Here is a 272,949-nt window from a genome sequence, read left to right on the forward strand (position 1 = left end):
AAGTCAAATCTGTGATTAAGACCAAATATTAAACATTATTTGATGAAATTGAAGTTCCAGATCACCCACATGAGATACTCCACTGGCTGTCTATGCAAATAATTTCTTCTGCTGCTGCTTCTTAAGTTTAAAATAAAGCGTTTCTGAATTTTAAATGCGGTCAGTGGTGTTCATGTTCATAACCCTTAAAAATTACAAAAACGAAATCTTCATCGTCACATTTCTCTTTCCGTCTCCTCAGTTCGTTAACTCGCACTCTCCCTTTTGACCTTTGCTAATGTGTCTGTTTCACATGGCTTTCGCTCCACATTTCATCTCTTACACACACACACACACACACACACACACACACACACACACACACACACCCTGCCAGCTCCCAGTTGGAGGTGACTTGCGATCTCTGGAGATCTTTTTATTTTCCAGCGCACACAGCAGATCTGTCCAGTGCCAATTAGCTTTTTATCAACGCTAACAACTTCACCAACAACCTGTACACTGGGTGACTGATTGACAAGCTGCCAAGCTTTGTTTTTACAGTGAAATCAAGTGGAGAGAATAAAAATTGTCCCAGTTGATTAAATTACGTCTTTCGAGCATGGCCTATTAATAATAATCTCTGTGCCTTCACACTTTTTATTTCAAATCTAAGGACATATGTTCCCCTGTGGTTTTCTTGAGGCTTGAAATTAAGTAGAAACTGAGGTAGAGATGTAAAGATGAAAGGTTTTCTGCCTAATCGGTCTAAAACTTTATTTATAAGACTCACGACCAATAAGTGAGCCGCATCAGTATCCTGTTGTCTGTGTTTGTGAGCAGTTCATGCTTATACTCCATGAATGAGCTACATTGGCCAAAATGCTGTCTTGGAAAAAAAAAAAACATGTAGTTTATGTATTTACAGTATTTTGCAATAGTCTTGAGCTGCTTTTCATATTTGGTTTCCAAGGAGCCAGAGTGTCTTGCATTTATTTATTTATTATTATTATTAACTGTGTTTTTAATGGGCTTGAGGTAGTTCTCCAGGCTTTCTGAAGGTCTTTCATTTTGACATTGGTTGCTTTTTCACTCATTTTCAACTTGGCAAAGAACCCATTTTAAATGGTGTCTTCAGGCTGTTTGTTACTGACAGCGTTTCGGAAAAACAGTTTGTTCCCATTTATTCAGGTAACTCTACAAAAAGTGGCAAGGATGCAAGGTACAGAATTCTATACTATATGTTTGAGTCGTGACTTTACTTTGGGTTACAAAGTTTGACTTTGTTTATGCTTTATATGTTTTCCCTGTGAATTGAATTTTAGACCCAAATATTCCCTCAATTATTTTGCACTCCATTGATTTTAAAAGTAGTAAAGTTCCAATGGCAGGAAGTTTGCTGTGTAATATGTTACTTTCACTTCCTGATCTTCTTCTCTGTAATTTGTAGAAAATGTGTGCCTAACTGTTGACATTAAGAATGCAATCATTTGTTTTTCAGTGAGTGTTTTAGAGTAGTTTGTCTGTACAGCTGCATTATAAATTATGTTTTGTAAGCCAAAGCAAAAAAATAAAAATGAAGCTCTAAAGGGGAAGGAGTGACGAGAGCGGGATGAATATATCGCAGGGTTTTTGCATTTGAGCAGTAAAATCAGTGACTTTGCAGAGTGAAATTCTGATGTCTTTGTATTTTTTGTGGACTCATACTGTAATATGTGTGGGATATATTTAGGAGCTGGTCCATGGCTGGAAATGACTGTTGAGTACGCGAAGGAGAAAGAAAAGCAACTAGACTTATTTAAGTTTCTTAAAGACCCTTTACTTCACATCTGAGGAGCTCCTTCAGTTCAGTGGAGAGTCCCAGGTATTTAAACCCTAGCAGGAGTTTTTCCTTAAGAGGGTCACTGACCTACTATTGATCATGTGCCTCATCACATGATCCAAGGTGTGAAAAAGGGTGTGGGTCATTAGCTCTGTCCCAATTCGTAGGCCGCATCCTTCAGAGGACCTGGCTTTCAGGGTCTATGTGGGCCGGGTCCTTTGAAGACCCAGAAGGCCGGAAGTGCTTGCTCCTTACTTGTCAAGGCGCCAACTAACAACTCTACTCCCAGTCTGCTTGTCCTCGTTGTTTAACAGGCTCTACTTCCGTCGGTCACACTCTCGCTGTTGTAAATAATCTGACAGAGCTGACAGTGATTCAGAAACGATTTCCATTTTCAGTTTATTAAATGATGCAGGATTTTTTTCACTATGCAGAGACTGTAACAGTGACGCTGACACTGATCCTTACATGATCGCCGCTGTCAACCCAGAGAAGGTTCACCACCCACTTAGTGAGCCGTCCTGGAGCCGTGGCTGGTGTGAATGCACCACTTCGATGATGGGATGTGACAGCAGATCCCTGAGCAAGCCTGAAGTGTCCACACACATCTTTATCCCTGTCATACGCATAAAAATGCAGCCACACTGCACCACTGGGCTCACATTGCTGCTTTTGTTCATGCTTATACTGTATCTTTGCTTGTGTGCCTTACTAAATGCTTGAGGTTTTTAGGATTAAATGAACTTGGCATGTGTGTTGCGTGCTAATACAAGAGCAATTCTCAAATACCTGACATGGTGTATCTTTCCAACTGTATGTAAATGATTTAAGATGCAGTCACACAGGCCTTGAGACTGGTTGATGAACCTTGACAAACTGGTCGCAAGAAACAAATGTGTATTCTACAACCAGTTTATGTGATTACTGGGTGTTGCCACGAAATTGGTGTGAAAGAGAGTGCTTCACCGAAAAACCTTGTGATTTGCTTGCTAGCAGATTGCTAAAATCGCTCATATTTTGGATGAAAGATGCGGACTTCTCTGCAAACGCATCTCGTTTCTTTGTTTTTGTTTGGAACCTGCTAGCAACCAAAGCAATTGCAAGGAGGTTTTCGGTGCAGCGCCATATACCTCACTGTTTCCAGTTTCACCTAGCAACTACCTGCAACCTTCATCAACTATTTGCCAGACGGTTGCGGAATACACAGTTTTCCCTAGTAACCAGTATATTAGTATTAGTATTAGTATATTATATAGTAACCAGGGTATTATTGACCAGCCTACAGGCCTGCAGCCTATTTGGCAGTGACTATCAGAAATCAGTGGGGAACATATATTTCTCAGTTACAACTAGTGGTTGCCAGATGGTCACATATTGGTTTTTGGGACTTTGCTAATTGGACTTTTGATGACTTTGATGAAAGAACTTTAATTGGCAACAAAGCTCATTTTGTTACAGTCAGAGAGGAGAATTATCTTGTTAGACAGAAGTTGCGTGCTGGTTAGAGTGTATTGTAGGTGATTTACAGCCACGTTTTTATGATCACACCCAGTTTCAAAACACCAAGATGGTCACAGTGCAAAACACTTAGTTTGAGGCCTTATAATGGATCTAACCAACAAATAACATAGACATAGTTAACAATGATATTAGACAATTTATTGGTCTATCCTTATTATATCATTGTGAACTGCAGCATATTGTCAGGGTCCTGGGACTGGGCGACCCAGGATCCCTGAGCAGTTATGTATTATATTATTATTATTATTATTATTGTTGTGTATTTTGGTGTTGCTCCCCCTTCCCTGTGCTTGTGTGTATGTGTGTGTGGGTGGCTGAGCACTTGTTTATAGGCGGCGTCAGGCCTGGAGGGTGTGGCCCTGCAAGGGGACTGGCCACACCCGAAGCCACACACCTGCTGCTGATCAGGCCTCGTCGGGGGAGCTACTTAAGAGAGTCTTGGAGCTCCCACCGACGCGGGATCATTGCATGAGACTCCACGTTAGTCACCCTGTCTAAGTTTAGTCAGAAAGTGTATGCCTGCCATTCTGAGTGTCCTGACAGCTGCCGTTATTGTTTCCCGCAGGAAGAGCGTGGAAGGCACGGAGAGCAGCGAGCACCGGGGGGTGCTGACACGGGAGCAGAGAGCACACGGACTATTCACGGGAGACACGACACGGGAGTCTGGGAGAACACGGGGATTTATTGTTACGTTGTTTTCACCTTGTAAATAAACACTGCCTATACATAGAGCACCGCGCCTGGGTCCTCCTTCCCCACTCCTTCCACGGTGTGCCATGCCGCACCGTGACAGAATGATCCCGCCACTTATGGACCCAGCGGTCTCCGAGGAGAGGCTCAGGAGGGAAATTATGGACAAAGTGTACCGCATGTGTGACTTATGGTGGGAGAAGCCAGCGGAAGGTTTGCGTCGCGCCGTGGAGAGGCGGCTGCAGGAGATGCTTTTTAAATTCCCCTGGCTGGTGGACTCCCTTAATGCGGTGGTCCTGGACTTTCTACTTTCCACCCTCCACCTCCACTCTCCTCCTCAGGCTGCCCACCAGCTCGGACAGCTGGTGGATTCACTGCCTGAGACGCCGGCCCCGACGTCTACACGGAAGCGACGTTCGCGCCGCCAGCGTTCCTCACCGCAGCCACATCCACGGTCATCTCAAGAGCCGGCTGTGGTGAGTAGTACGGACAATTTTCCATTTCCCTCACCATCTGTGTTTGTGTCTGCAGTGGACGAGCTGACAGCGCAGGTAACATCACCTCGGTCAGAGGTCTTCACACCACTCGCTGCTTCACCATCTGCGGTTGTGGCGCTGTCGTCATCTCATCCACATGCAGTCATCCCTCAGCCATCTTCTCCACCAGCGGCAGCCTCCATTCCACTACCCACTCCAGCAGCCCTGTCCGGAGGGGGCGACCTCACACGCGTCCAACGCCTGATGGACTGGGTAACTCACACCTCCAACGCAAGGGCAAGAGTGGTGGGGTTAAATGCCATCGAGGCACTCCTGGAGGGAGACCCCTACCTCGGCCAGCTCAAGGGAGTTTCCGCCTGCCTTTGCACCCTGCGTAAAGCCCGGGCGGTAGTGCAAGCTCGGGAGACCTCAGACTTCGTCCAGCTGCAGCAGGAGCTCAGCATGCCCGAGCAGGAGCTCAGTGAGCCGGAGGAGCCCGCACCGTCAGCTGAGGCGCTCAGCGAGCCGGAGGAGCTCAGCATGCCCGAGCAGGTGCTCAGCGAGCCGGAGGAGCTCAGCATGCCCGAGCAGGTGCTCAGCGAGCCGGAGGAGCTCAGCATGCCCGAGCAGGTGCTCAGCGAGCCGGAGGAGCTCAGCATGCCCGAGCAGGTGCTCAGCGAGCCGGAGGAGCTCAGCATGCCCGAGCAGGTGCTCAGCGAGCCGGAGGAGCTCAGCATGCCCGAGCAGGTGCTCAGCGAGCCGGAGGAGCTCAGCATGCCCGAGCAGGTGCTCAGCGAGCCGGAGGAGCTCAGCATGCCCGAGCAGGTGCTCAGCGAGCCGGAGGAGCCCGCACCGTCAGCTGAGGAGCTCAGCGAGCCGGAGGAGCCCGCACCGTCAGCTGAGGAGCTCAGCGAGCCGGAGGAGCCCGCACCGTCAGCTGAGGCGCTCAGCGAGCCGGAGGAGCTCAGCATGCCCGAGCAGGTGCTCAGCGAGCCGGAGGAGCTCAGCATGCCCGAGCAGGTGCTCAGCGAGCCGGAGGAGCTCAGCATGCCCGAGCAGGTGCTCAGCGAGCCGGAGGAGCTCAGCATGCCCGAGCAGGTGCTCAGTGAGCCGGAGGAGCCCGCACCGTCAGCTGAGGCGCTCAGTGAGCCGGAGGAGCCCGCACCGTCAGCTGAGGCGCTCAGTGAGCCGGAGGAGCCCGCACCGTCAGCTGAGGCGCTCAGCGAGCCGGAGGAGCCCGCACCGTCAGCTGAGGCGCTCAGCGAGCCGGAGGAGCTCAGCATGCCCGAGCAGGTGCTCAGCGAGCCGGCGGAGCTCAGCATGCCCGAGCAGGAGCTCAGCGAGCCGGAGGAGCCCGCACCGCCAGCTGAGGAGCTCGGCGAGCCGGAGGAGCCCGCACCGCCAGCTGAGGAGCTCGGCGAGCCGGAGGAGCCCGCACCGCCAGCTGAGGAGCTCGGCGAGCCGGAGGAGCCCGCACCGCCAGCTGTGGAGCTCGGCGAGCCGGAGGAGGAGCTCTCGCTGCCAGCAGCCGAGGAGGAGCTCTCGCTGCCAGCAGCCGAGGAGGAGCTCTCGCTGCCAGCAGCCGAGGAGGAGCTCTCGCTGCCAGCAGCCGAGGAGGGACCCGCTCAGCCGGAGCCGGAGATCAGCGGACCGGAGGGACCTCCACGTCTAGCGCGGCCTCCTCGCCATCTACGTCCGGTGCGTCCACGTCAGCGATCGGCGCGTCATGGACCTGTTGCCACGCCTCGCTGTTGCTCACCGGAGCAGCGACGTTGCCATCGGACCCGTGGCAGGCCGCTAGAGGGGCAGCGCCGCCGCCACCGGACCCGTGGCAGGCCACCGGACCCGTGGCAGGCCGCCGGAGGAGCAGCGCCGCCGCCACCGGACCCGTGGCAGGCCACCAGAACCGTTCTGCCGCCACCGGACCCGTGGCTGGCCGCCGGAGGAGCAGCGCCGCCGCCACCGGACCCGTGGCAGGCCCCCTGAACTGTTTTGCTGCTGCTGCCAGACCCGGGGCCGTCCGCCGGAGCTGCTACGTCACCGCCGTTGGGCTCGAGGTAGGCCCCCTGAACTCTCTTGTTGTGTTGATGGGCCGCCTGTGACTGTTTGTGGCGTCTTTTCGTTTTCTTTTTGCACCGCTGCGGGATGCGCGGTCTGACTCTGAGACTGTGGACTGGGTCGGTTTGTTGTTTTGTTGTTTTTGCTTGTTTTGGTTCTGGCCCTCCGTCCTGGTTCCCCCAGCCGCCCGCCCTGGGTTGGTTGTGCTGTTTTTTTTGTTTTGGTTTTGGGGTCGTCGGGAGCCGACCCTTAGAGGGGGGGTACTGTCAGGGTCCTGGGACTGGGCGACCCAGGATCCCTGAGCAGTTATGTATTATATTGTTATTATTATTATTATTATTATTATTATTGTTGTTGTGTATTTTGGTGTTGCTCCCCCTTCCCTGTGCTTGTGTGTATGTGTGTGTGGGTGGCTGAGCACTTGTTTATAGGCGGCGTCAGGCCTGGAGGGTGTGGCCCTGCAAGGGGACTGGCCACACCCGAAGCCACACACCTGCTGCTGATCAGGCCTCGTCGGGGGAGCTACTTAAGAGAGTCTTGGAGCTCCCACCGACGCGGGATCATTGCTTGGGACTCCACGTTAGTTACCCTGTCTAAGTTTAGTCAGAAAGTGTATGCCTGCCATTCTGAGTGTCCTGACAGCTGCCGTTATTGTTTCCCGCAGGAAGAGCGTGGAAGGCACGGAGAGCAGCGAGCACCGGGGGGTGCTGACACGGGAGCAGAGAGCACACGGACTATTCACGGGAGACACGACACGGGAGTCTGGGAGAACACGGGGATTTATTGTTACGTTGTTTTCACCTTGTAAATAAACACTGCCTATACATAGAGCACCGCGCCTGGGTCCTCCTTCCCCACTCCTTCCACGGTGTGCCATGCCGCACCGTGACACATATACATTTTCATTTATAAAATTTAAGATCAGGCTTAAACTGGGTTGGCTCATATTCACGGACATGTTCAACACTTCACAAGATCAGATGTTCGTCTTGAAGCAAAGCTTCTAGTAACCACCAGTGACAAAGCAACTTTAATATTTAGTAAGAATAGTTTGTTTTTTTTGTTTTGTTTTTTAGGCAGCACAGAGCTGCTGGAACATATATGGATAAAACTTGCCAACAGGCACCACTGACTTCACGTAAATATGGTGTTTAGGCTGTATGTCTGCTTTACCAGAACAAAAGGAAAAGAAAATTGCATATTGTTCTGTATTCTATTCACTGCTTTATTGCAGCTTTTGTTTTTAGTGCACAGACATAGACAGCCGACACTGTCAGACTCCATCTGTCATCAAAGGATGTCAAATGGAAAACGGCTGAATTCCAGTGTATCCTGGAACCATTTCCACCTCTTCCATTTGAGTGAACCTGGGCAGTGATTGTACCACGCCCACTCTTTACACTTAATTATTTAATTGTGGAATTTGGTTCAAAGTGTGTTAGGTGTGCTAACTAGTAATGTTGGGCACTGTATTAAAATACTCTAACAAGACAAGGTCACCTACAAAACTGGAGACTGTAGATGCATTTGCTTTAAAAAAAACAAAACACAAAAAACTAACATGCAGTTAGCTTAGCTAGCATGATTTCCAGGATAGCTTGTTAGCTCAGAAGGTTGTTGATTTCTGTGTGCAATCAGATAAAGCCATGTCTTCACTGCACGTCACTCCAAAATCATACACAATAACCCTTTTCAGTGTTAACAAATCAAAAAGGAGCCCCTACCTCGTGCTAGTATTTAAAAATTGCCATTTAGAAGATTTGTAATTTTTTATTTTATTTTTTTTAACCAAACTGAAATCTCAAGGAGGTAAACCAGAAATTAGTAGAACAAAAGTAACAGAAAACCATTGCTCTCAAAATATCAACCACTACTGGACATGGACATTTGACATCATCCCTGCAAAAAGTGGAGTGTGACTGCACCCTCAGTCACCGTCTTTCTTTGTCTTTCTCTTTAAAATGTTTCGTTTCAAATGAAAGCAACTATGTTTACTATGTGCTAAATGGATCTGAAATTATTGCCAGTGAGAATGTGAAGCTTTGGAACAATTGTAAGATTTAAAAGATAAGTATCTACAAAACAATGGCTCATTGGGGTTTGTTTTCTTTCTTTAATAAACCTGACTTCAAATGCCATTTATCCCACAAGTCTTCACTTAGCCGAGGACTCCCTCCTCCTCACGCCACCACCAAACAGCAGTCCATCTAGATTCCACCCCGTCTCCTTCCAGCAAACACTATTTAAACAACCCGGTAAACATGTCTGTCTTCATTCATTACCCTGCTTCTCATCATGATCAAGCCTCCCGATTTAATGAGGCAAATAGATATTTCTGCGGTGATTGTCTCGCTCTCCCACAAAGTATTAAGACTATTAAATGGACACATCTGTTTTTAATTAGGAGCTAAAGTCACCTCGACGCTGCCTTCCATGTTAATGGACTCTGATTCCATCAAACCTGCCTGACAAACAATGCAGTGCAGTGCGGTTAGCAGTAAACAAAGGGCTCTGGGTGTGAAGTAAAAAAAAAGGACAGAGATACTAACACACAATTCTGTGCAGACAAAGATGCAAAAGACGTTACATCTTTTCAGATATCTATAGGCTATTTTTAGAATTGAATTTCAGTAGCTTACTTAAGTGTGGTTGTAAGAGGCCACAGATTTAGTGACGGCACATGTTCCTGATTGTGTCAAATTTGTAAGAAAACTGTCTTACAGATATCAGTCCAGCGTCATTGCTATTCTAGCTGTTCAGTTAGAGCCACTCACTGTTAACTGTCTCACCCAGATGAATATAATTCAGCTATCTTGTGAATAAAGATGCAAAAAAGTCCCGTATTTTCTGTTTTATTCATATGAAACTTGATTACGCTGAGCTTTGATGAATTGCAGGTTGTAGCAACAGTCAGTCTCTCAGGATCGATGGTAAGAGTTTCACACGGTTACCATCAAAAGTTACAAGTCTCACTTCATATATCTTGCCTTTGAGGAGACGGGGGAAGCTTGTATTCATATGCAAAATTTATATTTAAAAAAAAAAAAAGGCTTCAGCATCCTTCACACCCTGTGAGCTTCCAAGCCTGTCAGCTTTTATATACAGCATGCCATAGTAAAGGTTAAGTTCTGACTTATTTTGTTATTTTTCTTTTTTAAAGAAAGTGCCATATGCTCACAGTGCCACAGCAGTGTTTCCTCACGGAGGGCATCTGCGCTGCATTGTGGGAGCGGGTTACTGCATTCCCCCGGCATGTAGGCAGAAAGGAAGTGGGCAGGTGTGATACTCTGGGAGGCAGTTCCCAGCAGAATAAAACATGATTAGATGGAAAACTCAGGAGCATCTTCAGGGGACGGAGAAACAGGCGGCGATTCTGAGCTCCACCTGCCATCTAGTGGAAATGAGATTTATGTGCAAACAGAAATAAACCACACATTATTTTTTCTTCTTCTTCCATATAAATTTATAAAAACTACAATCATGAGAGCAAGCCAGCATTCTTTTTTTTATTACCAGGAGTAAGCTGTACGTAAAGACAACTCTGCTTTGATTTCTAATACAAAAGGTCTTGTGCCTTGCCGTGCTGCAGAGCGTTGGCTGGAATGTGCTGACGCTGGCCTGTTCTCACCTGGAAACGGCAAACATGAAAAATTAAAACAGGTCATGTCTTTATTTAGAGTAGGAAGTGCTGTGTGGACAGGGTGCAGTTGATGTGCGCAGCTGTGCGTTAAGTGTCTGACTCCCCTGTGACTGCACATGATTTACACTACAATGCTCTCCTCTTACCACCAGGTGGCAGCAGATAACCACGTCAGACTCTTCTTCCCCAGACATCAGTTTCCTGTCTCAGTCTGCATCACAGGAGACGTTCCAGACAGTTAAGGATTGCAATTCTGTTTTTTCTTTTTCTTTTCAGTGAGAAAATACCAGCTTTAGTTTGACTGCAATCTTTATTATGATCATAACTGCGTTATTTGACACATTTTATGCTCCAGTTCTGAATTATTAGTGACCAAAGATTCATGGCCAACTGTAACTATAAGGGCAAATGTCAGAAGTATGCAGCTGTTACGGGTTAGCCACAGTGTCTATATTCACATCTCATTGTCACGAGTAGTTTTTTTCGCACAATACACAGAAAATTGTGGATTTTGGACACAGAGGATCATTTATCTTATGTTAGAACAGTTTTATAGTTGTTTTTATTAAATATTTTCAGTGGTTTGGTTCTTTGGCTCTTTACTGTAGTCATGTTATGTCCTAACTGACACCGTTGATTTTGTTAGAAAAAGATATGAGCAGATTAAATCACTTAGAACGTTTTATGTCATATTTATTTGTCCAAAAGTGGTCTCCAAAGCTCCTCAGGATTGTCTGGTGCTGCTGTTACCCTTTTCTTGGACAGTTGCTCAGCATATTCTATGACCTACTTGTCTTTAAGGTTTGCTGTCATGTTTTCTTACAGAGCAGCTACTTCTTATTGCAGTACAGCTCGGCTGTGTTCTATATTTTTGCTTACTGAAGCTAATGTGTGTGTCTACGTGACCGATGCAGCTCCATCTTGTTTAACACTAAGCTGGTTTTTGCTGTCTTCATCGTCCCTCGTGACTGAGTTACACTGGTTAAGAATTCTAGCTGCAAGCAAGGAGGAAGCATCCCAACCTGTGTGTGTGTGTGGTCTTTGTGAATGAATCAAAAGACTGGATATATATTAGAAGGTCATGATGCTGATTAGACCATTTACTTTGATTTATAAAAAGAAACAAAGAAGAAAAACTGAGGCTTCTGACAAAGTAAGAGATAATTAAATAGGATTCAATTACGAGTCCAGTGACTTAATAGCAATTATAGAAAGTCACTGAGGTCATAATTCACATCCATCTCCTTGCAGATGGTATATATTAAACCTGTTGCACCCTAAGCTTGGTTTTTTTTCCTTTGTTTGTTTTTTTTACTCGGCACATATTTGAAATGAATACTCCTCCTATATCCCATGACCTCTTGTGCCTGAAGAGTAAATTTAAATAACATAATGTAGGTGTTTACTCAGTGATGACAGCTGGCCAGCATCCAACATGAATGCCTCTGAGAAGCTGTGTTTTGGTCTGGATAAACACAGTCAATGATGGCTCTCTGCTTTTACTGGAGGACGACTGACAACTGACGTGTGTGAAGCAGCTTTGGTAAGAAGCACAGGACACATGTTAGGCCTTCTTTTATTATCATTGTTTATTATATTAAGAAATAGATATCGTACTAGAAGACTCATGGATTGAAACTAAAGGGAGAATTTGGCAACAGCAAAGATCTTTTAGTAGAAATATAAATTCTGGAGCTTTTTGAAACTTTATTTTGGTGCAAGGTTATTTATCCGTGTTGACTTTTATGATTCTGTATTTAGTTTTATGTCAAGGTGGCTGTTGAAATTCGCAATAATATAGATAATGCTTGAAGATATTGCGCCTCGAGGTGTAGCAATGTGGCTGCTTGTGGTAAAAACTTTCTTTAGAAATTTCTAAAAGGGATAGTTGCTTCACTAGTTCAACATTGTACTGTATGAACCTACCAAGTGACTCATTGTCAGACAATAAACTCCTGATTAAGGCTCCTCGATTACAGCAGTAATTCTAATCTCAGTTACTTAACATGATTATTCATTAAGTTAACAAACATTTATGAATCTTCCTCTTTTTTTTTCACGAAAAAAGGTGGAACCCCACACTAGGCTGTGTTTTGATCTTTAATGACCCGAGGTTTCCAGCGGGGTGCCAACCAGTCTCTAGGCCTGTGTGACCGGGGCCTAATGAGAGGTTAAAGGTCAGGTGTAGCTGTACATTGAGAGGAAAAGATTTGCTTTATAAAGTCAGATAATAATGTGGCGCTTTGCAGCAGTGGTTGGCTGACCTGTGCTGATATTCCAATATTCGCTGCTCAGCAGCTAACTAACATCGAGCACAGTTAATGATCACTCTTGGCTGCTTCAGGACCGCAATTTCAAATCCAAAAAACCTCTTTGGCCACCAGCATTCACAAATGGTGACGCACGTTTCCAACAGCAGTAAGTGTTTGTGAACATGACATTAAAATATCAAACATGAAGGAACATGAGCGGCCTTTTATGGGCAAGAACAGGAGCTCCTGCCAGGTATGAGATGCAGTGACGGTCTCCCTCATCGATGAATGGGAATATTTTAAAAAGTATAACATGGACTTCAGTTGTTGAGATAAAAGCTGATGGGACTTAGCGATCAGACACACTGTTTGTCAGTTGTGCAAACACAATTTCACGCACTTCCTCTTTTTCTTGCTCTTTAACAAGTGGTTATTGTACCATGTTTGTTTCCCCTCTTTCTCTGATTCCCCTCTCTCTGGTTTTTCCCCTCCAACAATGGATCATAACTCAGACAGGAACCAGCTGCTTCAGCAATTACATTAATATCTGTCCCAGACTTTATTGGCTTGCCAGCCACTCTAATCAAGTCAAAGGGAACTAGGCTATCCCTCTTCGTAACAGAAAGTTCACCCTCAATCTGCTTTGATTGAGAATGGATGTCATTCCTCTGCCGTTAGTGCTGTAGCGTGCAGTGTTCCTCTTAACCATTACATCCAGGCGATGTGAGCGTGAGTTATGGTATCAGCCCCGAGCAGTGCCGGAGAAGAGCGGCCGAGCTCATATCCTGCCAGTGTGCCTCTGAGCAAGTCAGGCGAGACGCACGTGCCAGTGACCGCACCATTACATCAGCTACTTTCACTCCACGTATTCTGGCTGCTGCTTTGTGTGAGAAGAAGGAGCCATTATGTGGTATAGTATAGTCGGAGTTTGTTTGGAGAGCTGGCGAGGGGAAGCAGAATTCTGACAGAGCAGTTATGGCATTAGTCCAAACAGAGCTACACTGTTCAATGGCAAGAACAAGTCGTTATTGTGTCACACTCTGAGAAATACTGTAGGCTGCACTGTGACATTGTCCCCAAGAACGGGTCATTCAACTCCGCTTCCTTCCTGAAACCTCGGCCAACTTATCATTCTCACTTTTTTTAGCAGCAGCACTGATCACATACATTACAATTTGTTGGATGTACTTTGAACCAAAGCCTCTGAAGGTTTCTGTTAAAGAAAAGCTGCACAACGTTTTAAAAAATGATATTTGTGTTGATACTTGGTGTTTTTCCACCAAGAAATTTAACTACATGTTGACCATATCTGTGATCAGTCCTTTTGGTGGTAATATGTCATGTAAACACATTATCTTGATTACGTCTTAATGCATTCTCAATCATCCAGGAAAGTAATTCTTCAAAAAGTTGATTCTGTTCATCTGGACGTAGCGTTTTGTGGGAGAAACGTTTCATCACTCATCCAAGTGACATCTTCAGTCTCTTTTTTTTTTTTTTTTTTTTTTTTTTTCTTTTTTTTTTCTTTAAATGACATCAGAAACAGCAGTATGCGACATTACGTGATGGCAGAGCTTCAGTTCATCCTTTGTCATTTTTTTTTTTTTTTTTTTTTTTTTTTTAATAAATAGGACAGGGGGAATGAATGAGAGAGAGAGGGGGAGAGAAAGAAAGAAAACCCAAGGGGAGAAGAGATGGTGAGAAGGGGGGGGAAGAGAGACAAAAAAAAAAAAAAAAACTCCTGGGTCACCTGTATGGAGAAAAAACAAACAAACAAACAAACAAACAGAGGAGACAGCAAACAACAAAGAGCAACATAATAATAGAGAAAACAAAGCACCATCACAATAAACTAGCTAGTCATAGATATCAGTATTTACTAAGTAATAAACGATATTGTGCAGCACGCAAGATAGACAGCGCACAGTGTGCTTTGAGGCAGCAGCCAAGAAAGCTTTAGTCCGCGTCTGTGAATACCCATGTGTGCATACCTGTGTGGATCAGCATGCTTGCATTCCAAAGGTTTCTCCATGTAATGATCTGCTAGGGAGTGTGGGGGGGCCACAGCCCCGTCCTCCAGGGTGTGAAGCGGGTATGGAGGAGATCAAAACTCCAGACATCCAGAGGACCCCAGAACACAAGAGACCATGGAAGACCAACAGAGGGGCAGCCGCGCCACTGTTCCAGTAAGAGCTGAGGAGAGTCCCAGATGAGGGCTCACTCAGCAGCCGCGGAGCAGAAGCCAGGGGGGGTTGCAGTGACGCGCCCGTGAGCTCCGCCGGCCCCCAGCTGCGCCTGAGTGACCGAGCCCTAGGCCGAGAGGCCGGGGGCACCCCACCTCCAAAGGGGCCCGAGCGAGCCCCAGGCCCCAGGCCCCGACAAGCGGCCGCCAAGGAGTGAGCCGGTGTGTACCCGGACGCCCACCCCCAGACACAAAGAACCACCAACACACCGACACCTGAGGGAGTCCGCCACCGGCAGGGGAAGTGGTGGTGGGTGGAGATAGGCCTCCAAACCTTGGAGGGCCTGAGGTGTCCCCAGAGAGGTGGCGTCTGATACCCAACCTGACATATAGACACAGACATACAGGCACACACAGACACAAACATCCATTCCCACCCTCATGCTCTCATATGCACTCACTCCACACTCAACCAACGTGGAGACAGACATAAAGAGACGCTGTACACACAATCACACTCCCCAAGCGTACTCTACAAACCGGGTCTAGGTACCCTTGCCCCTGGAGGGGGGAATTGCACCCAGACCCAGGTGGTGTTACCCTTTTCCCTGCGGTGGGGAGAGGCAGACCACCCCGACTCCGCAGCAGCAGGGAGGCCCCACACCCCAGACCGCAGTCGGACGGCCAACTCCTCCTACTAGCCCCCCCGCTCCAGCAGGCCGCAGAGAATGGGGGTGGGAGAAGACTCCAAACCTCCCTCCACCCGCTCATTGTAGTGTTGATGCATATGTGTTCTAAGGTGCAATTAAAACCCAGGAGGGCATGGAGCTACCTGCCAAGGAGCAGCAGGTAAGCGCATGGTCCCTCCTGCTAGCCCTCAATGACTAAGTGTATTTAAAATTGAGAGGTGGGCAACGACGTCAGGGGTGAGGTATACACCCTGATGGTGATTTGGACTCCGTGATTGTGCCCACCCCCAAGATCCTATATGTATGTGTAATGAGAGTGTGAATAATGTGAATGTCTAAGTTGTGGGATAAAATTGAGGCAGAGGCAGCCAGAAGGGGACAGGGGGGGGGGGGTAGCCTCCTCTGCACCCTGGTGACATACCCCCACTCCAAGGCCCTGCATGTGTGGGTGGTTGTGGAGGAGCGGGAAGAGGGAGGCAGCTGGAGATGGGGAGGGAAGGAAGGGAGGGGCAGGTAACCCCTCCCTGGGGCCAGCTCCCCCGCTGACCCCAGTAGGCACTCCCACCCTCCGCGACCCGCCAGGGAAGGGGGGCCCAGGCCCATCAGACCGGGGCCCAGTGCAGTAGCGCCCCCCGGCTCCACAGAGCCCTGGACAGTCCACCCAACCCCACCACAGAGAAAACTGCACCCACCCCACCAACCACACATCTTCCAGACTACATAAGACGGTAAACGCCCAGGCTGAGATCTTCCTCCACCTCTCCTGTATCTCCCCCTCCTGCAGAGAGTTCCTGAGAGAAGAAAGCTCCTGCCAGATGTGACCATCCCCCCCACCAGTTGAAGAGCCCCCCAGGCGGCTCGATGCACCGGCGGCACCCTGCTCCAGGGCCGGGCCCCCATGCACCCACCCGCCCACAACCCCGGCAACACACCAACCAGGACCCGAGCCCCCGAGGCCCGGCCCGGGCCCCCGCCCAGAGACGGAGCACCCCCAGAACCTCACGCCCATCCCGGACCCACCCAGGGGCAGCCAGGTTGCCAGGTCAGTAACCCACGTCCGTCAGCACAGACCCTCCCCTAGCCCCGCTGCACGCAGCCGCGAGGAAACAGTCACCTGAGAGCCAACAGAGCCCTCAACCGGACGTGACCGCTACCCCGGGTTGAGCCCCCCAAGGAAGATGCCTCCGGGGAACCCCCCGACGCCCTAAGCCTGTCCCTACCCCCTCACCAATCACAACAGTGAAGGCGGGACCAAACTATGACCCCCCACCCCCACTAGGTGATGGAGCTGATAAAAGGGGCCCAGAGCAATTGATCTGATGTGGTGGCAGAGGCTGTGTCAAGACTAATGTAATCTAATAGATAATTTCTATATTGGTTAGAATTAAGATTATTTTTATTTTTCCAGTTCATGAGGACTGTTTTCTTGGCTATGCATAGGGCAGTGAAGATCATATGGGCTATATTCTTTTCTGAAGTGACATTATCTAAGCTGCCCAACAAACACACTAAGGGGGAAGTTGGAATGTTACATTTCAGACATTTTGATAAGTCTTCACATATCTCGCGCCAAAACTTTTGCACTGGTGGACAGAACCAAAGAGCGTGGATGTAATTGTCTGGTGTATTGCCTTGACAGTGTGAGCAGTTGTTGGAAGATGTAAAGCCCATCTTAAACATCCGATGACCTGTATAGTGCACTCTATGAAGTATTTTGTATTGTATTAATTGCAGACTGGGATTTTTAATTAATTTAAAAGTTTTTAAGCAAATCTGAGACCAGAAGTTTTGGTCTAGGTTGACTGATAAATCTGCTTCCCACTTTGCAGTAGGAAGGGATATTGATTCATCTAATTTAGAAAGTGTTCTGTATATTTTAGATAATAATTTGGGGGATTTAAGAGTAAGAAAATGTGCCGCACTTAGTGGTGTTTGTAATTCCACTTGACTGAGGTTAAATTTCTTTTTTACTATGGATTTAATTTGTTGATATTCTAAAAACCTTGTCTTGTTGATCCCATATTGTTCAACTAGTCTGTCAAATGGAATAAATTCTGTTCCCTCTAATATATGTTCTAAGTATTTAATTCCTTTACAACTCCATTCTGGGAAATTAATCATATTATTGTTTTGTAATATGTCAGGGTTATTCCAGATAGGTGTACGTTTGCATGGGATTAATGAAGACTCCGTTATTTTTAGAAACTCCCACCATGCTGTTAGAGAAAAGCTGATGTTGATACTTTTAAAGCATTCATGTCTTTTGATGTTTGAGCTAATAAATGGTAGGTCTGAAATCTCTAGATCCTTGCATAGTGCCTGTTCAACATCTAGCCAGGGCTCAACTAAGAAGGTATGTTTTAACCATTCTGAGATGAACTGAAGCCTGTTGGCTAAGAAGTATTGGTGAAAATTAGGCAGATCTAATCCTCCTCTATCCTTGGTTCTTTGTAGCGTTTTTAAGCTAATACGCGGGGGTTTATCTTTCCAAAGGAATTTGGAAATATATGAATCCAGAGATCTGAACCAATCTTGTGATGGTTTGTTAGGGATCATCAAAAATAAGTAATTTATTTTTGGCAAGATCATCATTTTTATAGTGGCGACCCTTCCCATGAGTGATATGGGTAAAGATTTCCATCTAGTCAGATCGCCTTCTACTTTCTTTAGAAGTGGGATGTGGTTTAGTTTAGTTAAGTCTGAAAGCTTAGGAGAGACATTAATACCTAAATATTTAATATTTCCGGATTGCAGTGGGGCAGAGGAAGAATTATGGAAGGAGCAGTTAATGGGGAGAACTGTAGATTTTGGCCAGTTAATTGAATAATCTGAAACTCTTGAAAACCAGTTTATTAAAGTAATTACCTCAGAGAGGTTGGTTTGTGTGTTTTGCAGAAAAAGCAACACATCATCCGCATAGAGACTGATTTTATGTTCTATGTTCTTACATTTTATGCCCTTAATTGTTGTAGCCTGTCTAAATGCTGCTGCTAGAGGTTCGATAAAAATTGCAAAAAGTGAGGGGGAGAGTGGGCATCCCTGTCTGGTGCCCCTCAGGAGACAGAAGCTGGAGGATGTCTGGTCATTTGTTCTGATACGAGCCGTTGGGGAATTGTATAATATTCTTATCCAGTTTATGAAAGAGTTTCCAAAACCAAATTTGTGTAAAGTTGCGAATAAAAATTTCCAATTAACTCTGTCAAATGCTTTTTCTGCATCTAGAGATAATATTATGGCTTCGATGTTTTTATCGTATGAGTAGTCTATTAAATTAAGTAATCTACGAGTGTTTGTTGAGGAGTGCCGACCTTTTATGAAACCAGTTTGGTCAGGATGAATTAAGAGGGGGGTCATTTTCTCTAATCTCTTTGAGAGAGCTTTGCAGATTATTTTAAGGTCTACATTTAAAAGAGAAATTGGACGATAGCTTGAGGGAAATAAAGGGTCTTTGCCTGGTTTTAGCAGGAGACTAATGTTGGCAGAATTCATATTTGGTGGTAGTCTGCCCTTTTCCTCGATTTCCTGCAACATGCTGTGGAATACTGGTGCCAAAATTGTCCAGAATTCTTTGTAGAATTCTGCAGGGAAGCCGTCTGGACCTGGAGCCTTATTATTGGGCATACTTATCAGGGCTTCCTGGAGTTCACTTGGCGTCAGTGGCGAATCCAATTCCATTGCTTGACTGTCTAGTAATTTTGGAAGAGTTACGTTGTCAAGAAACAGATCAATTTCATTTTTAGATGGGTTTATTTGTGGTGAGTATAAAGTTTCATAGAAATCCCTAAAAATGTTGTTTATTCTTCCAGGATCATATATTGTGTTCCCCGATAAATCTTTAGCAGCACATATAGTTGTTTTTTCTTTATTTATTTTTAGCTGGTTAGCTAGAAATCGACCTGATTTGTTACTGTGTTCAAAATTCTGCAAGCGAAGTCTTTGTATAAGGAATTGTGTTTTTTTATTAATAATTTCATTTAATTCTAGTTTTGTTTTGCATATTTTGTTCAATGTTTCCTGATCTTGGTCGCACGCGTAGGCTTCTTCTAGTGATTTGATGTTTTTTTCTAATTCCTGAATATTTTTGTTTTCTTCTTTCTTTTTGTGTGATGAGAAAGAAATTATTTTACCTCTCATCACAGCTTTCCCTGCTTCCCATAGAACAGAAGCAGATATTCCGGGAGTGTCATTAAAGTCTAAATATGAAGTCCATTCCTTTTTAAAGTATTTAATAAAGTCTTCATCTTTAAGTAGTGATATATTAAATCTCCAGTTTTTACTTGGCGTAGTATTATTCTTGTGCATTAGTGTTAAAGATACAGGAGCATGATCGCTGACAGCTATAGGATGAATCTCAGTGTCTGAAATGTCACACAGCAGTGAGCTGCTGACCAAAAAATAATCCAGACGAGAGTAAGAGTGATGAACATGCGAGAAAAAAGTATATTCCTTACTGGTGGGGTGAAGAGAGCGCCATGCATCGCAAAGACCAAAGTCGTTCATATACTGTTTGATTATATTTGTGGACTGCCAATTACGCTGAGTTCCTGTTGTGTTGAGCCTATCCATTTCTTCATTTAGTCCAAGGTTGAGGTCACCGCCAAGAATGAGTGTGCAATCAAGGTGTTCAGAGAGTGCACTAAAAAAACCGTGGAAGAATGAGGGTTCATCAACATTTGGACCATATATACTAACAATACATAGTTTTTGGTTCAATATTGATAGTTTAATAATTAGAAATCTACCCTCTGGATCTATAACTGTATCGAGTACTGTAAAATTAACATTTTTATGTATTAAAATTGCTACTCCCCGTTGTCTAGAATTATAACCGGCTGCAAACACGTTAGGAAACTCAGGTGTTTTAAGTTCGTTTAAACCTGTGACAGGTTTGTGAGTTTCTTGTAATAAAACAACATCTGCCTGTAGTTTTTTAAGCTGGTTAAATATTTTTAACCTCTTTCCTCTGGTGCCAGCTCCATTTACATTCCATGTGACAAACCTCAGCATGCCCTTAATTGTGCGTGTATGTTTAATGATGTATGCTGGGTGTTTCGTTTAGACAGGTGGAGAGAATATGGAAACATCCCTTGTTTGTAAATAGAAAGAGAAAAAGAAGTGTGGTGAGAGACTCCATAAGTCTGACTATGTGTGTGAATATTCACTAATATGAACAAGCGTGGCTTGCTTATGTGTCCTGCAAGTCTGTGCGTGCTGTGAGGCTGTTGTGAATGTGCTGCCGTTGAGCTGATGTGTTTGCGTGATCGTGTTGTGAAAATATGGAGAAATAGAGGGTGTTGTTTGTAGGTGAGTGGGGAAGTAGGTGACCACAGCAGTGAAAGACAAGAGAAAGAAAGAAACCACATGAACTGTGAGCGACAACAAAAAAAAGGAAACGAAACGGAAACATTCCAATTAAAGCAATGACGGAGGGTGACGGTATTATATCTGCTATGACATCCTACTGATATTACTAGGTTAAACACATTTTAAAGGAGAAAGTGTGAATGAATAAGAAAAGAGTGTAGCGGGTTCTTATCTGGAGTGCAGTCAGTATAACCACGGTGTGGTGCCGGGGTCGCGGTACAGCTGTCCGTCCACGTAGAGCCGGTCCACAGCGATGACAGCACGGGAGCCTTTCTGGATAAAGCTACGTCGAACTGGGAACAGGACCTTGCGTCGTTCCAGGATCTCTTTGGGGAACTGGTCGTTCACGCTGAAGTCCGTTCCTTTCAGCTCTCTGCCGCGACTCTTCACCTGTTCCTTCTGTTTGAATTGGCTGAATTTGGCCACAATAGGCCGTGGTCTCCCGGTCCGCGACCGCGCGCCCCCCAAGCGATGTACTCTATCGAAGTCGATGTTCTTTACGGTGTCCTCCGGCAGCTTCAGGTGGATTTTAATGAAGCTTTTCACCGTTGCCTCTGCGTCCTCTCCGGCAGTTTCTGGAATACCAGAAAACACAAGATTATCTCTCATGCTACGGGCTTGTAAATCGATAACGGACTCTTTTATTTTTTTATTTTCAATGTTTAGCTGGGTCACGTTATCGGTGAGAGATTTAACCGACTCCCGTAGCGTGGCATTTTCAGCGGCAAGCGTTTCCACCTGCCGCTGGCTGAATTCCAGGGATTCTCTCAGAGATTTAAATTCCCGGTGTAAAATCTCCACCAGGGACAGCCTCGCATCGAAACTGGACAATCGCTTGTCGATGGACTCCAGGATTTCTGCGATGTCTTTGCCGGCAGGCGATGTTGTACCGGGGGAGTCTGCCTGGCGACTTCTCTTCGATGACGGCGTCTCGATTTTGGCCGGGGAAGATGCACTCTGGGCCTTATGCATTACTAAATCTTGAAAACAGCGGTCGATGTAATCTTGGAGAGCGTCTAAACTCTCCCCGTTGTCCTCCAGGGTGTTAGAGATGATAAAACAGATGTTGTTAGTTATATGACAATTGATTAGTATATTTGGAAAATATTTGGAAATACTGAAGCTTGGAAAACCTTTGTTAAACTCTATGCTACCATTTGCTTTTTCTCCGCCAAAATCTCCGGCGTCTGACGTCACCTACAACATCACTTCCGTCACTTACCTCTCCTTCCGTCACTTACCTCTCCGACATCTTCAGTCTCAGCTGACTGCAGGTTTCCCCAATCTTATAAACAGTACATTTGCATAATGACTGAAACCAGCCCACTGAAGGAACAAAGGGCTGGGAGGTCAGTGCCTTAATCATAATTATGCAAATTCTCATGACCATTGATCAACAACCACTGACCAAAACCCACTGATCAAAGACCACTGATCAATGGCCATGAGTACCATTCACAGAGAGTTGGGGAATGGCTGCAATCGCAGCATAGCAAGATGCCGAAAGATGTACCCTTAGGCCCCCGTCCTCGATTCAGAGATGGTCTTTCCCTTTTCACGTAAACGGCCTCCTTGACTCCGTGCTCAAACCAGCGTTCCTCCCTGTCCAGGATGTTACATCCTCATCCTTGAAAGAGCGTCCACTGGCCTGTAGGTGTAAATAGACTGCAGAGTCCTGGCCTGACGAGGTAGCTCTTCTGTGTTGTGCCATCTGCTTCGCCAGAGGTTGTTTGGTTTCCCCGATGTATAAATCCTGGCAATCCTCCTGCACTTAACAGCGTACACTGTTACTCTGTTTGTGTCGAGGGACCCACCCGATCCTTGGGGTGGACCAATTTTTGACGCAGCGTGTTTTGGGGTTTAAACGCCACAGAGACCTGGTGTTTAGAAAAAATGCGTCTCAACTGCTCCGATACTCTGTGGATATCCGTAGTTTTTTCTTTGTTTTGCTCTGACAATCACTCTATAGATGCAGTTTCTTTTATTCATATTGTTTCTAGGGCAGTAACTGTTGCTCAGTATTTATTAACTCCAAGTCCAACAGGATCCGCTCCGCTTGCAGAGTAATTCACAACAACTGCGACGGCCACTTGCGTAGGCAACAGTATAGGCGCTGTACAGATTCAGTGCAGGGTTATAAATCAAGCTTAGAAGTGAGAAGGGAAACAGATCAGTCTTACCTCTGTGAATGAAGTTAATCCTTTAAGATGATTAGTTCAGTTTTGTATAAACAGTTTGCTAGGGTTGGGCTAAATATATTTGCAATCAGCAGCTGGCCTTTCACAGAACCATGTCTCTGTTGTTGTGGCCTTTGTGGACGTTTCTTTATCTAGAGGCTTCAAGGCATCCTTCATGCGACTGTGGTAGTCATTAGCTTGTGGGCTTTGACTCTAGCATAATTTATAATAAGTATTTTTGTTCTTTGACGCAGTGTATGAGGCATTGGGGTTTGCAAACACACCTTAATGAATAATTGTACAACTGTTGGTTCTTGGACTGATGAATGCCAGTAGGAAAATTATAACAGATTACCTAACCCTGCTTGTGCATTATGTTAGTAGACGTTTGGCTCAAACCTGAGTACTGCATGCGGATGTTGCATATGTTATCTGGACACGGAACAGCTATTCCATTCTTTGTAAGCTAGTTTTCTTAGCAACACAATCCACATCACAGTAGCTGGTTGAAAAATGTTAACACTTCTCAAAAGGGCATCCACACAGGTGAGACGGGCAACACGTGGCAACCAACAGAGCAGGAAATACTGATGAAATCCAGCAACTTGCAGCGAAAATGGTCCAAATTAGTAGGGGTGCACCACGCTGACTTTTTCTTGTGCCAATCTGATATTGAGATCTTGGCTTCAGAGTTCTGTCCATCCAGAGTACTGCTCTGATACCAGTGTTAAATTAATATGCTGTATATATTTCTAAGTACAAGGAAGTGTGGTTAGAGTTATGTCACCATAAGTATTAGAGTTGGGCGATTGGATAAATAAATCCATGTAAATAAATTTTTACACGGGCGATTTATTTATTAATTTGCCCATGAGTAATTTTGCTAATAATGATGGAGGTAATAGAAGCAGTCAACAGGGAAAAAATAATAATATCGCTGTTTTAAGAGCACCGTTTTTCATCTGTGAGCAAATGCACCCTCCTCAGAGTGCGCCCAGATGTTTGTTGATGGAGCTGCAGAAGCTGGTGATAGCCTTGCATACTTAGACGGATGGTGGACACGCTCATGCTTATGCAAGTTAGTTTGAGTGCTTTGCTTGCACTATACGTCTGCACAAGTGGCACACCGCTTTGGTTACATCCGTAGGTTTACCTCTTTCATCTGGTTTAAAGCCAAAGAGATCCCAAAGTGGCGACCTTATATGTTTTTTTTATTATTGTCAGAGTTAATGCGCAATCAGCACAACTAACGCAATTTAACAATTAACCCATCTGAAGCGCAGACTGAGTCAAAATCCCTGAAATGTCTCTGTCAACCCATTTCGGGCAGTTTGTCCAAAGTTTGTTCATTCTGCGCTCCAGATGGGTTGAGTGTGCTAAAAATTTTAATCGTGTTAATCGTGATGACCAGGTCAACGCCGCATTAATGCCTTAACGTTAAATTTTTGGGGGAAATTAGTGCATCCATGTTTGGATTTCTATGTCGTAAACACGCAAAGTAGTCTGTGCATGATCACATTGCTCCACACATCAAAAAGTCTGCGCATGCGCGAATATATTGCCCACCGTCGATTATTGGACTGACGATTGTCGGTTGGAAAATTTCTACATATCACCCAACCCTAATAAGTATACTAAAAGTTTCCAGACAAGTGTTAGATTGCACACAACAACAGTGACAGTATCACTGAAAGAAGCTGTGAGAGAAAGCAAATCACCATCGTGTTCACAACATTTCATAAATTCTTTACGTGTGGATGCGGTGTAAAAGCTTCCCAGAATCCCTTAGGCCTAACATGTCGATCTTCTTTTCATGCAGAAATGTGAAACATTAGTTTCAAGTCTTTAACATAAGAATATCATCTCCGTTATAAGCAACACAATAACTTAAAGACTATTTTTTTCAGAAAAAACACTGAATATTCCCCCAAATAACACCAAATGTAGATAATTATGAAGCCCTGCTGTGCTGCTTTGATGTTAATAGCATGAAACATTGTTTAGTCAGGCTAAACCTTCAGTGTCAATAAATAAACTTAACTCCTTGCCTTTGGGCATAAAACGCTTCATGGTTATACAAGGCACCCTGTAAAACTAAGTGCCCTGATGGCTGTTGGTGATATAAATTTTCCTTCCATTAAGTGTCTCCTGAGATAAGTCTGCCAAACAGTATCTCATCGTTCCAGAGGAGAAAAACGGTGTCATTGGCTGCTGCGTTATCCATGGCATCTGCCCAGTTTCTTGTGCATTCCTCACATCTTTTGAAAGAGAAGGCTTGTGCTTCAGCCTTAAGATGAGCACTGAGAGTCTGCATTTAGTGAACCTTTCCTGAACATGGCCTGTATATGCCTCCACGGTCTCTCCTTTAACTGCACCATGGGGCTCATGACTGGGTCATGATCATGGCCATGCTTAATCTACTCTAAAATGCACTAAGTGCTACTGAAGAGCAAACACTTGCCGCCCACAAAGGGGAAAGATGGCGCTCTGGGACAGGCAGTTTAGTGTCGAGCAGAGCATGAAATATTCACTAAGAAAAGATGTGAAGGATGGAAGAAGTGACTGCCACAGTGTGTGGCGTTCGTGTGTGCCAGGTCTAGATGCCTCGAGGCGAGGAGACTCGTGAGCACAGACAGAAGTACAAATGTAGTGGGAGTCTGCAGTGATTCGCAGGTCATTTGAATGCTCTGATGTCCTCGTTTGAAAGACTGTCGCTCTCTGGACCTAAAAATAACTACACAATGTCTTTAAAGGAGTTTTAATCTTTTATAGCTACATGACAAAGCCACACTATTATTGAATATTCACCAGGAATTTGTGTTGGGTTATCCTTTGTTGTTTATCTCAATAAGCTTGGGTCTATTGATTAAGTGTTTCTGGTGGTCGATACAGGTCAATAAACAGAAGTTGATAAGTTTATTGAGCTTTTAAACCCAAAAGCATCTCATTTTAAAATGTTTAATTAAAGATGGACAAACTGTTCTGTTGAAAAAAAAAAAAAAAAACAAGTTAAGGTCTCTCTTGGAAATGAGATTTTGAATCTCAATGAGATTTGTTTTACCTGAATAAATAAAGGCCTATAAAGGCAAATAAAAATTCTGGTTTATTTTATTTAACCTGACTTATTGTCAGGATAAGGCTCTGAACCACTTTAGACAAACTATGTTTTTTCACTGTACCACAACCAAAGAACGAGTTTGAACCACTAAGGATTGAAACATCAAGGCCTCCACCTGGCCAGTCCAGGGCCAGTTTGACTTGGGAGACCCTGCAGGGGGCATATTGCCCCAGACAACAGAGCTCCTGTGATTCACTGTGCCGTGAGCCAACGTTCCCCCAAAACGTTTTGGAATGAGTTTGTGACCAGAGCTGAGGAAATCAGCTATATCACTGTCGTATTCATGAGTGAGGCAAAGAGGGAGCCAGAGAGATGGTGTCTCTCAGATGATTTACAAACACCTCGGCGTTCCCACAGAAGTGTTGGAGTGGGTGGCTAGTGAGAGGGAGGCTTGGGAATCTCCTGTTAGACTGCAGATGGATGGATGGATGAGTGCATTCATTGTAGTAAATAGGTTTAGCATAAAGTCCATGTTTATCATTCATTTGACTGTAATATAGCATGCGTCTTCCTGCAACACACTGATCACTTTCATTCGTGCCTTTCTCGTATTTTTGTATATATTTCTCTTGTTTGCTAATTATTCCTGCTGTCTACTACCTATATTTTAGTCAGCACAGTTGGTGTGGAGCACCCAGAATTTCATTGTAGATGTACAATGATAATAAAGGGCTATTATATTCTAGTCTATTTTTTAATTTTACAATTGGTCTTGTGGCACAGGTGACATCCTATCACTGTACGAGCTCCTGAGAGCAGTCTGCACGCCTAGTTGCTCGATTTTATACACCTCTGACCATGGAAGTGATTGGAACACCTGAATTCAATAATTTGGATGGATGGAGTGAATACTTTTGGCAATATAGTGTATTTCATTTAGGCTGGGAAGGCTAGCAGTTAGAGTGCAATCCACACACTAGGAGATGCGAGTTACCCCTTGGGAGCAATCAAATGACCGAAGAGAGGAAGAGATTTTAGTAGACCAGAAGTTTTTGGGTTTTTTGGTTTAATTAATGCTATGGAAAAATATCCTCATGATAGTTTGTCCTCTGTTTGCTGTGTGGAACCAAAAATGATAAACCGCTGCTGAAAACCACATGCGTGCAACTCGTAATACCCCCTTAGCTACAGAAAACAGAATAATCAACCCTGAGCTGTAAAACAATTTCTGCATTCATCAGTGATAATATCTAGCAGTTGATATGGGAATAACCATGAGTTTGATTGTTTCGATTAGGTTTTTAAATGAACTCTTTATTTTTGCCAGAGTTTGACAACAGGTCTCTTTTAAAGGCTTTTCCAGCCAATAGCTCCAAACCCAAATCTTTATTCTATTGTTTAAAGTCCTAAAGAAACAACAAAACAAAACCGTTTGCGCTTGATAAATGATGCAAAAAATCATTCGAATAATTTTGAGTCAGTCAAATAATCAATTAAACGACTGGTCGTTTCAGAGCCATGCGCAATATCGGGTCAATAAAAGGACCAGAGTGCACGCACTCTGTCAATAGCAGCATGTTTTATTTTAGCAATGCATCGTGGGATAAGGAAGGTTTCTGTGACCCATTACTTTTGATATTATTTATTATTAAAATATTAGTGGTTAGTGTCAACCAACAGAAGCTATGCAGTAAATTAATAAAGCGGTCCACAGAAAATTAATCAGGGTCATTTTTGGTAATTTTGTTTCCAGTATTTAAAGTAGGCACAAAATTATCCAGTTTCAGCTGCCAAGTGTGATAATCATCCGCTTTTGTATGTCAGATACCTTTAAATGTAAAGAAAAACCCACATTCATCTTTATCCTAAATTAACAACTAAACCCAGTAGTTCAGTTTTAGCTTTAAAACCACTTCACTTTGTTTTTGTATTGATTAATTTTTTCAGACTGAGCCATTTAAATAAACTTTATGGAAATTACCACATGGAGACTTTTTGATTGATGAAGTTGTGAAATCAAAATCAATTAAAGTCACACTGCAAATGCGTCATTGAAGGTTAATCCTGCTAGTATGCAAGAGCTGGACAATAACTCTTACACTGGCAATTATTCGCTGCCAAGTTCCAGGAAAACAAATATATCAACATAAAAAGACTTCTGGCAGCAGCTGTTTGGATCACAGGGAGTTCTGAACCCAATGGCATTTATTAAACAGTCCAGGAGTAATACATTAGAACCATTACACCACTAGAGTTGTGAACATTTTTGTATTTTTTGTGTTTTGTTTTTTTTTTAGTTTTTTTTTTGTCTGTTGGCTGAATAAAACAAGCCGTTATAAAATTTGTTTTTATTTTAAAAATGCATTTATTCATTTTTGTGACTATGAATTTCAGATTAAGTATTCTACATTACCACTCAGAAGTAGTAGTTCTTGATCTAAAAAGTAAAGCCAGTGTGGAACTGCCTCAACCATCCAGTCGTATGAAAGTCTGTGGGACAAAGTAAGTGCTTGGCTTTCTTGCTCAAAGCCTTTATTAAATACTTTGCTGTTTCAAATGTTATTGAGTACAACATTATGCTGATGTTGTAAATTATGGTAGTTTTAGATGATAAAGCAAGGACACTTTGTGGCCATTAAACATACAGTTTATTGTCCCTGTCTGCGTCTTACTTGTTACATTCAGTTTGAAAAGGTGAAGCTGGTGATGGTGACACCAAACATTTTGCATCTTCAAAACAGGACTGTGCCAATTAATCAGTAACGTCATGGTGGTTTATTTAAAATATTAGCGAGATTTTCCCTGGCTTCAGTGGTGCAGAGTCAAGCAGTGTCTTTGTCTTCACCAAGCTGCTACCGAGTGTACTAAAAGTTCCATCCATCCATCTTCTTCCACTTATCTAGGGCCGGGTCGCGGGGGCATGAGCCTAATCAGGGAAACCCAGACCTCCCTTTCCCCGGCTACTTCCTTCAGCTTGTCCAGGGGAAAACCAAGGCATTCCCAGGCCACCTGAGAGATATAATCTCTCCAGCGTGTCCTGGGTCTGCCCCGGGGCCTCCTTCCGGTGGGACATTCCCATAACACCTTACCCAGGAGGCGCCCAGGTGGCATCCTTGTCAGATGCCCCCACATCCTCAACTGGCTCCTTTTCATGTGGAAGAGCAGCGGCTCTACTCTGAGCTCCTCCCAGATGGGCAAACCCCCACCTCATCTCTGAGGGAGAGGCCAGCCACCCTTCGGTGTCCAGTCCAACACACACCGGCAACTAGTCCAACTTATTGCCGGCTATGCAGACCAAGCTCCTGCAACGGTTGAACAAGGATTGAATGGCCCATAGTAATGGGCCAGACACCCCATACTCCCAAAGCGCCTCCCACAGGACACTCCGAGGGACAAGGTCAAATGCCTTCTCTAGGTCCACAAAACACACGTAGACCGGTTGGGCAAACTCCCATGCACCCTCAAGTATCCTTGAAAAGGTAAAGAGCTGGTCCAGTTTTCCATGACCAGGACGAAAAGTGCATTATTGCTCCTGCGTCTGAGGTTCACCTAACAGACGAACTCTCCTTCCCAGCACCCTGGCATAGACTTTCCCAGGGAGGCTGAGGTGTGATCTCCTATAGTTGGAACACCCTCCGGTCCCCCATCTTGAAGATGGGAACCACCAATCCAGAGGTACCGCCCCTCATCTCCATGCAACATTGTAGAGGCAAGAGGCCAAGACAGCCCTAGAACAAACCTCGTCCACCCCAGGGGCCCTGCCACCACGGAGTTGTTTAACCCCTAGAGATAGACAAGTCGTCACCCTCATCCCCAGACTCTGCTTCTTCCATGGAAGACGTGCCAGTGGGATTAAGGAGGTCCTTGAAGTATTCCTTCCACCGCCTGAGAGCATTCTCAGTCGAAGTCAGCAGCACCCCACCCGCACTATACAGAGTGCAGGTAGAGCACAGTTTTCCCCTCCTGAGGCAGTCCGAAAGTCTTTTTCCATGGCCTCTCTGAAACTCTTCCCACACCTGAGTTTTTAGCTTCCGCCACTGACCGAGCCATGTTCCACTTGGCCTGTCCGGTACCTATCGGCTGCCTCAGAATAACTAACCAATCCCAATAGGATAGTGTATAAAAAGACGTTCCACAGTTAAATTATGTCTCCCATCATTTTCTCTTGTCATTATATTTTCACCATACTGTGTGGTTATGTTTTGTGTGTTATCTATTATCTCTGAATTTTCTTACTCCTGAAAATTCTGTATCCACCAGGCTCTGCTTATAACAACATGGGAATTTAGCTGGTCTTTTCTTTTCCCCATTTTTAGAGTTAAGCTCCACGCTCCAGGCTTAGGGGTCATTCACACCACTCTTCACATTCACACAGGCTTCCTGTGGGGTTTTAAATGTCATCTGACTGCTGACTGACGAGGTGTCAAAGATAAGAATAGTTCGATCTGTTGAGAGGATGGAGGAGGAATCAATAAGCTGAAGAAACAAGTGAGGAAAAGAAGATCATGATACAGAGTGGTATAAAAACAGAAGGATGGAGTCTGATTAACTGATGACCTGTACTCCATCTCAGACCTCATCTGCAAAAGGTATCTGGAGTCTATCACAGCACGTCAATGCTGTTTGGCTGCAGTAAACTCCTCCAATGCAAGCAGGAGGGACACACACTGTTCTGCCAGCGTCGAGCTAGCACAGGATTCAGTGACGTCTGCTTGGAAAACCCAAACAGAACGCATCTTCGCTGACAGCCTATCCTGCACTGCCTTTTGTTTTATGCCTTGTCCAAACAGCTTCCCACAGAGTTCGCTTGAGTGCCAGCGCACTGCTGTAAATATGCAGATGATGATTTAGCTTCAGACGTTGCACTCAAGACCCATCCGTCTATCCGTTCATCTTAACCGCAGTGCTGTTGCTTAACTTCTGGGAAAGTGTGAGCCAGGCTTCGTCTGCTGATTAATTCCAGACGATGTTTAGTGTCATAACCCTCCACCCTTGTATTGTTTGAGAGCCCTCTTCATTGTAAGAAAGCTCTCCTAGGAAGTTGATTTACTCGAACACAAAATTTATACATCAGGACAGCCTCGATTATCACATCGCCACGTTTCAGGTGACGTTTGCTAAATCAAGCTATTTTCTTTTCCAGAAAGGAGTACTTGAATATGTCTTTTTTTTTTTTTTTAGGGTTTCAATTATGATTTGTTATCTAGCACAAAGATAGAAATTACTAGTAAGATTGTAAAACCTGCAGCCTTGACACTATAGAACAACATTTAATGAGTCCCACTGACAGCAGAGTATGGCTCAGAAAGTGCCGATACCCTCGTTTTGAACTCTCTGATGGCTAATAAAAGACATTTTGCTGTATAAACATTCGGGTGACATGCTAACGCTCGTTAAAAAGCTCTTTACAGAAAGCATTAGAGGGCCATTCGGGTCAGTTTCAGTGCTCTTTACACCCATTTAGCTGATTGTCACTGCCTCCACGTGTGGTAGATCATTGAGGTTGACCCCCAATAAAAAAGGAAAAAAAAAACCCAGCTGATTAATAAATTAAATCTTTTTTAGTGACCATGTGTGAAATCGAGTATTGGTTACTTGCTCTTTACTCAGTTTTTGCAGTTTTCTCAGTTAGGGACTCCAAACATAATACACTCGTGACTCACTATATAAATAAAGTTTGTTTGGTAGCAACTGCACAGCTGTCTTACCCATAAAATAGGGTCTGCCTTTGCTTGCTACCTGTGCATAAGCACTTGTGAGCGTGCATGCTGGCGACAGACCCATCCAAAGCAAGCCTAAGCTTTATTTCCCCAGGCTGGCTCTGCTCAGCTCAACACACAGGGAGCTAATCGATACTGATGGATGTGCAAAAAAAAAAAACCAGCTGGGGGAGTTGGAACGAGGCATCTCTGCCCTTGAAAATAGTCACATCTTTGTGGACTCACGCACTGTGAGCATGATTGATGTGAATATTAAAAGCGAAACTAACCTTGGGAACATTTAGCATTTAACATTCCAAGGCTGTAATGTGACTTGGAATAAGAGCAGCAGGAGACTTGGGTTTGGTTCCTGGATTAGAAACCATTAGCGAGGCCTGCGTGAGTCAAAGCTGCAGGGAGGGGATGAAAAATAGGTGGAATATTCCTTTAATGCAAGAGGGATTTTCTTATTCTTTGAGAAGGAGCAAATGGGGATTCAGTATGACGCTGGGATGTAAATTACCTAACAGAGCAACCTACATTGGCAAAAATAGGCAGAAGCAGGGCTGACTGGAGTGGGAAGGTCAGTCTGACACGGTGCAGCCTGAAGAAGAGTGGAGGACGGTTGCTGCAGGGAGGCGGGCGAGCTGATCACTGTGCAGCGAGAGAGCAGATGACGGGAAGTAAGTAAACACTGCCTAAGAACGAGGAAGCCATCTCTGCCCCCAGGTTAAAAAGTATCGAGTAAAGTCAAACACAAACACATGATCTATCCAACAATGTTTATTGAGTTCATTTTTTTTTCTTTTTTATTTGACAGGTAAAGAGACTTGAAATACAGCTGAAATGCTCTCAACAACAACTGTAAATACGCCAACTGGCACAGCACTGACGTCTTGTTGTGGGTTTATGATCTGCAGGAGGTGTGGACAGCATTTAAAAGAAAAAAAAAAACCGCACATTATCATGAGCAACAAGGAAGAATTTGAAAAAGGATGCAGACATTTATGGATGTGTTTGGCTACACTGACAGCTAGCAGTTAAATCATTTTTATTCTGTGGACAAAGATATTGATGTTCAGCTTGTTTGAAAAGGGCTACCACCCTGTTTTAAAAGAAAAATCGTGCCACAACCCAAGTCATGTTTGTTGAGTGTAAAAGACGGGCAGCTGGTGAGCAGAGTCACACAGTTAAACTTTTTAAGGTTTCAGCTTTATCTCTTCCTAAATCGCAACACCAGCGTCAAAGTCGCACTGACTTAATTTGTACTCTCCTCAGATCATTAAGCTCTCCCCATAAGGCAACAAATCAGATACTTGTTTTGAAAATTTTCAAAACGAGACCTTCTGTGGTCCAATAGATTATTGTTGGACTCGTGTAGAGTAGCTTTCAGAATAATCCTCAGCACTGTCCCTCATCTGTCTGACCTCAACCAGATTCTCTTCATTGGCTGCCCCTCATGAACAAATCATTTAAATAGGTGGGTGAGGCTTCTGTGCGCCTCAGGTGACCACGTTAGGGATATCCGCTCTCACAGTTGGATAACAGGAGGCCCACAGAGGTCACTCACACAAAGGCTGATCTCCATATTTGAAACTGGCCATGTTAAATATGAACATCCACTATTTTTAATGTGTATACATAAAAGACAAGCATAACCGGCCTCCTTTTAAAGGCTCTGAAATGTCAAGTGCATTTTACATAATTTTCTAGGGTTAATTATTTTATATATACTTATTATTTCAGGCCGCCTTTGTCCAGTAATTAAAAATATCTACTTTACTATTGTGAGATTATAAATAGAGATAATATTGGAGGGACAAATGAAAGGCAAGCCGGCGTGTCAATGGAGCAACGTCACAGTAAAGTCATGTTCAAAGACAATGCCCTTTTCTCAGTCCCTGCTTGCACTTGCTTTTAGTTAGCAGTAGCGAGGCACAGTTTAATCAAAGGGTAACTGTGGATCGATTGCTGCTCTGTCACCAGGAATGGATATGAAGCTTTTATTACTTTGAAGTCGGTGTCCTTCTCTACCATCTCTTCAGCCCTGAGTTTATATTCTTACAAAGGGTTGTCAAAGTGCTGTTAATCACAGACAGAATCTGCTTGAGCTGTATGATACAGTTTTTCGTCAGGTGAGAACTTAAAAGTGGATAAGTGGAGCTGTGGTAACTGCAAAATGAGGCATTTCAGGGAAACATCTTTGTGGCGTAAACTGAATCCATAGCCTTTTGTTTCTTCCCATACAAAGTGAGTGCAGCATGTTCTCATACCCGTGGTGTCAAATACTGCCATTCTTATCAAAGCTGCTAACGTCTCAGACACACAAGGAGTCCTGTGGCACCTCTGCCATGGTGCACCGCAGTACTGCAATAGCAAGACAGGTTTCAACTAAAGGTTTGTGGAGGACATGGTGTTACAAATAAATGCACAAGTTACATTTTCAGTGTGCAGGGCTTTCTAAATATAGCCAGTCAGTATTTAGTATTGAATGAACGCAACTAAAACTTGTGACTTAACGTGTACTCACAATGGCTTCCCTGCACCTTGGCTAAACATAACTCTCTCCTACCCAGACCTCCCAGGCACTTGAGTTTATCTCAGCATCTCAAACATGGAAAGTATAAAAGATGGATTTGGCGAAGCTAATGTGCTTTAAACTTGTGTTCTTTCATGGCCAGCAGGGGAGCAATGACTCTGGGTACAAAAAACCTCTGATGGTAGGGGAATCTCTGGTAAAATACCCCAGACTTCTTCGCTTTCTTAATAACGTAAACGCTTCTAATGACGATGGGATCAATCGCTAGCTTTGGGTTGTCTTAAACAAATGGGGAAAGCGCTCGGCTTCATAACAGGATTTTACTAACCAGCGACAAAGTCACGGGGCTGCACCCAGTCTACAATGTGAGGTCCTGTCTCACAAGCTCCCAACACATGAGGTTAGTGATTTCAAGCATGTAGGTCACCTTTGTCCGTATAGATTTCATTACTTAACACAGTGATTGTCATGAAGACGGCTGTTATGGACTGTGTAATGGTTGATGATTATCACTGTTTGTTGAACACTGGTTTTGACTTGTGGTTGTTTCAGTCTGTTAAAAATGGTAGATGCAATAAGATGAAGGCTCATCCAGCACTTTTTTGGGGGGTCAATAATTTGTTCTATTTAATTCAGTTCTTTTGTTAATTATTTTTATTTGGTGTTGTTTTCAAAACCTTTTTCAAAATTACCTATTTGTAATTTTGAAGAGTACTACTGTGTCCATTTAATATCGCTGTGACCTTTGCACCAAGACACTGAGGCCAAAGGTCAACTTGTACGCGTGTCTTCAGCTGTGTCTTAGAGAGCGGCAGTGTTTGAAACCTTGAGATGAGTCCCTGTAGGATCTATTCAATGATTCTGCTCAGCAAAACCAAGTAATTACAAGAAAACAGACTGATGAGTTTTCTTTTTTTTCCACAGCCAGAACAGATTTCTCATTTGGTTTATTTTGAATATCTGTGGAATTGGTTTGGCTTTTTTTCTTTTTTTTTTCTTGGAAGAAATCTAATCTTTTTAATATTTATTACAGGTTTCAGCACTCTCGTGTGGGAGGAGCATGCTCCAAAAATAAAAGCCCCATATATTCCCCAATGAAACGCTAATGTGATTAAAACTGCGAGCTGTTGAGTGCATTAACGTCCAGTCACCGGTTTCTTCCGTGCAGTTGCTGGTTCTGAATTTTGAGACTTTGTTGTTGTTTGCACCAAAGAAACTGTATGAATACATTCTCTTATTCGTCCTTCTGTCTCGACGTGTTGGCGCACTCCACCGGGAAAACTCGGGTCACTTTTCCTCGTGATAAACCTCGTTACCAGATGTCCACAGACAAATAAAACTTTGTATTTCCACAGACATATTCATATATCTTTTATAAAATAAATCTTGTATTTCCAAGTGTACAATAATAAAATGATGCACTCTGCAGAAAAAAAGGTAACAGAAAACTCCATATATACACACAGTATACTGTTTTGGCAGACAAAAACATGGACAAGTTCAGTATTGTAAACAGCTCTTTACTCCCATTCACATGTGTTCGTCTACCATTTATTGACTTCTCCCGTCGGCTTGTTGTTCCTCCTGTCCCGTTACATTCATACAGTAAATCCAGAAAATTGTGCTTTAGGAAATCTCTTACAACAATCCGCGGCTTTTTTTCCTTCATATCTTTTCTTAACACCTGTTCTGCTGAGTAGAAGTGCACTGTCTCCAAACAGCTGAATGTCTTAAACAGTCTGGTGGCTGGTAGTTCACTCATCTCTCCTGGTTCAGTCAGGAGAAGAGTTGGGGTTAGACGAATGGCAGCAAACTTGTGCAGTGGCGTGGAGGATGTAGAGATCTGAGCTTGATGACTGGGAAGGTTTGGTGGCACATGTGCAGCAAATGCTCCATTAGTAATTTGCCAGTTATCTAGACTTGAATTAACTTGCAGTGAAGCCGTGTGGTGAACTGAGCTCGTGCCTGGAAAAGCAGCGTTTTACTGATGGCAGAAGTTAGAGAGGTTAAAGCTGCGCTTGGGATGCAGGAATGTTTGTGATGGAATGTGAAGAAACACTAGCGTGCACGGAGCAGTGATGTCTGGGTAAAGACACAGACTGGTGAAGGAGCAAAGCTTTGGGTTTTGAGCTCAGGAGGCAAGAACAGAGTGGAGGTCTGAAGGTGGGCGTCAGGTCTGCGCGTCTAGTTGTCCTCGTCCGTCAGCTCCTCCTCCGCGATGGCCTTCTCCGGGATGGCCTCAAGGCTGCATCTGCTCTTGGACTCAGAGCCGAAGGAACCGCTCACCGCGCTACCTTTAGTCAGTTTACAGGTGAGCGCGGCATAGTGGATCTGCTTGAGGTTCTCCTGGACTTCGCTTCGGGCATGCTTCAGTAGATCCGCCTGGCCCTGAGAGGTAAACACAGATCACAGAGTCAGACAGCAGCAAATTGGGTGTCAGGAAAAACTGTAGCTTGTAAAACTTCTTTCAGTTTAATTTGTGCAACGCTAATTCACTACACAAACATCTCAAGGGGTGTTACACTGTAAAATAAAGAAAACCATACAATATCAAAGAGCACCCCAAATATTTGATGGTATATTATTAGCATATATTTTCTATTCTCTATGAACAGCACTTGGGAACAGTGGGGTTAAAGACCTCTAGTTGAACCAGGCTCAGGGAGGAAGCTGCAGAGCTGATCGCTCTTACCTCTGTGTTTAGATTAATGTGTTGTAGAGTTGTGTCAGTGTCAGATTTAAGATGTTATTGGCTCCGAAAAGTTTATTACAAATGCTTTGTGAAGGTCACTGACTCACAGTCCATAAACATTCCAGTTTCACTAACGTCCCACAAAGTGTCCTCGTGCCTCTGCTGTGTAGTGACAAACGTAACGAATCATCCATCCGTCCATCTTTTTAAACGCTTGTCTAATTCAAGGTCACAGAGAGGGTGGAGCTTATCCCAGCTGTCATTGGGCGAGAGTCAGACCCTGAACAGGTCGCAGAGCTGAACACGTCTCCTGTATACTTTAATTTCACTGCAGTTGGTTTTATAAGCACAACATACAGTTGAGTTTTTAATGAAATTTGAAATGTTTTTCACACCTAGTTCTACCTGTAACTTTATTTTTCTTAAACATGTATTCACTGCTTCAACATTACCTGAACATCTGTGCAGTTCTAACACTGAAAGTCCACAGCAGGCTTAAATAGTTCATTTTAAGTTGGTTAAAACACAAGTTACATGAGGTTTCTTTTATACGTGAGAGCCTTTATCATTGTGGAACACGTCACTGTTAAAGCAGCATTTACGGCCGACTAGATCATTTTCCTGACCAACAATCAGATTTCCTCCCAGCAGCGTTTCTCTGTCGTCACTTCCCTTAAATGTCAGAGTAGCTGATGCAGTCATCAACGTGCACTTTAGTTCAACTTGTCAGGCTGACTATGATCAAAACTTGATCTGCACTGTAACACCTTATTGATTAACAGTGATCAGCTCTGCTCCTGGTGCTGTGGCAGGGAACACACTCGGTGCTTTTAGCCATAAATCATGCAGCTCACTGTAGTGTATCTATTTATTCCTTTCCTTTGTTTCGTTTGTATACAGTCTACATGCCATTGTAGCAGGATAAAGGTTAAGTAAGCTGAGCGTATACAAGCAATCCCTGTGTCCTGAAAATCTCAAGACTCCTCTAAACACTTGCTGAAAGGCACTTTTTTTTTTCCCCAACTAATGTCATGATGTCAAAAAGGATCAGAAGAAATGTAGCTTACAGCGAAGTGAGAGGATGAAGCGAGCAGGGCCCATTGTATGATAAATAAAGGTTATTATGCAAAGCTCCTCTAAGCAACGTGGTGGCATTGGCCTCCATTAATAAAACTGGCTTGACTTATAAGTGATGTGACTGAAAATCTCACCTTCAGAATGGTGATGTTCCACGTGAAGCTCTCCACAGCCTTGTGCAGCTTTCTGCCTTTCAAGCCTTCCTTCACAGCCAGGTCGTGGAGGTTCTCGTGAAATTCCATAGCTGCGAGAGAGAAACAGACGAGAATGAGTGTCGAGTCAGTGCGGTGTTTGTTTAGGAAAGAAGAACAGCTGCTGCGAGAGTGGAGTCTGGGATATGCGAGGCTTGCTAGGCTTGTTGTCACTGTGAGGAAACGCATGCAAGCAAAGACCCTGGCATGTACTGTCGACATTCACATTTCTCCAGCAGCAGAAAACTTCAGTCTGCGGAAGTACAGAGACTCTCCGGAGGTGGGAGAGCATTACTGTCTCCTCACTGCACGCATACGAGGTGATAATGGATCGCAGTGGCCACAGTTACATACATACCAGGTCTGGAAAGCAGGTGAGATTGTCCTGTAGCACAAACTCCATGAAAATATTAAGTCGTGTGGAAAGCAGACGTGATGGAAAATGTGCTCTGTTTTTCAGCTTTTCATTGACCGCGGAAGGAAAATGTATCCGACTTTTCTTGGGACTGCTTTGTTTTATTAGAATCCACACAGTGTTTATACATAGATTTTCACTGGGATGTCCCTGTCAGCGAGGGACTGTTTTATGCCTCTCTTCAGCATCATCAATGGGAAATCTATATCATGCAGTGACTAGTGTGCAAATCCTGGGTAAACCCTCCTAATACAGGGATGCTAAGGGACAGGAGTACAGATGAGGAGAAGGAAACAGTGAGGCGGGATAAAAGAGACCCAGAAACAGAGAGAGTGGGAGACGGACACGACGCTCTTTCACTGTGGATTAGCATCACGGCCTCCAACAGAGGAGGGATTTGTCTCCTGAGGAGCTTTCCCACCTCTTCCCTCCTCTCCTATTTTTCCCCCTCCTTCCTCTGCATGACTGAGTCCGACTAAGGACATGTTTAAAGTTGACTTTGCTTTGCAGGGCAGCAACAGGAAACTTCAGCCTGAGAACCATAAACCAAAGGCAGACAGAGCAGAGACTCCATGACTGCGTAACATCTCTGCACTGGAAACTCCACATACATTTCCGCTTGAATCTCTGATAACAGCTTGAGCCAGTCGTAGTTCCTGTCAGTGCTGTTGCCATGGAAACATGGTGTGCACGAGAGAGAGAGAGAGAGCGAGAGACAACAACCCCCCCCCCCCAACCCCATTTGTGTGAAATCTCCATTATAGGTGTGTGGTGCTGGGCTGTTTTGGAGCCACTCAACTGAGGATTTGCGTCTGTCACCAGACTTCTGGCATGAATACAACCTCAGGAAGCTGACGGGACTCAGTCAGTTGTGACACATTTATCATATTTGTAGCAGATGTCACGTCACCGCTCCCAAGTTGTTTTTTTGTATTTTCCCCACCATTTTTGCTATAATCGAATGTGAAATGACATCTGTTTAATTCCAGGTCACTACTGTAACTACAGAGCTGCTGCTGCTGCGCACATGAACCATGACGGTGCTGAAGAAGGTGCACACACACACTTAACTTACACTGAAGGTTGCCTAGCAACGTTTTATGGAGTCTGGCAGGCAAGAAAGGGGAAAGCTCGTTCTTAGCAAAGCATTTGAGACTCTAATCTCTGAGGTAATGCTGCAAGACTGCAACTGTACAGTAAAGCCCGCTTCGAGAAGGCTGAGGCGTAATGTGAAGGATTGCAGCATGACCTGAATTTTTCAATAGGTTAAATTCATAATTCTTTCAGCAAGACAGGATCATATCTACTTATACCACACATGCCACTAAAACCTAATTTTATCAGACATGGAGTACAAATCCAGATTAAGCAATTATCCAGGTCTGGGTCACAGGGGCAGCAGTCTAAGCAGAGACACCTGACCTCCCTCTTCCCACTATATCCAACAGCACTTTCACAGGACACTGAGACGTTCCCAAGCCTGCCAAGAGACACAGAGCCTCCAGGATGTCCTGGAGTGCTCTAGGTAGGACGTGCCAGAAACGCATTGCATAGGTGGTGTCCGGGAGGCGTGAACTACATCTTTCAGTGTGGAGGAGCAGTGGCTCTGCTCTGAGCCCCCCCTCACTGAGCTCTTCGGCCTGTGTCTGTGCCCATACCCCTTTCAGAGTACACTACTCCCAGCTCGTGGCCACGGGTGAGGATAAAGTGTATATTGATCAGTAAATCTCAACTCATTCTTTACCACAATGGGCCAGTCCCCAGAGATGCTGCAACAATACAACAGCTTCTTGGTCAATTGCACTTTTTTCTGTTTGTTTAATATTGCTGAAATTAAGCCTTTTGGCTAAGAACTCACACAACTGTACTTGTATACAGTCGTGTGTCTGTATGTATAACTGGAGTGATGATAAACTGTTGACTCTATGTATAAATGTTCAGAAATCTACATCTTAAAGTAGAAAAGCTGACAAGCAGATAATTAGCCAGAAAATGAAAAGAATCAAAGTAATGGTTATTATATCCTTAAAATATCCACTGCTCTACAAACGGATTAAAGAAAGCTTAAAGGGACAAGATTGTTTTACACAATTTGATTTTTGAGAATCTGTCATGTTATCTTGTAAAATAAACTTTGGCTCTTTGCTTTGTATTCTGCCAAATGTCACAGTGGCTCCACTTTGCACTGAATACTGTAATTTTGAACTTGGCATTTAAAAGAACATCTTCTGTGCTGATCATGTTAGTCTGCAGCAGCTTTGGCCATCCAGCTCCCCCAAATGTTAATTGGAACCTAAGTGAGTATCGGGTGAGAGAGGTGACATCCCTGTTTGAGCTGCAAACACCTGACTGAGTTCGCCGACACCACCTACGTCCATTTTTTTCTCTCTCTCTCCTCCTTCGTCTGAGCTGATGTGATGGATTATTCACAGCTTTAATAGCTGCTCCTGCTGAAACATTCTGCTTTCTGTAAAGGGGGAATTGGGTTTATACTGACCCAGTTTCTACTCAACAGACGCACAAAACCATGCTGCATGCACCGCTGGGATAGAATTATGTCAGTTTGGGATGGAAAATAAATCAATGTTCAAGTTCATCAGTTTGCCATCTGTTGTGTCCTAGTTTGCAATTGTTGGTTGTTTAATTTTCTCCAGTTGATTTTGGATAATCATATATAAATATGCTTTGAGATTTAAGTCCCCATCATGCTTCTCTGGAAGCTTTTGAAATAAAATAAAAAAAATGCTTGTCTTCTTACATTTTTACTCCCGTCTTACTCGTTTGTTGGACTATGGTTTCATTTAAAGTGTCCTAATATGTCCTTCCATACAGGAGGTTGGCCGCTGCACCCTGCCTACATTTTTGAGGCAGCTCATGGTTTTCACGTGTAATATATGCTGTTTCATGTCGTTCTGCGTTTCTATTGGTCGAAATGTATTCCACACAGGCCATGCAGTTCAACGCAGCTGAACCAGGAAACGCTCGCATTGGCTGCATTTGTCAGGTCGGACCGAGGAGCAACTTCTGAAGCCAAAACAGCGCCAATACCTCCAGTTCCCCTAGTGGCCACTTGAGGCTGGCTTTGAAAAGCAGTCAATTCTTGTCATGCTCTAAATTTGTAAAATGCAAGGAAACAAAAGCATCTTTGATCTGTACAGTCCCACGTAAAAAATCTCCAAAACATGTTTACAGTCGACCACTGTAGACAGTTTTCCACCCTCAAACAACTCTGAGGGTCCTTTTTTTTTTTTTTTTAAAGGTATTCTGGAGGTGGAGGTGTGCCAGCTTTAATTAAAGAGTTTAACTGACTGTAGCGTATAACATTTAATCGACTAGTGAACTGTTCACATGCCACACTCAGTCTGTGTCTGCCTACAACACTTTACAATTTAACTGGATCATAATAGCTAGTTATCTGCTATGAGCCAGGCTGCACTAAAGAGGTGAGAGCTCAACAAGAGTGATGCGCTGTTCTTTACCACTAAAATGTGGTTAATTCAAAACTCAGTTTGGTAACCTGCGCAGGCATACTAGCATATTCAATTATATGATAATAGCCACTTTTTAAATCTCCTCTAAATCAGTAACAAATCAAGATCAAGCATCTGCCCCGGAACACAACAGAACTGATAATGAAATGCAATTTTGTGAGGTAAAAATGATCTAATAATGCCTGGCAGGCATCTTTTTCAGGCTTTTATCTTTTTAACTACTTTACATGGAAGATAAGCAACACAACAGCTGGCACATGTAATCTCACTGTGGTAAGCCGGTAACAGTAACGTCATAGTCTAAATTTGCAAACTGCAGACAAAGAAAAGCCAAAAAAGAGGGGAAAAAAAGGACGCCTTTTGATGTGTACAATGAAGGCCGTACAGATCACAGGGTGTTATTATGGCTGAGGGACACAAACAGGTCATGCATTTAGGACAGAAGCTGTTCTGAATTGTGCATGCTACAGTCCAATTTGGAGCCAAACAGAAAATGCTCTAAATAAAAATTCAAAGGCTTTGGGGGATCTTTCTGATGTCAGTAAGTTCAAGTACATCTTTAGCCCAAAGCCACTGGCTGGTAATTGTTAAGGTCTGGAAGGTGGTTGAAACGAAAAACACCAAAATGCCTTTGATTCACATTGCTTAAAAAGGCACAGTCGTCATCCTCTCTGATGCAGCAAGACAATAGACAATGAATATTTTATAAGTCACCCATCTGAAAGCCAATAAAGCTGAGCTGTGGTAATGATGGTCCATCTCTGCGCCCTTCCATTCTCACTAAGCGTTTCCAGCAGGCTTGCTCAATGTTAAATTAGCCCTCTAGACTACTTAGACAGGATTCATTGCGAGAAAGTGCTACAATATGAATCACATTAGCTTCAAAATTAAGAGGTTTTACCCATATTTTTGGTTCACTGCTGTAGCTGCTTCATGAAACAAGAACGGCCCTAAAATAAAAGGCAGTCCTCTTCAATCATTAACACAGACTCAAGAAGAAACGGTGCCTCCAGAGCCCATCTGTGTGCTGCATCTTAAATCCAGTGAGCTATGAGGATGACCAAACTTGAATGGATTTGCTTTTCCCTTATTGACACAAAGTCGAAATGTTACAATCGGCTGGCAGGCCAAGGCTCCATAAAGGCATGGAGCTCTAACTGGTACTGAATGGCGTGTGTGTGGATAGATTGCCATCTATTAACTTCACACAGTCTTCCCCCATTTCACTCGTCACTCAGTCTCGAACCATGTAATTAGAATACAGGACAGAGGCTCTTACAGGTGTGAATTAAACACCTCTATTTGAATGGCAGCTTTTCAAAGAGAAACAGTGACTGGATCACATTAATGAACCTGAATCAAATGGTAATTCCACTTATGCAAATAAGAAAATTCTAATTAATTCATATTGACTGATCCCACGTCACCTCTGTGGCTTCAGAGGAGACATGCGGCCACAGGCAAACACTCAGATGCTGATTAGTGGTGTCAGGAAATTCTGCCTTTTAAGGGTTTTCCTCCTCTCCTGTGTGACTGTATCTTACCTGCTTTTTGGGTTTGTAGGATTCTCTCGTACACCCCCTCTGAGCTCTCTAGCAGCGTCTTGCTGGTCTGGATTACCTGAAAGCACACAAACATATTTGCTCACATTTGCCTTTAGTTTCCACATCAGCAAAACTAGCATCCCACAACAAAGCAGGAAGCAGTCTGTCTGCTAGCAGGCAGTTTCTATCCAGGGAGTGCTTAGAAAACAAGTTGTTATTACAGGGGATGTGAGTGGGCCAGGCTGCTAAATTGCATTTTTGAAAGCCAAAATTAGAGGGTAGGAGACACAAGCAATTAGGTTGTTTATTAAAAGTTACTTTTCTTCCCTGAAACACCACCAGTGTCCTGTTTTAAATGAGAAAAATATATATGTGCAAATCTGACTTTGGTTGGAAAGTATTTTTTTCAAAGGAAGTGCTGATAATTAAGGTCATTTCAATTAAAAACATGTCAGTCATTCTCAAGCAGCAACACCATTACTGTGTTCTCTGTGAAGCTGCAGCTGCGACAGATGCTAAGTTTAGCTCCTCTGGTCTTATGCGCACCTCTAATTGAGTGCACAAACTCTGCTGACCTGCAGACTGTTGAAACTCTTGTGGCAATCCATTTACATATTAAATGCCAGCGCTGCTTCTTCCTAACAGTAAACAAAAAAAATAAAGAAATAACGAAAACATTTTTTTAACACAAGGAAGACGGCAGCAGCATGTTGTTTCAGGAGGTTAATGGTGCATATGTAGGCTGTCAGAGACGGGGGTAAATAAGCATGGAGTAAACAGGGTGCCTGGAAGACCATCTGGATCTTTTGCCACAATTATTTTAGTAATAGCTTCATTTTTTTCATCTGATGGGGATGCTATTTATACCCTAATGTTACTGCACTTTTGATTTCAATTAAGTGCCTGTAGGTTACTGGTGCGGCACGGTCGTAATTGACTTGTTCACTCCCGGTGTGACTTAAGCATATAGAGGTTGTGCTGCGAAGCCAGGCGGCCCGGCTCAGCTGCCAAGATGGAAATTAAGGAATGATGAATAATGTTTTATTGCAGAGATCGGAGAGACAAAGCCAAAAACAAGCATCACTGTGGCCCCAACATCAATCTTTGGAGCCTGCCAGCCAGATCCCAGAGAAGAGGGAAATCAGGGAGGCCCGTATAGAGAGCGATAGAGGGGAAAATATATAGTACTTAATCCAACAGAGGCTGTACTTCACTGCTCTGACAGTCTTACTGTAATGACGCAGTCCCACCTCGTCCTTAACTGGTGCTTAATCTGAACAAAACTTTGCACGAATATTATCACACATACACTGATGATTAACAGTTCTTTGGATTTTCATGTATATTATCTTCATCTCATCATCATCCTGCAATGCAATATTACGTATTCTGTTTGTGTCTGCTTCGCGTGTCATGTTCAGCATACGCCGACCATACGTTACTTAGCAGGCATCAAAATTTCTATCCGCAACTGAACTTTGTTGCCGAGTTACAAAAGATACGTAGGGAGAATTTGAAAAAGTGCGACAGGTCTGGTTTGTATTTAATAAAGCTGTCTCTTTAAACAAAATCAAAACTATGGTACATTTTACTACCATATATCTTCCTTCCAGAAGCACATTAGGCTTTTCTCATTTCTCTATTTGGTGCCTCGCAATCTTCTCTGTCCTCCTGCCTGTGACTCCAAAATCCATCACTGGACACCACATTGAAGGATGCCTTCATTTCTAACATACTTCTCAAGGACAGAGGAGAGAGGAGTAATACTCGAGGATGCACAGAAGCGATTTTACCATCAGAATGTAAAAGGCGTGGCACGCAGCTGACCTATACAAACACAGGTGACACGACGACACCACAAACAACTAGATCTTTGCACTCGCATGCTGTTTCAGTTATTTGCAATTTGGTTAATCGCCTGCATGATAGCCTACCTTGTCACATTGCACCATGGTGTGAATTGCATCATGTGATCACATATCTGAATCAATAAAATACAGCAGTAGCTGGACTACAACAAAATTTATGTTGCTGCTGTGCCAGCTTTGATGGCTGAGAGGCGAGGATGTCTCATTTTGTTGAATCCCCGTTGCCTCGATTATTCTCTCCTCGCATCTCTGGTAGGAGGGACTAAGATGCACGGGAAGGATACAAGGAAAGGAATCGAGGGTGTATAATCCATGAAATTAGAGAGCTTTGTTTGTTCCTACCGTTTTGGTCTTTTCAGATGTGTTAATAAGGAAAATATGAAATAATGCCAGCCTTATCCTTTATGAGCATGTCGACAGACTTGTCACGGCCTGAGCTGCTATTCTTTCTAACGCACTCTAAGAAAATAAGTGAGAACACAGCAGACGTTTTCTGAAGATAAATATGAACGTGCAGCCTTTTTCCCCCCGAAGCATGACTATGCAGAGTCATTGCCTGATACTGTGCTCAGTATGGGGGACAGACACCGTTGCACAAACCCATATGGTGACTCACCATGTTCTTCTACAGGCAGTCATGACTAAGTGACTGTGGCTGTTTGTCTCACTCTGCAGCTGCAGTTGCGGCACTTAGAGCTGCCTCACACACTGTGATTACTTTCCTGATGGGTAAAGAAATTACTGTCTTGGTGGCAGACACAGCAAATCAAGCGTCTTTAAAGGCATATTCTAGTAAGGTAAGTGGGTGGACTGCTCCCTATTTGCACACTAAACTGCATCCTCTAAATGTTATGGCCGTTGTTGTTATTATTATTACCACCCACATTAACAAAGACACAAATGGTCTTTTATTTTCAAGGTGACGTTAGTTCAATGATACATTTCTGCAAACTAAAACTAAAAAGAGAATATATATTGTGAACAACAACTTTAATGTTATTAAAAATATTGTGTTAATGAGTCTTGTTTGATGTATGCGGTTGAACTGCAGATAACAGACATCTTAGCAGAACCATTCTAGAACAAAGTTTATTCCCCAATAAAAGCCTAACATATGGGTTTTGAAGTCCCCTCGGTTCAGTGTTTCAAAGACTTTGTATTTTCTCCATCCACACTCTGTGCCCTTAGTTAATCTGTTGTGAGTACAAACAGAAATCGGACCATATTACCTAAGAGCTCGAGCTGGCATACTACCGAGTCTCTCCAGCTTTTTCTCTTAGCACACAAATGGGCAGCATTGAGACCCACATTCTATTTTTGCCAATCAGGAGCTGAAAGCCTGGCTACTCCCTGCGGTGGATTTTGACACACTACCAGAATTTCTAATTGTACTTATCCATACATTATTTAACATTATTTTAAGGTTGCACTCCCTCTTTTTCTTACGCGTATGCACTTGTCAGCTCATCTTTTGCCGCCACACCTTTCTGCTTGCCATCACTTCTGGCACTCTGCTGATGATCAAGGCCTGCAGCTTCACACCACTTAAGCCCTTGATCTTAATTTATTTGATTTTAGTCCCCAAACACCCGTCATTTTCTTCTTTCTTCCTCTCCAACTCAATTTTCCTGGCGCTCCTTCCATCAGGGCCAATTACCTAGCTTTCCGTTCTCATGTCTGAATAGAGCAGAGGGGTCACCTTAATCGGTCTGCATCAGAGTCCTTTTCCTATGTTCGTCCTTGAGTTGCAAGGTATGAAGCTTTTGCCATTTCCATTTTTTTAGTTTAATGCATAATGTATCATTTGGATAACAAATAATGCAAATGCACAGGTGTATTCTTTGAATCCAGAGTTGAACCTAAAGACAAAAGAGCCAAGAACTGTAGTTTCTCTAATGGCCACATGGGACTAGTAGGTAAGCCAGTGTTGTATTAACACGTCCATCTTTCCAGCAGTAAAAATCATATTTACAGCCTGGTTTAAAAAAAGATTTTGGACTTTCTTTTCTTGAATGTTCATACCTAATCTATGTGTTTATTAAGTTTTCAAATCAGAGACAAAATTGTTTCTCTTGTTGCTGTGCTTTTGCCTCCTTGTTCATGTTGTGCCAAGAATCAGTGTCAGAGAACATCGTGTTTTAAGGTTAATGGTGTAGCTGGGAATAGCCTCAATGGCATGTTGCATAACTTGTAAACATTGATTTTATTACTTAACAGAACTTCAGCCCTGTTACCTAACCATCTCTGTGTGTCCCCATTAGGTCAGTAAGCCCAGGTATTGATCTGATTGGCGTTGGTTTGCCTTGTTAGATCATCCCTTCCTGTTGATGGCAAAAGCATGCATGAGTGGAATGGGTTGCTGCCAAATACAAATTAAGTTTTCTTTTCTATGCACTGCAAAAGAACCACGAGTTTGGACAACAAAGACAGAACACACTTAGATCCAGACGACAAGAGATTAAATTATATCTGCTACTTTGTTTCTAGACATTATTTCAGGTCATGGAATTGAATGCCTCTCTCCTCTTTTTATTTACTGTCATTTTTGATATTCACTAGAGTTACTACTGTGTAAATAAAGTAAATGAATCATGCAAAAAACTTCTCACCATGTCATATGTGGTAACGACTTTCTTTAGGACCTCTGGTAGCAGGCCTTGAGGCTCTAAGTTGGGGTACTGCTCATTGAGGTTGAACACCAGAAGGGGGTTATTGTCAGGCCCAGTCAGTCGAGGGGAAAGGGCCAAGATGCACTGCTTCAGGTTAGCCACCGCTGAAAGGCCGCACAGCTCTTTAAAGGACGCTATGGCATTCTGCAGAGAATGGAGAAAGCGTAATTACAGTCTGGCTTGCATGAACTTATGCTGGTTTACACTGGCATGCCAAGCAAAACATGCATCAAATGGCATAAGCATTACAAAAAGTCTAAAAGGAAAGGAACCTAATATTCCAGCTTTCGAAAATATGCCCTTCATCTGCCCCACAACCGCACAGAACAGCACTTTCTCAAAGGAAACGCCTGGAAGCTCATTCATTACCTGTGGGAACTTTCATTTTGGCTCTTATAAGCCACTCATAAACACTCAATCCTTTTGGACTGACACCAGGTTCACAAAGACACACAGACACACACAGAGACACAAACACCCTAACCTTTCTGTGAAAGGCCAAATTTAAATCCTACATAAACAAGCAGAGGGAAAAACTGGCAGGAGGGCCAAGATGTGTTATAATCACAAGGCCAGTGGCTTGTTATCACACAACGACCGCAATATAAACAACGCTACCAAAATAAAACCTAATACAACGCCTGAAGAAACACAACCTGAGACCATCCACAGTGCAGAGACACTCGAGCAGTGTATTTCCTATGCAGCCCTTTGCATTTCTTTGAAAGCTTGAACAATGACATAAATGCCTCTTTTTCTGAAAAGAGGGATCACAGTAAGTCTGTCTGGACTGGAGTCCATTAAACACTGTGGGTTAAAGCTAAGCAGTTAAAACAAACAGCTTTATATTGTTTTTCCATCACTGGTACCATTAAAAAATGTGGTCCAGTTTACACAATAGAAGTTATGAATAACTTCTATAACATGGATCGTTAAAACATGGATCTCACCATTATGTTTGCTCGTTTCTCTCCATTCCTTGACACACATAAGGACTTGGTCAAATCTAATTCAGTCCAGGGTGGTGGTTTTTGTGTTTCCTTTCCAAAGATGAAGTCTTTTAAATCAACGGTCCCCAACCCCCGGGCCTCGGACCGGTACCGGTCCGTGAGTAATTTGGTACCGGGCCGCGAGAGTTGAGGCTCAGGTGTGAAATGTATGGTTTTCAGGGTTTTTATCGGTTTTCAGCGTTATTTTGTTTTCGTTTTTATCGTTAACTCGGTTTTCCTGGGTCTTTTCACCTGTGTTATGAATAAATCTTCTTTTTTTCGGTACCGGTACTAGTTTTATTTTGTTGTATTTATCCGCGACACCTTAAAGGCCGGTCCGTGAAAATATTGTCGGGCATAAACCGGTCCGTGGCGCAATAAAGGTTGGGGACCGCTGTTTTAAATTACTTTAGATGTCTTGTATTAAATCTAGTTATAATTAATAGATTGTGTTCAGTCTACTGTTCAGATGTGTTCAGACATAAACTTTCCATGCATATCCATGCAGTACAAAATATATCTTGGATGACACTGTTAATTCAGACCCACTCTAGTTAATCACACAAAAAAAGGGTGGGGAAAAAAAAATCAATACTTCATGCCTTACCTGCATGTTTTCTCTGAGGTCTGTTGCCTCTCTCAGTGGCTGAATGGCTGTTTTGAAGACATCATCCAGAGCTTTGATCAATAGCACCCTCATGCTTGCATACTCTCTACTCCTCTTGCCTTTTCGTACAGACAGCCCCCTTTTGTGAGGTTTGCCGCCTCCTCTTCGATTGGTTATTGCCACATGAACAAACAATAAGGTATGTGGCAGCACTTCCCCTGTCAGAGACTGCAGCGGAACATGGCGGAAACCTGGCTGCAGACACTCAAACGGGATTGTGTATTGACCGATAAACTCATCGCCAATATAGTCGTCATCCAGCACCACAAAGCGCACCATTGCAAGTTCGGGGAGGTTTATCTGAAACTCGAAGCTCTCGTCAAACAGAGGGTTGTCCCCGTTTTGGTTGACCGTTTTAGTCCTTTGCTCAGCGCAGTCGGCGGGAATGCCGTGTATTTCGACATACACGTAGGGATCTACTACGTCTCCTTTGGCACCTGAGCCTTTGGGTTTTGGAAAGTTTTGTCCACTGATAATCTTGATGTGCAAGAGCTGTGGAGAAACACCAGGCACTGAATCTTTAGTGTTGGCACTGAAATATGAAACCTGCTCCCTCATGATCGCTGGACGCAGCACATAACCACAGTTCCCATTCTGACGGAACCAGCCAATGTTTAAATCCATCATCAGGCCAGGAGTCTGGTAGTTCATTGCTACAATCTGACAGCCACACTTCCAGAAATCTTGTGGATTCATGTTGCTGGAGTCAATCCGCATGGGACTAGGGTAAACCCGTGCTAGGAACTTCTTGTTATAGTTAACAAAGTCACCTGGGAATTCACTGGCACAGCGACTGGCAAAGACTTCATTGAAAGAGCACAGCTCCCAATGCTTCTGTTTTTGGAAAGATGTTGGAAAGTCTTTGAACTCCACAGACTTGCACAAAGTCACCAGATCAGAGAGCTCCTTGGACAGCTGAAATTTCTTGAGTGCAACTGTTTGTTGTTCAGCAGTCTCAATGCTCATCCTTTGAGACATCTCTGCCCCTTCATCCTCATCTGTCACCTCACCTTCTGAAGCAGTGCAATTTGTGCCCAACTTCTTACCCTTCAGTAGGATCTTCCCCTTCAGTTCATTAGGAGATGGAAGGTAACAGTCCTCAGGTTTTGGAGGATCTAGGTGGAGCTTGTCTCCAAGGATTTTCTTTAGGTGCTGGAACATGACTCTCTGTTGCTTCAAGGAACAGTGGTTTTCTAAGCACAGTATCAATGGAAACTCAGAGGCAACAAAGGCATATTTGTTAATGACGTCAATGACACTGCGAAAAACTATCTGTGAGGTCATTGTGTGACCAGTGTAAATTACAGGTTCATTATCAGGTCCGTCCCACACATCCAGCTCTACACTGCGGCAGCCCATCTTGAGAGCACGGATATAGCCTGTCACATCAGAGGGGCCTCTGAACTGATCTTCTATCAGGTAGGTGTTGTGTGATGCATTGATGTAGTAGTGGGACAAGGGTTGGTTCACGTCTTGGCAGACTGATTTATGTTCAGGGTCAAATATATGGCACTCTGAGGACATAAGATAGTTAGAGAACCCGTCCAAAGACAGCCAACCTTTGAGCTGGCCCTCTTTCGATGGCTCATATTTCTGAATTACGTCAAAGCTGGTCTCTTCGCTGACTTGTGCCATTCCCTGTTCTGCCTCCAGAAATATCATTAAGTCCTTGGTATCAAGAAATTCTTTATTACTGGAAAACTGAACAAAGAGAAAATATATTTCTGGTCTGGTACAAAGATCGTGAAAGACTTCAATGAACTCCTCTTTTGCCACATCCGAACCTGATTTGTCCTTAACTTTATGCAGCTCCTTGAATTTCAGTTCTATTTTCACATTTTTGAGTCCCGGATTCAACTTTTTGACTAACTGTACAGCAGTGCATATAGAAAGTTGCTTGCTGTTTGTAGTATCCTCCTCATCAAAAAGCTCACCTAACCACGATGAGCGCATGTTGTTCTGACTGCTCTCAATCATATTTAAGGTATGTTTCCCATAGGATATCAGGTACCTCAGCCCTGTGACCCACGTGTTGGCTACATCTGCAGTGTTCGCCACCAAGTCTAGGGACTCATAGTTCTCCCCAAAAATGACAGAGAAAGCACAGTCCTCCGAAATCTGATCATAGGTTCCATTAGTTCTAAAAGTATCTGTGTTTTTGCCTGTCCGAACCTCTTTGATAGATTTTACATCGATTTTAGCCTTGTCTACTTCCTTCTTTGAAGGCTCCCATCTCAAAGACTGCATGTCGGCGTCAAGGAGAAAGTAGCGATGGTAAATGCGCGAATTGGATCGCACTTTTTTGAGCTCAGACCCATCAACCATGGCACTGATGCAATCACTTGCGCTACTAATCTTCTTCTCAGTGGGCATGCTGCTGAATGAGACAGTCTTCTTTCTTTCCTTCCGCTGTTTTCCATCCTGCAGAGAAAAGGAAAAACACTGTGTATCAATAGAAATCTTTTCATTTAAAGTACAGGAAACAACAACAACAATGAAAATATGACAGTATGCAGTTATAATCAAGGTTTAACTTTAAAGGGGTAAGCCAGTCTAGGCTTACTTAAATCATATACTAAAAAAGTACTGTTCCGTGTGGATCACTATTTTGTTTTTTCCCCCAGGTTAATTTTAGAGTCATCAATCTCTCTAGCAGACCTGTAGCACAATCTCCACATTTTTTATTTCTTTCCAACTCAAGAAAAATCTAAATACAGCACCCAGCATGCTGCCCACTCTGACATACTGTTTGCCCAGATAGTCCTCCTTCTTGGTCCAACAGCAGCAACCTTGTTGGTTGACTTAAGGCACCTGTCGCTGTGTATTATACAGATACAACAAGGAATCTCCCTTAGGAGAGCATCACCCACACAAATCCAGTCATCTACAGCAGTCACACGTCTGACATTTTCAGTGAACCCTGCTCTTTCCATCGCAGCAGTTCCCTTCAGTACAACAGCATTTTACACTTGACATTATTGAAGTCATTTCACAATTTTAGAAAAACCCACACCCTTATTAATCATCCTGTGGCAGCATTGTTCAGCTATATGATGTAACTAGACTACGTTGCAATACATTCCAGTAGAAACATCAACCTTTATTTTCTTTTAATCTAACGACTGAATGAGTGAAATGCTATTGTTTTTAGAGGCACAAAGGGATTGGCTACTCATTATTACATCATGTATATAGAGGTCAAGATGCAGCAAAAGCAATGGACACTCCTGATAGTTCTCCCTGCTGCCGACAGCCCACTCTCAGTGAGATTGTTTATTAGTTTGTACAATTAAGATGTCTAAGTAGCTGGAATGATGAGGATGGAAGGCTGAAACAAAATCTTCTCTAACATAAAAACCATCTATACAACCAAGCGTAGTAACAAACATCTTACATAACAGAAATGATCAAGCAAATCTGTCAGTAGGCGCTTCTGAGATGAAACACAGACCGAAACAATTATATAATGTAATTTTTTTTCCAAATTGATTCATCAGCATCTGTGTGTTGGAGTATAAAAAAAACAGACACTGACTCTTATCTTGTGCCCCTGTAATGATCATGGATGGACCTTATTTTGCAGTCTGTTGCTTAAGGTCAGTTCTTGCCCCAACCTAAAATGGGAATTCCTTACATAATCCTTCTGATCTGGACAAAAAGGTGGATTTTAGGATAGTCATCAGTAGGCAGTAACCATAATACAGTCAGTATAAGGAGATAAAAATACTGCACACACCCAGTGTGTACCTATTGTAGTGCACACACCCAGTGCACTACAATAGGTATAGATTGCCAAAGCACCCTTGTCTTACCATTTAATGTTTCCTTACAAAAAAAAACTGTTATGCAACAGTCTTTTTTTCAGTCAGGTGATCCACAATACTGCAAGCTGCAAGTGCAGCTTCATTTAGCCTTACATGGTTTTCAAAAGACAACATGATCATGATCAGATGGGCTATTTATAGCTACATTTATTTGTTTTATAGGGTACATATTAATCTCCATCACTTATCTCTGTTCATCTGTTTCTTTGCCAAGTCAAAGCACAGCACCAGATCAAGCTAGCTACAATTTCCCCGTAATGTTAGCAGTTACAAGAAAGATGGTGATCTTTCTTTCCCTGCTGACTTTTAGTCAGATTTAAAGGACCTTTATTTGGGATCCGTGGTCAAAAATTAAGGGCTGTAACTTCATTAGAGTAGAAAAGTTCCACAGGACCATATGTTAGAAAAGTATGGGTGTAAATATATATCATGAGCAAGACATTATAGCACCAGTAAGTACAAGCTGTATTCAGTACTTATCAACCTTATCTAACCCCCGCTCAGTCTGTTTAACATCACTGTGTGGTAACAAGGACTGTAAGCAAACACAGAAACATTATTTTCTTGGGTAAGCATCCAAAATACATGACCGTGCCACGCTATTAGTCATCCCTTCTTTGAATCCTCTGCAACAGAACAATACACAGCAGGACAATGGAGGTTCCGGTTTTGAGAAATATTCTGCATTGATCCTCATTTCATTATGTTTATTACAGATGGTTTCGTTTTTTTACTTTTATTACTTTATTAATTTTGTTGAGAGAAGGAAACCCGTGCTGCATTGTTAGGGCACGACAGTAGAACGCAAATGAGAATATTAAACGTTTTGTTTGTGCTTCACAATGCTAAGATAATACCCTGGGTATTACCATCAGACACCCTGAAAAGAGAAGTTAATTCTAAGCCTGTATGTATGGTTTCAGTGTATGTTCGATATCTGTGTGTGTGTGTGTGTGTGTGTGTGTGTGTGTGTGTGTGTGTGTGTGTGTGTGTGTGTGTGTGTGTGTGTGTGTGTGTGTGTGTGTCGACAGCAAGATAGTGGGGGAGAGAACCAAGTAAGACTGCATATGTCCAACTGCTCAAAGATCCCATAGGAGTCTGAATTCCCTAACGGACGGAAAACTGCATTTTTTTTCTGGCTCAGCGAGCAGTTATGAACTGTCTGTGCAACTGAAGACATCACATGGGACCCATTACTCTTTGCTCTACTGTTCTACCTAAATCCTCCACAACAACCATCACCTCAGTCTCACTGCAGCATAAATCACCTTTTAGCTCGGTGCCAGGACAGGCTTAAATATACAGTAACAAAAATTAAGTGAATGAAATGAATTTCATCTGAGTACAAATGTAACAAGCAGCCACAAATGTGCCCCTTTGTGATGGTGCATGGCCCTTATTTACTGCTAATTTATAAAATCACAGTCGTCAACAAGAATTCCTACAGTGTCTCAACTGTTAGGGGTCTTAGAAAGAAAACAGTATATTATATATATACCTTTACACAAAGCCAAACTGATGTACTGGACAGCTGATATTGGCCTCGCTCAGATATGGCCATATCAGGGTATATCGCTTTAGATATGCAACAAATATAAACAATGAGGAAAAATTACCCATTTCTTGCAAATAAATAAATAAGAAATTCAAGAGGAACTGTTTTTTGAAGATCGCCCTCCTTTCACAAAGCATTCCCAAATAGTTGTGGCTGATTTGTTACGTGGCAGACTTTGTCCAAACATAAAATGAGGTCTAGTCCAGAGGTCCAAAAAACTACTAACATTTTTGTTAGTAGTCGTCTTCAGATTTCCATGTGTCCTCTGCTTGCATAGCAACATCTAATCTCGCCCCTCTATACAATCTTCTCGTGCCTGGCAGCTCGAAATGCGTTCTTCAGTTTCAGTTGTTTGCCAGCTTCCAGATAACCAGATAACAGTAAAAGCAAGAGAAAGAAATATTGAATACAAAAATATTTGCATATTTTAGCTGAGCTAAGACTTGTGCAGCGCTAAGGGACTACAAGAGCTGCAGAGCTTCCTGACAAACTACCTGATGTAACTCATTGTTACCACCTGGGAGCAATGCTAAAAACTTGTTGGACGACTGGAACAGACTTGTTCCTGCTTGTGCACGCAACGTAAACCAAAGTGCACAAACACCAAAAACAAAACAAGATATGTTTTATTTTATTTTTTATTACGTAAAAAATTATTTTAACTAAGAAAAAGAAACATGAGATATTATATTGCAGTTAAACTGATATTAGCTCACTAATACACTATACAACAACAAACAACCACAATCTTCTAGTAATGAGAATTCGGTTTTATTAAAATTAGCAAATAGGGACTTTTTGTTCTCCAGCTGCACTGCTGTCAAATCCCAGGGGAGTTCAGACCTGGTGCAGACCCAGCTGTTTTTATGTACCATATGGTAAGAGTCTGTTGGTCACATGAAGTGTGAAAGAGGTAACACAAGATAAATCTAACAGCTCTGCCATTTCCTGAGTGGATATAAATGAAACTTGTGACTAAAACTTGTTTTTCACACGAGTTTTCCATGCTGAAATAAAAAAGGAATATGTATTTAAAAAGGCCAACCTGCTGTATCTTTCCCATACAGTTTAACAGATTCAACTTTCATTTATGCAGGTGTTTGTCTTCTGTTTGTTTTTCTGTGCAGTGGTTCAAAATAAGAACTTTTTGGTTGGGTATTTCAACCATCCATTTCTTAATCTCTAAGAGGTTTTGTGTTGTGTAATCTAACTGACATGGAGCGGATTGATCAGCTGTGGCCTTTTTTGTCAGTTTGCTCAAAAGATGGCAGCCTGCAATAACTGTACTATCTACTCTTTTAGGGGCAAATAATAATCCATGCCATTGTCCAAGATTGACTCACCAGACAAGGAGATTAGTGGAAGAAGAAAATCTAAAATCCACCAACCAAGCATATCTTTTCATTTAAAATAGTGAATTACCTATTTTCTATCACATATTAATTTGCTACAGTTATAGATTGGCAAATGATATCTCTTAGACTAAGTAGAGTTTAAGTTAGATGATTAGGAAAAAGGTCAGGGTTAGAGAACAGACCTTCCTAGGATACAAGAGGGGTAATGTTTAACTCCCACAAAGTGTGAGTAAATCAGGACAGGGTGTCCACCACCTAGCATGTGAGAAGCTAACCAAAACAGTCATAATGAACTATGCTAAGAATCTCTACCCTGTTAACGGGCACTCTGGTTATGCCCTCGACTTATTTAGGTCACAATCTGACACACATTTTATTTCCATCTTTTATTCCATCTTTATGGCTTCTCCAGCCAAGACATGATTACTAGCCAGTCAAATCAAGGAATATGATGGGGCTGATCAATTATGGAAAAAATATCTACTTGCAATTATATTGGCATGTTCTGAGATCAAGATTAATTAACACCATAGCTGGGTGTTTGACACAATCGTGCATTTGTTGAACTTTTAAGGAAAACTGGCATTTTTTATTTGCTTGTCCTTGCCGGGCTTCTCGAAAACAAAGTGTGTGCGAAGGGCTGAACTGGTTTTTACTACTCTTTGTAATCAAAGCTGATCTAAACCTGCCACATCCTGTAGGGGGATGTGTTTGAGGTTTAACGAAGAGCAAAGGCACATAGCTGTCAAAGAAAGATAAAAAGAAGATGCAAAACAACACATGATTACAAAAAAAACTAAATTTGAAAATTGTTTTATCTCAATTGTCTTCTTCTTCATAGTTGTTGGATGCTGCAATTATAAATGGATTTAAATTTTGTTTAAGCTCACATCCCTACACCAGGGCTCAAAGCATCCAAAGGAGGGTGACTGCTGTAGATTCAGTGCATGAAAGATCTACTGTGAGCTGAGCAGATCAGCTCAGCCTTGGATTTAATAAATGTTGAACAGTTAACATTACCAAACTGCTGCCACACAATGAGAGAAAAGACTTCTGAGCATACTAAGTTTATATAGGGATTGGCAGAGCTGTGAAAACAAGTAAAGGACAGATGCCGCTCTAGCACATTAGCAGCTGCTGTGCATCCTGATTTTTACGATTACAGCGATGTGGACGGGTCATTGGCACATGGCAGTGGATCTTTAGAGTCAGTTATACTCATCAGCTGGTCCTGGCCAATCAGCTGAAAACCCACCAATTCTAGTCACCAGCCAATCCAGTGGGTGCATCTCAACACAGGATACTGTGTAGGTCATAACATGTAGTGCGGCTAATCAATATGCAACATCAAAAAGCAATTTATAATTTTAAAGTATTAAAAATATTTTTGGCCAATGGACTTTTTCCATCTACTAGTCTGCTTGGCTGCTGAGTCAAAAAGTGAATTTGGATACCGTTTAGGACTGTTTTGGTACATACAGCCACTTGCACAAAATAAACATACATAGGCTTTTATGACATCACATTTTGGGTTGGGTTCAGGGCACTGTGCGGGCTACTCACATTCTCCCAAATACCAAAGTCATCTAACCATTGTTTTGTGAACCTTGTTTTTGTACACATGCAGGGTCATGCTGGAATGTCCAAAAATGTCCTGGTAAACTGAAGCATTAAGATCTCTCTTCACTGGAACCAAAAGGGCCAGCACAAACCCAGAAAAACAACCTCATACCACTATCCCTCCTGCTCCAAGCTTTACACTTGGAATGCTGCAGTAAGGCAGATGATGTTTTTCTAACATTCACCAAATGCAGACTGCATGATTTGTCAATTCACACAACATGTTTCCACTTTTCAAGTGTCTAGTGGCTGCGCGACTTACATCACTCTGTCAAATGTTTGGCGGTGCCTGTTGGCCATGATAACCCATCGCCATCAAGCTCCCAGTGCACAGTTTTTATGCTGATGTTAATACCAGAGGAGGTTAGGAAACTCCGCAGTTAATGAGCAAGCAGAGCACTGCAACTCCTCATTCCTCATTGGAACTTGGCGGTGTTTGATTTTATACACCAGTGGCAATGGGACTGAAAGAAACATATGAATTCAGTGATTAACAGGTGTAGCCTCACTTTTGTCCATATAATGTAGATTCACCCACTGTAGCAGAGACCCTTCTTATCTGCTAAACACAAACTACACCAATCAGAAACAGCTGTTAGGTGAAGTGAAAAGCATATTCATCTTGTTACAATGTAATGTTCTACAGCCCACAATCCAAAGGACTTGCTCTCCTGACAATCAACCAAAATGTGCAACAAAATCCACACAGTTAAAATGTTTCCTCAAATTTGACACTTAAGTCTTTTTATGGCAACATTTTCAGCACTGAAAAAGAAGAGGATACAATTAACAAGGAAAAAATTGCCTTGGGTGGGCTGAGTTAATTGCTTACCACCATTTTCTTCCAACTGTTCTCTATGGAGCTGTTCCAGGCTTTACATCATCAGCTCTCCAGGCAGAGAGCGAGCCTATCATCTTCTCAATATTAGATTGAGACATTAGTCACAGTTACAATAAATGAATCTGTTAATTCTGTGATATTAATAAGAATCTTTACTTATTAATAGTACAGAAAGTTAATATTCCACAGGGTTGATTCTTTACTAAGTTTTAGACAAAAGCTGTCACATTTTATTAAACTGTGTGAACTGTAAAGAGCCGTTGATAGCATTATCTGCAGTGCAATAACATTAAAAACAACAGTAACAAATATGCCTAAATGGGCATACTGATCACCTTATCTCATACCCTGATCAATCTTTCGTGACATTGTGAGGGCAGCCTGCGCAATCAATTGAATTACACAACAAGCGCTAGGACATAACACAGGGGTAACTTCTGTTCAATTTCCTGTAAGGCCCTCACAAAAAGTTAATTTGTTATGGTTCTTTTCAAAACGAGATAAGGAAGAAAAAAATGCAAGACTGAGTAATTAGTCAATTTCCTAATTGCTCATCAAAGTGATGACAATAAGCTAGTAATGAATTTAAACCAGTGAAAATCATACTGTAAATGATACCTGCCCTGTAGATATGAGCTGTTTGAAACGAGAAGCAATAGATTTCTTCTTCTTCTTATCATCAAATGCCCTTTTTCTAAGCCTTTACCCATGACCATGTAACCTTCTGCAACTGGTTTCTTGTTATCTTTATAGCTGGTATGAATTTATTGGACCTTGAGAGAAATGTCAGCCATCAACCAAACATAATTGAGTTTTGATTCATTACCAGTAATAGATCTCATTCCAAGGTCACCACAATATTTTCCATCAATATGTAGGACATTTCTTTAATCCATGAACACTGCGTGCGGCCTTTCATGCTACTCCGAATAAAAAGGGTCAAAGACCCCCTTTCCACAACACAGCATTTCTTTTCCTTTCTACAGTGGTAAACTGGAATTCACTAGAATTTGGACCTCCTTTCAGAGAGTTAACAACATAATGGCTTACAGTCAAAAGGGCAATCAGTACCCTATGGAGGGAAGAGAAGGCCGGGTTAATTCTCATAAGGAAATAATGACTCAGGGTTTCATCTTTGAGGCTTCTCCAGATTTCCGCAGAGAAGTTATGTCTCTTGCCTTGAAAAGAATTTCACCTCCAAACACCCTTTACGCCACAAAGGAAACTCAATACAGAGCTTTACACCTCATGTTTATCATATTTGACAATCTAGGATCTAAAATAATTCTGGTAAAACAGTCAACAGGACCAGTGATGGAAAAATAAACTGGAGCTGAGCGTGGGAGTGACACATGCTCAGAAACATTCCTTCATAGAAGTGGACCTTTCACCCTTCCTCCAGATCTCCTCTATTTGGCAAATATAAAGACTGGGCCATTTGCTACTCCTTTACACTGTATTGTTTATTGCAAAATCATAAGTTTCTTTAATTTACATTTCAAATTCACAATGTTTATAAATGTAAAAATGTGATACTGTTACAATGCAATCACCTAAGCTTCAAGATCTCAGTTGCTTCCAGTCAATATGAAAAATGGTGGCAAGAAGAAGTAGCCATAAATGCATAGGAGGAAACAAAGGTTCCTGAAGGTACAGTCACTGCAGGTTGCATCGATGTAGTGTGCAGTTGCAGATGTCGGGCTTGTGGTTATGGCTCACTCACAGTGTAGATTTGATGCAGAAGTATGACTACCTCATTAGACCTCACGAGTAAAATCTTGGGTTATAACATATTGCTTTCTGAGATTCTACTTTGTTAAATAAATAATCTCTGATCCCATCTCAAACTGCTCCTTCCCCATCTCCTTACTTTGTCTGACTCAGCAACCACTCCAAAGAACGCACACATAAACACCACATGCGGTCTGCTGACTTAGTGAATTTTAGAAAGTTCAGTTGCTTCCTTCATTCCAACATGATTCTGAATTTATTACCATTTTATTGCAGTTGTTTCTAGTAAAAAAAAGAATTCATACGTTGCTCAAACACCTGCTTTAAATTTTCATTGTCAGGGTGCCATCTGACATTCATGTTCTGTATTCATTTAATGTATTGTGTTATTGTCTCATTTATGGTTAATATAAAATGTTCTATGCATAACATTTATGCATGTGTTTTCTGCAGTTTTCCCTGAGTCACTTTATACATCTGACTGAATTAATTCAAGTAGCTGATTAGGACTGTTGCGCTTACTTTAAGCACAACAATCTCACTGGAAGAGCAGTTAAAAGGCTCTGCTTACACCAGATCAATGCTATATTCTCCCACGTTAAGCTAATTTGCCTGCAAATTCAGTGGGTCTTATTCAGAGACCAATAAACAAACAGTCATCAGTCGGTCACCTCAGACATTAGGCAGCAATAACATCAAACCACTCCCACATACGTAACATAAAGACAGAAGAACAGCCCACATGCCCACATATTATCTTTTCTACAACCAGTCTGGTGGTTTGACAAATACTCCAAAGCAAAACCTAAACTGTTAAGAGATGCCCACACTGATTTTCTTTACTGACACACATTTTTCATTGCCACAAAAAGAAACCTGAACCTCTGACTGCAATAGGCAGATTGCAACTAAAATAATGATTCCAGAGTATATTATAAAAAAAGCTCTAGTCTAGCCCTGTTATTAATAGGGATGGGTACCGGTATCCAGTGCCATCTGACATAAATGGTAGTAACCAGACCAAAAAGCAGCGCACATTTCGGTGCTTTATTTCGGTGCTTTTTTCCCTAAGATGTCATACACTTTGGATTCTAGCCAATCATTTTACCTTTCCAAGGATAGTAGGCGGGCCCAGGTACATATGTTCTTTTAGAGCAGAGCTACAGATTAAAAACGCCCAAGGCGAAGCGGTCAAATTCTGGCTGTACTTCACAGCAAAAGATGCAAACTCAGCAGCCTGCAACAAGTGCTTTAAGGTGATACTGTGCAAAGGAGGTAACACCTCGAATCTGATGAAACACCTGGCGACGTATAGCATTTTGTTAAAAGCCGAGAAATGCACCGTATTTGATAGCTTGCTGTGAGACCTCACATCGAGAACATCTACTGCGGGTGTGGTGCCTGTTATCGGACCCGGAGTTAGCAACATCCCCCAAAAACCCGAAAAGTAGAGTCCTGGCCCCTAGCCCTGCCAGTGTAGCAGAAATGATGACAGATGATGACGGCAGCAGCAGCCGTTCTTCTCTGGGTCAGTAGCTTAATGTTGTTCGTGTATAATTTACGTTGAGTAGGCTAACCATGTTATTAAATTAATGCATGCAAGGTGAACTAGCAAACACCGTCGTAGTTACATGCGGCTGTCTTCTTGTTTGATGGCAGATACTCCCTTCACCCTGGCCAAAAAGGCTAAAATGACCAAAGAGGAAGTGGAAAACAGCTAAACATGAGAGGTTTTTGGACAAAGTTTATGTTTTTTCCATTGTTTAAGCACTGCTTCCAGCCAAGCGTGATGCCATAAATCCCCTATAGCTGCAGAAAAGGCTAACATTGTTGTCTTTTTACAAAAAAAACAGCTGAACATGAGAGGTTTTTGGACCAATTTTGTGTTCTCCATTCTTTAAGCACCGGTTCGAGCACCGTTTAAGCACCGGCACAGTTTCAAAAGTACCAGTTTGGTACTGGTATCGGATAAAACCTAAACGATACCCATCCCTAGTTATTAATGCTCTAAAAACATATACCAGTGACCATCTATAGAATAGCTGCTTTATAAATATCACATTTAGTTTTTGTTTGTTTATTCCTGGATGGGTTAAGTGTGGATTAGATGAACAGGACACACGAGGAAGACACTGGGGAAAAAAAGACACCCTAAATTAAATTAATTGATTAATTAAATATTTTCCAATCGCATTTGTTGCCTCAATAACAAGTTTGAAGTCTCACTCTATACAACATAAAATTCATTTTGTCAATTAAGGTCCCCACTATAGTCAGAAAGGAGAAGGCAATGCTCACTGGACAACAGCTTGGAAATGACAAGTTGTTAGCCAAGTAGTGTCCATGATGTTTGTTTTAAAAAGCTAAGACGGCATCCAAGAACAACTGAACTAGTAACTAACTGTACTAACTGTAAGTAACTAACTAACTGTTCAGTCGACCATGCAGCTGATTTTTCTCCGTCATTACTTGGCCTTTTTGGAAGGCACCATATATTTTTCTATGCAGGGAAAACATTGTACATGGAGACCGACAAGTCTGCTAGAATACTCAGTTAATCTGCTGCAAATTTTATTGCAGGTAAGACAAAGTTAGCGAGCAAATGAGTGCATTTGCGTTGAACCTTTAGGTGCCAAAGTTGGATGTCAGACCTTCTCGGTACCCCTTTTTGTTTTAAGTACCACAGACAACCCGTTTGTTTGTTCTCCGAAGTCTTGGCAATTGGGGAAAAAGACAAAAAGAAAAAACAAACAAACACATTTTAACCGACAAATATAAAAAACAACGTAAAGTTAGACTTTTCTTCAGGATATGTCAGGTTTGGGTAGGTAAGCCTTCAGAGGGTTCACTGCAATTTTATCTGTGATAGTATTGGCTGTAGGGGAAAAATTCACAAGAAGCTCCACACGAGGCTCCATAAATATATCATTATATACTCTGTGAGGAACTCTCCAGTCAGTTCCTCCAGCTGTAGAATAACTTCAACACAACCATTCACAACTGCAGAACTGCATGTCAGGTCCAGCATAGCAGCAAGTAAAACTAGCTCGACAAAAATGTTGGAAGTGGGTTGACAGGTCGTTTAAAAAAAATGAATAAATAAATCTTTAAAAGTATTTGATATATGAAGCTAAAAATTCACAGCAATCATTATTAATTATCCATATTATCATTATCAACATATCATTATATATCCAAACTTTTGACCATACATTTTGTGGCAAATCTGAGATGGTCAAGCAGAAGAGGAAGCAGGAAATGTGGCGAAGCAAAGCAGGGCAAAGACGTGCAGTGAAGCCTGGGATTAACTATGATTTTAGATTGAAAAACTGGCAATTTTGTTTGGCTCTTTACACCACTTATAGACAAGTCTTGCAATGTTACAGCTCCAAGTAGACTGTAAAACTGTGAAACATCGAGAAATTCTCGCATTATTGATGGCAGGTCAACACTGCATTTCACATTTTGGTAAGAACTCCACCAGGCAATATGAAGCAAAACTGTCATGTCAGAGTTCAGTATAAAAAAAAAAAAAAAAGACTGAAAAGCAGTGGCACATTCTCAGCATCTGATAAGGCGTCCATGATGAGGCAGCGCGATGCAAGCAAAATTGACACCATCCGTTAGCTGGAGACTGCATCATATTTCCACCTTCAGGAGTCGTATTACCATCACAACAGCTGAACTGATTCATCCGTGGACTCTCTTAAGGCTGAACAGAAGGCACTGAGAAAAACAGAGACCTGACTAACTTTGTTTCATTTCTAAAAGGACTACAAAAGGTTAATATGCAGAATCAATCCAACATATTAATGCACTACTTTTCTATTAATGTTATTGTCATACTAACATCAGTAACATAACTCAAAGTGAAAGTGATCAGAACTCAAGAACAATGTTATTGATAAACACTCCCAGAGAACAGCTGTTAAAGGTCCCTGCAGTCAGGATATTAGTTTGTGATTTTAATCACACAAAGCTTCCCAGTTTATAAAGTCAACATAAACACTAAATGTGATCTAATTACAATAACAGAAGACTCAGTGTAAACAGAGCTGGAGATAATATACACATTAATATCTTCTCACAGTTTATTTTTATGTGAGTATTAAATATTTACTGTGTAGAAGTTACAGTTACCCAAAGCGATCCACGTTAAAAGAACTAATGGGACAACAGAAAATAAAGCATGAAGTCTATAGCAGTGCTGCAAAAACGGTATTCATAATCAATTTATCTGAGGATTTTTTTCATTATTGAATCATTTGAAATTAAATTAATATATTACAGAGACAGTGCTTTCACTTGACAAAAGCAGCCTTGTTTTCCTGAATTAATGAAACAATTATCTCAAAAATTCCAAAACTCAAATTTTATTACTCCATTTTTTCTGAATGAACAAGACATGTTAAAATCCCAGAAAGCCTCTAATGCCCTGAAACCTTGATTTCATAAGCAATAAAGAGCAAACCCTTAATACACTTAGGGGTAATTCACTCAAAATTCATCCACAGAGTCTACGTGGTGTCCAATGATGTTGACTCAAGAGACAAAGGCACAAGTATATCCCAATATTTCAAGAGAAAACTACATTTACAAAAAAAAAAAAAATCATGTGAGCCATCATTAACAATGAAATCAAGCTTTAAAGTCAACATAAGCTCTTTTAGGATTTTAAGATGTCCTGTTAATTCAGATAGCAAGTGTTTTTTTTGTTTTGTTTTTTAATGAAAAGCGCCGTCTTACGCTTCCATAGAAATTAAGAAGCCAAGTAGCAGCCAGGTGCAGCTAATCAAATACAATCAGTCAACAGCAAGAGTGACCAGGGGTTTTGGCAGTTTGTTGGTCTGGGGCATTCTGGTGTGTTTTAACACGCTGCCAAAATCTTCCTAGAAGAAGACCTCAGAGCAAATTCACCTCAAGGTCAGAACGTTCAAACTCAAGAGCTCTTCGGGCCTCTACAGGCCACATGCATGCATGTAAAATGTTAAGGTTAATAACAGTTACAGTTAGAAAAAGACTGACAGAAAATATGGCTCCTTTGCCAGGAGAAAGTATTTCTCTCTAAAAAGAACATAGCAGCACAGCTTAGCTTGCCTTTAGGTTGCATGTGAGCCAAGTCCAGACCTCATCTCAACTGAAATGAAGAGAGCTGTGCATTAACAAATGTCCACAAAACTTCAGTTTAGTTCTGCCAAACGTGGTTATACAAGCTACTGAGCCATGGGGTGTACTTAATTTTCACAGGACTACCTATCATCCTGTGTAAATGTGTTTGTGAAAAATATGCTTGACTGCATATTAAAGTATAAAATTAATGCCATCCATTACAAGGGCATAGAAGGACTTCTGCCGTTAATGTGGTAGAAATGTATTTGATGCCAAGTTTTTTGAGCTACCCCTGAAATAACTTGGTGAAGCAAACAGCATTTGTGCAAATCAGTGACACCCGACCTGGTAAATTAATAGGCAGTGATTCCGGTTAGTGCTTCTGCAAGTTGCCTTGCATACGTAAACACAACGGCTAGATGTGTGACGCACAGCAGGACATCAAGGACAGCTGTCAAAAAACCATCAATAAATTATACAATCAGCTGCCAGCGGCACTAGTTCAGACAAATGGATAAGACTCCAGCACGCACACCACATTATTCAAGTAACTTTTTGAAGAAGAAGAATAAATTCAGATTCCATTTGAGAAAAATCTCTTCTTGGCAGATTCAGGCTAAATGATGATGGGCCCGTCTGTCGTAACATTTCAGTAGTACATAGTAGCATGCATAATTAAAGTGACAATGCAACAGCAATAACACCACCACTTGCAACATCATATTTAAAAAGGAAAGCGTTTCGCCACCCGCTTTACTCAATCATGCCCTAAACAAGACTTCAGACCTTTTGTCTTTCTTTTTTTTCTAAACTACAGAATTTAAGGATTATATCAGTTGGTATCTTGCTCGGGGACTAGTAAGTTTGTTGAGACTCTTTTTCACACTGCATTTCCCTAATTAATTTTCATACTTATTTCTCTCTGGGCGTTTAAAATAGGACAAGCAGTGACTGTACACTTACACATTCCAGTGTGAGTACTCACATGGAAGAATGTATGGCTGTGCATTCAACAGTAATTATATAGCACAGTTAATTAGAGTGTAGAAGGGAAACACCAGTGCTCAAAAGCTATTAATAAACATGGTAAACACTGATGACTGCAGTATGTTACAGCAGGTATAATAAGAGCATCCTTAATCTATATCTATCGATATTCGAATCAAGGAAATACTTTCACAACACTACAAGCCAGAGAATTTACCAGCTAAGACTGACATTGAATGATGCCTCAGTCTTCAAGTTGTATAAAACCTGATCTTGAAATCTTAAAAGGTGTGCATAATGTAGCATGTGCATTGCATACCAGGAGCTGAGAAGAAACAGCAGGAGAGTGCTAGTATTATTTGTTAAATAGCGTGTGATAACACCAGTATTATCCAACAAGTTGTGTTTCAGTTTTGTGAAGTGAAATTCTAGTATTTTAATAGTCTGGTACTTAATACTAATTACCTGATATTTATGTGTGTGCATTACATCTGTACACTTCACTTGTATTTTTATTTTATTCCTATTTATTCTATTTATCCCCTTCGTATATTTTATTTATATATGTCTCTGTATTTATATATATATATATATGTGTGTGTGTGTGTGTGTGTGTGTGTGTGTGTGTGTGTGTGTGTGTGTGTGTGTGTGTGTGTGTGTGTGTGTGTGTGTATTCTGTAACTGTAACTTCTGTCGGTGCTGTGCTTTTGGAAACCGAATTTCCCAGAGGAACCCACCCGAGGGATTAATAAAGTTTTATCTTATCTTATCTCTTATCTTTATGCTAGCGGTCCCCAACCTTTTTTGTGCTACGGACCGGTTTATGCCTTTAAGGTGTTGCGGATAAATACAACAAAATAAAACCAGTACTGGTACCCAAAAAAGAAGATTTATTCATAACACACGGGAAAAGACCCAGGGAAACAGAGTTAACGATAAAAACGATAAAAAAAAAAAAATAACGATAAAAACCCTGAAAACCATACATTTCACACCTGACCTTCAACTCTCGCCCGATACCAAGCGACTCGTGGCCTGGGGCTCGGGGACTGCTGCTTTATGGTACCTAACCTTAGCTATTATGTTGAGCTCATGGTCAAATATGTTACCTTTTGCCTCCAAAAACCAACATGGCAGAGACCAAAACTGATGGGTGACATCACAGTGGCTACATTCATCTTTTATATACAGTCTGTGCTCATCACTATAAGGAGGAAACTCTCTCCAAACAGTCTGCTTTTACACACCCAACCACTGCTAGAAAACATTCAGTGTTCTGCATCGACGTAATGTAAAGTGTTTGTGTAAATGTAGATCTTTAAAAATGGAAAAGCACCGCTGTATGAGTTGCCACTGAAACTAAGTCAGCAATCTGATACAATGATGAAGATCACCATGACGTAACTTGTTTGGACTCACAGCACGGCTGGTCCGCCATAATTAATGCCATATTGTTTTCCCTTTTAACAGAAGGACATCACAGTTTGTGTTCTTCTCATACCAGAGCTGTGAAAAAAACTGTTGTTTATAAAGCAAAGTAATGGAGTGATTCAACTTAATCGAAAGGATCTGAGGTGGGACATAGGGGTAAGAAAAGTGTAGCTACGAGATGCACTGCCACCCAAAAGCTTCACAGGTGAATGCTTAAAAAAGAAAAGAAAAAAAAAAGAAAATGGACTGGTCAAAGTAGTAGCCATATCCCAGTAGATAAACTGGGAGCAGCAGAAATAAACTTTTTGTTTTAAATTTCAAGCTGTCAAAGAAGAGTTGTTACTGAATGTGCGCATACATCTGTGAAGACACAACCTTCCAAACCAGGTATACAGAGTGTTTTCACTACAATCACAAGAACCAGTGCCTAAATGTTTTTACAGCACTCAAGCCCAATAAAAAGGGGGAAAAAATGCAGATGAAATGCCCTCAAACATTTTGTTTTGGTGTCATTGAGGGTCTCCTCACTCTTTGTTATATATAAACCACTATTGTGGATTTTATGTCGCAATCGTTTAAAGATGAAACCTACCACCACGTCACTGCGTCCACTTCAATATGTAAACCAGGACAGCTACAGATTACTGGATTTTTAACCTTTAAAAAAAAGGTTCACTGGCTTCATTTTCCAAGTTATTTAGGTTTTTTATAGCACAAAGACACATAACTACAAGTATTACATGTAGCTACAAGTAAGTACATTTTATCTGAAAGTGTTTCTTTTCTCAAATCCCTTCAAACCTTCAGAGGGTTTGAAACATCACTATAAAAAGAAACTTCATCTTTCATAAAGAGGATGTGGCCACCGGACAATGAAATCATAACAGTAAAAACTGTTTCCAATTATTAAGAAAACCTATAACCTAAAAATAACTCTAATCTCTCCTGCTGCATTATTTTCCACTGCACGAGTGACTTTTCATGTTTTTCCATTGCGTTCAGCTACGGCTAGGCTTTACAGACCAAATTCATATTGACATTTTATGTTTCAGTATTTTCAACAAAAGCAACTATGCGAAATGTCACAAACAAAACTCTGGTAAATATCTAGATAATATTTAAACAGTTGGTTTCTTTATTAAACAATTGCTGCCATTTTTAACAACTGTATTAGAACAGACTTGTGGTAGAACAATGGTAGTTTACCCTTGACTGGGTAAACTACCTCGTTTCAGTCTGTGATAGTTTTTTCTTCCTTCCACTCTGGGGCTGTGTGAAGCACAGATCCACTGATCTTACCAGGTAGAAAGCCAGCCCCAAGCAGAAAGAACCACCGACCTGCACAGAAACTGAAGGCATGATCGAGCGTTGACATGGACGGCAGCAAAACCAATTTAAGTGGTCTACAAGAAATAAATAATATAGTTTAAGTATACAATATATGTAGAATATTTTCCCTGCATCAGCATGAGGCTCCACTGGAAAAAACAGGAATTTACTTTGCTAAAAATGAGACATGTTTATCTATAGGTTCCTCAATGGGTTAGTTTGTGCTACTCTCTGACTTTGATGACAAAATGTGTTAGTTCAGATTAACCAATAAATTCATTGATGCATCAGCTTTTGTCAACATTATGTAAAATAAGGTCCTACCATCTAGCTTCATACGTCTTAACTTTTATCCATTTAAAAAAAAAAAGAAGAAGAAGAAAAAAAACAATCATTTTAAACATGACTACTGTCTTTCTAGAGCAGCACACTGCAAAACTGCACCATTAGCAGGACTGTCATCCGTCTTACTTTTTACCTGAACTGTTTGCAACTTCTCATCACAGTGTAAGGGATGCTGCAGCCCTGATTAGTAACAGGGAGCTGGATAACATCTGAGACGCAGATGTTAACTGGCATTATGAAAAACAGGCAAGATCAGTTTAACTAATGGTATCAGAGTTGAAAAATTTAGTTCAGAGCTTGTGAACTCGTAACTCTGAACCCACATACAACTCTGCCAGCCTGCAACCCCCAATTCATCTACAGGCAAAAAGTTAAATGAACAAAACTATAAAAATGACAATGCTAAGTTGAGGTACCAACAATCATAAACAGCCCACTGAACAGTAGTCAGGTTTGGTAACATTCTATTTTTATTACAAGGTTCAGACATATTTTGTGGCTCCACACGGAATTTTGTTAGTCCAATAAACTTAAAGGTTGCCGACTCCTGGTCTAGTCAACGAATCCATCACAGACCTTCCGAGGGTTCCACAAACCCTCTCCGGTTCTCTAGAGCAGCGGTCCCCAACCCCCGGGCCTCGGACCGGTACCGGTCCGTGAGTCGTTTGGTACCGGGCCGCGAGAGTTGAGGCTCAGGTGTGAAATGTATGCTTTTCAGGGTTTTTATCGGTTTTCAGCGTTATTTTGTTATCGTTTTTATCGTTAACTCGGTTTTCCTGGGTCTTTTCACGTGTGTTATGAATAAATCTTCTTTTTTTCGGTACCGGTACTAGTTTTATTTTGTTGTATTTATCCGCGACACCTTAAAGGCCGGTCCGTGAAAATAATGTCGGGCATAAACCGGTCCGTGGCGCAAAAAAGGTTGGGGACCGCTGCCATAGAGGTCCTGGCACATGAAAGTTTTCTGTCACTGGGATGATGAGCGACAGTCTGAGCGTAGATTTGGGGTGGAGTATAGCATTATTCAGCAACCACCAAATTAAAAGCTCAACAAATGGTGTAATTTTGTCACCCAAGGACTTTGGCTTGACTCAGTATGTAATTTAGGAAGAACGGCCCCAACCATGCAGCTTTAAATGTGCACTGGCTTGTAACTCTTAACCACACACATGTATACACACCCACACTAATTATGTGACACAGAAACCTTTCTAGAAGTCAAGTTGTTAAGCACAGAGGTACTACAAGCTGTTACTATGACACCATGGTGGGTGATGTTCCAACCACATCCTCCCATCGCTTCAGAGAAAGAGTTTAACAAGAAGTGATTGTGTGAAACAAGCCGTCTCGTAAACGCTGGCCTACTCCTTCGCCACCAACATCTCAGTGCATTACTTGATCAGTCATACCTATCAGGAACAAAAACAAATACCTGCAAGAAAGGATTTCCTTGTAGTCAAGGGCACAGCTTGCTGCATTCTTGATTTACTGGATGTATTCCTCAGGATATTCAGAGAGAGTTTAGTCATCACACAAGTGGAACAGTGAATGATTAGCATGTTGCAGTTTTATTTTCCATTCACAGACACATTTACGTATGCAACTTAAATTGTTTTTGTTTTTTTTAAATAATTTCAGCTTTAAAAAGGGGAAATTTGGAAGATAAATTCCACTTTAGTTAGCTTTATTGTTAGTGGGGGTTTTCTCTTAATTTTTTTTAACCCATTGCTGATTAATATTTTCACTTCCTGTATGAACACAAATCTTTTTACCCAACTGACTTCTCCTAATGGCGGCCTACCGTAACATATGTTTTGTCTCCAACTTGTCGTAAGTTGTCTCTGCTGTGATTCACTAGATATTTATCCATCTGCGTACTGTGTTGCGAAGGAAATGCCACAAAACCATTTCAAACTACCTGAGGTACATTTCACATATTTCATTATGCTTTGTCATGAAGGCTACTGTTATACAATCTGATATGGCGGTTATTGAATTTAGGTCATTGAGCATTTAAGAAGGATTTCTCATCTGCATGGATAGCCTGGCACTGCACCATCATGTGGAAATCGCTGGACCAGTTAACTAAAATTGGACAGTTGCATGAAGAGCATCGATCTCTGCCTCTCCTTGGACAAAATGTTCTCAGTTCAATCAAAAATATCTTAGAGAAAAAGTCAGAAATCTTTTCATATCTATTACATTTAAATAAACGTGTCTGAATTCAGGGCATTTCTTAACACGTGCCTTCAGATCTCTCGGGAACTAAGACGGACTCTTGCATAGTGAGAGATTACTTGGAATTTTGCACCATTGATTGATGTCGATATTATCCCCGTCAATCATCAGGTAACATCAAAGCTCAGCAGCTGCAATTTTCCAAGAATTTGCCTCCTTGCTGAACCTGTTGGCAAAAATGTGAGCACCTGAACCCTGCCCTGCATCCAGAGCAGAGGAACTTTCCTCAGGTATAACATCACAGATCGAAAACTGGGTGCTCATTTTGTGTTAATGCACAATTAGGACACAGACTTCACTCAAAAGCACGCTGCTCTCTGATAGGTGCCTCTGAATAAATTCCTCACATGGCTCATGCATTTTAAATCTGGCAGGCCCCTGAGGAAATAAAATCCCTGGTCTAACAGCTAATTTACTGACCTCTAGAAGCCAAACGTAAACACGCATTTTAATTAAAAAGGCACACATTTCTGAGATCTTTTGGGAGCCATTTTGAGTCTCTGCTAGGTTAACGTTTACCAGGCAGACAGTATAAATAATGTGAAGAACAGAGTAGTGAGCAGTTTGTTCAGTCTAGACAGCATCTCCAGTGCAGTCTTGTGACTCACATTGTGACAACGACAGTAGCAGTGGGGAAAATTACAATTCAGAGCTGCTGACATTAGCTAAAGAAAATGTCTTGGGGCTTTCGACATAATGTGCAACGTGAGGAAGTGTCATCATCTTTGATACCCTTAAGCAATATTCACAACATCTACACCCATGAGGTGACTAAACCAAAAGACAAAGCTTTAGACTGAGAACCAAAATCAAATTACGAACCAGCAGATTAGACCTCTGTATGTGTCAAATGTTTAGTATTTGCATACCTCGCAGAAACATGCACACTTGTGCATTTCAGCAGCCATATTAGTATTCAGAATCAGCACCTGGAACATGTTAAGTCTTGCTCGCAGACTCTCGCTGACCACATGGCTCTCTCCCAGCAGCATTTTCTCGTGTTACCTTCTACATTATAAATACTATGATAACAGTGTGCAGGACTAATCTTAAAATTGGTGCATAGGTGCAGGATTTTTCTGGCAAAAAACATGCCTTAAGGAAACAGTGACGTTTCTCTTTTTTTGGCGGGGGTGGGGGGTTCAAAAACATGTCGATCATACACAGAAATTCAGCATGATGAATTTGATTTATGGTGCATAAGTTGCAGATCATTTCTAATCAGACAATTCAGTGGTTGCTTTACAAATGAATTTACAGATAAAATGTGAGAAGTGGTTGAAAATGCAAACCCAGCCTTCTCAAGCCGCTCTTTGCACAGCTTGAGAAGATTGGCTTTGGTATTTTCTGCTCTACAACTCCTTCCAGTTGGAAACGGTGGCAGCGCTGGTAGTTGGAAGTGGACCAGAGGTGCGCAAGTAGACGACTATAAAGAATAGAATGAAGAAATTCAAATCGGGTATGGTTTTTGTTTTCTACGAGTGGAAGTGCAGAACTTTTTGATTACAACAAGCCACGCAAACAATGCAGGAATGTTCTTCTTGTCAGGCGTAGCTCGACATGCATCCTGACAACACTGGAGGAGCTGACTGTTTTATGATTCGTAATGTTAAAGCAGTCACACACAAAAGACCTCTCTGATTGACAGCCTCAGCAGACTGAGGCAAAACGATTTGTTTATATTTTGGAAAATGAGGTTCAGTGAATTAACTATCAACTTTTTTGTTGTTGTTGCTGTGTACCACCAGATGTACTGAAAAATAAAACAGGATTAGTAATTAGTGATTTTCAGGTAAGTTTGGAAGCGCTTTGGTGCAAGCCCAAATTCACTAGCTGCCAAGCTGAGGCATGTTTGGTTGAAGTAAGTTCAAGATAGTTCATTGTTATAAAGACATGTTTTTAACCTCAAGCAATGAAAGATGCTCCCAAAGTCAGTAAGTGACACTGAGTAACTACTATGATTACAATAATCTGTCTGATCTGCCATAATCAGACAGCACTAGGGAAACATAAAACATTTTTAGTCGTGCATAACATTTTATTAAGAGCACCAGCTACTATCATTACCCTTCCACTCTCTCATCCCCACTTTACCTCAGTCAGCTTTCATTTACGGGTATTTGTTGTTCTCCAATTTAATCTCTGTTATTGCACACATTAGTTTTCCCTCCTAAATTATCACAGACAGCATATTACTTTGAACCACATGCTTCACCTAAACGTCTGTTTCTTCCCTTCTGGTAACTGTATCGTGGCTCTTCAGGCACAAGTGCTTTAGTAGCCAGAATTTCTTGACATACAAGCTAAAGTCAACATACACTCTGCTATAGACATTATATTTAAAGTACAGGATGTGCTTCCTATTACTGGCTCATATTGTGTGAAAATTTCACAGCAATCATGGTGCACAAAACCAAAGATGTACACAGAAGAGACTGCACAGTAACTTCCAACATCCAGTGTCCTGCGTAGATGTGCAACACACTGGCTCACCAGAATGAATGGTATAACACAGAGGCTTGAACTTCAGTGTTTACCTTGATAATGCTGCTCCTGCGTGGTATTTCAGATTTGGTGTCCAGACCGGCAGAGGTGTTGGCGTTGTCCACCCCGGTTTGGCTGCCAGGTGCGACGAGGGATCCCGAGCCGACCATATTTTCAGATATCCCACAGTCTCCATTCAAGACCGACACTTCGCAATGCGTCTTACCAGCTGCGTTGTCGCTGGGCACGGCAGTATCGTCGGGATTCAATGGAGGCAGGCTGCCGTCCTCTTCAAACTCCGCCATAGGCACTTCGAGCACACACACACGCTCCCTTTCTCTCTCTCACACACACACAAGCTGACGAGCTGCTGGGTAACAAAGCCGTATGTTTCAGCCGTACTCCCAATTTCCTGCCTGGCCTATTGCCTCGATGTAACATTTACACCAAATCACGCCGTATCATCTCTCGGTGCAGATAGCTGACAGGTTCCTACAGAGAGAGGGGTTTTCTCCGTGCATTGTGCTCTGTGGAGAGAAACCACAGCGATTAGCATAATTAGGCAGCATGACAGTAGTAACAACAGCAACGTGAACAGTGGCAGCTTTTGTACAGAAGGCGTTCAGCAGTGCGCTGAAAGCGGATGTTAACTTGCAATCACTACAGGCTGTCATCACAAATGCAGCAAATACAGCCGGTTTTTCCCCATTTATGTGCATGCTTTCTTGTGCATTTCTGCACAAGTTCGCACACACAGCGACTCCATTACGGTCCATTTAACTGTAATAACAATAATAACAACCCCCCCACACCAGCGTACCGGTGGTCGTTAAGGTAAATAACGTTAACAGAAACTTATCAGGTCAATTAACGTCTCCACTAAAGTCACGATTAGCTTCATGTGACGCTCGTCGGTTTTGTGTACTTGCCTTTTAAAGCGCCTGGTCCCACACTATCCATGAATGACCCGTCTTCTTTGAGCACAGCACCCTTGGCTGTCTTTCACTACTGTGTGCCGAGCAGCGCTTAGCTTAGCTACAGCTAACTCCACTCGCCTGCTAGCTGTTTGAAGTTAGTTTTCCCAGCCAACTAAAACCCTAAAAAGGAAGGAGAGAAATGCTTCCCCTGAATTTTTTTTCAGGTCAGACTTCAGCGGTTATTACGTTTTCTTAAAAGAAAAATGAGAAAAGAAACGAAAACGTTGATTTCCCGTTAAATCACGCGCATACAGTAGTCTCCATGGAACAAAGTTGTGTATGTCTCGTGAACGCGCAGCAGGAGAAACAGGCCGAGCTGTCAATCAAACCCATAGACAAGGGCTGCCAAACATACGGCCTGCGGGCTCGTACCGGTCCGCCACAGGGTCCCGTTTGGTCCACTTGATGGTTTGGCAAAGTGTAAAAATTGCAGAATAAACCTTAATTACTCCTGTTAATCAATAACATGTACCACCGGTCCTTTTGTGGTGGTGCTGAAACTGAAAGATACAGAACGTATTTATAGATCTAGTCCAGTGATTTAATTCTTAAAGGTGTCAAATATGTTTTCAATGTTTTATTACTTTACGGTGTGATCTGTAAAATATAATGTACATGTACAGCCAACGAAATCACACTTATTTATCTCAAAAGACCTCACCTGCTCATCATTAGTGTTATAAATTACTCTCAGGAAATAAGAAAAATGATTAAGTACGAAGTAATACCCCTTGTTTTAAAGTTATAGAAATGTGGTTTTTAATGGTTTTTAAGGTTTTTAAAAATGTGAGCAAAATTTTTAAAAACCTTACCTGTGGCTGAGCTGAATAGTTCTCAAAGTTTTACTTCATGTCCAGAAGAGAATATTTGGACGTGTAATAATATTTACTTATTAAATGATTAAATATAAACAATTACAGAATGTTTTTACTGAGCTTACCCACTTAAGCTGAAATTAGGTTGCACTTTGACTAAAATAAGTTAGAAATCCGTGCTGTAGACTACCAGGAAATATTAGACCCACACACACACATCAATTACTTTCACTTTTCTACATAGCAAACAAGGCTGCGTGCCACACACTGTAAAATACCCACATGCCTTTCACATTACTCTCACATAGTTTAAGTGTTTTCTTGCTGACTTATGTCACATAAGTCAAAACAAAAGTACGTGCAAAAAGGCCACAAAACCAACAGCACCACAAAGTCACCAAGAACATACAGAGAGTAAACTAAGGGTGACTGAACAGCATTTCAATTCCAGGTTTGTATAAACTTTTCAGCCATAAATGGATATAAATGTTGGATGTTACCTATCTGTCTGAGCTAAAATAAAGGTTACAACGTATTCCAAGGAGACACAACATACCATGCATGCAGTGCAAACCAACCCAAATCCTCTTTTTATGGTAACATTTGGATGATTGGAACAGAACTTTTATCATCGTTTCAGCCACGATAATCATTATGTCGAATAATTTGTGTCTTACATGGAATGTGGATGACACAGTGCATTTGTGTTTTCATTTTCGTCACAGGGAATTAAGACAATGTAAAGTTGGTTTTCCTCACTTTCACAGAAACTCCCTTGTGAGTGAACGTAGCTGATTATTGTAATAGCACAACGGCCACCTTCATTGGGCAAGTGTTTCGTGTTATGTCATACCCGGGGAACTATGTGCTAGAGTAGGTCCAACCACCTGGGAAGGGGCTCAGTGTGAATTGTAGAGGTGTTTTGGGGTCAAATGCATTTTTCATGCTTACACCTGCTGTGTCGCTTAGGTCATGTCAGAGCAATGAGAAAATGCAATTTTGATAATGTGGTTTAACAGTTAGAGCTCATTTTCACTTATCAAGTGAGAAAATAAGCCCTGTAGTTATACTGTTCCAGTCACCATTCATTCTACCTACAACATTTAACAAGGATAATACAAAAAACCCCACCAAAAAACATAAATAAGTCTTGCTGGTGTAGTTCTGCTTTCTTTTTCTTTAATTTTATTATATATTTCTGTATCATGTTATCTTCTTTTCAAGCATCATCTGTGAATAATGCATAAAAAGAAAGTAAACAACACGAAACAAAATAAAAGTCAACAGCAGCAAGAAGCAAGTGCACACAAAAGATTCTTGGGCAAATGTCATTAATCTCACAGTTTTATTCATCAGTTTCACATACAGGAAGTCCTTGAAGATACAGGAAATAGATGGATAACCAAAATATTGTCAAGCTGCTTTTAGGAAGAGCAAAGACAACGTTCCATGGAAAGCCTTTCTACAGCAGGGAATGCTGTTTTCTAACAATGACCTGGCAGGGTTGACTCTACACTTACTTTTGAAAGTAAACAGATTAATGCTTTGAAATATAAACTGCTTTCTCTGCATGACTGTAGGACATGTTCTGAATGACTAATGTTGTTGTTGTCCATCTGAGTGGTATTTATGATGAATCAAAAACAGCTCACATTATGTCTAATTTCCTTGTATTTATACGGACGGTGCTCGGAAGATGTACTAATCTGAAAGGTGAAGTAACGGCTCTTACTACATAACAGTCTCATTGCACTATTGCGTCAGATTTCTTGTGAAAATATTCTCACAGTAACTACTCTTTGAAAGAAAGTAATCGGGTTTTAGGAGGGATGATTAAGCGATTTAAAATATTAGTCATGCATAGTCAACACAGACCTTAAATGTAATTCATAGAGCCTAAATTCATACCCTCCTTTACAAAAAGACACACAGAGTGAGTGATGAGGCTTAATGTTATTTTACATGGTTTAGTAGGCTTTGTTCATAGTCCACTGCCTCAGATGAAAGCAGCCAAAGCGAGTGTTGTGAAATACAAAAGCAGGAGGTGGGGTGAGTTGTACAACAGAGACATCTGCTGACTTATAATGGTACACTGTCTTTTTTTGTGCAGGGCAAAGTTTGTTCTGACTTGTCCTGTGACCATTCGCGTTTGCATTACAAAACACTTATAATAATAATAAAAACAAAACGTCTACCCATGCTGTTATGTTTTAAATATAAAAGAGCATTTTCCTTTTTCAACGTGGTCTTTTTGCACAAGTGTGTAAAACAGTTTAGTTGTCGGTGATTTTCCTTCGGCTGTGGTTCGGCTTAAAGCTTTTTTGGTGGTGCCTCCAAACAGTTCTCTGTGGTACCATGTAAGATGCTACCGTTGTCCCCTTGACAAGAGCTACTATTTGTAGTTAACTATTTGTTTTTAACCAATTTTCTCCTTAGTATAAGAAACAAAACAGTCGGGTACATTCAGTATTTTTTTAATTAATATTTATTCATACATTTGGAAATTGATTTTTACTGTATCCTTATTATTGAGTGTGTGTTCAGTATTTCATTTAGTTTCTTTGCTTTATTGATTGTTTGTTTAATTGTTTGTTTTAGGTCATCACTAGTTAATGAGAAAAATGTCATTTTTGCAGCTTTTTAAACTTCTTGATATTGCAGTGTCATCTTTAACCGTGGGAAATTCTCTGCTGACTTTCATTACATTTTACAATAAAAATGAATGTGAAGGCATGAGCATATTGCATATTAATGTAAACTCAATAAATATGTGTATGTAAATATAATAAAGCTCTGATGACTGTTACATATGGGATCAATTTACTGAAGACTGTTCATATTCAGTCATTTAAAGACAGTTGAACTTCAGCATATGCAGAATATGCTATTTTTAATGTACTAATACTTATTGTATCAGTATGTGCTGAGTCAATATTTAAATGCACCATCTGGTGCTGCCAGCATCATTGGATTAACAATAACACTTTATTTAATGTTTGTTCCGACAAAATACTGCGATTCATTATGACTGTCTGTCCACAATCTGCAAAGTGTCTTTGATTAAAGATGAAGTGTTAAAGAAATGTCTCCAGACAATAGAACAGATTTGTCTGTATTTATTTATTTTCCATGTTCTCTTTCATATGTCATTGGTATCTTATCTCATGTTACAGACAGAGAGCCAACAAAGAACATGTGAACAGTACTGGGCTGAAGCTCAGTTTGCAGACTCAACAGTTTAGCCTTTAGCCTATTGGAATGATCTCGGTGGTGCATGTGCATGAAGCAGGGCACCAAGCCTTCACCAGCTCATTACTGCATCCAGTGGTGTTTTTCAAGATTGGACAGTTGATGTAATGGTCTATATATGGACAGGGGTTGTCTAAAAATAAAGTAAAGAAATGATTAGCTCATTGTCTTCATTATCAGCAACACATTTTACCTGCCCAGTAATTAAACACCACATTTACTTACTGCAGAGTTTGTCCACACAGTTGTTAGGACAGGAGCCACATGGAGATCCCGGTGTGTAAGGCGCCCATCGCCTGAAGTTTCCTCTGTTAAATAAAAACAGTTTATTACAATTATTTCAGGCTTAATAATTGTAATTTCATGTAATTTAGACTCTATTTTTCGTTTTGTCTGAGCACATATGTCTGTATTTACATATATATTGATATTTGTACATGTAAATGCAAGTATGTGTACTTGCATATATCGTTTTTTCTGTATATGTCTGAAATAAAGATAAAGATACAAAGTGTGCTCCACCCTCAAACTTCAGTTTATTTCCATTGCTGTTAAGATTGCTAACAAAGTGACATGTAAAATAAAGCTACTGTAGGCTTTACGGGTGTGAAAGGTGTCACCTACGCGCGATAATAATGGCAGCCATAGTAATAGATGTTGTTAGGGCACAGCGTTGCTCCACAGCCAACTTTGTATGAGCTGTTCCATATGACCTGATGAGAAAAACATAAAGCCGTTGGTTTTAGAGATACTCCAGTGTTGAAATAGCTACTGACTGCTCAAATATGAACATAAGTCATTTATGTTTGTCCTGTTTTAACATTGCTAATTCTTGACTGCCTGGAAACATTTGGGCACTACACTCTGCAAGTTAATTTGTATTTAAAGCACTACATTTGTTTTAGTTAAAAGAGACAAATTTATCTTCCTAAAAACGCAGTGCCTGTTTAAAAGTGATTAAACAACTGCTTTTTGAAATATAAAAATTTCATTTTTCTAAATAGGTTTGGATTCTCTTTTTGAAAGCAGGAAGGGCCACTCGTCTTGAACATACAATCCACCATAAAATGAATACTTAGTAATGAGAAAGACACAAACAGAGTCCTTCGTCATGACATCAAAAGCATCCTGCAGCTCAGATAGCAACATTATACTTTTATTCAACAACGATAAAACTAGAAGGAATTTTTGTACTTAATCATTTGGACTTCTCTTATCACTGTCTGCACTTTCTACTTAATTCATGTATTTTGCATAATGTGAGCCAGAGTTCTCATGTAGCGCTTCGATCAGCCAGTCATTAGGCAGTAGTTAAGTGCGTCATTTCTGAAGGGGCTGACCTTTGGGATTTTCATCATAACTGTCTGTAGTTTACTCAAAGTGGTGCAAAAATGTTTCTTGCAGCATGATAATGCTTCATGGCAAACAGCAAACGTGTCGGACAGACTTTATTAATGTGTCGAGTCGACCTTAGTGGGTGATTCACAATATAAATGTCTATCTGACAAAGCTGCAGATATCACTATATTATTACCGCATACTATTGTCAGTGTAGATCAAAATCATTAAGCAGCTACCAAGAACTGAGGCTACTTGAGAACAAAAGGCATCCCTGGTGTTAAAATGCTCTGTGATGTACTTTCGGGAGTAACTTTTCTTAGATAAGCTTATATTAGTTCAGTTCAAGAATAATATGTTCACTCAGTTGGAGTTGTGTTGTTTGGCCACCTGATCACTGCAAGCTTAAGATTCACGCTCTTTTGGGTATGTATTCACTTTGTTATTGTGTGAATGTTTTGCTGAGCAAAGATCTGTAAGACTGAAGCAAGACAGTTATAAATGGAGAAAACAACAACCCCAAAGATGCTGAAAAGCTGTATGAAATGAACAAAGTCGTTTCATTTGTCATTTGATCCACAGTTAACCCATTAAAGTCTCAATCACTAATCCATTGCCAAAAAAGGTCTCATTAAAAATGTTGTGTTTACGGAAGCGTCTGGTGAATAAAAATACGTGATATTAATTTGCATTCTTTTTGCAATTTATTCCTTTCGATGTACCATGCAACTTATTTCAGTTTTTTGGGGAGGAAATAAATCACACTGATGATGAAGAAGTCTTAAAAACTCACAAAGAGTCATGTAATCAAATTATGATGCACTTGGCTTTAATGGGTTAATAAAAAGAAGCAGCTATCAAACAGGTAAAAGAAAGCAGAAACCTTTCTGTATAAGCTGTTGTTACCTGTGTATAGTGACCAATAGATTTTCCATTGGTGGATCCAGTGGGGTAATTGTAGTGTTCTACCTCACTATGCCACGCATTGATGACATCAGTCCACGACTTAAGAGAAGATGAATAGAACAGATTCTCGCCCAAGTGATATCCTTTTTGACAGTGGGAAACATGGCAGCACTGATTATTTATTAGGATCTACAAATGCAGGCTTTCGTTTTCATTTCACAGTAGATGTCACGGCTGGGGCGGCAGTCGTGTGGAGGTGAGAAGGAGGATCCAAATAGCAGCCAGAGGTGGAGGTGCAAGTGAGATCTATTTACAGTGAGTAATAACCAAGAAGCGGGCAGAACCGAAACATAAACCTAAACTGGGAAAACTAACACAAAAGGAGGACACGGGGCGAGGAGCAGAGAGACACGGTGAAACACGGAATAATGCTGAGTACACAGAAGATTCACAGAGAAACACAGACGACGCGACAAGAAGCACAGGCAGGCACAAACTATAAATACGCACACCAGGTAATCAGGAAAAGGCACACAGGAGGGGACACAGCTGGAACTAATGGGCATAACGAGACACAGACCTACAAAGTAAAACAGGAAACACACAGACTGTTTTACAACACAAAACTCAGGGACCCGTACAGAGCACAGAGGGAGACACAGGTAGGGAAAATAAACACGACAACCAAACCCCAAGAACTAATACAAAATCAGAATAAACTAGAAAATAATAATCATAAACTCAAAGCGCTGGGTCACCGACCCAGGACCATGACAGTAGATTTAATTTTTAGTAAAACAGGGTTCATTAAAAGCCTATAGATCATTATCTCCTCGTAGATAATATATTCTACTCTGTGTAATTTGTTATTAAAAGAAGGTATTAAGACTGAAGATAAGATAAAGTTCACTGTGATTCTGACCATCAATCACAGGTTTGCTCAGTTCAGAGGGAACCTTTAAATTGAGCCAGATTCAGATATGGAGATGTGGTGCAAGGTAACAAAGAAAAAGAAAGAAAGAAACAGAAGGAATAAAGGGAAGAGACATATACCATTGAGCAGGCGGGTGCTGGGTGCTCCATGATCCAGAATACACTGATCAACCCAAGCCTGAGCACTGGCTGCTACCTCCTCACTATAGCTCTATAAAAGAAAAAGAAAAAAAAACCATTATATTTTGAACATACACCAACAATCCCTAAGAAAAAAAAGTCATTCTCTGGTTAGATTTGTGCTGAAAAGCAGCCCATTTGTGCCTGGAAAAATTGGTGAACTAAGAATGCAAAGTTAGAAAATACATCCTATTCTAATGCTTCAAATATGAAATGGCTTTAACTGAAGTGCCCTTGCTATTTGACACAAGCCAGTTTGCTATTCTACCAAAAGTTCCAACGCAAACGTGCAATTTTTCTTTTTACTTCTCTGCTAAAGCCTCACACCTCTGCACCCAGCTCGTTTGGCAAGGACATGAAACAGCTTTATTCTCCTGCTTTCAGAACTTCTGGCTTGATTTCCTACACTGAATATGCTTTAATAAAAGAAACATCACATATGATTAATATATAAATCATATTTTAGACTGATTAAATCTATCCATGAAATAAAATTGTCTAATGTATTTGAATATGTCAAACAGCTTCAATACATTTGCATACAATCCGAGTTGCTTGAATAGAACTGGAAAGAACTGGATAAAAACTGGAAGTTAGGATTGAGTCACCTCCTTATCATTAAACTATACAGTCCGGCTTTTATGATTTACAGGACTGTGGGTGAGGTGCAGTAAACCTCTCCCACTTTATCATTTTTCTCCCTCCTACAGGGAAGGAGGGAAAACAAATGCTGAGGATTGTGAGTAAACACTTGTGGAGCCACATTTACTGTTAGAGTTGAAAGCACGACTGACCATTATCAGCATGTCAGACGCCGAAGGCTGAACCGCTCTCCTGAACGCATTGTGCACGTCTACGATCTCAGCCTGAACCATTGCATTTTGTGGGCAAACGCCTGCAGGAGCGCGTGCGCACACACACACACACACACACACACACACACACACACACACACACACACACACACACACACACACACACACACACACACACACACAGACATTAAAAATCAATGTGTAAACACCGGATTACAGACATAATAAGGAGTGGTATTTACTCCCGTGGTTTAATATCCATGATATGACTCACAAACATATCCTGGTTTAATTGCTCTAAAATGACTCGACATACAAAAAGAGTACACAGAGAGAACTGGGCCAAATGCATTAATCTTACTGGGAGACTTACTGGCACAGTTTCAGATGATGATTAAAATAAAATACTTTTGCAAACATGCCTAATGCATTTTTCACAGCGCTTACCTGGCTGTGGACACACCATGGAAGGTAGCATTTGAAAATGAAAAGAAAATTCAAGTTAATTTCTCATAAATGAAACAGACTAAAAATGCTAATTCTACTTGTTGTAGCTATTTTAATGCTGTTATTTGTTTCTTTTTTATCAGTTTCATTCACTGCTCTGTCAGGGAAGTTTATAGACAATTAACACTATAAAACCTTTGAGTCCCAGTTGTCCCCCAAAATATGACTAATAGTGGAGAACTGTATCCTTGTGCATCATTTGTCTTGCATGAAAAACTTAATTCAACAGTACCAAGTGAATGAAAATAAAGAATATTTTAGTCTAAACTCTGCTGAGGACTCACAGAACAAAAAAGAGGTTTTAAATTCTAAAATATACACTTTTCAGCCCATGCAAAATTCTTGCAGCATATGATAACATAGGTGACATTACTGTGTAGTAGAGAAGAAAGCTTTGCACTTCTACTCACCAAAACACATGCTGAGTGCACCTGATGCACTGCCACGATGTAAATGAGGAATGCTAGCATTTTCTCTGAGAACAAGAAAACAAAACAAAATTCATTTTTTTCTTTTTATCCATGATGCTTTTAAACATTGTTGCCATTTTTAATTTCTGTGTAGTTTTTGTAGCTTGCCATTCATCCATGAAATAAGTAAGATATTTCTTCCAAAACAAATCTGAGTGTTTATCTATCTATCTATCTATCTATCTATCTATCTATCTATCTATCTATCTATCTATCTATCTATCTATCTATCTATCTATCTATCTATCTATCTATCTATCTATCTATCTATCTATCTATCTATCTATCTATCTATGCTATAGCTTTGGTTATATGATATATAACAGAAACTATAAAAATGATTAGATCTTACATACCTGCTCCTAAGTCCTCAGGACGATGAGGTGAGTTGGCACTTTCCTCTGCCTCCTTATATAGATCCATGTCAAGTGCTCAGTACAGTGGATATTGTACAAAGACAAGTCTGTCACATTGCATTAAAGGGGCCCTTTCTTCATAAGAGTACACCTGACTGCGAGTAAATGGGGAATTGTTAAGCCCGAGGGTTTAGTGACTACCTGATGTATTGGCCTGTGTTTACACAGCATAGAGTGGAACGGTTTCTGAGGTCAAAGCAAATAAGGAATACTGATACTGATGGATTAGAAGATAAAGTTGTATGCTTTTATATAAAAAAGGATTAAAGCTGTACAGCTTGGGTGGGCTAAAGAGGTGCCCATAACTTGCACTTGCACAAAATGCAATACATTAAAAGATTAATTCACAACGGCATGCAGGAGTGGGAACCAGCAGATCATTAAGGCAAATTCAGTTGTACAATTCACAATGATATTATTTTAACCCAAAACTACAAGTGACAAAGACTGCTTTTTGTACTTTTAGTTTAGAGAGGGTTTGAAAAAATCCTCTCTAAACTAAAAGTAAGTAAGTTTAAAAAGCTACACTAATCAATTTAAGATGAGATCAGTTTGTCAAACAGAAAAAGCATTTGCAAATGCAGAAACATGCAAAGTTCTTTAATTATGTTTTTTTTTTTTCTCCTAATATTTTTCTGGGGATGAAATCAAGAATTTTTTTTGCAGTTTGTCTGCAAATAAACTGTGTGAAATGAGTAGCTTACACTGTTGTTTACACTGTTAGGGACTATACATAGGCAAAGTAGAAATGTTATCTTGGAGCAACATTTCTTACAGCATAGCACAATCTTTTTTGTCAGTTCTTCATTGCATGTTTGACTGTACAAAAAGCATTATGCTGCTATCACCCTTATGCTTAATGCATTACTTTTCTCTTTGTTATGCAGAACAACGAATTGCTGGACTCAGTAACACTGGTTACTTTTATCACTGAAACTGGGAGCACTTTTCAAAATGAAGTGTAATGCGTAAGAGAAAATAGGCTTTTTAAACAATTGGGTAAAACTAAGTGGCTGTTGCATGGGTAGAAGACAAACCTACCAAATTCAAGGTCCTGTATGGTAGAACAAGTGGCCTTTTGACTTTTAATATCATCATAAATGCTACACGATGTTAGCATCCTAAGGGGATTAATTAAGACAGGCAGGATGTATTTTTCTAGTTGATTTTATTTCAGTCTTTAGCAACCTATCATTATTAAAGTCAATAGCCTGTCCAAGGTACACCCTGGACGGACAATCATTCATACTTACATTCACACCTACAGCCTTTTAGAATCAGCAGTTAACCTCCTGAGTGAACCTTCCCCATTGTCAGATGGAATAAAATCCAGCCACCTGCAACCCTAAGTTGAGTAAGAGAATATGCATGTAAGACAATGAGATGTATTAAGGTTAAGGTGGCATGACAGCTTACTGCTAAACATCTGGCTTCCCCTGGTGTCTGTGCATGTTTTCCAATAATTAATCTTATGAGGTTTACTTTATGATAAATAGAAGTTAAATAAAAGGAAGGAGGATGTTTAAAATGTGCATATACATCAAATAAGCCAATCATTCACTGATTTTTGTAACTACTTATCCAATTCAGGATAAGTCCTGGTCCTGGTGTGTTTTTGTGTTCCACAAGAAAAGCTGCTCTCATTTATTAAATTTTTAGTTTAATAAATGCTGACGTGCTACAATCTGAAAATGTGGGTGTTTAGCATCATTACAGTCCTGTAAATCATCCGTTTGGTGTGGTGATGGTGCTAGAGCCCTGAGATAATCAGTTCAAATCACTGTTTATTTTGTACCAACTTTTGGATACCTTTTAAGAAACAGGTCATTTTGACAGGTTTGAAAACTGAATGTTACATAGCCTTATATAACAGATGTTTTGTTTGATGAAAAAAAAAAAAGTAGAACCTCCCACAGTATAATACTGCCTTTGAGCCCGGTTGTTTTGCAGCGACTTGCTTTTCGGCACAGTCACCAGTCTTTTATTTCTGTGGAGATGTGTGGAACTAGTTCTTGATAAAACTGGCACTGCATTAGCAGTAAAGAGGCACTGGCACTACAGCATCTTAAGGACTTGTCCACACATTTCACACAGACAAGAAGACAAAGGGTCTTAAAAAACAAAAAAAAAAAACCCACTTATAGCAACATAGCTCTCTAACTTTTCAATTACATGTAGTTCTTGTTCTTTTGAGTTTGAGTGCACTTATTGAAGTCACTTTTGACAAATGGGTCTTCCGGATGAATGTAATTTAATATAATGATGGTCCCCACTACATAGGATTCCATAATAGCTACCCAGATTTTTCACTGAAAAATACAAAATGTCAACTCCATGGTGATTCGAAAGGAAAAGCCAAAATCATTCTTCTTTACCTTCACGGTCCTGTGGGTTTTTATACATTTTGTGATAATCCACCTGATGTAAATGTATAAAGCATGAATTAATGTGAATTAATTTAACATCTAATAGTTTCTAATGTTTTTCAGTGTGAACCAAAGTGGTGGACTGACTAAAATTCAGCACTGCCCTTCTGAAAGCTGTGACACCAACGTGGCTTTACGCTTTAAGTAATGAAATCAAGTTTGCTGCAAGTTCAAACAATGATGTAAGCTATCTTTAAAGAGTGAGATATGTGACGTATGGATACCCAGTTATACAAACTGTAAAGCAATTGTTCAGTCAGAAATACAAACTTCACTCAGTTTGCTCTCTGCTGTCAGTGGTGATAAGTATTCATACAATGATGGATTGAATGGGAGTAGTTCTTCCTGTACCACTGGCATTGTGTACATCCAGAAATGCATATATCCTTGAAACATAAGGTCTTCTCATGAAGTAAGAATAAAAGCACACCATTTAAAGTAATAGTAGCCATTACAGAACAGAAGCAGCTGCAGATGGACACCCTGGGCAGAAAACTGACAGCCTAATGAGGTGTGGCTCTGTGGAAATGTGCAAGAAAGGCTCAAGTCTTTCTTGATTTTAGAAGGAGAAAAAGGGCTGCTGAATGCTTTCACTCTGCAGAAAAGTCTGCACAGCCAACATGTAAGAAAAAAAAAAGAAAAACATGTAACATGTACATTTGTACATTTTTGACATATCTTACAACAGCCCACAGTGCACTGACTGAATATCTTACTGCAGGCTTCATCCATGTACATGAATATGTTTGTTTTTGAAAAAGATCTCTGGTGAGAGTGCTAATGCCTTTTCACTAATCTTAAGCATTTCAATACTTTAGCACATAAACCATGTTATAATTTAGTCATTTAGTACATTTGTCTTATGATATGGCTTCAGGAGTCTTGCAGTCAAAGAAAATGAAATTGTTGTCTGCATATCTATATTAAACAAAAGGTCAAATTTGAGTCAAGCTTGTCTGTACGTGTGTTGCTGGTGTGCTGTCTCTTTTGACAAATTAGGTCAAGTGTATGGCAAAACAGTCTGTAAACATAGCTGTGAAAAAGCATACAAAAAGAACAATTACACTATTGACACAGAATCCTTTACTTATCGAGCTAACAGTTTTATTGAGCTAAAGGGCAGAAGATATTTAATGACTACAGACACAATCCCAGAAATACAACTGACACACTGTACAAGCAGGTGAACACAGCCCCCAGATTATGTGCAATAATATATCAAGAACAAATGCACATCAAGAGCAATCACTCTGACAGAGAGAGCATTTTTGTGCCTTTAAAACTGACTTAAACTGTCGGCACAGGAGGCAGTTCTAATGATTTCAGGTTCTTCTGTGGAATAAGTGGCAGCATAATTTACAGGCTTTTCCCAAAATACTGTTCTGACTCTGGGGGCAAACATATGTAAAATATTGTGAGAACAAAGGCCATACTACTGACTGTGTTACACGTGCATTTATACAGATATGACAAAAACAAAACAAGACAAAAACCCAGCCCATGCTCAGACTGACGGTCAGAGGAGGTAAGTAACGAAGTACAATTACTTTATTACTGTATTAAGTTTTCAGGCATCTGCACTTTACTACCTTTATTTTTTCTGATAACTTTTTACTTTTACTCCCTTTTTTACACAATTTTTTTTTTTTTAGCTGTCAAGTAATTTCAAATACAGTATTTGTATTAGCTCGTCAATGTTTGTGTGCATTTGTCGCACAGTGTGTTGCTAGCTAAAGGTCCAGCTGCTGCATTTCACAGGGAGAGAAAGGAGTTAGAGCTAAATTCAAAAAGAGATGGAGAAAGAAAAAGAAAGACAGGACAGGAGAGGAGAGGAAGAGGAAGAGGAGAGATTATATTTAAAGGTTAGTGCTCAGACACACTTGATATACTGCAGATTTAAAGAGTACATGCAATGCGTTTTTTTAATCACAGATTGGATCAGTGTGTGATGTGTTTTGATAAATTATGTATTTTCATATTGTGAAACATCCTGCAGAACAAAGTATACTAAATTTCTGTCATTTAAATGTTGCATGAAACTACTCTGTAGTTTGTTTGGGATAAAGAGGTTAGCTTGCTGTCCTGTGGTGAATTTATAGTAAAGCAGTATGTTGGACTGGTGCACAGGGGCTATGGTCAGTGTTCAGTTACATCATGTGTAGACTAATTTGCATTTAAGATGATTATGCTTAGATTAAGTCACTAAATTCCACCTTTATGCCAACTGTATACAGTCTAGTATAAAGACAATATACGATATACTGTTAGTTTAGCAAATGCAAGTCAGCCAAGATAGCTCCTGACACTGCTGACATCTTGTTCAATTAAGTTGTGTAGAGCCACAAAGAGCAGCAGGTCAGCTGATCACAGCCTGTACACTAAGAAAATCTACTGAAGGTCACATTAGAAAAAAAAGAACTATTTGTGAGTTGTGAATCTGTTCCTCATGCTGAGCCTCTAGAATACAATCTGTTCTCCCACATACCAGATCTCACTTTCACTCCTCACTGTACTCATTTTCCTGTTTCCTGGAAAAGTCCGTCTACAATTTAGATAACAGAATATGTATATATATATATATATATATATATATATATATATATATATATATATATATATATATATATATAGGGTGCAAGATGCTAGCAGGCAAGGCATACATGGAACGCCATAACCAAGTGGCCGGCATAGTGTACAGGAACATCTGTGCCGAGTATAACCTGGAAGTCCCGAGGTCAAAATGGGAGATGCCCCCAAGGGTGGTGGAGAATGACCGAGCTAAGATCCTGTGGGACTTCCAGATACAGACGGACAAAATGGTGGTGGCTAACCAACCGGACATAGTGGTGGTAGACAAACAGAAGAAGACGGCCGTAGTGATCGATGTAGCGGTTCCGAATGACAGCAATATCAGGAAGAAGGAACACGAGAAGCTGGAGAAATACCAAGGGCTCAGAGAAGAGCTCGAGAGGATGTGGAGGGTGAAGGTAATGGTGGTCCCCGTGGTAATCGGAGCACTAGGTGCGGTGACTCCCAAGCTAGGCGAGTGGCTCCAGCAGATCCCGGGAACAACATCGGAGATCTCTGTCCAGAAGAGCGCAGTCCTGGGAACAGCTAAGATACTGCGCAGGACCCTCAAGCTCCCAGGCCTCTGGTAGAGGACCCGAGCTTGAAGGATAAACCGCCCGCAGGGGCGTGCTGGGTGTTTTATATATATATATATATATATATATATATATATATATATATATATATATATATATCCCTTTCACTGTTTGTGTCCTACATAAAAGATTCAAGCTAAGCACATTCATTAGAATTTGAATTTAGATTTGATTAACATTTATAATCTACAAATTCTATCATTATATGAATATAGCACATTTACTCATTTACCTTTGCATAAAACTAGATGGTATATTACTCCTTTAAGGAGCTCATTTTTACTTTCTACTACTACTTTGCCTACTACTCTCAGTACATTTGGGAGCTTTTAGCCCATAACTTAGCATATGTAGCTTGCTATCGCCAGTGTGTGAATGTGTGTGTGAATGGGTGAATGACTGAATGTAGTGTAAAGCGCTTTGGGGTCCTATGGACTAGAAAAATGCTATACAAATGCAGGCCATTTACCATTTACCATATCATGGCAGAAAATTTACATCAAATTTTTAATCACCATGCAATACCAAAAAATTCCTAGACCTTGCCTAAGCTTTCTTGTAAGCTTTCTTGTTTCAGGTTGTGTTGAAGAAGACAGGAGTTCATACCAACTATTAACTTTAAAACTCATGTGTTCATCTTATGTACTGAATTTAAGTTTGCATGCTTTGCAGTCTATTTTATATTTAAAACTCAATCAGTGGAAGGTCAAGTTAATTTATATAGTAGATTTAACCACGACAGCAACTGACCAAAGTGATGCAAGATGAAATCTCCAAGCACAGAGACAGAAGCATACAGGGAATTCTGCAGCCAGCAATAAAACATAAAGAACAGTGGTAAACAGGATCCCACTTCTTCAGATCTGGTACATTCATTAAGGTCAGATAACTGTAATCCGAGTTTTGTTTGGATGCAGGCTTTTCAAAGTGAAATTTAAATGGCAAGTTCTGATTTATAACGTTCAGACTGCTGAACACTCAGTGACTGGACTGACACACACACACACACACACACATACCTTCTGACACCAAGTTACTTTTTGCACAATGCTCAGTCTTTTTCTTTTGCATATTTCTATTGCACTGTTGTGTCTGCACGGTCTTGTGTCTGTACTGTTCTGTTTGGTTTGGTGTTGCACTGTCTTTGTTTTGTTTCTTTGCTATTTTTGCACACTTGCACTTTATGTAGTTCTGTGTTGATTGTCTGTTATATGTTATATGTAGCACCGTGGTCTTGGAGGAACGTTGTCTCGTTTCACTGTGTTCTGTACCACTGCACATGGTTGGAATGACAATAAAGCCATTTGACTTGACTAGTGAAATTTAGATGGCAGTGTTAAAAATAAATAAATAACAAAAATTCACTTTACAGGGCAGAATTATGCCTAACTATATTTTTAATGTCTTTATACATATACGGAAATGAAGAGGGCACAATAAAAATCAAGGCCACATTAAAAGCCACGTTTATGTTCTTTACCATCCAACTAAACACAATGCCATCTTACACACTGAACACTAGGGGGCACTGTCACATCTCTATTTACAGAGGATATGGGAAGGCAGTTGATGACCAAAGACAGAACACAAATGAATGAAACCTTGAGTAATAACAATAGATCCAGTGATTGAACATTCCTATTATTTTACTGCAAAATGAGGGGACCTATTTATGTTCCTTCATTGATGTGTTTCGCTCCACTCATTTTCCCATCCAATCAGCTGTCTGTCTAAGTCCTCAGCCAGTCATGTAAGACTGATGCTTCCACAAACACAGCTTGCATAAACACTATGCTTGGCTGCTCACCTTTATAACTCGTTTCACTTTGTGTGTCCCATTTCCATCGTCCCACAGTTCTCCAGTGGAAAAAAACATTCTGCAGCATGACCTGTGTGTTCGTTTTAGTCATTAGGGTCAAGATTCCCACAAGTTACAGACATGCCTAACTGGCACCTAAACAATAAAACCACTAAAGTGTAAGGTCTGAAGATGGCATCATGTAAATGTCATCTTCTGTGTTGTTTTTTTACTTTTTGTTTTTTTAGCTGTTACACTAAGTTAAATCATGTTGACAATTACACCGTGGGTGATCATTAGTGCCATTCAAGTCTCAGTGCCAGTCGGAGCGGCTCCAGCATTTTGGCATCTGTTTGATTTCATTCAGTTAAAACAGCTGGAAAACCAGTCAAATTTATGCCAAAAATTAACAATTAAACTTTCTTTTATGCTGTGATTTCAGCTCTAAGCCTCCCAGTGTTTGAAAGATATGATTTACCAGAACAACCCCTCACACCGTTTTAGTCTGGAGGTGAAAAATGCCCTTTCAAAATCAGACTCCCATTTCCCAGATTAAGATATGGGTGTTGGCAGTATCTCTGTGTGCTTTCGAGAAGGGAGCTTAAAGGGCAAACAAAGGCAGGACATCTCCATTTTTAAGAGAGACATGTCATTAATTTGCAGCCTGGAGGCTGATTTTCTTTGAAACATCTTAGCAATATGATTAGTGCTTCCTAACAAATGAGCAAGTAAATCACCTCTCAGGCTAAACGTGACACTGACAAGAGCCCAATGTCATGACCGCACTGTATAGGACTGGGAGCATAGTTTGTTAGATCCATCCATCCATCCATCCTCATCCGCTTTGTCCGGGGCCGGGTCGCGGGGGCAGCAGCCTAAGCAAAGAGGCCCAGACCTCCCTCTCCCCAGCCACCTCCTCCAGCTTATCAGGGGGAATACCAAGGCGTTCCCAGGCCAGCCGAGAGATATAATCTCTCCAGCATGTCCTGGGTCTGCCCCGGGGCCTCCTCCCGGTGGGACATGCCTGGAACACCTCACCCAGGAGGCGGCCGGGGGGCATCCTTGTCAGATGCCCGAACCACCTCAACTGGCTCCTTTCGATGTGGAGCAGCAGCTGCTCTACTCTGAGCCCCTCCCGGATGGCCGAACTTCTCACCCTATCTCTAAGGGAGAGGCCAGCCACCCTTCGGAGGAAGCTCATTTCCGCCGCTTGTATCCGCGATCTCGTTCTTTCGGTCACTACCCACAGCTCGTGGCCATAGGTGAGGGTAGGGACGTAGATCGACCGGTAAATTGAGAGCTTCGCTTTTACACTCAGCTCCCTCTTCACCACGACGGACCGGTGCAGCGTCCGCATTACTGCAGCTGCAGCCCCAATCCGTCTGTCGATCTCCGGCTCCCTTCTCCCATCACTCGTGAACAAGACCCCGAGATACTTGAACTCCTCCACTTGTGGCAGGAACTCATCCCCGACCCGGAGTGGGCACTCCACCCTTTTCCGGCTGAGAACCATGGCCTCAGATTTGGAGGTGCTGATCCTCATTCTCGCTGCTTCACACTCGGCAGTTTGTTAGATACTTTACAGAATATCTAAAAATGACTTCTTACTGTTGTCATAAATTTTTACATTTATTTGACAGCAAACTTTGATTGGTGCTTTCTTTCTAATGAAAGCCTCACTGTATATGCAGATTAATAAAACTAAAGTGTGCAGCATGTTAGCATCTCTGTCAGGCACTATTGTCAGGTGTTGTGAGCTAAATGTTAACTGTGTGCTCACCATGACGGTGCTAACATGTTTGATGTTTAACAGGTTAGTAACAGTGCTTATGACGACTCTCTCTCGGGTTAATGTGTTTTCATTTTGCTGTCTTGGTCTATTCAAACACATTTATTACATAGCTGGTATAAAAGAGTTATTTGGATTGTAAACAGTATCAGAATCCATCCAACATCCGGTAAAAATATTCCACTTTTAACCTGAGCTGTGATTTAACAGACAGGAGACAAGCATGGCTTAAAAACAGCATAATATTTTTTTGTCTAATACCCGAGAGCTGCTGTGGAAACAGCTCTCTTTGTCCAAAGCTTTCTCCACAACCTTGAGAAACAAATGCAAAACTCAGTTAAATTAGTGGCCTGTGTAAAAAAATCTTCATTCGGCAGGTATTCTGAATAAGTGACCTCAACACCTTGTTCTCGAATTCAACCAAATGTATTTCGCTAAATTGAAAAAATCGCTCTTGCTGTCTCGTCCTCATTCGTGAGTGACAATAACTGCAGTAAAGGTGAACATGTTTTTGTCAGCATTTATATTAAGCTTCAACGTGAACTTTATTAAGTTAATTACGGTAAGAAAATAAAGCGACAATAATCATACTTATTGTAAGCCTACATATCAAATAGGAATTTTAACATGAATGCACGCCATAAAAATATAACTGACATTATATTTAATCTGATTGTTCTCTCATTAAATTTGCACACTTCTGTTAGTGCGATATGAATGTGCTGCTGTAGTGCCTGACTCAACAAGATTGTGTTATCTTAAATTAAACACAGCAAGTTTTGTGCAGACAGGAAATGATGATTGCTACATTAGATGTTTTTTCTTACCCTAGCTAACGGTTCCAACTTGACTTTTATCTAATACTCTATACTTGAAGATGACAATCTTTCACCCCACCCCAAGTTTCACACCACATCTGTCCTCAGGGCTTGATAGAACTGTTAGATAGGTAGTTATAATTTCCTCATTAGTCCCGATAATGTTTCCTCTTAATGCATAAAAACTGTTTAGTAGTTTCTCCCCTTCTGCTACAAAGCCAAGATGATGACCATTGACGGTAAGGATTTTACAGTATTTCACATTCAGCTTTTTGCCAGTTATAAACGTTTAAATAGTGCTGTGTAAACAGCACGCAGTGCTGTGTCAGCGCACTAAAAATAGCAAGTTCAAGTACAGAATTACGCAATTTGAACACCACCGTTGTTTCTAAAATTGCCCTTCCTCAGCGGCTGCTAACTTGATCGTGGAGTTATTTTAGTTGTTAAAGCAGGAATATCAGATATTAGAGTGAAGCAGAACTTTAAGACTGCGGTCCAGACAATGAAAGCAATTATCCAAAAAGGCTCGATAAAAATCTACACTTGCCTCTCTTTTAGAATAGATTTTGATCTGAATGACACTTCCTGGAAAAATACAGATATTAAATTACTGACAAACCGAAACTATCAAATCTGTCAGCAGATTGTTTCTGTCAATAAATGTTTTGCATTGCAGAGGCAATGCTCAGACAGACGGTCCCAGCATGAATCAACAGTGTTGTTGTTGTGGAAATCATGGTTTATGTATCTAAGAGCTCCTGTTTCCCAGACAGGGGTCAAACATACTAGCTAGCTTAAATAATAAATACAGAGCTCTAACAGGTTCTGACCCAGACAAGTGAAATGCTGAGAATCAAACACACACACACACACACACACACACACACACACACACACACATCCATATTCAACAAATCAACCGTTGCAGCCCTATTTCAGTCAAACTTATCACCAGCTCCCAAAACTCTTCAGTCATTCCCACAGCATGCAGGTTTGAATATATCGACTATGTGGCACAGCATTCGACTGGTTTCCTTCTACTTCCCTCTCCCAACGAAATATTGATCACTTTTTCTGTCTGCCCTCGTCTCTTAAGTCTTTTACTTTCTAAACAACACCCACCACCCTTCCTCCTCCCCCTCCCCCTACTCCTCCCCCCTCTCTCTAACTCTGGTATTTCCCAATGAAGACCCCCCTCCCCGCTTCCCCTCTGTCATTCCCCCTCCCTCTTTCCCTTTCCTCTCCCTCCCATCTCTTCTCCCCCGTCCTCTCCTCAGATGGATTCTTCAGTCAGTCGTGTGGAACTGGTGCGGCTGCCGGAGAGACAGACATTGAGGCAGAGAGGCTGCTCTGAACAGACGCTGGGTCAGAGCGCTCAGTTGCTTCAGACAATCACAGGGGAGCGAGAGAAAGACCCAGGAAAAGAGAGAGAGCACTACATAGAAAGATAGGTTGAAAAGGAAAGGAGAGACAGGAGAGGGAGGTAAATATGTGACAGGATGTGGTTTCCCTGTGCTTGCAAAACATTGGTATACAACAGTCATACTTTGAGCATGACCTAAGCACAGTGAGCGTGCAAGTGTGTTTGAGCTCTAATAGGTGGTGAAGAGGAAGACGAAGCAAACCGCTGGAGCTGCTGCTGCTGAGCCCACAGAATCAACGCTCTTGTTTCTCTGCTGCCTGCCTGCCTGCCTGCCCGGAGGATTGTGGTTCCTTTAAACCAACCAGCTCCGCGGCAGCCTTTGACAGCTTGTCGGACAGGACCTGAACCCATCCTGCGTTTGAGCTTTTCTCCCCCCCTCGAAGTAGAATGCGATTCTCTGCAGGAAGCACTGGTCCAGTTGCTGCGTTTGTGTCCAAGCAGTGAACTTTTCAAGCAAATTGTGAAAGAGGTAAGTTTGTTTTGTGTTTCCATGCTCCTGAGCATGTGAATGAATTTGAACTTTCAAGCAGATGTGTTACTGTACGCACGCCCATGTCTCTGGACAGCAGCCACTGTAAACTTGGACTGCATGGTAGCAGTTGTTTACTGCTGAGATTTCATTCATTAGATCTTGCCGCACGCCACAAGTCTGACTTTTGAGCAGTGTATTAAGCAACAAGCTATAAATTTACTGCTGCCAAACACACGTGCACTCATTTGAATGTATTCATTCACTATCAGTGCCGGGTAAAAGTATTGTACTACACATCACCTAATGCTTTTAAAAAGTAATCCATTATGGATCTACTCTGTAAAAAGTACCGTGTCTTGCAAACCATGCTTTACTTTTTCTTTATCTGGCAGTTAACAATATGATGTTAAACTGTACATGACAGATATCAGCACAACTCCCTATCACAATAAGAGTACTTGTCTTTAAATCTTTAAGTAATATCACAAAGCTGTTAACAAGGTTACTAAGTTATCAGCCAATAGAGCGCAGAAACATGTAATTTTAACAGTGATTCTACTGCAGAGGCAGCATTTCCTCTTCTTTGTACACTGGTACAAACCTCTTCACCACTGCTTTTTTTTACTTGTTGAAAATCAAGTTTTGGCTCCTTGGTTGGGTTTGGCACATGATCAGCTTGAAAATCGCTGCTGATCCAGTGTTCTAGCTTCATGTTAACACGTTACCTGTTGCAGCTGCTTGTAAACATTTGATGTTTTGTTCACAGAAGTACATAGCTCCTTCTGTCATGCATAGATGTGGTTTGCACCGACCTGACGGTTACACTCATGGTTAGTAAGAAATGTACATCTCCCCCTCAGAAGTCGTATGACTTCCCCGAAATTATTGTCTCATATCCCTGAGAGTAACTGAGGTCAAGTAACTGTTGTGCAAATGTAGATGAAAAGCATGCTTCATCTTTTTCTTTTTAGATACTTAAAAAACTTCTATAATGCAAGTGACACGACTGATTGTCACTGATTTTAGGAATTATGAGTTTGCCAACAAAAGTAATGTGAATGTGTTACATTGCATCCCCACACCTGTTTATTACTCTATTAATAAACCCTTTATTTAAACATTCACATCAATAGGTCATGCTGTTTTTAAGTTGCACTGCATGTATGATGGATGGTACAGAGTTGTGCTGGGAATGCCAACTATCTCAACCAGGATCCAATCACAGACCAAACCCTGACAGTGCCTTCTATAATAGTGAGGAGAAATTCAAGCAAGTGCGTGATTTGTGTGCTACTGTACTGCACTGTGTCAAGGGAGTGGGTTTCCCCATGTGTTGTGTTGTGCAGCATGCGTGCTGGTAAATCCATGTCTGTCAGCACATGTGGATGTTTACATGCCTAGACTATGTGATCCACTACATGCATGTGTGCATGTATGAGAGGAGGCGGTTTAAAGGGAAAAAACAAGCTGAGGGATGGCAGGAGGTAAAGGAAGGGTGGGGGTTGAGGGAAGGGTGGCAGGGTGAAGGAAGATGAGGGCATGAGAGACAGGAAAAGCTGGGGGGGTGAGGAAAAATCGCTGTGTGTGTGTGTGTGTGTGTGTGTGTGTGTGTGTGTGTGTGTGTGTGTATGAGAGAGAGAGAGAGAGAGAGAGAGAGAGACAGAAAGTGAGTGAACTGCTGTTAATTAGTTCCAGCTGGTGAGTTGCGGAACGTCGGGGTGTGTTAACGCTACAGCGATGGTGGGTCAGGAGTTCTCTCCGTCTCAGGCTGTCTGTCTCACACACACACACACACACACACACACACACACACACACACACACACACACACACACACACACACACACACACACAAACAGCATTTTTATTGTTGTGATGACCCTCATTGCTGCTAGCTTAAACCTAATTCTACCCTCAAACAGCCCTTTAAGTATTTGAGGGCCTGCCAAAATATTCCCCTCTGATGCTTTTACAGTAAAATTTTAAAGAAACGTGTGCACCTACACACAAAAGACATACACACATTACAGTTTTTTACAGACGCTAGGACACATTTCTCAATACTTAGGTCACGTTTGCAAAACTCCTCACACAGTGAGCACAACAGAAGTCTATGTGGGCTAAACTGAGGACCAGTTATCATTGTTTTGGCACAAAATGCATTCAATGACTACATCTCTCAAATTTCATGAATTATCTTCTCACTCAGACACAACAACTGCCAAAAATCTTTGTACGGACAGGACATTTTGCATGTGCTTACATACTGTTTTCAAAACTGTTAAACTTATGGCCAAAACAATAACACAATGCAAAACTTGAAAAGACAGCAAAATTCAACAGCAATATTTTATTGAAACATATTTTAAATCTAAAAATGCAGTTTAACCAGCCACAGCTTATTCTCATTGGAGATGAACATCTACACAGGTGTTACTCCTTCAATTTTTCAACTCCTTCAATTCTGGCATGCCAGAAGATTATTTCCTAGGTGTATTGCCCTAGCTGACATAAGATGTGATGTGGATGAGAACCTGTGGCCAAATGGAGGAGACCGAGTAGATTAGCATTACTATTGTATGTGTATCAGTGGATGGTGTGTATACAAATTCTTGTATTTTGGGATTACTTAGTGCAAAAAAATAAAAATACATAAACAAATATTAACGAATTCTGCATGATGTCTGATTCATTCCAGTAACATATATTGAAATTATAAACAGAGATGTGTCCTTGTTTTACACAAGAAAACACTGTGTAGTGTTTTTTTAGGTCATTGTTTTGTGGGTGACAAAGTGTGTTTGTCGGCTGTCAACCTTTGCTAGTGTTCTGGAAGAATGAGTTTATTTGAGACCTGAATGAAGTGTTTTGGTAGTTGTAGTGCATTTTGAATGTGAAATGAACTGCTTTGCCAAGCTGACGGTCAGTTAGGAGGATTGTGTGAAGTGTTTTGCAAAAGTGACCTAAGTATTGGGAAATGTGTCCTAGCGGCTGTAAAAAACTGTAACACTGACTTAAAGACATTTAAGTCTAAGCCATGATAATTTATTGAGAAAGATCACAAAGTATGTAAACAGAAGGAAACTATAACCACGCAACAGCCATGTGGTCTGTCATCACACTGTGCACATCAAAGTGTACATGTATTAACATGCATTGAACACATGCTGTGCTGCACATGTGAGCATGCATACATACATATGACTTGAGAATATGAACACACGTGCAGCGAACACTGTTAACACAAACACACACACAAAGGAAAAAAAGTTTGCCAGAGAAACCCCATGTGGCTTTCGCTCACATTGACCATTCTGCGGACTGGTTTTTGGAAATGTGGAAGCGTTTGTGGTTTGGAATTCACCCTGCTGTAATATGACATTGAAAATAGCACAATTTCTTAGGGCAAAAGGTGAAGTAACCACATGTCCAAATGGTTAATTCACTGAAATCACAAGAAACATTCTCTCTGTACCACTAGTGATAGTAACTGTATATGCAGATAATTCTGGTTTAATTTGTACAAATATCTACATCTAGTCTTTGTACATTAGATATTAATTTGTATTACTCACACCATTAGAAAACCCCCCACAAAGATTTCTGAAGTTTTGCCACAGTAGCCAGCTTTATTGATTAGTTGCCAGTAATAAAACAATGTATGGTTTGCCAGGCTATGAAAAATCCCTCTGGCTGGTGTTCACCCTCTTGCATGACATTTACGGTGCCTTTGTTTTCTTTCTTAGTACAATTCACACATGCGCACATGTAATCATTCCTCCTGCTCGTATGTCCCCACTCTGTGTTAAAAATGCTTTCTAAAGTTCATTTGAATTTAATATCAGGCTTCAGCAGGTCAAGTTTGTTAACAATGTGCAAATATATACATATAAAACCTCTTCCTTCAACATTTACACCTGCAGCTATGATTGATTATTGTTTTTAAAAAGCCTTTATAAATGATTTATTAACATTTAGAAATGCAAATAACTTGCTAACCTTTGGTGACAGCTTATTAGAGTGTGTCTAATGACTCTTTATTAATGACTTTGACAACATTTATACTACTGAAATGATTTTTTTTTAAATGGCAGATTCATTAACCTTTATTGATGACTTGCTAACATTTATAACGACAGATTTATGACTTTAGTAATGATTTATTATTATTACCTGAAGAAATTGCAAACCTTTTGTACATGAAACTCAAACTCAAACTTCACCACTCTGTGGATGATTGCTTAAGAAGGTTTTTGCTCAACATAAAACTGCAAAGAATTTGGGAATATCATCATCTGCATTACATAAAGTAACTTACACAGTTCAGAGAATTGATTGTAGTATCTATATGCTCAAAACCAATACTGAATTGCAGATATCTCTATTTTCTTTTAAATGCAGGCACTACTATAGTGGAAATGACTACACTGGATTAGGAACACATCCGAAACCAGTGTCAATAAACACTGCAGTTAAAAATCCACCATGCAAGGAAAAAATATATAAATAAGACTGCAGTCTTTTCTGGGGCACAGCTCACTTTGCTTCAGCTATTAACAATCAATTGATTGTTAAAGCTAAAAGGCTAATGATAACGTTTGCTGGAAAGGTTAATAATTTAACAGACAACTGTTCAAAAGTGTTGCTGATACACAAGCTTTACTGAGCTCACAAAATTCCTCATAAAATGTCCATTGGTTGTTTTGAATGTCAACTACTGTTTACGTGTTTAGCTGCTAGTGAGGGGAGGGGCTATAAGGCTGCCTGTACCTCCCCTCACTAGCAGCTGAACACATGAACAGTAGCTGCAAATGAGTAACTAATCCGAAAGTAGTTTTAGTATTACTGGGGATACTGGTGCTCAAGTATTTATAACCTCAGTATCAGGTTTTTTGATTAATGCTTAGTGCAGCGTTAATGCTAATCGATATATACAGGTTTTGGAGCAACAGATTATATAATCCAGTCAATGTATTCTTCTTGTGTTCCAGCAGCATTGCAACAGTAGACTACATCAAAACTAGCACAACTGGTATTGCCATTCATCAAATGCTTACGAAGTATTGTTTAAAGAAATGAGTTGCAGTTGTAAGCACGGCTCTGTAGCAGCTTCAAAAATATCTTCAGCAAACATTTGACATGTTGTTTTTGTACTATTTTTGGTAAAATCAGGTGAACAAATCAGTCTGATATTGTATTCTTGAATGTTCATCACTGAACCATTTAAACCTGTTTTCTACAGCACACAGTAGCAGTTATATATTTTTTCAGATGTTTTTTCATCCTCTCTCTCAGCCAGCAGTTTGTGTATTTCCTAAAGCTGTGTTGATTTTCTTTCACTCCAGTCTTTTAGCAAACATGTTTTAATCAACTTATGTTTGCTATCTGATCCGGGCACAGTCTATCCCCCTGTGGGGTGTGAAATTTGATTAAGGTAATTGGCAAACGTTGGTTGGTACAAACCATAATGTGCACACTCCTCTGCACTGAGTATGTATGACAGAATAAACCATCTATCTATCTATCTATCTATCTATCTATCTATCTATCTATCTATCTATCTATCTATCTATCTATCTATCTATCTATCTATCTATCTATCTATCTATCTATCTATCTATCTATCTATCTATCTATCTATCTATCTATCTATATGTACAATTGGATTTGGATTGTGAAAAACAGTAAATATTCGCTATGCTTGAGGGTGACTAACAACCCTAATATCAATATTATATGCATTCAGAAGGAGAAAATGGATACTAGGGGATATTTAATGTATAATTGCAGAAATTTCCATGACAATGCGTATTTAGGACTCAAACTGATGTCATTTGTTAAACAAGAATTCATAATTGGCATAATTTTAATTGAATGATTAAACAGTAAACATCATGTGCTGCTAGATAAGGCAGGAGGTTTTGAAGTCCTCATGATTGAATCACACTGCAGGTGTCTGCGTCCTGTTTTGGCTACGACACGACCGCCGGAACTAATTGCGTCCACTGAGCCAATCCTTGTGATTCCACTAGATGCACCGCAGCGCATTTCAGAAACATCCCACAAGCGCTTCTTTGCTCTGCATCACTTATACTAAGCACCAAGGTTATTTTTGATGGAAGCTTCGTCATGCTGCATAGAGCTTATGACGAGGGCAGGAAGTCAGACAGAGGAATGGTACAATCCGATCAGTTTTTGAAATAAAAAATAAAAAAACAATCGCTATCCAGACTAAATGCTCGACTTCTGAAACACCCCCTTTGTGCTTGGAAGGCAGGCGATTATCAGACAAAACTGTTTTGGAGGTACAATGTCACCGACTCTCTATTAGGGTATTCACAGGGTCAGGAAGTCATCCCAGTGTATTCTCATCCCCAGCTGTAATATAATACTGTTTAAACAGAAACTACCCGCATCTCTGCATTATGCAAATGGTGTTCTTAGGCCTCATTGCCCTGATGCATCAGCAGCGATAATATTGGCCACTAAGAGATGAAGAGGCATGGTGGTGGTAGGTTTGTCAGTGAGGGATTTCAGTGTTTTGTACTGCTTTTCTTTATGCTGTTTTTTGTTTTTAATTTTACGCCAGGCTAAGTTAGGATTTGGAACTAAATTGTTTGGTTAGATTTAGGAAAGCACACCTGTGCACTGAAAAATGCACTGAAATGATGAGTTGAGAGTGACAGAACTGCCTCACTCAAGCCTTAACCAGGTGCATTAAGCTCTGACACCAGCGAACTCCTTTTTTCTGTAAATGAGCAAGGCTAACTGGTGCACCAGGAATGAGACTAGGCTGGCCATCCTGACTGCTCCTGACAGCCTTTGTTGGAGCTCATATCCTTTCTGTCTGAAATGCTCGGTTACAAGATTTTGGGCAAAGATTATTTTCCCTCACTCGGCTGCAATATGACAGTGATCGTGCTTTTGAAGATACAAAGTTATTCAAGCCTCTGGCTTTTTTCTAGACCTGAGACAGCATATTAGGATAAATCCTCCAGGCAAGACGGCAAACACCAGAGAGCCAGTGTTCAGCCAGTTGTGTAGCAGCTTACCCTCAAAGCACAGAAAAAGAAAACAACACCCCTCTTGATATTTCTATAAGGCAAATTGACTTCTGTTGTAATGGGTGGTCAAGAAAATTGCAGCAGTATTGATTGGTTAATGTCCAACACGGACATGTCGATAGGGTGTCTGAAAATCTCAGAACTTAGCTCCGGCTGGCTTTAATAAAAAATGACCTGCCTGGAGCAAGTTCACAGAAAGCAATGAGTCACTCACGGGAAATCTCTTCAAACCCCTCCGTGTTTTAGGGGGCAACCAGCAAGTTTTCTCTGTTTAACAGGATATTCTTCTCTCGTTTTTCTTGAAATGACAAGCTTTCTTTCACCATGTTTCTTTGGCTACAGCGCAAAAACAACCAAGACAGGTTTTTGTGCAGGTTGACTTGAAATAATGTTTTGCTTTTCACTTGTGAGAAATGTACAAATCCCACTGTGGATAGATTATGCATGACAAATCAAACTCATGACTGTCAAAAACATGCGGGAGGAGAGGAGGGAAACAGGTGGAAAGAGGAGACCAGGAAACAGGGAATCAGTCCAGGTGATGAGGTGGGCTGAGAGCTTATAGCAGCCACAACAAGAGAAGAAAGAGAGAATCTGACAATAAAAAAAGCGAGAGGTTGGGACAGATTGGTGCCTATTCTTCTCCTGAGAAGGGAATAGTCATAGAGGGGTTGGTTCCCATGGCAATAGCTCCCTCGATGAATGTGTTTGTGGGGATATGTGTGTGTGTGTGTGGATGGGCTGTAACCGGGCCTTGAGACCATAAGGAGAGGTTGGCCAAGGCTGTAGTAAACCACATAGATGCTAACGGCTGAGATTCTTGGCTAGACCGCGTTGCTTATTTGATGATTTTCTCTGCCTAAACCCGTTACCCTCTATCTTCCATTTTTACTTTGTGCCGCGCACTTGCCATTATGTATCGTCCTTGGGCATTCACAGGAAATATAAATTCAATGAGTTGGAAGAAGTAAAATGTCTCTTTTAGTAACCATGGCCATCTTTTTGAGAGTAAGTAAAGGTTTGATTTGGAAACATTTCCAATTTGAAGCTTTTTTGTAAGATTCAGTGTTCTCTGAATGTTACTCATCACTTTAATCAGTTTAATTTTTGAAACCAGTTTGTTCTATCTTCTGCAGCTATTGTAACACACTGCAGCATCTCCTTAGTTCAGTACTGACGATTTCCATCACTGTTTTTACCAGTTACTAATTAGAAATGCAGCTGCACATAAATGTAATGCACCTTCATGATGGTAACTTGTGATTATCTACATCCGTAGTAGTCACCAGTGTTCCCTAAAACTGTTTTTAATAATGTAAAATAATATAACTCACCTTCTCTGTCAAGCTGTGCAGTTTTACCCAGAATAATTTAGAATTTATGGGAAAATAACCCAGATGTTTCTGGGGATATAACAGAACTTTCCTCTGAATGCAATATATATTGTAGATTGCAGGTCCGCCATAGGGTGCCAGTTTAATGTTATCTAAACTCATTCAAATGTAACTACAGCATTCATAGTTGAAATGTAGCTACATAATGCAGTAAAAAAAAGGAATTTCCCTCAGATGCTAGGCAAGATGTTACTACTGTTGGTGCTTTAAGAGAACTACAGTAAAAGAATTACTGACCAAAGAATGAACATAATCAGTACTAAAACATACTCATTTATCTCAAAGTCAGATACCCAGTATCATGGTGAACATAAATATCAACGATCAGCAAAAATATCAACTCGTACATTATGATCCAACTTTTCACTGTTCATTTTTATGCTTGCTATGATCCAGTTCTGCTTTTACTAACATAGGCTGAAAGACACTGAGATGCTTGCTTGCGAGCCAGATTGTGTTTTTCTCTGCTTGTTTTCATGCATGATTCCCAAAACACTTTTAAAGATGGATGATGATAAGACCTTTCATAATATACCAATAACGACATTGTGACTTTGCAAACAGTGAAAGAGCAAGTATCAACTTTTGTGGTCATACTAAAATCCCAAAAACTGCAGTTCCTTGATCAGCCACTTGAGGCTTGCTCCAAAAGCGAGTCAATCCCACCATTTTAAAATACCCAACTTTACAGCATGAAACGCGTCTTTGGATTCCATGTGAATTTTCTCCTCTGCCTCATAATTGGTTAATATTTTTATGTTTAAAAATAATAATAAATTCACCCATTTGGATTTTGTAACGGCTTTTAAGTAGGAGGGGCCATGATTGTGGTGACTGAGATGTGTGCTGAGACTGTGTGTGTTGACTGTGGCTCAGTGCTGTCTGCTAGGCCTCATCATCCACCAATTCAGATTGCTAAACCTGACCTCTCAACCGTTTTTGTATCTTCTGGTTCATATTTAAGTAAAATAATTGGTTACGTTTTATGCCTTAATGTGTGGTGCCGCCCATCCAAAGTGCTTCAGTGTCAGTGAGTGTCGAAATGTATACATGTAGTTCATCGATCTAGTTGCTAGCGTTAGCGCTACCCTTTCTGGTCAATATAATAAAAACAAGCCAGCACGGCAGAAATGAAACGAGGCTTTAGTATGTAGAGTCAACAAGGAATCTGTGCCACTATGGTGGCTATGTGCGGCTTTTATATACACACTATGGAAAAGGAAACACAGCTTAAAATAAGTGATGCATGCAAGTCCACCTTGTATAGTGCTCTATATACATCTAAGGAAGTATTTTGAAAGCTGAACATTGCAGCAGAGCCTAGTTCTAGCTTTCTGCCTGTCTGTCTGTCTCTTGCTGTGCTTTACGTGGGCTCTGGAACATGATAAAAAGACAAAAACGGGAAGCAAAATTTACTGTTACTGTACACTTTCGCTGAACACACAATCTGGTTTCTAAGGCACCGAATGAACACATATCTACCATAACCATGATACTACAGGGGATGTAAACGCTTTTAACCTGATTCTCTGAATAACCTGGTTACTTAGTGCATGTAAACGCACTTAGTGTAGGTCGTTCTCTTGAAAGGACCGTGTCATTACAAAAGGTCACAGCGTTAACATCCTGCCTGAGTGTCCGTTGTCTTTTTTCTTTCTTCTTTTCCATCCTCTCTGTTTTCCCACAGTTGAAGATTCAGGGTGGCAAGGGCAAAAGAGGAAAGAAAGGGAAGAGTAGGGGATTTCCAACAAAAGTGTGCAAACCTTCTCAGGCTTTTAGCTCATGCTGTCACCCGAAGCAGCAGAAATGAGACAGAAACTCAGAGGGTTAGTGAAGGACGTTTTTGAGGCCGAGTTATTGGAAAAATCAGTTGCTAATCTGGTGATTTCTCCATGAACAAGGCTTTTTGTAAGAGTCTGTTCCCAAAAAAACACTCGTGAAAGTCATGTTAAATTTAGGCAACTGGTGCTTTCACAACTAAGTTGTTTAGTTCAATCAATATTACCAGTGTCGACTAGTTCATTTAGACCGATGCCAGCCAGTCACTGGTGGAGACTAGAGCCAGGGTCAGAGAGGGTCAGGAAGGGTTTTGGTCTAGCTAGTAAACTCGTGAGTCACATAAGACTGTTGTATAAAAGTAATGCAGAGAAACTGCAGGATTGTGAGATTTTTCAGCAATAGCATGCTGGCAAATGTGAATCTGCTGATGGTGAACTGTTACAAAATCATTATTCAAATATGTAGTCTAGCCCGGAAGTATGGTTAATGCGGTAACCATGGTAACACGTATACGTGGCAGCATATGGTAAAGGGGTTTTCCCAAATATACCAAAGACCGGCAGTGACTTAAGTCAGTGTGCTGAGAGTGTATGTCATCAGTTTTTTAACAGATCACCAACTAAAGGTGAGTGAAATTTAACCATCCAGCAGTTATTATTCTATGGTATTCACTGTTTATACATGATGATATAATTATAAATGGGGTCCAGGTGCAGTCTCAGCTAAAAATTGGACAAAATTAATCGTCACTTCAAACGTACAACTTTGTTTTTTTATAAAGAGAGAACAAAAAGGCGACTCGTGAAAGTCAACCACTTGTGCAAAACCACGCTGAAATTATGACAACAGCAGTTGTTGGTAGTTGAGCAAAAGTCTCTTTGTTTAGCTTAAAGATGTCACACCCACTGAGCCGTACTCACCTTCTTTTTGCTTCCACCTAACAGAGTCACCGCCATTTAAGTGTTTAAGAGTATATCCATCACAATATGTTTTTAAAGCCACAAGCAACCATATTTTAATAAAAGTGTGCAGTGCAAAGTTAAGATAATGTTAGCAAGAACTACAAGTTATTAGTTTTTAGGCTCAACAACTTGGATATAGGGAGTGTCTGAGGATAAGAGACAGAGACACATCATATAGCTTATTCATTTCCAGCCTGAAGACAAAGTTGACAGTTGAGCATGTTCAGGTAAAGCGGTAAATCATTTAATTGGATCAGAGATGCTGGTGTTAGCATAGTGTATGGCAGAAAGACACAGAAACAGGCTAACAAAGTATTCATTTCTCTTGTAAAGTTGGGCATTTTGTCACAGGAGATTGGAACCAGCCTTAAGCGGCCATTCAAGGGGCTGCACTTCCACATTGGTTTGTTCCAACACTGTTTTCTGGACTTTTTGGACAACAAGCAAATGCATTTTTCTCAAAATAAGTCATTACGAGGGGTTGATTGTCAAGAAAGCATAGACATGAGTCACTCAATGCATTTCGGCCAACAACCAGTGCTGTTTTTCCTCATGTGAGGCCGGTCTTGTCCGCTCATTTTCATGGCGGTCTCTCTAACCACTCAGCCTTGTAGAGCTCTTGGCAGTACTCCTCACAATACCCATGGATGATACTGGATCAGCAGTACCCATCACCATACACAGTCAAGCGCCCCTTTACTTGTCAGATTGTAAAAGATCAAAAGTCAGAAGAAGCCAAAGAGGGTGAGGGAGACAAAGCGAGAGAGAGAGTGAGAAAAGAAGAGAGTAGGCTTAAAAGGGAGACTACACAGGGAAGAACACACGAACACAGTGTCCTAATTAATGTCTTCTTGCATTAATCCACTCTGAAGCTTCCCATGCTTCTGGGTTTGATCTCAGCAATGTTACTATCAAAGCCTTGTAACACGGTCCTGTAATGTGGGGAAGGTCTCAGTCAGACAGCATTAAGTAACTCATTTGGTATTGTGAAGCCTGTAAGCTGAAGACGGGGTTTTGTGCGATCATCGTCCACACTGATGTGCAATTTCCTAATTATGAAACTGGAATGTAAAGCTTCTCAATTCAATATTTTCATTAACAGAAGATTAATAATGTTCATATTCTGAAGGCTGTTGGATGTATTGACAAATTTACAAAGACTTATTGTCTTTGTACATTTCAGGAGGCTTTCTGGGCACCTTTTAGACTATTTCATTGTTTTGGTTTTACAGATAGAAGATTTTCAATTGTTCCATAATGTTCTCAATTACCAACCATACACAGTACCAAATCCAAGACACATACAAGGATAACAATTAGAATTTGGTAGAAAGTGAGGCTGTTTTCATAAGTAAAAGGTTTTGATCTCCACCTTTTAGCGTGTTATCCATTTTTAGTTGACTCTGCAGCGAGAGTACGCCAACAATGACTTACCCAGTCTACGGGCTACTCTTAAATGAATGCTTCGTAAATGCAGTTTATAGTTTAAAATCCTTCTGCTGAAGTTCTGAATGATCAGGTCCCATCATATCTCAAAAACCTCATATTATACTTAAATGCTCTCGGACGGCAACTTTCTTGTGCCTTCAGCTGTGAGGCGCCTCTTCTGTGGGCTCAACTATCAGTTTGGGAGACAAACATCCTCTCTACATTAGGCCACCGTAATCCATTCCTGAATTTTGCTACCACAGACTGAAGCTGCTTTTCTGCTCTCTCTTCTAATGTGTTTAACTTTTGTCTGTGTTGTTTTGTCTTGCTTTGTGTTTGGCTTGTTTGTTGGTGTTTCTGCCTTCTCTATGCTTCTTATTCCATACTCTTTCAGCCAACCAAGTGCTTTCTTCCCAGTGATTTGTCATTTACTGTAGGTTCTCCTTCTAATACTGTGGGGTCCTACCCTACGACAGTAAGCAAGTAGAATTGACTTTTGAGAGAGACCAAAACAAAGCTAAAAGAACAGTGAAGTTCATGGCTGTAGACTTTCATTTGGTGGCCAGATGTTTAGCTTTTCAGAATCCTTACTATTTCAATAAGTAAATAATACTATTACTACTACTAATAATTTAATAATAATAATAATAACAACAATGTGCAATAATCAAATGCTAAATTTACAGTCATAAAAAAATAATAATATGTGCCTGGTGATAATATATCTGTGGAGATTTCCAGCCCTTAAGTGTCTGAAAATCTATTTGTTTAGGTCTAATAATGTGCCAAATCCTAAGAGACGACAGGCGATGAACTCAAGGGATCAATGTGAGCACAGAAAGAAAGGCAGACCTTTGGACTGAATCATTGTTGTTGATTGACAGATGGGGAAAAAAAGCAGCAGGACAAGGGAAACGTCTCCCCTCATGTTGTCTATCGCATTCAGCACAATACAAAGTGCTATGGGATGTTTTTGTTGTAAGGGCCAAAACTAAGTGCATCACAGCCACAACAAAGCATCTGAATGTCAATCTTGGCTTATGAGAAGGGAATCTTATCGAATAAAACCTCTTATCAAATAAAACCTCAAAATGCCATTAGCAAGAGAAAAAAGATGGAGCAAAATGGCAAAAGGATCGTTGCTAATTCAGCAAAAGGGAAATCAATGGCCCTCTTCCTGTCTTTTTTTTCTTTCCCATAACTACCCAGTATCTGTCAGCCCTGTAAAGCATCCCTAACTCTCTGTTTCAGAGGGGGGGCAATTTCAGTGCTACAACTGGCCAGAGCTTCAACCTCAGATGAGAGTTTCCTGGCAAGAAAGTGCCTCAAAAATTATAAATAAGTCACATTTCCTCCATCGGTTCAACTCTAAAAATACTCCCATTTGGCTTCACCTCACATTGCCTCCTCTCTGGGCTCAAGGAGCTATGCAAATACGAGTTCCTTCAGTTTTTACTTTGTTTTCCTCTAACACCCCTCCCAGAACCCCCCACAACCCATCCCCTTTCCTCCACATCCCATTGTTCTGACTACTTCTTCTCCATCTCGTGTAGACTACATGACAGAGCCTCGCCTTCCCTCTTGTTGTTCCTTCTCTCTCCAGGGTAGAGGGAGAAATGATAAAAGCTATTTACAAGTAACTGTAGGCAACAGTAGGAATCCAACACTTGGGAAAAAAGATCTTTTCTCTTTTTTTAAACTTTGTTTTCTTTGATGGCAGAGTCATTTGTGATGCTGCGCGATGAACTGTAGCACTGTGTAGTGCAGTCCTGAGTGACAATTTAAGGGGAGACTGAAGCGCTTTTAGAGACTTTGACTGTGCCATCTTCTGCAGATTGTGCTTGGCTTTTGTGTTCTTGAAACGGAAGCAAGACACTAGTCCTGCTTGGCACGTGCTGAGTGGGAAACAGATAATGCCTCAGTACATAAGAAACATGCTGCAACTATTTAGAAGGCTTCTGAAGCTTTCACTGTACAAAACAAGAGGACAACCCCCCCCCCCCCCCCCCCCCCCCCAAACATGGATACTGTTTTCTGGGCTAAAGCTGATTGACCAGTTTCTAAAGATTTCACCTTTATGTCTAAATCTGGTTGAGAGTAAAATGCAATATTTTCAGGATATTAAAAGAGAGTCAATTCAGTATAATTTCAACCATTCACTAACATCACCCTCTGTGCATTCCTCTTGATTACAGGTGTAAAAACCTGTTCATGCTATTTATCTACTTTCATACACATTTTGTACTCATTATGTGTTGCATGGGGATCTTTTCTTAACCTTTTGTTCTTGCGTGTTAGGTTAGCTGGTTAGCACCATTTCTTTAGAGCTGGACAGTTTGGGGTCTAAATCTGCTGGACATCTGACATGTTTGCAAAAGTATCGAGGAAAAAAAAGTGTCCTTTCACTTTTCAAGCAAACGTAGGCGTTCAGGGATCCAGTGAAGTCATCCTTAGCGTCTTTGCATTGCTGGGTTGGTAGCTGTGTGCTTGTGTTCTGGTATTAGCTATAAATCCATCAGCTTGTGGTCCATTTCTGAGCGCTATTACAAGGCCTGGAGAAATATGACTGTTATACACGTTGAGATTTATAAAGCCCAACAAAGACGTCCGTGATGAATCTCACTCTTTCTCTCTGTTTCCATCTTGTATGCTGATCATCCTTTTTCTATTCAGCCGACTTTAATTGCACGCTCTCTTTTTTCTCCGGACTCTACTTGCCATGCATTACCCGCTGCCCCCCCACCACCCAAACCCCTTTTATGCGAACAATCTCCAACCCGGCCACCCCTGTTTCCTCTTTCTGCCTTGATTGATTCTCACCTTTTCATTCTTGCCGTTCACCTCATTAACAGAGCCCCGTCTGCAGCTGGTTCCTTTTTTTGCCTCCCACTCCTTCCTACGTCGGAACCCCCGTGCCCCTCCTCACTTCCTGTCCTGTTGTCTCTGAAGCAACGGTCAACTCCGATTCTGCCAAACCCCTTCGATGTGCTGTAATTAGTACAGAGAATAATGGAGTAATAGAGAGGGATCTTCATTAGGTAAGGTGGAATAAGAGGGCGCCACTGCCATCCATCTGTCCATCTGTCCATCCATCCATCCGTTCTTGAGTTTAATCAGTGGAACACAATGAAATGTCACCTATTCCCAGATGAAGCCACTGGAGAGAGGCAGTGGTGCTGGCACAAAGCATTTGGGACACGGTGGCATCTGTAGTACTGGCCCTTTAAGGCCTCTCACTCCCTGGTTGTTGCTAATTTGGCCTCCCTAGGAATCAGGTTGTAAGAATATTTATTTATTCATGTTAATGTACAGAGGTTTACCAAACATGCTGTCCTTTATTAGTTTTCCGTCTGAAGAATCTTTGCTTTCCTGCACGTGTGTATACATGTCCATGTGCATGTCTGGTCCTTGCTTAGGGATGCTCACTGATATCAATAAGTGTGTTATTTAAACACTTTGTACACTATCAGGTACTAGTACTACAATGGAGGTTTTCCATTATCTGTTTCTAAACAGTTGAGATCCTGTGTAAAATGTTAATATAAACTGAATGCAGTGATTTGCAAATCTCATAAAGCTGTTTGTTATTCACAAACATTTTTTTTTAATGTTGAAACTGAGACATTTGACTATTTCATGAAATAGTAAAGCTATATCATATAGAATGGCCACACACTAGGCATTCACTACAGATAAATAATTATCACCTAAAATTAGAATAAAGAATCAGTGATGCACAAGAACTACACATTCTTCACACTGACATGGTTAGAAAGTCTATTTGTTATTTAAACAGCTTTATTTTAAACCCTGGCTCGTTGAGGACCTGTGAGACTGTACCTAACCACTTACTTAGGTTTGCCAAAAATCCACAACGTAATCCACAATATTTACCAATGAGATACACAAACCTCTGCGCAGTAATCACTGCTATTGATCCGTGCATTGTAACAGATCCATTAAAGTGATTTTGCCCTACTCGGTCATAGAAATTTAAACTAATGCTCCTTTCACATGCATAGCTGGAAAATGTGATCACATATGCACTGATATGGTTAGGAGATTTGTTTGTTATTTAGACAGCTTTATTCACTTCTGTAGGTCTGCACCCAGGGTTTTGTCCTCTTTACTGTGAAGAGGTTAGTACTCAGTGAAATCTTAACTGTTTTGTAATTTCCCAGATGTAGTCTTCTTCTTTTGGGTGACCACCAGAGTGAATCGTCTGCATTTGTTTGGCATTGGCCATTCAAACGTGTGTGATCATTTAAACACATGAAACAAAAACAATCATAAAATGAGCGGTAAATCAAATTTGTACTACAAATTTATCTAATGTAGCAAAAAAGGTCAATAACTGGACTACCATACGACACTTAACCCCGACCTTCCTGTTTCATTCAGTAAAAAAAGACCAAATTACACATCTTTTATTTTTATCTGCTGACATTTTTACATCTGGAGGAATTTAAAAAAGTTGAGCAGCTTTAACAACTTTTTAATTTCATTGGATCAAAACAGTTACCTCGTCTGCAAATTAATCAATCAATGGAAACAGCTTTATTTAATAGGGTGGTCAACAAGGAATTAAAACTCTCAATTGAAACTCACAGCAGATATGAACACAACAAAATTATACCCATTTTGATTATAGTAGCAAGAGCCAACATTGTACTTTTGGCCATTTGCAAAGCTTGGAAAGCCAAGTTATGGTTTGTAGCTATATATTGTTATTGTATTTTATTGTTTTTGACCACTGGTGCACAAAATCCTGTGCACGGGTGTTGTTGTTTTTTTTTGTTGTTTTTTTTTTTGGGGGGGGGGGTTACAGTTAGTTTTACAGTTCACATAATTTGCTATTATAATTTTTCAAATAAGCAATAAGTTGCAGTTTAAAATCCATCCGTAGTTCCCGTTCAATTTGTTTCCATAGCACAAAGCAAAAGATAAACCTCTCTTGCAACTGTAGCTCGGTTAGATGGAAAACAGAACACTTATATCTCAGAAGTCTTTGAGTCTTTGAGTTATTTGACTTACTTTGAGTAAGTCTTTGAATTATTATGAACTTGTGAGTGACAGAAACATCACAATGGAATGCTAATTGTTCCCCAGTGATCACAAGAGCCTGTCAGCTGTTAAGAGCTCTACTTTAAATTTGAATAAGTCTTCGCTAGTTTTTTTTTTTTTTTTTTATAATCTATTTTAAATCATGCTTTTTATTGTTTTTGTTTTTTGCAATGCAATGTCTACTTTTTAGCTCAGCTAAAGAAGCACTTTGTCCATTTTTTTGTAGGGTCTTTGTAAAGAGTGACCTAAAAACTGTGGAGCCATGGGCTGCGGGTTACGCAAGATGAAACCAGTTTCAGAGGAGAACAGTCCAGGGAAGATTTACTCCACCCTGAAGAGGCCACAGGTGGAGACCAAGGTGGGCATGGCCTACACATACCGCTACCTGGACTTCCTCATCGGCAAAGACGGTAAGACGGACAACCTTCTTTTAAATGTGTTCAAAGAAACCTTCGATCCTTTTAATTTCAGAAACCACAGCTAGAGTGCAACCCACAATATTTACCACTGAGGTACACAAATCTCTGTGCAACAATCACTGCTATTGATCAGTGTATTGTAACTGATATGTTAATGTTTTTTTTGTGCTGCTGGGCCATAACAATCTAATCTTTCACATGCACAGCTGAAATTATATGACTAGCTCAAGGCTTTTGCTGCATCATATCTCTGCATAGTAAGGGATCAGCGTGCCTCACACGTTTTCCAAGGGATTACCTGCAACAAAATACACCATTCTGTGCTCTATGTGTGATTTTCTTTACCTCCAGTACAATTAATCTGTCTAGTCCCCTTCTAAAAATAGTACAATATCAAACAGCCAGTAATAAATAAAATATAAGGCACAGAAGAAATCTATCACTCGTGGAATAAAAGCTGTAATTTTCATCAGCATTTTCTTGTAATGACAGTGTTAATTAGTGCTTGTTCCCTGTATAGCAACATCCATTATAATTTCTTTTCTGACAATTAGTCAGTCATGCTTTCACGTCATGCTAATGATATAGAACTTTCCAGACCAATCCATGTCAAACTTCCTGCTGGCGACCATCAATTATGGGAGGTAGGGTCCAAGCTGCTAGCAGGGGATGCAAACAAAGTAAAAGGTGGCCTGCTGCGGTGATGGACGTTTTTGTTCAAGGTCACAAAGCTGTTTCTCTTCAGCTAGTTTTACTGTGATTTTACAATGATTCAGCTGCCCTGAATGTCTGTGCTCTCCGACCTGCCTGGTGGGCTGGAAAGAAAGTGGACATGCTAACGATGAAGATTACGCCTAAAGTCAAACTGAGACTGCTTGAGCCATGGAAAGAAATATGGAAATGATTCATTTGTTTTTACAGGGTAGAATCCATATACCGATGCCCACATATTCACATAGATTCAGGCAGAAATCCCCCCGCCTCTACTTCCTGTCCTAAATGAAGGTTGGTGCTGTTTCCTGAGATGCAGAGACCAAACTTCATGGTTTGGCTATTACATTGTATGTTTTGTAATGCATGTGAGGAGCACACATCTTCACTTTTGTTATGGCACGAAACGTCTACTAATAAGATGATTTGTGTGAAAACTGCTTGGATTTCAAGTAAGCGGCACAGAATTCTAGGTACAGTATTTTAAATTGAACTAGTTTTAAGCAATGAGATTACACCAGCTGCAGCTGTGGTGAGAGTACTCACACCACATCCATCTTTGACCTATCTGGTTTAACTTAACCTAAGTTAAATCAGATAAAGATAAACATTATAGGGAGTCTAAAGTGCAGGGAATGACGGCACAGGTGTCAGACTAAACCGGTCTTTAAAGTGTGTTAACAGAATCTGTCCACAGGCAGGCAGAAGGACAGAAGGACACATAGACACAATGCCACTACACTCCAAACTGCCTCTGTGGTAGTTCCCACTGCAGCAGGTGTCTCCTGAGCTGCATTTTGCTGGCATGAATCACACAGACTCACGAGATAAAGAAAATATGTGCTTAGTTACGGTGGCTGCTAAAAAACTCATTTTTACACACTTTGTTCTTCTGTTTGCGTGCTTGGTGCAAACATGTAGGCACACACACACACACACACACACACACACACACACACACACACACACACACACACACACACACAATGCATATATAAATACATATATTGATATATATGTTATGGTCATCTGAGGAGACAGCATTAGTAGTCTGCACGCACACGGACAAGATTTTGGTCCTAATTAAGTGTGCAATACTAATCAAAGCATGCTAACATAACCATTATTCTTCATGCTGTTGTTACAGGAAAGTAATTTTGCTAATGCCCCCCAAAAGCAGAGCTCCCTCCTCTTTTTCAACTGCAAGGCGTACTTTTCATTTTTCAAAGACTCAGCTTTGCTTCCAGTTCACTCCCATGACATTTTGCAGCTTGCCCGCAGAATCAAAACAAAGAAACCGCACTGAAGCATACACACACCTCGGGCCGTTTAGAAGACTAATCCCACATTATTATTAGGCTATTAGTCATAACCTGGATGATACTTTTAAAAACAGATAAAACATAGGCAAATGGGTATTGTGCTTTCAATGATTAGAATCCAACTGTCAGACTCTGTGTAAACACACTCAGCTCACTGGTTTCTGTGTTGCTGGAAAAGACATTCATTTACAAAGTGTAAACTTACCTGCCGACCTGTAGCTACTGAATAGACAGACGCTGACTCCAGCGTTCAGGTGAAGGTTAATTTAACATTATATCTAGAATTAGGATTAGAATAAGGTCACACGCATAATGGAGGTCATAAAGGTTAAGGTGAGCTAATGGGGAATGAATGTGCGCAGGGACAAGGCTGTGCGTTAGTGTGTATGTGTATGTACTAGGCCAGCGGAGAGTCAGGGTGCTATATATAGCTATCACTCTGTTATTTCTGCCCCTGACAGTTATAGCTAAAATGATTGCGGGAGGTGAGTTTTGGTGGGGTGGCGGTTGTTGCAGTGGAGGCGGGGGGATGGTACGGGAAGCAGGGAGATGTAGTGTGCAACGTGTTCGTCCTGGCAGTTGATTAGTCTCCATTAGTTTGTCAGGCGGACTGGACTGGATGGATGAAGGAGCCGGGGAATGTGGGCGTCCGGGGGGCAGGGAGGCTTTCTATCCTCCGTCATATGGGACCTGACATGAGGGTGGGGCTTGAAGGGGTAGCGGGAGGTGGATGGGTGCCTCCCTTTTGTTGAACTGCGTGCGTTTGTCATTGGTTCATGGCCACATTATTATCTTCAAGTATGCTCTTTAATGATGGGGGTTGGTACTTACTGTAATCAGTTTTGTCTTGCCTTATCGCTCTGTCACTGTCAGTGCGCCTCTGTCTATGTTTCTGCCTTTGTTCATCTCTTAAAATATATGTGTGTGTGTGTGTGTGTGTGTGTGTGTGTGTGTGTGTGTGTGTGTGTGTGTGTGTGTGTGTGTGTGTGTGTGTCTGCCGAGTTGAGCTAGGAACACATTGCATTTGAGAAATAATCCTGGGAGCACGGTCGAGTGTCTGAATCACTTCATGCATCAGCAGATTTTCAGGCTGAAGGGTTAGTGTGTTACTCATGGCTGTAATTACCTTGTAGCATGTATGTAAGTGTAGGCAATGATTCATGTGTCTGGCCTTTTCTCCAGGAAACCTGTAAAATATTTAAGGCAGAGTCAAAGATTATGAATATGAAAATAGTCTGTGGTAGAGCTGTAGGGCAGGGACATAACTATGGATACTTACATTGTCAGCGCCAACAGAACATTTGTTACACTACATCTTTAGGTAATTACACATACTTTTCTTAATTAATCACTTATGACTCTTAAAATTAACTGTCTTTACTGCTCTTAAAAGGTACCCTGTGGAGTTTTCTGATGTGGGTTTCATTCCAACCCAGTATTGTACCAAAGCATGTACCAGCCCCGCCGGTCCTGCAAGGCATGCTGTAGTCTTTTTCACATGTGAATGTCTGGTGAGTCAGGTTCAAACCACGGCTAAAGAGCAGATAGTATGAAAGGAAAACGTCTGTTTGTTTTGGGCAGTGGCTACAGCGTGCAGGGGCGGGACACATTGGGCCCACTATGAATTCTCTAGACAATTACCTCGTCTGCATTTTGCACATACTTTCACTTTTTATACAATTACTGGTGAATTACTGTTTTACCGTAACTCCTTATGCTGACCATAATTCTTGGTTTGTGTAATGTATTGATTTGTGAAGCCAGCAACAAATTAAACAGAAAAAACAATCCATCATCTCAGACTATGTGGAGATCAAACCGTCAACCCTCCAATTAGTGGACAACCCGACCTTCCACCTGAGCCACAGACACACAGACAACAATCTTGTGTTGCAAATGTATCTCTTGTGCAGTAAAAGCACTGATTATGTTTTTTTCATGAAACACTTTAAAACATTGGTTTACGATCGCCGGCTTGTCGGTTTCTCTTCCATGGTTTTGTTGTCTCGTTCCGGCGTTCGGTAGCCTGCCACTTGTTAATCAGCAGAAGAGTGAGACCATTACAATCAATGTGCACCGCATCTGCTGGATACTCACGCACAAACAAAAGAGATAAACGTTGACTTCAGTGTTACAAGTGGCCAAAATACTTGAACTCATAAGCGATTAAAGCCGCAACTGTGCTGCACTGCTCTGTCAAAATAGAACCAAAAAACCACCAACGTGTTTAACCAGGAGTCATTTATTATTTCCTGTTTGACCTCAGTTCACCTTCTTTGTCGCAGTACCTTACTGTGATCGTTTTTAAAGCAGCAGAATCAAGAATCCCGAGAAGTGCGTGCCATTTTTACCTCCCTTTCAGCTCAGTGTTACTGTAACTTTTAAGTGGCACCCTATAATGATCCCCCTGTGAGCGTTCCTCTTGTTATCTTTTGATGTCGGAAGCCGAAACTTTAAACTCAGAGTCAAATTCAGATCGTGCTGGCCTGTGCTTATCTGCTTTATCTCCAGCTGTGGTGTTCTTTTACTGTCACAGTTTACATAAAAGCTGATTTATATGTACTGTGATTTCATTAAATATGGCCTATCATTGTGTTTCACAGCTCTACAGTTTTATCCTACTAGAGTAGCTTTGCATTAACAACATGCACCTTGTTTACCCATTAGAACTAAAACAGCTGTCTGAAACAAGTTGTTTTACTTTTGCTTCCTCCTCATATGGGCCGCGTTGCTTCTGATTGGTTGCCCCTCATAAACAACATGTTTGAATAGTAGGTAGTTGGTGGTTCAGTGCCCACAGGCTGTATACACACAGAGACAACGGGAAGAAAAACTGTGCATTCACCGTTGTAACAGTGTACTTATAACTGCAGCACAGGCCTCAGGCTGCTCTTAAAAGCTGTTTCAGTCAGTTTTTTCTACTCTTGGCGCTCAGTGACATCATTGAGAGTAGATATCTTTAATATGGTCATCCTACAGTTCTGGCGTGTAAGCATCACCCACCACATGTTATAACATTTTGCTTGTGAGGGGAGAGCACTACAAAACACTGTGAAAGTCAAGTGGTGATTCAGAAACCATTATCACTGTCTGTGTGAACAAATCTGACATAAGACAAAACCTTTCTTGTGGAATAAATGTGGCAAAGACATCGGCCTCTGTGTCGCTTTTATTTTAACCTCTCTCTTCTCGAGTAAGGCCATATGCCCTCATGATGTTGAGTTTGCATTACTATGACTACTGCTCTGTGAATAATGTTTATAGTAATTGCTTGCCACGGTGTTAGATCATAGTTTTCTGCAACTCCCGCCCCAATGGCCCCTCAGGCTACTAACTGGCTACCAAATGTATGAAAATAACACCTTCTACTGCAGAAAAACGGTGATGAAAGAAAGAGTAAATCAGTGGAAAGCTCTACGTAATAAAAGCTCAGCACTAAACAGGAGCGTGATGAGTTGCTGCTGCTGCCTCATGTTTCTTTATCATTTTAAAGCATGCATTCAGCTTCACGGTCACTCTGCTGATAGCATTCAATCGCCTCTGAAAGACCTGGCAAAAAAACAAAAACAGAGAGTCTGTTTGATATTGAGATCATGACCCCACAGGGAACTGAGAGAAAGCTCGCGTTAGATGGCGCGGAAAGGAGCCATTTGACTGTGAATACAAGCGAACACACTCAGGGATGCGTGGCACGAATCTTATTTCCCAAAATGTGATTTTTGAAATGTTAAAAACATCAGGAGGAATGAAAGATTGAAAACATGCTCAATATGTTGCAGCTTTGTGGCATGTGGTCGGGAAATACTGGAGAAATAAAGATGTCGTCCTTGAAATCAAAACTGGTGAACAGGCATAAGACCATAACACGCACACACACACACACACACACAAAGGACTAGACACACCGTTTGATATCATCTCGGGAATGAGACACATCATTTATATGCAAAACCCCTGGAGCCCTGAGTCCCCTTGTTAATATGAGCTGTAGCTGTGGCGGCAGGTGAGTGACACACAGGAGTAGCTCCCTCCCGTCACTCCACTCAGATATAAGACAGAGCTGTGGGAGAGGTCAGCAGGAACGCTGCATGCCGGAGTGGCTTTCCGAGGGGAGATTAGTCCTTGGATGGCGGGGGAGTCTGGATTTATCCCCTGGCTCCCCAGCTTGAGAGGTGGAATTGAATCGCAGCTATTGGAGGGGAGAATGACATTGAAGACAGAATTCACGGTCATCTGGTTTTTACATTATATTTCCATTATATTCCCAGTGCTCAGAGTGTGGCTGTACAGCTGAAATCCAAATTGTAAATTAGATGCAGCCCAAAGTGAATTGAATCGGAAATGTATTTCTGATGGTCTGAGAAATCAAAAGGGGCAAGTGGTGATTATGTTAGGAAAATAGTGAATTTATAATCTGGACCTCCTCAAGAACAGTTCGTCTATCTCACACTGAGAGCTCCTGATGAAGGTATTCAGCGTGATTAGTGGAAAATCGTGGAATCTTCCATGAACCGCCGGCCAAACCAGCAGTGCAAATTCAGGCTTGTGTCACAGCGTCTTCTCTCTTCCTCCATCCATAGTAAGTGGCACACTTAGTGGGTGCTGCTTGTATTGTTTCGAGCCACTCAGGCAGCAAAATGCCAAGCCATCGTTTGCTGAGACAAAGATGTCAGAGCAGCATTTTAGGCGCGTGTGACAGAGCCGGAGCTCAGCAGGTTCCATTCGTTAAGCTTCAAACAGCTGCAACTGCTGACAAAGTTTTCAGCAACAGGAAACGCAGATTTCTGCCTGGTTCCTTCCTCTTTCTTCCCCCACCCCTCGCCCTCCCTCCCTGCTCAGCAGTATGTTTAAGATTAGCTTTTCTGGTAATGCTGCATACTCTGTGCAGGCTGCTACGTGTGTTTGAAGGCTTTGTTGTAGTTAACCCAGATCAGCTTCAGGTACATGATGTGTGTGTGTCTTTTATTTCTCTCCCTCTGCACACACATACACACATTATATATATATTATATATATATAACATCCCACTCCAAAATATTCTGCACCTGTTTTGAATCAGATTTTTCGAGCCTGCTTACTGAGTGTGTTACAGGTTTCTCAGCTGGCAGTTCTTATTGTGGGAGATGGGAGGGTAGCGAATAAAATGGGAGGTCAGAGGGCCAGAGAATAACAGGAAAAACTACATGGAAGCAGGTGTACCATGGCAAGTGAGATTTAGAAATGCATTTTAAAGTTTAAAAAAGCTGCAGAGGCATCTGGATTTTTTTTAATCTAAAAATCCCAGAAGATTTATGAGATTCCAGTCATAACTGCGCTTTCTAAAAGGCCTTGTTATCAAGACTTTTCCCAGTGCTATGGTAAAATAACATATCCTGGGGCTCTTTGGGTTTTATTTTTGAGATATTAATTCTGCATGTGGGTGGGGAACCTGTGTGCGTCATCAGATGAGCAAGTGACTGTGAGCGTCTTGAAAAGAGAGGAAATGAGGGGAAGAGATAGAATCTGAGATAGGGACTGTGGGTGGTGTTTGAGGCTCCTATATGTATGTTTTTGTACATATACACATGTTGTTGGGTGACATATCTGTTCAGAGCCTCTGTGTCTTGGTCCACGTCGGGTTGTCTCGCGTTTAGCTGTGTTTGCACGCGGCACAGTTTTGTCGAGGCTTCCTGTTTATTGCTTCTTCTAACGCGGCCTCTGCTGTTTTCCTGCCTGCCTGACAGACAATACGCCCGAGCGCCCCCTCAAAGCTTTATTGGCTCTTATTGCCCTCTCTCTCAGATCCAATATGCCAGTATTGATTGTGTTGAAATGCAATCAGGGTCTCCACAGCAGAGGAGCAAACAATCTAAATTTAACAAAACACCTCCACTGGTCTCTGGCCTGGCCCTGGTAGCACCTCCCGAAGAGGAACAAATGTATTTATGTGTGTGAAAAAAAATAAAAAGAGGCTCTTTCATGCAGCTACAGCTATTGTTAGACAGTGAGGAGCCTTTGAAGCCACACAAGCAGAATGTACAGGAAGTGACCTTAGCCTTGACCTCAGTTCCTGCCTACTTGCAACAACAGAGCGTTGCCCAGGCCAAACATGTTGTTATTCTCTCAGATCTCAGATGATAGCTATTGTATAGATGCTTAGACAAATTAGACAAGTTATCATTGTGAAAAAGTAAAGATATTGGCACTAATGATCTGAAATAAAAAAGGTTGATTTTATCTTAAGGAATGCTTATGCATTTCTCCAGTGGCTGCGAGATGATTTAATGAGCTCAAGAGGTCGAACAATTTTCTCAGCTCATGAAGGAGTCACATGATCTCTCAGCCAAAGTGAAAACAAACAATCATCAAAATCTGAGTGATGATTTTTCTTCCAGCAGCGAGTATTTGCTCAGTGACATTACAAAGCACGGTCTCACCATTTCCGTTCTTTTTCTTAGGAAAGTGAAAATACAGCAAACACTGTGAATCACTATGATTTTTCAGCTTTATATTGAAAATCTCAGCTTTCTTCCAGCTGACATAGAAACAGTTTCAAACTTGCTTTCAGTTCCACACTGTGTCCTTCACATCAGCTTGGAATGGCTTCAGCTTTAAATAAAGTGTTGAACATTTGTTATTTTCTGTTTAATGCCATGAATGTATTTTGGAAAACAAGCAGCTAACCGAAATTCCGATTTTGAAACAAAAATTACTTATGACATTGACGGGAGCCAGCCTGCTTTTCACTGCCATCAATCACTGTATTAGAAAAGGTGTCATTTTCTGGTAGCACTTATCTGAAAATGAAATGAAAGTCTTCAGTTTTGTGATAATAGACACTGACAGGAAAACAAAGGTTGTTTTTTTCCTTCTTAGATGAGGTGTAGGTGCTGGAGCTTTTCCATCAAAAATGGAGACAGCAACACAGCACAGCGTATGTCTGGTGTTTGCTTTGGCATCAAGATAAAATTGCAATTAAGAAGCACCTTCACTTCTTGATGTCTTCAAGAGTACAGAGACTCAAAACAGCCAAATAAAGGTAAATAAACCAATGACTCTAAAAGCATATGTCAATAAAAACAGAAAACAAGAAATAAAGAGGGAAATTATACGACTAAAAAAGAGTAATACAAAGAAAAGAAACCATAAATAAGCATTTATTTTCATATTTTGGCATTTTGGCACAGTAGTTTATGTAGTGATGAATATATTTATTTCTAAATGTATTTTTCATTTTGGTAGTTGTGGCCCTCCATAGAAACAGACATTCATTAATGTACTTAACGACTGTCTGCTGGACGTAGCACAATACTCGTCCCCTCAATCCAACTTCTGGGCTTGGTTTGTGCGAGTGCTGAATCACCCGCATGGATGAAAGACAATGATTTTGACATATCCCGACAGTTCCACTGTAAATGGTTGTGGAAGTCTGTCTCCTTCTGCCAGATGTTTTCCCACTCCCATTAACCAACTTCAGCTAAAACATCCGTATCTTCTGAAGTCGTCTTGACCCTTCCCAGCGGACGTGTTAGGATTTGGAAAGCAAACGTTTTTCAAAAGCTTGTTTGAAGTTTTTACTCGTTAGAAAGAATTGGCAGAAGCAGTGCATGTTTCTGTAGCACCGCCCCTCTGCGAGACAGTTTACTCTGAAATCAGTTCTCCAGTAAGGCCTTCACTACTCATGACATCAATAAGTGAAAAAAAGCAGCTGCTTTATTTAAGTGTATTTGACAAACGGGGCGAGAACTTCACGGAAAATGTTTGCGGAGCAAAGCTGAATTGAATCTTTGCAAAGCTGATGAGAGACGGTGCCGTGAGTTACCTATCTGCGGGTACGGTGCGCTCGCAGGCCTTTAATGTGATTTCACTCTTGCCGGCACAGAGTAACAATTTGCCCGAAGCCACCGTCAAATAGGAATTGAGATGCTTCAGACCTGCTTATGTTTTCAACCCATCACATCAATGGGTGGCATTCGAAAACAGGGTGCTGATTGGGGTCGACTTGTGTGCACGTTACAGTTTGATTGCACTCACACCCACGTGGGATGCAGGGAGCGATTTGTCGGTGTGATGAATTTGCAGTCACGGGAGAGGGACGAGGGGAAAGCAATCAGAGTTCATCATCCCCAGCTGCAACATGGATGTATAATTCTGTGTTCTTCTGTGACTGAGGGCAAAAGCACACTGATTAGGTAGAGTTTACTGTATGATGATATGTGTAAACATGCTGTGCAGACACTATCACGGGCAGGGGAATGAAGGTTGCGCTCCTCACCTTTGTGCAGTTTTACCTGCGGTAGGTTTGCAGCTGAATGTCAGTTGAACGATTTACGATAATGTTCTGTATTTTTTTAAATTAAACCTCGGTTTTAAAACCATTTTGTCCAGGTTTTATGTCCACATGCACCACAGCTGTGAAAATATGTCTCATTATGTTCCTATCAAGCCGCAAAATTTATAAAAAAAACTAGAAAAATCAAATAAAGTACTAAGTATGTTGAGTGCAGGCACTGTGTTTGCTTCTTTTGACTCCTAAAAACAGAGCACGACGACTCCATCTTTCTGGACTATTACAATGTAAGGCTGCCATTTGAACGCACTGGCTTTTTGCATCCCCTTTTCAGCCCATTGTTAGAAACACAGACAAAAGACACAGACAGGTGTCAGAGTCACAGTAGGTGGTTAATTATGAAATAGATATCACACATGTATGCTCGCTCCATCATAATTATGTACGCGTCTCATATTTCGTGGATGTCTGGCTCCTCTGGTCCACCATTGTTTGCAGGGATTCAAATGACAGTGGTGGGATGCAGGTTCATATGAGGAGAGGCCACCTGTTGTACGGCAGGGCCCCCATCTGGAGGGAGATTAAGGTGCGGTTGCGGGGGTTGTCTATAATTTGACTTAATTATTTCTGTAGAGACGGGTGATGGATTAGCACTGTGTTCCTATTAGCATACGCCTGGTCTCTGGTTCCCAATGGCCCTCCAGTGCAGCCCAGTGAAAATCTCAATTGTCTAAAACCATCCATCCATATACCTCCACCTCAAAGTCTGAATGAGGATTAAATGATATATTGTCTAGTTGTTATATAAGGCTGGAACTACCTTTCTTTGGCCTGTAGTGAAGCTTTGATTTGAACTGAAATGTCTCAAGAACTCTTGAATAAATTGGTACGGACATTCATGGCCATCACAAGATGAATTACAACAACTTCGGCCATATTAAAATCCTCAAAGCTCACAGATACATTCGGTGTTGTTGAGCTGCATTTAGCTGCAGTCTTAGCTGCTACGCATATAGTGATTTAGCTAAAATGTGTACCACATGCATCAATGAATACTACAATAATGTAATTTGTGAGACAGTTAAATCATAAGCTCTTTTGACACAGCTGCACTAACATGCATGTGCAGGATGAAGTGCCTTCCAGGCTGCCTTAACGTCCAACAGATTTGAACTGTCTTTGTTTCTCCTTGCCTCGTGTTGTTCTCCTCCAAGTTTATTTTGCCAGGCTGTGAGGTGCCAGCACTGAATGATGATAGCAGAAGCAAAGCATGATTCAGATAAGATAGATGGCTGTGGCTCAGGTGGCAGAGCAGAGGGGTGTACTAAGAAGCAAGTTTGCTCTGCAACCTCAGATACTGGCTATAAAGTTTCTTTGTAAAACGTTCTCTTTCAGTTCGGTGCACGCTCACATAAAACACGAATCTGATGCACCTCTTCTGTCACACAAAATTGATCAATCAAGTGCTGCTAAACACAGACTAATAGGTCATGGAGAGTTATGAGGAAAATGAAAAAAATATTATGTTAAACTGTAATACATGCAAGAGCGGATCACAGCAAAAAAACATTCTTAATTCTTGATGTATGTATTGTATGTCTCAGTGGAGTCTCGGTGCTGCAGTTCTTTCCTAATGTTACGTGTAAAACTGAAAGTCTAAATAAAACTGGGTTATGTGTTGAGGGACGGCATACCTCACTAACCCAATGCTTTTATTTCATAGTCTACCCCTCAGGTTGGGCATAAATGTCTGGGCTTTGAAGTTCCATCCCAGCTCCGCCACATGCCAGTGTATGTAGTGTTCAGTGAACCTCAAGTCTTCTCCACTCAGAGCATCAGATAATGCTGTTCTGTCAGATCCTGTTGGTGTTGCAGAGATGTGGACAAGGGGTCTTTGTCAGTGGTGTCTTAATAATATGGGTGCTGACAGACAATGTTGCTCTTTTAAAGAGCGGCAACGTTTGCATTTGGAATACGGAGCTCACAAGTTTGTCAGTCAGCAGACTGTGGTTCGTGCCCCATTTGGGAGCTTGGTGTTTTCTACTTTGTTTTCTACTTTCAGCTGCTGGTTAGGCTTAAACACCGATAAGGAGAAGTAGAAAAAGTTAGGAATTTGGGTTAAACGGCGCCCCTTACATTAGAGCTATGCACTTAAAATTGATGCTTTACTGTGCCTTTAAATTTGGTCCAAAAGACATCATCACAGTCATCCATTCATGACAAAAGGGGAGTGAGACATCGGTCTCACTGTGGCCGGTGCATCACAGCACATCGGCCAGTGGGCATCACTTTATCTCTCTAAGACTTTAGTGGCTTTGACAGAATTTGTATTTGGTGCTGTGAGGATTTGAACGGACTGCTGTGTGAATGCTTTATAGAATAGCAAAGGTGCTGTTTCAGTGCAGACAGTCTTATCATATATAAGTATAGAATAAGCGTTTAGCATGTTTCATTTTTACCATATGAAAATAAATTCATCTCATTAAATGCCTGCAAACTATGGTGTTCCTATCAGCCTCAACTGTGCTTGTGCTAATTCGCAAGTGCCAGCTTTTTAATATTCAAATCTACAGTAAGCATGGCAGGATAGTACCTAGTAAATAGGTAGCTTAGCACAGTCACTGTTACTATGTTAGCTGTGTGAATGTTAGCATTTAGCTCAATAGAAAATGATAGTTTTCTAAGTACAGCACCTCACTGAGCCACTGAAGATGCATCAAGTAGTATCTCATTAGTTGTTAAAGGTTGGATATTGATCAGTGATGGCATTCAAGCTTAATAAATGGATGTTATCTCTCTGCCAGGAAATTAAATTTACTGAATTTTTAGTGTCAGTATAAGCAAATCATGTAACATTTGAAGAATAAGTAACTGTTGTGACAAAGAGAAAAGAAAATTAAGCAAAGTCCACCTTGGCAGTCAAACAGCAATTTGGCTTGCTTGGTGCTGCAGGTTTATCGTGCCAACTTTACAACTCAATTTACTTTGAGAGGGTTACCTGACCTGCATCTTTCTATAATGTAAATCACTTGGCTTTTAACCAGAACCACTTCATCTTTGTATTTCGGTTGGATTATTATACATTAATGTACGGTCTGAAGGCAGATTAAGAATAACAGGAAGAAGACGGGCGTCTCAGGTCGAAAGTGGGTTGAGTGTTTCGAGACTCGGACAGAAAAAAGCTCGGATGCAACTTTAAACTGCTCTGTTCTGCAACAAGCAGGTCACCAGAGCCCTTGTACAGTTTCACAGTCAAGAGCAATATGCAAGCCTGAAACCATTTCACACTTTGTTGTTATTTTTAGACTGACTCCGCGACTTGTAAGTGTGGAACAGACTAACGGTTGGCGGAGCCTGTTTTTACGTTTCACTGATGTTACGGCACCTTTTATCTGGTTTTTAGTGGTACTTTTTGTCCATTTCAGGTGTATTTACATTGACCAGTGTTTCCACTCTTCACCCCTCCACTCCAACAGGAAATGATTTCAGTTGTAGTTACTAACCCATGAGCTGTAGCAGAAGCGTAGCTGAGATGTCAGAGGTGAGAGAAAAATGTGACAAGTGCGTTTCTACAGGTGGAAATTCCCAGATGTTTCCCCAAATCAAGATCACAGCACATCTAGCATCAAATTGTGATGTCCCTAAAGCTACCTTTGACACTCCTACTCATACCTGCGGTACTTGTCACAGCTCTACATTGACACTGAACCTCTCCCAGCCAGGTAGTTTGGACAGGCTTTCTCCTAGCAGAGTATCTGAAGTGACATGTCGGGTTCTTCTCCCGTCAGGGCCTCAGTAGTAATTGAGGAGGCAAAAACAGCTCTTGCTGCAGACATTTCAATGGTTGAGCTGGAGGAATGTCAAGGGCTTGGGGCTTGCTGTAAGAGTGTTTTTTTGTGTGTGTGTGTGTGTGTGTGTGTGTGTGTGTGTGTGTGTGTGTGTGTGTGTGTGTGTGTGTGTGTGTGTGTGCGCGCGCGCGCGCGCGTGCGCGTGCTCACCAAGTGCTTCATTTTTTCCCCAGTGCCCATCTTTACTCCTGTGTTATGGTGTTACATCAGCAACGTTACTACTATTTATCAGCTGTAGTTAGTTCATAGATAAGATTTAAGACCTGTTCTCCACATATAAATTACGGTATGTGACAGCTTAAATTGTGCAAACAAAATATAAAATAGTAAAAAGTTAACACATGGAAAGAGGCAGTTCAGAATACTTTAAATAATACGCTAACAGAAGCAGCAATAAAGTGAAAAGATTAACCAATTAAAATCTTTCAGAAGTCCAGAAAGGGCGACATAAACTTAAGAGAAGAAGAAGCCAAAATGGGTAGTAAAGGTCAAGTTTCAACCTGGAATTAAAAGATGGCCATGATGGGAATGTGGCAAATGTCCTCTGGAAGTTTGTTCCACCTCTAAATGCCACTTCTCCGTGTTTATCTTGCACTCAGGGAGTAGTTCACAGCCCCTCTACCTGGTGACCAGAGAGGCTGAGAGGATTATCTGACAGTTGCCACTGACAGACTTTTAGACAAGCAGCAGGAAAAACAAGGGGTGGTGTGTGTGCATAATGACTACTTATGCATTTTATATGGAACGGTAAATGGACTGCATTTCCATATAGGGCTTTTATTCAAAGCTCTTTACAATTTGCCTCTCATTCAAGAAATTACCGCAGGGGGACAGCATGGGTCACGTCAGCCGCCAGTATATGAAAAGAAATGGTAAATTGTCCGCTTGCACATCCCTAGAGTATATTTAAGGACCAAAGATTAAATGTCCCTAAGAGCTAAAAGACTAGAATTACTGCACTGTGGTTGCACGCATCTGCCAACCAGTCAAGTAGCACTTTACATTAATGTCAATCCTGACTCGTATAACATTATAGGTAGTAACCAAAGATTAGCGTCGCATGTCCCCTTTTGTTTATGAGTTATGAGTTTGAGCGATGTAATAGAAGTGTTTTGGTAGAACACTATTAACTGCATAGACAGAATATAAAAGACTGAACTGTAAAATTAATGGAGGAGCACTTTAAATCTGCACTGAGATGGCAACTTCTCTCATTAAAAAAATTAAAAACATATGTAAGCTTATATCTGTATATAAAAATCTATGAGACAACAATGCTACACTCTAATTATCTGTGGCCTTAATAAACATTTTTCTGATGAGTTTGTGGTCTGAGTGACCAGACTGCAATCTTATTGCATGTAGCATGATGTGCATTTTACAATCTTTGGGCCTCATTAGAGTAAAAATGGGGAATAAGGCAGGATGTGCTTCCGAACGGGGCTTTCTTTGACAAGTCGCTGCAGTGTGAGTGTACTACATCCCTCAGTTTTAAAAGTGGAACCTCACAAATCAGTGGTTGACAACACAGCGGCTATGTCCATTGCTCATATTGGGTGTGAATTTTTTTTAATGGTTTCAGAAATTTTTCTATAAAAAATATATCATTTTGGTCATAATTACTACACGGCCAAAACAACGTCTTTCTTTTCTTTTTCCTTCTTGATCTTTGAACCTTGATTCATCCTTTAGTCCAAACTTACCAGTGATTCGGATTCATTAATCATTCATGACCTCCCCTAAGTATTTTTATTTTAGGAATTTACATACAAAGAAAGAGCAGAATGTGAGGTTTTTAAAACTATTGCGCGATGGAAAAACACCGATTGCTGTAATATTTAGACACTGCTTGGTAGAGTGTTAATGATTACATTCAAAAACCTTTGACTCACAAGCACATGGTGAGATTTTCAAGCATACTGTTGCTTACTGGCCTGAGGAATCTGGGGGTAACCCTACAATTAGTCATTGAGCTGTTCTGTGTGCTGAGACATAATGCTGATGTTGCTTTTAAGATGCAGCTGCAACTTTTGTGACTGTGATTATAAGCTGTGCGACTTTGATAAATGCCAATGCAGACTGCCATGAAGCAAAACAAGTTTCACCTGAGCAACATGCACCTCTTCACGAAAATTGAAAAACATCAGAGAAGCAAATTGCAACTTTGTAGTAAACATTTTATGCTTTTTATTTCTTTTGGTAATTTTTATTTTTATGTTGAACCTGATTAAACTTTCAAATAATAAGGTCAGGGTGTGCAAAATCTTGTCCCTGTGAACCAAAATCTCAGATGTCAGTTTTTTCAATAAACTTTTTAGTTCAGGGACGGTGCCAAGCAGTAGACAGCTGGCTTAATGGGAAGGGAAAGGGAGCTAAACCGAGAAGCTGAACTGAGCATAATAGGTTAACTACCTGGCCTAAGCCAAATGGCAGTTTTTTCTGGTGCAAGCTGCAATTCAAGTGCCATAGTGCACACTGTTTTCTCTATTGTAGACCATTAGGTCAGGTGCTGAGTAGGATAGTAGTGGCTTGTGGTAGAACTTATGGCAGTTGTTAGCTAGAGGGACATCACTCCACCTTGCTGTTGCCCATTTTAAATACAAAGTGCTGTTACTGGCCAGCAGATGCAGTTCCAAGTGTAGATGAATTGCTTACTTTTACTTGAATGTTTGCTTTCCCACTGGCAGCATACACACCAACCAGACTCTTACAGGCATAACGGTGAAAAATCCTCAGGAGCATTTTATCATACAAGACAATAAGGAGCTGATTTTCTCCTTACCAGCAGTGAATTTGGTTTTTTTTGGCTGACAGGTGACAACAGCAATAACAACAATTGTTTGCCCTGGTTGCAGCCTTCAGAGCAAATTATGCACCACAATCAGCAGACCCACGGTGCCACCAAAACATCCCAAGCCTGTCAGAGAGCTTAATCATCGCAGAACCTCATGTTTTAAAATTCAAATTTGCAGTCTTTTGCATTGCTAATGGAAGAACACCCCACACCCCACCCCCACCCCCAATCAAGCCGGGACGTCTTGGGAGAAAATGCTTCAAATGCAATTTGACAGGAGGCTAATGTCAGGGTGTACTGTACGGAAAAAGCCCACAACTTGTAGTTAGCAGAGAACAGGAAGCGAGAGTGGTGTGTGGCGCCTGAGTGGCGCGCTGTTGAGAACGCAGCAGTGGAGCCGTCGTGGACTTTGATCAACAACCTGCTCATTTACCGCAGCTTGTCTCTCAAGCAACGTCTCCAGGCAACTGAGGGCTGTCAGCGGAGGAGGTGGCGTCGTGCGGACAAAATGCACTCTGGAGGCCTCCTGTCAGCCAGAGGATTGGTGATGGAGGCACACTTGAGTTCCTCAGAGAAAGGGAGCGAGAGATGGAGAATGAAAGAGAGAGAAAAGATGCAGACCTTTTTCCTTTTCTATATAGAAACCTTATTACTGGCAGAACAAATTACAGGTAGTTATCCTCCGATCAAGAGATTCCATGCTTTCTCATTAAGCCGTACAGCATTCAAGTCATTTAGCGAAGGGAACAGTAGATGAATTTCACTTGGTTTTACCCCCATCTCCAGTAAAAGCTTCTCCTGGCGCTCTGGATACAGAGAAATGCTTATGTATTTAGACATTCGCCCAAATAGCCTTAAATGCTGTGTCTAGACAAAGAAAAGCAATTGCATTAACATGTAGCTGGCCATCCAGGCTATTTGTTTTTATGTTTATTTACCCAGAAACCTCTGCTGTGTGCTCTTATCCAGCAGCGCCCTTCACACTCACTTCGTTACGGACATTAAGACCTAGGATTGGTCCAGAACAACCGTAGTCTGGTGCCAGTCAGCAAAACTACCAGGGAAGCTGGCCGTTAAGAACCTTGCTCAAGGGCATCTTAACAGAAAAAAAACATGTCTAGTTTGTTTTCTACTTTGAGATTTTCCTCGCTCCTCCGGCCAAGACTTTGAATTTTTCCCCAGGGCAGATGCTCCACCAATTTTTCATTTACCATTTTCCTCCTGTTTATTCTGTGTGGTTTGATTTTTGAGCACCACAAACTGCAGGAGTCAGGATTTGAAGGAAGAAAAGTGCAGGAGAGTTTTTGCCAGTGTTTGAAATTTCAGCTATTTTTTTTTGCATTCACTCTCATGATTAACAGTATATAATCCAAATTTGTCATAATGAACAAGTGTGTTAATTAAAAGCAAAGGTCAAAGGAAAACAACTTGATTTTCATTCCGGGAATGATTTCATTAGAACAGGAACTCATTTCTCGAATAATGCCAGACTGATATGAGTGATGTGAAAAATCAATAGCTCCCTGAAAACATGATTAACTCCTGTTTGTTTTCAGTGTAATCGTTATGCTTGAACTGGTTTAATAAAGAGCTTCATGGCTTTGGGATTCAGCACCTAGAAGCAGTTCAGCCCCACATTATTAGCGCATCTATGTCCACTCGCAGCATCTAGGAAGCGAATTATTCTGTTCTGCATGCAGGTGTGATCCCATCAGTTGTGTTACTGTGAGAGTGTGAGGCGGGAGAGCGCAGGAGGTGCAAAAGCACAGACAGAGAGTGCGTCTGGTGTCTAGAAATTCTCTGTAATATAATGTGATTTTATTAGAATAACTGCGCTCCGACGTTCAGTATGTGGTCTGCTGATTAGGTGCTTCTGATTGATTCTGCGCACGTGAGCAGAAGCAGCTCAGTGATTAAGTGAGTGGTTAAGGGGCTAATAGCAATACAAAGCAGGTAAGAAAGAATGAGCTGGTAAAAGAATTAACAAGCGAGCGTAAGTAGTGATTCAAACCAGGAACTGTGCTGCCGGGCAGTGTTGCCTCAGGTAGCAAATCCACAGAGTGCGACTGGCTTTGAAGGCTTTTCAGATGACAAAACACAACACAGTGGTTTATAATGCTGCGAGGAGGGATTCTACAAATTATTACTGCTCTTTTTTTTGGCTTCTTTACCAATTCAATGCAGGATTCACTGAATAAATAAATCTGTCTGCAACCACAGACAGACAGACGATCTAAACCTACCACACTGTTTCTCAGGTTTTGGCCTCCAGCTGCACTACAGCAACACTTTTTCACCAAAAAACAGTGTTTGCAGAGTGGAAGCTTCTGGAAATGCAGGCGTAACATTTTAGTAAGAAAATTAATCGAGCCTTAGCAATAAACCCAGCATGCTCTGTGTCTATGTGGTAAAAAAGTTAAGACAATAATGAACCTTTTATTGTAATCATCCGTTATATAGTCAATATAGTTTATCACCCGAGATAGGTGCTGTTATTTACTTGCATTTGTGGATTTCTGTATGTCAGCAGCAGTCCTGGAACTGCTGTTTACCAAGTTATGTGAGCTGCAGTTTTATGTCTTTTGGCATGAACAGAAAGATGTTCATGAAAACAGCACAATGAGTCCCCTGTATTTAAACACAAAGAGAACAGAGGTTTATTCAGAGTCAGCAGAGTAACTGGGCTGTACGAATCCATCACGCTGCCATATGTTGTCTGTGATGTGCCGTATTGTTGTTTGTCAAATTAAAGAGGATAAAGGAGATTTACCAAGAACTGTTTAGGTGTTTAAGTGAGGACAGGTGGTCTTTTTAGTAGTTTCAGATGTGGCCAGTTATGTAGAACACAGTCCAAGAGTCCAAACAAGTAACTGAAAACAGGAATGCTGTTGCTGCAGGAATGGTGACAGAACCAGCAGGTTTTAAGTTGTTCAGCACCATACAAAGGCAGTTTATGTTGGGCTTTCCTTTGTTTCTGGAACTCTACTGGAGGAATGACACTAATTTTGCAAAAGTTATTCCCTCATTTGACATATTGATGTTAGTGGAGAGTGATATCTAACAAAGATATTCATCATCCCATTTATTGAGCACCTTGTGGCCTATGGATGAGGAAATTGTGATTGTAGAAGAGACCACCCTCATCAGGATAGAAATTTTTCATCATCATTGAATGAAGGTGATCACTCACAACAACTCTGTATCGATTTGCACTGACCCTGCAAACCCATCCATCCATTTACTTAAGTGCCTGTTAGTATGGCGAGGGGACTGGAGTCTATCCCAGCTCATTTTGCGCAAGCGATGGTACACCCTGCACATGTCTTCCACAAGCAGCCAATTCAGAATCACCAATTAAGCCGTCACGCGTGTCTTTGGACTGTGGAAGAAAGGTGGAGCAGCAACTACATGGACGATGCAGACGACACACCAACCCGGTCTGCTCGCTACAGGGGTCAAAAGTTCAGATTTTTCCTTTAATTTGTCAACCATCCACATGTAAACCAGTGAGAAGGCGAGAAAGTGAGTGAGTGAGTTAAACTGCAGTCATTAGGTGGAAGGAGCAAGAGCAAGTGTGAGATTATATGTGTGCGCACCATAAGTGAGTAAGCATGTAAGTCAAAGGGGAATGGAGTGAATACAGTAGGTTTGTGTGTGTGTGTGTGTGAGAGAGAGAGAGAGAGAGAGAGAGAGAGAGAGAGAGAGAGAGAGAGAAAAAAGAACGAGGGGGAGAGAGCGAGGCACCAGCAGGCCCAGTGACTTTCCCAGTGACTCATTAGGTAGGTAATTAAGGCACAAAGCTTTGGCCCCAGGGCCTCACCGAGCTGCACTCTGAGCTGAGACTGCTAATGACGGCGTCCTGGACGAGAAAGAGAGCGAGAGAAAGAGAGAGAGACATAAGATGGGGAGAGAAGCATGGATTAGTCCACACAGCAGGAGCCCTGGCTGCTCCTTACATCCTCACAGACAGAGAGGTGAAAAGGCAGAGGGGTCGATAGTGTTCACACCCTGCAGGGATGTAATGGACAGTAAATCCAACTTAACTCTGTCTCTTTTCATTTACACAATAATGTACAGTTTACTCTCCTTTGGAGGCCACACAATGAAATGTAACACGGATCTTTAAAGCTGAAAATGTATAAGATCTACATTTTTATGGATGGCTTTGTTAATTTCTTTATCATGTTTAGTGGTAATTACCAGATGTTGGTGTAAATCAAAGATGGTTCACACAGTGAACGTATCTGCTAAACATCTGGAAAGAACAAGTCTGAGACAGTGCTGGAATTATGGGGGAGTCGGGGAAGAGCACACCCCTCAAGAGAGAGCTGAGTTTTCCCTAAAAGCAACTGAATTTCAAGTTGGAGAGCTTTCAAGACAATCAATATGTTCAATAAATAAAGTATCAACAAAATATCAGGATCAGATTTTCATGCAATTTTAAATGTGTCTATGCCACTTTGTCCGTTTCAGTGCAGCTAATTTTTTTTAATGTCATTAATGAGCGTAACACAATCAGTCTGGACATCTGTGCAGTGTTTTTATGCATCGCAGCTCAGGAGCTGCTTCATGCACCGTTCTGTGTGTCTGTGCATAATAATGGTGTCAGATTGGCTCTGCTTAAAGACTAAAGTCTACTAAAGCACATCTCCTCAAACAGCTGACAAAAGTATCCCTTCTGTCTATCAGTGCACCCTGAGCCACTGTACTTTGATCAAGTTAAACTCAGCTTTATGTCAGTCACAGAAAAAGAAATTGAAAAAATAGAGTCAATAAAATATCTTTGTGGGGATTTTTTGTTTTGTTTTTAATTAAACTACAGTCTGAATTTCTCTGTGATTCATACAGGTTATTAATGATCCATGACTGATGACCTTTTTATTTTTATCTTACAAAGCAGTAAACTCTAATAAACTCCCAACTGTCTGCCTTGCCAGAGAAGTTTATAAAATATTGACTATGCCCACCGACTTCTTTGTTTTTCTTACTACACCAGAATTTTAAACCCTGTGTGGGTGCGATGGTGGTCAGATACTAACCAACGTAAGGCAATGTTTCTGCTTTCTAGTCACAGTGTGGAACTTTGATCGAGCTTAAATATTAAAAACTACCTAAAAAGATTATAGATTTATGATTACATCCTGTGATATTTTAATTTAAGTGACTTCTCCCAACTCTTTAGTGTTGGGAAACTGAAGGTAGGTCTTGCAAAGTCTATTACAATAACTGCTTAACCTGTTAACTGTGATTTAAGCTTGAAAGCTGAAAATCCAAGAAGCTTACCAAACATCAGCACAATCTTTATGTACTGTGTCACAAAATTCAAAAAGGTTTTCAGGCTCACCTTCCACCACCCTCATCTAGTGATAAAATAGTTTCCTAGTGTTTCTTTTAACTGTGTTTTTATTTTATTTGTAGTAGTTTCATCATATTCCTCTAAAATATGCATAGCTCGTGACTTTGTGGTTACTTACAATTTTCCCAATGTGTGCAGCACAGGCGGTAGAAAAGGGTGACAGATTAACCTGCAGTCGACCCATAATGACAGCCTTCGCTGCTTTCTTCACAGAAATAGTTTGGAGCTAGACTTTAAGGCTTTAAGTGTTTCCTGCAATTCACTTCAATTTTTTTATAGTGCCAGTTCACAACAACAACAGTAATCTGAAGGAGCTTTGTATCGTAAGGTAAAGACTCTACAGTGTTTGAGAGAGAGCCTCAATGATCGGATAATCCCCCGTGAGCAAACACAGTGACAGCAGGGAGGAAGAAATCCATTTTAACAGGAAGAGACCTCCAGCAGATCCAGCATTAGCGAGGAGCAGACATGTGCCCTGACTGAAAACGCCAAAGGAATGAAAAGACAGGAGTGAAGGTGACATGCATCAGAGGTTACCTAGAAGTCTGGTTTGAAAGGCTTCAGATGTTTCAGAGTCACCTTATCCAGCCATAAATATGAGTTTTAGCAAAAATGTCTAATCCTAAAAGTGGAGTTGGAGGTTATGCTGTTAATAGGCTACAAAAATTCAAATTTCTGCACAGTCTCACATAAAATGGGGCAGCTGGTCAACCTTATGGGATGGGCGTACCAATTACTGGTTTATTAACACTCAAAAGTGGCTCAACCACAGTAACAGACACACTGCAAGCAATGAAGTAAAGGCTGGAAAGAAAAAGAGGAGGCTAAATAAAATGATTTTAGCATTCAGTAGATGATTATTGTCTGAACAAAAGAAATTGATCCAGTACAATGACAAACAGGGATTATTGTTATTGGAGCTGTTCCTCGTTTCAGGCTTATAAGGGGCCATAGAAGTTCTGCGCTAGAGATTTAAGTTTGATAATTATGCCACACAGGCCTGTCCGCAGTGGGATTTCGTATTTTATATTCTCCTTGAGAATGCTTTAATTCCATAGGCTTTTTGGACTGTGCACAACTTGTGACTTACAATGAACAGCAAATATTGGTTTTGGCCATGCTAGCCAAGTTGAGGTCTTATCGCTCGCTGTTTTTTTCATTTCACTATCACACTGCTGGTACCTTCTCCTGCCTTGAACCACTATCTGGACATTAAGGACAAGAAATGAGAGGAAAATACAGAATATAGACTCTCAATTGTAGAGGCAGAGAAAGAGGTTAAGAGCAGAAGAGACCCTTCAAAGATTTTGCTCTTCTTAACGCAGTAGGGAATGGATGGCAGGGTTTTTTGTAGGAGGGGAAGCAGCAGAGAGCAGTGGTGGTAAAAGCGAGATAGAGAGAGCGAAGGAGAGTAGATGGTAGTGGGGTAGATTCCCTGGCGAGAGCAGAGGCAGAAAAATGGGCTAAATGTACAGAGGACGCAAGCAGAGAAAACTTCCCCCTCCTGTGGGAGAGGGATGAGAGAAAGCAGAGCAGGGGGAGAGCAGGGAAAAATAAAAGAGGCGGCGGACAGAGGAGTTGCTGGCATTTCCATTTTGAGCTCGTATGAAGGCTAATGACTCAAGGCGGACTGCTGAGGCTGAGAGAGGGTGCTGCAGGTGGTCCTCACAGGACTGGAGCGCTCCTGAGGAGACTAAGGCCATTTTAATTGGACACTGAATAACGATATGACTACTTCACAGAGAGAATAGCAGGGTGGTGCCTTCAGTTCCAAAAGGCCAATTACAGTATATTCATGTTGCTTAGCTTTTATTAAGACTTTATGAGAGAGCACAGACTTGTAAGAGCTTATAATTCTGCTTGGGAAACACATGTTGCAGCACTACATGGTGGTTTCTTTGGAACAGAAAATAACTAAATAACGCTCCTAAAAACAAAGTGTCTCCCTGCTGTGTTGTCGAATGTACACAAAGCCATATATGCATAGATAAAAAGAGCCACACAGTCACCTCTTGAGTTATAGCTGGGTAGCCAAAAACAAGGATTTCTGGAGATTTTTATTTTGCAGTTTGAGTTCAGAAAACAATTCAGAAAACAATTTGTTAAATGTCAGTCATATGTGAGATTGTTTTCTTGATTGAAAAACTATTAGTTATGCTTTAAAAAGGACAAAGTTTTAAATCAGCAATATATATACGTTTTGGGGGTTTTTTGGCCGGGGGGCGGGGCTGTCTCAGCTTCCACAGGGTGAGAGGCAGGGTGTACCCTGGACAGGTCGGCAGTCTGCTGTTGCAGGGCTAACAGAGCAACAGATGATCATTCACATTCATATCCACACCTATGGGCAATTTAGACTCACCAACTAACCTAAGCCATTAAATGCATTTCAGTGGACTGTGGGAGGAAGTCAGAGTACCCAGAGAAAACCCCCCCACACACAGGAGAACATGCAAACTACACACAGAAAGGTCCTGGCCAGATGCTGGATTCAAGCCCAGGCAACATTACTGCAGTACTCCAGGTGTCCCAAAGAGGACAACATAACAAAGGACTTTACTTTGGAAAAAACAAGCAAACTAATTTTTAATATTATTCACGTTTTATTATCCATCTAATCACCCGCTGAGAGTTTACGCCTCTAATTAGGCCTTGCTTTTTCAACGAATGATATAACAAGAGTCCTTCATTAATTTGTGCTGGAAATGTTGTCCTAACTTTCATTTAGACTTGCTAATGCAGACTCCTTAACTCTCATTCAGGAAAGAGGCAGAAACATGTGTAGAGGACACACAAACTTCCAAAAGTCCCAGTTGGCAAAATATAGTACGTTGTTTGTGGTGTGATTTTTACTTGTGCAAGACTAAGTTCACAGTTATCACTCTGTAGTTATTATAAAAGACTAATCTAATGCAAATTCAACTTTAGAGTAGACAGTAGTAACTGATGCACTGAAGGACTGTGATCCATGACCGAAGAAGAATGTAGGACAGGGGTGTAAAGCTGGGTGACCAGTAACCCCCTGAGATGCCTTATTATTGATGCCATTTTGGACAAATTTTATCGGTCTTTGTCTTTAGGTCTGAGAAAGTAGATCCCAATATTTTAATTGCAGCTGCGATAAAAATGAAGCTAAAACCAATTTTAAATTTCTGGGCTGAAAAACCCAAACAGTCAACTTCATTGTTGCTATGAAAATATTCATTACAGGTACATTACATGAAACAACACTGAGAATCACCAGGTGTCACCCTGTCTGTGTTAATGGGTACTAAGCAACGCTGATGTCGTACCAGGAATATATTCCCCCCGTCCCCAGTGGCACAGCGGCATTTTCAATGACTTCTTTTCATTGGAAAGAAAATAAAGACACTCTGTCCTCTGCAATTCTATCCACCAGTATGAACACATCAGCCACTAATTGAGCTGTTAGTATTAGCAGAAACAAACAATTCTCTAATCATGATGATATGAGTCAATATCACCGAATGAGAGATGTGACAGATAGGAGCAGCAGGATCAAAAATCAGTTGCAGTGGGTGGATAATATATGCTGGGTTATTTTCTCCCCCATGCAAATGTGGTTGAACCATTTCTCCCAGAGGCGGTGCGTGACGTGTGTGAGCGCACAGCCTCGGCACTCCAATCTTTCAGCTTATTAATTTCATATTTACTCATTTATTTTTAAATGTGGTGAGTGATGGAAATGCGGCAGGCTCCAGCTCAGAGGTGCTTACATGGCAGATGGGTTTATAAGGGGAAGTGAGCCAGTGTCAGAGGCAGGGATTCAATTCAAAGTTGACAGATTTATTTTTTCATTTTTTAACTTTTATTATTCCCAGGAAGTCACATTTATGTATGGAAAGTAGAATAAGGATACATGTGTTGTGCTGTGCTCGGGACTCAATACAGAAGAAACATTTATCCAGTCTAGGATTTAGTGCCCTGCTCAAGAGCATACTGACAAAATCTTGGAGGTAGAGGAAAGTGTTTCTAATTCTGCACAAGCAAACAAAGCCTTACCTACATGCATCCTGGATAAACCATGAACAGAACACAACAGAGTTTAAATATGCAGTCAACCATCCGAAACAACAGACGGTGCACAGGAGAGGTGGAGAGCTGAGTATATGCAGGGTGGAGTTGGTGGAGATGAGTGTCGGCGGTGACTTGTTTAAGGAGGATAGCAGCAAGCGTGAAATGCAAGGTTTACAAGATGGTAAGCAAGGAGCTGAAAAGTGTTCAAACCAAAGCGTTTCAGAGGCAGTCATATTTCTCAAAGATAGTATTGAACTGAAGCGACCTGTTTAATTTGGTTTGTGCAAAACTGCCAAAAACTTCAGTGGGCAACATCGTGAGTCAATTCCCGTAATTGGTTAAAATGACTTCATCTTTTAAAATAGCATGTTTACAATGTTGGTACCAAATCTGAGTTTAGTCCCCATAGCTAATTTTTCCTTCATGAGAGCTATATGGGGATGAATCATTTTCTTCTGATTTTTTTCCCCCCTAAAATTCATCCGTTTGGATATTGTTAAAGCCTAGAATTAGGAATGCGGCTGCTTTAACTGACGGAAGTGGGGGCAGAGGTAGCTCAGAAGATAAAGTGGTTGTGATCGGAAGGTCGGGGGCTTGAATCTACCGAACGGCTACTCTGAGGTACCTCTGAGCAAGGTATCGTGCCTACACGCTGCTCCCCGAGCGCTGCACTGGTGGCTGCCCACTGCTTCACTGGGTGAATGGGTTAAATACAGAGGAGTAATTTCCCTATGGGGACTAACACATACACACACACATTGGAAATGCTGACAGGCTGCTGTAGCTGATAGCTGCTTGCTAAATCTGATCTCTGCTAAGTCTGCGTCATCAAATTGGGCCATTTGTGCTGTTGGTACCTTTTGGTGGATTTCTGACAGAGTTATTTGATAGTACAACATGACTTCATGGCTTCCTGTGACGTCTAGACTGTCCAAAAAGTATGTGCTCTAGTTTTGGTCAGTGAAAGTCCCATATTTTACTTCCATAATGTGCTAGTTAGCACTATATCTTGATACATGCTCAAAACATGCACGTTCCTGAAAATAATACATCAAAATGAATGGAATCAACTCTCTGGGACTACTTAGCACTAATTAGCAAATGTACAGATCTGTAAGTTTCACCTATGCCGTTTAAGCAACCTGCTAACTGCTCATTAGCATCAGCTGAAATGTTAGCACTCTGTTGTCTCGTCTAAAAATGGTCATTTATGGGTCCAAAAATAATTGCACATATTGAACGCGATGCTAACGATAAAGTTTCAAAACATGTAGTCCAAAAACAAATGAGGGATGTCGCACTACAAATACACTTTACACACAGTCTATGATCATATTGGGTTGTAACAATGACTGTGTTTTCTACAGTCATTGTGTTGTAATCACAATGAGTAGAAAGTAGATTTCTTTTTAGGTTACTAATCCAATTGAAAGCTGTAAATGTTTAGATATGTGTTTAAGAAGATGCATATTCACTACATAAAGTCTGCTATGTAATGGCATGACTTTGTATATCTTACACAGACGGTAACATTGCTTTCTGGGACAATCAAATATGTGTGAGGTTGCCTTTAGGTGGTTTGTAATGTGAATACTGTGTTTTGTTGTTGGAGTCAAAACTATTACTACAAAAGGTAAAAATGGATAAATAAATAAATAAATAAATCTGTCTGTGTGTCCGGAGTTGTAAAAACCTGTCTTGCTATGCCACATGCTTTCAGACGCATGCCTCTGTCTCTAATCCTGGATTGCATTTTCCAACAAGCCGTCCAACCACATCATTATATTGGCTATTTGTGCTTATCATGGGCTTTTCTAAAATTACATAAGAGTGTTTCCACCGCAATAGTAAAAGGTCTGCCTGAGGTGGTAGGTGAGGTGAGGTAGTTATGGCACAAACACTGGGGTTTGACTCATATGTTGAACTATTTTTAATGTTTATTGGATGGCAATTTTTTCACTCTCTGTTTGGTTAAGGTTGGACACTGAAAGGAGCTGATTAGGAAAATATGATGGTTTTACAATGTTAAATACATGTTGGAAAGTTCACTTTTAAGGCACCACTATATTTGATCCAATCTCAGGGTGATAACACCAGCACATAAACAACTGTGGTTGATGATGTCGAGCAGGTCATCTAGTAAATCAGAAGGTTGGTGTTTTGATTCCACCAGCTCTTCCAGTCAGCATGTCAAAGGGGTGATGATATTGAAACCCAAATTGCCACTGATGCCAGCATTTTGAAGGGCGAGCAACACTAGAAAAATGCTATAAAACACCAGTCCCAGTAGGTCATCTGGGTCATATTCAGGGAAAGGACACATTAATCTTTTCTTGTCGTAGCCTCTTGCACTGATATGAGCAAATATTTAGTCTGAATGCACAATGAATGTTGCTGAGAAAAATTGGAAGGCATTACCATCCAATCGCCCAAACTACCTTAAGTAGATGCTAAGGAGGTGTATGATGCATACTTAAAAGGTAATTGAATGCATCTCAGTAAGTGGGATGCAGAGGTTGCTACTTCCAGGTTATTGACACTGTGATAATAGCATTTAAATAATCAAATTGAAATTTGCATATGTATTAACTTTTAAAAGATGCGACAGAGAGCGGCTCCAGCATTCCTGCATCCCCGTCCGTGAGGTGTTGCATGTTGTGATGATCTTGGCAAACGCTGAACATCACGGTTCGTGTTGCTTAGATCTCCTTCGGAGCCCTTTCCCGTTCGTCATCCAGGCTGTCATTTTTTGTGTGACTGGCAAACAGCTTCAGTCACATCTCTAACACATGGGCTGAACTCTTTTATGGGTCTGTGGATTGGCAGGACAGGAAAACACAGACAGATGCGATCAGATTTGTTGGTGTAAATATAAGTCTTTTAAGCCATATCTGGATCTTTTCCAGACATGGAACATGTGAAATGGGGGCTTCTGCCAGTTCCAAGTGATGAGTCAGTTAAATATGTGTGGCCAAGTGTGGAAGGTCAGCATCACAGGAACACTGTAAGTGGAACGGGTGTTTATTATTTACTCTGTTCCTCAGCTGAACTCTCTCATTTACGCATATTCAAACTGTTTACATCTTCACTATGAACTCTGCTGAACTCACTCACACACACACACACACACACACACACACACACACACACACACGCAGTCTATCACAGTTAGTTCCAATTGTTTCTTCCTTATTACTTGTGTTAATTGCATTTTCTTTATAACTGATATTCTGTTTCATCTGTGAGTTTGTCATTCTGAGGCTTCAGTCCATTCCTACGCCTTACTCATTACATGCTATTGCTCGCTCAGGACCTCTTTCTCGATTTAATTTGAATGCCTATAGAATAATTTTTTTGATATGTATAGTGCACTATGAGAATAAATGACAAGCAATATGCAATAAGTTTTAAGAGGTCAGCGAAATGGTGGCAATATAATCACATGCCGCCCGACCAGAGGGCAGATGTTTGAGTTCTGTCTGGGAGAGCTATTTTTACATGTTCAATTAACTTTGGCTTTTGACATATCTTCTTCCCTCACTCTTTTCTTGGCTTCAGGCTACAAAACTATTTGATTAGGTTCAGCAAAATATATTGTTTGTGATTAAAATATACCCATTCATAATGTCTGTGCAGTTCAGATTTCTCCCATTGCTGCAAACTTCTCTGAAATGTTCCTTCAGCAGTGAAGTGTCCCTTGACAGCAACTACACCAGCAGCATACATTTGCCTGCAGTCTCATCCTGTCTATCACAGACATTTAGGGACCTCATGAAGTATATCAGACGACAAGGCAAAATTTAACTAAAGGGAGACCCTGTGCATTACTCTCACACTTAAGGGTCCTCATCATGATGTGGGGAACAGAGAGTGTGAACAGTTTAACGTTTAAAAGTTTAACATTTTTACATCATTTTGCACTGTAATGAGTAAATGGCCAAATCCATTGAACTTGAGACGCAGCAGCAGAAAAGAAATTCTATAAGCTTCATTAAGTAGCTTTTGTAAAGGTTTATGCTATAATCTAGCAGTTATTAAAATAATTATCCACCAACTACATATAAAATATGGATCAAGGCGACATTACCCACCGGTTTTCTGGACTTTACATATTGAAGCCTCAAATATAGCTCAAAGTGACGATATTTAGATGAGAGGATATAGTGCTACGTTAACGCTTGTAAGCAGTAATCACAATATAAATAAAATACAAAAATGTAATACAACAAAATTTCAGCACACACCTCACATTAGGTCATAATATTTGCCAGATGATTCCATCAAAATGCTCCAAAAAAGCACCAGTCCAGTGGAATAAATAACATAAATAAATACGAAATAGAAAAAAAAAATTTCAACACTTCACCTTTTTGAATTAAAATTTTGCTTCAAACATGTTTATTTCGGCTGTAAAGTGAAACATTTTAACATGGGAGTCTATGGGGATTGAGTTACTTTTGTTGCCACCCCAAGTGGCCACTGCAGGAACTGCAGTTTGTGACACTTGTGTATGGACTTCATGTACCAGCCCTGGAGGCTGCATCATGGATATGTTGGAAAACTTCCAACATCGTAAACTTTTAACTTCAGTCAGAATGTTTAATAAGTAAGAAATACACCATGACTCGATTAATTTTATGGGCCTTTTCCACAGTTTTTAATTTTAAATGGCTTCAGTTTTTCCCTCATCTGCCTGTAATGCTCAGAGGATCACTGCAAAACTCTGATATTAATAAGTAGTCATACTCATGCAGCACTAAGTTATGCTTAACCATGATCTGTCACGCACAGCAAATGGTGAGTAAATGATTTTGCATCTTCCTGTTATCCAGAGGACACAGCCATCATTCCCCATCCATACATCCATACATACATTCACGCCTTTCCTTTGTCTCCTTCTCTGTGTTTAATGGCAGTCTCTATCTGACAGCTTTGTGCTTACACAATTTTCCAGAAAACCAATTTGTTGGTTGTCAGCCAGAAGCTCTTTTTTTTCTCATTATTTGTCACAAAGCGATTTGTTCCTGTTAGTTTAGGGCTCTTCTCTGTTGATATGTGCAAGAATTTTCTTCCAGGGTAAACAAAAAGATGGAGTGAAGTAATTGGCTGCCAGTTTGCATGTAAGGTTTACCAGATTCGTTGTCTGATCGACCACAGACTCCTTCAAAAAGGCCGGAATATTTGCAGTACAAAAACAACACCGACACTTGCATAGAGGAGTTATAAGGTGGCTAATTTACTCTCATCTACGCAAACAAAGCGATTCTCCTTGGCTAACATGATTTTAGGGCAGAGTAAACATCCTTACAACAGCAAGAGATTCAGAGAAACTCAGCACTGGGCATCATATTGCTTTGGGGACAGCATGATAAATAAAATTTGGTCTGATAAATAAATGTAGAGTCTCTGTATTTAAAGGCCTCTGGTTGAGATTATTAGCAGCTCACACAGTGATTAAGGCCAACTTAAGAAGTTGCCAGTGGCAGTGTTCACACTGCCTAATTGAAACCATTCCTTATTTACTCTTCTCAAATAAGGGGATCAGCAAGCAAAGTTGGTTTCATTTTCCACATATCTAGCACCTCATGAACCATGTGCACACACAGTAGCATCCCTCCGGGGAAAGGACAGGGTGTTCGTGTTGCACCAAAATGAAAAGGGAAGGAATGAAAAAGCAAAATCACAGATCACAGAAGGATTAATTCCATTTCTGAAGGCAGTCAGCAGTGGAGGAAAGCAGCGAGAGAGGAGGAGGGGAAAATACGTTTCGCCCATTTGCAATGGCGGCCTATTTCTTTGTGTTAATTCCTCCACGCCTTTTAACTTCTAAAGCTCCTGCATTGTGGCACAGTAGGACAGAGCGTGATTGAGAAATTTGGAGGAGTATTTTTAGCCGAAGCATTCTTTTTCCCTGGAGGAACAGCATGTGATTTTTTTCTCCCTTTCCTCGTCTTTTTCTTCATCATCATCTTCTTCTTCTACTTTAGCCGTTCCACAATGAATCTCTGGATTTGTACCCAGAAGGAAGAGTTGCGGTTTGGACTGAATCAGCTCTGTATCTACATCACAGGAGCTGCTGTCTGATTGGCACGAGCACGGTTGTTCCACAAATCCCTTGTGCCTCTGTTGCAAACCTGATGATATAGCGTAGCCAGCTTAAAGCACAACACATCATTGTTGTTATAGCATGCAGTGTCACATGCGTGAGCTTTAGATGACTTTGTCTGCAAAGTGCAAAGAGAGGGCAGCAATGGATCGCATGTAATTGGGATTACATTATAAAATTATTAAGAAAATACAATCATCCCAGAATACATTTGAGCACATAATTAGATTATAGCTACACAAATAAGATTGCATAAGGATTTCATACTGTAAGCTCACAAAAAGCACATCCTGAAATATTGCATATATGTACCACAGTGCTGGTGTTATAAAAGTGTTTTGGGTTGGTGAAATAAATGCTGAATAAGCAGGCATTGCATTGTGTTGGTATTGAAAATGTTTTTTTGTTTTTTAATATCCAAAAGTACAAAAAAATACAGAAATCACATTAAACGTTTGAAGGGGTGATGTAATCCAGCAGCACCAGCTCTAATTGCTTTTGTTATTGTGATAACAAAATATATTTTTTATTCACACACATGCAGGAGGTATGTCATAATTCACTGCTTCACAAGCATTCACACAATAACAACACTGACTGTGTATGACAGTGTGAATGTCACGAGTTTAAATGCGCGGTGACTGACTGACTGACCCTAATCTGGCTCCTTGTGTCCTTGTGTTGAACTGTGAGAATAAATAAGAAAAAAAAATCCCTGCATCTTGAGCACAAGGAATTCAATACACAGAGAGAGGCTGGAGTATTGAATAGACTATTAGTGTTTGTGGATATTTTTAGCCTTTGCTCCTTTGATGTTCAGGAACATCAGAGCAGTTTCTACACATGAACTTTGGACAACAACGAGATAATCAGGTCAGGATATTTTCAATTGTTGTCGAGTCTTTCATGCAGCACGGAGCAGGAAGTCGTTCACTCAGAGGATATTCTCTGTGTAGTTTAGAGCGTGCTGGAGGCAGGACGTGACGGTCACACTGCAAGTAGGGAGCTGGCAGATTAAAGACTGGCTATGTCAGACTCAACTGTGATGGGCATGTTCTCACATGCACGTTTGTCTAGTGATGTCTTAAAAAGCTCAGAGCCGCATGATTACAAAAAAATAGAATGTGCATTGTATAGTTTGGGGTTTTCTGATGTTTTCAGTGAAAGTGACAGCCAGTCTCGCCCCCAGCGTTCCTGTAGCATGGACCAGATAACTTTAAAATGACAAAAAATAATAATAAAATTAAAAACAAAGTGTTAGCAAAAGGCTAATGAATAGGCAAGTTTAATCATTTGCTGATTTAGTAGTAATAATGCTAACTCCATATGGCTTTTGAACCCTGATTTATCACTCTTCTCTACACCTTCTTTGCCTCCTCTGATAACTCTTCTTGTTGTTAAAGTTTCCACAGTTACTCTACCATCTGCCACTTCAGCTACATGGGCAAGTTACCTATAGCTACTGGGGAAAACAAAAGCGCTATCCTTTTCCTGTTTTGGTAGTGCAGTCAAGCCTTAATTTTCCTGAGAGATTTCGCACACGGTGGCAGACAGAACCGCATAATGAAAGCAAGGCTTGCAGGGAGCCAGTTTAAATGCTGATTATGCCATTATTTCATAGCCACTACACTGTGCAATCAAACTTTACTTGATAAGTTAAGCAAAAAAGCACGCTGATTACCTCTCTAAAGATGATTCATTCTTTTCATGAACTGTACTGGGATCATTTGAAAGGCTTGTTAGCATTGCTGACTCTACCTGAGACCAAACACAAAAAAACAGCACTGCTGGCATCGTCAGTCAGGTGAACCCACACTCGCCCTCGCTCTGACCTCCCATTGAACTTTAGCAGACTGACTTTTCCCATGGATCTGAACCTTTCGTTCTGTGTAGTTTCATTGACTCTAATTAGCCAAAGTGACATTTCCCATGTCTTGTGACAGCTTGTAAAGACAACCAGACCTCCTCATCCTCCTTTTTTCGTCTCTTCCCTCCGCGGTCTCTCGTTCTGCACCCAGCTCTTTATCTTGGCTCGCTCCCACTCACCCCAGCTGTGTAGCCTGCAGTAAATGTTGCCCCATACAGCGTACTGCTGTGATCCGAGCCATCATCCATCCAGGCCCAGGCCCCATCTTTACATCTTTATGACTTTCTTGTTATGTGGTCACTGCTGCTGTGACTCTCCATCATTCCTCTTCTTCATCCAGATATTAAGCTCTATTTTCTAATGCAATTACTTTCATTCCTGAACTAAACCACTCTCTCTTCCCACACTCATTACCATACATCCAAATTGGCAATGTTGTCTGACAGAAGCTGTGTGTGGCTTGTTGTATTACAGCTGGTTGCTCCCTGAGTGAAACCATTGACAGCTGCTGTCTGCTGCAGGTTTTTGTCCCTCGAGTGTATGTCTGGGGTCCTTGCTGGAAGAAAAATAATGCTGAGAAGGAGCTTTTAGCAGCAGCACTGGCCTTAACTTTCTTTTTTTAGAAGCTCAGTGATTGCTGCTCATTAATGTCGGGGCTCCATCCTCTCTTCTTGGACAGTTAAGTTGAGCTGAGAGCAACTCCGAGTGTCAGAACATAGAGGGCTGCTGTGATACAGAGCCATAGCAATCAGCTCTGACTGGATTTTGTTTAACTCACAGATTGTGGAGCTGGAGCAAAAAGCTAACTGCCAAGAAAATGGAAATGACTCTTAAATCAGTATCTGAAGACAATATCTGTTATGCTTTCTGGTATAATTGTCAACAGATTTGTAATTGTAGGCAGGTCTATCTGGACTAGAAACTTTGTACAGTGACGAAGAGCTCAAGTGAGAGAAAAAAGGGTGAATCAAAAGGAGCTAACAGCCGTGACAAAGGATGGTAATTTCTGTCATTAGGTTGTGTGACAGAAATGGTTCAAACTCCAAGAACTGCAGTGAGAAATATTTCTCAGTACCTCCATTAGTATATTTTTTAACCCCTTAAAGCCTCAACTGTAAAATAATTGCCATAAAAATGCAAAAAATGGAAAGTTTATTGCAGCGTCTGACAAATTTCTTTAAGAAATTAATTACATTTTAATTACTATGTTTGACTTTCAATTTGTTACAGATTTTTTAATTGTTCAAAAGTGTATTGTGAAATTTATTTAGATTTTTCAAGAGAAAAAATTAGAGGAAGTAGAAGTCCCAAAACCTCAAAAAACTGTATGGATTAAATATGATAGCCCAGGCGTTAAGGGGTAAACGCCCTTGTGACCTTAGACATTTCTTTGTTCTCTACACACTGAGCTGCATGAAGGCTAGAATAAGTGTTACAAGTGTGCATGTCATAGTTGATGAAGAAAATGGACCTAAATGAATGCACAGGCAGAATGGGTGAGGTTAAAACATGCTGCTATACTTTGTATGCCGGGATCCAGAAAAATAAACAGGTGTGCAACAGTGAGTCAGCGATGGGTGAGTGTGATGAAAGAAAGAGCAAGAGCAGGTGATTCATAATGGAGGAAAGTCTGAGGACATTGAGTAGAAAGGTAGAGAAGAGCCAAATATGGAAAGGTTGAAAAAGGCTAAGAGACTAAATGGGGGGAAAGGAAAGCATCTGTCACTGTGACAGTCAGTGTCAAAAAGTTGCTATTGCAAGTCTTTCTGTTAATGGCTTAAAATTAATCATTGCCTCAAAAATGTACATATACCTTGTGTTACGATCAGTCGATGAGGGAAATCTGATTTTGTGTAATTTCAAATTGCATTCTGTGTAAATTCCTGTGTGAAAATGTGCACTAAAAGGATTTGTGAACAAATAAGTAAATTTAATTTACTTCATACTAGAGGAAATTTAGTTCATCTTTGTCGTTTTTGCCAGGAGAAAAACCCACTCTTGCAACAGCAGTGATTGCTTTGGAGAGTCTGTAATTTGTTCAGAGTAAACAGAAGAATGGCTGAATTATGAACATAGGCAGTGGTGGCTGACAGGAAAACACAGAAAACTTAAATGAACACAAATACAAATACTCCTGATTGCTTTGTTTGACAAACAAATGACACTTAACCTTCATGAGAACTTTTCTGCAGCTATCACTAAGCTGTAAGCTCTCACATTAAACCTGTTCCACATGCAAACATCTTTCTCTAACACACTTCTTCCCCACTTCTTTTCTCAGGTGGGACCTCCACTCTGCGCCTCTCATCAGTGCGAGAGCTGCCAGGTCAGCTGCAGGAGCTTTACCAGCAGGGTTTCATTCTGGCTGCTGTTCATCCATTCATCCATCCCTGTGGTCCAGAGTCTAACAGCCCACAGTACCAGCTCTACAGGGCCATACTGGTCCAATTAAATGACGGGTAAGAGAGTCATTTAAATGTGTAACTGGCTGAGCTAAGACTATTGTTACATAGGAGAGAGTTCAAATATTAATTCCTACTCAACCAACATACAGTTTTCTTCATGTCCCGAAAAGATGGCACACTGTCAGTAAAGTGTTTGTGTTAAAATTGCAAATACAGATATTTGAAAGAGGATGTAAAAAAGTAAACATATTTCAATATTTTAATGTTTACTACTTTAAAGTTTTCTGAAGTAAAACAAAATACTGAAAAAAAGGTTTTGGGGGGCGTTTTTTGGACAAGAATCGGCCTCACCATTAAACTGAGGGCTCTTATTAAAAGTATTTTACCAAACAAAGACTGGGGTCTGGCCCCGAGGCAATCATCTTTCATGGGCCTTAGACATCTTAGCCACACTTGTGGGAATAAGACCTTGGTTTGCACAAAATGATGAAGCCATTATAGTCACTTAAGAAAGCCTGTTAAGATTACTAATGTACCTTAATTGGTGTCATTATGCAGAAAAACACTTAGTGGGAATCAGGTTTTGATTCATCTTCTGCAAAAATGGTAGCTTGGCTTGTTGGTGGCAGACATCAGGGTCTACATAATGGTTATGTTTACGGCTATTGTGTTATAGTTCAGAAATTACTTCTTTTTTTGGAATGCATAATAGTAAAAAGATTTTCATCATTGTAATCTGAAAACACACTGTGGAGGCTCATATTCATTGTACAACCTTCCAGTGTTGCTATATTGACAGCACAGCATCACAACATCTGTTTGCGGCTCTGCAAGCTGTCACATGGGATTTTTCAGCACTCAAGCCAAAACTGGCTGCATGGCCCAAAGTCACCACTGCCCCCTACATCTGCCCTCCAGCCCCGTGCCTGAGCCCCGCCTTTTTTTTCCTGATAACTGTGGGTGTGGGCGCACATTTCAGTTGAGGCAGGACGCCAGGGAGCTGGTCCAATGGTGGTTGAAGGACATAAAGGAGCAGTGAATGACAGCACGGGGTGATGGTTACTTTCGGACCGGTCCGATTTCTTCTTAATATCGCTTGTCCTGTAAATAGAAGAACACTGAGTTTTGACTGGATTTGATGGCCCCAAGGGTCATGAAATGTGATCAGTTTATTCAGGACCACAAACTGTGAAGTCAGTTAAAATAAAAACATGACAATCCAAAAGACAAAATCTATGAAGAGAATGTTTTTTTCCTTTTTCTGGCAGCAGTGACATGCAGACAGGTTGAAGCCCCAGTGGCTGCTGTGTCTGGCTCTGAAGCCCAGCTAAGAATTCAGGCCTGTTTACCAAAAACTGTCCACTGGCTGCAGGGCATGAACGTGTGTGAGTGTGTACGGGTTGACAGACAGCACTTGATCCTTTCGCCTGTTTTTTGGATTGTTTGTTGAGCCCCATTGACTTGCTGTCTTTACATTTGCGTCTCTACTAAAGTGTCTTGATATAAATGTATGTGCGTGACACTCGGGATAAAGATGACTCTCTGATCTACCTGAGCTGCATCAAATTCAGAAAAATCTAATTCCTCACAGCTTAAAGGAACATTACATCCAAAATCAAATTATGCACTTTACGTCCTGCAGTACTATTTATCTTGATTATTTGGATATGAGTTATCCAGGTTGTAGAAGTCTCTGCCTTTCCCAGGAATGCAATAGAGCTGCGCACATCTTGCAAGTACTGGGTTGGACCCCCTTTTGCCTTCAGGCCTACCTTATTTCTTTGTGGCATAGATTCAATAAGGTGCTGGAAGGATTCCTCTGACATTTTGGTCCAAATTCACATGATAGCAACACACGGCTGCTGTATATCTGTTGGCTGCATCCATCAGCGTAACTTTGTGCTGAACATTGAGGGGGGGAGGGGTCAAGATCGCAGTCATAACCCCCCTGGAAATTACACCCTGGCTGCACCTCCAGGATGCAAATCTACTGGTCCATCACACCTCAAAGGTCCTACTGCATTGACATCTGGTGACTGTGGAGGTCAAGTGAGTACAGTCAACCCATCATCAAGAAACCAATTTAATATGATCTGAGCCTTGTCTCCATTTTACCTCGTGTTGAAAGTGTGGACTTTAAACTACAGTATTACCAGTTTTTATTCCTAACAGTGCAGGTTTTATTGACAATGTGTTGCGTAACACACAAAAATAGATTGCAGCCAACAAAATAACCATGTTTGCCATGTTTACACCTTACTGTGAATAACACAGAAATTGGTGGATTCCAGATGGTGGATTCAAACACAGGACCTTCTTCCTGTGAGGCAACAATGCTAACCACTGTGCAAATCAATCTGAGAAACTGAAGAAGTAGTTGCTAAAAAAGCTATCATGTTCAGATCATTTATTATTTCCTGTTTGTTTTAAAGCAGTTACACTCTAAATCCCTCATAAATACTTCAGCTCATCCCTGCATGATGGTGCCACTAAAGAGCTCCATTGTGTCTCCTGTGGCTGCTTGTGAGTCACAGTTGTCATGCAGACCTGGATCTCACACAGATGGAGCAGAAAAGACAGTTGGAGGCATTTGAGATATAATCTAGTTGTCACATTGTTTTTAATTCCTGTGTCACACGAAACAATGTAAATATATAAAAAGCACCAAAGTTCAGAGAAAAAAATTAGCTAAATTTGGAGTGAGCTGTTCCTTTAAACCACATTCCTAAAGACTGACAAACTGTTCCTGCAGATCTTTACTTGATGAGCAAAAATGCAACACCACAGTCACTAATCTACAGTGACATTTCAGTCATTTAGCAACTCTTTCACCCACAGCGACAATGCAATAACTGCAGAAAACCAATACCCAATATTACAAGCAACCAAGAATAAGGAGTGTAATAATAAGAGCTGCTGTGCCCCAACAGTTGTTCCACAACCACAGAGTGATCATATAAGAAAAACTATAAAACTAAAGGGAGGCTTACTCTGACAGGAATACTGATGTTCAAAGAAATAAATATTTGAAAACAGAAACAGGCATGCAACCAGGAAGGTGACAAAGTTTCAATAAAACAACATGAAATGAAACTTTGTTTATCCTTATGGAAAATAAAACAGAAAGAAAATAAACAAGCAAACTAAGCATTGCACAAAACAGAACAAAAGATAAATAATGCAGCTCAAAAAAAGTCACAAATGAGAAGTAAACAAATTAGTTTGTGCAATTGTATGCTGATGATTATTTAAATTCATCGGAGGAGGGAGACAGTCTTAAGATACCTCTTTCTTTTTCCTCACCCCTGCTAGTGTTTGCTGCAGATATCAGGCTTGTTTTTCTCCCTTCAGCGAAAAACAAAACAAAAAAGAAAAACCCTCCACTGATTTTTCTTGTTGTACAGTATGAGAAACAGCCTCCACAGTGTGGGATAATTCATCACAGCAAGCATGACAACTTAATTTGGGTTTGTCAGACTTTCTGTTTTATCTTTATTTACAGTAATTTTGGCAGAGTTGAGCAGTGCACGTCGTTACGATATGCCCTGCTTACTGTCACTCACCTGACAGCCGCTGGGAGACAGTGACGTCTCTGCCAGAAAAAGGGAAAAACATTTTTAAAAGACTTAGTTGCTATACGGTCATCTGAGGCATGCTTGCTCTGGAAATAATGAATGGAGAGGAGAGTTCGAGAGAGCGTTTACAGTAGGATGCTCGTCAGAGCCTGTCAAACAAACTCGTTTCTATAACGATTACCAAAACAATGACATATTTTCTGATGTGTCACATCTGTGTTAAAGGTGCAGGTGAGAGAGTGAATGAATGAAATGCTTTAATTATTTAACTCAAGTTCTAACTGAGGTGACACCTAAGAGAATGGATAATTGGAGATTTCAACATGGAAATCTACAGGAATTGATTTTATTGACTAATTTACTGATTTTATTTTTGGAATGGATCCCAAGTGGCTGCTTCAGGAACTGCAGATTTTGGCACCTCCATTTGGCGTCATTTTTCTGAATCATTGTTTAGCACTTGTTAAAACCACAGTGATAACCATATATATTAGGCTTATACTGAAGTGCATTGCATATGACATTTGTATCTCATAATAAAGATCCTTCCTATCAAAAGGATTGCAAAATAGAACTGAGTTATTCATTTTAAACCTGATGATTAGAGATGCTTTATTTTCTGTTTATGCAGAAAATAAAGCTGACTTTTACTCTGCTAACACCAAATGCATGGATTATATTACAATTACACATTAAAGAAAATTAATGAAATGCCCCTATATGATGCTGTGAAACCTTCACAAGCCAAAAAAAATCACAAGTTGAATCTTATTGAAATAAAGGTCAACACGGTAGCATCTGCAGATTTGTCAAAAATCATATTTATTCAAATTAGTTTCAGTCCTTTTCCCCCCTGGACACCCATGCCCCACCTGCAGGGGTTTGGTGTAGTTAGAATGCATGGCACCTTATCTTCCCTCCCTTCTGTGTCCATCAGTAATCACCTCCGATGCTGTTGTATAGAACACTTCAGGCTCACTTTTGGCATGCACAGATATTTGTGCACATGGTCTCTGCTCCCCTTTGCTCTGGAAAACTGGACAGCAAAAATATTGACTCATTGAGTGAAAGGGCAGCAGCTGAATAGACTGCATTTCTTGTATTTTTTTTTCTTAAAGACATGCTTGCCTTGCTCCTGTGAAAAGGGACACCATAAGGGGGAAGAGGAATGAAAGAGAATCACAGCTGGATAGAAAGAAAAAGACAGAAGGAGGCTGAATGCTGTTTAAAAAAAAAGGAGAGACAGAGATTGAGTGAAAAGGGCAGGGAAGTTTACCATCCTTTGATGGCCTCAACCGAATGCAAGGCCCAGGCTTTATCTGCAGTGTCTGTCACCGTGGAGACAGCTGCTCACATCAGCACCAGCCCAAGGGAATCCAAAACTTCACCAGGGGATCAGGGAAGAGAAATCAGCAAAACCAGAAAGGAGAACATCTCCTCTGCTGTTCGCTTTCCCTGTCAGGCCCAGGGATCAAAAGAAGAAGAAGAAGGTGGGGAGGGGTGCAGGGGTTGGGGGGATGTGGAGGGTTACAATGAAAACATGTCAGCAGGCAGCCATTCATCCATCGCTCCAAAATGAACAGCTTTTTGTGACTATACAGAAAACAAAGTGAAAGTCAAAATAGAGGAGCTGACTGGTGTACAGCAGCTATATTTATATTTGACATGCACAGTATGTCTGCAGACACAATCCCAGTTAAGTCTCTACAGTATTAACCTCAGTGTGAAAGGCTCAGTCAACAAGGCAATTCAAATGGACGGGGTGATGCTGTGGGAATTTAACAGAGAGCTTGTGTACATTCACCGTTATGTCATCTACACATGTTCAGATGCAGTCACCTGACTGACATCTTGTTGGGGGGGGTAAAACTTTAAAAACCCTATATTTTAATTTGTCACTGGTGGTGTTCAAGCCCATTACATCCTGCAATGGGAAAGAAGAAGAAATGCATACAAAATGGATTGCACCGTTTGAAAATTTAAAATGTCAACTGTCAAATTTTCCAGTGTTCAATTTGGTCACGATGGAATAGGGTTACAGTTCAGCAGGCAATGTCTGATGGGATATATTCATCATTATTGGGTAATTGCAAAGAGCTCCTGTGTGTTTGCAGGGAAAGTGAGAGATGAAAGAGAGAGGGATTGAGAGGGAGGATAAGGATGGAGAGTGTGCAAGAGGGATGGAGAAGGAGGAAAATAAAGAGGTACGGTCTGAAAACCATTACGGGGGGATTCGCTCTGGTGAAATTATTCACGAACCTGTGAAAATGTGACATTAGAAGAGTTGTGCTGTATTATTAAAGCACCACAGTGGCAGAGTGCTAAACATGGGTTCAGATGCACCCTGACTGTGTCGTCATAGCAATAGATGAGTTGGGGTGGGAGAGGACTGACACGACTTTGTTTCTGATGCAAAAAGGCCAGAAGGAAATTCATATTTTGAGTCATTCGCTGACTTTGCCGTGGAATGCTTTTATGCACCCTTGACTTCCTTTCTGCCGTGTGAGTGAAAAGCTTTTTTTGCATACAGAGAGTGCAGTTTAACTATTCTCAAGCCATTTCCTCAATTGGGTGATATTAAAGTAATGACTTAAAGCATTTTACTGAATGCACACATGCTTACTTAGTGTAAGTGAAAGTATGTTTTAGCTATATATTTCTATGAAATATAATACAGGAGGTGAGAGGTTGTGATTTCAGCAATGGTATCAGTTTTTGTGGGCAAGTAAAAGAGGGGATAAGTCATTTCCTGAGAGGTTTTCAGGTTGCTGGAGGCAAGTTTGGCCCACAAGTTGAAGAATATCCATCCAATGCTGTAATCAGGTTTTAAGCAGATAAGCAACAGGGTAACGAGAGTGACAGCTCTCGTGGTTAGTATGTCCACCACTTTGGTTAACAGTGAAGCCACAGCTCCCCCTTAACAAAAGAACTGAGTTGTTAAGTGTCCCGCTGTGGCTCATGAGGTAGAGCTGGTCATATACTAACCAGTCGTTCAGTCAGCAGCTCCCTCAGTGCCACTGAGCAAGATATTGAACCCACAAATAATGTGTGAATAGGTCAATGTGGCTTGTGTGGTTTGCAGCAAAAAGCACTCTGAGCAGTCATTACATTAGAATTAGATTTAGAAGAGTGCTCTGTAAGAACCAGTCCATCTACCTTTATTGTAAAATGTATATTTTGGGTGTCAGCATCTGTGAGAAGGGCACAAGATGTTTGTTACTGGTACCTTTCTGGTTTGTCTTTGTTGTCACTCGATCATCATTTACTAGGCTTTTGTTGGGACTAAAGAGTCCTTGTGCAGAGCAGAAAATATACAACATTTGCAAAAGTGAAACCTTGAAAACACTGATTAACACCTGGTGATGATTTATCATTTGCTTTGCTTTAAATGCATCCATATTTAGTGCAGCTTGGGGCTGCTGTGGTTAGCAGTGTCATCTCACAGCGAGAAGGTCCTGGCTTTGGATCCACCAGCTGGCTGGGGCGTTTCTGGGTGAAGTTTGCACTCTCTCCCCATGTCTGGATACTCCAGCTTCCTCCTACAATCCAAAGACATGCATGTTAGGTGAAATGGTGAGCCCAAGTTGTATCCTCTCCCTGTGATACCTCTGCAGGAGATTCGCGACCTGTCCTTGGTGTACCTTTCCTCTTGCCCTATGACATCTGAGATAGGCTCCTTCCCAAATGCATCTTTAAATTGGATAAGTGGAAGAAAATGGATGGGTGGATGGATGTGTCAGTATTTATAAACAATGACAAGTGCAAGGCCTTCTGCTACACTAGAAAATTTGCCTGTTTTCCCAAGTGGTTAAGTCATCAGATGATTTCCAGTGGGCTCTCAGACTGGATGTTGCAATACCTAACTCTTTATTGAGCAACACTCAGGGGTAAATAGTCTGTTTTTGGTTTATGGGGAGACAGCTATGATCTCAGCTATTACCAAAGAAGTAAGCGGTTATTGCCAGGAATTACCAATCGCTAACCAAATATCTTCTTCTTCTTAATCGAGCTGTGAGTCGCCAAAAGTTATCTTCAGAGCGTTGTTCTGAGAATAATATTTTGAATAATAGACAACAACTAAACTTGTTTTGGACATTTTTTCAGTTTGGTGTCCACTGGAAAACAATAATGTATCAACAGAATCACTTTTCATACTTCAGTGAACAAAGTGTAATTGGAAACCACAGATTTACAGATGATGTTGCCACTACAATGCTAAAACAAATCCCAAAGCAAGCCATTAACAGGTAATATGCAATTAGTTTCCATGTGAACGTTCAGCTCCAGTGGGAGTGATTAGTCTAACAAAAGATGTTCTATGGAGAAACAAAGCATGTGACCCGTCTGTGGCAAGAGACGAGAGAGGATGGAGTGGAGCAGGTGTACTCACACAGGAGGGAGCTCCACATAGGTGGGCAGGCATTTGACACCCGTCTAACCACACGAGGCTTTAGGGGTTGACAGCCGGTGCTGCAAGCTGCATGAAAAGTCACCGTTTCACACAGTGAAGATGGACTGCAGGTGATGCAGCTGCTATTTTTAACCCAAGGCCTCCCTCCAGGACTGAGAGCTCAGTTTGAATTGTTTCCCCTGCCCTTTCCTTCTCTCTGCTTGCAGAAGTCTCTTCCATGAACGTTTAGTATTATTTTCCAAACCTCCTCCATAGAAAACATTTAATAGCACAAAAGTAAAGGAAATGATTGCGCTTCAGAGTGATTTATTTATTTTAAAGTCTTTTAGAGGGACTGAATCACTTTTGTTTGAATGGCAAATGATCGGACGTTGTTTTAATTTTTCTTCAACATCCAGTAAAGTGAAGGACACTTTGTTTCATCCTTTGAAACTTCTGTCACATAACTGCACAATAAACCTCTGGGTGTTTTCTCAAAGCATGTTTCATAAGGTCGAAAATGTGAAATCACATTTTAAAAACTGAGACTGTAACAAAACAAATGCTTCCCTCTCTGCTGCACCGTGTAAACTCTACTAGCTGACAGCATCTCTGTCTCCATTTCTCTGTTTTGTTTCCTGAAGAAGTGCCTGAAGCCCAGCCGAGCTGGTTGGTTCAGATTTATGTCGCAACCAACAGGGGATACATGTACCTTTTCTGGCAGTGCCACCAGGCTTTTGCCGTTGTGCCTTTGATTGTTATGACGCTGCAAAAAAAAGAAGAAGAAGAAGCTCCCAGCTCGTCGTAATGAATGTTTCACAGAGTGTGTGAAATTTTTGCTTAACAAGTCAGCCGGCCCAGTTTCTGCTCTGCTGTATGCTGCGGCAGCAGTATACACTGAGCGATGGGTGTCAGTGACAGCAAAGTATGTGCGTTCCCTGCTTGTTTTTTTTTTAATCGATCAAGTGAAGTGACTCAGTAATCCCTCATACTCTGAGGTCTAATATGCAAATAGGCCTGGATTTAAAGTGAAAATGCAATACAATATTTTACTTTACATGCTCGATGTTTTTGACAAGGAAGAAAAAAATAGCTTGAAAATGAGAGTGAAATGAAAAAAAATATATATAAATGAGCTCTTGGTTTCCCTGTGACTATAAAAGTGTCTTTTATGCCAAAAAAATCTGACAGTTTGGACTTTAAAGGGGTGCTATTATGTTCATTTTCAGCTCTGTATTTTATTCTGGGGCTCTACTGGTGAAACCTTTCATGATTCACAGCTCAAAAATAAGTGCGATTTTCATTTTTTACTGGCCATTTATGCAGACTCTCAGTACATTTTCTGGCTGAAACAGCCTCAGCTTCTGTCCCTTTAAGCCTATGTGCACTTAAAGTTCGCTTCTGCTATCTCAGACGAAGTTAGCAGTTCCCTACTCAATCCTGAAATTCCCACCAACTTGTTTTGGAAATTTCAGAAAAATAAGGACATTCGCGATAATGTCAGCTTGGAAAAAAACAGTTTGACAAAGCTCTATAGATGTCATTTGTTCAGAGACTGCAGTTGCCATTTAATTTGTAATTTTCATGTAAGTATGACCCCGAGACAAACTGGCGACTGGGATAGGCTCCAGCCGGCCAAACATTAAAGAAGTATTTTGTCATTTTGTAAATGGGTTTATTTTCTTTTTTTGCTTAGGGTTAAATAAAACTATCTATGCCACTCATCTGTGAGCTGAAGGGCCAGGTGATGGCTAGTTCACCAGGGGAAAGTGCAGGGAGCATAAAATAATCCACCAACAAGCATATCTTAATACAAATTCACATTTATTAAATTACCTGAAGAAAACAACTATTTGTGGTCTGTTTGCATTGAAAATATATTCTGACGTATTTCTTAGCACATCTCACCAAAAACTACTCCTTTTGATACATCCAGTGGAGCCGTGGCAGGAAAATCACTGCGATAAAGCATAAGGATCACACAGCGACACACAAAGAGGATGAGACACGTACGCTCACTCAGAGCCTGAACTGAGAAGTTGCAAGGGCAGCCCCTAATACACACAGCAGCTTGCATGCATGCATCTTTTACCCTCCTGCACATCAGGTGTCCGTGTAAAGCCAGAGCTCATGCAGAGCACAGACGTACAGCCCTTGCACGCAAACACGTACTGTATGTGCACACTGACTCAGCTGCACCCTGAGCAAAACTGTGTGTGGGGCTTCTTCGCCTTGTCAACAGGATGAGAAGCTGGGAGATAGAAGCTGGGGCATTAGTCTCTTTGGGGCTGGCTCTGGGATTTCCTGCAGAGGACAAAGTAGGAAAATACAATATCATATAAATAGATTCTCTGCGCTCAAAATACTGATATGGCTTCAAAGGGGAGGGCTGCAGGGGGGAGGGGGGGCAGATGAGATTTGCATTGAAATTTCTGCCTACTGTGTGTGTTTTCTTTCATCCATGTAGATCTTTGCCTCACTTAAGTGTTATTGTATTTTTCTTTTACCTCCCACTGGGCAACAATAGCATTAACAAAGCTTCTTGATGCAGCATAATTTGTTGATAGAGGGTTCTTTGTATTTGATTCCTGGGTCTGTCAATAGCACCCTTTTCAAATTCAAATTCAAATTCAAATTCAAATTTTATTTGTCACGTACACAGTCATACACAGTACGATATGTAGTGAAATGCTTGGACAACTGCTCGTGACCTAAAGAAAACAAAAAAGGAAAAGGCTATAAGATGTGACTGTAATTTTATCATTTTAAGCTGGCTGTGAAGGTGGGTTTCCATCGGTGGCTTTATGTATTCTGAGCATTTGCTCAACAGGCCGGTTCACTGGAAGGCTGAAATTCATTGTCACCCCAACTGTGTTGCATGCAGGGTGGAAAGGAGCCAGCCAGTCAGCCCACCATGCAAACTACAGCTGGAAGAGTGCCTGTCTGCTGAGCAGGTGCCCACCCCAGAGCTCATCCAGGGCTACGTCAAGAAGGTAGGTCTGTTTTACAAATGCCAAGCTGAATGTCTTGTTAGGTTGTGCCCAGCTGGAAAGAGGATAGCAAGAGATAGGGAGGGATGATTGCAGAGAAATTGCGGTGGCTTTTACTCCAAGCAGATGAATGTAGTTGGTGGTTTCTCTAGACGTCATTATTTCTGCCACCAAACCTTAAATTGCTTTATTCAGCATGTCACCTTGTCTGAAGAGCCAGAGAACACAACACTTAAATGCCTACAGCTCTGCCAGCAAGCAATCATGTTGTAATCTTTTAATAACACCTTGTCACCGAATGTTTGGAGCAAAGTTGCCAATGAAGAGGAGTGACAAAGTTTGACATAATTGCAACCTTACACCTTGATAAAACGCGGACAGTAGCAAGATGGAAATATTCCACAAATTAATAGCAACATTACAACTTTCATTCTGTTTCATTCTTTCATTCAGTCATATCTGCAGTGTTGAATTGTTATTGGTAAAATACAGTAGAGCCAAATGGATATTGGATACCGATGTTTGGTGATTTAAATGTGAGATAAATGGGCTGATATTTTGTTTTTGATAAGGGGAGTTTCACACAAACAGATTTCCCTGATGTTTGCTATGTGTTGCTCTTTTTTAGCAGCCAGTAGGTGCTCTTTCTATACTCTCAACATCATGTCCACATTCTGCAATCCTGTCTGTTTTTCTTTCGCGAAAAAAATCACATTTCTGCTCTGATGTTCAACAATTTTTGCCATGAGTATGATGGCAAATTATCTACAAAGAAAACTAGTTGTTCTGCAAATGGTGACTAAATAGTACAAGATCCACAGTCTTTGCAAAATATTATAGTTTAGGATTATTAACTAAAAGCTGTGACACATAGAGAGAGCACCAGACCTACAGTAAGTAATTCCGTCTAGTATGAGCATTAGTCAGATTAAAGAATGGTAAAAAAAATCTACCTAAACCCAAGATAATTATTTTATAAAAGAGGGATCTGATCAAAGGTTACCCGAGCATCTCCAGCCTCGACCCACATAATTAGATCCAATCCAAAATGAGATTAGCTGACCCAAATACTGACAGACCACCAACAATTAGCAAATAATGAGCAGCAATAGAGTCATTTTACCTGCACCTCCATCTCACCTCAGAAGAACAGATTCTTCTCCTGCTTGCTAATTTTGTTTTACATTGTTTGGTATAAAATACAGAGTAGCTGGACCGATTCAGTGTTAAACAGCTGATGTATTAAAATAGTAACAGCGTAATCGGCAGCTGTCTTAATTAGTTGGATAATTGCACCACATAACCATAATTGTAAGATTTGTTTGTTTGTTTTTTAGTTTGTTTTTTAAATTAATGTCAAAGTTTAAAATCATTGTTACATTGTTGTTAGAGTTGTATTAAGCTCACTTCCTATATAAAACAATTTTTCACCACTTCAAGCAAAAACACACTATTAAGACCAACAAGGCGATGAAGGAGAAGACACATGCAGTAAATGTAAGCAAATAATTGAACAGAGCACCACTGGTGCACTTGCTAGCTGCACTTTGTTCATTTTTGTTCAAAATGAATGGTGAATGGACTTTATTGATGGGGTTACAGGGTGGAAAAGCAGGGAGTTTAAGCAGCTGGTTTAAAAGCTTAACCCAACATACAATGTCCCTGGTGGAGAATATTTTTCAGCTTTATTATGTGACAATAGTGTGCAGCTTCTGATTAGTTACAAGGTTCTCTTAGTCTAGTTTCTGTTAAACTAAAATGTTCATGAGTTATTTTATACTTAAAATGACTTCAAATACATTTGTGCTTATGTTTGACTTACGCTGTGTCACTGTTGCACTCTAAAGCTGCTGCTGCCACCTTGTTTCAATAGTTTCACACTTCAAACTTGAAAGAGCGTCATTTCCACTGAGTTCAGTGGAAAATAAGGATGGAAAATACTCTTTATTTACTTACACTTAGAAAAGCTGCTGTCAGTAAGCATCAATGAAATGAAATTGTTATCAGAAATATCATTGAAATATTCTGGTAGAATTTTATGTGACACCTGGCGTAAGCACCTGCTGTCTCATAAATTATTTTCTTACAGTAATAAAGGAGCAAACCCAAATTATTAGAACCAGAGTTGTACATAAAAAGTTATTTTTATTCATTTATTTATTTAGTGAACGTGATGGTTTTTTTTAATGAGAACTTGGTATCAAACTGTGGTCTCATTCTTTGAATCTTAGTCAAAATCCACTCTATTTACAGTTGTCTTTTGCTCTCCACTTATTCTCTGATTGGTTCTGTAGCTGCTAGCTTGTCCACGAGCTAGTTGCAAACAAGCTAGCACTTCAGTGGGTTTTGGTGTTTATGATTTGTGGTATTGATAATCCTCTGCTGGTCCTCATGTTGAGATATGAAGCAGAATAAATGTATTCTGTATTTTAAAGTTATCGTATAACTTTAAAATACAGAATATTGCCCCCGTGTCTCAGTGAAGCTGCACATATCTATCTGTGATAAAAGCCGTGTTTCCCTCATGGTTCACGTCTAATGTTAATTAGCAAACCAAGCAGCTTGCATAGATGTATTTCCCATAGAGAAGATGAAAGCACCAAACAGGAGCCAGAGATTCGAAATCACTGATTTAATAATGAATTGGCTGTGTATCATATGTCACTGTTGTGAATACATTGCTGCTGAAAGCCTGCTTGAAATGGCACTTCAGATGATATATACGACACACCCTCCTCTTTTGCAGGCTGGAAATGCTGCGTCATCATGATTCAACTCTCCTGCCTAATCTATATATTACCAGCCCCGATGCCGGCCTTTTGAGCCCCGCTTCTGAACCTTTCTCTGCATTTTGCCCTTCGATTAGTCATGCAACTGCAGTCCTGTAGGACCTCATTACTGTTGGTTATCATTTTAATCTACTGAGCGGCTACACGCCTGCTGAAGTAGGAGCAGGAGGCCATGCTACAAATCTATTAAAAGGAGAGTGGACATGGATGAGTGGTAGAGAAAGGAGCAAAGAGGGCAGTTTTCTTGAGATACTCTCTTGGATTCTATTGCTGCCTCCATTTTCCTTTCTTCAACTTTCATATTCAGTCCTTTTTCTTCCGTTCTGTCTCAGTCTCTGTCATTATCCCTTTAGCCTCTGTCATTTCTACCCTCACTCTGTCTGCGCTCTCTATCTCTCTCTCCAGGGTTTTCATCTTGACCTTCAGACACCTCCTCCTGGTGCCACTTTAATAACTTACGGGGGAAATAGAAAATGTGGTCTCAAGTCAAAATTGAAATGGGATTTTCACTACAGGCTGTTGATATTCTGGTGGCAGTATCAGGGAAGCTACTTCCTGAATATTTTTTCATCAAGTTTGTGCTCAGCATCATTTCTGCTAATGAAGAGAAATGATGTGATTTCGACCTCAAATCCTCATTTTCTTGACCTGAGCTGGCTCCATCTGGGCCAGAGTGACTTGTGTGTTCATTTAAAATGAGAAGTTCAGAGGAATGCTGATTTTTAATTTTATTCTCCATTTACTCTTTTATCCCCAGCAGTATATGCAGGACACGACTCCTGAATTAGCAATTGTTCTCATTTTCAGAAATAACATTAACCCTTCTTTGATGTGGCCAAACAAGCAGTCTTGTAGTTGCAGTAACTCTCAAACCACTTCTTCTTTTTATCTAAAAAAAATCAAACTACTCTCATTAGTAGACAGTGATATTCCAATAAGTTCAGTTTTCTTATGAAATGCCTTGAAACTGAGTAAAACAAAGACATTTACACACAGGCATTAAGGTGCAGTTTTTAGGTTTAAGCTGTCAAACTGCTTTCTCTGTGTTTAAGTAAATGTAAAGTCTAATTACAAAGTAACTATTCATAATTATGCTCAATAACTGTTAGACGTTAAAGCTCATTTGTTTTCTAAACAAAGAAAAACTAACACTTGAAGACTGGACAGTTTTTGACAGAAACACATTTTCACCATTATTAACATATAAACATACAGTAACGGTCAAAAGTTGGGAGACATTTTAAGGGGTTTTCATCACATTTTGCATTGTAGATCATTGCTGAAGATACAAATAGGTTTGTGGAAGCTGCAGAAAGGTGTCAAAATAGATTCTCCGAAGAAACCATTAATGACTTTGAACACTTTCGGCTCACCTGGAGTTTTTTCAAAAGTTTTAAAAGAGTTTCCAAACTTTTTCCACTCTTTAGTTCATCTCATGCCAGAACAGTTGAAGCTGCGCTGAAGTTGGGTAACTGTCGAGGTCAGAACATCTGATGAAGCAGCCCATCACTGTCCTTCTCAGTTAAACATCTCTTACAGAGCCTTAAGGTGCATTTAGGTCTTCCTCAGTAGTGGCTCCTTTGAAGCAGCTGAGCCTTAAAGGCCCGATTCACACAGACTCCTCCCAGCAGCTGGTGCTGATGATGAGTTCCTCCTGCGTGAACTTATGAAGCATTGACTCTAATTTGAGACATTGTTAATTGGCAATTTGTGATGCTGGTAACTCGCTGGACTGACCTTCATGTCATAAGCTAATGATGCACTGTTGTTTCTCTACTCATCCAAGTTCTTTCCATTATTGCTGGATTGCTGCTGTAGTCGACATAACTTCAATACAGCACAGCTGATGATCTCAAACACATTAAGAAAGCAAGAATAATGTTAGTTTATTTATTAAAATCATTCCACGTTATTATTAAGCTGCTCAAAACATTGAAAATAGTGTACAAAGCTGTCACCATGTATTGTGAATTCTTTTTTGTTTACATTTTCTTGCCAGTGAACACTTTCATTTCTGCTGTGTAGGAAAGAAAAGAAACTTACTAGTACAATATGTTAATGTGTGTGTGTGTGTGTGTGTGTGTGTGTGTGTGCGTGTGTGTGTGTATTCATATGTTTGTGGGGACCAAAAATTGGAAGTTTACTATACTTGTGGGGACCGGGCATTTTTGAAACTCAGAATGTAGTTTTAGTGTCCAGGTTAACAATGTGTTTCCCACGTTAGGAAAATAATGGTAATTCAGTATTCCGGTTGGTTGGCTGGTGTATCATTTGTTTGGCTCTAGTGAAACAGTGTTAGACCTACCCCCTAATGAACTGAGTAATTCTCTAGTAATAATGTGAGGTTGACTGTTTTTTTGTTTGTTTGTTTAAGTATTTCAAATGATGAGATGTAACCTGTGATCTTCTGACTTTGCATCTGTTTACATTGTCAGGGTTTTTTTTTTATTGTGTCAGAATGTGCAGCACAGGACACTGAAGGCATTCAAACAAAAATGAAGCATTTATTCAAACTGTAAACAGAATGATAAACTAACAAAATACCCCAAACCCACAAGAGATCATAGAGCACACAGAGAAACATGAAAGCACAGCAATATAGGGGCAAGTCGATACACAGAGGACTTAATAGACAAGAGACAGGTGAGCGAAATAAGACTCAGGTGCAGACAATCAAAACAATCAGGAGGAAATAAAATGTAAGACAAACAAAAGCGATGACACAAGGAAACACAAAAACTGAAATTAATGATGAGAACAATCACAATAGAGCAAGGAACCAAGGACTCGCGGTACACTTGGAACAATAGTGAAACCAAACAGGAGCCAAAAGCTAAAAAAAAAAAAAATCCCCGAGATCAAATCAGTATTTATGATATGTTGTCTTACTGTAGGGTCTTTACCTCACAATATAAATTAGCCCTGAGGTGACTGCTGTTGTGATTTGGTGCTAACCCCAGCAACACTGTATACACCTTAAAAGTGGTGGTATGGCTTTGTACAGATTAACATTTGTGTTCAAAGCACTTGTGTTGTTAGAAAAAGACAACGATTGTATATACATATGAGGAGCAGAAATGAAGAGCAGCTGGACTACAACACAAAGGAGGGAAAAAGACAAATAATTGATATAAGGATGCAATGCAAGCAAATGTTTGCAGTTTTGATTTTCTAGTGAATGGAAACTACTCTTTTTTCACTCTTTTTGACATTATTTGTGCATGCATTGCTTTGGCTCTGCTGTTGTTGTGTGAACGCACTGTTTGTGACTCTCATTTTGTCATTTATCTTTGTGGTTATCTGCAGTCTTAACAAAAGTCCCGATGCTGGTGGTCTATTGTCAAGATGTCTCTTGAGAAAGAAATCTAATCTGAATGGTTCTACATTGTCAAGCAAGGGGTTTAATGAAATGATGATGATAACAATAATAATGGCACCAAAAATAAATTCAATCATTACAGCCTGCTGTTTGAATCTACTGTTCTATCAACTGCACCAACATTATACAGTCAGAGCCATTCATTTCTCTCTTTGACTGCCTGCATTACCATTAAATGAGATACACCAGTTGCTCCCTTTTATCTCAGCAATTCCATTTCAACATATTGGTATGGGGAATATGATGTGGAAGCACACAGAGAGCATTCAGCTGATATTAAACAATATGGCTGGAAACAATGTGACTGTTTTCCAATTTAATTTCATAGTGAATAACCTGCAATTTGATTTTTATTTTCTTCCCTCAATGTTACTCGAGATAGAGATGGGTGCCGCCTTGGCTTGGAGAGGGGGTTGGTTGGTGGACCAGGGCAGAAATGGAGAATGGCATCATTAACATTCCCTGACAGTTAACGTTTCAATCTCGCTCTGTAGCAGAACCCCAATATTGACGTAAAAGGCCAGACAACAACAAGACAGAGAAAACAATAGAGCGCTGAATCTGGGATGTGGCCCAGGTCTGAGTACAGGGTTGTGGCTGTTCCAATCTAATCAAAACTGTGATTGGAGACGCTGCCGGAAAGGAATAAAGAGAAGTGAAGGGAAAACTAAAATTTAACAGATGCAAACAACTCCATGAAGCCGTGGAAAGAAAAAAACTATTAATTCAAGTTATCTGATTTCAAACCAACTCCTGAAGTTTAGTTTCAGCTCTCTTGGGAAAGATTTGTTTGGGGGTCTCCTTGTTCTTAATCTGGATCCTGATCACTGGATACTGTTCAAGACATTTCAAGGGCTAAAACAACTATTTTTGCCACTAATTAGTCTGCAGATAACTTAATTGATCAGCTGACTCATGTTGTAGCTTCCAAAATGTCAATAAAATTAGAAGTGGACATCTTCATCTTGCATGTTAAACATTAGAATAATTAGCCTGCTGACTTAGCCTCTGGCAGCAATGGTCATTTTTCAAGGTTTCATTTCGAGTCATGACTAAAAATAAAAGTCTGATAAAATTCGATCTTCCTCAGAAGAGTTGTCTTCAGCTGATGATTATAAGATCTCATTTTGGCAGCTACCAATAGTAGATAAACAGTTTCTGTGATGAGATGTAACCAAAAATTATGTCCTGTGATCACAAATACAGAGATAACTTCAGATTTGGTACCACCAGGGTTCCAGAACCTCAAAAAGATAATGTTTTATTATGTAAAGTAAAGTAAGTATAAAGTGTGCGTGTTAGTCCCCATAGGGAAATAGTTCCTCTGCATTTAACCCATTCACCCAGTGAAGCAGTGGGCAGCCACCAGTGCAGCGCCCGGGGAGCAGTGTGTAGGGACGGTACCTTGCTCAGGGGTACCTCAGGGTAGCCGTTCAGTGGAGTCGAACCCCCGACCTTCCGATCATGGGGCCACCACTCTACCTACTGAGCTATCCCTGCCTAATGATTACATGTTGTTGCCTTAATAATACTGATATAAATCAGCATCTGATTTATTTTCTGTCAAATCACTGATTGTTTTTACTTGAATTTAACCAAAAATAAGGCACTGTAAATCATTTGTTGTCATCATTCTGGCTTTTAATATTTTTTCTTCATTGTCCTTGCTCCCAACAGCAGATACAGGATGCCGCTGACCAAGGGGTGATGTTTGTAGGATTTGTCCAGGAACCATACGGAGCCCCGTGTACCAGGATCAGAGAACCCGACACCCCCTCTCTGTCTCTGCACTCCAGCCCCTGCTCTGTGCTTGACTCCCTGGGAAGCTGTAGCCCCTCAAACCCCTCAAGCCCCACCAATCATGCAGAACCTCAAGCTGGAGCTGACGTGGTGGAGAAGGAAGGGAATGACGAAGCCTCTGGCAAGGCTGGAGAAGAAGAACCAAGTGGGAAGAAGAATCAAAGTGAGAACACTGGGAATGAATCAGGGCCAGGGGTGGAGGAGGTCTCACCTGCAGCATCTCCTGTGTCAGAACAAAGTGAGGCACTGACAGAGGAGGATTCAGCATCTCATAATAATAACAAAGACAGCAGCACGGACACAAAGGAGAGGCCAAGATACCGGCTCCGGAGAGGTGACGGTAAGTGTTCTCCATGGTTACCGTCATGCGCTGAAGCTAAGAGGGAAAAGATGTGTTAAGGAAAAATCATGTAAATGAGGACTTCAGAGCTGTGAAAAATAAATGAATCTGGGGAAAGAGTGCAGAAATGTGATGATAAGACCTGAAACCTTTTTTTTATTTTTCCACAGAGATGCAAAGATGTCTGTTTTTTTCAAGTAGTGAATTGGTTCTGACAAACTGGCGATATATATCACTACATGATGAGAACACTTTGGGAAAGCAGGGACACATGAGTACCACTTTATGGAAGTAGCATCACTGCACTCAATCATCAAGGAGAACACAAAAGACCTATTGATTAGAACCAGTTCTAAAGGTTCTCCTCCATCAGGAGGTCAACATGTTATCTTCAAGCCCGACAGCACTGACACAACTCAGATTAACAGACTACAGAGGCGACTGGCTCACAAAAATGTTACCGGCAAATCAGTAGCCCTATTTTAAACAAAATATATCTGTAATAACAACTTTATATCCAAAAATCACACATAAAGTTTCAAGAGTTTTCTTGAGTAATGAGGATACAACTATCTTTTCTAAAAAGAGGTGATAGGCATTTTTAAAAATGTAATACTCACAAAGTCCTGGCATATAAAACAAAAAGCTTCAGCACAGCTGCACATCATTTTAGTCAGTTGAATAAATAAACAGTTTTGTTGTGTGAATAGACCCCTTTAACTAAATAGGACTAATTGGTCCACTGGGGGAACAATAATTAAAGGTCAAAATTTCAAAACTTCACAAAGCTTTCACACTTGACAAGACTCTTAAGTCCAAATGACACGAGACCCACCACACAGCTATCCCTACAAATTACACAGAAAAGCCTAATGAGGGAATGATAATTAAGATAATTAAAGGTCAAAACTTCAAACTGTGAAACGCCGTAGCTGCTACTATGTTGATATAACCCGGGCTACTTCACTATGACTCATTTCATATTGCAAATGCTGGATGAATGATATTGAAGCGTTTATCACTTCCCAGTAATTGGCTAAAAACACGTACTTTGCGGGTTCGTGTTTATTCCTGTTCACATCTAATTTCTGGCCCTATATACTTGGGAATTTACTAGAGTAGCTGTGCATGATTAACATTTCAAAATAATCTACATTATTGTTGTCCTCAATTCAAATTCTCTAGTTTTTTGTTTTAAGCATTTAGCTAGACAAGTGATTAAAAAACATTCTTATTGACAATTGAAGACACTCAAAATGTAAAGTCACTTGAGTAAATGGCTCATCCTCTCTCTGAAACAAGCCATTTAAGTTCCCTTACCCCTCTCTTTAAGCCAGCCTTCCTCTGGACAGCTGCTGCTTTCAAACACATTTGAGACTCAATTGCATCTTTGATCTTGTTTAATATGAGCATCCACCACTGTAACAGTATGTAAATGACAGAAAACACATGAAAGCATACTAGGTCTCCTTTAATCAAACTATAATTGATAACCAGCTCTGCCACATTAGTTACGGGCTAAATCCTGCTGTCACTGGGACCGACTAAACCGAAGCTTCTTTTGTCACACAGTTTCTAGTCTTAGGCTATTATCTGTCTACATGTCTGTATGGCTTCACGTTTTGATTTTATCTACCTTTTGGCTGTTTAACTGAAGAATAGCATTGTGTCGTACATCCCTCCTGAAACACTTGGCAACTGCGGAGGTGTCATTTCTTGTGATTGCCTCAATGTTACACAACAGTGTGCTGCCTTGGGATGCAATCCTCTCTATCTGTTACACAAAAAGGAGTCATCTTGTTTACGAATTCACACTCATGCTTAACCGATGAAGTGGAGTTCTGAAGTTCTGGGAGGTGCACATTTCATGGCTCGACTGATGTCTTTCCAGAAAGTGAGCAAAGCACAGCTACACCTATGAGCTCCCCCTTTCCTGTATGTTGAAATCAGCACAGACATTTATAGTTTCGGCTTTATTTGAGCATTTCAGATTAACAGATGGAGACACCCACCGCTATCACCCCCTACAGTCTCTCATCCCTCCACAGAACCTATTTGTGATATGTGTCGGCGCAATGTGCAAACTGTGCATTAGACACACGTCCCAGTGGGAGTGTTAATGCATATACTGCATTTCAGTATGCACAGTATGCAGCATGTTTAGGTTCAAAGCACCTAATAAGAGGTGTTGAATAATAAATGCACTCATTGATATGGAAGATTTTGCTTTTGTCTGCATGTATTTTTATCTATATGTGTTTGCGGTAACACACACTTGGCATCGCAGCAAACCACAGCCCACTGGTCCATCTGGGCCTCCATGTAGTGCATTTTGCAGTGAGATAATCCCCCACTGCCTCGTCCTCTACCTCCCTCAGCTTCACAGCTCTCTCTCTATCCCCACCTCCATCGCCCTGAATCTCTGCGGCAACGCCAGCAGCGCCGGCGTAGCAGCCAGCCGGGGTGTTAGGGGAGCCTGCCAAGCTCCCTTGTCGCTCTTTACTAATGCCCAGTCTGCTGAGGAGGCCCAAGAGTCTCTGCTTGTGCTGGCTTGTCCATGCTAATCCTCAGATCTCGGGGTGAACGCTGTGCAAGTGTTGGCAGTGAAGATGGCAAACGTCTGTGGATTATGATTGAAAGAGGAACACCCTCCCTCAGACCAAAGCTCTGGATAGAAACTGAGCCTGTAAGTTTGAAGACTGAAATGGTTTAGTGGAAGAGCAAATGGAAAGCGTATCATGATGGCAACAGCTGAATGACAACTGTGGCTTCTGAAAGTAACTTTTGAATTCAACAGTTATTTTTTTAAGTTATCTTTTCCTGCACTAATTAATCCTGGTCAATAAAGTACGATATGGTTATGTATGTGCATTTGAAAGCACTTAACGCAATCTGCAAGTAGATGCAGGTCTGCTGGGGTCTGAGTGATATAAATTTAGATGTTATAGAGGGTGAACAAAAAGCTCAGTGCTAACATCTGTGTACTCTCCAGTTTCCCTCATCTATAAAAGCAAAACTCCCAGGGCAACAAATGTGCATTAGTCCTTCAAGCAGACATCAAACTGATTAGAAATTGTAGCTGTCCATATTCACATCAACACTGGAGTATAATTGCAGCCTTATTTACATTGATGGGTAAAGAAGGTTTTGTTTTGTTTACATACTTTAAAATTCAATGGTGACAAAAGGTGAATGTTAAGTATTTATTGTTCTTCAGTATTTAAGGAAAATGACTTTTTACAACCTTAGCTCAAAGTCAATCTCGATGTCCTTCCCCCACTGACTTTTCTGGTTGTAAAAAAGACAATACCTATAAATACTGTAAAACTGACAGTGATTGTGTTTTAGATAAAATAGGAGAGCAACACATGGATGCCATTTTTTTAACCGAAATTTACCCTGATCGGTGGAATCTGCTGTCAGCTGTTTAAATGCCTGAGATATCTTAAGTTAAATAAAACTACAAATGTGTACATGAAATTCTAATTCTGACACATACAAGTCTGAAATCTTCATAATGCGTACAGAAGGAGTCTTTCAGCTGCTCGGTTTTCATCACTGAGATCAGCATTATCTCTGCTCTGATGGGATCAGTGTCCAGCTTTTCAGATTTAATGATGACATGCGGAGTTGGAAAGCTGCGCTGCTAAGATCACGCCAGTGCCGCTGCCACCGACCTCGTTATTTGAACAGTAGAGCTGCCATGAGATGAGCCTTTGAAGCAGCATGCTTTCAAACTCCCAACCACATTCATGCGCTTGTTTTCTTCTTAGCTGGCCCCGTCAGCTGCAACAAAAACAGTCGAGTTAGCTGCACAAACTTTATTCTGAAAGGCCTAGTTGTTGCCTGTTGATGTAATGCGTTCATGTGATTAGGTTCAAAGGACTTAGTCATGCTCTCTGTATCTGTGTGTTTCAGAGATCGTTTATTAGGGGATTAATTACATTTTTACTGCCCAGCAGCAGAAAAAAGTGACACAGGATGTATCTGAAACATTAAGAAAAATTATGGACTAGGTGCATTTATTTGCCCATAAGGTGACTTTTCTGGCTTGAAAGTCTTGTTCTCGGCCTGAATCCAAAAAGCAAATGATAGTCCTGCTATTGTTTTTTATTGTGTGTCATTTACAGGCCACTGAGCACAAGTGCTCGGTCCTGCTGGCTTCAGGAGGAACTTGGCAGGAGATGTGTTTTAGAGATTGATGTTGGTTAGTTTCTTGAAAGATTGCTTAACCTTGTGTTCTTCCTTCAGAAAGTAACTGCTCCCATGCAGTTTACACAAGGAGGATTACAGAGTGTGTGTGTGTGTGTGTGTGTGTGTGTGCGTGTAGTGTATTATTTTCCTTGTCGTGTAACTGGTATGTCAATGTAACTACCACAAAAGCAAGTAAATGATTATAGAATAGAATAGAATAGAATAGAATAATCCTTTAATTGTCCCACAAGGGGAAATTTGGGTGTAACAGCAGCAAGAAAGACACATATACAAACAAACAGTACACAAGACACAGAACAGAAACATACACAATTTTACATATTCACATCAAGGACAATGGTTACCAAAAACAGAGTACTGTACCGTTATTAAATTAAATAAAATTAAATACAGATAAGAGGAAAGCCCTGCTTATAGTGTGAATCGGTTGATAAAATAGTGCCAAGTTACAGCGCTGATGTAAACATCTATGTTTGTTGGGAGCAGTTTTGATTGTACAGTCTGACAGCTGCAGGAAGGAAGGACCTGCGGAAACGCTCCTTCATGCATCGAGGATGCAGCAGTCTGCCACTGAAGGAGATCTGCAGTTCAGCAACATTTACATGCATGGGGTGGGAGACTCTGTCCACCAGAGATGTTATTTTGGCCAGAGTCCTTCTGTCTCCCACCACCATGCACTGGGTCCAGGGTGCATCCCAGAACAGAGCTGGCCTTCCTGATGAGTTTATCCAACCTCTTCCTCTCAGCTGCCAATAAACTGCTGCTCCAACAAACAACACTGTAAAAAATGACAGATGCCACCACAGAGTCATAGAAGGTCTTTAAAAGCGCTCCCTGGACTCCAAATGACCTCTGCCACCTCAGCAGGTAGAGTCTGCTCTGACCCTTCCTGTAAAGAGCATCAGTGTTGAGTCCACTATCTCAATGTCCACTCCCTGGATGTTCACCACGCTGACATTGAGAACAGTGTGGGTATGCGTCTCTGGAAATCCACCACCAACTCCTTGGTTTTCCAGTCAGAAATTATACGTTTCTGACTGGCATTTAAAATAAAATTTGCCTAGTGCAATCCGGCTGGTCCAAAAATCAGCCATATTCACAATCTTTATGATGCACTGTAGCAATATAACTAACTATAACTAAAAGTAAAAGCCTCATGCAACAATGATGCTTCGAATGCTTTGTCATGGGTGTAACTGCCACGTGTCTCCACATAATTGTTTCTGAAAAACTCAAGAATCCCAGATGAAAGCCTGGATTCCAGTTTGAGCTACTGTCATCCACCATGATGGACATCTGAAGTCAGTGTTCTTATGTTATATTCTGGTACATTATTCCCTGCCGTGTCCTGCTAAATAGGCAAGGCTCTTAATTCTGTGTGGTTTTTGTGTATTTCCACTGAATAGAGCACTGCTTAAAAAGACTCTTAGAGGCTCAGAAAATGAGGTCCCTACCGTTCTGCCTGAATTATGGTAGCCTTGAAGCCATAATTGTAGCATACTTAGACAGTAATAAACTATAATGCATTTAAAAAAAAACAGTTATTACACAGAAAATGACTAATACTGTGAGACAGACAGACTGGCTCTTATATTATGTCAAGCTGTTATAAATGACACATGTAACTACTTTCTACAACACTGCCATCAACAGAAATGAAGTAATCTGTGTTGAATATGGTTTTAATGTTAGTTATCTAATTATGCTGCGGTTACAAAAATTTAGAGCAGTAACCCAAAGCGATTTTAAATCACTAAGTTATATGACAGAATTTTTCATTCATTCAATTTTTCAAATCTTCATGGCCTGCCTGAAGCTCACAGAGATACAGAAAGAATTGATGGGTCAAACTACAGTGATGCACCATCTCAGGCTCGTGCACATAAACTGTAAAGCAGTTAATCCCATGCAGCCCTCCACAAAACCATTCACACTAAGAAATTGTGTTGTTTTGGCAAATCAGAGGTGTGCTGAATGGGAAGTCACTTTGTGGTCACATGTTGTCCAAGATTTCTTTGCCATATTGTCCTCGTTGTAGCACGGGTAACATGAGGGGAGGGTGTGTGAGTGCACTGCTGCTGATTTGACTTTTCTCAGGAGTGACAAATGACAAGATTTAGAGAATTTGGTGGCCAGCTGTCAGATCAGTCAGAGGAGCCAGACAAGAAATGGTTATAAATTATTCATTCTTCCTGGGTGTCTGTCGGACGGATGGACAGACAGAAGAACCAAAGCAACTGAGCCATGACTCCCCCCTACCGCCATCATCCCACCCCAAGTGCATGTGTGGCTGGGTGGGTGGCACTGCCGCACATTCTGCTCATCCATCTGGTTCACTTGGGGAATGACAGCGTGATATTTGCATTGGAAAGAAAGGGGAAAATGTTACCAGGCTAGATTTGAAATGCTTTCGGCCCGATTCGAACCCCCGCTCACATCTCATGTTCTGTGTTTTTTTCAAAGCTAAGCAGAGCAAATATTTCACTCACGCACATCACAACAAATAAGGCTCTTTACACTTTGATTTAGTATGATATGAGCAAGGAGCAGTGACATACGTACTGTGGGCAAATTTCCAAGCCTGTTTCTCTCTCCAGAGGCCCACTGCATTATGCATATTTCTGCTTGATGTAAACAACAGCTAGCTGCAGCGCTTTTAATGCATTATTCAAGGTTATACTATGAATTAACTTGGTTACAATGAAACGCTCCCTTTTAAGTTCTGCATCAGCAGAGTTACATCACTTTTGGAAAACATTAAAAAGAAGAGGAGGATAAATTGTAGCTTTAAAATGCTTTTGATTCAACTCACGTTTGTTTTTGGAGAAGCAGCATCCTTGGAAAAGATTTCCAGCGTATTTGTGAGTCCAGCTTGGGGCATCATAAATCTCTGCTTGTATTACTTTCTCATTTCTCGTCTATTTCGCACCTGTCAGGTGGAGCCTTTGTTCCAGATATGGTAATGTTTACATTTTATACCACAGTGTTTTGCATACAGATTTATTCTACACACCGGGTCGCAGGACAACACAAATCTAACACAAAACAATGCAGAAAGAAACATGCACATTTTCCTGAAAAATACTATTTTCACACAAGTTATGTATCAGATTCTTAAAATCTTCTTGACCACCACAAAATGAATGTAACTTTAACTTTTACTTTTATGTGCACTCCAGTTTTGTTGTTGCTTACGGTCATAATCTTGGCTTGCTGAAACAAAAGTAGCACCAAAAAAAGGCCTTAAAATTTTAATTGTTGACAATTCAGGGTGATGTTTATTGAAAAGTCTTTTTGATTCAATGTGACACATCAGTGCTGGCTCATTTTTTTGAGCTCAGCTTTTGTATTTTATCTTTTTAAAGACCAACGCAAACCCTCCCCTCTACTGTATTGTTTATTTAGTAATAGACAGCTTCATGTGGAGAAGTTTCATCTTTTCAGTCTCACATTTTTTCCCCAGGAAATGAAAATAAACTTGCTGAAAAACATGAAAGCACACAAATTGTTATTTGCCTTTGATGGCTGGTGACCATGAACACTGGAGCCAGCTTTTCTTGGCCAAGAAGCTTGTTGACTGTCCACGCATTGGCAGAGTTTCCTTGATAGTTGTTCTCATAGGAAATAAATGTACTTCCAATTTATTTTAACTGTTTTTTTTTAGTTTTGAAAAGTCTCAGGAAATAGAAATTTTCCAAAGTAGTCATTAAAGATTGAGAAGAAATGCTTCATTTCTACATCCTTTTATAGCTGAATACAGCAGACAGTCCTTTGCTTTACAGCAACAAAACAGGGCTGTTTCTCAGGCAGCCATTTACGCAGATATTTCGTATAACTTCTGGCAGCTGAAGAGAAGGAAAGTCCTCCTACAGACAGTGCCAAACTACATTTTGGATTGCAGCCAATGTACAGCATTGATTCAGTAATAATACAGTAAATTCTGGGGCTTCCATAAAGGCTACATCTGTATTGTCATAAACCTTTGTGAGTTAAAACCAATAAAACTGTGACTGGTTTTGTTTTATGTCTTGCCTAAACAGGGGTCGATCTGCTGGCGCTGTACAACCACCCACCGGTCCGAGAGGGCCAGGTGAAGTACTACACTGTCAAGGTGCCTCTGCGAGTTCAAAATTGTGACGAAGGGGTCAAAGGGGTGGAGGCCAACTGGTTGGATCACATGACCCAGCACTTCAACAACGGAGCCTCGCTGGTTGATGGATATTTCCACCTGGGCAACATGAATGGTAAGCAGGCTTGACTCGCTGTTCCTGCAGCATATACATGTTTTCTAAGAAAAATTATTTTTGGAGAAAATATTCAGTGTGGGTTTTATTTTTGTTCCACACACTGTGATTTTGGGTAAACGCCACATACACACAAGCAGAATGATAGGTTTGAAATGTAAAAACACTTGAATAATGCATTCATATTCCCTTAAATATCAAAAGAGTCTTTATCGTTGCTTGGCTTCTTGGCTTCAGCAGAATAATTCTTCCACTGGCATGCTCAAAGCTATTACAGTTATTAAATATAAAAAAGTTTCCCAAATTACCCCTTTTCCTTTCACTGTATTGCCAGTAAAAATGTGAATGTCAGGCAGAAGCTCAGTTCACTTCAACCTCTATAAAATGAAAAGACTGTGACAGGTAATGATGCACCTTGCCCTGTATGGCATTAATTATGCATTAGCTAACATTTATTTTCTTCCAGAAAGCAATGAAATTATATTTGATTAACACTAGTAAATTGCTCTTGTACTTTTTCTCCTTCTGTGTCAAGAAGTGGTGCAATCCTGTAGGATGGAAACTTCACATAGACGCTATGTGACAACTGCAGAAGAAATCACTATTGTGTTTGAAATTCTGACCCCAATTAAGGATTATTATTATTTTTTATAAACGTTTGATAAAAGATCACTGGCTATACTCATAATGAGTTCACAGACAATTCTGAAGTCTTTTTGCACAGCTTTTACCTATTTTATGCCATTTTTCTGTCCTCTCTATGACACAAGCAACACAACTGTCTTTGCCAGTCTTATTATTCCAGTCACCTTCCACCAAGTTAGCTCAGTGTACTGCACAATGATATACTGTATTGTGAAAAGTATATGAGTGAATGGTACGACAATACAAAGAACTATTGACTTATGACGCAAACAATTTGGATTATCAGAAAAAAAAAGTTGTGCTCTTAATCACATTAGAAATTATATCTTAAGGCAACCAGTAAGATAACCAGTAGGGAAAACTGTGCATTCCCCAACCATTCCTCAAGTGGTTGCTGGAGGTTGCTGGCTGGTTGCTAGGTGAAATTGGTTGAAAAGAGGGTGTTGCTCTAAAAGCCCCCCACATGGTTGGTTTGCCCTAGGTTGCTTTGGTTGCTAGCAGACTGCTGCAGATGCTAGCAGCTGTTCTCCATAGCCCATAACTACTACTCAACAAGTAGTTGGCAAGAGTTTTTGCAGAAAAATTGACTTGAATAATGAGTTAAATTAATTACAGTTGAGATTATCTATAAAACACAGGGAAACGGTAGCTGGGTGAAACACTAGCAAACACACTAGGATGTTGAGCTTGATTATACGTGTTTAACATTGGCATTGTAAGCATTCTACATGATTTTGTAGAATCTGTTTTTAAGTGACCAGAGTTTTGGTAACAGATCCTTCGCCCAAAGACTAAATCAGAAAACTAGCTGAAATTATGCTTATTTTCCTCGTTCTATCATAATATTAGAAAAAATCTCAACGTTTAAACTCTGCATCACATTGTAGCACACATTGAACTCTTTGAAATACTTTTTCTACACATGAATGAAGATGAGATACATCGTATGGCTAACATTAGCTGCTGGTCAGCACTGTGAAATGCTAGAGGCCTTGAAGTAAATTAAGACACTGCATCACTGCAGTTCCATCAGTGTGATATCTCTGACATAATCTTCATACATTTGGAAGATGTTTTCCTCTTCCATCAGACCCCAGCGGCTCTGTGCTTTACTCTGACACTGGAGAAAAAAGCCAGCCAGAGTAAATAAGAGTCATAATTCATTAATCTGGGAAAGTGAACGCCTCAGTAACTCTGAAACACAGATAATTAACCTGATAACAAATTAGTGCCTCCTTGCATATTTTATGTCCTGAGAATGGAGTAATGAAGTGTATTATTATGATTCAATGTTTTCTGCCTGTTAGGGTCCTCTAACATATTTTGCGTTTTTCTCGTGCTGCTAAGATATGCATCTCTTGAACAGTGAATTTACTCGTTAGGATAGAAAGCATATCAGCTGCGCGCTCTACCTTCACTGCCTCACAGCTTATGCTCAACCACTTTGGAAAACAGACAACTTTATAGAGGTGAATGCTGTACTTTTTGGATTTTGGTCTCTTGAGAGCAGCTGGCAGTATGACATCAAAGCAGCACCCGTTTGTTGTTAGCAGCTAATTACATCAAACAGCCGTGCAGCTTAGGGCTTTAGAATTGGTATCCATTCCTGCCGTCTCCATATTTAGCAACTTCTTTGAAAAGAGTTTCTGAATTCAGAACGAGACAGTCTACGTGTTGCAGGGGACCATCTCAACCTCATTAACAACGTGTAAATGTTTGACAGCAATACAATAAAGGAGACGGACTGACAGATATGTGGTTGGATGGGAGGATATAGTGACAGTGACAGCCTTATTTACAGCCTCGAGACAGAGCGGCTAGGTTGTCATGTGTGTCTAATGAGTATAATTATTCTATTTTTTTAAGACTGACCTTTTGCCCTGTTTTTTTTTTTCACTTTAATTTTGTTGTGCCGCTTTGAATTCTACATCTTTTATTACTTTAATAATACTGAGCTGGCTTAGTTTGTATTAGCTTCATTATAAAATGTCTCACTGAATCAGGGAACGACATCCAGGGTTGAAATATGGAATCAAGTTTTTTATTTCATTTTTCATTTTTTTACTTAACCTTTATTTGTACAGTTGATCTCTCTTGTAAATGAGACACTGAGTCTCATTAAGAGCTGTTCCCACATGGGTCTCTAATGGTCATTTGAGGCTGCATCTATTGCAAGGGATCCCCAATAGACTCACATGTTAATATACTCACCTTTACAGCAGAAATGAAGCGCAAGGTGCACAAAGTCAGGCATTGGTTGCTGCACAGGTGGTGGAGGAGGCCATGCATAAGTAAAACTGCAGCCCTCTTGGTCAGGTCGCTCTTGAAAAAGCGATTTTCAGTCTCAATGAGACTTCTACCTGGATATATAAATTATATATATGGAGGGAGATCATTTGAGTGACAAGTGGATGTTTTCATAACTTGTTCAGGGTTCATTTATTCTGAAATATACTCAAAGCAGTTGATGAGTTTTTCTTGTACACACATTTTATTTTAAGTCAGTATTTTTTTTAACTCTAAATTCACATCACATATCAGAGTAACCAAGCTAAGAAGAGCTAGTAGTAGCTGACAACTCCCTAGCTCTGCTTTAGGCTTAAAAAATGTCCAGTGGCAGTGTCGAGCTAGTTGTGGGCATATTGTATATAGAGTTTATAGTTAGAATCCTGATGATTTGTTTATGCCCTGTGTTTTCCTTGATGTTGAAATCTTATTTTTATAGTAATGTCTCACCTGGATCGGTGGATGTTTTTACCTGTTTTTTAGCACTATTAAGGCAACATATAAGCTAGACTTGTGACATTTTTTAACTTCACTTGGTAATTTTATAAATACTGAAAACTACTCAGCTATAGTTTGTTCACACAGAACTGAAGCTAGTAGTGCTGTAACTGCCAGAGACCTTAAAATATCAGCAGTGACATAAGTGACCGTTAGTGACATTAAGCTGGCAGGCACTGGGTTAAACTCACCTCAACTTTAAGGCGTGCGATTGAAAGGACTAATAGAAATGAAGAATATTGCTAAATACATAGCGAGTTATCCATGCAGCCAGAACCTGCCATATCTAGTAACCAGCTTTCAGCTACAAAGTGATGTGCACATGTGCAATGGGTCTCACTTGTTGACGGGGCTTTAGAATAGTGACACTGAGCACATTACCATACTGATGTTAGCATGCAGTTGGCACAACTGCATGAAGAGCAGCTAGCATGCATAACGTTCTTACAATATTTTCAAGTTAGCTTTCAGAGACGTTGTAGTGAAAGCTTATAGCCTTTATCTGTTTCAACCAAGTAAGGTTCATAATATCTTATAGTAAATTTGTGGTTTTAGCATGAAGTCAAACGCTAACCTACTGTTATTCAGGAAGTGATCCTGTAATTAATCTACATATTAATATAAATCATTTGTTAATCAAAGCTGCTGCCAGTTGTGTTTGCATTTGAAGTAAATTCATTGATTCAATTAAGAAAACAGAGTAATCCCACAGCTATCATTCTGGAAAGTTTCTTCACAAGATGCCTTGTTTTCATCCTCTCTACCTGTTTGTTATTATTCATAACATGAATTGATTTGCAGCCAACAGAAAAATGACCTGCTAATGACAAAGTTTTCCCCCCAGGATTTTTTCAGCAGCTGTGTGATTATGCATGTCCATTAACATTTGACACAGAACCCTTATTTATAAGCACTGCCAGAAGAAAGGCTTTAAACAGCCACGGGTTCATTATACTTAGGTTATTTTTGTTCCCCTTGTGATGTGTATATTAATTGACAGGGAGCTTTTGACCCCTGCTTTACGCGTGTGGGGAGAGCAAGTCCCTAATAATTCGCATACAGTGTGCAGTTATATTTTGTGAGGTCTTTATGCCACCACAATATAAAAATACATCATTCAAATTGGATATTCCCAAATTAGTTCCAAAGTCTGTTTGTGTTAGACAGATAAGTCCTTTCTTTCAGAAAATCTATAACTCAGACAGCTCCTTACAAAATAGCCTGAATAAAATGAGATTGGGATTGTTACAAAGTTACAAATTCAAGCTCTGGCAACTGAAGAGCATCTGCCGTGCTTACAGGCAAATAGCCTGAAGGCAGGAAGAGCGTGGCATTTTTTACCCTGGGGGAAAAATGCTCAGAGCATCAGCTTAAAATCTCACAAATGTGCCTGATTGGAAACTTCAGAGCAGTGGTAATGCTGTGTAATCCACAGCAGATTATAAATGACAAGTTGACATTTTTGAAAGTACAACGTGAATTTCATTTTGATATTTTTTCAGTAAAACACAGCTGTGCTTGGAGTAATGACCCATACCAAGAAAACCATGCATAACAAGTATTTATCATCAGCTCCCAAAAGAGCAAAACTAAATTATGGTGAAATAAGGAGTTATGGACAATGAGACTGGCCAGGAGTCAACATTATACAAAGGTTTCTAGAGTGTTTATCAGATTATATATTAAATGATTATTTAGTAAGCCTGGCACAGATGAAACCATCTGTCAAACGCTGGTGGAAAACCAGTAATCAGGTCAGATTACTGGTCAGTAACCAGTAATCATAGAAATTCCCAGTATTTCTCATTTTTGTCTATCATTGTGTTCCAGTTCTGTACTTCTATTAGTACACTTTAACTACTTTGTATTGACAGCATGCATATAGACCAAGTAATGCCAAAAAAATGACCCTCATCTTTTTGACCATTGTCACCCATACATGGGTGAGGAAATATCATTGGCTTTTGATTGGCTCGTTGGGTACTTTGAGGTACTTTTAGTATATTTCATGTAATCAACGTGAACACGTGTATGCACTAAAAATATAGTGAAATGGGGCAAGATACATGTCTTAGTAACAAGAGAGTCCTTGTGGATTATTTTGAAGCAAGGAGATCCGTAACTTAAATTCCAAGAGTTACTGGGACGTGAAACCACAAGTACAGAGTAGACTGTTGTTGACTTTGCCCCAAAAAAAGGTTTGAAATTACTTTTCCCAGTATATGCTCAGTCACCTGACATTCATCCAAGCAGAGGTCATAAAAAGGTTGGACGACCGCCGTGTGTGACTTACAGAATTGTCATGTAGATTTTTATCTATGATTTTATCATCTATCGCTCTTATAATGTTTGTGGTCTTTTTAAATTGATGACACTTTCATATTGTGGTAGAAGTAGCTCATGATTATTTTGTGATACACTAGTTTGATTGTGTGGTTGTATGGTTGGATAATTAATGATTTAATACATTTTCAAACCACAGAATATTGATAAAATATCTTAGTACATAGCATTAATAAGGCTTTCATATCTCTGAATTGTTTACCTATATGTATAGTTCCAATTCACGGATCTTCATGCATTCAAAATTCTCATATTTAGACAAGTTTAACAATTAATCAGTACCATTAATGTGGTTTCTCTGTTTTGTAGTTCAAAGACCTTCTGCTTTTTGCATGGAGCAATAAACCCGTGTATACTTATAAAAGTACAGGTTTGACGTTGAGCATGTTAACCAACCTGTTTCACTGATTGTTGAGACGGACTTTATAAATCATGTTTCTTCAGGCCTTGTGTTCTAAGTGCTATGTTACCTTGACAGTCAGGTCGGTCCAAAGGGATGCGCACTGTGTCCCCATGCTACTTCTAAAGAAGGGTTTCCATGGTGAAGCCGGATGAGAAAGCATTAAGTGGCATTGTTTGCATACGCATGTGTATGTGTGTGCATCAATGAATCGCTCAGCTGGTGAAAGTGCTGGCCGGTGTGGCAGCAGTGTTTGTGGAGACCTCGCCTGATCACAAGGTCGGATATATTATAGCTGTATTAAATTTACAGATTCTAAGCTGCATACAGCTCCAATCTTATGACGTGCATTAAAGATTCATTCACACTGGGGAGCTTGCTGCAAACAGAAACACACATAAGCCTATATCTGCACAAACGCATGCATAAACACAGCATACAAATTTGCACTACCTCCCAGCTGGAACCAAGGTGGGGGGGGCTGAGTTTGTTTACTAAAGAAATGACAGTAATGGTGTTGACGAGGAGTTTGCTTTTGTTACTTGTATAGCTTAAGCTATCTCTAGAGCCACAATGAGGATTTGTCACCCGGTTGTGAGACATTGAGCTATTCATATGCATGACAGTCAACCTTTACTGCTTTCTAAATTTGGGCAAAGCCAACAGAGGCAGAAAAAAGGGAGAGAGACAGAGAAAGTGAGAGGCAGTGAAGATGAAATTCCAATAAGTTTCTTTTTTTAATCAAACTGTGAAAGAAACTCAGAAAAGAAAAAGAACTGGTGTTTGTGGGTGTGTTGGCACAGGATACATGCATGTATTTCAATACAGTTTCATTTAACTGTATGTAGGTTTTGACAGAAAATCTCAGATTCACACATTTGGGAGCACTTCAGTGTCTTTGGGCATGAGACCAAATACGAATGCACTCAGATGGCTCATGCTTCACACAAGGATTCACTATCACACAGACTGGTTTGATTGAAGAGTAGATTTTTAAAGGAGTTGCATTAAACTTGTTCATCATGACCTGCAAGTGTCTAAAATGACTTGATTGGATTATCCTTTTGTATGTGTCAATATCACAGCAGGCACACAGGTAACAAATAGTCTGACAGTAGTGAGGAAGCACAAATGTTGCTGATGTTTACGGTGGTTTCTGTGAGAAATGCTGTCTCCCACATCAGCTTTAGTCACAAAAATGCAGTTGCATAATTGCCTGTTTTCACGCATGTAATTCCCAAAAGGATGGAGAATCAATCCATTCCACAGCTGTCAGAAAAGAAAAATGGCCACTTTCAGAATTTCTCTTTAGCTGGGTCCAAAAGAGCATTTACAGAGTCTCTGAATAACTCCCATTTGGCTTTATTAGCATAGCAAAAGATGGAAACGAAGGGATGATATTACCGATCACAAATTCATATTTCATATAAAATACACATTATTGTATAAATAAAGTTGTTGTATTCTTACCCATATGTAGTTGTGACCCATGTATCCGACACTCTATGGCATTCCAGTCACTAAGCTGCCCACCCTCTGTTCCCTCCTCACCAGCTGAAGTCTGCCTGGTAACCCAAAGGTGCAGACCTGCCAGCTGTCATGCATCTGGCTCTATGGGGAAGAGCCACATCCAATCCGCACGCATTAGACACTGAAATCCCTTTCTCCAGTTGTCCCTCGCTGCGAATGTCCACTCGTCCTGTTTGAAATATGGATAAGCTGTCAGCGGTTTGTCTCCAGCTCTCTGAGGCGGCACCTGGCATGCATGTTTAAATCATGTCAGCAGACATGACCTGGGGCATGGTCACTTTCCAGCTCGCCAGCAGTAAAGTGGGCTCACTCACATTCACTGGTTTGGCTAATAGCGCTGAGAAAGGTTAAATATTCACAATATGAATTTTTAATGTAATAATAGCAACTAGATTAAATGTATTAATAAATACATTTGGAGTCAGAGATACAATTCAGCTGTTTGTAAACGGGCTGGTTCCACAATACACACCAGCACTACTGTTCTACTCCTAAGTGCTTTTCTATCTAACATTCACACGAACACATCAGAGGCTTGGAGTTCAGCGCCTGGGCATGCTGGAGTGGAGCAGTCAGCGATCGAACAACCAGCCTAATTAGTAGATGACCTGCGCTACCTCCTGAGCTACAGCCACCATTGTAAACTACAAACATGTCCACCAATATGTCTTAGACAACTCCTACAGCTCAATTAACATCTCAGCTATTGATTCACTTGTTCGACCTGTTCCAAATAGTTGCTTTGTTGTCAACAGATCATAAATTATGCAACATTTTAGCTGTTTACAGTTTATAATTGAGTCAGCTAAGAAACACCACATCTAGGAATAGCTATATGTAGGGGCGAGAAAAAAAAGCAGTCAACAGAGGCAGAAAAAAGGGAGAGAGACAGAGAAAGTGAGAGGCAGTGAAGATGAAATTCCAATAAGTTTCTTTTTTTAATCAAACTGTGAAAGAAACTCAGAAAAGAAAAAGAATTGGTGTTTGTGGGTGTGTTGGCACAGGATACATGCATGTATTTCAATACAGTTTCATGTAACTGTATGTAGGTTTTGACAGAAAATCTCAGAGTTCCAGCGAGGAAATGGATTCACACATTTGGGAGCACTTCAGTGTCTTTGGGCATGAGACCAAATACGAATGCACTCAGATGGCTCATGCTTCACACAAGGATTCACTATCACACACACTGGTTTGATTGAAGAGTAGATTTTTAAAGGAGTTGCATTAAACTTGTTCATCATAACGTACGGCATAACAACATGGTATGCAGGGTGTTCAGCTGCGGACAGGAAAGTACTGCAGAGGGTCACCAACACAGCCCAGAAGATCACTGGCTGCTCTCTGCCCAGCCTGGAGGTCACTGCAAACTCTCGGTACCTCAGCAGAGCTGACAATATCATCAAGGACCACTCTCACCCCAGCAACCAACTGTTTGAACTATTACCGTCAGGCCGACGGTACAGGTCACATAAAACCAGGACAAACAGATTCAGGGATAGCTTCTTTCCCAGAGCTATCACCGTAGTAAATAAGCACAAAAACAATTGAACCTGCTTAGCTATACCATACCGTCACTGCCATTATATTATGCTGCTATTCATACTGTCATTATATTAATGCTGCTATCCTGTATATATCGTACTTACTATTGTTTGAGTACTTGCGATTGTTTTATTGTACTTTTTATATTTTACATTTATATTTACTATTGAATCTTGCACCAAGGGAGTGGCACTCCAATTTCGTTGTACTCTGTACAATGACAATAAAGGCTATTCTATTCTATAAGGAATAGCTATATGTAGGAGCGAAAAAAAAGCAGTCAAGGCTACAGAGACTCTCAGAACCACATCATTGGTTTGTGCCTCTGAAAATTCACTGTACACTAACTGATCAGAAGCAGCAAGCAAACAGATAAAATGTCATCAACACCCTGATGTAAAATGTTTTCCACTTTTTATCATTTTCCACCTGAAAAATTGACACAAGTTACATTGCTCTGCTACCACAGTGAAAACTGTCTTTATATTACTAATATGTTTAACTACTAATTTAACCAACTATGTCTTGATAGACTGATACAAAAATACACAAATATTAATTAATTTACTTCTTTTTAAAGTGTATCCATCATCAGTTGAAAAATGAAGACGTTAGGATACGTTGGCGTGGACAAACATGTGGATTTGTCCAAAGGGGACATAGAGTTGGAGTCAACTATGGTTCCGCTCCACTCAGAGTCCCAGTGAACCACAACGGTTGAAACGGCTTGCACATGAAACAAAAGAATGCCTTCTGCCAAAAAGAAATAAAATCTGATGTCTAATAGATGTGATAGACTACAAAACTCAGGCCTATTTCTAGTCTTCTGTTTAGTGTGCATATTGAATTGTATGGAAACAAATGATAAATGGAACGTAGGGTTAGAACATTTTTTTTAATATAACAAACAAAACCTTTAATGAGTCTGTTAATTTCAGGTTATGACCTTATACGTCTCACCCTGTTGTTTTCTAGATAGTAACTCCTTTTTGTGTTTGCAGCAGTGATGCACATGAGTTTATTGGAAAAACATCCAGAGTGCTTTCTGTTCCACTGTTTGCTTGATTTAATCATCGTGTGTCTGAAATCAATCCACAAGAGCAGGTTTGTGTACATGTCGATGAATATTAGGAACAAGCAGCTTCCGAAGTGACTTGATGCAGGCGAGGACCTCGCATCTACATACAAACACCTGTGCAGGCAAACACTAAACACTCAGCACTTTAAGTTTCAGTCTGTGTGTGTCAGCACTGTCTACACCCACTAGGTGCCTGCTGTTGATCCTCTCCTGTATCATTTGGATGCTGGTATCGGCTGGTGCGTTTCACTCGCTGTCACCTTGCCACTCCAGCTATCTGACTCTCCCCTGCCATTTGCTTCTTTGTCTTTTAGCCCCGACACTGTCTCTCTCTGTTTTTAGTGCAGCTGTATTTGCATGTCTCGCCCCACGACCTTGAGTGTGTGAGTCACAAGGGGATGGAGAACAATTTTACTGAGGCCGCACTGTGGTTTTTTGCAAGTGTAAACAACTTATTCTCAGTCGGCCCGCTGGCTGCTCAGCTCAGCTCTCAGTCAATAGGCACAAGATAATGTTTATTCGTGCACGCAACCAGCGCATTCCCCTGACGGACTCAACGCCCCCAGCAACCAGCTCCTTCTCTTCCACTTCCCTGGTTCTCGCTCTCTTTCTCTCCTCTGCCAAGAGTCTGTTTGCATTATCACCAGAGACAGGCTGCTCCCTGTAGAGCAACGAGACAGAAACCCTGTCGATCTCACCTGAATGATCCCTGTTGCATTTGCAGAGAACCGACATCAGTCCGTAGTGTGTTACACCTTCCAGAAAGGTTTCTTTGCAGTAATATGCCAAGCAGGACGGGCCAAAGAATTAAATAAAGTGCAGGAATGGGGAAAGAAGGGGGATGATGGAGGGAACAGAGGAAGAGCAAAGGCAAAGTGGCAGGAGGGGGTTAACACTGACCACGTCTGCATTTGAAAGATGTCTTCAATTGTGCATGCATGGGTCCAGAATGGGTTTTGAGGGTGGTGGAAATAAAAGAGAATGTCATTCTCCACTCTATCTCTCCCTGTGTCTTGCTTACTTCCTTCTTCTTTTTCTATCTCCTTGTCCCCGCCTTTCTCCACAGGCTCTCCAGCCACCTCTCATCCCCCTATTATTAGGGCCCAGTAATGAAATGTGGAGTGTCTCGTATTGGTGCCTGGGCCCCAGCAAACTATATTAGTGTGTAAATGGTGTGAGAGTAATGAGAAAGCTCTCAGGCCTGCTGGGAAGACTGGACCACGAGGCTCGTGTTTTGTCTGTGTGTGTATGTGCGCCTGGATGTAATGTGCATGTGCATCAAGTGAATAACAAGAGACGTTGGGTGGAGAGGGGTCCTGGCTCATGGGGGCCAGAGTGGTGTTTCTTTCTCAGATGCCAATTCTGCAATTGTTAGCCTCCAACAGAAGAGAAGCTTGGAAAATCTATTTGGTCAGGAGCACACAATCTGAAAAGTGGCCTAAAGCATCAATGTCAGTGTCTCTATGTGATTCATTCAGTTTAAGTCTTTTTAAGGTGAATAATGCAGGCTTAGCAAAAGGATTTATGCTTTGTACCTTAACACCCGGCTTCATTAAATTGGTTGCTACATTTTGCCATCGCTAAAATCTGTCCACCTTTCTTAAAGCAGCGTTTCTCAGTCCTCTGGACACCAAGTACATCTAGTTTTTAATCCTATTTTAGCTATAATTAGCCTCTGTTTAACCGTCAAGCATTAAGACCAGCAGGCTCTGGATCCTCGTAACGTTTCATCTTCTTTTTTAACGTCCCAGAAGGGGAATACCTGCTCCTTTCTTCAGCACTGTCTCCTTGCATAATGCATAAGTGCCTAATGCTCATACAAATGGCTAGGACCACTGGCTATGTAATAAAGGGTTGTGTGTGAATGTGTCTGGCTGATATCATTCCATTTCCGCTGGCCTGGAGGCCCTGACGGAGAAGAGACAAGACAGACACGCTCCATCCAGTAAATACTCTTTTCATGGCTTTACTTTTTTCCCCTTCTCTTTAGATTTGCTGCCTAAGTCAGTGGAAAGTGTCTTCATCTTCCAGGAGGCGAGCGAAGGTGAGCCGAACGCGGCCACCCCGGCGTACGATGCCATCGTTGTGGAGCAGTGGACCGTCATCGATGTGAGTGGAGGGATTTTTGCTTTGTCCTAGGTTATGTTCTGTCTGTCACTAGTAGAGGGGGATTTATGCTCTTGTACATTTCATACATGTGACTGTTTTGGAATTGGAGATTTTGATATTTTAAAGGATGTACAGTCACACATTGAAAGCCAGAGTCCAGTCTGTGCCCCCCTCTCTAAGAGTATAGTCCTTTAGCAATGAAGTCAGTTATCGCTTAGATATCGTGGCCCTTCAGCCAACCGTTTCCTTACAACCCAAAGGCAAATCGGACAAATCTCAATTTATGGGACATGTGTCGCAGTCGCTCCCCTTATCAGGAGCAAACAAGCCTTTATCTACGTGATGATTAGTGTCTCTCCTCAACAAGTTCCGAGCTGGAAATTCATTCCTGTCTGGAGTGGAAGGATTTGTGGCCATTTCGTTGCCTTTCATCTGTATGTATGTGTGTGTCTGCATGTATACATGCTTGCGCATGCAGCTGAGTGTGGACGAGCTCGGTTTTGTGTGTCTGTGTTTTCAGATGCTATCTCTGTAATTGAATTTAGACTTTTTGCAGCCGGTAGCTGTCCAAGTGTGAAAGGAGACTTTTGTCCCCCAAATGTGGCTCTCTGATTGACCAGCCCAGCACCGATGGCCATATGTGCCACTAAAAAGACTCCTGCAGTCATCTGGCAGGAGCAGTACAGCCTCCCCTCGTCTGGGTGAATGGTAATACTGTTACAGCTTAATGGCTTTCAAGACTTCCTCAGACACATTAACCGAGAATGATGCCAAACTAACGCCCAGTTTTCCAGGAGATCCAATCAGCTCCTCCACTGGGACTTTATCAAAAACCGTTTCACCCCACCGATCTGCACCATGCCAAATCAGATTGACAACACACTCTGTCAGGGCGATCAGGGCTGCACATCATCCCCATTATTTGTGATAACTGCCGAAAATTGATATGCAAAGTATCCTCACAGCTCATTATTGTTTTGGTGCCAGGATAATTAAAATGAAAAAAAAAAAAGGCTGAATGTTGATTGAAGGTGTTTTTCTTCTTCTTTATATACGTCAATTTCTTTTCCCCTCAGTGCTTAACATACTTATTTATCCAAAATGCTGACAGGTTGTAGGATTTATGAAGCTCAGAGAAAAAGAGTGATAAAACAAATCACTTGAGTGAGGGCATGTGACCATTTATATTGTCATTAAGTAGGAGTGTATCATCTCAGGAATGTCAGTGCTCATCAGTGAAGGGATAAAAATGTCTTTAGTTTCACTTATGAACGAGCTGAATCTGGATGTGAGTTGGATGTGAAAAGTGCTGAGCTTTTAATGCTATATCTCAACCAAAGTGCAAAATAGTGCTATAGTAGACCCTTTTTTCTACACCATTAAAAGTAGAAAAACGAGTCTACTATAGTAAATGTAATAATAACAAAAGTCATACAATTTTAAAAATAATTGGTAAACATATTTTCAGCATTTTCTCATTCAAAAGCATCAAATACTGCCACTGTCAGATGTTACAGAGATACCCACAAGATTTTCTTTGGCATTGTGGCTCTCTCACCGGGCAGCAGCGTTGGACATCGAGTGTGGAAACGCGCTCATTAAGAGGATGGAAAGGCAATAAGTTAGATTTTTGTGAGCCAGGGTGATTGATAAAATGTTAATTTCAGCATCCAGAAATTATTTAAAAAAAAATTTAAAAAGTAATAATAAAAATGAAATATTCAGTCATTTGTTACACACCCAGTTTTGCCCTCCCTGAAAGCTCAAAGTCACTGTTTAGTTCAGCTGGAGCAAAGATGCTACAAAGAGCGCATTTGGCCAACAGGATCTATAAAAGAGAAGCAAAAGTCATAGAAGGTTTCAGTAGGTGGACTTGCTGAAGGATCATTAACAGATGCCTGCAGATGACTTTGTCTCCGAGGGTCTCTCACCCAGCTGTGTGTGACGGAGGTGATAGTTGGTTATCAGCTTTGACTCTACAGTGCTCATCCCGTGGCTACTGTACAGGCCTCTCCTGGTTCCCCCATCCATATGCAGGTGCAGGCATCCTGCAGTGGAGACTGCAAAGTGACAGGGATCAAAAAAGCCACAATAGGAAATTAGGCAATCTATTCAAAAACTATGGGGCCTAACTGCCTATTGGAACTTAGCTCTTTTTTTTTTAGTTATTTGTTTTTAATTAGATTTTTATTATGTTGTTAAAATAGCCGGAACAATGACACTAAGAGGCTACCAATTAAATGACAAGAAAATGTTTGTCTTATAAGGACATTCATTTAGTTTAATGCAGTTTTAATAAGAAATTATTTGACAAAAACAGCTGTGAGAGACAAACAAATATTCATAGGGCAAAATATTCTGACTTCAAAGCAAATTAAAGGAAAGAGAAGAAAACAACCAAGAACAATAAATGTCAAACTGACAAACTAAGACGTAAGTGCTATGGGAACCGTTTCTGTTAAATGACAGCAGAGCAGCGCCTTGAGGGAAACGGCACAAAAAACAACAAAATGCATCCAGTGACAATCAAGAGAAATAAATTGAAAGCATGCGTAAAGTGGGTGAAGCATGTAGATGTGCATAAAAATGCCATCAGTGCTAAAAAGCTCCTGCAGACATTTCCTTTAGCAAACAGATTTTGGTCAGGTGTCTGATGAATACTTGTTTCAATATGAGCAAAAAAAAAAAACACTCAAATATGAAACATATGGATTGTGGTGAAGTGTCTGAAAAGGAATAACTCATCAAGAGTCTCTGGTATGAAACTCCAATTAGGCCCAGTTTCTCATCTCTCATGTCCTATGGGAAAATCAATACAGACACTGCCTCGAAACTAATGTAGTGAAAGCCCTCCTTTCTTTCACTGAGCTTCACAGGAGCAATAACCAAAGAAAACATGTGCATCTGCACACTTCAGTCAAGGTTGGTCTTAATATGTTTGCTCGCCATGAGTCACTGCAGGAGAATTTATTTATCAAGAGGAACAAAGTGCATTAGTGTTGTGCTTCAGTCTTTCTGTATATAGATAAAGCAGGCAAAGAGAACCAGAGCCACAAAAACACCTGTGCGTGTGTGTGTGTGTGTGTGTGTGTGTGTGTGTGTGTGTGTGTGTGTGTGTGTGTGTGTGTGTGTGTGTTTTATTAAAAGATGAAGTGATATTCAGCTTAGTGGACCTGATGTGTATGAGGAGTGTGATGTTGCTGAAAACCTTTCATACCTCTTAAAATGTTTTTTTAAATAGCCCCATTATCCACTTCAGCTTAGCTGGACACAGTGGTAGGTCTATTATGATGCATGCATGTTGTGCAATAAGTGATATTTTAAATTCTCAACATGGTACAAAGATTTTATGGATAGCTCTAAGATGCTATGGGGGAAATATTTGTTAGATAGTACATGGAAAAATGTTCTATCTAGCCCAAAGGTTAAGCCTTTACAAAATATCGTATTTATATTAAATATGGAAACTGAAGTGGGGAAACAGAAATGGGACATGTGATGCAGCTGCATTTTTTTCCTTATATCCTCCCTACCTTTTTTTAAATTCAGGTCCAGCAGTTTGCAGTTATATGATTATTGCCCAATGCGCAGTCACATGACCCAAACGTGCAGGTTTTTTGTGGTTCTACAAAAGCACAGAAAACTATTTACACCTCTTTAAAAGGAAAACTATGACTTGAAAGGTCTGAAATCAATATGAAGCCACAATAACTGACATTCGTCTTGAAAGGGTCATTCTTAAAGGGTCAATTTACCCAGATCCCAAAAGAACACATTGACCTTTTTCACTGGTATCCAATCATGCACATAATGTTGGTTTTATATGCTTTGCTAGTATGTGGTGCAATTCAATGAAGGTGAAGGAATTTGAACAGTACAATTTCTCCAAAGGTCCAACTATCAACATAGAAAATTGAAATTACACTTCATGGTCACATACAGTACACTGGAGCTATAAGAGAAAATGTGTTTTTGCTGCTGACCCTTTGAAATACCTCTTAGCAGAGCAATAACATTGGCACGGATGTTTGCTACTCTAATTAGGTGCAGCAGAGATGCAGAATGGCTCTGCTACTCCACCTATAATCACAGCAAAATAAATAAATAAACCTTTCGAAGGAATTATTACTTCTGTGCAGGGGTTTTCAGCGTTTCATACATAACTTAGAAAAATGATAAGAGGCTCTCTGGTTACCATGAGAAACTGCCTTCTTTATGGATATTATTAGTACTGCAAGAAGATAAAACACAACTGTGTTCAGTGGCTTTGCTAAATAATTTGAAGCTGAAAGAGCTCGTTTTTCACAGAAATAGTTGTATATAAAACTGTAACTATATGTGTTTTCATCCCAGTTCCTTCCTACAGGTATTTATTGGTAATTATTGGATCTATGCCCAGTTAGTAATTTCTACATGTTTAGACAATTTCTTCCATTTTGAGGTGTAAAACAGGAGATGGTCTCTGTGTTCAGTAAACCTGTAAAATCTAAGTCGAATGAAAAACAAGTTATATTCTCTGTCTTTCTTTTTTATGGACCACAGGGTGCTGCAGACATTAGCACTGCTCTGTTTCCTTCAGCTAATTCTGTCTCGCAGTCCAAACGCATGCTTGTTAAGTTAATTGGTGACTCTAGGTTGGCTGTAGATCCAGATGTGAGGTGGATAAAGCTGTTAGTTGTCCTTACAACCAGACTATGCTGTACAAGCACCCTATCAAAAGATGATTGTTTACCGCTATATTAAGGTATAATGTAACATCTCTGACCAGATATTCAAAACTAGTCTTTGTAAGGTACAAATTAGAGTACAAATGAGCAAGCACAAATGGCAGTGCCATAGAGTGACAGGCTGTACCACCAACAGTATAGTAAGAAACTTTATTTTTGTTTGATTGATTTGACCATTAATTACAGGGGGGGCGGTTTGATTCCCCCCCCCCCTCCTGCCTGCCTGATTGTCCTTGGGCAAACCGATGAACCTTGAGCCACTTCCCACTGCAGGTCAAATACCTCCCAGTGGGACGACTCATTTTGAAACTCTTTGTCAAACTTATCTAAGGTTTAAAAGCACTATATTTGTGCAGCGTTTTTACCATCTTATGTGTCTGACTTAAGATTTTAAAAGGATCAAAAAACAGATTTTTAAAAGCTGGGTTTTGTTTTATTTTTTCAAGAAAAGAAAGCAATCTCGAGCACATACCATTTGTAAACAGTTTTTGTTATTCCTTTTGAAAACTATGGATATCATGGTACAACTGCCACTGAGTAAAATGTTCTCTTCGCCACTTCAAACACTGATATTGCCTGCTTGCTCACGCCTTGATCCCAACAACTCCTAACCCAAAAGACAAACCAGAAAATCTGCAGGGGGACTTTAGAGAAAGTGTCTCCTCCTACAGAAAAACATTAAAAGTTAATATCAGTGAAGTTCAAATTCTAGGAATGGCAGTCCAAAGTCAAAGGAAGCGAAAAGGAGCTTAAGAGCGCCAACATTGTTGTCACTCATTCCAAGAATTCACTTGCATCCCTGGCTTTGAAGAGCAGCGCTTCACAGACTCCAGAAACTAAATGATGTCTAAAATGGGATTAGGGCCCCACATCACAGCATCAGTATGGCAGTGAGGAATCTTTGAAGAAATGGTTTTAACACATCTCAGAAACACACACAAACACACACCTATTGTGTCTGTGCTCAGTCACTCCTATCGTCTGGCAATCAGGTGCACACAAAATCCCTCTCCACCGAGTTCAATAGTTTACGTTTCACATTTTATTTGTTCCGCTCGTGGTCATGGACTTTATTTCGATGGCCCTAGAAACAAAGGATACAAATTATAAAATTACATATTAAAAACATCTGATTTGGTTTATGTTCTGCGAGAGCTGTGGCCTGTGGCCTGGATGTGTACACGTACTTCAGAGAGACGATCGTTAATGTGAATCACCTCTCCATGATATCTCTATTTCCTCAGACTGAGGTGAGAGAAGAGCTGACCTACATAGAAGGAGAGTAATTTGCACTGTTCCTGCAAGTGAGAGGTCGCACCCGCTCCGTCAGGCAATGTGTCGATGATGCTGATAGCTGCAGGACAGAGGGAGAGGTTTAGGCTTATAGGGTGCAGTTTCTGTAAGGTATACAAACAGTAACATGTACCATGTAACAAAATGATAGCATTACTAAATGCACCAAATACTATTTCAACATCTTTGTATTTTTACTTCACTGTTTGTATTGCCTGGAGACTAACCAATGATCTCCTTGCTTCCATGAAACACCTCTCTCCCTTTAAATTTCTCGGATGGTTTCCTTCCAATACATTTCGTATCTCTGTAAGCCCCCAAAATGAAGGACTCAGTTGTAGAGTTTTCTTTTTCTTTTTTACTTACCAATTAATGGTCTCTGTCACATTGAAGGGTTATGGAAAACTTAAATCTAGCAATTAGTTTCATCGATGCACGATGAAACTAAAATCAAGCACATTTTGTTCAGGTCAGCTTAGCCGCAATCCCAGCAGATTTACTCATCTCAGTGACAGCCCAGCTCAGCTGAAGGCTCAGTTTATACCCTTCTACACACCCAGTCTATACTTCTCTGTAGTCAAGTCAAGTCAAGACACATTTATTTGTACAACGCTATCCAGATAATCCAGTGTACCTTCCAGAGAGATGAAGTGGAAAACAAAGAGACATTTAAAACATCTATGCATGTCACGATATGTCACTGTCACATGTCACATGCACTTCAAGAGCTTCTTCCCCCGCAGTCAGAGCCCTCAACTCACTACCACCACAAGACTGATATACACATACCTCTACAAACACGCTACAATACTCACCAAAAGACTCAAAAACAACAAAAACTTTCACAAATCCACTACAAACTGGACCTGGGAACAATATGCTTATTTGCACACTCAGTCACATAGTTACTGAACATACATCTAAATTATACTATATTTGCACATTTTGCATCTTGCACATGTCTTCGTCCTGTCTCGTGTACAATATCCTGACAATAACTTGAACCTGGTATTTAATGCCTACTGCACAATCCACTCTGTATTGTCTCTGTCCTGTCTTTGTTTATTGTACAGTTAGTATTGCATAGTTATTATTATAGTATCGTATAATTAGTAATTAGTACGTTTTGATCCCTTCATTTTACCAAAATTTAGCATGTTATTTATTTGTAATTCCTAGTTTTATATCTCTTGGAGATATATCGTTTATATACTTAGAAACCATGGGGGGCTTGGGGTGAAACAGCACACTGGTTCGGTACGTTGTATACTGTGTATACTTTGTATACTCTTGTATTGACAATAAAGCTCTTGAATCTTGAATTTTGAAAATAATCATGATAGAAAAACAACAACAACAATTAAAAGTAAAAAAAAAAACAAGACTCGAGTTGCTTCTCATGCTCACAGATGGCTAGTCATATATATCTGGTGCGCTAATGTCTGCTGTAGCCCAGGTTGTTTCTGCTGCACCCTTTAAAAAAGCAATGTCAAAGTGGTGATTAAACTGTGGGAGAACCCCGTCCTCTATGTTGTGTCCCTGGGACAGCTGTTATACTCTGCCTTGTAATGACTAAATCTTCAGACCATATGTGAACACGGGGAACCATCCACTAGACACGAAAACAAATCGAGGATTAAGTTGCAGAGGAAGTTGGTTCATTGATCAGCAACTTCAAATAACACATTTTAAGCCCAGATTTAAATTAAATAACAGTTTAGCTTTCAGGTGTTTGTTCCACATGTTGGAGCCATAAAAACTAAAAGGCTCTAATTCTGAGAATATATAGAAATGTAATTAGGTGCAAGTCCATTTAGTGCAGACTTATTTTTAAAATCTGTCTTTTGAGAGACAGGACATCGATCCAGAGATTTGGGAAATGGAGCAAAGTGCTCGATCTTTTAGAAGCTTGTTGAAATTCTACCTGTGTGGAGGTATGTAACAACGACAGGAGAGGTCTCAGTGTCTCACTCCAACAACTTTATTAACTGACAGAACTTCACATATAGTCAGCGCCAAAATCTCCACCCCCACACTTCCCTTCAACTTGTGTGTGAGTGGAGCCACCTGGTGGTCCGCCACACATACCCCCCCTTGAACACACAGTCAGGTCTCCATTCAGTCCAGGACCCTGGGTCTAAGCAAACGACCCGCACGACTGAACCTGGGAGGGAGAGAACAGGCAGAGGAAGGTCCATCCTGTGAACGAGGCTGGTGAAGGCGAGCAGGAAAGACAGGAGGAGGCTCAAACGTTGGTGGTCCGGGGGTAGTCCTGGGGGGAAAACCAGAGACTGTCAACCCCAGCGCAGGAGGTCGGCCACGGCGAGGGGCCTGGGCCGGCACTACATCACTGTCCGGAAGAACATGTGCTGGTTTAAGTCTGTCAACACACACAGTCTCCCTTCGACCCCCAAAATCCAAAACAAAATGTTTCTGGCCCGGTTCAATAACCCTGAACGGGCCGTCATACAGCGGCCGCAGCGGTGTCCTGTGGGCATCGTGCCTGACAAAAACAAACTTAGCAGTCTCTAAAGTCTTTGGAACAAAGATGTCAGGCACGCAATGGTGCACCGGACCAGGAACCCGAAGCGAGTGCAAAAGCGGGGTGAGAGAGAGCACCGATGGATCGAAGCAGGGAGGAGGATTTTCAGGCAAGAATTCTCCAGGCACGCGGAGGGGCTGACCAAACACTAGCTCAGCTGGGGAAGCGCCGAGATCCTCCTTAACCGCAGAGCGCAGCCCAAGCAAAACCCACGGGAGGCAGTCAACCCAATTGCCATCCTTTAAGGAGGCGCGAAAGGCAGCCTTCAGCGACCGGTGGAACCGTTCACACATCCCATTAGCCTGCGGGTTGTATGCGGTTGTGCGGTGGACTTTAGCCCCCAGTCCATCAGCCATGGCCGACCAAAGCTCGGAAATGAACTGGGGGCCTCTGTCTGACGTAATGTCCGCGGGTGGGCCGAAACGCGAGACCCAGGTCGACAAAAATGCCTTGGCCACCACTGCTGCGGTAGTGGACGCCAGGGGGACCGCCTCCGGCCACCTGGTGGTCCGGTCAACAACAGTCAAAAGGTGCGTAAAACCTTGTGACTGCGGCAAGGGACCCACCAGATCGACATGCACATGATCGAAACGTTTGCCGGGTATGAAGAACGGCTCCAGGGGCGCCTTGGTGTGTTTATGAACCTTCGCGCGCTGGCAGGGAATGCACGCCGACGCCCATTCCTTAACAGATTTGCGAAGGCCTGGCCAAACAAATTTAGAGCTGACCAGTTTAACAGAGGCCCGGACCCCTGGATGAGAGAGAGCATGTACCGAGTCAAAAACTTGACGACGCCAGGAAGCGGGAACCACAGGGCGAGGGCGGCCGGTGGAAACGTCACAGACGAGGAGGGGACCACCGTCCTGCACGGGTCTGTCCTCCAGTATGAGGCCCATCTGGGTGGATTTAAGCGCGAGGATGTCAGGGTCACCGCTCTGATCGGCAGCCATGGCGGAGTAGTCTATGCCGAGAAAGACGGGAGAAACCAGCGCACGGGACAAACAGTCAGCCACATGATTGGATTTACCAGCCACGTGCCGAATGTCCGTGGTAAACTCAGAAATGGCTGCCAACTGGCGCTGCTGGCGTGCACTCCATGGATCGGAAACCTTGGACATGGCAAACGTCAAGGGTTTGTGGTCCACGTATGCGGTAAAGTGACGACCCTCGAGAAAAAACCGGAAATGACGAGACGCCAGGTAGATGAGCTGTAAACAAGTTTTACTGTGTCAGCTTTAGACACACTATTTAAGCCTGTTGAGAGTCACAGTGCATGTACAAGCCACTTTGCAACACATGTCAACCCCAGCTACTACATTTTAGTGTAGTTTCGATCCATGTCACATCTGTTTCTACTGATGCCTGCTGACTGTACTGTACTGTTCTTTACTGTGGGTCTATTTCGGTACGGCAGGTAGATGTGCTCCTGTGTGAAAGGGAGGTCCTAGAGCTGAAAATGCTGCCAAATAATGCAGATAGAAATCTGTTGCCTGTACTGTTCCTAACTTAACTACAACTTCATAAAAAGTGGCTCCACATCAACCAGCCATAGCAGCGAAAGCTTCTCAGGTGATTATATATTCAGGCCGTACAAATTTGGTTCAGTTAGTTATTTCTTTCTTTTGGGGAACCATGCACAAAAGCAGTATCTTCTGTTTCAGATTTACCAATTAGCTCAATAACCTGAATTCAGTTCAGTTTTATTTATACAGCACCAAATCACAACAACAGTCGCCTCAAGGTGCACAACAGCACTCCCTCATTTAATCTTCCCAACTGCGATATCATAAATAATAATTAGTTAAATATCAAATAAATTTTAAGTACTTTCTACCCAAGCGTAGAGCTGCCACCCAGGCAAAAGAAAAATAGAGCTATATCACATTATAACGTGAAAAGTTTATTGTTCTAACAAAATACTTTTCATTTTTGTACAACATGATATCACGTTATTACAATATACATAATTATCATGTTCGTACAATCTAATATTTATATTGTAAGAACGTGAAAGGTTTTTTGTTATAACGTGATAATTATGTATATTGTAATAATAACGATATTATGTTGTACAAACATGAAAAGTAGATTTTTAGAACAATAAACTTTTCATGTTATAATGTGATATAGCTCTGTTTATCTTTTGCCTGGGTGGCAGCTCTACGCTTCCGTAACTTTCAGTAAATTTCACTGATAACAAATAATTTCACTTTCACATTTTTAATTGTGGGATTTTCCTTGTAATACCAGATTTGTCTCTCACCTCTGCCAATGTATTGTAGCATGAAGGGGTGATGAGAATAGAAAAAAGCATTATAGGAAAATAGGTGTCAAGTTCAAAGTGTCTGAAGTATCTGAAATGAATCCCTTCTGATGTGTTTGTACGTGTCTGAGTTAAGTCAAAACCTTCACTGTTTGTTCCTTTCCTCTCCAGTTGTCTAACTGAAGAGAAAAACAGCCTTTCCTATCACAGTTGTTCTCTTGACCTCTCTTTTTTATAACATAAAATAATTGAATCTGCTTCTTTTAAAGCTGATGGCTTTTCTGATCTTAGACTGATTTTTAATTGTCGGCTCCAACCATCAAATGGCCATATTTTCTGTGTCTTCTAAAGTGCATAATAAAAGCCCTCACTGACATATGATGAACACTAACATCTGCACCAGCTGATCCTTTGTTTGCCCAACCACCTCATCATGTGTTATCAGGTTACATGGCCTAGTCTTGACTCAAAAGTAGGCTAATGCCTTATAAAAGCCAAAGATTGAATGCACTCTGTAAGCTTTATTATTGTTGCAGTAATCCAGTTTTAAGCTCAGGAAAGGTTCCCCGAGGGACAAGGGAGGAAAGGAAGAAATACAATTATAAAAGTAAATGCACATAAATGATAACGGTAGAGTAATGGCAAATAAAATCAATTAGATAATATTAAAAATATCTTGTTTACCAATGACAGATAGTATTGTTAAAGACTGTGTTGCACAGTCACAAGTAGTACTAAATGGATCTACTGATTATATTCTTTCATAAATGTATGTTTTGAAGGTCAAAACTGAGGCTTTAACCTCAGGAAAAATTAAAAGTTGAACATTAGTGTAAAAGTGAACATGAAACATGATTTTCTGTCTGTTAAAACTGCATCTTATACCACACCCCTAAAGTCATTAAGTTGCCTTTGTAGGTCTTGAAAATGGGTCATTATCTCTCAGTCATCTATGTTGCCCCAGCTGCGTCACCAATGCCCCAAAACACCCTGTTTGTAAAGGTGAAATACATCTAACAAAGCAGCATTATGTGGTGCCTGAAAACACACCGGACATGTGACGTTCCTTAATAATTCCACTTTGTGTATGCTCAAACATAACAAAGTGGACACAATGTGCCTGTTTTATTAGCACCAATGGGTCTGTCTGTAGACGTACACTTTCTAATGTCACAATGCGTTTTTATGATTTGAATTTTTTGAAGTCTTTAAGGACCTCTTGCCTCTACTGGAGGAGCATGGTTGCATGGTAGCTTTTCCATTAGCAAGCTGACAAATTGGACATGAAAAGCATCTAAGACCAGCACTCAATACGCTGCTATTCAGTGTTTTAACACTGAAGACAATAAAAAAAAAAGTCAGCTAAAAATATTGAATATTTTACTTTTGCGATGAAGGCTGCTGACACTCAGAAAAGGTTGTTACAGGGCTTTAAAAAGTGGATGCTGAATCTTCTGTTGCTGTGACAACACACCGGGTTGAACGAACCTATCAGGAGCTGCAGAATCTGAATGTCTTTTTATTAAATGGTATTTGCTTCATTATTACTGGACTGAGTCTGCAAGCCTTTTGACCTCGATTGCCTTCAAATATAGTCAGAGACGGTGAAAAACAGAATTATGGGCTGTTATGTTGTTCAGAGTCAAGGGTTTAAAGAAAAAACAGCCGAGCTGTGTTTTCGTACCACTGATTCACAGAGTGCACGTTAAACATCGAGCTGATGTGAACCCTCGTCTGCTGCAGGCCCGAAAAAATACTTTGTCTAAAGGTCTATGTTCACAAAAACTGGGTAGTATATCCCCGTGCCTTGTCTGAGAGTGGTAGAGGGGAGGTTAAACAGCAAGAAACCAGCTTTTAAAGGCTGAGAAAGAGAAGGACAGAGTCCTTCATTCCTGCTAAGATAGCCCAGCTACCCTATTACAGGATAAGGCGGAAATGTTTTTAGAAAAAAATGGATTTAATTTTAACTAGCTTTGACCATGGCGGTTAAAATACTTCTTCTCTGTCCTCTGACTGTGTGGCCCTCCTTTATAGTCACACTCAGATAATATCGAAGGCAAAGATGGCGGTGTGATTGCTTTGTTTTTCAGCCTCACAGGTTGGTGCTGGAGTGCTGATGCAGCGAGGTGGCCCTGCATAATAAGTCAGGGAGAGCAAGAGCCACACTCCAGGGACTGTGATTAACTTTCACCCACTCCAAAGAACAGCAAGCCATTACAGAAAAATTATTTCTCAATTTACTTTCTGGGCAGGCTTTGAAAGAGAGCCTGTTTCTGGGAGTGGTTCCAACATAAACCACCGAAAAATGTAGATGCACCGCTCCCTGTAGGAACTTAGAAAGTAATGCTTGTGTAAATAATGTCTGGAGCTGTGTCTTGTATCCGAACGATTAGCTCTTTATAACCTACAGCTTGATGTGTGGCTGCTTTAGGTCTGTTTGTGCAAGTTGCTTCACTCTGATCAATAAGAATCTCTGGAAGAAAAATGCAGAGTTGCATAATGGGATGGGTTTAAGTGTTTTTGCTTGAAGTCTGTCTCGTAGAAAACAATGAGCATTGTGTGCTGATCAGTCTTTTTGTCAGTGATGTGCTCATTCTTCTGTATGATTACCATGAAATCCAGTCGCAGTCAGCAGAGGGTAGTAGTGATATAGTCACAGCAGCTGGAATAGTTATGTAAATTATCCAAGTTTCTAGATGTGGAATTATAATTAATCAGCTGAAGTTATATACACAGACTGCATTAGTCGAGGTAGTGGTAGAGGCATTAAAAGTATCAAAGTAATAAACTATCGAAACACTTGAGCTGAGTATTTTTAGTTATACACAGTGTGCATTAAAACAACAAATGCTGGCCATAAAAGCTAGTCAAATAATAGCATTTCAGCTGTAGCAGCTGTATTAATACTAATAGTAGTTCATGTAATAGTGGTTGTTCACATTTAGGGGATGTGGCACAGCAGAATTGGTTATCTAGTAATCTCAAAGTTGGTAGTTTGATGCCTGGCTGCCCTTGAGAAAGACACTGAATCCCAAATTGCTCCTGTTGTATCCACTGGTGTATTAGTGTAAGCGTGTGAAAGAAAGTGCTGCATGAATGTCTGTCTAAACGGGTGAACGTGGCTTATACGAAAAAAGCACTTTGAGTGTTTAGAATAGCGAAGCAGCAAGTAAGTGCCAGTCCATTTATCATTCTCATGGTTGTTTCTTTTATTCATATTTGTGTGCGATTATCGCACAATAAGTTAGTGTTTCATGGTGTGTTAGCATTGTGATCCCTTAAAAGCTGACCTGTTACTTGAAACCAGCCTGTACTTTTGGCTCAAGGGGATTACTTTTACTTACTCTGACCTCATTATTTAATAACCTGGCTATGTTTAATGTGAGTGTCCACATTAAACATTGGAGAGAAAATTTGAAAGCTCAGTAGATCACATTTAAGCGTTGGTCACATTTAAGAGTTATTTCCCAAAATATGAATGCTACAAAACAAAATCAAATTCTTACAGTAAATATGTCGTGACGATAATGTCTTCTGCACAGTGGTCACTTTTTACTGTGTATACATGTGTGTTACATCATTATATAATGTAACCATTGTATGCCACCGCTCAGAGAAATAGACCCAAAAGCAGAACAGAAAACAGGCAGGATAAAAATAAAGTCAAGTACGCCAGGTAAAAGTCTCTTACCGGGTGAAAAGCAAGCTGGCAGCCAAGAAAAAAGAGGCAATATGAGCAGAAAAAGTTTAAAAAAAAAATACAAACAGATGAGGAAAAAAATTGCCATGCTGAGGGAAGGTGCATAAATACAATCTAACAAAGGAGGGAAATGTTGCCAGTGTATATGCAGGGACTAATGAGGGTGAACAGAAAGGTGGGAAAGTGTGGAAGGTAGGAGTGTCAGGCCTGAAATGACATGTGAGTCAATTCATGATAACAGGCAAATAGACATAAATGAACAACATAACAGCAAATCAGGACAATTACACATGAAGTAGACAACTGATAAGAGCAGAAGAACTAATATTATGAGTCCTCTCATTCACTACAACTAAGTGTGACTGTTGCGATTACTTACATCACAGTTATTTTGTGAATGCAGAAAAATGCAATCATATCTACACAGCCTACAAACCCATTATACAACATAAATGTCTTAAACATGCATCATTTAAAGGCCATCAGGGGGGAAATCCTCTGGTTTAAAAAAACTGGTTATATAGAGGTCTGTGAAGTAAACAACCTTACCGGCTCCCTTGTCTGTGTCTACCTCAGTTTCTCAATAAGCTCTACTCCTCACTTTGGGACTTCATATGACGGTGGCCATTTCCATCTTTTATATACAGTTTATGGCTGTAATCTCTGTTTCTTTAAAGCCTCTCAACTCTCTCATGCCATACAACCAAAAAAGTTTAGTTCCAAGACTACGTTTTTAATATTTATGTTACATGCAGACGTCTGTGAGAATTCAAATAAGAAATAAGAAAAGTGTGTGGCCTCTAGATTGCCAACTCGATCTATTATCATAAAAAATAATTCATCACCAGACAAACACTATCACCGGCAACATTGCAGTGGACAACTATATACAATCCCTGCTACAAAGCAGGGGTAATTAAAATAGACTGCCTTCAGAAAATGGCATGATTAACATAGCTCATTGATTTGTTTTTGTACTATTACCAAACAAAGGAAGAGTTTTTAAAAAACGGCTGGTCTGCCTCTGGTTTGGATTTCACTGTGAAGCCTATATTCATGAATTTGCGGCAGCTCGTTCAGTGAGAAAGGGACGCTCGTCTGGCACAACATCTCTGTGACGGAGGCTGAAGAAAAATTTTGCTGGTGCAGCTTTAAATAGAGAAGAGCCTCATCTTTCTCATTACCATGACGTCTAATGCAGCATGTGTAGGTGTGAAATATTCTCAGGTCTCTTGTACAGATGATCGCTGCACTATGAATAGACCCTGTGGAGTTCTGTGGTGTAGTTTATTCATGTTCGCTGCCTTCTTGACTCATATCAGACCTCACACTGCACCACTGAGCTTAACAGTCTGGAAATGATGAACTGTAACGGCTTGAATGCTCTTTTGTTTTATTTTTGCCTTTCAAGTGATCTTAATTATACATAGCCCCTAATTTCTAGGAGTCCTGGTGAAGATGGGGTCTTTCTTTGAGGTGTTTAAATAAGTAGTAAATCTGTTGGTGTGTGTGTGTGTGTGTTTTGCATGTGTGTGTGTGTGCGCGTGCAAATGCATTTGTTGTTGAAGGTGTAAAAAATCTGTCTGACACGCGTTGCGGTTTTTCATTTTTAGAAGACGTCTAACATGGCACGATGGCAAACCACACACACTTCCTCTCACAAAAGCGTGTGTCCATGAATTTGTGCGTGTGTGTAGGTGCGTGTGTTTTCAACATAGCGGTGAGAACGTTAACGTTGAATAATGTGCCCCCCCACCCCGAGCCTAAATAAGCTCCTGTGTTTGATTTAGATCCGTCACTCAGACAACATGGGTATGGTTCATTTAATTGTATTTTAATAGCTCAAATGGTATTAAAATGTTTTCACAAAGTGAGCAGTGTCACATGAGTAGTGTGTTTGCTCAAGGACTTACAGTGCTGACAAATACCTGTTGGGAATAGAGATGGTTGCAATGTTGACTCATGGCAGCCGGGGAGTTTCTGTAGCACTTGATTTATGTCTCAGTTTTTATTCTTTCCTGTGTCCGCTGCGGTTGAAAACCACCTTTCAGACATACATGGTATGAAAGCCATCATATCTGAGAGGGAGGCAGTTTTTCTAAATGAGACTTGAGTTCTAAGCAAAGCTGACAGCTCTTGATTGCATTTCATAGCTTGATGCTTCACAGCTGTAATCACAGTTGCACTCTGGAATATAATATGCTCGCTTATGTGGCGTTTAAGGGATAAAAGATCAGGATTATGTGCATTTTTAGGGCTGTTTGAGTTGATTGTAAGTTGTAATGGGCATCTTATTTTCTCCACAGGGTTTGCAGGTCAAGGCTGATTATGTTCCTCTGCTTCAGTCTCTGGCCACATATGGATGGAGGCTTACTTGTGTGCTACCAACTCCTGTAATCAAGACTAACAGGTAATCCCATTGTCTGACTATTAAAGGGGGATCAAGTAATCTGTGACATCTAATGACCTCTGTTGGCAGCCAGGAGGAACTGCAGCAACTATAATGATGAATATTGCTTTAAGTCCATTTACAAGTGTGAACTAGAGCTGCAGGATTTCAGTGTGTTCCAAGAGGTTAATACTTACAACTACATGTATGTATATATTGGAATCTAAAATCTGTTTCGAGAGTTCTACACATTAGAAAATAAACACTGAATCCCATTTCCCTAATATAACCTTGTCCAAAACGCTTTATTTCACCCCATATGTGTGCATAAATCTCATGGAACAGGACTCCAACCTGGCCCACTGGACAGCTTTAGAAAATGTGAAGGAGGGGATTGATTTTGAACTTTTAACTGTATTTTAACTGTTTTATAACTTTTCCTACTAATAAAGTTTAATATCCCTGCCATAGGGATACATCTAGCAACAGGTTGTCTCCCTTAAACGACACACTCATTAAAAGAGTGCAGGCTTATGTTGAAGGTGTATATAAAACAAGTAGTTACAGCATTTTTGCTCTTTTTGCTTCATTGAGGTGAAGCTGATCATAACTTTTGCATGAATAACTAGATTAATTTCAGTAGGTAGCAAAGTAGTAACATAATATCTCACGTGTAACAAAAGAAACATCAAATGGAAATCTGGGTCTTGTGTAAAAAGCTTATCGTACAAGTTAAAATTCACATCTAAAGTTATAAACTTGTAGTTATATGCTACATTCCTGTGAAAGCTGGCACATGGTGCGATATATAATATGCGCAAGTTATTGTACAAAGAAATATGACAGTTCTGGCAGAAATTGACCTAAATCTCTGCTAATGTAGGCTGAGCTTTGAGCAGCGCAGCAGCTGCAGCTCTGACTGTTGATGGAAAATCTCTTCACAGAAATGTAACGGTTCCTCATCTAAGCCTGTGCTGACTCATCACTCATCGCTGCTGTATGAGTGTACATCCGCTTTTGGTCAAAGGCCTCGCATGCTCTCAGTCACACTGAAGGCTTCACTTCAAAACAGAGTTTGTTCCACAACACGCAGAGGATGATTTGTGCCGTTTGTGACATCCAATTCCTGAATGTTTTAGTCGTTTATATTTTTAACATTGTTGTAACACAATTTTTAGTTTGTGTGCAACAGACGTTAAAGATGACTCAGTTCACACATAACATTGTGAAGACATGAAGCCAATATAACTCAGCATTTCCTGTAAATTATCTACCTGTTCCAATCATTTGATTGCATTTTATTTAACAAGCTACCAATAATTGGCATTGTTTGTGTGTTAACCTCTGATGTGAAAGACAAGAATTCTCAGCCTCCTAATTTAGACATTTTCTTAGCATTACCTGATTATTTATATCTCCCACTGTGGTTTGTAGCGCTAGAGAAAGCATATGACAGGGTGCCCCAAGAGAGGAACTTTGCAACAGTAGCAGAAAAGTATGTGAGGACGGTGCACAACATACATGAGGACAGGGACTCAGAGCCATCAGGAATCTTCTTCTTTGCAGTGGTGATGGACAGGCTGACAGATGAGGTCAGGCAGCAGTCTCTGTGGACTCTGATGTTCACAAGCAACTTTGTGATCAATAGTGAGAGTAGGGAAGAGGTGGAAGAGAGCCTGGAGAGGTGGAGGTATGCTCTGGATAGAAGTCAGTAGAAGTAAGACGGATATGTGTGCGAATGAGAGAGACAGGTGTAACAGTGAAGATGCAAGAAACAGATGTAGTGATGGTAGACGAGTTTAAATGTCTGGGTCAACAATCCGAAGCAATGAAGTGAAGAAGAGAGGGCAGGGTGGAGTGGATAGGTGTGAGCAGGGCAGCAGCAAGTGGGACACGGTTGGGGCACAATCTGGTCTTGAGGCCTGCTATAATATATGGTTTAGAGATAATGGCACTTACAAGAAGACAGGAGGCAGAGCTGAAAATTTTAACATTTTCATTGTGAGAGACCAGAATGGACAGGATTAGCAATGAAAAGATCAGAGAGACAGCTCAGGCTGAGTGATTTGAAGACAAAGTTAGAGAGGTGAGGCTCAGAGGAGGGATAGTGGATATATTAGACTAATCTGCCAGGCCGGTAAGAAAAGAGGAGGACCACAGAGAAGATTCATGGATGTAGTGAAAAAGGACATGCGGAGGGTTGGTGTGACAGAAAATGAGCCTAGGTGTAGGGTGAGATGGAGGCAGATGATCCACTCTGGTGAACCATAAAGGAACCAGCCGAAAAAACCCAACCAAAGGAAATAGAAGGTGCACGAGTCCCCTGATATTACAAAAGTGTGTATGAGTTAGTCCCATGTGGTCACAACTGATATTTCTTATTTTTACATGTCAGTTTGTGTGATGAACAGCTCAGCAGTGTCCCTATGCTTTGTCATTTTTGATATACAAAAAGCTTCAAATGCTTGCAGATCACATGCAACATGTGCCAGAAATATCTTGATATAGTACACGCAGCCCCAAAATGCCATGTAACACTAACCTCAGCACAATGTCTCTGTGGTGCTACAATAAAACACATCCGCTAAAGTAATCTTTTTGAATCATGAGCCATGTCCAGATGCAGGGACAGGACACAACGTGTCACATAGTGTCAGGTAGGGATCTCACTGCATTTAGATGCTTCCCATCCCAGCTGATGAATTTTCATTCAAGTAAGGGCTCCATCTTGGGTAAAAAGTTTTAGTCCAGATTCTCTCTTTCTGTCATGCCCCTCAGCACCGAAAAGAAGTGGAAGAAATACGAAAAAGACTCCAGATCACGCCATCTTGATTTGTCAAACTTAGACTGCTGGCATCTAATTTATGCACCCATTTAAATTTAGAAAGCAATTTAATGCAGAGCAAGAGCTGCAGATAACTTACAGAAGAATTGCTTAAGAATAATCTCTCTGCACCCAGTATGAGGTTCAGTATGGGCTTGAGGAATGACGTCAGCTGACAGTAATTCTTTTAATGTGTATACAGACACGAAGCATCGTTTTAAGATCGGCTTTGAATAATGTGAAGCTGTCCTTTCGTAATATAGGGTACTTTGATGTATGCAGTAATTCTATGAGTGCAGTTACCGATTGTTTGCTCTGCCCCCACCTCAGCTGGTCATGTTTGCTGTTGCTACACTGCATCGCTGATTAATTACCTCTATTTTTTCATCCTGTGTTTTTTTCCTACGGCCCCCTCTCTCCTCTCTTTCAAAATGCCACAACACAACAGCACAACATGGCTAATTAATCAGAGTCGGCCTAGATACAGTACAAGACAGCGCTCATTTCTCTCCCTGCCTGAAAAACATTTTGCGCTCCAAAATAATGGTTGATGATCTATTTCAGATTAGCAGTAGTCATTACACTTGTTTTTGTGCTGTCGACTCCTCCATTTTTAAACGCAAAATTTGCAAATGCATGCTTTGCATAGTGTGAGGGTTTCCAGGCTGCACTTCATCTGGAGGGTTCAGATAAGTGTCACTGATCTCAGCAGCGTCTGAAATTAATGCTAACTGGTGCTCAGCGGCTTCTCCACACAACATTAATTCATGTAGTTGTCTCAGAGCATGCGTTCATGTTCTCCACATTCAATTAATGTAGATGGTAATTACATTTTAAAGCCATTAACTACAGTGACTGCAAATTTCTCTACATTAACTGGGGGGACAACAACAAGGGAGACAAAGAAGGTTCTGACGAACTTGTTCGTTATTGCAGGTATCCAAACGTATTAAAAGCTTAATATCGGGAATAGTGTGTGTGTTTTACACAGTGTGTTAATTTTGTGGAGCAAAAATTTGCTCCACTGGTGTTTGATTGCATGTGTCAGGTTGTTCTTTTTTTATTTCAAGAGGCAATTTCCAGCTGAGTTCTGTAGCGGGCTTTTCCCCCTTACAGATGAAGCCACCAGCAGGTACATTTACACATAAAAAAAGGCACAGGCTATTGCTGTTCTGTATAGCTTCAGGTTATAATGGTGCAGCTGACACTGACAGCCAAAAGTAGGTTCAGTAAAGGCCTGTGATTTTCTAAGCCATCCACTCCTTTCTAACTTAATGGGCTGGGGCTTTTTGCTGGAAACTCCAGCTAGTTTTCAGCTTTGATTCACCAGTAAGCCATTCAGCATTCTTGACAGCTTAGAAAATAGCTTATGTATAAATGGTGGAAGGAAAGAGGTAATGGAAAAAAAAGAGGTTGTGGTAGGCTTTGGATGGTTTAGATAGTAAGCCTTCTGGTAAAGGAGCCTCAAGTCTATTTGATGTTGGGAAGGGGGAGATTTGTAGCAGGCTCCTAAGGTTCTGCAGTGATCATAAACCTGCCATCTTTCTTCAAGTGCAAAGTTGAGCAGGCGGCTTAAGTTTAGAAAGCATCCGACTTTTATGCGCATGTGTTATTGAACCTGTGGCAGATATTATCACGGGACATATCTCCTTTTAAGCCATATCCAATCATAGCAAGAGAAAATGGATTGACTAACACAGAAACAAACAATAAAACTGTCACAAAACAGGCTGTCACATGAGATAAGAGTTAGAACTGAGCGGGCAGCTATTTACTGAGAGCACAATGGGCTGAGAAAAGGGATGCACATGACAAAATATGAGCAGACTGGAGAGTGAATGTGTGAGACAGGAAGCCCACTCAGAAACAAATCTGCATTTCCTGCCACAATTAATCTGTCAGTACTGTGCGAGTACTTCTGCAGATTATCCTTCTCAGAACACAGGAGTGAGACATGTGCATGGGAAGAAGGATTATGTCGGGGGAATACAGAAATAGAGAAGAAGTGCGTGTTTAGAGCAGCAGAACATGTTCATAAGTTGCAAAAAGGCAGGCTGTCTGCTTCCATGTGAGCTGCTTTTCTGCATCTTTCAAAGGCAAAGTGGAGAAATGATACTTACAGATGACAGCAGGGAAGAGGTTGGGCTACAAATGTGTGCCTATATCCTTAAATGTCAGATAAGAGTGTGAAGCATGAGCAGTGGCCGGCAGTTAAATTGACTATCTTGATGAATGGTCAGAAAGAGTGCGTGTTATCTCAGCATTTTACTCCAATCAGTTGTGCATATTTATCTTGGATTAAGAAAGCACTTTTTCAAGCACTCAGAAAGAAGAAAAATATTGAAATAAGAAAAATCTGTCTGTGCGTTGCAGAATTTCTAATTGTTTAAACGTTGATAAGTAAAATGTTTTTTAAAAAATCATGTCTTGTTGAAGATCCAACAATTTCAGCTGATGGTCTGTTCTCTTTCCCTTTCTCTTTTTGACCCCGTGTCCTTTAGTGATGGAAGTCTGTCCACCAAACAGATTGTTTTCCTGCAGAGGCCCGTTTTAGGCCGAAAGAGGAGGGAATCAAAGGTACGTGACCTCACATTCCTCTTTGTATCTCTTGGATATCGTGGGATCTCCCACTAGTCGTTCTGTCACCTGCTCTTCATACATCCAAGGTCAACATCACCTTTTGCTACCTCCAATTCCACAATTTTTGTTTTAGCTGGCCAACACACAGCACTGGATAAATGTGAACCAGCACCTCTTTGTTTTAGATATAAGGCGCTCTCTAGCAACAGACAAGTGTGTTGTTTTGGGGAATGAGGCTTATAATTCTTTCTTGGCTAGCCTAAATAACAGTGATAACCTTTAAAGCTAACCTTTGTCTGCAGTGGAATGAATCTATGCTGATGCTTTCTGTGACCCGAATTTAAACTGGCATCACAGCAGCAAATTTAACAGAAGAGTCAGGGATTTGCTTTCTTTTTTGCTTTTTCTGTGCAGTTTATCACTATCCCTGCAGTGTGTGTGAACCCTTCAGAAGTTGTTCAAGTAATTGAGGACATATTGCATTCAATTTTTGCCTGTTTGTTTGGTCAGTCCGAAGGCCTCAAGGCCACCAGTAATTCCCCTCACAATAGCCTCAATTTCCTTCTCTGCATCAATGAGACTCGTCTGAATTAGCTAGTTATCCCAGCGCTATATTAGATCTACAGTGATCCATTCTTAATTAAGTCTGCCTACACTGCTTTGTGGCCAAAAGCATATTTGCAGAGTTACAATGCATTCCACTAACATACTAATGTAAATGTTTCAGAAATTAATCTTCAAGCCCCGAAGCAAGTCCAACAAGAACTGCATCAAAGATAGTGCAAAAAATAAGAAGAAAAAGAAAACAAAAGTTGAGAAGGAAACAGAAGATTCCAAGCCTCTTGATGACAGAGAGAAGGTCGAAAAGGAAGAAGATAAGAGTAGGGATGAAAAGGTGAACACAGCAGAGGGAGAGACAGCAAGAGAAAGTGAGACAATGACAGAGAGAGAGGCAAGGTGTGAGGAGGATAGAAAAAATGATGATGGTATTGAAATCAGTATGGAGACTGTCACAAAGAAAGATGGAGGAGCATCGACAACAGACAAAGAAGCAGAAAATGGCACTGAAGAAGAAGCACTGGATGGAGAAGGATCAAAAGTGAACGGAGAGCCTTCTGAAAACAGAGAGTTCAAGGAAGTGATGAAAACCATTGCAACTGTCGAGAGCAAGACCAAAGAAAAGGAGGACGAGGGCAGAGCGGAAGTTGAAGTTGTGATAGAAAATGGGGTAGAGACAGATGAGGAGAAAGATGAAGGTGGAGATAATGCAGTCAGATGCAAAATGGAAGAATCAGTACACACGGAAATCATTGCCAAGGAGATTGTGGTTGATCCACAGGCCACATGTCAAAGCCCAGAGGAGACTCAAGAGTAGCCCCAGTTGTTAAAGTTAAGATTCATTCCCCACCCTACCAGTCCCCATTCCTAAGAACTGGTTCCCAGTGTTGTCCCTAATCCAAATTAATGGGGCTTTGGTCCCCATCGCTGCAGCATTCTCCAAACCTCCCATTGCTCATTGATGATACCCCCCACATCCTAACTCAGTGTAGCTTGGAAAGAACTTCATTTAAAACCACACATACTGAATGTATATACTATCTAAAACAGGAAATGCTGATGCGTGGTAGTCAGGGTGGCGTCGCTGGATGAGGAAGACCAGAGCACTGAGGAGGATGCCAAAATCAGAGCATGTGCAGAATGAAGCTAACATTTAAAGGCCTGGTCACCCAGCATTTAAAATGTTTTCTAATGTGGATTCATTTTGATTACTGGATTTATTGTTTGCGAGGAGTGTTGCTGTTGACCAAATTGCTAAGAGTAAGATCAAACACTGTCTTGGACTCACTGCTAAAGGCGTTCCCCAAAGAAGCTTATTGGTAGCTATCCGTCTAAATTTACATGAATTTAGCCTCATCTATCAGACTGTAACCTGCTCCTGATAAATTGAATGGTTTGTTGACAGTTTTAGTGAAGCAGTTTATAATGTAAATGCACCTTTTGAAAAAACTAAATGAACTTCTTTCTTATTGACAGCCAACCTAAGTTATATTTAGAATAGCTGCTAGCTTAAGAGCTTTTTTTACGCTCCCAGTAATGGTTTAAAATGCTGACAGCAAAACAACAGGGAGCAGACAGCCCAGACGATCTTATATTAAAGATGAAAGACGAAATGAAAGAAGCTGATTTAGGTAATGTGACTTAACTAATGCATTTAGCTAACAATCTAGCAGCTTCTCAACAAGAACTGCTGCTACTGCATGTTGCTAATCTTCTAAAATCAGGTATTCAAAAAGGAATAGATTCACTTTTTTGTGTTACTTCCTGGTGTTCCCAGGCCTTTGACAAGGCCAGGGGCTTTGCATTATTATTCTTGTTGCAGCCCACTTGCAACTTTTCAATAGGGTTAAATAGCTAGCCTAAATGATGTTGTTTTACACAAACACAAATACATATAAAAGTAAGTCCTAACAGAGAGAAAACAGAGCATGGTGAGCTTTTCCTGTCTTACAGCGATAAAGTTACCTGTTTGACCAGCTCTTACTGCTTTATGAAGCTGTGAAAACAGAAAAAAAAAGAGGTAGGGTCTTGGCTGCCTCTTTAACCCATCTGACAATGTAAAGGGCAAGTAGGCTTAGAAAAACATCCTGAATCGTCCTAAACCCTGCTCTCGTGTGAGTTCGAATGTGAAGGGATGAGAAAGCTCATAGAGGTGATGGGAAAGGCATTTGTTGCGACAGGCAATCCAAAGTAGGCTGAACAGATAATTGTTTACGCTGAGCTCTAAGCCATCAAGTGCTTCAAACAGAGCCGATAATCACTCTTTGGTGTGCTCACCTTGCATACAGAATGTTCCATATTCAAAGCCAAGCTAGATAAGGATGTGAAATTCAGCTGAATGTTTGCACCTCGAGGGCCGAACTCATATTCAGAGTTAGCTTTTACATACAGGAGATCTATTCCTGCGCAAAGTTGCATTTTTAATTACATTCCAGTCAGTCGCTGAAAATGAAAGTAGTTGTCAGTGTGGAAACGAGGTTAAGCTGTGTGGTCAGAACATGTCGTAGCCTCGTTGTTTATTGAGACCAGATTTGAGAGGTAGAAATTGAAATAAAGAAGAAGGCTGCAGTAAAAGAGAAAGACCACAGAGCATAAGAGAGTCAAATAAAAGAAATGGATAGGCTCATTTAAAGTAACAGCCGTTTGTGTCCCACATTCCCTGTTGAGATTTCCTTCATTATTTTACCTCCAGCTCTTTAAGCACCTCTTACCAGACATCATTTCTGACAATAACCAAGTCCTAATGTGCTGTTTCATGGCATCGTGTAGCTTTCCATTTTAAAAGGTGGAACAGGAGGGGAGGGAAGTGGCAACATTCACGGTGTGGAGCTCTCATTAGCTCACTAATGGATTTTGTCAGTGGGGTATCTGTCAGTAATCATGCATTTATAATGGGGGTCACTTATTGGGAGGAGGTATTGACAGCAAAACACCTCAATGTGAAGCAAATAGCCTTCATATTAACAGTGATGTCATGGGGAATCATTTGCACTGAGGAGGAAGAGTTTGTGTTAAAAAAAAAAGTGTTGCATTTTTGCAAAGAACTTATATCTCATCACAAAGATGTCAGAAAGCCTATTTATTAAAGCGTTAGCATTTGATTTATAAAGAACTTAAACTACTTTCTGTCTGGCTTTATACATAGTATAATTTGTCACAATTTGGATATTTTGTTTCATGAGAATAAATGATAGCTTGGTCAAGAAAAATGGATCCTTCCTGGAGAAGAAACTCTTCAATTACACACAAGTAAGATCGATTATGCTGAATAAGTGCTCTCCTTTCGGGAGATTAATCCACCCGCCGCTGAGATTTTTCAATGTAAAATGGCAGATGTTTTTGTGTAGAGTAGAATATAAAACTGTGACCAGTTTAGCCTTATCACTATACTGTAAATGGCCCACAGTCTGCTATTAGAAATGTCTTTTAGAGGCACCATGGTGATTTAAGTGTTTGTTATAGTCAAACGGGAACGTTTTGCTACAGTCAGTGTTGGTATTTTGAAGATGTTGTTAAATGTTTTATTGCTGGGATTCAGAAGGACAGGATAAAGATGTGTGTGTCTATATGAAGGTATTATATTTTGGATCATTCTTAACATGTTTTGAACACGTGTTTTTTTATTGTGAATGTTCTGTTTTTGGACATTTTTATTGTGGGCTTTGTGTTGCCTCTGCTAAAGCTTGCAAAAATGTATCGCTGACTGACGCTTCCAGCTACCTCCCGAGGGCCGTTGTGGGTTTTGAACTGAGGGGTCGCTGCATGCGTGACCCCCCTGAAGCATATGCTCCTTGTCCTCTCGCCCTCCACTATGACGGAGACCAGAACTGTGAGCGTGAGGTCATCGCTAATGGCAGACGAGGTCAAGGGTCATGTTTGAGCCAGAATGGATTTTCCACAGCTGTACACAGGAGTGTGCACGAGCACGTGACAAATAACCACTCCGATATTGAATGAAGATATGAAGTCATATTATAGTCACATTATAGTATTCTCTTTTATTTTCTTTCCGTCTCCTTAAACGTCATCGACTCAGCTGCTTTTGACTGTTTGAACTTTAATAAGCATAATAATAAGCAAGAAATATTTAATGCCACCTCTTGCATCAGAGAAGCTGACGAGCAAATAGGACTCAGCTGTCACTTTCACGGTTTTAGTCGGAATACAATAAATATAAATTATGAAAGGCAACACCAAAAGGCATCTTTTGAGAGCAGACAAGATCTTTATGAATATTTGAGAAATTCCCCTGTTAAATCCTGGTCAGCTTATTTCCTCAGATTGAATCAATTTTTTCTTTCTCCCCAGTGTCACGCTAAACATTTTAACTGTCATCCATCTGTTTTATGAATATGAATTTATTTCAGCGTTCCTTTCTTTCGCCTTTTTTGCATGTCTGCACATTTTTAATCTAAAAACTGTGACATTTATTCCCCTTTGGCATCCTGTGAAAACACATAGCTCAGATCCGTCTTTATCTATGGGAACAGAGTTTGGAAAATGAAAATGATGAGATGATCTCAGCTGACACGAGTGCTTTGTGACTCCCGCTGCATTCCTGTTGTTCATCCACAAATATGGATGATCATAACCTTGACAAAAAGTTACAGCCGGCCCTGTATCCGTCCATCCAGCATGGGGCCGTGGCCTTAGGGGGCTCCGTCTCCCCCTGATAAGGGCTGATTGGTTGCTGTGCAGTCTAACCTCTGACATGAGTACACTCCAGAGACTCTGGGTAATTGTGATTTTTGTGGTCTACAAAAACAAAACGGAAAAAAAAAACAGAGACAGGGAGAGAAAAGCGAGATAGGATCTGACACTTCATCAGTTAAATGATGTTGAACCGTGTTAACTTAGCCGTCTGTGAAAAGAAGGAGATCTAACGTTAGTATTAAATATACGGCCCTCTCCCCTTTCTTGTAAGGAAAGGTAACATACTGTCTTATATCAGCATAATTGTCTCTGAGCCTCAATAGTGGCGCTGGTGCAATCATTCTTGGTAATGCTGTAAAAAGAAAAAAAAACGTAATGGTTCATTTCCTGTGTGCTACTATGGTGTGAAATGGGCAGAGCAGAAAAGGCAGAACATGATTTAATAGGATGCCGTCATTTATTTGTTTTGTTTTTTTCTGTGTTGTCACTTTAGCTTGCTCACAGCCTCTGCAAAATGTATTCTTAGATTTTTGTCTCTGATGTGAGTTTTTTTTATCACCTCAGCTGCCATCTTGAATGTTGAGTTTGATCATGTGCCGTTGTCTTTTGCATCGCTATCGCGGAAGAAAAAAAGTATTCTTTATCTTTGCTATCCTGAGTGTGTCAACATTCCTATTGTTCATGACATCTGTACAATTTGTATATTATAAAATGATTTATATTTAATGTGTACACGTGTCCGTGCTTCTTTTATGTGAAAGTTTTAAAGGAGCCTTGCTTAGTGAGACAGCTGCAAATAAAAAGAAGCTAAGGGGCAAACATGCTAAAGCATTTTCATATATTATACTTTATTTCTAAGTATGACTTATATATTCATTGAAATAAAATAGTGAAAGGAGGAAAAAAGCTTAAATACTCTGGTGTTTTTGCCCCGACATTAGATTTAAAATGCCCTCTTCTCCAAAACTTTCACTTCTATGTTTGTACAGCATTTCGTACCATTATGGCTTTGCTATGACTCCTCCTGTAGGCCGACAGTCAGAGCTCTTCATTAAAATTTGAAGCTAATGAAGATTCAGGTTGCAGATACAGTAAAACATAAGTACACTTACCTCCATCTGGCCTCCTGTAACAAGTAGATCTATTTGTCACCACACTGCTGAAACTGCCCTGAACCTCAGATGTGAGCTTGGGGAAAGACCTACAGAGAGCCATTACACACTTCCTATTAATCCCATTGTATAGACATTGACTGCAATTTAGCCAGAACTCAGCAAGGGACACTCATGACAAAGTGCAAAATGGAAAGTCATGAACAGAGTTAAATAGCTAAAATAATATTTACACCAATTTCCAAACAAAAGGTTTGAAAGCTTGTTTTTCATACTTTTTTTTTTTTTTTTTACCATCCAGGAGTTTTGGGTTATTATCTCAACATTTAATTCAAACATCTGAGAAAATAATTTGAAATTTCAAGTGATTAAATTAAAACATTTAAATAATCAAAAATTCTGGCTAAATTCAGTAGCAGAAGTTTCCATTCAAAAAAAGCCTTTTTGTTTCAACATCGTATACATTATATAGTATAGTAGTTTTGTGAATATAGCATTGATATGTAAATTGAAATCAAATTAATGGGTTTTTTGTAATTGAAAAAAAAAAGACAAGGAGCTACTAGTGCCCCAAAAAGACTAGGTTTTTTGCTAATGCATGCACAGCTGTGTGTAAGAAGCAGGAAGGTGTGGTGGTCAACAGTGACTGCTGTCAGTTGGTTAGAAAATCAAAATGGCAGATGGTGCAATGTAGCTGTAACTGTATAAACTGTCTTAAGCAACTTTCCTAAATAATAAAAAAAAAAACTCCCCACAAAATGCTCAGTTTTGGTCAACAGCTCATGCAAGAAATTCTTGCAAGCAGGCTCTCCTTTGACTTTAGAAGTCCAGGGAGTGGGAGCTTTCCTGTTTCAGTTCCTGGTGATTTGCTCATCGATGGGAGGAAAGCAAAAGCGAATCCTTCCATTCATCAACCACTCAACCACTTGTTCAATTCAGGGTTGCAGCTGGCGCTTGTCCCAACTGTCACAGGCCAAAGTAGCAGAGTGCACCCTGATTCGGGTTGCCAGTCTGTCACAGGACTAATACAGAGAGAAAGAGTCATCCACACTCATATTCACAGCTTTGGGTCTTTTTAGAATAACCAGTTAAATTAAGAAGCATGTCTTTGGACTGCAGGAAGGCACAGGGAGAAAATGGAAATGTTACACAGTTTTTGCTGTGAGGCAACTCTCCTAACCACTGCACACTGTGACTAAATTCTTCAACTTCTATTAGAGATTCTTTGAGTGCCACGTCTATCTCTTATAATGTCTCCTATACCAATTTAGTTATTCAATGTAACAACATAAGTTTCCTCTTCTGTAAAACTACGATTCTGAGAAAAAATGTATCTGGCCACAAAATATTTCTGCAGAATGTTAGAAATGGAAGTTTAATATTTCAAATTATACCTCAAACACAAGGATATTCATACACAGCACAAGTCACACTGTGGCATATAGACATAAGATCGTGTAAATGGCTTTCAAAGGGTACTAGCAGCAGAAAAGAATTTGAGCCTTCCAGCCATCTACGCACACCCTGCAGAATCATGAAACACAATGGCTGTCCTTCATAAAGTGCTCTGTGTCAGAACCCAGAAAAGAAGTTATTCAGAACGCAGAGTTCTCGCTCTGCACAAGGACAGTCTATCCTTGGAGGACTACAGAAAGACGTGAAATGACAACTTCAGGCCACTGAACGCAGAGAAAATGTTGAAAGAAGCATAATGCAGCAGAGAATTATAGCCTCATATTAAGATTTTCTCTCTGTGAAAGGATAATTTTTAAAGTTCTGCTCCATCTGGTTATTACCTTCATTACTGTGTGAACCTTAGAATAGATCAACATGATAGTTATTACACACTAACACCACAGAAATACCATTTTGTTCTCTTGTTCTTATATCAAAACAACCCAATTCAGGCTGAAAACTGTCCCTTATGCATCACAGTATCACATAAAATCTCTGACCGACACGCATTATAATAACCCTATGGTGCTTCTGAGCTGAACTATATTTACAGTTGATTCAACACAGCCGGTGTGATCTATAAGTCATGAGCTGAGAGCCCAGGGGAGAGTAAGGTCATTACGAGGAAGGCTTTGCCTTCAACCAAAACACCATATCCATTCTCCTCACTGCAGGAGGCATTAATGGCTCTTGAGGCAGATTGGGGACCCACCGGAGAGCCACTAAAATGGTAAGAAACACAGTGATCCTGTGGTTTGTATATTAAACTTGTGACCTCAGGGTGCTACATCCACAAGGTTCCACTCCAGGGCCCACAGGTAATGACATAAAACAGTTTGCTGAGGGAAGCACGTTTTTGAATAATGAGGTTTCTCTGTGGCTTCAAAAAATGTTGTTTTCATGCATATGCTGGGGAATGCTGTAACAGTGTTCAGGCAGGGGTTGACGCTGTTCCAATGCTGTCCCCAAAGGGTCTCTGGAGTGGAGCCTACAGCGCTGCAGTGTTTTCAGCTATGCAGTGATACATCTAGAACTCACAGCACTCAGTGAATAAAATCAGAGTACAATGTTTATGTTGCCAGCATCTTGCCATAAAACTCACTGTTACAGGTGAGATGTTGGTTAAAGTCCCTTTCAGTGCAGCACTGCCATCTAGTGACTAACTGAGGCCTAATGCAAAGAGAAATTATTTTCAAAATAGACTGAACTCCTAATGGTTTTGTTAGTATTGGTGCTGAGTCAGTTAATATTTATTTGATTGAAAAAATCCACTGTCTGACGTCTATTCTGTAATTAGTAGAGTCAAATCCAATGTTCATCAAAGAGAGAAAAAAAGGTCTAAGAGTGTTGGCAGCACTGCTGTAATACACAGAACAATGACTTTACATTTTTTCAGTTTGTGGAAAAATGTCAATTTCATAATATGAAATTATTACAAAGAAAGAATCTTTCGGTTTTACAGAAACATAATGTCCAGACTTTAGCTTTAAATATGTCTAAAGGGGGACTTTAACGGTCTCATATATATATAACCAAAGCCAATTTCACACACTGCAACCCTGGACTTTTTTTTTTTTTTTTTTCAGAGAAGCAGAGATTACCCAGCAGAGGTTCATGTCAAAATGTGAACACCTGATTGAGTGAGAATGGACATTGTTGTCTTTAACCTGCCAGCTCCCTGCTTCAAAGTCTGTGTGGTGTCCAGTTGAAGCCATGTGAGAAATAGAGCATTCGTGCTGCCTTCTGCAGATTTGAATATTTATTTTCGTAACAATATCAATGAAGGTCGACTCTTTCAACCCAAACTGAAATCTTTCCTCAAACCTACCTGTGATGTTTTGCCCAAGCGGCAACACCAGCAGCCTTAAAAGCCGATGTGTGATTGTCAGCAACTGCAGGTCCTCCAGGAGGCATTTGAGACTGACTCCAAAGTGAGTCAATCCCCAGAGACTCCTATGTTAAAATGTTCAACTTTAGTGCTTTAAAAACATTTTTACACACACACACAAAAAAAATAGAAAATAAAAAACACTTTGAGCCTCTATGGATCATTTACTCCTTCAGAATAACTCTGAGGAGAGTAAATGGTTTTTAGAACTACTTCAAGCCAGTACACAGAACATCTCCACTGTGTTAGTGCTTTTTGAAGCATTTTTAATGGATCATCACCTCAATGTTGCGCTGACCATCTAAGAAGTTTATGCTTTATTTTTGCTGAGTTAAATTCTAGTCAGTGGCCAATATGTGTGTCTGTGGAGCTGATAACTTATCCCTTTTATAGTAGCTTCTTGCTACAAAAGACCAAAATGCTAACTTCCAAGATCATATTCAGGGTCTATCTTTTATACCGTCTTTAGTTTTATATTCAGTGTGATGACTCAGTCATTGCTCAGGCTGGAGCACCTATTGTAAATGTAGAAGCTTTATCCAAACAGTGACTTAGGAAATAATCAGTAGGGTAATTTAAAAGTTTTGAGGGTTTTGGATTATTGCACTCATTTCTCTAAAAATCCACCTTGTGTTGCTGGTGCCCTTAGAATATTCATATCTCTACTCTACTCCATTAACTCTATCACTTTATTGTTTTTTAACTGAGTTTGGCTGCATATAGCCGAGTTTATAATGACTTTCACAAGAAAGATGCTATAGACAGAAAATAAGTTTTTTGCACCTTAGGCCATCTGCGCTCATATATATCATTTCCCTTTACTTTTTAGACATTTAAGGGAAAATTCAAATGATGGATGAGATGTATTTTTACTTTAAACACAACTATATGCCATGTGACCTCTCCTCCTGTCAAAGTCAGCATCTCTGTTTTTCTGAGGATGCCAACAAGTGCACTTGAGCATCAGCACCAGTAAGTACACTTTGAACTTAGATATGAGGTCAGCACTGCTGTATTAATTATCACAACCAAGAGGCCCTATGTAGATGAAGCCTACGTGAGAGGCTGTAATCGCTTTTCCTTGACTTGCAAAATGTTCTGAAAACCATTACCTCGGAGTTTGATAACGTCCTCCACTTCCCTCCCCAACCCTCCGTACGCACTCTGTGTTAGCAGATTAACTGCTCACCGATTAATTAGCAAAATTACCTCTGTGTGTGCCAATCGGTGTCTTATCAACCTTTGTCAGGCCTTAAACTGTAAATTAATTAATACCCCCTCTCTTGTCGTTTCCTAATTACCTTAGTTCCAGTAGGAATTCTAGGAAATGGCTGTGTCAGCGGCTGATGCTTGTTATGACTTTACTGTGAACTCATTGGTTCACTTGACAGGATATGAAAACATGCCGCTCTCATGCTGATGAGGGGATGACATGGTGGATCTTCAAATGAGGGCTTGATCTGAGGCAGAGCTCCTTAATCGTTTTGTTTTTGATGTTGAAGGTGACACTCGGCTATGTTTTTGACAAATGAAAAAAACACGAGACATTGCAGGTCCTGAAAAAACATCACAGGGAACGTCACATTTCAGATGAGCTTTTTTATTATTCGTCTTCTTTGAGTTTTAGATGTTGGACTGAGCTTCTTAGCTGGAAGTCACTGTGGAAAAAAAATACAAATCATGCATTTATAAAGCAACAGCAACATTTTGTATACACCACCAGTTATGTGACATTTAAATATTTCACTTCTAGCTTCATTACTTTGCTCTAACTCTCTGACAACTTTTGTAGCAATAACTAATTTGAGTATTCAGTTGTGAAGGACTTTGTACATACGGAGAAATTTAAAGTTTTGTTATGAGCAAGTACTTGGAGACAATGGAGAGAAAAAACTACCTTTTAACAGGAAGATTCCTCCAACAGAACCAGCCACGTGCCATGACCAGCTGGTTTAAGCCAAACAAAAAGGCTAAACTCTAATCACCATCGATAAAACCAGCTGAAATTTCAGCCAATCTCTACTGAATAATTCACCTCTATTGTCTTTCAGAACATACGGTACAAAGAATGGCTAAAATCACGTAGATTTCAGCGCGTAACAGTGGCAAGTTAGCAATGTAAGCAAGAAAATATTCTGAAGCATTCCTGCGTGTTACATTTTTTTCTCACTAATACTGACTTGTGAAATATATCTGAATGTTTCCAAATATGTGAACATCTGGCGGTAAAGTTCCTCAAGTAGTCAAACCTCCATCTCCATCATACAGAAACATCTGGAGAAAATTTCATACGATCATCAAAAGCTCTTAAGCTAATTAGAAATCCTGAGGCAGAGTCGCCCAGCTGGCTGTGATTTTAAAAACACTCAAAATACCACATGTGTAGCGTTCTGGGATACAGACATGTTCTCTGTTTGTTATTGCATATATGTGCAAAGGCATCATGTAAAAATAGCTTTTTTTGCAGCTTTTTGCAATTTAGTTGCTCCAGATTTCATTGAGCTGATATTATGTCCGTAGGTTAGAGTCAATGTTACCATTTTACCATTTTGGTTTGGTAACATGTCTGAAATAAAATTGTTCTCTCTTCCACAGGTCATCTCAAATATAGCCCTTCACACACACATTCATGTAAATCTTCACGTGTGCTTCACCAAATATTTGTAGTCTAACAATTTAACCTTCATCTTACCTGCTGAGATGCACAGCAGTGGAAACGCACATCATTCAGGGTGGAGTCATCCAGGCCATACTGGTATTCTTCCATCTTGGTCTCGATGCCACAGATGCCTCCATCAGGGCATTCCTCACTCCAGTGGCCATACTCTCCCCATCCCATGCCGGGCCCCTCCAGCGTTGGGTTACTGCTGCAGCGGAACCTGATGTTGTTGACGGCCGTGTCATCACCAAACAGACCCTGATGGGGTTCCACACTAATCTGGAAAGAGGTTAGCACTCCGCTCGGGCAGTACTGAGGCTGGGACCAGTCACCGAAGCTGGGCGGGAACAGATTAAATAAGGGGAAATGAAGGGGAGGAAAATAAGCTTGACATTTAAACATCCAAAACATATTTATGATTGTGGCAGAAGCAATGCTTTCATTTCCTCTCTGAGCGTAGTACAAAACTATTAGCCTCCAGCATCCTGCTGCTTCCAAAGTACCTTGAACCATAAAAAATACAAAATATTACACAGATCATTAGAAAGTGTGGATAGCTCCAACCTCAACATTTTGATCATACCTCCTGAAATAAAACTTGTACAAATGAGGCCACTTTCCAATAAGACACAAAGTATTTATTAGCCGTACCTACCTGATAATGGTAACAAATCTGTTGTGAACAGGTTAAATGAGATCTTCACAACAGAGAGAATCCAAACTGCTAATGTGGGTGGCACAAACAATCAATGCCATCAGAAATATGACCACAGGGATTTATGCTTGATCTACTGTGGGTTTTCTACATAAATGACTATGGAATACTTAAATATCATTTTTATGCTTGTTTTTGCTGATCACACAATTGTATCCATGTATGCCTCATTCAGGAAGTTCTGGGAAAAAACTAAATGCAGAAGGCACAAATTGTAAATGGACAAGGAAATGAAAGGAATGAGTGGCATACACTCATGAGAAACTAAAAAGACAAATAAAGACAACAAAGCAAAAAATATAACAGGGACCAGAACATAAAAATACATGAAAAACATGTCAGCCTATTTAGATAGAACTGAAGGCTGTCTGTAATGTTTCACCCATAAATCTGTCTGTCTGGCTCAGATTATGAAAATACTCTGTACCGTCACACTTCTCCCTGAATACTGAACAGCAGTGAACCCTTGTCTATCACAGTGCATCACAACTTTTCACATCTACTGCTCATTATTATCTGTATTCAAAGTTAGGAAAGACTCGCCTACACTTAAGAAGAAAGAGCCCTTTCATATTATTTATTAATGGAGATCTGCTTCTGAAGCTTTCAAACTACCTTGTATTTCATCTCTCATTTCAGTCTGGTTCAACAGATATTCCACATATGCATTAACTTTGGTAAAACTGGTTTCCTGACACTTTCACATGGAAAGACATTCAGTCTGTTCTCAAGTTAGAGATATATATGCCTCTATCTCACCCTAGCATCCTCCACTGCTACATCAACCATTTCTGCATGTCCTCTCTCAGCGCATCCATCTTCTCTGAGACCTTCGTCTTTTCCTCCTGCCCAGCAGCTCCAAATTCATCACGTTTTGCCAAATATATCCACTATCCCTCCTCATCACGAGTCCAAACCATCTCAGCATCACCTTTCTAACTCTGTCTCCAAACTGCTTGATCTGAGCTGTCCTGCTGATGTTCTCGCTTATAATCTTGTCCATCCTGATCACTCCCAGTAGAAATCTTAACATCTTTAACTCTGCCACTTCTGTTAGTGCCACCATCTCCAAACCATAGATCACAGCAGGTCTCACTACCATCTTTAAACCTTCTGTTTCACTTTTGTTGCTCTCCTTCTGTCACAAATCAGCCCTGACAGTCGTCTCCACCCTCTCCACCCGGACCGCGCTCTCTTCTTCACCTCTCTTGTGCATTGCCTGTTGCTTTGGATGGATGACTCAGGGTATTTAAACTATGTATCTACTCCTTGCAGCTTCACTGTTACACCTGCTCCCTATTCTCGCTACAGATTACAATGTCATGTTTATTACTATTGTTATGATTATTACTATTATCTCATAAGTTACTCACATTTTGTGTTTAACATGTTGTTTTCTTGCCCATCTGTTTGTAGAGAGTTTGTGGAGGGTTTTGCTTTTCTATGATGCTTGAAAAATACCATAACCATTATTCATAAAATAATCTAAAAAAAATTGTTCTTTTTAATACATTACACTACAAATTTATTTCATTCCACTCTATTTTTCTTTTGTAAAATTCTCAAATATTTTCTACCTTTGTAAATAAATTTGTGTTTATTTATTTTGCACATTTAATCTTTATTGTGTATTGTATTGCATCTTTCTTTATTTTTGAAGTATTTTTATTATTTGAGACCTGATTTGAAATATGTAGCACTTTGTAGCAAGAAAATTTAGGTTAATATATAAATAAACTTGTATACCAGGTACACAATGGAGGAAAATTAATTATTTTAAAAATTGCTTTTACATATGTTACACCTAACCTAGACTAAAACACCTCCAAATTTCATAATCTGGCAACCCAAATTGTAGTTCATGGCTTATAACTGAGATTTAATGCATGAATAAACAGTTCAGGCAAATATTAAAACTGGATGGAGATTAGTGTAATTCATGACTGCTTACTAGCCAGTGTGGGACTCAATAGTGTACAGGAAGTTGCGGTTTCCATCTTTTGCGCAGACAAGGCGAATCCCATTCAGAGCAGTGTCATCACTCCCGTACTGGTTAGACTCCACCTGAGAAAACAGAGGACAGTTCCCAGAAGCAGAAACGATTTTCATCAGCCCAGTTTGTTATCTGCTTCTCGGTAAAGCAGCAGATACATTGAGGATAAAAGTTCACGTCAGGTTACACAACACTTTCAGGTTCCACTTTCATCTTTGCAGAGTATCTGAGGCAGTGAGAGAAATCCAGTATCTACACTGCATGCTGTTTAATGCACAAAAAAGATTTCGGCTTTCATCTTCTTTACTAGAATCATGCAATGAAGAAATCATCAGGCCAGTATGGAGAGGATTAACAATTAAAGAGGGACTCATCCAGGCTGGAGAAACTGATCAGGAGGGCTAGCTCTGTGGTCGGCATGAAGCTGGACACTCTGGTGACAGTGGCAGAGAAAAGGACATTAAAGAAACTGCTGGACATTATGGACAATGCCAGGCATCCTCTGCACACGGCCATTAACAACCAGAAGAGTCTGTTCAGTGACAGGTTGCTTCTCCCAAAGACAAGAACTAACAGACTTAAAAACTCCTTTGTCCCACACGCCATCAGACTGTTTAACTCCTCTCTGGAGGGGAGAGGGAGAGGAAACAGGAGGACAAAGGAGGGAACAACTAAGCTGTAGTGCCTCTTCACCTCACTGTGCAATACCTTTTGTGCAATACTTTTGTAAATAGTCAACGGTGCAATAGACTCAATACTTGAAATGTGCAATTCACTTGTATTTTTATTTTTATTCCTATTTATTCTATTTATCCCCTTTGTATATTTTATTTATATTGTCTCTGTATTTATATATATGTGTGTGTGTATAACTCTGTAACTTCGGTCGGTGCTGTGCTTTTTTGGAAATCGAATTTCCCAGAGGAACCCACCCGAGGGATTAATAAAGTTCTATCTTATCTTATCTTATCTTATCTTAAATTTATGGTAAATATGATCTGGGAACCAAAATTTGATTTTTAATTACAAATTTTAAGTTTATTTATTTCAAATTCTAAAAAGATCATTTTTTTCATTTCTTCTGACAATAAAGGCTCATCAAAAGTCAATCAAGCAAACATATGAATTAACCAGTAAAAGGAACAACAAAGAAAGATGAGCAATAATCCAGAAAACAAACATCTAAAATAAATAAAGTATCATAAATTGAAGCATGGAAGTAAAATCAATTCCTCAATTCCTGTTAAAAATGATGAGACAAAAAACAAAAAAACGGTGTAAACAACAGCATGTACCAAAAGTATAATAATGGCTACGATATCTTGATCTTCATGAGAAGTTTTTTGAAGAGTTTTATGTCATGGTTTTTTTGGGTGGGGTGTTTTTGGTTTTGTGTATTTTTATTTAATATTCAGTATTACTGGGTTGGAAAAGTAAGTGAAATGTGAAATTGCTGGAAGTGTAAAACCATCAGATAAGGCATTCGTTTGTCATATCAGCAGCAGTAGAGGCATTTTTAATCAAAGTAACATTTATAGCATTTTTGAGAGACGTTGTTTTACCCTGACACTGAATCCAACAGCAAAGAAACTCTCTGGGCACAACTCTGGCCAGGTCCAGGTTCCAAACCTCTCTCCGTTGCTCACAGTAAGCAGAGATTTATACTCCCTGCTGTTGAAAGCCACTCCAGCTCGCTGCAAGAAGTTCTTCTGCTCCTCACAGAACCCAGCGGACAGCACAGCCAGCACGGCCACAACGGCGAGCAGACTTGTCATATTGACAGCAGTGAGTCAGTGTTTCAATCTGAAAGGCCAACTAACAAGTGAAAGGGGCCTCGGGCTCAAAGCTCTTATAGCTTCCCTGTTGATTCTGAAATACACCACTTGTAGCAGGATGAATCATTTACAGAGGAACATTACAGAGTGTGGTGTTGGAACCAGAAAAGATTTCGATTTTAGTGACGTTTGGAGAGATGAAGGCTCTGTTTTTAGGCTTTCAGACCACTCATCTTTTACTTCACAGAATGCATGGAACAGAAACTCTATAAGGACATATTTCTGCATAATCAAACCTTTGCACTTATAAATTCTTGAAGTTGATCTTGCAAGGATTAGAACTGTTAAATACTATTCCCAACAAATATAGACTGCAGAGTTTGTCTGCTACAACTAAGCAGAAACAGTGTCTATTAGTAATGTTGACATACGCTGCTGTTCATTTTGTACAAGGCTGACACAACACCATCAAATCCACTAAAATAATAACCAGGTTCCCATAATTAGACTCTTTCTTAGAACTATTGCTGATGCATTTCAGTTTGGAAAGGGCTTTTAAACATCCCCAAACTACAGATTTCACAAATTTAACTGGGCTCGGGTGTGCCAGGAGAAAGTCATTTCTTTTCTGAAAGAACATTAAAGGATAACTGGAGTTAGTGAGTGAACCTACAGGCAACTCTTTAGGGAAAAATCTGCAGTGTACAGATGACTCAGAGATAGAGCTGTTTGGCTTCAGTAACAGTAGGCACATTTCAGAACAACCTCAGACCAGCTGTGAGCCACGGCGGGAAAAGTGTTGTAGTTTGGGGTTGCTTTGTTGCCTCAGGGCACCGGCTGTTTATAAAAGATGCATCTAACCACCATGACATCATTCACTGGTTTGTGGACTACTGTTGAAAACCATGGATTGAGCATTTTGTCCATCACTTTTTTTTTCATTAAAGGTTGAGCTGACTGAAAAACTGAGGTCAGCACACACACATACAGTAATGGTTTATTAGTCTGAAAGTAGTGGTGCTCGTTTAAAAGAAAAATCATCCTGTATTAATTAATATAGCGTGACATAATCCATGTTTTCACATAGATTTCTATACAATCTGGCTTCTTTTTGAAAACAGACCAGTCGCTCCCTGTTGACCCTAGAAAGAAGTTTATGGCATCTTGTCTGGTTTCATTCCCAGAAACTACATCAGTCAAGTTATAACCGTTTCTTGAAATGCATAAAGAAAAGCTCTACTGGAGTAAATTTATTTACAAAGTAACAATAAGTAAAAACATAAAATGTAAATGAAAACAGAAGCACATACACTTTGGGATCTCCAAGCCAATAACAATGAACATAACCACTCCCACTCTTTCTAGAAACCATAGTCTCTTTGGTTAACCACAAAACAGGCGAAAAGGTTGTTAAAGATAAATTGACAACTGCATTATAGGCAGATATAAACAAACACAAAATAAAAGGGGCTGTGGTTTTACAAGTTTGCCACACAAGTCACTTTCCAGAAGCACATTTCAAGCTATGCTCAACAAAATCCAAACCTAACCTCACCCAGCACAGAGCCCAGCAGCCAAAAGGCAAAGCCCACCTGCTGCTGGATCTAGATATTGACTAAAGAACAGAGCGATGTTTGCTTGTCACATTCAGACCTGGAACACACAAAGAGAGACAACGAGAGGACCAGCAGCTCTGTTTCAACAAAAGGACAAAGGATCAGAGAATGTAACATATTTTACATCCAGTCATTGATTCAATTCAAGTAAAAAGAGCATGAAGATAATCTGAGCGCATCCCCTGAAAGCTGAACACGAAGTGGAACATTAACCCTCATCCTACTGACATATTTAATATACACAGACTACTGATTGAGGTCCTCCAAAAATAAATTAAGAATAAACCTTATTTCTTTTCAGAACATCATTAATGTCATCCAAGAGAGAATAGTATCCAAGAATAGTATTATTACAAAAAATATATAATTAATATGCAAATTAGAAATGACCATTTCACCAAAACTGCAATTATCTAAAAGCTTGTTTACCATCCTCTGACTCTGACATCATTTATTTTTCAGAAATCTCAAGCAAACATGATTTGTGTTGGATTTATAAGATGAAACCAATCGATGCAATTCTGACCTCAACATGAAATACTTGAAATAAACACACAGTAAACATCGTGAGGCCCAGACATCTCTCGGGTGTGTCCTGGTCTCCCCCGGGGCCTCCTCCCAGCAGGTCGTGCACCTCAGCTGGCTCCTTTCAATGAGGAGGTGACTCGGCTCTACTCTGAGACATTCACGAATGACCGAGCTCCCCACCTTATCTCTGAGACTGAGCCCAGACAACCTTCAGAGGAAACTCATTTTTGCTGTTTGTTTCCGCAGTCTCATTCTTCAGTCACTGCCCACAGCCCATGACCACAGGTGAGGGTAGGAACATAGATCAGGCTTTAAATCAATAGTTTTGCTTTCACACTCAGCTCTCTCTTCACCGCAACAGACTTGTACCACATCTGTGCCAATCTGTCTGTCAATCTCCCACTCCACTCTCCCTTCACTCAGGAACAGGATCCCAAGACTTAAACTCCTCTACTCTGGGAAGCAACTCAGGAACTGCCTAGATTTGAATGGAAACTCCATTCTTTTCTGGCCTACAACCACAGCCTCAGACTTAGAGGTGCTGATTCTTATCTCAGATGATTCACACTCAGTTGCACACCACCCAGTGTGCAGGAGGAAGCTGAGAGAACCACATTATCTACAAAAAGCAGAGATGAAATCTTGAGCCCACACAATCTGATACCCTCCAACCCTTGGCTGTGCCTCACAATATTGTCTATAAAAATTACACGACCAGGAATGAGCATCATTTGCAAACCAAAGGCTCTCTGTGGTTGCACAGGGACAAGAAACAACTAAAATATGACAAAAAATATACCTCTGGGTTCTACATATTTTGTTTAACCCTCATCCCAGTCATGGGAATGAGGCCTGGGGGTTAAACAGCACACTGACCTTTAATATACAGTGTAAACAAAGAATGGTGCAAAAAGAAGAAATGGAGTGTGATGGAATGAGCTAGTAGACGCAAGGATCTGAATCAATTTAAATCTTGTGATCAATTTGGAAAATGTAACACATGCAAAACCTTAAAACATCTCACAGCTAAAATAATTTTACATGGAAGAGTGTTCATTGCAAAAGGTGACTGGGGTACGGTTATGCATAACGCCTACAAGAGGGTATTTCTGCTAAAGGGAGAAATACAAGGCTCTGATGCCAAGGCTTTAGAAGAATACTATATGTATTGATGTTTTTATAGAATACATCATGGAAAACCTTGTTTTCTTTGGGATTCTGTGGGATTCTGTATCCCATCTTTATCCTCAGGTGCTGTTTAAAAAACAATCAATTTCACTTGTCTACATATATCAAGGGGAAAAAAATCTAACAATCCAACAGCTTCACATGACTGTAAGAGATCGAGGAATATTTTAAATAGTTTGTTTGTCTTGTCTGGATGTGCTCAGACAGCCAACCTTATCGCTGTTTTCAGATAAAACCCAACAAACCCATTTTTCTTGAATTAAGGAGAACGGCCTTATCTTATGAAACAGACTGTCAGTGATAAAGTTTTAATGCATTCATACATTTATCCTCGCACACTGATGCTCATATTTTTACACCAAATATCTTAAAGTCCCTTCGTGCACAGACAATTGGTAGCCGGGTTTCAGTGCAGGATAAGAAAAGACAGAGATGGATTCCAATTTGAATTTGAAGAACTTTTAGTCGACTACACTCTTGTATATACTTGTGCATATATATAATCATACTACCTGTTCATACACATAGAGCTGTTGTTACTAATAAAAGAGGTCATATCCACAGATTGGTGTTAATTACACAGCCTGGAGAGGAGTTTTGCTCCAATTATGTGTACGTTGTGTGATTTTGAAAGCTGAATATAATGTTATTTCACTCAACAGCATTAGACTTTGAATTAGTCGAGCTAATTCATTTTTGGGGCCTAATTACATATCAAGAAGTAATAGAGCAACATCAACATGCATTTGGAGTACGGTAGCTTTTCTGGCCAGTGTTCCCTTTTCTTTAGACGTTCTTGGTCTTTAATAACTTCTCACAGAAATACTGAGTTTTTTCAAGAAGCCAAGCATGACTTCAAGCATAAAAAATGATGCATGATTTCAGTAGTTACAATTTACAGCTAGTTATTGCATTATTTCACATATGAATTTATGATCATTTTTGTTGATCTTTTTTTTTTTACTTTGTCTGTGTGCCATTTGGTGCTCTGAAGGTTTTCTTTGTTTTTCATTAAATAACTGCCTGCTGTGTCCATACTGTCATATACTGTGTGGATGAAACTGTCATAGTCCTGATTTTTTGTTGAGTTCTGGTTGCAGTTATATTTTTGGGGTTTTGTTGTGTTTCTAGTTTTTATGATTACTGTTGACCTTGATGTCTGAGTCTTATTTGTCTTCAGTTGTCTTGTGGGTCTTGTGTCTTGTTTGTTTTGGTTTCACTTCCTGATGTTGGTTCCTTTCCCTTCTTTGTAATTGTTCGGCCTGTCCTCATTAGTTTGATTGTTCCCTAATGTGTGGGTTTATTTCTGCTTCATGTGCGTCAATGTGTTTTCGACTCTTCTCTCTTTGGGTTGCCATTTTTGTTTCACCCTGATATTTATTTATTAAGTCTAATAATAATTCATTCATTCCCTCATTTAGTTTTCATGTCTTGTGTTCTCTCACCTTCACCCCGACACCCCCCTCTTCATAAAGCTGAAGGTGAACTGCAGTCTGGTGATAATTCTCTGTACTAACATACTGTGTAATATTCAATTGTTTAAAATCTATTTATGGTTAAAATGGAACAGAGAAGCTTTCCAACAGCATCACTGTTAGAGGAACAGCTAAATAACAACAATACATTATTGCTATTGTTATTATTTTGTGATTAACTGTGACTTGATTATTTGGTACCAAGTTAAAACTTTTTAGATATGTAGGAGGGAATCAATTTCCAGCTGTAGCTGAGCTTACCAGTACACATATTATCAGACACTACCGCTGTATATTTAAAATTAGACTGCTGTCAAAGTTTGACTTTGAAATGGTCTTGTTTTTTAATGATATCAACTTTATTTAATACACAAGTGTGAAGACAGAAATCTTATGCTAAGGGGAAAAATATTGTGACAGGTCTGACACTTTATTCTTATAAAATGATTATAACACAAAGCCAACTCTGGTTCTGGCTATTATTCAGTCTGGTTCATTTTTTTTTTTTTTTGAAGGATAATGTGTCAGTCGAGTCCTTGGCAGAAATGATCAAAGAGGAGCTCTGCCATGTCACAAGGTGAATTACGCAGAAAAAGAAACAGCAGAAACAGCATGTCACCTTCCCACAGTGCCATTTATCTTTACTGTGTAGGTCAGGCAACTCAACTGCATATTTGTTATATATATATAATACTGCACTGCTCGCTTTTCATGTGCATCAAACAGAGGTCTAAGGCACTACTACATAGTTACATAGGTAGTTACATAGTTACTATGTAACTACAATTCCTTCCTTAGCTATTCATCTCAGAGAAGTTTATAAAACGTAAACTGTGCCCTGTTATCTGAGACACAAAGTTACCAGAATGTATTACATAACTGGTTACACCGAGCTGTCAGGACACCAGGACTGCTTGTAGCATTTGGAGAGTTTCACATTTCATTTTTGCTTCCACTTGATGTTTGGTTAAATTTCAGAAAAACGGGTTTTCCTTCAAAGTAAGAGCTGTACAGCAATAAACCACTGTTAGGATTTGGGTCGGGTTACATAAAGTCAACAAATGCAGCAAGAATGTGTCCTGAAATGTCCATTTATGACAAGCTGCATAATGCAACACCAAATCCAAAGGACAATCTTTTTGCATCTCTCTGATATTAGCATTTATAACGAAACTGCAGTATTTCATGAGATTGGCAGCTGCAGTAAAGCAGATCCGAAACAAACTGCCTTCTTCGTGTATTTAGTGCTGCACCTAGGGCAAAATGACCTGGTGAAATCTCAGTGTAGTCACAGAATGAGCATGTGATTTTCTGATCCAGTGCCTTTTCAGACAGAAATATTATTTTATTAAGATCAGCAAGCATTACTTACACAGAGATGCAGAAATACTACAAAGATATTCAAGACAACTACATCTTAGGCTGAGTACATAATAAATGTGTGGGAAAACAAATTTAAAAAAGAAACCACGTAGACATGCACAATCCATGCTGAAGGCAGTGAAAGGTTGGCAGGTATACAACAACAGCTGGTGACATAGAATTTCAATTTCAGACCACATAGACAAACTGGCTGGGAGAAGATGGAGCTGGTGTAGGGAAGGAATTAGGGGCAAGAGAGCAGGTAGGTGTGGAAGCATGGCAACACAACAGGGACCACTCCTGGAGAAAATGTGAACTGCGGCTCTTTTGAGAAGCTCATGACTGCCATGTTAAGATCAGCACTGAGTTACTATAATTATGAATTTCCCATGGATGGCATTCATGTCAGCGGAGGTCTAATGACTCTTTTAAATGTGCAATTTGAAACCTAATGATCCTGAAATGCCAGCCAAGTCCACTATTCAGTGTAAAGTACTGTAATCTCAATCGATATGCTGCCAATTTTAGTATTTTTAATCATACAATCATAAGAGCTTCTTGAATAGTCAGATAAAAATTAATGCAATAAAGCTATATCCAGCAGACTCAACACAGAGAGCAGATCACAGAAGCTGGCCGGTCTCCTGGAATTATGGTCCTGAGTTTAATTGCCTACACTTAACTCAGTTTTGTGAGTACTGTTATTCATTTTCAGTGAATCTATTATCACTGAATTTTCAATTAAAGCACACTTGAGTTAAAAAAAGACACATGTAAGTCTACTTATATTTGGGAATTTAATCTCTCTGAATAAAGTTCTTTCTCAGTCAGCCTTTTTCACTCTGGAAAGTATTTGCCTGTCTTAGGTGGCAGCTCCAGGTATGATTAAAGTCTTGAGTCCAGTTGGCTGAGAAACAAATGAGAGCAGACAGCTCATAGATGAGGACCGCCACCTCTCGGCCAGCTCACTTCACCTTTTGAGGAGAAAATCCAAAAGAGCTGTAATCAAGCCAACTTGGTCAGATGGACCTCAACATTTTGGAGGCACTGGGGCATAAAAAGGATTAGAGCAAAAATTGGCTAAATTAGCTGCTGGATAGCATGTTTCAAAGCAGAGTGAGTCAGGACAGAGAATTATGGGTTAAATGATTTTCTTCGAGCAATTTAATGAAAAAAAATGGACGGAACGGAAGCACTGCTTCCTTTTTTAATAAAGAAATCATCCAGATGAAGAGGCACCGGCAGGCATGTAGAGCCTTGTGTTCTGTGTCCATGTATTTATTTAAAATATATATTTGGCTTTTTTTTTTTTTCAATGGTTGTCAAGCATGATCATTCACTGAAGAGGCCACCTACAAGACCTAAGACTAAAACAGATGTAGGGCAGGTTGTGGTTTATTTCTACTTGTCAGAGGTGAAGCTGAAAATTTTTAGAGCAGGTTCAGTCTCATCAACCGTAAAACGATGAGTCAGTGTCACTGATGCATTGCAAAAGGAGGTTTAATGTGCTTCTCATCCATAGAGCTCAGGGTTGTTCATTTAGGCTTTCATTACTGTTTTGCAGCTGTTACTGACTAAATTTGGGATTTCTTTTTTTTTTTTTTTTTTTGAGGTAGAAATCAGTTGAAACAAGGGCTTAATTTTTAGGAGGAAAGAAAATGCTGAAACACCTACATCTATATAGTTTTTCCTTTGATACTGGAATGAGTCTCCACTACTTTCCTGACCCGGTTCTCATAATGAGCTACAGTCTGAGTCTCATATATACTTTTTATGTTGTGTTTTTGTTTGTTTGTTTCCACAAAGAAGAGAGTGTCTGTGATGTTGTCACCATTCTCATAGTCATATATCACCTGGTACACACAGCCACCTGTAACAGTGAGAAAATCGCTTAGTACAGACAACTGAGACACTATGATCCATCATGTTTTACTGCACATCTGCTAAACAAATGTAGACCCTTGTTCTGCTGCCAAGAGGAAGCATTTGGCAAAACAAATAAAACATTTTTCTTTTTATAATCCTCACTTTCATTGTCATGTTGGTGAATGTTAAACGAAGGCTAACTGATATCTTGTGTCGATGCATGTCACGGGAAATGAACAAAACAAAACAGACATCTGCCAGTAAGACAAAAGGAATAGTGGTAGGTTAGCTGTTTAAAGGAAGCCACTCGTTACTTCATCAAGCATACTCATAGGTACTAGGAGAATGTATGTAGTAATAAATCAGAATTAATTATTAAAGGGTTTATTAGGCTTTTCAGATGTGCTGTTAAATTAGTGGATGCTGGGTTAAGAAGTTTCAAATAATGAGGTCAGTGCAAGTACTGCTTAAAATACTTGATTTTGGACTGTTGATTCTACTCTTGGAGATGTATAATGTAAACAAGAGCCAAAATATCATGTCATAAGCCCCAGCCACCTCCTGTTCACACCCTCTGTGTGTGAATGTCAGCCAATCAGAAGACAGCTGGCTTAGTTAAAAAAGGAATAAAGAGCTTGTTTCACAGAGAGGATGAACCGAGGAGCTGGACCAGGGCCCAAAATACGACACCACTCTGGAAACAAAGTGAAATTAAAAACAAAAGAAAAATTATGAGAAAATATAAAACTGTAGATACCATGCTGATAAATTGTGTGCTCTCTAAAAGTCATGAAGACATATGTCAGAAATATTGCAAGAAAAAATGCATATTACATCAATAAATCAAAAGAATGGTTTATAATTCCAAAAGTAAAAAATAAATATAAGTTATGACTGCTTGTGATTCTTTTCATCTCCAGTATTATGTTGGAATTCTTTGTTTCTTTACATTGTTCTCAGTTTTTGTTTGTGGCTTCGTCTGCTTTCCCTTCTGTGTGGTTGCTCTGCCATCATTAGGCTCACCTGTGGTCAGTTAAACAGCCAGTCACCTCAACCTACAGTGGCTTGCAAAAGTATTCGGCCCTCTTGAACTTTCCCGCGTGAATCAATTTTATTGGGATTCCACGTGAAAAACCAACACAAAGGGATGTACACGTGAGAAGTGGAACGGAAATCATACATGATTCCAAAGATTTTTTACAAATAAATAACTGAAAAGTGGGGTGTGCGTAATTATTCAGCCCCGTGAGTCGATACTTTGTAGAACCACCTTTTGCTGCAGTTACAGCTGCCAGTCTTTTAGGGTCTGTCTCTACCAGCTTTGCACATCTAGAGACTGAAATTCTTGCCCATTCTTCTTTGCAAAACAGCTCCAGCTCAGTCAGATTAGATGGACAGCGTTTGTGAACAGCAGTTTTCAGATCTTGCCACAGATTCTCGATTGGATTTACATCTGGACTTTGACTGGGCCATTCTAACACATGGATATGTTTTGTTTGAAACCATTCCATTGTTGCCCTGGCTTTATGTCGTTGTCCTGCTGGAAGGTGAACCTCCGCCCCAGTCTCAAGTCTTTTGCAGACTCCAAGAGGTTTTCTTCCAAGATTGCCCTGTATTTGGCTCCATCCATCTTCCCATCAACTCTGACCAGCTTCCCTGTCCCTGCTGAAGAGAAGCAGCCCCAGAGCATGATGCTGCCACCACCATATTTGACAGTAGGGATGGTGTGTTCAGAGTGATGTGCATTGTTAGTTTTCAGCCACACAGCGTTTTGCATTTTGGCCAAAAAGTTCTATTTTGGTCTCATCTGACCAGAGCACCTTCTTCCACATGTTTGCTGTGTCCCCCACATGGCTTGTGGCAAACTGCAAACGGGACTTTGTACTGACGTTAGATTACACACAGGTGCACTCTATTTAGTCATTAGCACTCATCAGGCATGTCTATGGGCAACTGACTGCACTCAGACCAAAGAGGGCTGAATAATTACGCACACCCCACTTTTCAGTTATTTATTTGTAAAAATGTTTGGAATCATGTATGATTTTCGTTCCACTTCTCACGTGTGCACCACTTTGTGTTGGTCTTTCACGTGAAAGTCCAATAAAATTGATTCATGTTTGTGGCTGTAATGTGACAATGTGGGAAAGTTCAAGGGGGCCGAATACTTTGGCAAGCCACTCTACATGCCTCCTGTCTTTCATTTGCCTACTTGTCCTCTTTTTTCCTCAAACCTTTCAGGGATTTTCTCTTGTTTTTCTTCAGTTTGCAATTGATTTGCTTGTGCATGCATTTTGAGACTTTTGTTGGTTTTTGCCTTTTGCCTGCCCCTGGTGAGCCTTGCTTTGCTTCCTGTGTGCAACCTTGGCATTGATAAAGAATATAGATCAACTCTCTCTGCCTTTTGTGTGTCCTACATTTGGGTCATCTTCCCTGTGGTTTGTCACAATTGTGAGAAAATCACTTTTACAATTCAGCATTTCTATTCCATTTTAAAATATGGCTGTAATTTCATCAAACTATCTAATACTCTAACCAGGAATACATGAAAAACAACACCACCTCATCATTCCTGCAAAATCATATAGATACAATCACATTCCTAAACCTTCTTGTGCTCTAGAACTAAACTCCATCCTGTTCTCGCAAAATAAATAAACCAGCGGATATGCAAGGGCCATGCTGCAGTGAACAAGTGCTTTGGTTTTGCACAGCTGTGTTTTTGTTGTCATGCCTAAAAATACTTAATAGCAGCACTTACATGTAAATGAGCAAACAGAAAAGTCGTCAGTCTACTTCGATTCTTTCCCATGTAACATAATTGCCATGATTGCGGTACTCGGCACTGCTACTTCCAGACACCAATCTGCTGTTCAGCATTTGTTCTGTCTGCTCCATCAGTGGAGTCCAATTGAAATATTGATCTTGTTTTACAAAGCCCAAGGTATGAAAGACTTTAGCCCTTTGAATATATATGTTCTGTTAATGCAAAATCAAAGCTGCTGAATTTAGATTTTTGGGGGGGTTAACACACAGGAATTCATTCCTCAGAAGCTGCACACACTCCCATATTAAAATGTGGCAGCTATCTCATCCATCACTGTGAAAATAATTAGATTCAGGCCTGAGCCAAATAAATCCAACAGAGACAGAGGCAGTTTGGAGCATTGCCATTCTGCGCCGGTGTTAAAACACAAGCAAGCAGACACGACAAACATTATTTACTGATCATTTGTGTCAGGCGGTGACTGCAGGAGCAGAGATCTGCCCAAAAGCTTGTGATAATTGATGGTGACTACGTGAATGTGCCAGTGATCACAGACTGTTGTGATGAAGGGTTAATACACACGAGACTCTGTAATACAATTGTCCTCTTTCGTTTCAATGTGTTTTGCTTGCAGTGCAGAATAAAGGAATAACATTTTCCACTTCCCTTCATGTGTGCCATGAGTTCACAAACGCAATAACCTTAAATGCATTACAGCACAATATGCCAAAGCACGCATTTGCTTATATTTTATTAGATAAATAAACACATTGTGCCGCAAAGTGGAAGAACACACGTTAAAGTGTCTGCATCATTGGTGCTTTCAGTCTGAAATAGTAATTAAAGTAACAACAAGAAGTTTGATATTACTATTATAGTTCTATATTGAAAGCAGATGCACAAAGACTTTGAAAGTGTGAGCCTGATCCTAATAGTGACAACATTCATCTCTAAAACTGATTTGTTATAAACAACTGACAGTCTAATATTTCACAGTTCATTTATTCAGAACTACTGCTTTGTAATTAGCAGTGATATTGGAGGGTCACTGGTCACTTCATTAGTTACAGTTTGGTAGTACCAACAAGGTGCTGGAAACAGATTGTTGAGTATCAGAGATTTGGGACATGATAGAGTCACACAGTTGCTGTAGATTTGCCGGAGCACATACATGACAGTGATCTCCCCTGGCCAGTTAACGTCGTCTCAGCATCTGACTAGGATGCCTCCTGGACGTCTCCTGGGTGAGGTTTGAGTATCTGTGCTTGTACTGCTCTCTGCACTATAAGTTAAAATTAAGAAGATCAATTAATGCCAGGATTTCATACTTCTTTGAAAACACAGAATATATAAATATTTTAAGAGCAATGTCAATAGGCAAAAGAGTCGACACATAGATTTTTAATCATAATGATTTTAGTTTAATCTGTGTTCACACCAAAAGAAGGATGCAAGATAATTCAAAACAGTGGGTTTCACTTTAACTTGCACTCATAATATAAGTACGATTACAGGAGGATTACCTGCAGCTTGGGGATTTTTGCTCACCTGCTTTTCTATCAAACATCAGAATGCTCCTTAATGACTCCTTTCAATAACAACACTGCACTCTTTTGCTCCCTTCATACTGCTACAGTTTAATTTGGTAGAAAACTGATTTTTTTTTAATTAATAGTGGCCTATTTCCAACAATTGTCTAGATATTAGAATCATTGTTTACTCACAACAATATGATAACACAGAATATGACATTATTATAAAGGTGGAACACCTTTACTTTTGATGCCTTTAGTACATTTTCCTGTTGCTTCATTCAACATTTTTTTTTATTATTATTATTTTTGCCAAAGAAAAACAAAATCTCTATTTCAAAGTTAAATTATTTGATCAGTCACTTCAAGGTGCTTTGTACTGTAAGGTCAAAACCCTACAATAACACAGAGAAACACACAACAATTAAGTGACCCCCTTTGAGCAAGCACTTGGCGATAATACGAAGGAAAAAACTTCCCATGAAGAAACCTCCAGATAACCAGGCTCGGGGTGGGGTGGCCATCTGCCGTGACTGTTTGGGGGGTTAGGAGAGGCAGACAGGAAGATTAGACAAGCACTATGAAAGAGAGACAGAGATTAATAATAACTAATTATTAAAGATTAAATGCAAACTGATCTATAAACACACAGAGAGTGAAAAGAGATGAGTGAAGATGCCAAATGAAGTCTTTTCTCTCCTCACCTATGAGTCTTTGCCAGTCTGCGGTGACACATCCATTGCCCTGCAAGGTTTCAGGACATACACTACAGGTGATAGGATCAACATAACATAACTGATGACTGGACTCCAACCGAGGACCTCCTTGCTGTGAGGTGACAGTGCTAACCACCACCTACGATATTACATGATAATATAACATATTTTTGTGCGCAGTCGAGCTGTTTAAAGCAGCTTTTGTGAGCAATACAGTGTCTGTGCATGAGCTAAATATGGGCTGAGAATTCAAATAATGTGGAGCATTACTTATTAACACCAGCCAAGCTGCTCCAAAAATTGTTAGCAGCCATGCTTTTTGGCTCCATTAGACACTGGCAGGTAACCAACCATGATGCTTTCTGTTGTTCAGATGTAGCCTGGCTGGGAAAATATTCAAATGGATAAAAATAGTAACATTTTAGAACAAGAGGCATTCAAAAAGTCTCTTGAACACTAGTTATAATACTGATGCAAATGCCCCTGCTGGTAAATTTTAACTGACCACAGGATGTATTCCCTTTTTTTACAGCATACTCCATTTCAGCAAAAACATCACTGTGTTGTTTTTGCTGCTTCTTCTTTCTTTTTTTTTCAAAGGTTTCTGATATAAAAAGTTGCTCCAGCACCATTATGGGTGGCAGTTAATCAGCATCACTGGCAACACATTAAACACCTTCTGGTATTTTTGAGCTTCAAAATAACCAACAGAGCAGGTTTCACCTTTTCAAGGTCGTCCCTCCCCAATATCAAACTGGGTACCAGTGGATTCGGAGATGACAGTCTTAACATGAACCAGTTGCTGGTTTTCACTGAGATTTTAATATGAATAACTGCTGCCACCTGCTGGAGCAATTTCCTTGTTATTAATGCTGAGCTTCTAAATGTCAGAATATATTAGTAGAAAGGGGGGGAAAGGCAAACTGCTAACTTTATAGTTCACAGCCCACATGGGGCCATTAATCTTGTTATGCTGTCACACAAATATGCTCTTAACCTGTTCATCACCCAAACCAATGCTCTCAAAACATGAAGCCACACTGCTGCTCACTGATTGTCGCATCGCTTAACAAAATAAATAATAAAATATTTATGAATAAAATTAATCTTTATATTATTAATAAAAATTAATAAAAAAAATTAATAAAAATTAATAAAATATAATAAATAATACAAAATTAAACCTTTCTGGTTTGTCTGATCAACTTTATCCATATGCAGTTATTGCAGCTGCGTAACACGCTTCAAAGCAAAACTCCCACATCTCACATTTGTTCTACAGAAGTTATTTTTAATAAACACCTGTCAAATGAAAGGTTTGCTTCTGAGAGGCAGCATGTGAATCCTCTTCAGAAAACAACCAAGACAACTAACTGGAATGAGAGATAACATGTTTTTTTCTTAAAAATAAAAAATGAAAAAAGCAAAAAGGGTAACTGGGAGGGGAAAAAGGAGACCAAACAACAGAAATACATTAGTTTGTGCAACAGCAAATACAGCTGAATTATATACAAGCATATCTTTACTGAACATTCATCAACAGCTTCAACTATGCATGTACAATGAGGGCTCTCCTATCGGTTTACAGGAAAAGTGTTGTTTTCAGCTTGAGTTTAATCAGTCGTCACTATTTGTTCCAGTCAGCGCTGAGCAGCCAGTGTTTTCAAGTGCTACAGAGGTCTGCAAGAAATGGTAATGCAATACTTCAGATGTTCAGGAAATTAATATGGAAATTAGAAACTGTAACATGATAACATTCAGCAGCTTGCTTTCAGCTCAGAAATAGACGGACACTCGAGTTACTGTTTGATGTAATGAAGGATGAAAACGTCAAAGTAAGTTGTAAGAAATGAGTTCAGCTTGAGACGTGTTTATAAGACTTGTCGGTCTTAAAATAGCTGGTGGCTTTTTAGGAGAACAGTGCAGCCACAAAACTCTGTACAAATTTAATGAATATCTATCTTAGCTGCTAAACTTTGTATTTATAGTACATTAAACTGTTACTCTATATTGTACTAAAACAGACTGCAGCATTAATGTTATTGTTAAACTGAGAACTTATGTAAACATAACAGAGAAATCTAAATCTCAAACTGACCTGAATATGGAAGATCCCATAGCATGCTTTGAAATGCAGCTCAGGATGCCAGATCTGTCAACAGTATTGGATTTCTCCAAATATTGTAACCGTTATGAACAATCATTAAGGCTGAGTCTAGGGGTTCATCTAAAATTGTTAGAAAAGCAAGGCTTGAGACCAAAAGGTTGCTGGTTTCAATTCCAGTAACATCTGAGGATATGTGGGTGGGAGGAGAAAACAAATAAAATATGACGCTCTTCCATTCTTTCACCAAAAGGAGACAGTGTAAGGCCAGCCAAACAGATTTTTCAGTCAGGCCCGTCTTTCCACATCAATTTTTTTAATTATTACTCCACCTCCCTCTTCAGGGATCCCCATAAAAATCTTCTTTATAAAAGAAACATAAATTTGTACAAGTATTTACAAAGGGAAGGAAGGGGAGAACAAGGCATTTAGTGTTTGGGTTCTACAATAATCCACAAAGACATTGTTCCACATCCCTCAATCCAACATTCAAAACATTACAGGATTACAGGAGTCCATTTGGAGTGTTTTTTGTTGCAGTGTTCAATCTCAGCCAACTATCGCTTCAGGGCGTGATGTGTCCTGGGCCAGCCCAAGTCCCTGAGACATTAGCGTTTGACTTCTTAGTTTTTTGCTAACAATCTCAACTCGAGTCTGAATCACTGCTGTCTGAGGAAGAGGATGAGGAGGAGGAAGAGGACGAGTCTGAGCTGGAGCTGCTTCCGCTGAGGCGTGATGGCTGGGCGTGAGTCTCCACTGCACTCGGCTTTTCCACTGAGGAGAAAATAGCAAACAGAACAATGTTTAATGGATGCACCTGTACAAAAAGGAAGAAAGCACTGAAGTGTTTCTCTCAGCGTCTTTGCCAAAACAGCCCATACGTGCAAAACCTCACATTTCATCTGGTTTTTACAGACAATTCTGCTTCTACAAACAGTCTAGTGATGGAGAGTGTGAACCACTGGAGCCAAAGTTTCCTAAAACAAAAGAATAGCTCATTTATAGCCAGATGTGATATAATGGCCAGGGGATAACATGTAAACAGAAGTTAAAACTGCAACTCAAATACACACAGGGTAGAAAGACTGATAAACTCCAGGGGCCTGATGCATAAAACTCTAGATTCACAACTTAATCTGTGTAAACACAGAAATAGTATCTTCTTTCCATCTAAAGCCAGCTGTACACATTGTGCTCTTTTGCAAATCAAAAGAGGAAAAACCTTAAGATGTACAGCCTTAAATATAGTCTAAACGTCACCATAACAGGCTTGAATCGCTCTAGAAAGTGTGCACACGGTTTAAAAAGGTATGTTTTAGCTCAACACTTTCTAAATCCCTGCTTGTGTGGGGGCACAGGCGCACACATGTCTAATACTATGCATCCCGCTTCAGCACACAATCATGGTGTTTAAATACTTTGCCATTTTTCTCGCTCATTCTGATCTACACTCCTGGTTTAATCCCTCCCTGCTACTAATGCATTTACAGGCCGATGAATGTTCTTACTCTTCATACAATCTTTAAGCAGCAGGAGAGAAGAAGATACTTTAATGAAATTCAATTTTCAATTCAATTGTATTTATATAGCACTATATCACAACAACAGTTGCCTGTTATTGTAAGGTTAAGACCCTAAAATAATAAAGAAAACCCCTACGAGTGTTTCTCAAATAAAAGCCCATTATGGTATGCAGATAAGCGAAACAAAAGCCCTGTCCACACTTTAAAGAAATAAACAAACTGGTTTTCTAATGATCAGCAAAAGTCTCAGACACCTTCACACACATGAGGCATTCCATATTATTATGATGGCTTACTGTAGATTTACACAACCAAAACACATTTACATCTCAGAGGGATTTTTAAGGTAGTTTGTTACCAAGTATAGCATTATATGAAAAGACTGTCCTGACTATACAAACTAGAACACAAGTCAAATCCAACCGTTCTGTCTCTCCCAATTTAGAGTCACTATTTAACCTAACATGCATGTCTGGAGTACTTGAGGGAACTCGCACAGGGAGCAAAGGCCAACTCTACACTTGAAACGCTGTGCCATCTTCGCTGAATTATTGAAGTGCACAGTATTTGAGTAACGTAGAGAATCTGTAAGCTGCTCTGAAAACCAGACATGTTTGCATCCACACAGAAATGTGATGATGTGAGAGCTTACCTTTAGGTTTCGTGGGTTTCTTGACTGAATTGAGTTGTCCGCTGACATCTTGCAGCCTCCTCTCTAGCTCCCTCCTCTTCTCCAAGGTCAGCTCCTCTTTAGACTTGCCAATGCTGCCTTTCTTTGCTGCTGCAATATAAGATGATAAAAAGGTTGTTACAGAGCTGGGGACCAAACAGAAATACAGTGGTAAGTATACTGTGTCACACCATTTCTAAGTCAGTACTGAGTAGTGTCAAGTTAAATACAGAGATTAAATTTCTTGCTCTCTTTACTAATTTTAAGTAGCAGCTTAGTAGTGCTACGCTGAGCTCTGCAGTCATATCTACATGCTGTAGTTGTGACCAGTCACCAGGGGGCAGCGTCAAATATTTGAAGAAACTATCAACTTTAGCTACTTCTATTCACTTTGTTGGTGCTTTAGCTTAGCATCTGCTGCAGAGAGAAGTTATAACATACAAAGAAATGATTTGTAGTGAAATTAAGACTTTCAGTCTCAAGTCTGTCTCCATAGACTCTGGCCTTTACCCGTCAGGTTTTCATTCTGTGTAGCCAAAGAGCTAATCAAATACACGTCAACTCAGAACTTAATGTCAAGAGGAAACCTAGCCTCTCTGTCACTGACAGACATGAAGGAGGGCGCTAGATAGAAAGATTTGAGTGGAACACCGAGGTGATGTGGTTAAACTGTTAAACTAAACTAAACTACATGCCTGTCAGATAGGCGTAATCCTCTGCTACAGTTTTATTTCTCTTGTCAGTCCAGTCAGGGAAATATTACACACTATTGTCATGAAAACCAGATATTTTTGTGCAGGAAAACTGTTATTTTTCCTGCATTAAAACTAGTGTACAATCGTTTCCAAGTCCAAACTTAGATGGCACCGATTAAGGTTCTTAATTTTTTTTTTTTTTTTTTTTTTTTTTTTAAATATACATAATCTTTTCTATATATCAACTTATGTATCATTTGTTGTTAAGCACCAACCACTATGAACGCTCTTTACAGATGTTGGATGCTGTTTATCATGGAGCACTGAGATTCATCACAGGATGTAAAACTCTTGCCAACCATTGTACTTCATACTCTTTGGTTAACTGGCGTTCACTGTCCACCCACAGACTGTTGCATTAGTACATTTTCAGTCATAAATCAGTAATTTGTTTACTACAAGTGTATCTAACTTACTATGTGTCACCTGAACAGAGAATCTAGAGCCTACGCTCACAAGCTTTTATTACATTCATTACAAAAAAAAAAAAAAAAAAAAAAAAAAACCACAACTACTAGGTTCTTGTTTTTGATGTCAAAAACTTGTTTAGTTACAGCAGTACAATACATACTGGGTTTAGAAATGCAGAGGCAGAAAGTATCCACTCAGCCTTGTAAAGCCTCTTTCCAAGAATTTGATTATATCAACTGTGAGAGCCAGTATACGGTTAACTTTCAGGAATCAAAAGCATTTGTGCCATTTAACCTCAACACTGGATCAGGTTGTTTGACTTTGGGAAGTGAAGGGGCATTTGGACGCAGACGCTATCAGCCCTTAATAAGAATATATAATTGCCCTCCGTGTGTGGCTGCATGAGTCAAAACTACAGGTTCTTTCTTCAGCATCAACTTTACTCTCCAAGTTTAACAGTCTATTTTTTCCTACATAAGATGTACTTAGCCATTACAGACTTTAACATATGTCACATGTTAGGTACTGATAGTAGGTTCTGATACTCAATAACTTGTCAATTACAAAAACATCCAAGATATTGCTAAACAGGAATATGCTGGCGCTGTCTTGGTGGTCATTTTATCTACCTTGTTCAGCATACGGCTTACGGGGCTTCTTCCTCAGACATGTCATCACGTAGCGCTCGAGCTCTTTCAGTGTGGATGGTTTGAGTGTTTCAAAGTCAATCTCAATCTCCTCAGGGTTGGTGTCCCTCAGTGAGGGCTCCCTGGACTGTATGATGTGGACCACACGACCCAGCTTCTCGCCTGGTAACTTGTTGATGTCGAGGCTTAGCTGGCGCTTCTCATCGTATGACATGGGCACGATCTCTTCCTCTTCCTCCGAGTCATAGTGTGGTAACATGGAAGTGGCAAGTTGAGGGTAGAAAGGCTTCTTTGAAGTCCTGAAATAACAGAAGAAGAGCACAGCTATCAGCAGTTTTGCATTCAAAACATTTAACTGGTTGAACAGTATAATTATTTGTTTCACTAAACCCCAAAAAGGAAGTATGATGAAGATGAGATCAAGTTTAAAAAAAAAAAAAAAAAAAAACACTGGTGTGGTGGTTCACTCTTTATACTAACTTGCTGTTCTTGTTACTCTTCTTCCCCTGGCTTTTCTTGGCCTGGGAGCCACCTGCTTTGGCAGATTTGCTCTTCAACTTGCTGGGCATCTTCCATTCCTCAGAGCCTGCTCTGCTTCGGACTCCTCGATTTCGCTTCTCCAGCTTTTTCTTTTTCTTCTTCTCCTTTTTGTCCTTTTTGTCCTTTTTCTTTTTGGGCTTGACGATGGGGCCTTGGGAGAGAGCAGCTAGCTGCTCGTGCACGGCTCGGAGCTGAGAAAAATATACAAATTAAAGACGTTTTTGTTTCCACATTTAGTTTGATGCAACAAACACCCTCCAATACCTCAATAGTAGCTACTCAATATCTTACTTGTGTGCACACCTGGTCCTGTAATTCAGCCAAGCGATGTGCTCGCTCCTCCTCGCTGTCTGAGCTTGGGCTGCTCTCACTCTCCTCACTCTCGCTGCTAGGCTCACTCTCAGAGGTGGAGGAAGATGAGGAGGATGAGGAGGAGGAAGATGATGAAGAGGATGTTTGATGCCCACTCATGGACATGGCTGTGTGCTCCATGTGTGGTTCATCTGGCATCTTGGCAAAACGGAACTCAAAGACATCCTGAGACATGGGGGGGAAAAAAAGAAAAAAAAAAAAAAAAAGTTAAATGGTAAGAAAGGAGGAAAGTGAGTAATAAAGTAGCAAATATAACTGAAGAAGCCTCTGTGAGGGCGCCTGGTCCATGTAACTGCTGCTCACCTGTAGTTTCCGTGCCATCCCCACAACATCGTGATCAGGTGGATTGTACTTGTAGCAGTTTGAGAACATCAGTCTAACATCACTGGCAAACTGTTGAGCATCTCTGTACTCACGACAGTCCATCTTCCTCTGATTGTAAAAAACAGGAATTGGACATTTATTAGATTTTAATAGAAGATTTTTTTTTTCCCCACTGCATTTTACATTCACATTTAAAATCCTTCCCCCTTCTGTGTTTTATCATTTCAACATGGTATGTTTAGTAAAAAGAAATATTACTATTATAGTACTGCGAGCACACTTTCACGCATTCGAAGTCACCTTGATGGTGCTGAGGTCCATAGGACACTTGATGATATCGTGATAGTCATGAAGTCCGAGTGCAGCTGCATCCACAGGTGTGTAGAAAGGCCATGCATACGCAGCATGTTTCTTTGATAACATGTCCTTCAGCAGCCCACTGCAGTACCTCAGCTGCGGGCTGAGTTTTCCCTTCCTTGAGGGCTGAGGTTGAACAGAATCGGGCAAGTCCTTCTTGGGGGGTTTGATGGGGCGTCCGCTGCCAACTCTGCGTCCAGTGCCAGCCATCATTGGCTGGAGCAGGACAGGGCCTCCAGGACTCCTGACGAGCCCAATCCCAGGTGGGGTCTCCAAGCTTATGCTTCCCATTGAGGAGACCGTGTGCATGGACGTGTCATGGATTTGACCCCCGTGTCCCCCTTTCCCCAAGCCCACCATGTGCGGCGTTCCTGACATGCCCACAGTAGTGAAGCCCATGGTAGAGGGTGTGGTGGTATCTGCTTTGCGTTTTACACCTTTCTTCTATAGAAAGAAAAAGTTGGAAATTGTTGTGATCACTTTATTATGGCTTTGTTACACGGTTTATAATCCTCACAACTGAAATACTAAATCTTTAACAAAGGACAGTTTACTTTCACATTTAGTGCTGTTAAAAAAGAACTTAAGTGTTTCAACATCGATTTTGCATGCTAAAATCTAGATATGCAAATTTTTCTAATCAGCATTCTGTCTTACATACCTTGGTTGTGGGCTGTGTAGGAGGCAAACCCATAATGTTAGCTGGTGGCAGGCTTTTAGTTAGCACAGTCTGGGGAGAGTTGGCCAGCATGGAATCCCCCGTGTCTGAGGATGAGGGGGAGTAGGCTGACTGGGACACTGCTGGCACCTGCTGAGCCCTTGATGCTGGTAGATAAAGAATATTAAATTTAAGAGTTGCAATTCAGCTACACAACAACACCACCTCAATCATAAATGTTGCTTTCATAATGCCTTCCTGCTTGTAAATAAATACATCTTAACATCTTTAATTGCCAAAATATGGCTCAATCAAATTTGCATATCTAAGTAGAAGAACCGATAAGCAAGCAGACTAACGATTCTGAAGAATTCGACTACCAGGAACCAGTTCTTGGTAGAACCGGTTCTCGATTTCCATCCCTACTTACCAGAAGATTTACGACCTCTTCCCCTGCTGTTTTTGTTCCGAGGAGCTGGAGGAGGAAGTTCAACTTCCTCTTCGGGCATCTGGGCCACCTTCTGAAGAAAAATCTTCTCTAGGGATTGGGCCATCAGCACAATGTCATCTGTTGGCTAACCAGGGAGAAAAAAAAAAAAAAAAAAAAAGCAACACATGAGCACAAATAATATATAAGTACTATTTTTTGCATAAATGTCATTTCAGTTTAACAATAAAGGTTTTGTATTTTTTTTGTATATTTGTTAACAGACTGACAGGAACATTCATGCAATTTTAAAAACATCCCTTTTGATTGTTATGTGTAAATAGATCAAACAGATAATTACAGATTCTTGAAAAGAATTTCCTAAGATTAGTGCTTACATTTCATAAATAATAATATAAACTAAACCACTGTTTTCCCACATAAAGATGTTAACAATCACCATAGAAATCCCAGGCTAAGACACTTCATATGGTTATCTACGAGACAACTTAATGCAAAATGTAAGTTTGTATAATCATTGAAATGATCTGTTACACACAAGCCATTGCTTAATTTACATATCTAGGTTGAGTTGAATCTGCTTTGCAAAATTATTTACATGTAGCACATTTCTGCAGTCATTAGGCCTTTTGTCTTTCACTTTAAAATTTTCCCTTGCTTCCCTTAAGTTATGCTGAGGAGCACATGTAGTACATGTTCTCTTGCTATGAAGAATAGCAGAGAAATCACAGGGCATTTTGTGTAAAGTAAAGGGAAAGGGTGAAGGGTTTAAAAAAAAAAAAAAAAAAAAAAAAAAAAATAGCCTCTAAAATTTCTGTGCCTCTGCTTGGATCATTAACAAAAATACACACAACTTTGGTCAAGTCATTTAAAAAAAACAAACAAAAAAAACAAACAAAAACAAACACCAAATCTTGCTAGATTTCCCCACTGGTTTGCTAGAAATCATTAAACACTGTACTTTAACACTTATTTTTTCACTCTGAGCTGACAAAACACAGTTCTACGCCTGCTCAGTGTAAGATCACTGTGTTAATAAATGCAATCCAAAGGGAATGCTAGCTTGTGAGAAAGGAACAAATATCAATTAAAATGGAATAAATAACATGGATAAAAATGTGTTTTTTACCTTTTGACCTACCTTGTTGTAGATGTAGCAGTTGGTGAACATTGTGTTGAAGTCCTGTATGCACTCACATGCACTACGGTAGAAGTTATTTTCCAAGCGTTTCTTAATGGTCCCCATGTCCATGGGTTGTTTGATAATTTTATGGTAATCCTTGGGGAAAAAAATGCATTTTTTTTAAATTAATAACTTTTTAATTTATGGCTCTACAGAAATACCAATCCCACTTGTTTACTTGTTAAAGTGTGGACACCTTTTCCATAATGGTCCCAAGATGTTAAAAATAGGTTTTAAAAAAACCCCAAAAAACCTGAGATACAATCATCTATTAACAAACCAGAAAGGATCATTTATAATAGCCAAAAAATAATACAGAATATTGGATATTTATCTCAGCATCTGGAAGTAGACACATTCAAACTCCGAGTGGTTTATCAAAGCACTTGGATTCAACCCACCGGCAGGTTAAGCTTGTAGGCATCCACGGGCTCCTGAAAAGGCCAGGCAAAGTGGTGCCTCCAAAGAGACTTCATCAGGGTCTTCTGGAGGTACTGCAGCTGGTTTGTCATGCGGCCTGGTCGGGTAGGATCCTTCACTGGGGGCTGTGGAGGGGCAGGGGGACCCTGGGGCATTGTGTGGGGTAGGGAGGGGCTCTCAAAGTCCTCGTACAGCAGGGAGGGCTTACGAATGCGTTTTCCCGAGCTTGTGTGTTGGTCCATCATACCACCGGACAACCCAACCAGAGAGCTGGAGTGAGGAAGATGTAAAAGCACAGGAGAAGAATTAATGACAATGATTAAAAAAAATTTAAAAATTTAAAAAAGAGACCCTGCATCCACATTACAAGGAAAAGAAGGAAAGAAATGCTACCTTAATACCTCATGTGGAAAAAGCTGGCTGGCTGTAAATAAATTTTTAAGGTGGGAGAGGATAAAGAAGAAAAATATAAGACACCCCCCCCCCCCCCCCCCAATGGTTATCTAGGAAACCAGGATTTCATCTATAGGTTGCAACTTTTAGCACTGCCATGGGAGCCATGACTGTCCTATAAGAATGCTGCTGATAAGGCAATAAAGTCAATGTCATGTAATATGCAATTCAGCAAGAAACATACAGGCAGTCTGGATAATCTTCAGAAGTTTGGGTTCAGTTTCTTTGATGATGATGTCTATGTTTTGACCGTTTCACTGTTGCACTTTATCAAGTTGTAACAGAGAAACTACTAAAAAGTATAAGAGTTGTACTTAGCTAGATAAATCTTATAAACAATAGCCTCAAAGTCAAACAACAGTGACACGCTAGATAAGTACTTATAAACATGATTATCTTTTCCAGATAAAATGTTTCCTCTGGTTTTCCCCACACACAAAGGAATAAATGGAGGATATGCCAATCAATGCCTTACACAAGCACTGTGGTCTCCCCTGGAGATGCACCATAATAAACAGGGCAGAGAACAAATTCCCCCATGGGCCTTAAGAGAGTTAATTAAAAAGAAAGCAATCTTTTTGAGATATCAGCATCTCTGCAAGTTATGATCTCCAGTTTGGATGTAGTCCAACAACACCACGTTCCATAAAGAGCACTTTTCAATGCACCATGCGATGACAGAGGTCACCTAGTTCATGTAGTTAAAGGACACAGAAAGTCGGTCCTTTCTCACCTCCATCTGAGCACCACAGCTTAATACACACATGCCCTACTGACACACAAACAATGGCTAAGCCGATGAGCCGGTTTTCTACATCAAACAGAATACAAGCAGCACAAATAACTACTAAACAGCATTAAGGGTGCCGAAAAAAAGGAATTTGCAGAGTAGTAAACATAAGAACTTTTCTATTTCCAGGCAAATGTTTTAAGCTCTACTTACTTTAGTGTTTTGAAGCATTTAACAATTAAATGAAAAAAAAAACATCCAAATATACATCCAATAACACACACAGAGAACAAAAACATTCAGAATTGCTGTTTTACTGAAAGCATTTTAAAACTTAACGTGCTTTTCTCCAAATTAGTTCTGAACACAAGATTATGTGAAAGAAAATCTACCTAAAGTCGCAACATTTGTGCAAAAACACAAACACCGTTTAATTATCAACTTGGCTCCATGTGACTATTATGGCTTTAGTCTCTGTTTAGTAAAAACAGAAGCTGTTCTGTTTTTACTAAACAGAGACAAATTAGCGTAGGCTGAACAACCCGTCGTTATTATTTAGTCAAACTGATCAAAGACTCCTAGTCCACCAGCTGCTGATCGCGTGGTTGGACGCCCCGCCCTCGCTGTTTGTAAACACTTCTTCACAACGACAGAAGCCAATATCTGACGACCATAAGGGGTCCAAAAAGACACAAACGCCACATTTATTAAAGAGCACTGCTCGGAAAAGAATTTTTAAAAATTTTGATAAAACCCTCGGGCCATCAGGCAATTTCAGCCATTTTGCCACAGTCTCAGGGCGTTTGTTCACCAGCACAGAAGCTGCGAGCTGGAAGCTAAGCTTGCGAGCTAGCGGAGACAGACTGCAACAGCGCTTTATAAATATAACAATACACCTGGGACTGCCAAGCTGCAGTTAAGCAGAGGTTGTGTGTGGGGGGAAAGGGGAACAGTGGACGGGTTATTTATAACTAGTTTTCTTATATGATATTGTTTTACATTAGCGACAGCAGGTTGCATGAGCAATGAATGACACGACAGACAGACAGCCGGCGGGGAGCACCAGGCTGACCTAGCCGATGGAGATGCAGCTGTCATTTGCCTGCTAATTAGAAGCTAAACGCTAAAGAAAACGGAAATATAGGCTCCACAAAACCAGTGTGCAAATATTAAGATTCAGAGGACTTCAGAAATATGTGCAGAGTTGAGTCTCCTGTGTAAGCTAGCGTAAGCGGGCTGTATCATAAGACTGGCTGACGAGGTAGCGCTGTTTTGCTACTCGGAGGCTAACGGTAACGTCACCGTAGCAACAATGTGGTTTTTATTACATAATTCCCATCCTCACGCGGACTACAAAGCCCAGCAAATGTCCTCAGTTTGACCCGAAACACTGCGGACATTACCTGTCGTGAGGTGGGTTGACGGCGGCTTCCATTGGGGTGAGGGCGGAGTGTTGTTACGATCCAATTTTTCGCCGCTGTTGACGCTGCACTTCCACAAAACGCTCAGCGACCAACTCCGCAATGAAATGGCGACTAAGCGCTTCCGCTTGACCCTATATAAACCCCTCTCGTGGCAGTGCCGCGTCGTTCCTGTCACGTGGACGATGATTCCGCGCCATAATTGGCTGTAAGCAGGTGTCAGTCAAACAGCACAGTCTGTACATCTTGTACTCTGAAAATATTGCATGTTTCAGATTTTTTATACAGTAATGAGCTATCTGGCGTCGCACTGCGTTAATAATTGCTGTAATTTTCAGGCTAACGCTTCTCTGTCTATATGGATTAGTATGTTTTGTCCTCAAGAGAGTTTGGATTGTCATGCAGGTGATCTCCGTTTTATTAAACCCACTGCGGAATACCTGGGTAGCAACTGTATTTTTTTATTTTTTTATTTTTTTTGGTGAGATGTTTCCATTTAAAGCGGCACATTCATGAAATAACCCCCTTAGCTGCTTTGTGATTGATGCCCTCAAAAAAATGGACATCTTTTTTTCCAACTCCGTGACTAACCGCTTTAAAGAAGCTATGTTTAACAGTATCCTGCAGTCTAGATAGATAGAAAGACAGATACATGTGCAGTTTCCCAAAAAATAAAAATAAAATAAGAGGAGACTGGGATTGTTGACAAGCAGTGGCAACGGGTTTCACTCGTCACTGCTGCACCATAGAGCACATTCTCCAACAGACTGATTCAATGCCACAAGGACAGATACAATAAATCTTTTATGCAACACATCTGTATAGCGATGCATCATCTGTGCTTCAACAGTTTATTTCTACCCTGTACTGTGCGCACGACTTTCATTACAATGTACACTGACTGTAAAGTTTTTACGTAAACGTATTCATTAGTAAGCATTTTAAATTAAGTTTTATTTTTGCTGTGTTAAATAGATATTTAATATATATTTTAAATGGAGATATTTTTCTTTAACATATTGTTATTATTACGTAATATTACTTACATATTTGGGTTCATATTTGTTTTGCCATGTTGCATATAAGCCAAAATAATGGCATTTATATTCTATAATATTTAAGCTATTTTGCCATTTTTGTTGTCTCGAGCTAAATTTTCAAAACTTTTGTAGTAAAAAGGATAGACTGTTTACCTTTCCCTAACCTGGAGAGTTTTAACATATGCAGGATTGTGTTAATTGTAACTGGATGGACTTGGTTTGCAGTATGTTAACCATTAAAATTCGCATAGCATCATTACAAAGCTATGATTTGTTCATCTGACTAATAGTTGGTGAAACAAAGCTGTTTTTAAACCTTATTGCTCTGCACTCTCACGCCAGAAACCTCCATAAAGAAAGTAAACGTCGTTATGCAAAGGGTGCAAAACAAACCAGCTATCAGCTGTAAATGTCTTGTACACAGCACAGGGATGCTGAGTTCAGCTGTGAATCACCGATCAGCTGTTAGACCGTTTAACAATTTGATCACTTCGGTATTTATTGAAACAACTTGAAAATAGCATTGTTTCATCAGCTGTATTTTGTCCTACAATCGAAGCCTTTTATATAAAATCAGTCCAAATTTACCTACAAGTTAACCTTACTGTGTCTAGCTGCTTGAAGTTCTGTTCAGTTGAATGATATGGTGGAAACCTACACTTTATTTTATCCTGTACTTGTTAATGTTACACAGTGTAGTATGCTGTGATGGCTAAAACACAAAACAAGGGTAGATATTTGATGGAAATTCTAATTTGGACTCACTTTGCACTGTTGAAGTGAAATGTGGCATGATGCATTCCTTCACAGTCACACACACAGGCTGTATACCCCTGGATTTATTGTATTTTTTCATAATGAGCTGTTCATAGCAAGCTGGTGATAAACAAAAGTATCAAATTAACCGGATCTGTTGCTGGACTTGAAGTTTTCATCTTAAAATGGCCAGGTGATTTTCACCCCTGTTGCCTTAAAGAAGAAGACCACCCTCATATATTTTCCTATTAAAAACAAAGAGAGTCCTGCTGATTAAAACACAAGTTGCTGTTCAGGTTCACCACAGTGAGATAAAAATCTAAAAAAAACAACCCAATAACTACAGTACTGTGCAAAAGTCTCAGGTCACAACTCATTTCTTCTTTGCTTCCAAGGAGTCAGACATTCTTTAAATTTTTCTAAAGTGGCCTTAAGCAATAGTTCTTCAGGCTTTCTGGTGGAGTTTCAAAGTTTTCTTTGGACACTGGCTGCTTTTTCAGTCCAGACCTAGTACCTGATCATTTTCAGAGGAATATTTTCTTGTTTCTTTGTAAAGCCACTTAGTACTGATCATGGAATCTAAACAACTCTCATATGTTTGAAGTTTTTCAGTCCGGCTTTAGGCCGTTTCATAGCACAGAGACAGCTCTCATAAAGGTTATGAACGATATCCTGGTAGCGACGGACTGTGGTAAACACGTAGTGCTTATACTACTAGATATGACTGCTGCATTTGACACAGTGGATCACGACCTGCTGATCTCTCGTTTACAGCATTGTGTGGGCATTTCTGGCTTTGCACTCCTGTGGATAAAATCATATCTCTCAAACAGGAGCTTCTGTGTTAAGTTGGGCTCGTCATCGTCCTCTGTGGCCCCTCTGCCATGGGGTGTACCACAGGGATCTATTCTTGGGCCATTACTGTTTTCATTGTATCTCCTGCCACTGGGTGCGATCTTTTGTAAACATAAAGTTTCATTTCATCTATATGCTGATGATTGCCAGCTTTATTTTCCTTTCAGTCATTCTGATAGCTCCCAAATTAGACTCCTGCTTGATTGCCTTAGTGATGTTAAGTCATGGATGGCTCAAAACTTTTTAAATTTTAACGAACGTAAAACGGAAGTAATTCTGTTTGGCCCGAATTGTTCCTCTGATATCCCTGATGTTGACCTTGCTGCTCTGACCCCTCACCTGAAGAGCTCGATTACCAATCTTGGGTTAAAAATCGACTCTGCACTTACCTTTGATGGCCACGTGAATGGGGTGGTGAAATCGTCATTCTATCAACTCAGGCGTCTGTTGAAGGTTAAACCTTTTCTTTCAAGGCGTGACTTGGAGACTATTATCCACGCTTTTATAACCTCACGCTTGGATTATTGTAACTCCCTTTTAATAGGGGTTGGACTGGGCACTCTGACACGTCTGCAACTAGTACAGAATGCTGTGGCACGGTTTTTATCTGGTAAAAGGAAATTTGAGCACATTACTCGGGTTCTGGCCTCCCTGCACTGGCTTCCAATTGAATTTAGGATTCATTTTAAAGTTCTTTTATTGGTTTTTAAATCTTTAAATGGTCTGGCACCTGCGTATCTGTCTGATTTGCTGAAGCCCTATGTCCCCACTCATTCGCTCCGGTCAGCTGAGCAGCTGTTGCTCTCAGTCCCCAAATCAGGGCTGAAACTGAGAGGAGACCGAGCGTTCTCTATTGTGGCTCCTAAGCTTTGGAATAATCTTCCTCTTCACATTAGGCAATCGACATCAGTGATGGTTTTTAAATCCAGATTGAAAACGCATTTTTATTCAATGGCTTTTGACTCAGTGGTTGACTGACTTGTATTTTATTGTTTTCGCTAGTTTATTATTTTATCGTATTTATTATTCTTATGGTATCTATTATGTTTCTGTTGTTCAGCACTTTGGTCACCCTTGTGTGTTTTTAAAGTGCTATATAAATAAACGATGATGATGATAATGATGATGGAATCATTAGCATAAAAGATGTACCTAAGGCATGAGCCAGTGCTTTAGCTACACATAACAACTTAGTTTGGCCATGCAACAGGCTGGCAACCTGTCCAGCATGTACCCAACCTGTTGTCCTATGGAAGCCGAGGACATCTGACTTCTGAAATTCAAATGAAGACAGTGAATGTCACACCATAAAAATTCATCTTAATGTGGCATGGCTGATCAGCAGACAGTTGAATAAATAAAAGTTTGCCTGGTCTCCAAGTAACTAAAAAAGTGCAAAAAGTGTTAAATCATCCCTAAGTCTATTCCACTTGATGAAATTGGCTCTCATGTAGGTCAAACCAAAAAAAGAAAAACTAGAAATTCCCAGTTACAGAGAAGTTCCATTTGCTTTACCATCCTCGCCCATTAACAGCGCCTCAGATTAGAGCCCACATCAAAGCCTCCAGAAGTTCAAATAGCAGACACATTTCATCAGCTGTTGGAGGGAGACTGAGTGAATCAGGCCTTGAAGGTGGAGCCAGTACTGAAGGAGACCAGTATGAAGAAGAGAACTGCTTTAGCCTGAAAAAACATGACTTGACAACTGACCCATGTGAATCCAGACTTCAGCCTCATGAGTTTAACTGTGCTATTTTTGGTACCAGACACATTATCTTTGTAAAATAAAGGAAAAGAGATTGGATTTCCATGTGTGGCCCTCACTGTGAGGCACAGGGGACATTAAGACCACAGTCACGACTTAAATCCAGTTGAGTTAATTTGGGAATAGTTGAAAAGCAGCCAACAAGTTGTGCTCGGCTTATGAGGGAACTTCTACAAGAGTGTTAAGAATGCTGTATACAGAAAGAGTATGTAAAGCTGTTAACAAAGCAAGAGGTGGCAACTTTGAGGAATTTAAAATGCAAAACCTACTTTTGCTTTATTAACACTTACTTGAATCCACATGTTATTTAACAGTAATAATTTATTGTGACGTTTTACCATACAACAAAAGCGGAAAGCATAAGCACCCAGAACCTTCCGCAACAACTTAACGCTATTACAAAGAAAACATCTTTATGAGAATTTTTTTTTTTTACATTAATAAATCACACGCACCACAGAACAGCTCTGTTTAAAAGATTTACTAATGAAAAGTTGAATATTAAAAACAATGGAGCAAGTCATGATTTGTGTAAATATTTTTCTGTGGAAGCAAACAAGTTTGAACATTGAGTCGTAAAGAATCATCCATAAAGGGAAAAGTACAGAAAAATAAACAAACACACATAAACCCATCCAGAACATTTAGAAACACAGTTTTAAATAGTGCAATATAAAGTAAAGTGAATCTAGCTGCTTGATCTCTACATCTACAGTGTATGAAGCAAAGTGTATGAAGCAAAAGAGTGGGTGACCATGAGCTCTCTCAATCACACCCAAAGGGATATAAAAGCTCACCAGAGGGATGTGGGTTTGGGTGATGTGACAATAATAAAGAAACATTAATCTACCCACTACCACTGATTTTGCTAAACTGCTTATGGTACTGTGCCTTTTCTTTTAAAACTGTATGTCTGGATGTATCACAGCATTGGAGGGAAAGCTGCAAATCAATCATGGCTTGAAGGTTTATAATACAGATTTTTTTTGTTTGAAAATTTGATGTTTTTTTTTTAACCAAAAACTAGACATTATTGTTTATAGTTGCTTTACTCATTTAGATTTCTTGATTGAAAATGCATTATTTTATTATGACGGAGGATTTTTATCTGGACCGGTCTGCTGGTTGCATCTTTGGGACACGATGCAACTCTCAGGGACTGCTGAGTAGGTAGATAACAGCTTCAAGGACTTTAAGGTGCAACAGTCTTACTGGGTAAACTCCAGCAAACCTTTGTAATACAAGGGGTGGTCTCACTGCAAAAAAAATATTTACAATATAAATGTAGCCTGAGTTTTGCATCTTTTAGGCCTGGTTTAGACTTCTGCGGGGAATCTTTGTAGAGCCCACACATAACCTGCTTAAGTGGGTTAAACGTCATTGCCGGCATTTATGCCTTTGCTGGTGCATTATGTGTTAATTACTGTGTGGTCAAGTCCTGATGTTTCATATGTGGTGCCAGCTGATAGATATAAAATGTAATTTGGGGACTTTTTTCTCTTCTGGGTCGCTGCTATTTGTAGTGGTCAGTTTTTTTTCGCAGTCAGACATATTTGTCCTTCCCGTTTTTCACTTCTTTGTACTCATTCTCTCATGTCTATTCTGACAGTTTCAGCACTCCAGGAGTTTGCTGACATTTGTGAATCCTTACATTGATGCTATGATTATTATTCCTTATACTGAAGTGACCACTGTTATTCTTTCACTCGTAACTTTAAAAACTGCTGCGAAAAACTAGCACTCAAAATATACAGGAGGAATCGATGATGCTGAACAAGCCAATCACAGTAACTTCGGGTTGCATCCACCCAATGTGTAGTTACATTTCACTGGAGGTGCATGTCGGGTTAGGTTGCAGGGTTAGCAGGGGTTTATGGCTACATCACAGGTTAAGGTGTAGATTTCCCGCTGAAGCATAAATCAGATCTAAGTCTTAAAACCAGCAAGTCTGTTCCTGGAGTGCTGCTCACACTTCTCACTGCATCTCAATTCAATTCTTCCTCATTTCGGAAACAGCTCTTATTTTGCTTTTCCACCAGGCCAGCATAAAGGCCTTTGTTATTCATCAGCTCCTCGTGGTTGCCCTCTTCCTTCACCATCCCTCTATCGATGACAATTATGTGACTGGCCTTCTCAACAACACTCATCTTGTTGGATATCAACAGCACGGAGCAGTCTTTTGCTTGATCCGTCAACGCCTGGTGGACCTGTAGAGCACAATTATTATGGTTTTAAAGGAAAAACAGCTTTAAGAAATATGCAAAATCACTAAAGATGAAGAATTTCCTACTTGATATTCGTTCTCTGTGTCCAAATCACTTGTGGCATTGTCCAGAATCAGGACTTTAGGACGTCTGATTAAAGCTCGAGCAATAGCAATACGCTGCTTTTGGCCTCCAGACACCTGGCCACCCTTCTCCCCGGCATCTATGAAACAGAGGGATGTACCAACAAACTTTTGCTTAGGTAGGGCCTTAGAAAATATGAAATGTTGTGGTGCCGTTAAACGCTGAGATTCTGGGTCGAACCTGTGTCATATTTATTCGGCAGTTCCATGATGAATTTGTGGGCGCTGGCCAGATTTGCAGCCCTATGCATTTCCTCATCAGAGGCATGCTCGTAGCCATATTTGATGTTCTCTCGAACAGAGCGAGCAAACAGCACACATTCCTGGCTCACCACAGCAATCTGTGAGCAAACAGAACGAAGACAGGATATTAGTGACTGTGTAATATTCACAGCAGACTCTAAGCAGGGCCTTCAAAGAAATCAGCTGCAGATTAAAGCTAAGAAAAAGCACAAATAAGTATCCTTATAACAAGATAAGACAGATGACAAAGGAGTGAATTTAAACAGGAATTTGGAGGAAAAACGTTTAGTAATCTGTGAAAATGCTTCCCTGTCATCATTAGCTGAAGCTCAGGGGCTAATTTCATTCCATTTCCATTTTATACAGAATTCACAGGATTTATTTAGTATCTTTAACTTCAGTTTAGGAGTTAAATTTGTGGCATGAGGACTTGATAAACCCCTAGGTGCGAATAGCCACAGAGGTTGATGTTGATGATGTCTTTGTTCCCAGCTGAAGTTTACTGTTAGCTAAAACTAAACTAAAACTAGGTGTAGAAAATACTTAGCTGAAATTAAAAAAATAAATAAAATACACTTATATAAAAAGGAAAGAACTGAAATAATTTTAGACACTTGAAAAAAAAGGAAAATATACAGGAAATGTATTTTGTTTTAGCCTTTGGTCAAACTTGTCCTAACAGTGAGTCTGATGAGGGTTTGATGCATACAGTTACTGGGACGGTTGGTGTCCCTGTGACTGCGAGTCAGTTACTTTCATAATAACAAAAACCTAGCAATGAAACTGGTCAATTTTAATTGTAATTATATTTATATTAAAAATCCACTCTGGGAACTAAGGGCCAGATATACTAAACTGGGCAAAATAGCGTGTGAACGCAGTCCCCAAATAGTAAAACAGTATTCGTAGGAGTAGTTACTTTTTCTGAGCGATGTACAAAAGTTGTGTTGTTTTCTAAATTTGGATGCAGTCAGTTCATTTAAATATCAAGCACAAAAAAAGATAACTTTACGTGCTTGATTAAAAAGATTTTCTCCCTATGTTTTGCTCCTTCAGTAGGGGACTCCCAGAAAGACATACAGAACAGGGTCAGTCACAAACTCAGTTCTTACCTCTTACTCGCAGTCGCTTTGTAAATACCAACAGCACTTTATTTTAAACCAATTGGCACAAAGTATTAGTAAATCTGGCTTTAAATGAGATTAAACTAAATTGAAAAAAATAACATGAAGAGAAATACTAGTTAGAAAATGCAAAACAATAATACCTCTGCATTTATTTCTTCTAAAAAAGATATAGTAAAATTTGATCCCAGTAAAAAACATAAAAAAAAATAATATACAGAAACATATGGCCCTGAAAACTATCCTCAGTGGGTCCCAACAGGCTAAAAGTGTTTACTGTTGTTTTTCCACTGTGATCAGGTCTTTTAAAGCTAAAATATGATGTTATTGACCTTTCATCTTTTTAAAGAAGAAATGTTTAGGCATTAAATCGATCTTCTGAAAATACTGCATGCAGAACTTGCATCACACTTAATAATTTTAGAGCAACAGCTTAACAGCTTATAATTTAGCTTTATAAGCAGTTTTTCCCCCAGTGGCCAAAAAAAGACCCCACTTAATGCAGCTTTAAAGGTGCATTCTGGAATTTTCTTGTAAACAAACCAAAGAAATGTTTGCGTTGAGTGTTTCCCATGGCACCGTTAAGCACAAAGATTATAAATAAAAACACAAATGGAATTAAATATCTGATATTCACAAACCTTGTCATGTAGGTACTGGTCTTTGTAGCTTTTCAGTGGTTTGCCATCCAGGAGAATCTCCCCTCCTATAGGCTGGTAAAACCTCTCCAGCAGCTTCACGCAGGTGGACTTCCCTGATCTATTAAGACCCACGAGGGCAGTGATTTGGCCTGGCTTTACCTCCAGAGATATATTCTGGTGAAAGAGGTATATTTTAAGGAATGCTTTAACTTGAAGTAAAACATGCACAGGACAAATTAGTACATACCTTAAGGACGAGATTTTCTTCATTTAATTTTCCATTATATGAAAATGTAACATTTTTGAATTGAATGTGTCCTTGAAGATTTTCAGGGGCCAAAGTACCATCTGGGGGTACTTGAGGTTTTCTATCCAAATATTCAAAGATCTTCTCAGAGGCTCCAATTGCTTTCTTCACTTGTGGGTAATATCGCATGACAGCCTGAAAGAGAAGTAGTCATGAATAAGAGGAAAAAGTGAGCATCCATTTATGCTTCTTCTTGGTCGATGGCTCACCTCAACAGCAGAGGCAAACTGCAGCTCATAAAGGACAAACGACACAAGATCTCCACTGCTGACGGCCCCCCTGGTCACAAGTGTGCCCCCGTAGTACAGAATGCATACCTTCAAAGCTAGGGTAGTCATCTGGAGAAACAAGAACAACAGCTTACAGAGTGATCAACTGTAAAATGAGTTACATTAAGTATTAATGAGTAATTGACCGTGATGCTGAAGTCTACATTTACAGTGTACCACCTTGGTGTACCCTCTTTTAGATTTATTGAAATTTGCTTTGTGTGATTTAAAGTTAGAGCCCTTTATGCACTTCCCTTTGAAACAAGAGAATATAATAAGCACCAAAGATTGCAGCTGGACAAATGTTTGGTATCTGCTACACTCCTTAACTGCTTATTGTGTGATATAATGATGGGTTTGGCCTCTTAATAACAAGGCCTATATATATTCATAGGTGCGAGAAATGCACTGCTTAACATCCTCTGTCAACAAAGACACCACCAGAGGTCTGAACTTACAGCACAACAGCAGGAGCAGGAGTAGGCAGGTTAAAGGTCAGATCTGATTGCATTTATGTTTTCGCATGCACCGAAAAGCACAATAGATCCTCTTTGAAATTTATAATCAGATTTCACCTTGTGTATTTATCTCAGTTACAATTTCTAGCTATAAAAACAACAAATAAAAGGTGTTTAAATGTCTTGTTAGCTGCCTTTAGACACTCCCACTGCCACATATTCACACAAGTCAGGCTAAACAAAAACTGCAAATACTCTGTAGCATAGATCAGTGTTCAACTCACACTGTTAGCCCAGGTAGAAGCCGCATAGGCAGCTGCCTCCTTTTTATTAAGGGCGTAAGTGTCCTCCAGGCGCAGTCTGTACTTCTCTGTCTCACCGTCCTCATTGGCAAAACTCCTCACTGTCTTCATGTTTGAGAAGGTCTCTGTGGCCACCTGGTTAGCCTTTGCCAGTGACTCTTGAACTTGCACAGCAATAGTCTGAAATATAATGAAAAATTAAACTACACAGTTTGATTCAGTAAAACAAGACATATTTTATTGATTTGTCACTATTGTAACTGATCAGAGGAGATTTGATCAACAAGTAATTAAAGCTAAATTTTTCACATCACCTGGTGGAAGCGTCCGGTGAGCTTGGGTATGACCCAGATGATGGGCAGCCCCATGCATGTGAGCAGCGTCATTTTCCATGACTGGCTCACCATGTAGAACAAGAGGAAGCCGAAACGAGCCGTGTACCACATCAGAAGACTCAGCTCCTCGCTCAGAGCTTCACTCACGCTGTTGGTATCAGTGGTAATCCGTGACACCAGTTCACCTAACAGTACAGCATGAGTCTTCTTAAAGGGATCGCATTTTAAGTGTATATATACTTCTTTTTTCTGGATTATTTGTAACAAGTTCACAAAACTTTTTAAGAGGAAACTGAGATTGGCTTTTAGGGTTTTAGTTATTAATTAATGAAACATTAATCTTGTATACAGTTTGTACATAATTTACCTGTTGAAGTGGCATCAAAGAAAGCGATCTCCTGTTTCAGCACGGCCTGGAAGACGACTCCCTGCACCGAGGTGTGTATGCGGCTCATGGTGATATTGTACGTGAGGTCACATATAAACTCGAGCACAGCACTGAGACATAAAGCAGAGGAAGAGTTACACTAAAAGTACATAAAATATTATTACAGCCATATCTTTAAGCTTTTGTTAAGCTTCTGTTGTACACATATCCTCAGAAGTGACTGAAACTACACTACATGGGTTGGAGCAGGAGCTCGGGTGTAAAAAGCATCCTAGGTTAACGCTGACCATCCTCACAACACTCTTTCAGTTCATTTCTGAGTATTAAAAAAAATCCCTGAAATTTTTAGCAAACAGATCACATGTTTTTTATTTATTCTAATTAAATTGTTCTGCGTTAGTAAACGGAGAGAACCTTTTAAAAACCAACTTTAATAACCAAAGAAGACAAAGGTTGTATTACCTGGCAATGGTCATTAGTGTCATGATTGTAATGGCCTCTGTGAAGGCGTCAGGTGCTTCTTCATTCATGATCCAGTCAGCCATGCGTCCAGTGTACTGAGGAATAGCCATCTCACCTGAAAGCAGGTGTTAACATTATCACCATACTGATCTTTGGCAAAGCCCAACTGCCAGGTTAACTTTTACATTCAGCAGCGTCAGTGGACTGTGATTACATTTCAATTACAATTACAATTGCCTACAATTACAGTTTCATGTTGCTGGCATTATTACAGATATGCAGCTAGTGCTGCAGAAAACAAGACCTTTTTTCCTATACTTAAATTAACAGCATGAGGACAATGACACGAACACAATGATAACTACAGGATATAATTTCAAAACACTGTAGTGGCAAGAAGGACATGCATGCTTTAATTTAAACGAAAAGAGGCGTATTACGCTTTAGGCTCCAGATTTGTATTCTTGGACTCCACACATGATTCAAAGTTCACAATAATCCTTATTTATCTTATACTGGGCCTTAATGCAACCCTCTAGGTAATTCACTGTCTGGAACGGGCACATTTATCACCCTTCTCCCTCTCTTTAAAAAACTATCTGAAACCGAGTCTGAAGCATGACATTCTGCATACAGGGTTTACTTTCACGTATGCTAACCTCATTATTTGCCACTCTGATGATGTTTACTATGAGAATACACAATTGTAATACTATAAATACGATGGAATGAAAGAAGCGCAACAGACCCCACTTCAAAGGTGTTATTTCACATACCATAAGACGAGAGAAAGACAAGTATCAGCACAGCAACAAAGCGCCAGAAAAAGGGCTGCATGTATCCCATCAGTCTCTTCAGAGAGGCCCCAGTCTCCTCTTTTGGCTTCTGAGATGGTGTCCTCTTAATAAAAGATGAAATGTACTGGCCCCAGGAGATCAAAAGAGATGACACATACCGACTCCAGTAGAGCCAGGCCACTAGTGTCACGATATAACCCTGTAACACCTGCAGGACAAAGGACAGGTTTAATATAACCATTACACGTGTGTTTAGTTAGCTTAGATGAAATAAATTGGTTTTGGTCTCAGATCTTGTTCCAGGCTGAGTATGTTTTATGCATTATTTTTATTTTCTGCTCAAAAAAAGTTCAATTACACTGGAAACTGTTCAATTATCTGAGAGATCTACTACTAGAAATCTAATAAACACATATAGAGAAAAAAATTATTCACTTTTTCATTATATTAATGTGTAAATGTGTGTTTTGTCTGCTGATCAGACTTAAGACATGAAAGCAACAATTTATGCATCCCATCCATGCTGGCAGCAATCACAAAGTTGTTAAGTGGTTTCTGTCATGAAACAAAAGAAGAAGAACTGAAGACCTCCAGGGTGGCAATAACAGTGGTAAAGGAGGTGGCCACAAATAGCAGTAACACAGTTTAAAAAGATTCCAAGTAAAAATAGTATAAAAAATGTAGATTATAGATACATTAACAAATACTTGTATTCATACTTCTTATTTCAGCTAAATGCTCCTGATATTTTCATTATCTAATATATTTGACTGTTCTTACTGATACTGCAGTTTTAACTGGCACTTTTACAACTTTCTGCTGCAGGAGAAGTTACTGATATAGAACAATAAACTTCAACTCTTATCATAAGATTTGTGTGATGCATTTTACACTTCAAAGTAGCTGGTAAGAATCCTGCAGTTCACAGATAGCTATTGCACGTAAAGAAAAGCACATTTCTTATTGAGATATGTCCCCTCAAAGTGCATTAGGTAATGAATTCATATTTTCCTTCTTGCTGCTCACCAAGGTTGCACATATTGTAGCATGGTAGGCAACAAAACACATACACTCACCCTCTCCCAAGAGTGCCACCCCCACAGTTCCTCCATGGTGGACTGCCCCAGCACCCAGAGAAGAGTAGCGTACACTGGGAAGTGGAAGCAAAGGACCCCTAAGCTCTGGATCCCCTCGAAGCTTTTAGTCCATGGTAGGCTTCCAGGGTAGGTGAAGGCCAGGAAGGCAAGGAGGGAGGCTCTGGTCAGGGCTCCTACCCATAGGGTGATGAATGGATGAGAGAGTAGGAGAGGCGAGAGTTGGGCCAGGCGGATGGTGTGCACCACACACACATCCAGGCACACGCAAAGCACCGGGAAAAAGTAGCTCATCTTCTGCATTACGCACACACTCTGCAAAAACAAATGACAGAGACAGCTGAGTATTAATATCAGCAAAATATGCAAACATGCAAAAACATAAAATAAGAATGATCTATGTGTCACCAGTGGGCAAACTTTTTTTAAAGCAACTTTTTCAGCTTATACTCATATATTAACGCTATAACGCACCATGCACTAGTCTTTGTACACTAGAGTATTTCCTTTTCCCCCTGGAAGAGTGACATTACGTCTATAAGTGTTGGGTGGATGGGACTGACGGATCAAACATGATCAAACATCAAACACCAGGCCTACATTTTGAATGCCCTTTAAGGACAATGGTCCCTATTTACTTTCACTTTGCTGCCGATTGCATTTACTTTCATTTTCTGCTGCCCTGATGATTTCTTTGAAATGGCTCCGTGAATAAACCAAACATCACACACAAACACAAACAATTATGGCAAATGTTGACACCTACTATCATAAACAGCATTGATAGCGTATACTACATGAGTTTACAGGGGATAGCAACTGTTATAATTACCCTTAAATCCAACCTACTTACTCGGTTTCCTTGACACGACCTATTTGCTTCGACGAACGTCCCAAACCTTTGAAAAACTCGAATATAACCTCAGACCAAGTAAATAACGTTAATTTAATATCTACAAACCGGCAGCCTGTTCAGTCACGAACCGATAACCACTGACTGGCAAAACTGAAACCGAAACTAACTATTTATAGAGCTTTTGGAATGGAAAGTCCCACATACGTCCTCCTACCGAAGACCAACGACAAACAAAACTTACCTTTATTTAAACCGTGACGTTTTTATTTCAACATTACTACTCAGAAAACTTGTTTTTGAAGAATAACTTCAGTGTGTGGAGTGCCTGCTGCCACCAACACTGCAAAGTTGATAGGATGTGCCTGATATGAAAATCAGTCCAACAGCGACCCCATGTGGCGAGGAGGTACAATTGCATGAGCTTTTTACTCGTTTTAAATGAACAACAGCTAGAATCACAGTAATTACATAAATCGCTTGGATATATATCTTTATACTTTCATATATTTCTTCATTCATTCATTCATTCATGCATTCTGGTCCCAGAAGCAATAGTAGACTAAATAGCTATGTATATTGTTTTGTGATGTAGTTTTGATATATATTGTTTAATTATCTTTACTGGTTTACATTGAGTGTAAACCCATCCAATAATAGCCACATGAACCTCCTCTGAGGTATTCCTCTTTTCATCCTGCCTTGCGGCTGCTTATTTGTTGCCTGATTTGCCTGCCTGACGGTCACATGTTGTCTCTTGCCTGGTCTTGGACACTGAAACCCCCAACAGAAACTTTGAACTCCCTGACAGTTTCCTTCCTTTCCCTTCTTTCCGGTTTGATGGCTGGAAAAAGCAACGCTAAAAGTGTTCCTACTATTTTAGGAACCCTCTTTGTAAACCCCTGTAAACCACAAAGCATGTGTTTGCTTTGCTGTTTATTTTGAAAAAAATAAAAAGCAATAAAATACATCTTTGGTCAATTTCTTACACTTCAGCACTTAAAAAACGACAGATTTATAGTCCTTTATTGCATTAAAAAACTTTTAGTTTAAAAGTTTTAAGTTTAAAATGTAGAATTCTAAACTAATTCAAACTGGATTCAGCCAATACAATATCCCTTTTTGTGTTTTCACTGTATTCTAGTTTCTATGTCGGGAAATATTTTCGAAATTTCTACTGCAGCAGCACTTTTGGGATAATGATTTCTTTAAAATGTATGCAGCATGTTTATACTGCAGTTCACTGAGGTTAACTTTGGAGAAAATGAAGCGTTTTTAGTACCTAGTAATCATAACTGTTAATTAAATCCACAGTAATCTGTTCAAAAGTAGAATGCTTTACTAAATGAAAAAAATCAAGGAAAGTCCATCCATTCACTTTCTTCTGCTTATCCAGTTTAGGGTTGTGAACATGTAAAGTCCCTGCAGGAAAGCTCCAGCCTTGTGATGGATTTGAACAAAGGGTTTTCTTGCTGTGAGGCAATGGTGCAAACCACAGTTGGTAAATAAAATAGGCTACTATGGTAAATATTGAACTGAGAGCAGCCACTGAATAATTCTAATTTGAACCCTTATGTTGACCCATTAGACCTATTATTATGGAGAATTATGCTCTTACACTGTCTTTTTTTCAGTATATAAAAGCATATTT

At 40.5% G+C, this 272,949-nt stretch overlaps 7 protein-coding genes across 14 annotated transcripts; 2 read left to right on the forward strand and 5 right to left on the reverse strand.

The window, feature by feature from the left end:
• The first annotated feature begins 3,457 nt into the window (after positions 1-3,457).
• On the forward strand, positions 3,458-7,421 carry LOC143421125 (uncharacterized). Its single transcript, XM_076890227.1, has 3 exons — positions 3,458-3,799; positions 3,885-7,122; positions 7,208-7,421. Exon 2 carries the CDS (start codon positions 4,096-4,098, stop codon positions 6,469-6,471), a length of 2,376 nt encoding a protein of 791 aa, XP_076746342.1. The 5' UTR covers positions 3,458-3,799; positions 3,885-4,095; the 3' UTR covers positions 6,472-7,122; positions 7,208-7,421.
• Positions 7,422-32,371: 24,950 nt separating this feature from the next.
• Positions 32,372-75,867, reverse strand: plcl2 (phospholipase C like 2). Its single transcript, XM_023153406.3, has 7 exons — positions 75,525-75,867; positions 74,649-75,122; positions 49,687-52,167; positions 48,031-48,234; positions 43,554-43,629; positions 38,047-38,156; positions 32,372-36,531 (listed from the first exon to the last, which is right to left on the reverse strand). Exons 2-7 carry the CDS (start codon positions 74,898-74,900, stop codon positions 36,328-36,330), a joined length of 3,327 nt encoding a protein of 1,108 aa, XP_023009174.1. The 5' UTR covers positions 74,901-75,122; positions 75,525-75,867; the 3' UTR covers positions 32,372-36,327.
• Positions 75,868-79,491: 3,624 nt separating this feature from the next.
• On the reverse strand, positions 79,492-83,885 carry LOC101472894 (cysteine-rich venom protein ablomin). The gene is made up of 6 exons (XM_004568588.4): positions 83,788-83,885; positions 82,934-83,024; positions 81,881-82,023; positions 80,261-80,349; positions 79,862-79,944; positions 79,492-79,769 (listed from the first exon to the last, which is right to left on the reverse strand). The coding sequence occupies exons 1-6, from the start codon at positions 83,866-83,868 to the stop codon at positions 79,633-79,635; spliced, it is 624 nt and encodes a 207-aa protein (XP_004568645.2). The 5' UTR covers positions 83,869-83,885; the 3' UTR covers positions 79,492-79,632.
• An 11,394-nt stretch (positions 83,886-95,279) lies between these two features.
• On the forward strand, positions 95,280-220,329 carry rftn1b (raftlin, lipid raft linker 1b). The gene is made up of 11 exons (XM_004568534.6): positions 95,280-95,435; positions 96,386-97,088; positions 115,009-115,192; positions 151,791-151,968; positions 162,764-162,872; positions 170,715-171,177; positions 179,433-179,636; positions 191,952-192,070; positions 208,902-209,005; positions 214,310-214,385; positions 215,116-220,329. The coding sequence occupies exons 3-11, from the start codon at positions 115,045-115,047 to the stop codon at positions 215,761-215,763; spliced, it is 2,049 nt and encodes a 682-aa protein (XP_004568591.3). The 5' UTR covers positions 95,280-95,435; positions 96,386-97,088; positions 115,009-115,044; the 3' UTR covers positions 215,764-220,329.
• Positions 220,330-225,633: 5,304 nt separating this feature from the next.
• On the reverse strand, positions 225,634-231,258 carry LOC101483542 (vitelline membrane outer layer protein 1 homolog). Its single transcript, XM_004568535.3, has 4 exons — positions 230,984-231,258; positions 229,380-229,492; positions 226,747-227,050; positions 225,634-225,712 (listed from the first exon to the last, which is right to left on the reverse strand). The coding sequence occupies exons 1-4, from the start codon at positions 231,194-231,196 to the stop codon at positions 225,710-225,712; spliced, it is 633 nt and encodes a 210-aa protein (XP_004568592.2). The 5' UTR covers positions 231,197-231,258; the 3' UTR covers positions 225,634-225,709.
• A 14,396-nt stretch (positions 231,259-245,654) lies between these two features.
• Positions 245,655-257,386, reverse strand: brd2b (bromodomain containing 2b). 7 transcript variants are annotated; one of them, XM_012923940.2, is made up of 12 exons: positions 257,245-257,386; positions 254,640-254,928; positions 254,197-254,334; positions 253,038-253,182; positions 252,611-252,774; positions 251,893-252,393; positions 251,572-251,700; positions 251,200-251,433; positions 250,837-251,087; positions 250,339-250,655; positions 248,526-248,651; positions 245,655-247,124 (listed from the first exon to the last, which is right to left on the reverse strand). In XM_012923940.2, the coding sequence occupies exons 1-12, from the start codon at positions 257,274-257,276 to the stop codon at positions 246,994-246,996; spliced, it is 2,457 nt and encodes an 818-aa protein (XP_012779394.1). In that variant the 5' UTR covers positions 257,277-257,386; the 3' UTR covers positions 245,655-246,993. The 7 variants fall into 7 exon arrangements, with proteins under 7 accessions (XP_012779394.1, XP_012779395.1, XP_004568593.1 ...); XM_012923941.2 differs by having other exon boundaries at positions 251,188-251,433; XM_004568536.2 differs by having other exon boundaries at positions 248,526-248,654; positions 251,188-251,433.
• A 4,758-nt stretch (positions 257,387-262,144) lies between these two features.
• tap1 (transporter 1, ATP-binding cassette, sub-family B (MDR/TAP)) lies at positions 262,145-271,657 on the reverse strand. Of its 2 annotated transcripts, none has more exons than XM_004568539.3 (13): positions 271,543-271,657; positions 270,428-270,760; positions 269,331-269,559; positions 268,555-268,669; positions 268,072-268,202; positions 267,684-267,889; positions 267,352-267,549; positions 266,550-266,678; positions 266,281-266,475; positions 266,034-266,207; positions 264,207-264,366; positions 263,969-264,105; positions 262,145-263,885 (listed from the first exon to the last, which is right to left on the reverse strand). In XM_004568539.3, the coding sequence occupies exons 2-13, from the start codon at positions 270,746-270,748 to the stop codon at positions 263,664-263,666; spliced, it is 2,217 nt and encodes a 738-aa protein (XP_004568596.1). In that variant the 5' UTR covers positions 270,749-270,760; positions 271,543-271,657; the 3' UTR covers positions 262,145-263,663. The 2 variants fall into 2 exon arrangements, with proteins under 2 accessions (XP_004568596.1, XP_004568595.1); XM_004568538.3 differs by lacking the exon at positions 271,543-271,657 and adding an exon at positions 271,299-271,453.
• Between the last annotated feature and the right edge of the window lie 1,292 nt (positions 271,658-272,949).

The sequence above is a fragment of the Maylandia zebra genome, linkage group LG11, assembly GCF_041146795.1.
Source record: "Maylandia zebra isolate NMK-2024a linkage group LG11, Mzebra_GT3a, whole genome shotgun sequence".
In the NCBI taxonomy this organism is placed as follows: Eukaryota; Metazoa; Chordata; class Actinopteri; order Cichliformes; family Cichlidae; genus Maylandia; species Maylandia zebra.

What these genes read in the sequence shown, in the direction of transcription:
- plcl2 (XM_023153406.3), bottom strand. Translation starts at nt 74,900, where the DNA reads ATGGCGGAGTTTGAAGAGGACGGCAGCCTGCCTCCATTGAATCCCGAC. An exon ending in TCGTTACCACATATGACATG is followed by an intron (nt 43,630 to 48,030) that starts GTGAGAAGTTTT and finishes GTGTGCTTTCAG; the next exon opens with GTAATCCAGACCAGCAAGAC. An exon ending in CCTACAAACCCAAAAAGCAG is followed by an intron (nt 38,157 to 43,553) that starts GTAAGATACAGT and finishes TCTCTCTCGCAG; the next exon opens with CTATGGAATTTCACGAGAAC.
- tap1 (XM_004568539.3), bottom strand. Translation starts at nt 270,748, where the DNA reads ATGCAGAAGATGAGCTACTTTTTCCCGGTGCTTTGCGTGTGCCTGGAT. An exon ending in CTTTGATGCCACTTCAACAG is followed by an intron (nt 267,890 to 268,071) that starts GTAAATTATGTA and finishes CTGTACTGTTAG; the next exon opens with GTGAACTGGTGTCACGGATT. An exon ending in TCACCGGACGCTTCCACCAG is followed by an intron (nt 267,550 to 267,683) that starts GTGATGTGAAAA and finishes ATTATATTTCAG; the next exon opens with ACTATTGCTGTGCAAGTTCA.
- brd2b (XM_012923936.2), bottom strand. Translation starts at nt 257,276, where the DNA reads ATGGAAGCCGCCGTCAACCCACCTCACGACAG. An exon ending in GGATGGCACGGAAACTACAG is followed by an intron (nt 251,434 to 251,571) that starts GTGAGCAGCAGT and finishes CCCATGTCTCAG; the next exon opens with GATGTCTTTGAGTTCCGTTT. An exon ending in GAAACCCACGAAACCTAAAG is followed by an intron (nt 247,125 to 248,525) that starts GTAAGCTCTCAC and finishes TTTTCTCCTCAG; the next exon opens with TGGAAAAGCCGAGTGCAGTG.
- LOC143421125 (XM_076890227.1), top strand. Translation starts at nt 4,096, where the DNA reads ATGCCGCACCGTGACAGAATGATCCCGCCACTTATGGACCCAGCGGTC.
- rftn1b (XM_004568534.6), top strand. Translation starts at nt 115,045, where the DNA reads ATGGGCTGCGGGTTACGCAAGATGAAACCAGTTTCAGAGGAGAACAGT. An exon ending in CTTCCTCATCGGCAAAGACG is followed by an intron (nt 115,193 to 151,790) that starts GTAAGACGGACA and finishes TTCTTTTCTCAG; the next exon opens with GTGGGACCTCCACTCTGCGC. An exon ending in AGCAGTGGACCGTCATCGAT is followed by an intron (nt 192,071 to 208,901) that starts GTGAGTGGAGGG and finishes TTTTCTCCACAG; the next exon opens with GGTTTGCAGGTCAAGGCTGA.
- LOC101472894 (XM_004568588.4), bottom strand. Translation starts at nt 83,868, where the DNA reads ATGGTTCAGGCTGAGATCGTAGACGTGCACAATGCGTTCAGGAGAGCG. An exon ending in CGTCTGACATGCTGATAATG is followed by an intron (nt 83,025 to 83,787) that starts GTCAGTCGTGCT and finishes TTTCTTTTATAG; the next exon opens with AGCTATAGTGAGGAGGTAGC. An exon ending in CTATTGGTCACTATACACAG is followed by an intron (nt 80,350 to 81,880) that starts GTAACAACAGCT and finishes TTTTCTCATCAG; the next exon opens with GTCATATGGAACAGCTCATA.
- LOC101483542 (XM_004568535.3), bottom strand. Translation starts at nt 231,196, where the DNA reads ATGACAAGTCTGCTCGCCGTTGTGGCCGTGCTGGCTGTGCTGTCCGCT. An exon ending in CTGTTGGATTCAGTGTCAGG is followed by an intron (nt 229,493 to 230,983) that starts GTAAAACAACGT and finishes CTGTTTTCTCAG; the next exon opens with GTGGAGTCTAACCAGTACGG. An exon ending in ATTGAGTCCCACACTGGCTA is followed by an intron (nt 227,051 to 229,379) that starts GTAAGCAGTCAT and finishes GTTCCCGCCCAG; the next exon opens with CTTCGGTGACTGGTCCCAGC.